This window comes from Pelmatolapia mariae, linkage group LG7, assembly GCF_036321145.2.
Source record: "Pelmatolapia mariae isolate MD_Pm_ZW linkage group LG7, Pm_UMD_F_2, whole genome shotgun sequence".
Taxonomy (NCBI): domain Eukaryota; kingdom Metazoa; phylum Chordata; class Actinopteri; order Cichliformes; family Cichlidae; genus Pelmatolapia; species Pelmatolapia mariae.
The window spans coordinates 22604863-22864070 of record NC_086233.1 but is presented as its reverse complement, the minus strand read 5'-3'; the positions used below and the strand labels follow the sequence as shown (position 1 = coordinate 22864070).

The 259208-nt window shown below is 40.1% G+C and overlaps 13 protein-coding genes and 1 long non-coding RNA gene across 35 annotated transcripts; 5 read left to right on the top strand and 9 right to left on the bottom strand.

The window, feature by feature from the left end:
- Positions 1-313: 313 nt before the first annotated feature.
- Positions 314-10301, bottom strand: fbxw5 (F-box and WD repeat domain containing 5). Its single transcript, XM_063478484.1, has 10 exons — positions 10201-10301; positions 8192-8387; positions 7943-8100; positions 7044-7227; positions 6513-6661; positions 5129-5464; positions 4861-5041; positions 4626-4773; positions 4329-4541; positions 314-3034 (listed from the first exon to the last, which is right to left on the bottom strand). The coding sequence occupies exons 2-10, from the start codon at positions 8376-8378 to the stop codon at positions 2761-2763; spliced, it is 1830 nt and encodes a 609-aa protein (XP_063334554.1). The 5' UTR covers positions 8379-8387; positions 10201-10301; the 3' UTR covers positions 314-2760.
- A 1493-nt stretch (positions 10302-11794) lies between these two features.
- Positions 11795-12476, top strand: LOC134631666 (uncharacterized). Its single transcript, XR_010094416.1, has 3 exons — positions 11795-11856; positions 12170-12259; positions 12348-12476. It is a non-coding gene; the product is annotated as an uncharacterized LOC134631666 (long non-coding RNA).
- A 1563-nt stretch (positions 12477-14039) lies between these two features.
- LOC134632051 (PR domain zinc finger protein 12-like) lies at positions 14040-17443 on the bottom strand. The gene is made up of 5 exons (XM_063480636.1): positions 17218-17443; positions 15589-15779; positions 15318-15473; positions 14987-15101; positions 14040-14864 (listed from the first exon to the last, which is right to left on the bottom strand). The coding sequence occupies exons 1-5, from the start codon at positions 17441-17443 to the stop codon at positions 14422-14424; spliced, it is 1131 nt and encodes a 376-aa protein (XP_063336706.1). The 3' UTR covers positions 14040-14421.
- A 4421-nt stretch (positions 17444-21864) lies between these two features.
- Positions 21865-49761, bottom strand: fubp3 (far upstream element (FUSE) binding protein 3). The gene is made up of 19 exons (XM_063478483.1): positions 49653-49761; positions 40321-40432; positions 37503-37536; positions 36544-36593; positions 36336-36407; positions 33607-33664; positions 33214-33376; positions 32101-32199; positions 31802-31906; positions 31597-31699; positions 30747-30847; positions 30375-30504; positions 25741-25901; positions 25392-25465; positions 25205-25281; positions 24850-24906; positions 24589-24639; positions 24348-24472; positions 21865-23729 (listed from the first exon to the last, which is right to left on the bottom strand). Exons 1-19 carry the CDS (start codon positions 49746-49748, stop codon positions 23721-23723), a joined length of 1677 nt encoding a protein of 558 aa, XP_063334553.1. The 5' UTR covers positions 49749-49761; the 3' UTR covers positions 21865-23720.
- Positions 49762-63312: 13551 nt separating this feature from the next.
- ass1 (argininosuccinate synthase 1) lies at positions 63313-93786 on the bottom strand. Its single transcript, XM_063480635.1, has 15 exons — positions 93664-93786; positions 91552-91686; positions 90588-90656; positions 89717-89905; positions 86223-86279; positions 86053-86127; positions 85317-85387; positions 85178-85208; positions 79984-80074; positions 75738-75822; positions 73276-73340; positions 70533-70664; positions 68020-68176; positions 63776-63841; positions 63313-63683 (listed from the first exon to the last, which is right to left on the bottom strand). The coding sequence occupies exons 2-15, from the start codon at positions 91651-91653 to the stop codon at positions 63635-63637; spliced, it is 1239 nt and encodes a 412-aa protein (XP_063336705.1). The 5' UTR covers positions 91654-91686; positions 93664-93786; the 3' UTR covers positions 63313-63634.
- Positions 93787-106621: 12835 nt separating this feature from the next.
- surf4 (surfeit 4) lies at positions 106622-114811 on the bottom strand. Its single transcript, XM_063478482.2, has 6 exons — positions 114559-114811; positions 112294-112480; positions 110608-110684; positions 110490-110533; positions 109586-109772; positions 106622-107884 (listed from the first exon to the last, which is right to left on the bottom strand). Exons 1-6 carry the CDS (start codon positions 114604-114606, stop codon positions 107618-107620), a joined length of 810 nt encoding a protein of 269 aa, XP_063334552.1. The 5' UTR covers positions 114607-114811; the 3' UTR covers positions 106622-107617.
- A 2403-nt stretch (positions 114812-117214) lies between these two features.
- On the bottom strand, positions 117215-120389 carry surf2 (surfeit 2). Its single transcript, XM_063480634.1, has 6 exons — positions 119977-120389; positions 119375-119526; positions 119151-119254; positions 118481-118666; positions 118135-118268; positions 117215-117590 (listed from the first exon to the last, which is right to left on the bottom strand). The coding sequence occupies exons 1-6, from the start codon at positions 120049-120051 to the stop codon at positions 117495-117497; spliced, it is 747 nt and encodes a 248-aa protein (XP_063336704.1). The 5' UTR covers positions 120052-120389; the 3' UTR covers positions 117215-117494.
- A 313-nt stretch (positions 120390-120702) lies between these two features.
- bbln (bublin coiled coil protein) lies at positions 120703-124302 on the top strand. Its single transcript, XM_063478481.1, has 2 exons — positions 120703-121017; positions 121884-124302. The coding sequence occupies exons 1-2, from the start codon at positions 120939-120941 to the stop codon at positions 122153-122155; spliced, it is 351 nt and encodes a 116-aa protein (XP_063334551.1). The 5' UTR covers positions 120703-120938; the 3' UTR covers positions 122156-124302.
- Positions 124303-124454: 152 nt separating this feature from the next.
- Positions 124455-133007, bottom strand: ciz1a (cdkn1a interacting zinc finger protein 1a). 2 transcript variants are annotated; one of them, XM_063478479.1, is made up of 16 exons: positions 132910-133007; positions 131330-131562; positions 129599-129726; positions 129224-129441; positions 128764-128884; positions 128506-128593; positions 128109-128221; positions 127737-127816; positions 127396-127602; positions 127193-127323; positions 126930-127020; positions 126727-126831; positions 126338-126460; positions 126139-126217; positions 125918-126039; positions 124455-125683 (listed from the first exon to the last, which is right to left on the bottom strand). In XM_063478479.1, exons 2-16 carry the CDS (start codon positions 131479-131481, stop codon positions 125201-125203), a joined length of 2241 nt encoding a protein of 746 aa, XP_063334549.1. In that variant the 5' UTR covers positions 131482-131562; positions 132910-133007; the 3' UTR covers positions 124455-125200. The 2 variants fall into 2 exon arrangements, with proteins under 2 accessions (XP_063334549.1, XP_063334548.1); XM_063478478.1 differs by lacking the exon at positions 132910-133007 and adding an exon at positions 132020-132166.
- An 18-nt stretch (positions 133008-133025) lies between these two features.
- Positions 133026-184355, top strand: dnm1a (dynamin 1a). 16 transcript variants are annotated; one of them, XR_010094315.2, is made up of 25 exons: positions 133030-133383; positions 144766-144839; positions 146170-146319; positions 146447-146650; positions 146823-146921; positions 147932-148092; positions 148199-148341; positions 148470-148605; positions 150847-150914; positions 152563-152701; positions 156589-156675; positions 158525-158595; positions 158681-158732; positions 159478-159489; positions 161581-161610; positions 161909-162022; positions 175883-175992; positions 176649-176760; positions 176983-176997; positions 177710-177880; positions 177986-178227; positions 178438-178641; positions 178769-178805; positions 179478-179514; positions 183632-184355. XR_010094315.2 is itself a non-coding variant. In XM_063478467.1 (24 exons), exons 1-23 carry the CDS (start codon positions 133223-133225, stop codon positions 179497-179499), a joined length of 2577 nt encoding a protein of 858 aa, XP_063334537.1. In that variant the 5' UTR covers positions 133030-133222; the 3' UTR covers positions 179500-179514; positions 183632-184355. The 16 variants fall into 16 exon arrangements, 14 of the variants coding, with proteins under 14 accessions (XP_063334546.1, XP_063334534.1, XP_063334544.1 ...); XR_010094314.1 differs by having other exon boundaries at positions 182938-184355; XM_063478467.1 differs by lacking the exon at positions 178769-178805.
- Positions 184356-187489: 3134 nt separating this feature from the next.
- On the bottom strand, positions 187490-206115 carry golga2 (golgin A2). Of its 5 annotated transcripts, XM_063478452.1 has the most exons (28): positions 206041-206115; positions 204703-204837; positions 202592-202660; positions 200295-200444; positions 199917-199963; positions 199494-199557; positions 198907-198966; positions 198252-198332; positions 197641-197679; positions 197442-197504; positions 197000-197093; positions 196747-196853; positions 196511-196569; positions 196206-196347; positions 195951-196040; positions 195672-195779; positions 195403-195490; positions 194902-195044; positions 194496-194714; positions 194093-194206; positions 193754-193978; positions 193049-193148; positions 192602-192693; positions 192179-192401; positions 191852-192013; positions 191656-191762; positions 191213-191405; positions 187490-190890 (listed from the first exon to the last, which is right to left on the bottom strand). In XM_063478452.1, the coding sequence occupies exons 1-28, from the start codon at positions 206086-206088 to the stop codon at positions 190622-190624; spliced, it is 3291 nt and encodes a 1096-aa protein (XP_063334522.1). In that variant the 5' UTR covers positions 206089-206115; the 3' UTR covers positions 187490-190621. The 5 variants fall into 5 exon arrangements, with proteins under 5 accessions (XP_063334522.1, XP_063334524.1, XP_063334526.1 ...); XM_063478454.1 differs by lacking the exon at positions 198252-198332; XM_063478456.1 differs by lacking the exon at positions 200295-200444.
- Positions 206116-208509: 2394 nt separating this feature from the next.
- LOC134630789 (endoplasmic reticulum chaperone BiP) lies at positions 208510-212289 on the top strand. Its single transcript, XM_063478451.1, has 9 exons — positions 208510-208670; positions 209164-209316; positions 209409-209640; positions 209743-209880; positions 209970-210082; positions 210176-210566; positions 210666-210903; positions 210993-211160; positions 211306-212289. Exons 2-9 carry the CDS (start codon positions 209198-209200, stop codon positions 211866-211868), a joined length of 1962 nt encoding a protein of 653 aa, XP_063334521.1. The 5' UTR covers positions 208510-208670; positions 209164-209197; the 3' UTR covers positions 211869-212289.
- A 3506-nt stretch (positions 212290-215795) lies between these two features.
- On the top strand, positions 215796-218763 carry LOC134630787 (endoplasmic reticulum chaperone BiP-like). Its single transcript, XM_063478450.1, has 8 exons — positions 215796-215935; positions 216028-216259; positions 216363-216500; positions 216590-216702; positions 216796-217186; positions 217285-217522; positions 217612-217779; positions 217932-218763. Exons 1-8 carry the CDS (start codon positions 215817-215819, stop codon positions 218492-218494), a joined length of 1962 nt encoding a protein of 653 aa, XP_063334520.1. The 5' UTR covers positions 215796-215816; the 3' UTR covers positions 218495-218763.
- A 148-nt stretch (positions 218764-218911) lies between these two features.
- Positions 218912-223892, bottom strand: rabepk (Rab9 effector protein with kelch motifs). 2 transcript variants are annotated; one of them, XM_063480633.1, is made up of 8 exons: positions 223563-223892; positions 223333-223387; positions 223083-223237; positions 222705-222860; positions 222339-222503; positions 219621-219770; positions 219340-219489; positions 218912-219230 (listed from the first exon to the last, which is right to left on the bottom strand). In XM_063480633.1, exons 2-8 carry the CDS (start codon positions 223383-223385, stop codon positions 219004-219006), a joined length of 1056 nt encoding a protein of 351 aa, XP_063336703.1. In that variant the 5' UTR covers positions 223386-223387; positions 223563-223892; the 3' UTR covers positions 218912-219003. The 2 variants fall into 2 exon arrangements, with proteins under 2 accessions (XP_063336703.1, XP_063336702.1); XM_063480632.1 differs by having other exon boundaries at positions 218914-219230; positions 223559-223892.
- Positions 223893-259208: the final 35316 nt, after the last annotated feature.

Sequence of the window (259208 nt, the reverse complement as noted above, 5' to 3'; positions counted from 1 at the left end):
TTTTTCCCCTACATGACTATTAGTAAGCGGCATTGACATTTTGATGGAAAATTTAATTCACACAGAAGCTAAAAATATGCCTGTGTAGTATGTGTCTATTTTTAGATTTGACTCTGATACTGGAGAAGACTCAAACCGCATCAATTGAGCGCTCAGGGTCGATTTCTAAACTTCATTAACTGACAAATACTTGCAAACAGGCAATAACAATAAGGCTAAGCATGGATTGGGCTCTCTTTTCAAAACCTTTAATTAAAAACTGCACAAGAAAGCAACATTTTATTGGCAGAAAAGAATATCAGTCTGACACATGTTCAGTTTTCTGGATTTGCAGGGCATGCGCTTTATTAAAGTGAAGGTTTTGAAAAGAACACAAGCTGGAAAAAAATGATCATGAGGAAGCAAACATTGGCAAAACATGACAGTGTGATGAGGAGGAAGTGAAAGGGGAGCTTGGGGAAAAAAGGAAAAAGTTTGTGACTTTTTAAACAAATTTAAAAACATGGAAAAAACCACTGTTCAGTTGAATGAAACCTGCTTGTTCAAGTGTCGGATTCACAGGGGATTCTGAAAAGTCAACAAGTGAAACAGTCGCCCAATCATAATTAAAGCCATGTTTTAAAATCAGTCACGTCCTCTTTAAACAGGCATCTGCGTGGAAATGTAAATAAGAAGCCAGTAAAGTACCCTTGTGCTGGTTAAACTGTAGCTGTAACCATGCGTTACTTTTTGTTTTGCTTTGTGTTTACCAGTAAAAGCACCTCAAAGGGGACTTAAAGTATGATGTAAATACCAACAGACATTTCAACACAATTTGACCAGGCATTCAAAATGAGTCTTCAGTCCTTTATACTTTCTGTCTGTTTCTGTGGAAGTGTTTTTAATCTGTTGTTTCTAGTCAACTTACCAAACAAAGACTAATAATATTAGTCAAAATATTTTTAAGCATTTCTAAACTGAATTTAATTTCAAGTAATAGGCGCCACTTGTGCAACCTGAAAGGTCCATGAAACTCCATTATTGCTTTGCTTTGGGTAAAAGTCTGTGGCACTGGTACGCAATGTAAGTTACAACATGAACTGCCAATCCACTGAATATCTTTATTACAGCATATTAATGTTTTTTTTTAAAAAAAAAGAGTGATATTAAAAGTTACATGTGTGCCACATTAAAATAAAGACTAGGAATTAACACTGCCTTCTAATCCTTAAGGAGATACATTAGTTATTTATACACTACAGCACTGTTCAGCAGTCTGTGGACAAACTGGAGAATGGCGGCTTTCATTTAAAATCCACAGGACCAATTGGAGCTCGAGGTCGGGGTGTCAAACATAAGGCCTGAGGACCATAATGGGCCCGTCAAAGACTTCAATGGACGGCTTTGGAAAACACTTAGTGCATAGATTTGGAACTTTTAACTGTATTTTCATAAGTTTTGCAGCTTTTTTGACTCACACAGACCTCCCCCATTCATACCACACCAAAGCAGCTAAAAGTAACAGATTCCTGTTTTTACACTATCAACTATAGAAATGTCTTTAAAAAAAAAACAAAACAGTGGGTCCACAGTTTAACAAAACAGTAATTAACAAAACCTTTACGTTTTATAAATACAGCACAGTCTGGGCAACGTGCTACCACTTTTTCTGTAATTTTACACATTTATCATGTAGAAAAACGATCATGTAGTGTTGAATGTCAGGGATTAAATGTTTACTTAAATGTTTTTACTGGTCTGGTTCTCTTCAGATCAAAGTGGCCCACAGCATAAAATGAATTTGACATCCCCGATTTAGGTAACTTGACTAAAAAGGCTCTACTTGTAAAGTTTCTTTCTCCAGAGGGGGGACAAAATATGTTGCTAAATAAGAAAAGCAAAATTAATTAACAAAATTCTGCAAAATAAAGGGTACAGCGTTGTGATGCTAATGAATGAAAAGGGTTTAAATACATTTTTATATTATACAGATCCAATAAACACTCAGCTACACAAACAACTCTTCTTCACAGCCAGCGGTTCCTCTTATATTAAACTGCTCAGTAATTCTACATTTAATAGAATAGTGATGGATCATTTCCCGGGCACAGACAAAAAACAAAACAAAAAACAAAACAAACAAACAAAACAAGCAGACCACATTAAATGCAGCTCAAACTCCTTTTCCCTTTTCGTTTTATACTCTTTTATAAAATCTTTGAGAAAAGAGTTTATGAGAAACTTTTAACTCGAGACGTCAATTAGATACAGCCACTGATAGGAAAACGAACATTTCTCAGCTTATTCTCAGTTGCACTTTGCCCTAAAGGAGGAGGACCTTTGTATACATGTGTACGTCACATCCAGGAGTCCAAACTGTTCGGACGCAACTTTACAGATTTTTTTTTTAAAGAAAAAAAAGAAAAAAAGAAAAAAGGAGAACAACCATCTTTCAGGGGAGCAGTTTTTGGGCATCTGTGTTTAGGCGTCAGCTCTACACTCTCTACATCTCTACCTGTGTTAACGTTGCATATCATTTCTGTCTGCAGTCAGTTCTGCTGGCACAACAGCGCCCCCTTGTGTCTGAGCCGGCTATCGTTTCCTGTCAGCTGAATCAGTCACTGCTTTAGGTCACGACACCGTGAGCTCAAGCGAAAACAACAGACCGTGCCCACGCTGTACACATACATGGAGTGTGTATATATTCATACCACAAAGGGAAAAGATCAGACTTTCCTCACCATGCTTCCCCCTCCCGCTTCAAGTGTTTTCCAGCCTGACTCATGGTTTTCCGTTGATGCAGGAGTTCTTGCTGCGGCTCAGCCAGGACGGCAGGAGGCAGCGTGGTCTGGGCGGCCGGGCGGAGGCCTGCGCGAGGCGGATCATTCGCGGCGAACGCCACACCTTGATGGTGGAGTCGTCGCTGGCGGACAGCAGCAGCTCCTGGTCGGCGGGGCTGAACGCCACCGAGTTCACCACATCGTCGTGTGCCAGACGCGCCAGACAGATGTTGTAGTGACGGTCCCAGATGTAGCCGTGCTTGTCCTCGGCTCCACTACAGGTGGGAGATTGGAGGGTAAGTCAGAGCGGTTACCAAGCGTTTGATTTAGTGTGTAAACATTTGCAGTGAATATCAATTAAAACTGACAAACACATGAATATGTTTACTTTACTTTGAAATAGATCAAGGTAGTCCCCTGTGAAGCTGGAGCTGTGTGTGGTTACGCAGTGCTTTTACCTCATCAATGTTTCAATCAAATAAATCGTGAATAGTGACTTTAACAAAACTGTGTTATACATATTTCTATTAAACCACAGAGTTCAGAATTTGAGTTATTTAGACATAAACATACAATCACAGCCCACAAACCCTTTAAAACAACAGCATATGATTATTAATATTTATCTATGAACACATTTTATTTCATTTGTGTTTATCTACTGGGTTTTTTTGTCTTTTATTTATTCTTCTGTACACCACTTTGGTCCATGTGGTTGGTTTCAAGTGCTTTACAAATAAACCTGCTATAGTATCGTGTAGTATGGTACAGTACGCGGTATCGTATTTGCCTAAAATGCAAAAGATCACCAGTTTGAGACTAGGAGGAGACACCAACCGAGTCTCAGTTGTGGGTTTCTATCTGGTGAGAAATCTGAAGCAAATCAAACTTGCTGATATATCGGCTGTGGATCTACATTTTGTCTTATAGTGATAATGGGTGTCACTTCACTGCATCTATGAACCTTTGGTCTACCTCTTTTCCTCATGCCTGGCAACTCTTCAACATCTACTGTCCGTTATGCCCACCATCTCTCCTCTGTACATATCCAAACCAGCTCAATCCGAGCTGTCCCTTTATCCTTGTCACTCCCAACAAAAATCTTCACATGCCATGGGAAATATTGGTTTTTATATATGTAGTGGGGGAGTAATATGGACAGTAAGTGGAAAATCTCTTCATGACAGCACCCATCATACTGAACAGATTCTTTTTCAGATTCTTCAGATTTTGTTTCTGCTTCATCATTTTCTTTATGCTCAAACTCACGACTGACACGTCCTGAGTGTAAACCTCAACATCCGAAAGCAGCGTCTTCATTCAAACGAGCTGTCTGATTACTGTTTTAAATTCTGACACACCCCTGTTACTAGAAATAACGTCATGTACAACTGACACACTGTGACGCACTGCGCCAGAACGAAAAAAGGGAATTTCTTACATACTGAGCAGTGAAATGGTGAGCACATTTACCAACACTGCAGTATCGCTTCCTTTTCTGTTGCCCAGTGGAGAGTGGCTGCAAGTTTGAAAAACTTCTGTGTCTGAGGAATAAAATAACAAACACACCTGGCAACAAAGTCTCTGCTGACGTCCAGGAAGATGAAGAAGCACTCATCGTTGGGTGTGAAAGCTCGATGAGCGCGCAGGCTTCTTCTCTCCTCTCTCAAACTCTTCAGGTCAATCACGTGCAGGTCGATCTCCTCAGCGATGGGGGGCGGAGACATGGGGTCTGAGATCACACATCCGGCTGGCCAAGCCCGGCTATTAACATACAGGTATCTGACCAATGACAGAGGAGAAGTGATGTTAAACTAAAAAGCTGATACAGGATCAAATAAGCTCAAATGTTTCTCATTTGATTACCTGTGGTCTGGAGAAAGGCCCATGCCAATGATGTGACCGTGGATATCAATAACATGATCCAGGGAATCAAAAAACTCGTCTGAACTTCGCTCTTCGCCGAGAACTGGACCCGAAGTGGTCATCTGTTCAGGCCTGATTCGCTTAATGCCTGGAAAGTGAAAAAGGAGCTTACAGGTGAAAGAGGGCCGGCACAATTTTGAGAAAATATCGCAGCGTTTCTGAATAACTTTGTTACCTATCTGGTGAGGGGAGTATGTAAGGCTGCCGGTGGTGAAGAGTAAGTACGTTTTGTCTTCCTCCCCAGACTCGGACGGCTCAGTGAGGCTGGGGTCAGGGGGCTTCGTGTAGGCTCTGCCCATCAACTGAGCCACCTGGGTCTCAATCTCCAGCTCCTTCTGCCCCACGTTTTTTCGGCTCTGGGAGGAAGAAGTGCAAAAAAAGAAAATGAATTTAAAAAAATGAAAACGCTAAAAAACAAAAGAAAAGCCAAACAGATTCTTTACATGTATAACGTGCTCCAGTCCCGACATGGTCGGCTGAGGGAGACGAGGACTGGGGAGGCCGTGACTTCTCGCTCCCCTCTGGCACTCTTCCTCCTCTTCTTGCTCCTCTTCTTCCTCGCTACCGGACGTTGCCAAGTCAAAGAGGAGAGGCTGGTGGTGCTGCTGCTGCTGCCCCTTCTGCCTTCGGGCCTGAGACTGAGCTTCATAGTCCAACAGCAAGTCCGGGTTATCGTGACGCCGACAGTGGGCCACCATCACCGTGCGAATGGTGCTGGCGTTGATGTTCTGGATCTTGAAAAGGCGCTTGACCACGTTGACGTTCTCCGATTCGATATCCTGTTGCAGGAAAAGAACATTTATTTTTTGTTTTTCCCCTGGAAACCCACCACTGCACATGCTCACATATATTCATAACCACGAGCTGCTCGATTTTATTGAATTTGCTGAATATACTCAATATTTTAGAGATGTGTGAGTCTGTGACCTAACGCAGACCGCAAAAAGTGCTACGTATTGGCACTTAGTCTCACTCAAACAGCAACATCTGGGCCTGAAAAATGAAGTCACCACAGGAGCTGCAGTTCCTCCGCTGGCCACTGAGGCTTGCTCCAAAACAAGAGCAAACCCACAGAGCACTGCCATATTAAAATTAAACAGAAACAAACATGTTTACAGTCTGCTGCTTTGAAAAAAAGAAAACAAACCGAATTTCTCAGAGTTATCGAAAGAAACCAAATGGATTAATACCTCACAAACAGTCTTTGATACTGAAAAAGAAAAATAACACCACCTTTCTACTAATGTGTGGATGCAATCTTTGTTTACTCAGCTGTTGGGAGGTTTTTCCCCTCACGGTCATGTAAGCACCTACTTGATAACACACAAGATCCTGTTTTCTAGATCCTCCTCCTCACTTTCATAACCTGAGCCTTTAGTTTCTCTGCCCCAAAACTTTGGAATATGCCTACACCGGATCTCCGGACCATAAACTCTCTATTTATGAATCACGTCTCAAATCCCATGTGTTCAGAACTGCATACCGTTCATTATGACATGGCCTTAGTCTACAATCTATTGATCAGTTTTTACAGTTTAGTGGTTTTATGTGTTTTATTATCATTTAAGCGTGTATATGTTTTTAATTTCCTAGACTAATGTGAGCTGTCTTTGAGGGCTTTTCATGATCTCGAACGCATCTTACAATTAGTTGCTTTCTACCTGTGCAAACACACTCTAGTTAGACTCACATGTTGACAGGGAAAATAGGTTAAATCAGGGGAAACACACATTTTCCACTCGACTACACATATTGCTCATTTCCTCCTTTATGACAACTGCATGCCAGATTTTATAATAATATCGAGGCTACAGTCTACGGTCTCACCTGGAAGGCTTTATTGAGCCAGAGCACAGAGCAGGATGTCATGTTGCCTATCCAGTGCAGGTTTCCAGATATCAGGTGGGTCTCATTCAGCCAGCAGCCAAAGACATCATAGGGCTTGTTCCTGACCCGTGACAACAGCGTGTAATTTTCTGTAGCAACGCATCAAATGGGGAGAGCGTCACAGAGAACACATTAATGAACAAATGCAGCTTAGACTAACACGTGACGTTTTAAATGACTTGTCAGTTCAATGTGTAACCCTGAGCATAACCTCATAGTTGGCGGGTTGGATAATGAAGTTGGGTGAAAGCTCTTACACCATAAAATGTGACCAAAAATGGCATTTAACATAGAAGTTCATTCAGGAATGTAATCATTAATCGCAAAATAAAAAAAATTAAAAAAAGTATTTTTTCCTTCTTTGAGCCTGAACTATGTAAATCAAATCAAGCTAAGTTTTAAGGTGATTCATGGTATTTAATGATGTTCACGAGGTTTCAAAAGCAATTTGGAGTATTTCATGGCTCCTACCTAGACTGATGACAGCGATTTCTCCTGATGACGAGTGGTGTGGTCCCAGGTAGACACCCGAGACGAGCAGCAGGCTGTCATCAGCGTTGAACTGGGAGAACTGGGTGTAGCCCCAGTTAAACTGCCGCATGCTGGAGCTGTGCACCAAGGAGATATTACCATCTGGCCGCTCAGTGTCCCATAGCTGCATACAGGAAGAGAGAAGACGTGAGAGAATGTGCAGGGATGGATATTGATAAGACTTCAGAGAAACCAACGCCACTATTGGTTCTGCTCACAGGGCTGAATTTTTAGCAAGTCCCTCGTCTATTCTTGGTAATATTCTGTGAGAAATAAAAAATGGCCTATGCAGGCTTTCAGCATCACCATTTCTATAAAAACTTGTTAGAGCACGAAACTTTTTGACACTACTCATTTTCCTTGCACCACTGCAATCACAGATGAGACTGATCGCTGTTAGACAAATAAATAAATACCAACATAATTTTTTTTCTAATTAATCACGACTCTACGAACAGTATTTTACCAAAAAATATAAATATTTTGTCCCAGAAAGTTGACTCTATTCATCTGGATGTAGCGTTTTCAGTGGGAAGCGCTGGATGATTGAGCATGAATCATGACACAAACATTTGGTGTTAGTTAATTCTCCACTACACTTCTATTTTTCCTCTCAACAGTGTATTTTTTTCTTTGCGTGATGGTATTGAGTACTTCAGTTGTGCCATTGGTTGTCCACTAATTTTCGCGAGCACTGCTGCATACTTTGCACTTTATGGCCTGGAGTAATACTCACTATGTATTCGGACAGCAAGACATTGCAAATGCTGTCCTAAAATTGAGTAAAAGTGTCCCCTTGTCCTCCATAGACAATAAGAAACCTCAACAGCATATCTTACCTTAACAGTACAGTCTTTTGAGCAGGAGGAGAAGCGGTGACCCCGATGAGAGAAAGCCAGGTGAAGGACTTGGTCGGTGTGCTCTCTCAGAGTTTGAACCTCCACACAGGGGATGCAGTCAAACAGACGCTTGAACTCCCTGTACCACGACACAGCCGCTGCACACAGGCAGGTTTTGGAATTAATGAGAGAAAATTTCAGCAGTAACTAAATTCCTCTCAGAAACAAATAAATAATAAAGATATTTACCAGGGTGCCGGGGTACCGAGCGGGGAATGCGGTAGTAGCTGTAGAACAGCTCCCTCCACAGGAACTCATCTCTGGAGACAGCCAGCCACTGTCGGCAGGTCAGACCAGCTCTCAGCACAGCATCATGGGGCAGACGCAGAAAGATCTCCAACACCAGGCTGTCCGGCAGAACTGGGCCACACTCCATCCTAACATCCTGAGTAACACGCACACACGAGTATAGTATAGTGCTGTGCAAAGGTTTCAGGCACAAAGTATAAAAGAGCCAACTTTTTATGAAGCTTTTTGGTTTTGTGTTTGAGCAGTCTGTGTTTGCCTTCAGGTTAATAAAAAAAAAAAAAATCTGCTAGGATACCAAAATAGGGAACTCATTTGTTGATGTGCATCTTGAAATCATCAAAACAGGAAGTCTTGTCTCAGATATCTCTGGCCCAGAAATATTGACCATTGTCTCCAGAGGGAAAAATTAGCTGATGGATTCCCGGACTGCTACATATTAGGTGATGATGATTAATTAGTCCCTGTTGTTGTTAGAAAAATTAGCAGCAATATTTTATCTCAGGGTTTTATCTGAATATAAGCCATTCTCTGACTAATAGCAAAGAGGTTTTGGCCAGAGAAAAATCACAAGGACAATGATAAAAAAAAATACATTTTTAAGCACTTTAAATGAGGTTTATGGAGCATATCCCAAGAAGTAAGAGATGGGGTACACCCTCAACAGTCTACACATCCGTAAATTAAACTTCAAATATATTTTTGATCATTAAATCGTCAGAAATGGCAGGAAAATGTACAGAATTGCAACTTTATCTTGACCAATCACACTTATCTATGTGGTCTAACTGCAAAAGCCCATTTTAAGCCAGGAAGGAAACTGGACAGTTTCTGTGAGCTTCTTTCAACTCCAAATTAAAGCTGTCCAAACAAATGTTTTTATGACTGCACATTTATAATCCTTTTTTATGTTATCCATATGAGTATATTGCATTTTATATTCTATTTGCTGCATTTTGGTTGAGATTCAACCAAGGATAAAAAACCTCATTCACTGCTTTATAAAACACACAATGTAAAATAAAGACATCACTCAAGCTCCATGAGATTAACTCCTATTCTGACTCCAGTCAGCTGAGATATGACTGAAATTCTATTTTTATTATTTATTGCATGAGCTGTAAAGAACAAATACAGATCCAGCTTCTAGCATTAGCGTTTTCCTTTCATTTCAGCTCAATTATAATGAAAATTTCAGCTACAACCAGTCAGGGTGCTGCATATTTTTGTGGCTCCACCATTAATGAGATTATCTGAAGCCAAGACAGCTGTTGACAGCTGTTGCGGTGCAAAGACAGCGGCCCATTAAAGACATCATCATGATGTCAGTGAACCTACGACCTGCCCTCTTCCTTAAAACCTGCTTTATTTGCAGAATTTTGAAAGGAAGGGAGAGCTGACATGTCGAGTCCTGTTCACAGCAGCTGGAACAGGGCCATGTTAGCGTGGCATTTCCTTACATCACAAAGGTGCAAAATGGAAAATTTTACGTGAACTGAGTTTTTAAAAATGTGATCGACACCCTCTCCAACTTTGGAGTAAACGTCCCCAGCTCTTCTGTGAGGGACCGTCGTGAAAAGATGACCTAACATGGACATTTTATGTCGGGTGCTATGTTTACACTGAAATCAAACCAGTCTAGCCTTCCTCCTCACAAACCAGACATCTGTAGAAATACGTTATAAGTAGTAAACGTTTGTATTTGTTTGCCAGTCTAAATTGGAAAAGAGTTTCGTTTTCAGCTACAGAAGAAGACTATGTAGCTAGCTTTAAGCGAGCTAACTTATTAAGAATGCAGCTAGCTGTTAGCTGACATTTGTTTTCAACTTTTAGCTGCGCCCGGCAACACTCAATATTGACTGCTAGCTGCTAATTTTACGACTAAAAGCTTTCGTTGACTAATTTAAAGAGCCTCGCTTCATACAGGTTTAATGACACAAACTGGAACCCACCTGCTGGATCAGAGTATGTTGGAGAGAAAAATCCAACGGCTAGCCAGCGCTAAACGCTAGCCACAGAAAATGACAACAATCCTGCAGCAGCTACGAGGCGGACAGACGCTACTAATAGATGGCAGAATAATCGATACACATACAGAGGAACTTTAACGTATGCAATCCGACAGAAGAGTTCGGAAAAATTGATTTAAAAGTGAAAAGTAAAGATAAAGAATAAATGTTGTGTCATATTGCGATTACTAAAGCAACTCTATTTTATTTAACTGCATAATCGTTTTCTTCTTCTTTCAGCTTCTCCCTTTAGGGGTCGCCACAGCTGATCATCTGCATCACTCTAGTATCCTCTTATGTCACACCAAACCTCTGTATGTTCTCCTTCTGTGGTCGTCCTCTTTTGTTTGGCAGCTTCATCATTAACATCCTCTGCACATGTCAGCCTTGTCTTTCTAACTGTGTCTCCAAACCACCCAACCTGAGCTGTCCCGCTGAGATACTCCTTTCTAATCTTAACATCTCAGGTCTCACTGTCATCTTGTAATCCTTTGCTTGCTGCTATCTATCTATCAGTCACAAGTCAACCCTGACACTCGTCTCCACCCACCTCCACCTTGTCTGCACTCTCGTCTTCACCACTGTCTCCTGCTCATTCACACACATGTATTCGGTTTTGCTTCGACTGACTTTTATTCCTCTTCTCTCCAGAGGATACCTTCACCTCTCCAGGCTCTCTTCCATCTGCTGTGAGCGTTCATCAACTCCTCAAAGTCCTCCTTCCACCTTCCACCTTCCTAACACATACTTTTTTCTCTTTCTATCTTTAATCACGCTAACCTGCTGCTAATCCTTTCCGGCTCGATCTTTCTGTCTAACCAATCGATGCAAAATCTTTTGTCTCCTTCCTTAAGACATAAAAGTAACTTCAACAAAGTTAACTCGGCCTGTTCAGCATTTACACTTAGGATATTTTATGACTCCTATCATCATCATCATCGTCATCATCTCTAACTCTGAATTTGATATGTTTAGTTAGATGAGAGACAGAGAAGAAAACTCAGTTTCTGCCAATAGATATAACACTTTTTTGGGTAGTTTTTTACTCTTGTTTATGTTTTGTTTGTTTTTTTATGTAAAGTGATGCAACACACACAAACAGACATACACAAATAATGTGATTGTTTTGATGAATGCAAAAAGAGAAATGCAAAAAGAAAACTCATAAAAGAAACTGTTCCCTTTATTTCTCCAACCTCGTTTCAGCTCTAAGACTTATGTTGACATGGTGACTTTGGATGGAAAATTAAGAAAAAGCTGATGGAAAACTTTTTTTCATATGTGTGTAAAAATATACACCACCCCTATATAAAGCCATTTTATTAGCATCAGTAAATGATCTCATTTTCTTTTCTTGCCCATGAAGTAAGCAGACAATGGAAAAATGAAGGGCAGTAACAGGAGTGGTGGCTCATGGTAAACTGACACCCCAGTTGTGTACTGATGCCTGCGTGACTGAAAAATAGCTGAGTCATTAGGTTGGCACTGTCGCTGCACATATAACACTGACTACTGACCAGCTACACAAGATCTGACACCCCAAGACTGACTGGTGAAGAAAACACTGAAGTGGAGCCATGCTGTGACTGATATGCTCTGGTAAGATTTTAAATTTCCCTAGATTTTTTCCTAAAGATTTAAACATAAAGATTTATTAATGAATATATTTATTAATTAAATAATGTGAGTAATGCATTTATTTTTGTTTAGATAAGCAACATTTTCACTGCTTTTTAATTTTTTTAATGAAATAAAGACGTAAAACATAGACATGCATCCTGGGTTAATGTGTTAATGGCATGTGTTACACCTGATAGGGATCAGTTTACCTGCTGCACCATTATCTCAGCGGAAGAGGCTAGGCTAATGCTGCAACAGATAATAGACAGATAAAGTTTCTGTCTTTATTTAGCGCTGCACAATGTGGCTGCCTGGGTCGTGTCTTGCTGTTGCTCCTCAGCAAAGGACGGGACATCATCAGGAGAGACATACAAGTGTAAAGGTGCTCATCATTGGGTAACATGGTATCATTTCAGAACAATAATCTGCAGAGTTGTCCTAAACATGCTGTTACTTACCTCATTGTCCAGGAAAGCAAGTGTGGACAGTGTCTGATGATGCAGCGCCATCCAGTCAAAAGCCTTCCTAATTCCTCTCAGCAGTGCAGAGAGGAACAACAGCCACATTTTCTCCACCCAGACACCCTGCAAAGTGTTTAATCTCCGCTCTGGTCTGACTCTGTGTTGCTCTGTGTTTGTTATAATGATGACTTATCTAAAAACTCCTGTTTGGGAAGCTGGATAATGTCTGACAGCTGACAAATACAGCAGCATCAGTCAGGTCATCATGTCACATCATGACTTTAACCAATAAAGAGTTGTGCAGGATGTTTAATTTTGTATTTCTTGGTGTGTTTCCAGTAAAGTAGTGATTTCCAGTATTTGCCATAAAAAAAAAAGAAAAGAAAAGAAGAAAGACGATTGCTCGTACAAACTGAGGCTGCAATCAGTTTTCAGTAAAGTGACTTTTATTTATCCAGCTAAATACAGTTCTCTGTTACAGTAACAGAGAATCATATAACCCCTACGTAAATCCTCTTTGCTACAGTCTATTTACCAATATGAGCAAAGATAGCACATAAAAAACACACTCTCTAGTGTCTCTGGCGCCATCCTGTGGAAGAAACTACTGTTTCAGGCTGTAGGACTTGTTGGGGACCAGTCACAAAGCTGAGCGTGCAGGATTATAAAAATATTTCCAAGGTTTATGGAAACACCATGGGAACACGGGAAATATGCACTGATCATAAAAACACACCAACTACTTGTTAATGGGATTACACCAAATATGTTAAAGTATCCATGCCGGTCAGTACTTTAATACTGTACACTGCATATTAACTTTTTATTGTTAAAATTCAGCACCTCATCTTCTGGTAACTGACCATGATGAGGCAAATGATCAATAGTGGGTCAGCGACACTCTTAAGGGACAACTTCCACTGGGGATTAAACACCAGGGGCTCTCCACCATTTGGTTTTAGAATTGAAGAAGCTTCTTGGCTGAGAGGTGAAACGTCTTCAAGAAACTGAAAGAACTCCAGTCGCTTTCTTTCCAAGCTCCTTAGATGCCCATCTAACTACTTATAATAATTGTTATGATGCAAAGATTATTACAAGTCCAGGCCAAAAATGATGAGCCAATGAGCTAGAGAAGTATCTATGTTTTTGAACATTATGTTTCATCCCTTTGTCTCCATTTACATGCATTTAAAAAAAATCCACATGGGCAACAAACACACCGAAACCCAGAGACACAGACACAGCCAAAAAAAGCTTAATCCTGAGTCACATGCACCATTTCAGAAGAACAACTTCACTGATTTAATTCACTAAATTCTTCTCCTGCATGCTGATGATAGGGAGAGGACTCAAACCAATATCATTTATTCTATGTTTCTATTTTATATGTGGACTTTTCTTTAAATATTTGGATCTGTTGTGGAAAGTAAAGAAAGAATCTAACTGTCCAGGGAAACATGATGCTTTTACATATGATAATAAAACTTGGGCATGTGGTTAATGATGAACTAATGTAAGAAAATAACTGAAACACCACCGCATGCAATATCATATCATTTATTTAGAATAGAAGAAAGCACAAATGTATTTACATTCACATGTACAGTAGCATACAATTCCATTTTTTATATAATTACCTAACTCTCCAAAGTACCCAGTCTGTACAACGTTAAAGTGACTATTTTAGTTTACAGTGTGGAACAATGCAGCGGAAACCATGTACATCCCTTAGTTTCACATGACTGTACACATCTGTGATGGTACTTTACACCTGAGCTGGTGAGGATTTGATGCAAACATATCAATTAGATTTAAGGATTACGCACAGAATCACTGATAACAAATGATATAAAAACGAAATATGGGTCGACTTGTCTTTTCTCTCTTTCTTTCATCTTCCAAAACATAAAAATTAAAGCATGATTTATGACAAAAAGAAACACGCAAAAACAAATTAGGCGAGAAATGCTTTCACCGTCACCTCGACTCGTGTTTTCCTTTCACTGAGCACCCTTTGCTCTAATCGGCTCTAATCTAAAGTGCAACGTCGTCCTGCCTGGCAGTCCTTCCAGTGTTTCCGTCATCATAGCACCATGGTTGGGATGTGGTGCACCAGGGGCATCTGGTGGGGTACGGCTGTCATTTGTGGGGGAGGAGGGGACACCTGGGAGGGCGCATCGGCTCCGGCAGCCACTGGTTTGTGCCGTGCGCTCTTCTGGTGCGCCCTGAGGCCCGCCAGCTGGGAGTACGCGCTCTGGCACACGTGGCACTTGTAGGGCCGCTCGCCGGTGTGCAGGCGCACGTGGTTGCGCAGAGTGGACGACTGGCTGAAGCGACGGTTGCAGAAGCGACAGACGAAGGGCTTGTCCAGAGTGTGGATGCGCATGTGCGAGCGCAGGTTGCTGCGGGAGTTGAAGCCGCGGTGGCAGATGACGCAGCGCATCCGACCCGTGGAGGAAGAGGAGGTGGCGGAGGAGGAGGGGGAGGGGGAGCACGAGGAAGGGCCGTCACAGGAGTGGGTGTCATCTGGGGAGAAAAAAGAGCAGGAGATGTTTGAAAACCTTTTCAGCGCGAGTTTCACGTGGTTACCGTGATTTTTTTTAAGTAGCTCCTTTTTCATTCACAGTGAAATAAAACCTGCTTCTCACCATTTCTGCCTTTCTTCTGGTGTTCTTCTTCGGTTCCGGGAACTCCAGGGATTCCCAGGAACGTGTTCTGAGTGTTTCCATACCAGACAAGCAGCTCTTGGTCTGGCGGGATGGTCTGAGAGGGAAAACGCAAGATAAAAAAATATCTGTTAGACATCGTGAAATTTCGATTTGTTGCTCTGTGAATGATGCAAATGACAAAGAAAGAAATCACGGGTTAAGTTCTTATTCTAGCCAGCAGGTGGCACCTGCATTTTACACGCTTAGAGGTCTTTTAATGCCATGGGCATTTTACAGCTGCTATCTGGACTGAACCTAAGTGCGTCCTCACCTCCACGGCCTTGTAGAAGATGCTGCTGCCGATCTGCACCACCTCCAGGTTTTGCTCCTGCTCATTCCGGGCACACTTGATGTAAGTCATCCAGCTGCGCTGATCCTCCTGACTGGCGTCGATGAAATAACGCACTGTGCCGTCTTCGTTGAACACCTGAGCGCACAAGGCAATAAAAAGTGGGAGAAATTTATAAAGAGTCCGACTGAGGAATTTGGATAACACGGGCCTCATCAGGCTGCGGGATGAACAAATGAAGTTAGAAGCTCACCTCCCACATGAGATTGTTGTTCTTGAATAGGTCCACGTGTTCAGGGGACAGGAGCCTCCCTGTGAAGGGGCCCATCTCGGTGCCGGCTTTGATCCAGGTCTTCGAGAAGATGCCCAGACCCTCACCGGGGATCGAGCTCTGGGCGATGATCACCTCACTGGGCAGCACCAGGCTGGACAGCTTCTGCACCTCTACGAATATAAAGAGAAAGAAACGTGAGAATGTTTTTTTTTTGTTTGTTTGTTTTGTTGTGTTTTTTTTTTTTTGTTTTTTTTTTATAAGGAAGTTAAAATACGGAGAGCGGCTGGTCAGTTTAGATGATAACGCGTACTGTGAATCTTTGTGTCAGTTAAAGGGCATGGGAGCCAGATTACTGTGGTCAGGAGACGTTCAGCACCAAAGCTTTGCTGGAAAAAAGTCCTTAAAGCAACAAATGAACTGGATCTTATTTTAGTCACGAAATATTAAGCTACACCTCATCCTCCGTTTAATTCGATTATCTGGCTGAATTGAAACTTTTTGTTGTGCAAAAGCCTCTCGGAAAGCATTTTCATCCGCAACAGAAAGGAGGGAGAAAAAAAGAAAATCGTGCTTCTTTAATGTCAAAATCAAAGATTTTTTTTTTATTACTTCGGGCTGCCAAAAAAAAAAAAAAAAAAAATCCCGTCCGAATAGGGGTTAAATGGTCCTCTATTGCGCAGGGTCCAACAATTTGTCATGCTTCAGATGTGATATTCATTAAAGTTTACTGGAAAAGAAACGGCTAATTCCAAATTCATTATCCTTTTAAGAACTTTGTAGCAATAAATTTGCACTGAATGAAACGCGGACTTGTTAAAAGCCTCAGGAATTTCTGCAACAAAAAAATGGAAAGGCGATTAGATGGTTGACATGCAATGAATAGCATTAGATTTAGCCTTCACGGTGCATTATGTGAGGAACAGCAAATCTTTTAAGGAGAGAGAAAGAGAAAGGCTCCGGAGCCCCATAGCTGCCAAGAGAGGAAAAGAGACTGTCCGGAGATTGATGAATGCAGGATAAAAAAAAAGGAAAAAAAGAAAAAGAAAAACCCGGGGACATCTTAAAGAAAGGAAACCTTTCACTCCGCGAGGTTTAAGTGGAAACTTTCCCAGGTCAAGCACAAAGTTAACCAAATGAATTTAATGCTCCGCGTCTTTCAGTTACACGCCTAACAAGCCTCCAGCGCGAGGTCTCGGAGCTGGGGAAGGGTTAACGCGTTAAATGGGTCGAAATAAAAGCAGAAAAAAAATGGGAGAAAACGTGGAAAGCAGCGAGGAGTCAGGGAAAGTTTAGGACGTAAGCACTGTAGAAGGCCAGTAACAGGTCCGTGTTTATAGTGATGAAAATAAATGAGAATTTTGAGAAAAAAAATCTGTGGGGAAAAAATATAAAGTTTTATTGTCGGCTTTGATTAACGAAGAAAGATGATTTGATCAAATACTTCCAAAAATGTGTCCTACAGCCATAAAGCGCAATTCAAGGGGACCTTTTACGCACAACCTGGTGTACCGAAAACAAACCAAAATCTGCATTAAAAAAACACAAACTCGCACTGCAGTGTGGTTAAACATTTTAATGAAACAGTAAAGCATCAGCAGCTCAGCCTACCTCCAGCGAAGGACTGAGCCAAGACTTCGGCGGTAAAGGCGGTCTTGGGGCTGCTGCCGGTGCTGCCCTGCCGCTCCTCCGCCAGGTGTTCGCCCAGCACGTTCCTCCACCTGCCGTACAGGAAACTGTGCAGGATGTCCGATGTGATCACGTCCGACAGCGAGCGACTGGGACACTTAAATCCAGATTTTAGAGCCAAAGCGTCGGCGGGTAGCACGGAGCCCATGTTGTAAGACGAGTAAAAAAGAGCGAGGAGGGAAAAAACCAACCCAGAAATGATGATAAGTGAAGCTGCAGCGAGCGGAGGAGAAGAAGGAGAAGAAGAAGAAGTGGACACACAGGGAGCTGCTCTTCAGTCCGCCCCTCTCTCTGCTCCAAACTGTGCGCAGTAAAGCTGCCCTGCCTGGTTGTGGGGGTCTCTTTATATAAGTGGCTAGTGTGACCCCTGTCTAATTACTTATTAATGACACACCCCTCACCGCGTGGACCTGCCTGCTGCACGGCAACAAACCAGCAGAGACATTAAAACAAACGGAGACAGAGGAGGGGAGAGTGAGGGGAGGCAGGGAGGGTGGGTCAGCGGAGGGGCAAACTTTACTTTGGTAATTATCCGCACATAAAGCCGCATATTAAATTAACACACATGCGCAAAGCCATTGTAGTCATGCATGTGAGATCGAAAAAAGGTACACAAATAAAAAAAACCGCTTTGAATGCACACCTGTGCTGTCGGGGAAGGGGGGTGGTGCTTCCGTGGATTTGTTGGGACTTTATTAATGATGTATGTTTGATAAATAAGAATAAAGAAGGAGAAGGTGGTGTTAAAATGATGATGAAGAAGAAGGAGAAGTTTCCCTCATGCGTACAGAAGTGGGTCATTGCGTCTGGGAGTTGCTCGCCCATTTTTTTCTCATGCATTTCGTATTCATGTGGTGGTAATATTAATTTTTTTGTGGAGAGTTAGCGCGGGAATAACAAGAATGGAAACAAGCTCAACTTTAGGGTTTTCTTTCTTTCTTTCTTTTTTTACAGCTTTGTTCGCATGCAAAAGAAATGCAAAGCTGCTTTGACGTGGTTCACTTTTTCAAGCCCTTGTTGAGGTAAGCGGTTTAATATTCATGGATGTTCGGATCCCCCTCCACCCCCACTCCGTATTGTGGCGACGTTTAGATGAGTATATATGGGCCCTTTTCTTCTCCATATAGTCGCAGTCCTCTGTGTTTTTTCCTCTCCTGCCTATTTTTCGGGCTTGATGGACTGGGGCTAAATGGGCAGTTTTCCCTTCTTTTCCAGCAGAGAGGACATCTTTATTCCATCCCTGGCTCACAGGTTTCCTATTCAGCTCCCCTCCAAGTAATGTCAGGGCCCTGAAAAGTGCTGCAAATCAATCTTTCATGGTGTTTTGAGGGCAATTTGACATCCATGCACTCCTCTTTTCAGTCCAACAACTACAAGGGGATTGTCCGAAAAAAAAAAGAAGAAAAAAAAGTGGGCAACGTTGAGCTCTCTCTCTCCCTCTTTCTCTCTGGACGAATATGGACTATGGCGATGTAATGGCACAGAAGATATGGCAAGTAAATACAATAGCGGAGAGTTTTGTTGAGCTGCAGTGATAGTGAAAAGGCAAGGTGAGTGACAGGGCACGAAAAAAGATTACCGTGTACAGCTGCTTTTTATGAGCGGGCCCCTCCCACGTTTGTCTCCTTTTTCCCAGATGAAATTTCTCTGCTCTTTCAATGGGATTCTTTCTCATCTAGATTGATTTACATTTATAGCATTCATCGCACAAATCCGAGGTAAATGGCGGGGACGGGGGGGTGGGCCGCTTCTTTATTAAAGAGGAATTAAATGAATTGAATTGGGGTAACGCATGGATTTGATTTGCTTATTTATGCATTAACCTGTGGCATTATGCGGAGCTGGTAAAGCCGCGGGCATGTCAGCAATAGCAAATCATCCCGCTTAGCCGTTCCATTGTAAAACAATTTAAGCCATTATTCTGTCCATTTAAAGCTTATCAATTTAATGTGGATGATTGACAATTATTGCACAAAGAATGTGGTAATTGATGGATTTCAAAGAGCTGCTGGGAAACCTATCAAAGGCGAGCGTTTGTTTGTGGGTAAATAGCGGAATTTTACGCGAATCGGAGGGGGTGAGAAAGGAGAGATACACCCCTGAAGAAAAACAGGAGAAAACACATGATTGGCTTTACACATTAAAATGTCAGAGAATAAACTGAAAATTACTCAATATTAAAAGATGCTTTCAAGAATTTGCTTGGAAAATTTTTTTTCCGTTATTGTTGCTCGTTAGAAATAAGAACTAGAAATAAGAACTTTCCCTTCCCGCAGGAAGGGAAAGTAAATCACTGACACTTTACCCAAACATCCGCATGAATTTAACTGAGGCCTGCTGCAGGGACACGGACACACACACACACACACACACACACACTGCTGCTGTCCAACCAGCAGGGAGAAAGGAGCGCAGAGCCTCCCGCGGGATCCTCCGCAGTGTCATTAAAAACAGATTAAGGTAGCTGCCACAGTGCGCCGGATCCTGGAGGCCGGCTCATCTGCTGCAAAGGTGAGAGAGGTGCAGCCCCCACCCCACCCCACCCACACCCCTAAGAGCCTCTTTTTCTTCACCCCTCTCTCCCTCCGTTGCGGGACAGGGCACCTGCTGGATGTGGAGGTGTTGTGTGTGTGTGGAGGCCCACCTTTACTTACAAAGCATGGAAACTCATTGAAACATGGTTTGGCTCGTCCTGCCCAGCACTGGCTGCGATGTGAAACTGCGAAATTATATCCATCTTTTTCGATCAATCAGCAGAAACTGCAGTAATAATTAAAATGTCACGACTTGATTTATCCCCTTAAATCTACTTCACACTTCTAAAGAGAAAATGTACCCAAATTTAGTAGCAGCTGCAAAACTGCTAACCTGTGGCTAAAAGTCCCACAAATCCAATTTCTCTCATCAGTTTGAAAATAAACAAATACTGACAACTGTACTTTTACCTTTTAAAAATAATGAGTCGGAGACAAATTGATCGTTTTCTAAAATATTTTCAAATGAAACTGCACCAAATTACACGCAGACGTAATAAAAACAAGTCGTACAGTCAGCTGAGTCGAAGTTGGCCTTTCCAATCAGTAATGCTCTTTTAAACAAACAAGACCTGGACACAGAGCAGGGGGAAGAGGATAAAACAACCACTGCTGCCATTCCCCCCATCTAACAGTGTTAAAAATATCCAATAATTCTGAAATGCGAAGGCTTTTTCATGCTGAGTATAATTATCTTATATTAAAAATGTTATTCTAGAACGATATTCCCAATTATTTCTACATTGCTATTTTACCTCAAACATAGCTAAAAGAAAATTGAATTATAATGAAAATGTTCAGTTATGATTGGGAAGAAAAAAAAATCTAGGAATTTAAGTGATTCGGGCTCAGGTGATGTAAGATAAATGCAGAATGATGCATCTAATTCTAGACACTCTACAGAGTGTTTATGAAATTATAGATCATTTTGCGGTTTACAAGCTAAGTGAGGTGGAACAATAGAGGCCTCAAAATGAAGTAAAGGTCCCTAGAACTACATTGATTTGGCACAATATTTGCAGAACCTGCATAAAGTCATTAAAATAATTTGAGGAATATTTTACTTGCACATAAATACATCAATCCAAAAAAAATGTGGTTTACTTTAAAAGCCTCTGCTCTTCTCATTTTTCAGACTGAAAGCAGTCGCTTTTAAAAAGGCCAGAGTACTATTGTACAAGCAGGATCATTTTTAAATCGTTTCAATACAGGGGCACCTGCCCCTGTGCAACAGACCAGCATATTCAGCATAAATTCACCATCATACTGTCAGTTTGGATAAGCAGGAAAATGCTTCGGTGTGTCTACAGATAATGAAGTGCCCCTCTCACTCTGCTTAAAAAGAAAAAATTATTAGATGGCCACAAAGGACCCAGCAGGTCCAAAACGTCCACAGGGATGGCATGTTAAAGACGAAGAGGATCAAAATCAAGGGCTGGATTTGGAAACAGCTGCACGGCATCAAAGCAGGGGCCGCTACGGGGCCACGCAGGATCCACTGTGGCAAGAGCCTCCCTGCTGAGGGCAAAGATGTGCAGTGACAAAGCTGGAAAGAGCTGCAGGAGAGGAGGAGGGGCGGGACAGGACAGTGGAATGAGCTGATGCTGGCTTTAAGCATTTAACGTGCGAGAAGGATGAGGAAGGAAAAAGTGCAAGAATTGTTTCAAGCGCAATGAGGAATGGATGTACAGGAAATGTGGCCAAGTAGTGCAGCATTTGGAGCAACAACAACAAAAAAAGACCAGAAAAAAAGAGATAAAAGGAAGGCCAACTTTAGATTTCCTGACAGGCCCTGAAGGTGAAGTCTGTTATAGTACAACTCCAACTGAAGTCCTCATCCACAAACTAAAGCAGTGGCTTATTTTAATAATAAATCAAAAATCAGTTTAAATTAAAAGTCATGCAACAGACTCTTAAACACGCAGGTATTTTTGTCTGTGGCTGTAACGCAGTGGAAGTATTACAGCATGCAGCAGCTTGGCAGTGCAGAAAAGTTACCATTATGAACGTGTAATAGCATAAATCACCCACAAGAGAGGCTTGCGGAAAATTTATTTGAATTTGAGAACTGGCAATGGACTATAGAAAATAGATATTCTGCTTATAAAACATGAAAACATACATTTGGCCTATATATCCTCTATGTATCATCTGTTAGTATATATATACACACACGAACACAATAGAGCTCTCAGAAAGTTTCAGATGTGAAATTTAACACTTTAGTATCAGAATACAACCAAAGACATCCAAATGATTACAATATTCAAACAGAAAAAAGAAAATAAAATAAAAATTCAGCTCAACAGTACACAATAAAGGTAGTCCGGATGTTTTCAATACATGGTTAACTGTACACAAGAGGAGGAAAAAGAACCAAACAAAATAAACACCATAATTAGACATTTTGAATTTATATCCCTTTTCATTAAGAAATGACGTTAATAACCAGAATCACTTGCTATAATGACGCATCATTTATATTAGATCACACAAGAAAATTAAAAAAAAAAAAATTAAAAAAGGTATTAGCATTGGACTGAGTCCAACGCCCCGCCAAGTCCACAGCAAGGGCTCAGAGGGGGCGCCGGCGAACTGGGAGGTACCAAATAAGACAGTTTTTGATCATAATACTTAAAACATAAAAATACTACATTAATTATTACACAGGTACGAATTACAGGGGCTTAGCAGTCTTGAATAGTTCAGGTACAGAACACAAACCCAGGAGAGGAGAGAAAAATAAAATAAAAACAAAATCCACCACGTCTTGTTTTGCTTCATAACAAGATGCAACATCAAATTTCAAATCGCACATTCACAATCTGAACATTTTCAGTATGAAAACAGAACAGAAAAAGAGGGACAATTTTCCTGCAACTCTGATCACAGGAAAAAATAGTATTTATATATCTATATATATGAAACAGATGTTTAAATTAAACAGTCAAATATATGAGCATATATATACACATAGTTGTACAAGGTAGCAAAGTCAAAAAAGCTATTTGCAACATCCCCCTAAATCAGATCAGTGTAATAAATTATCCATGACATTTGCATTTGGAAAAAAAAATCATCTTAAAACTACAAGTTAAAAAGTCTGTCAAAATATTAGAGAACCCATCTTTGTTTCAAAAGTGAAATAAGATATTGCACCTTTCTTTAAACCAGAGTACAATAAAAATGACAATGAAACAGCATAACAATGCACAACAGGAATTAAATTAGAACTATTGCCACTGGCTGACATTAACCCACTTTAAACCTTTTAACCTTTTTAAAAAAAAAAAAAAAAAAAAAAAACCTGTAACAAAAACATCACAGTTTCATTTTATTGAATTATGTAAAAGGAGAGAAAAAAAACATTTTAAACACACGTTTTAAACATCTTACGACATGTGACAACAAAACACTGTATTCAAGACTGCTAAGCACACAATCATGGTTTCATTTCGACAGAGCTAGAAAAAAATAGATCATATTGCCTTTTGAAATGTTACAACTCTTGGGTTCATTTTGGCGCGCAAACTGAGCAAAGACAGGAAAATATAGAAAAAAAATATATAACAGAACAGCTCTCTCAAGTCCAAAAAACAAAGGGATCCCATATACTGTCTATCCAAAATAACAGTGTACATAAGCATTTAGTAACAAATAAATGTTCCTGATTTTAGAAATATTACTTTATTATATAAGTCACTCTACAGCTAGTGTTTCTCACTAAGAAAAAAAAAAAAGTCTTCAAGGCGCTGGAAATCTAGACCCCCCCCACACCCAGTTAAAAAAAAAAAAAAAAAAGAAAAGAAGAAGAAGAAGAAGAAGAAGAAGAAGAAGAAGAAGGGTTGTTTTCATCCTCAGTGATTCAAGTCTTTAACCTGGGCGCCTTCTCTAATGATCCTGTAAAGTTAAAACATGACAGCGTTTAGCACATCTGACATTTGTCAGGCACTTCCATCAAAACGTGCGACTACTGACAGCACTGCAAAAACGCTGCATCGTCACAGTGTTCGGTGCAGCAGCATACTGCGAGCTAACTTTCTATAAAGAGTCGGAGTTTTGAAGATGTAATTTTGAGTGTGAACTATTTCTAATTAACAGTCAGTTAATGGAAAAAGTATTTACAGTCTTACAGTCTTTCTTAATGGGGAGTAAAGTTGCTTTTTCTTCCCATTTTCCAAGAGCTTAGTATTAAATACACTGATTTAAGCTGGAAAAAAATATGTGATAATATATAATATACAGATTTTACATTTTTTTAACAAATGTAATTTTATTTATCAAGAAAAAAAAATCCCAACAAAAAAACAAAAACAGTACATATTTTTTACTACACCTGGCTAAAGTAAAATATCACTACTATGATTTGTTAAATGTAAACCACAATCAACAGCAATAAAAAAAAAAAAAAATTCCTCCTAACTTTAATATTTACTCCAGGAGTGCCGAATAAACTGAATGCATGCCGTATGAGACAGGCCGATCCTTCAACATCTGTACATTTGAGTCCAACCTCACCTGAAGACCCGGGGCTTGCGTCTGAGCGCCCTGGCTGAAGAAGGCCATCGGCTGTCTGTAGACGTCAACCCAGGTGCTGTAGTCAGGATTGGAGGTCTGCTGAGATCCAGGACTAGCCGCCTGGCCTGAACAGAAGGAGGGGAAAAACAAATTAGGTGAAGAAGAAACAAATGCAGGAATTGAGCATATGCTTAAATCCGTATCTACTGCACTCCCAAAACAACACAGTAAAACTACATACCCCATCCTTTGTTGTATTCAGGAACAGTACTCTGGGCCTGGGTTTGCTGACCTATAACGAGCAGAATTTTTATTTTCTACTCCACTGACTTTCTCTTCTTTAACAAAAAAAAAACAAAAAAACAAAAAAAAACAAAAAAAAAAAAAATCAGGCTTGTGTGAATAAAGATCAATGTGCACAGATGAGATTCAACTTCAGTCTTGAAAGAGTAAAACAAAGAGCTAAAGGATAAATGTTCTTTTGTTCCTGAGTGACACTTGCCTAACTTTTTGTAATACTGCTCCCAGTCCATCTGGCCCGTCTGGGATCCATTGTGACCTGAAACCAGACACAGATAATGCCGCCAGAGTTACTGAGACTGGATTTTACTTTTCTGCTTTTCCATCTGCAATGCTGCTTTCTGATGATTTCCACCGACAGCAAATGTAAAACACGTCGGTGCAAGAAACACGTGGATAACCGCCGGGAAAGCTGCCAAAGACTGAGAACAGAGCTAGTTGTGCTCTGCTGCCGAGCTTTTGGTCGCCGTTTTCAAATTTATAGCTAATAAAACAACTTAAGGTACATCACAGTATTCGTTTAGATAAAGAAGCACATTCTTGGTGAAATTACTCACCGTTATCCTGTTGTCCTTGGGGTTGCCAAATCTGAAAAGTTGTCCCCCATCCTCCAGTCATGAACGTCTGAGGCCCACTTCAAACAGGAGAATGCAATCGTGAGTTTAAACGGCATCTGCTGAACATCTATATTCACACAAGTATGTATTAAAATGTGCTGTGAGGAGGAGAGAAATGGACCCTTACTGTTGCGGGGGAGTGGTTGGTCCTTGGTTGTAGGGATTCATACCGAAGGTGCTGTTCCCCCCGATTCCTGGGCCCTGGACAAGATAAAGAGAGGAGACCACACTTGTGTTTAAAAGGAGCCAACAGGCAAGGTCAGAGGGCAGGGCCGAGCGCTGATGCACTCCATTAAGTCCATTTGATGGATTCTTCATGTTTAACCTCTGGTGACATCCTGCTGGCCACCAGGACCAGAGCAGCCTAGCTCAACCGAGAAGCTCCCCGCTTTGACATGTGCGCTCATGAATATCAGACCAGACAATGGACATTTTGGGGAGGGAGTATTGTGGGGGGCTGGAGCTAGACCACCTACCCCAATTCTCTCATTGATCAGCTGGCGGGCCTTTTCCATCTGCTGAGGGGTGCCTCGGATGGAGAAGATGCGCACGTTGGGGTCGGTGTTGGGCGGCGGGTTTCTCTGCAGCTCCACGTGGGCACGAGACTGCTCTTTGATGTTCTTGATGGTTTCTCCACCTGAAAAAACAAAACAAAAACACACTCAATTTCCATATGCAGCTTGCACACATTTTTCAAACAACATTAGTGCATTTAGCACTAACGCCAAACATTCTTTTTCCTGCCCACACTTGTGGGCTGAGGTGGGTTTGGATGACTCCAGATCTAATCTCCAAGTAAACTCCCCAAGATCTGAAGTGCTCAACTATCAGTACTGGTCAGAGTTTATCATAATAAAGCAGTGAAAAGCTTACAGCTAATTGGGAACAAGGTTATGCGTTTAGCACAGTGGTTAACACATTCGCCTAACATGTTAAAAGAGCCCTCGCTCTAGACCAAGAGGAGGAACAAATCCTTGAGAGAGTTATGTCAAGAAGAGCCTTCATCCTCCGTTGTGACAACCCTTTGTGAATACAGGAGCAGCTGAAAGAAGCTCCAGACAAGGAAACGATTTTAATAACGTCTCAGTTTTATTAATTGTTGATCTCCTTATGAATGCACCCGACTAATATTTACAGGAGCTGTAATCCACTTTAGGTTTCACTACCACTGTACTCTCCATGCTGCTGCTATCACTGATGTCCACAGCCCTTCCTAACGATTGGCTTTCATATACCGCTAGTTCTGCATGACTGAATTTGTAAAAACCATAAATAACAGCTTCCCCTCTTCTTTCTATTTATGACTCCATCTATGCATCCTACCATCTTTCTAAGGCCAAGAGTCTAAAAGCCGCTACACACCCAACTCACAAAATTCAGAATTTTCAGATTCAAACTTGCTGTGTTATCCACACACACACACACACACACACACACAGAACGCAGAGTGTTTTTTGTGAGAAATTTCCCCTTAAAAAACTAAAAGAAATAAAAATAAAAAGCAGTTAAAAACAAGATGAGACCAAGCGATGATGAGCTGGTCCTGTTGTTTCTGAACAAGAGGGTGGTTTCATCAGAGTGTTGGAGCTGTATCACGACGGCTTTTGTACACGTAAAGCTGTATTATTTTAGTGTAATGATCTGATTGGTTTATTCAGATATGATAAAAAATAAAATCCAAAAAAATAAATAAATAATAAAAAAATAAAAAAAAATAGTGTGCACGGCTGTATCAAAAAACAAAATAAACAAAGGTGAGTCTGAAAAATATTTCTAACGCATGAACTATTTGCACAGATTTTACGCAGCTGGCATGTAAAGGTCTTTACTTTAAATTAGATTTCTACCTGATAAGTGAAGGAAATGACATCTGTGTGTGACTTCATCAAAACTAAAGCAATGAGAGAAGGAAACAGTTGTCGCTCACTACACTTTCTGGTCATTCAATATGAGATCATCAAGTTTGTCTTACAGGGTTTGCATGAAGATCGAAGTCATCGTAACCTCTCTTCTGAGGTCTGACTCGGTGCTTTGCTCCACAACACATGGAGCGAGCACTGGGCCAACTTTCTCTTCTGACCAAATCTAAGACTGCTACCTTAAGAAAAATACGGCATGTGTCTCACCACTTATCTACCATTCTCTTGTAACATCCATGCAAATCAGGAAACAAAGGAAGACATCTCCTGCACGACAGCCCCTCCTCTGCATCGGATGCCAGCTTCCCGACGTGTGGGGAGAGCAATTACACCAGCAGGGAGAAATGAAACATAGCTGGCAGGAGAAAAGGGGCCAAAATTGAAGCGTATCCTCCTTCTGGGATATCGTTTGTCTCTTTTACCCCCTTTCATTCTTGACTCGGTGTTGTCCTCTGTGATGAGAGGTGGGGGGGGGGGGGGGGGGGTCTCCGAGGGTGCTTCCCGGGGGGACACTGGGGCTGTCCCAACATCAATTACATATTTGTTCACTTGTGGCTGACACTCTGATGACCCTGGCTGACCTCCGAATGAAAGCGCTCATCAAAAACCTCTCCTCCTCCGGTAGCCTTATTCCTTGCTGCCAAAAGACTGCACATGGGCCATTAACCCATTGTCAACCAAATGAAACTTCTGCCTTAATGAAGCCATTATGAGCTCTTCTAGTCAGACAGCAGAGAGCAATGAAGACCCCGACTATTCATTTCATGGACTGTAGTGAGGACAGATAATACAGGCTTTATTAATGAGACTGGTTTAGCGAGGTGGAGAAAAGGAGGGGGAGACAAAAGTGCAACTGGTGACGGCATTCAGGGCGAAGCCAAGGGACTGGTTAGCTGCTGGTGGGGAAAATAAAACTTCCAGTGGCATTAAGGGAAAGTAGAATTAGCAGAACGGGCAACGATGTTTCTAATGTCGCTGAATTCAGCTTTATATGAAATTACAGCGGGGTGTTATAGCTGAAAAAGTGGAATAAATAAAACTTCTAAAATACGAATAGAAATGTATATTTGCTGAACTGAATGCAAGTACTTTCCCACTTTTAAAAAAAAAAAAATAAGGATGGGTATTCATGGGATAAACACCAATGCACCATTTGACTTGTTGTCCAAGAAGGCCAAATAAAATGAAATACTGCAGAGACTGAAACCCCAGCCTAATAACAAACTAAATGCAGCTGAGGTAAAAATTTTATTTATTTACTTTTAAACAGTGAAAGTCTCTGCTCCACTGGGAGAGCAGGGGAAACAGACAAACCTGTAGCCCCATTCAAATACCTTTAAATACATTAATCTCCAAGGGAAGACTGTTTATATATATTTAACACCTTTTACAAAATAAGTCATCTGAAGTTTTGAGTTTTTTTAAGATTATTTTCTTTTTTAGATTCCTAAACAATTAGAGATCACATCTTATTTTAATATCTCATTGGTTAGTTCAAAAACTTACACTAGAAGTGATAAAATAAATGTAAAAAATTAAATAGAAAACAAAAACAAAGCAAATAAAAACGAGCCTTCGTGCTCTCAGCAGTCTGTCACTAATGAGATTTAAAATTAAATCAATAAAAAAAGGACTAAAAGTGCGAACAATTCAGTATATAAACAGTGTAAACCCAAATACCCCCCCAGAAAGCCAAAAAAACTAACAAAAAAAAAAAAACCCTAAACATTTTATTAAGTCTCAGATGTACTTATTGGTAGTTTATTTTTGTCTCTTTGACAAGAAGAGCTGAAAAAGTCACAGGCCCCTTTTAAATATTTACTCACTCAGCTTAAATTAGCAAAACAACCCCATATCAAAAATCACATAATTAAAAGCTTAAATCATTAACCCCCCCCCCCCCCAAAAAAAACAACAAGTGGTTGAAATTATGATGAATAACAAAAATTCCTACACAAATGTTAATTTTAGCCAGTAGCAAAGGTAGCAGCCCACTTTGGGTTTAGATGTTTCAGGTTAAAACTTGTGCGGTGTAACTTTCGGATTAGGATTCAACTTTATTGTCATTACACATGTATAAATACAGGGTAACGAAATACAGTTTGCATCTAATCAGAAGTGCAAATAAGAGCAATTATATACAGATAAGTTAAGCAAATATACAGATGTACTACGGCAACTGTACGGATATACTGATATATACTTTGTGATGCTGGTTATGCGTTTTGCACCAACTTCACGGCTCTGGTAAAGTCTGAGTAGGTTGGTGGGTGGCTTGATTCATCAAGCTCGGTGTGGCGGTGTGTATGAGGTCAGAACAGAGGGGCAATGAGCTGCATATGGCATCGTAAAGATATTAATCACTGCATCCTTTAAGGGATGCCTGACAGCACCCAGACCCACCGCCATCTCCACCATATTGGCCCACTTCATATGCTAATGCACAGAGAGGGGGACGCAACGCCCAGGTTTATTTGTTTCCCTCGCCCCACTACATGCACAAAAGCCACTTGACATTTCTATTGCCATGTTTTTATCTTAGGTAAAGAGGCCCCCTTTGACCCGCCCTTCCCCACACAGACACACACACACACACACACACACACACACACACTCTAAGGCAGCATCCATCCTAGCATACAACACACACACACACACACAGCTCCTTCCAATGCAATGGTCAATGACTTTTAAATAGCTGGCAATAGAGTGGGCATGAATAGCCAATAAGCTAATTCCTCCTATTCATTCCCTCGCTGCACTCTATTGGGCTGAAAGACCCTCATTAGATGCCAGGCAGCCTTCCACATGATTGAGGGCTGTTATTATGCACCTTTAACAATTAATGTCACATTACACGCATTATCCCCGTCATTAAGCCCTTAGTGAAGCCAATGAATGCCACTTGTGCTGTATACATGAGCCCTGGAGGGAGAATAGGAGGGTGGTCACTCACCCCCTCCTCTCCTCATCAGTCTCTCTCAGAGGCAGGACACCAAACGGCAGTTATTAAAATGGAAACTGCAATCTGCTGAGCTGGATACTCTTATCAATTCTGCTCATTTTAATCAGGCTTATGCAACATCAGCTCAAACAAATACAACAAACAGCATCTTGTGCTTAAGTGTTAGTGATATTTAAAAGAAAAAAACTGTATCTGTGTTTAAATATCTCCAAAACATTTTCCTTACCTTTGCCAATCACCAGGCCACACTTATCAGCTGGTACTGCATATGTCATCTCTTGCAGACCTCCAGACCCTCCCATGTTACAGTCACCTCGCCCTCGACGTCCCATTACGCCGCCAAATCCATCTCGCTCCTGTCAGGAGGAGACAGGAGAAAGGTCATTATAATAAAGACACAAAAGAACTTGACAGATTGTTGGAGGTCAGGAAAAAAAGACATCCCTGCATATGAGCGATTGCTCTGATGGACATTTTTTTTGGTGGTCTCCAAATTTCCTTTAAAAATTATTTATTCATAAACAAATTGTCTAATTAAATATTTAAAGCCAACTTTGCATGAACAGATGCAAATACATGGGGACTAAGAAGCACATACCTGAGCTGTCTGAACGAGTTCATTGATGAGGTGGACCGCATGATGACAGTGGTCGGGCTGTCCCATCACCTGAGCTACACGGTCAGGGCTGATACCGTCATCTGAACAACGACATTCAAGGGAGGAAAAGTTATTTTAGAGAAGCTTAAACTACATGAAGACTTTATACACTTTTCTGAATTTAAATTAAGAAAAATATAGGTGATATGTTTCCAACTTTAGTGGCTGCCTGTTTTTTACCTGACTGCGTGGACACGTCTCCAGAGAATTTACATGAAAATGCACCAACTATGCACGCACTCCAGGAGACAGATGTCAAACAAAACAGTAACTTCTGAATGAACAGCTACTGAGAGCTGGGCTAATTCAGAAAAAGCTTTTCTGTGACTGATTGTAAAGTACATCACCACTACAACTATAATTGTGTCATCTTTTACTTGCAGGTAGGCTGATAAGGACCAAAATGTACAAGTTTAACACTTTATTATAATAATTTTACATTTGTAAAGTACAAAAATTTGATTGCAAGCACTTGGAAAGACACTCGAGAGCCTGTGGTTGTACTAAATCCATATTTTGTGTGTCGTTCACGTCAGATTTTAAGGGCTTCCTTGACCTCTTACTCTACAGTTAGTACATTAACTACAAATGATGACAGCACTTTGCTAAAAAAACACTTTAATTTCTCACCACCGTCACCATTTGTGCATTGTCTTATTTTACGACAGCTTAAATATTAAAATACCAGAGATGCACATCAGCTACTCCCTTGTATGTGATGTAATTAATCTAGACCCAATCGTATTAGGCAGAAAATGGCCAAAATGAGGCCTTGTTCAATCCTCTTTACCTTGCTTGAACTGGATCCTGACCCCAGCATCATTCTGAATCTTCTTGATCATCTCGCCATTCCTGCCAATGATGATGCCAACAGCAAATCTAGGCACAACCACCTATGTTGACAGAAAGAAAGGAAAATAAAGAAAGCTTAAATGTACTCTGAACAAATTTAGCTGCCTGTCCCGAAGCTGAAAAGCAGAGAAAAAGGCTCTCACGTCCAGACTGCTTCCACCCATTTTGGAGCCAAAATCTGCCCTGCCAGCTCTGTAGTCCCCTTGGTCTTTGTCCCGGATGAGCTTCACCACAAGTTCACGGGCTTGCTAAGAAGAAAATTCAAATACTGGGTAAACAATCCTGCATGTGAAACAAAGCCAAGTCGGACTGACCCGCTCCTCAAAAAAAGAAAAAGTTTTGAAATAAAATGTTTGAGTCGAAGGCTGAAGGCATAAAATGTGTAAAATTGAGTGTAAAACAGGACAGATAGTGGCACACACTGAGCACTTCTAAGACTGACCTGCACTTTGTGGGGATCCCCAGTGATTCTCAGGGGCTTGTCTGCTCCAGTGGGCATGGGGTCATCCTGAATCATTATCATCTGCACTCCTGTTCTCTCCTGCAGGGGTACAATCAGACAGAAGAAGAAACAACCACCAAAGAGTTATCTGGGGCCCAAAATACTACTCGCTCCAAAAAGGAGGAGATTCTAGCACATCTCAAAGAACAGGATGTTTTTTTTGTTGTTAAAAAAACCAAAAAAAAAAAAAAAAAAAAAAAAAAAAAAACCCCAAACAAAAACAAAACTATTCTGAATGCAGCCGTTCACACCAACCATGTACTTTCGCAGGACAAATTTGTGGCTTTTAGTTTTGAGTCAAGCTTGCTTTTTGTTTACATGTGAATAAAGATATCTGACCAATCAGACCACTGCATTTGACAACAAGGCTCAAAACACACACTGGTACTGAAACAGGTCCCTTGAAAAGGGGCCTCCAATTGTTACAATTTTATTCTGACTCCAGTGATTAATGCTTAAAACAGAGTGCAGCTGATTTCAGTTTGGGTCAGTTTCTACTGGACAGGTCAAACACTTTACTCATTCCTAAATGCTCGGTGAAGAATCACACAAACCTTAAGTTTGTCCCAAAAGAACTAGTCTAAAGAAATCAATTTCAACTTGACCACCTTAATTTGATCTGTTCTAAAGATGCAGTTTGTTAGTCAGTGGATAATTTAGAACTAGAGCTGCTTCCTTCTTTCTCAGACCTCTTTTAGAGGATGGCTTTGTGTTTTTAGTGTCATTTTCGCAGAACTCTCTCAGATAAAGCAGACAGTTACCACTTCAAGGCATATTCCTAATTACAGTCACGTGATTCAAACAGACTAACATGAAACACCGAAACCACCTTCTAAAATATAAAAGTTTAATCCGGTGCAACAGGGCTGTGACGTGTCCCCCGAAACTTCCAACAGTTGTTAAACACCAAACCCATTCTCACCATTTGCAATCTTTATAGTCCTACAATCTGTATGCAAAATGTTGCAATAATATGAAGTTCAAAAATTAGGTCATCACCATGGTTCATTTTTACTGTAGTGCATGTGTTATCAGTGTAGCCTACTCGCGGACCTGCAGTTGTTTAATGGTCTCTCCTCCTTTTCCAATCACCAGGCCAACTTTGTTTGCAGGGATCAGGATCTGCTGAATGGAACTGTTGCCGTCCATCTCATTGTGGAAGCCTGGACCATACCTACACTGCTCGATAATCTCGCACAGAAGCCTCTTTGCCTGCCTGGAGGGATGGAGCCAAGAGCAAGAAAAGGGATTTGTCACTACAACCTGCACAACCACCCCCAAAGAAAACGCCTTGCATTTGTGAAAGATGAGCTCAGGTGATTCATTGACTGATCAGCACTTCAAATGAAAAGAGACTGGAGTTCATGCCCTGAATGACAAAAGGGCACACTTTCCTAATGACATGTGGAGTTCCAGTTAATCTGTCAAAGTTAATGTGAGACTTACTCTATGTTCTCTGGACTGCCAGTCAGCGTGCAGGGTCTGTCCAGCATGCCTCCACTGTCTGCAAGAAAACAGAAAATTAAAGAAACTCATCGCTAAAAAATAAATCTTTGCACTTACAAGTAGTTTTGGTTAAGTTTCAGTTTCATGCAATAAAAAAAAATTAATGCATTGCATTTTAGAAAAGGCGAGTTTCATTTTTCAGCAACATATTTCACAAACTTGCAACTTAACATGATAACAAACCACAGCCTGAGATGTGGCAAACACTGCATGTGCCACAAACAGTGCTGACAGTTGTGTGAGTAACGCTGGAACCAATGTTGGGCAAACTATGTGAAGACAATCCTCGGTTTTGTTATTTTAGTTTGAGTGGGGAGGAAAAAAACAAAACAAAACCCCCAAACCCTCTGTACTAGGCTCAAAGAAAAAGAATAAATGAATGGCAGAACAAAGAAGAGAGCCACAGACAGAGTCTGGAAAATAAAAATGCCACGTGCCACAAACTGCAGGTCCTCTAAAGTGTAAAGTCCACTTACGACTGGCTCTTTTGTTATGCAATAGGTTACAACCTGGTTTAAAACAAAAAACAAAACAACAAAAAACCTGCATTTAGACTTTTTTCCCCTTCCCTAAATGGTAAAAGTTAGCAACACATGTTAAAGGCCATTATCTGCCGAGTCCAACTTTCACTATCTGGAATCTGGCAGTGAAATCTAGCCTGAAGTGTGGAACAGACATCCAGGAAGTCTGTGCTCCAGGATTTGAGTGTTTCTAATATTTTATTAGTACTTGACTTTGCACTAATTAGCAGGCATGTGAGCTTCAGCTATAGTTTGTGAATGCAGCTTGCTAACCAAGTTTGCTAGCCTTAGCAGAAAACTAAGTCCACAAAAGTACAAGCTTGCTCATGCAAACTTAAAGCATGATAAAAACAAAAACAAAAAGTTCAGGTAAATATTCTATACAAAATCCTGAATTCACTATTTTCTTAGTCTGCAGGTAGTGCTGGGCGATATGACGATATATATCGTGTGGACGATAGAAAAGTGTCTATCGTGCCATTTGTCTTCTATCGTTTCTATCCCTAATTTTATAAATTATTACATAAAATATATAATTAACCCTTTACAACCGGTCGGAGCAGGCACACTCCGTTTTGCCTAACTATTTTTAAATCCCTGTAGAACTGGAACCACGTAAGGTAGCGCAATAATTTTTTTTTTTTTTTTTGCATATGAAACTGGAGGAGTTGTACTTACATCTTATTCCATTAGCTTGCCCTAGGTCACGGTTTCCTTCCACATACGGCTTTGCAAAAATTGCATAAAAAGCACTTCCAGCAACAAAAACGCTTTGCCGATCCGATCAGCTGTTCATAACACTTCCTACGTTGGAATATAAGTCAGCGCGAACTATCGCATGTCCGCCACTACCTGTCCGAAACCGGAAGTGACGTCATTTTCGCGGAAAATGTAGGTTTGTTTTTTTTACCTTCAAAGCCTATGTTGGTGTTTTTAAAATTCATGTTTGACTTTATGCTTTTCTGTATCGTTTCTGGGATGCTTAAAAGTCAAATTACACTGTTGGAAATAATTTATTTTGATGCACATGCTGGTTTTTTTTGCAAATTTGCATTATAATATTTATTTTAAGTTTTCCTGTAGTATATAAAAATTAGTGTATCTCAAACATAAAACATGAACACACTCAAAGTAAATTTCTCGTGGTTGGAAACTATTTTGTGCAACTTTCTTGTATTTACAGTTTTGAGGGATAAGCCTCTTAAATTTCTCTAACTAGAAATATATGTAAAAAAAAGAAAAAAATTCAATTTTTTTGTAGTTTATTGCACTTTTTTGCAATTTATGTAGTTTCTATGGACTTAATGCATACATATTATTAAAATTTGGGCTAAGGGTTAAATAGCCTGTGGCAAATATATTAGTGTTGTCTTCTCACTATACATGCTCTTAACTTTATGCAAGAGAAAATAAAATATAAAAAAAATGATATTTTTCGCAAAGAAACTCCGTCTTGTGGTTTTGCGACATGGTGCTTTACGTGCACCCGGATTTGCGACATGCTTTACAGTAACTCCAAACAAAGACTGCACCCTCTCCACTCGCTGTTTACAGACTGCATACTTTCCAGATGACCACAGGTCAGGTGGTATATCGTGATATATCTCGTTATCGTGATATAAAAGAATTCATATCGTGATAAACATTTTTTCCATATTGCCCAGCACTATCTGCAGGTATGCAGAACGGCCTTGCGTACACACAGAGACACGAGGATTCTGCTAGCTTAAATTGTATCTTTAAAATACAATTATCAAAAATTAGCACCCGATGTGTCACCAAAACAAGACCAAATAAAACAGAAGATGAGAGTTTGAAATATATTATATTGTATATTATAAATATACAATAGATTAAATTTTCATTTTGGGCTTTTTTTAATGCTTTTTCGCCTCATCAACATTTAATTTATATCAAACCTCTTTCCATCCAGTTTGACCGTCAGAGGAAACAACATTCACCATCATCTTTTATTGCTGCACACAATAAAAGTGAGTAACGCACACAGCACAGTATTTAAAGACTTACTATATACAAAATGAAAAGTGACCATGTTATGTGTTATTACATTTGTTTTGCCACCTTGAAAGACCTCACTGCCACCATGTTTTTATATTATGTTTATCTTTATGATTAAACTGGACTTACCTGAAGCAATCTGGATCTTACAACCTGATTCCTGCTGAATTCTTGAGATCTGCTCGCCTCCTTTTCCAATGACTGAGCAAAAAGAGAAATTTCAGCATTTAACTTTTCTCCCCCGCCCCACAATTTAGATTGAGGCCCAGTGCTTTGACCCAAAAACTGAGCAGAATGTCAATACTGATGATTACATGTCAAATGTTAGGCTACTTACTGAATCCCACCATCTTATCAGGCACTTTGAAGTCTTCTGTTGTAAAAGCCCTGAGAGAAATTGGTACATGATCAATATTCTGCCTTTCTGCCACAGACATCTTGTACACATCAAAAGAAATAATGCTGAAATTATTGGGACTACAACTAATGGCCATTTTCTATACAATCAACAGAATAACTTCTGAAATTTGGGGCACATCCTGCGAGTCCATCACAGGGCACATAATTTACTTCATTTTATTTTGTTTGATGCTATAACATTGTGAGGAAGTTACAATTTGAACCAAAAGGTTTGCTTTGACCTATGAGGATCAATTTGAGTACCATATTTGTTTTTATTCTTGGACATTAATAGCTTTGCATGACTAACAGTTTAAAATATTATTACCAAGGCTTGGTGTCCACCCACAGTCAGAAACAAATTTTGGCTAACTTTATTGTGAATGGCTGTCGCTCATAAACCGAGGGTTTGAACAGCAGGTGTGTGGAGCTTCTGTGGTTGCAGCCAAATCAGCAGGGGGCTGAGATGACCATACTAGGGAATATCTGCTCACACTGATTAATACAGAGCCAAGAGTAGGAAAGAAAAGCTAATAAGCCTGAGCTTTTGACTCACTGAGAAAGGTTTACCACATCATTTTAAACTTTGACCTCATTTAATGTGATCATCCACCACTATATTAATATTTGTATGATGAGATAATCACAAGTCCACGTTAAAATTGCTTTACGTTTTTCTAATTTAATTTACTGTTAAACTACAGCAAAAGTACTTAAAAGCAAAAGCAGCAACAACTTTATGATAACCATGTAAAACTGGGTTCATATTCATCTTTGATGTCACAACAACATACATCATACTGTTAACCACAGACATGCATGTGCTTGTATGAGAAAATAAACTGATAAACTGAGTGCACTATGAACTCAGGACATATTCAGGCGTTTTCTGCTTACCTTTGATGTACCATTGCACTGAGATGGTTCCCCACTGAGAGAAAAAGAGGGGAAAGCACACCAATTAACATGTGACAAATAATCTGAGATCATGGTTTAAAATACAGCAGATGCACCACAAATATCTGCCGAAGTGATCGCCAGCGAAGCAGCAAAATGAGAAAGAACGAGTCAGTGGTGGAGGGGACGGCTCTGCCAATCCTTCATGTTTGTGGCTGACCTGCAGCAGGGGGCTTTCACCAGCATGGAAATCGGGCCTGCAAGTGTATGAGTGAGTGTTTCAATCAGAGCCGCTCAGAAAGAGAGAGGCAGCAGCCGGGTCAGCGACTGCTGGTCCTGAATTGAATTTTGACAGGTAGCACCAAGCAAGGGTCCTGCAGGGTCACTGGAGGATGTGCTGTCATGGACGTGAACACCTGAGTTGATATCTCGTGGGTTCAATCAATTTTATGGCTGTTTGCACTGATTTCACTTCTTCTGGAAAAGCACTGGGGTTAACGCTTAAGAATGGGACCGCTATGAATATAAACGAGGAAGGTGTGTGTCTCACTCGTACGAGGACAAGACTGGATAATAAAGTCTGAATGCCTCGAGTACCTGTGTACTTGTTTGATAATTAACTGCAGTGATACACAGATACAATTTCTGTTATTTCCCCTCCAGAGTGCAAGAAAAACCTTGACTGAGAAAAAGCTGAGCACACAGCGATCCAAACAATAACAGTAGCAAATAAACCTAAACCAGAATTGCATACAATTTTCTTATCCGTTCATTCAGGGTGGAACTATCATACAAACAACTGTGACGAGATAAGACGACAGGATAAATGTCTCGCGTTTCCACTTCGGGGATATGAAAGAGATCAAATCTTTGTTTTGTGTGCAAGGCATAGAAAAATGCAATGTTTTGTTGTTGTTAAAAAGAGAAAAAAAAAAAAAAAAAAAAAAAAAAATCACGACACTGCAGTGTCAGGTCCAAGCAGACACAAAAACACTTCAGATTACAACAGTTCCTCCTACACAGATGAAATGTACACAGACGTTTGGCAACTTCTACACAGAACCGTGAATTCTGAAAAGTGACTGAATGAGAGTCACTCAGAAAGAGTTTAGAAAGAAAAGACTACAGCCATTTATTACAATTCAAATTAATAACCCCTTATTTAATATGACCAAATTCAGCTGCTTTTACATGAAAATGTCTCAAAGCTTTAGCGTAGTCTGGTTTCAGATCTCCAATTTGCTGTCCACACGTCTGTTTATTTATAACAGAGCAGGTCTCATGATGCTTTCACTGTACATTTTCTAAATTGCGGAAAAACAGTCAATTAGCCAGAGTTCTAGAGGCAAGAGTAGAAACAGAAATGTATTTCTTCTGTGCCAAACCCTGAAAAAGGATCACGATTACTGATGCAAATTGTCCAAGTTCTCCAATCACCAAATAACTCAAAAATGTTGTTTTCCCTCCATCTTAAGCAAGAGATGGAAAAAAATAAATAATCAAAAGCACAAGGCATGGCATGTGCTGCAAACATTTGGCCACCGGTGCACTTGAACTGTTATAAACAGTCATTAACTGCTTCTAGCAACTGCTGCCACAGCTTTTTGTTGAAAAGTAACGCCAAAAGGCGATGCCTTATTTTCTCCTTCTGATTGGATAATGAAGTTTGTTGGCTAAACTCTGGAGCCCAGTATGAAACAGTTGCACAAACCCTTGCAAGCTAAAAAGGCAAAGAGCCATGCGTCATGTCAACCATTTTTATTAATCATTAATAATAAAACAGAGCCAAGATTAAGTTCAGTGAGGAAAAGGGACAACACTCAAAACAAACTTCCCTACATCAGTTTAATTTCACTGCATGTTTTCCTTTGGTTATCAACACCACGCCTGCTGTGGCTCTATATCCCAGATTTTGAGAATCGCTCTCCAATAGTGATAAACGCGTCTTGTTTTCATGCAGCAGAATGCCAGTGTAAACATTATGCAAGAGAAGCTGCAGAACCAGAAAACATATCTGTGAATTTTATGCTGCCAACATATGAACTATACACTCGCTGGCCATTTTGGTAGGTACATATGTTCAAATGCACCTAGGTGCAAATGGGCCTCCAAAGGAATGGTTTGATCCACCATAAATTAAGATTTACTAACATGTGCAGTGATGTGCGTAACTTTTGAGGACTCGCAAGCACGTGCTTCAATCCACACCGGAATAAATACTGATCATTACGCACAATTTATTAAGTTCGGCTTCACAAATTAGACAAATTCTCCCTTTCAAAAAGCTTTGTCTGTATACAAATGTTTAAAAATACACTCCCTCACTTACAAAACCTTAAATGTGTGCGCATGAATTGCCTGATAGACACAGATGTCATATGCCCATGTGGGGTTTTTAAAAATAATTTTACACTGCCAGCGTTGCATAGATCCACAAATGTAAGCTGCGTTCATGTGCTAGTGTAAAACTGGGACATCTGGGCTATTCTTGCATTTTTTTTGTTTTATTTTTTCCCCAAATAAAGTGGTTGTTTCTTCAGTTCACTACTTCTTCAGCTACCACATCGCAGAGCACCTTTGGGATGTGGTGTTAGTTCATGGACGTGCAGATGACAAATCTGCAGCAGCTGTGAGTGGCCATCATGTCAGTATGGACCAAAATCTGAGGAATGTTTTCAGTAACGTTGAATCTCCGCCATGATGGATTATGGCAGTTCTGAAGTCAAAAGTGGTTCCAAAGTGTACCTAACAAAGGGGCCAGTGAGCACGTAGATTATAAAATATGTGGCATGTGCGCGTATATATCCTGAAGACTCACCTCCATTGTCTAGTGAACGTTTCTGGCCTCCAAAGCCATACATGGAGGGGTCCAAGACTGGAGATGAACTGTTCATATTGGGCATCTGGTCTCCTCCCATCTTGGCTGTCATCTGCAGACAAAACAGCAGATACATGATGATACCCTTTCAACATACACTTCCTTTCCAACACATAATCTTGGGCAACCTTTTATAAGTATGACACCTCGTTTTTCCCTTCTTGCTTGACTTAAAGCATCAGCTCTGGAGCAAAGTTTGGTCTCTCTAGGGTGTTATCTATTTGACAGCTGCAATCTGTGACAGTATATATATTCAAACGACTGATCGATGGTGATGCTTTCCTGGAAACATCTGTCATATTCTGGTTCTCACTGGCTCAAGTTTTCAAGCTTTCATCAATAAATCATAAAGATCAGAGTACATTGCAATATCACAACTGACAAGATATGTCACAACAGCTACCTAAAACACTGACAAAGACTCCCAGGTCCTTGGAGCGGAGACACAATACTGTTTGGAGAAGCAGTGGAAGGTTTTGCAAATATGCAAACTGAGAAGACAAAGCAAAATAAGTCTAGGCCGAAACCTTTACCATCACAATTGCATTTTCTTGTAAAAGCCCTAAATTATGCAACAACAAAATATGACTTGATTTGTCGGTTTGCTCTTTAAAACATTTGTTATGACTTTGATGCTTTTCGTTGGCTAAAAACTGAATCTCTCTAAAGGGCCGGTTAGCAATTAATTAAAGGACTTACTTTATGTAAAACACACAGTGACTAAACCAAAAAGCAAACAGCAACACAATTTCACTGCAATTATATACAACTCAGGGTTCGACTTAACCGGCGGCCTGACAGCCAGCATAAATGTCAGGCAATTTTGGTCAGCTGCTGGTCCAACTGCACTTCCAAAAAACCCGAAGATCAAAAATGCTACAGCATCGACAAGCACACTTCATTGTTCAACACCATTTCACTTCAGCTCTTTGTATGTTGTAACTTCCCACTTCTCTGTAGCTAGCTGGCGGACCAACACCATCACAAGTAAGAGTAGCTTGCTGACCAGGTGTTTGTGACACTGCCTCCTGGTGACAGTAAACAGCTACAACAGATAGAAGAAAGTACAAAGCCGTCACTGGTTGTGCGCAGGACCACCGCAGAACCTTTTTGGAGCCCAAGCAAGGTTTATAACCTTAAGAGAGACGACAACACCATGAAAGGGGTCAGTTTACGCTCTTGGTTATTTGTCATACATGGCTGATGGTATGAGGGCGACACCACTGTGTAACAGTAAGCTCAAGTAAAGTGCAATCAAAATCTATATAAAACAATTAAATAGGCTTAAACATAGAGACAACTTTTACCCTTTACTCATGGCGGCAGCACATTTCCGCTAGGAACTGCTAAAATGAAAGCTAACAATATGACAACATGGTCCTTTAGTTTGCTACTGATCTCCAAAACTGGAAGACTGTTGGGGAAAACTTAATGGACACCACAATATCCCCCACACACAAATCATGCAACTTGCACCAAACAGCTGCATATTCAACTTTTATCTTTATTTATTCAGTTTCTTTAAATTATAATATAATTCAGGGAAATCCGGCAAATAAATATAGCACAGGATATCTTAAAAAAAAAAAACCCCCAAAACCCAAAACATAACGAAACAATACGCTCAGCTTTGACCAGCACTCGTTTTTAACTTGTTACCAAACAAGCTGTAAGGCTCAGCACTCCACGTTAGCAAAGCAACATTTGTTTCACTACCCAGTTTTCTTGTAGTGATGGAAAGTGTTCGAGCCCATCTTTAAAGTACAAGAAGAGTGCAGTTATTTGCTTTAAAGCTCAACTAAAAACTGATTTAAAGCTATTTCCAAATCAGCCACTCGCCTAAATTAGATGCTTGCAATGATCGACATTTAAATCTTCTTGTGAGCACCGGCTGCATCTTCCATTCCCCCATTATTTCTGCAACCTCTCCTTCCATACAAAAGTATTGCATTACAGAAAATTACACTGAATTGACATTTGCGCCTGACTGGAATTTCTTCCCCGATATGAAAATATAGTGATGGAAATTAGAGTTTCCCATCACCTTCAGGGACAATTATCTACTTCATGAAGGGAGAGGCCTGCAATGGAAATAAGGAGGCATAAAGGGAAGCAGGTGTGGGGTTGTTATTTCCATGGTGATGTGGCATTTAAGTACATGTGTAACAACATAAAAACACATTTTAAGTCTGTATTAAAAAGAAATTGAAATGTGAAATGCACATCTTTTCGTCTCAGCTGATTTTTTTCCCGCATGGAGAGAGGCTGTGCTTTTCGAAAACCCATCTCTACAAAATCCTAACTTTGTATTTTAGTAACTTTCACTGTGAGAAATCATTTTAAAAGTAAACGAGACAAAGCACAGATCTTCATTAACCTAAATGTAGTTTCAAATAAAAGCAGAAATTCTTCCCTTATGTAGAAGCATCCCAGCTGCAATGATGTCCCATGTGGAAGACTGCTAAATGGTTGATAAGTGGGCCAAAATGGGGAAGGGAGTGACAGCAGAGTTACCAGGAACAGGAGCCATGCAAAACCTATAACCTATAACCAAGAGTGTACCACACATCGGTCGTACCACATATTTTTGACACTGCCCCTTTCTGACATCAGATGCTCTCTGCAGGTTGATGGGCAGTCTGAAGCTGTTCACAGACTTCCACCACTGAACTACAATTTCCCAATCAGGCACTCAACATTCTCACTTTTTGCTCACCTAGAACGGGGTGATGTCAAGCATTGGCATATTGAATTATGGCTCTGTTGCTTTGGGCATGCTAAAATTTAATTTTTGAATCACTAGGGCTAGCATTAGCCAGCCAGATCGGATCATTCAAGTACTCTACAGCCACTGTTAGCCAATAAACTCATGTTATGCAAATATCCAGAGAGAACAACGCTGTTGCCTGTACAGTTTTTTAAATTTGTGACAAGCTGACCAATGTGGCAACCAGAGATGGGCAGTAACGCGTTAATCCGATTACTTTTTTCAAGTAACAAGTAAAGTAAGGGATTACTATTGCAAAAAAGGTAATTAGATTACCGTTACTTTCCCGTAAGCACGCTGCGTTACTGAAACCGTGATTTTTTTGAGAGTGTCTCATGACAATGAGTGGCAAGAGCTGTGTGCTGGATAATATATCGAGTGCGGGAGAGAGCATGACCGTGCAGCGTTTAAAGTGTGGAAGTACTGACCTTACTTTGAGTTTAATTCCGTAAAAAGTGACAAAAACATTAGCGTCCGCTGCTCACTGCGTGGGAAGAAAACTTCTTTTTACAGCAAAAAACCCCTAAACCTCCGAGCAAGCACTGACAGTACGCTACCACGGAATGGGAAATTCACAGACAAACTCGCGGATTCTTCCACTGACCGCTGCGGCACACCTGCACCAGGGCAAACCTCCGCCTGCCCCACTCCTGCTATACAGGTGAAAATAGAGCAACAGGACCGCAGAGTCTTTGATTTTATTTATTTTCTGCTGTGTTTTACGTGCATCTATTTGAAAGACTGATTGTAAACACAAAAACCAATTTTATTTTATGTGCTGGAATGTGCAGAAAATAGGTTTAAATGTTAAACAAATTTCTTCCAGTCAGAGAATGTTGCATATAATTTAATTTTTGCTTGATGCATAAAGTTAAAAGATTAAAACTAATAAAATAAATTTTAAAAAGAGCCTTGTTTTCATTTGATTACATTTTATATAATGGATTAGGCAGAACACAGAATTGGGCTGAAAGATCTATCGCTAATCAGTAATTAGTTACTGATTACTTTTTTCAAGTAACTTGACCAACACTGGTGGCAACTAATACGTCTGCTGTATATGAATAAAGTAACTGACAAACGGCTAGTTTGGCTAAGGCTAACTTCTAACTGAAGCTTGTCTAGCCACCCTCATGGTTACTTTGCTGATGTTTGAGGAAGCTGGTGCCATCATCATAGCGGCACTAGCAGACTGCTAAATAACTACATAATTCAAAAAATTGAATATTTATCCAGCAAAAATTAAGGCAATGTAAACACCAGCAATTGCCACATGCTGCATTTATACAGAAGCTGACTCAAACCTTACTGTAAAAGTAGAAAAGCTTCAAGTTTATCATCTTGTCCACATCCGTCTATATGCCTTTGCTCGAATTTGTTCTCAACACTGCGGATACTCTCAGTTAAGCTACTGTTCCCCTGCTGCTCTGTACTGCCTGAACCATATTCATCAGCAGAAAGCCTTCTGTGTCCAGTGAGGCCACAAGGCAAACAACACTGCAGCCTGGCCTGTCCTCCGGGTTTCACTTCTTGAATGCAACCTTTGCGGAGCAGCTATGCAAAACAAGAAAAACTGCTACTGTCAGTCAGGTTTCATACTTTAATAAAAAACAAATGTGTTAAATGTCAAATACTTATTTAGGGATTAAAATGGCTTAACAACACTGAGATAATGGGAAATATGGGGCTTATTGCAGAGGTGAATTAGACTAGCAATTTAATGTGATTTGCTGTTGTTATGGCTCAAGACCATTTAATAAAAGCAGAAAATAGGAAATGTACTGCTGAGCCATTTCGGCTCCAAGATTTAAATGTCAGTCACTTTCAGCAGCTGCTCCCAAGCAGGGAGAAACAGGTACTAGCTTTAGCTGCATCAGAGGGAACTTAAACGACACAATAGAGTAAGAAAAAAACAAAACAAAACAAAGCGTACAACAATAATGCAACATCAATGTCACATGATGCACAAAAAAACAAAACAGAAAAGGATGGGATGACTTCTCTTTTATGTCGAGTATGTGGTGCCACTTAAGGGAACTAGTGTAGCGAGTCAAATCTGCAATTTAGGACCAGCCAAACAAAATGTGGCAGAGACGAACAGATTATTGGTGCGTCATTAAACTGTTTATGGCTCTCTGCAATTAATCACACAGTCAAATCTTTTCTTTCATATCTGTTAAGCTACATGTACACGGTCTAGTTCTGGATTCTAACAGAAAGATGGCAATAATTTAGTCTGTGGTTTCAAAATAGTGGTCCTATGCTAACAGTTAAATATTTCCTGTATTTTTGAGGAGCTGTATGAAACTTGAGTGTTTTAAATGTGCCTGAAATATGGGTTACTTTGTGGCATACATTGTAGCAAACAGGATCAGATTAGTGTAGCTTAGCACATGGCCTTAGTTGCTTGGTTATATTCTAGTATATTGAGAAACTGGTGACATACATCCACCTTTAAAACAAACACCAAAACATCAAAATAGTGCTAACTGGTGCAGTTATGCACAGTTTTCAACATTTTACTCAGTTCCACTGGGTCATTTGCAACTTTCGTTCACAGAAACCTAGAGGGACATTGGCTGCATTGCTAGTGGTGTTGTAACATTTTCAAACCGGTAACTCTTGTTGTACATTAAAGGAATCTTACTACGGTACAAGAAATCTCTCTGTGTTTGTTCCTTTGTGTGCCAATGACTCTTTAACTGTGCCAAGCGTGGCGTTGAGCAACTACGCTTGATACAGGTATGTCTTAAGCTGAAGGTTTTTATCTACAGATTATCTTATGACATCAACAAATTGCCTAGCAACCACCTGGCAATAAGCTAAAATGGCCTATGTTTTTCCATTCATATACCTGTAAAACCTTAAAAAAAATTAAATAAATAAAAAATTACATAATTTCTTTTATGACAACATTTTCATATTCACAAAAATTCAATTATGAATAATATACGAAAGCAGGAATTAGGGCTGTGCGATATGACCAAAATCTCATATCCCGATATAAGACATTTATCATCCTGACAACGATATATATCACAAAAATTTTACATTTTCTGTAAATTCTGTGAATCTCGGGCAACTCGACTTGAGTGAAGTGTTAATGTATGTATGTATGGGCGTCGTGTACCTGGAGTTGAGTGTTACATAAGTAAAAACGGCCGCAATTTTCTTTGTTAGTACTTATTACAAGGCGTGTTCTAAGGTCTATTTTTTAGCACTTGACGGCTCTTTTTAGCTTCTCATCCGTAAAAACTCTGCATACCATTTCACGTGATTCCATTTATTTTGAAAAATCTCAACCGGATCTTCAGCTTTATTGTGAAAGGTTTATGTGGAAAATAAACAACCGGACGGCGGAGTCACGCGATGGCTTTATCGTCGTTGTTGCTAACGACAACGCATAAAAACAGTCGCTTGTCTGTCCGTAGTGTGGTTATATTAAATATAAGAGAAAGAGAGAACTTTAAGAAATTCTACAGTGACCACCAAAACGATGAAAAAATATTTTGCGACACCACGAAACAAACGATAGCGTAAAATGAAACGATAGACGTTTTCATATCGTCATCCGATATTTATCGTTATATTGAACAGCCCTAGCAGGAATTATACTTTACATGTCCGCAAGTCCACTAGTGATGTAAATTTCATCAATGTACTGTTAGCACGAGGGCCCCTGTAGATGTCCGTGTGCCAGCCGGTTTCGTTTTCCCATGTGAACTCGCACGCAGAGAATTTACGTTACAATGCACCAACTACGCAGGCTCCCCAGGTGGCGGAGTTCAAGTGTATGTCAAAGTATAACAGGAATGATTATTCTGCCATCGGGTCCCCAGCTGTCCATGTCCGCAACTGAGTATAATCTAGGCTTAAGATGCCATGAAGTTGCCGAGCAACGATGTAGCAACGGGATAAAAAATACCCATTTTTTTAATCCTTTATGCACCTACACCACCTTAAGGAAACAATCCTATTGTTTTAGTTTCAGGACAACATCTCTTTTCTATCCACAAAAGCTAAATTATACATGATATAACATTGCCCTGTTGCTGATAACCCACTTAGCAAAGGTCTAAAATAGCCCATTACTTGTATGCATTCATCTATAACACCTTATAGAAGCATTTTAATTGTATTTTCACAGCCAACAGCATGAATTGGCAAAACAATATACCAGCATGTGGACATACTAAAAGCTACTTTTAGCTACTTCCTTTTTACAAGGGGGCTCCACAGTGGGTAGTTCCATACGTTTCATCTGGCAGATTTTTTCTTTGTTTTTATACTGGATGCCCTTCAAGAGACAAAACCTTGGGATCAGCACAAGGATTTCTCACTTGTGAGGTGACTGTTCAGACCACTACGCTACAAAGCCACTCAAAGGTATACTAGTAACAATAGTGCATTTAACCAAGTAGTATTGTTAATGTTGACTACGGCAACGACCCTGGTTGACTGGCCACATGCAACGAAAGCTGAATAAACAGTGGAAATACAAGGAAAACCTTCACAACGGAAATGTTTTTCGGGGAGACAATGTGACAAAGCAGCTGCAGAAGTGACAAGCTAACAGTAAATGACTAACAGCATAGTTGTACTAACAGCATTATAAAAATCATGCAATTAAAATGCACATTACTTTGCATCTTTTTCCCCACAACACCAATAAATCCTCTGTTTCTTTAAGCGCATTTAGTTTGTTTTAGTTTCTGCTGCTGTTCCGTCACATTAACGCCTCCCCAAAAGCACTTCGGAGTGCTCTAGTCAACTTCTGTAACAAACATCAAACTTTAGTTATGTACACACTGGAAGCGATTTGCAGTGATGTGGTGACCAGAGACTATAGAATGTGAATGACATAAGATTTGATGAAGCAACTATGGGCAAAATAACTGCGGGCAAGGGGGGAATGGGCGCGAACTGAGATCAACAGTTCTCAACTTCCAGATGAGCAACTGAAGCAACCGAGTGACGTATGACCTGGTAGTGGGTCACCTAGGCACCAGAGCCTGGAATGTCTACAACTGACCAGCCATCAGCTTCAAAGCAATGTGCGACGAGTGAATAGCTTTCGGTGTCTATGCAGCTTTAAAAAGGGGTAATCCAGGTTCATATGATTTGTGTTGTATGTGGTGTCTAAATGTACTCAAGCTTAAAGTACTTTTTAAAAAAATAATTTTTATAAATGTAAAGGATAATGCAAAATTCTGAGAGGAAAGCCAACAAAGTCTGTATACTTTAAATTGTGTGTGCATAGTCACCCACCAAAGAACCGGTTATAATGTGAAAACAATCATACTCTGAGACAGTGAAATACATTCAGTATGTTTTTGCTCATGTCGGCTCCAAACTAGATTAAACTGACCTATATTAGTATATTTTGAGAAAAAAAATGCATTGGGCTGCTGTGGAAGTTGCACATATTTGAGTACACAACTTTAGTGGTTAAGATATTCAGGTGGGGTTTATAATTCACGGGGGTTGGAGGGGGGCACAGTAGTAGCTATAGAGTAAAGTCCAGTTTGCACACTATAAGTGTTTTTAGTGATATAGTTAAGCCTGCAGCAAAGAGCGAGCTCCATGTGATCAACTTATTGATAGCTTGCTCCAGTGACCATGTCTGCAACGGTCACAAAAAGACACCGGACAGCATCTCTGACGAAACTGCATTTTATTTTAATTATTATTTTTCAGGGAGCAGTGGAAAAATCCAGTGTACATAACAGGAGTAGTGGAGGGGGGCTTATTTCAACAGATGACGTTACATTACATGGCCTAACTCCAACGCTGCGTGCGAGGACACACTACCACAAACGCTAGCTAGCTAACACGAGCTGTAGTAACTTGCTCGCTTGTGTTTTTATGTCCAACACACGCTTTATATGGAAGAGTTAATAGATTACAAGCGTAACAAACGAGGTAGTTTAATCGTTGGTGATGCATTCAGTTACTCACTAAGCTTTGATGATGCCTCTTTAAAGCTGTCTCACTGAAGCTAACTTAACATTGTAATCTAACAAGTTAGCCCGTAGAGAGAGTTTAGCCGTATTGGGCTTCAAGTCTTGACTAAATGTTAGCTTCAGTCACGTGGTGTCGAGCTGCAGGGTATTCAACTTGTGTTAGTCAGCTAGCAAGCCAAGCTAACTGCAACTTCTGAGAGTTGACAACAGGTTGCAGTGGACTCACTTAACTTCCTAAAGTAGCACAAACTTCGACACCTCAATAAGCCGTCGTGTCTTGTGACAAACATGTCTTTATGGGTCGTTTTCACCGCGTTGACGCTGAATAAAAGCGTTTTCTGCTCTCTATAAACTCTAATCTGTCCGCTCAGCTATGCCGTCTCGGCTATTTAATGTTAGCTTGCCAGCTCGCAGTGTGCAAAAGGGGTGTTTATAGTTTAGGATCTGGGACGCCCCAACCAAAGTCTCGGTCTGCTCCGCCCGCAAACACGTTGTCTACGGTGCGAAAGCGTCTCTCCCGTGTTCGCTGAAGAGCATTTTACCTGTCGGACCCGGCGTATCGTGTCTGCGAAGTCATCTTTCGTTCCGGGCTGAGCCACCGAGGCCTGTCCCTGAACCAGCTCCGCCATCATCATCATCCGCCTCGGCAGCTGAGAGCCGCACTTAAAAAAAAAAAAGCACACGTGCCAAACCAAAGCACCGCGAGCCAGATGATCTCGCGAGTTGACCGTAGAACACATGGCATGTAGGACATAGGTAAGAAAAACACAGTCATTACAACTATAGAGGAAAATTTTACTGCACACATTAATTATATTATATATTTGAAAAATCATATGTACTTAGTCAAAAAATTATTTTGTGTATTTCTTTATTCAGTCGAATTCTCTCTCTCTCTCTCGCTATATATATATATATATATATATATATATATATATATATATATATATATATATATATATATATATATATATATCACTCAGAGGTCAGTGTTATATCTGTGGCAGCTTGTTTCTGCCACTAAAATAAACAAACAAAAATAACTATTCATAAGTCAAAATTGAAAATTCACTTTCAAGAATTTCTGACTTATTTTGAGATAATTACCTAAAATTTGGCTGCTTATTTTTCAGTGGTGGAAACAAACTTAAAACGGATATCGTAAATTTGGTTGGCTAATATCAAAGACCAAAACAGTGAAAATCCAAAATAAATAAATAAATGAAATTAGGAAAAAATGAACAGCAAAGGAAAATAGTGTAATTTAATAAATTAATGAGAAAAATGTAATTAAAAATAGGATATGACAAATGATATTTTTAAAATCTGTGCATTTAATGGTTTTTACTGAGACGCTATCTCTCTCTATGTCTATTTCTTTATTTGTCTGTGGTATTCTGAGAGTTTTGGTCTTTCACTGCTTATCAGCTTCAAACACAAATGTATTCATATTATACGTATACAAGTCAGAGAAAGAGAGACATTTTTCATGTCAGGGAAATGTTGGACACTTTCTTACTTACTAAAAGGATAAACATAAACATAAACATATGTGAATGTACATATACACATATATGGATAAACATATATGTCAATTGTTGGCAGCTTATTCTTATGCCAGTAGACTAAGAAAGGCAAAATAAATGCATACCTTTAAAAGCAAAAAAGACCTTTTTGAAAACAAAACAGGTCTAAGTAAAACATCAACTTTTAATTACACATAATTATACATAATGAACTTTATTTTCGGATTTAATGATGGTCCACACGTGTTTGAGCTGAAAATGCAAAGCCTTAACATACAGTTTGCGGATTCCTCGAGCCACATATGTTTCAATCTTTTTTTTTTTTTTTACTATTTATAGTCACATTTCACTGTCTAACAGGATGAAAAAAAAATCCCATCTCATGCAACAAAATGAAAACCTGCACATGTGGAAACATCTATATCATTGCACATCTGGAAAATGCCAGCAGCAATACAGAAGAGTAAAATTGCTGCAAATTTCCAAAATGTTTATGCAAAACAGTTCGTTCTCCATAAATTGTATCCAAACCTCAGACAAGTTGACCACTGAGGACTGATGTTAATATGTGGTCCAGCAGAGCAGATGTAGTTAAGAGTTTCTGGAGATTTTTTTGGAGTCGTCTTGATGAGGATTTTCTTCATTCTTCAAGTTTTCTTCAAGTCTAATCTGTCTGGTCGTTTGTGTGGAAGTTACTGATCCTCATAAGTCTGTTAAGATGCTGGTTCTTAAACACTTAAATATGTTTTCCTCTTATATGTAGCAAGTTCATGCAGCTGCTCTAATTTGAGACATGGAGACCGGCATGCCGTGTCTTACAGACGTAACTACATATATCAGTTTCCTTTCCTCGTCGGCCCCCGGGCATGTTATCACTCCCAGAAAAGAAGCAGAGAAATTAAATGGCAGCTGAGCGCTGTTCCCAGACCAGCACCTCTAAATGAAGACCTCCAATCTAGCAGGACTGAAGTCTGATCTGGGCGACTAACATATTGCAACCATGTGCTGTGCTGCCAATGTATTCAAACCCGGAGGTGGCTGGGAAATCAAAGACACAGTCAGGTGGTTTTCTTCATATACAGCCAGACGATGCATTCATGAGAATGGACTCAAGCACACACATACAATTTGTATAAAATCAGCCCCCCATCTGGTCAAATGGCCTAGTAGTAAGCAAAGGCAGTTAAGGCAGGTGTGGGTCTCTGGAGTGCTGCCAATCAAGCAGCGGGAACTGACCAAGTGTGTGTTTATGTGTGTGGAGCTGTGGTTACCGTAGCAGGCTGATCAAGTGTCACACACAGACACAGCTTCCTCCCTGTCATTGTCTGGCAGAGAATAGATGCTTGTTCCCAGGGTTCACTGTGGTAAAACTGTTGGGCCACTCGCCAGCGAAGTGCATTTGAGCACAAACTCAGCCAAGCTTTTGGTCTCTCAAGAATAAAAAGTTTTTTTTAAAAAAAAGTATCATCAGTTGAAGCTGAGTAGCTGATCTTTTTTCTTTTTGTCCTTTTCATGTTCATTTCAGTGAAGTCAAAATTTGATGTTTTCTGCGGTCAGGCAAGTGGAACACATGCAGAGGTGGACAACTGAGCATTTAGGAAAAAGGAGCATCAATATTGGCACACTTACTCTTTTTGACTACTGAGCTTTTACCTCCTCCTCTTTTCTCTCCAATCTCAAAAGAACAGGCAATATGAGACTGTAATTGCTTTATAATTGCCATAGTTCTGCTATGGGCATAAATTTCTAAAGGCTGGATGCAAGACATGGTTTAGAGTTTCATCCAGAGGTCTCAGAGGTATCCCAGCATGGCTTTCATTCAGGAAGACATTGTTCATGCAGCAGGAAGCAGTAAATAAACCTTGGCTCTGAAGCGTTAATGATTTTCATATCTGAAAAAAAAAAAATGAGGGCCACATCTTGTGAATTATTTCCACAACCAATTTCCAAAATAGCTGTTCTTAAATTTCAAACATAATAAATATATTGGGTTTTTTGTATTATCCATATCATGCATTCACTCAAATTTTGGCAATTTTGTAATTTTTGTATGTTGCATAATTAGTTTCTTTCATTTTTTCATTCTCTGTAAGAAGTTTGCAACAAACACTATGACCCTAAACACATTCTTTCTGTTGTTTCACTCTAGTGCATCGTCCATATACGAACATTGCATAAGAATAAAAAGAGAGTAACATAAATTCATCAATTCACAGTTACTTGAATAAATAACAAGTAGTGTGAGTAAATAAGTAAGAAAGTAACTATAGTAACTATTTATAGAGTGTCTTTCATAGGCAAAAAAAACCCCCTTAAATAAAAACCTTAATTTATACTTACTTTAATAAGTGAAGGAGAGGAAGGAGTAATTATGTAAAGTTTAATTACAGAGTGCTTTTCACAGACATGCTACATTTGCTGATCACGCATAGCCTTTGAACCTAAACAGCAATCCTACTGAAACAAAATGTCTACATCTAAAAATACTTCTCCTGTGTAGTAATACTAACATCACATTACCACAGCAGTAATGGGATTGCATCTTATGATAAAAAAGAAAAGTGTAATGAATGACTTCATTGCAATTTTCTCACCATGCAAAGCCATTGGGTTGAATATGGTCCCCCGGGGCTGCATGTTCGACACCCCGGTTGTGCAGTTTTAAAATCAGGGGCCAGAATTACTCACAGTGCAACTTAACCGCTGGCAGATGGGTGCAGGTTTTTGTCTGTACGAAGCATATGGGGCTCATTATTTTTTAATTCTTTTAAACCTAAAGTCTGCAGATCCAAACAATGCTGATTCATGTGCCTTCAGATGGAGGCACAAAAGAATTTACATAACTATTTTTTTAACATATATTCCATATATTAAATGACCTGTGAAAAATGTTGAGCTCACCTTTAAACAGCGTGTAGAAACATGCAGCTGCAAGTATGGGAACTAGTTTTCTAATCACAGATCTTATCTTAGCCTTTAACCCTTGAGCAGTTATCCCAGGACTTAAACCTTCATATTAAATATTAATGATTAATGATTTACTTACTATGTAATATTATTATCTTTTCCCTGTATAAGCCAGTGTAGGTGTACTTAAACTATGTTTTTTTAAGCATGTGTGTGTTGCTTATGGTTTGGGATGAGGTGTAGAGTTGCTGAAAAAAATTGCTCTTACTTTTTTGGTGTTCAACAATATGTCTGTTTGCAGTATTTGCAGTACTGGTTCACCTGTCATCACAGAAAGCATTGGTTTTATTTATAATGGCCATTATAAAGATGCTCAGTGCTTCTCACACAGTACTACTGAATAATGACACTTCTTTACACCTGCGACACAGACATGCGATGTAAACTGTAAGGTATGTCTGCAGCTGGGTGTGCTCAACAATTCAGTGAAAACAATATGCCATATATCCTTGGTGATTTTTTTCTGTACAGTAGTTTGACAGTTAAGTTTTCATGCTTTGCAAACTATGTGCTTGAAGTTACTTTCATCCTAGAATCCCATAGAAATACTTTACTGCTAGTAAAATGTATATTTTCTACATTCTAACACTCATTTACATGATCACATAACTTCATTTTAAAATGAAGGCTGTGTGCATTCACTAAGCAAGCACTACTATTTTGCTCTTTGTCTTTTTTCTTCACTTGTATTGTTGTTTACTTGGTGCTAACTCTTTATTGCATTTCTTATTCACCATAGGTGCTGCTTGCTATGCTTTGTTTGCTATTCTGTTGCAGTCTAAACAAAATTTGCTCACGCCACAGGTTTATCTCTCGTTTTAAAATTTATAAACGAGAATAAAAAAATTTCTTCATGAAATCGAAGCTACTAAATCAAATCAGCATTTTCTCTATTTATGAAAAACAACGTATAATCCAAAAACTCCTCAATTTATAAGTCGTGTTTATTTATCTGGAAATGTGTGATCAGAAATTATAGAAACTGAAGAAGATATACATAAAGAATTTGCTAATTCAGTTCAAAATTGATTGTTGACTAAAATAAATGAGATATAAAAAAAAATAAAGTGCAACATAACAGTCAAATTATAGAAGATCCATCACAAAGACTAAATGAACATAGTCAGAGACAAAAAGCAAATTCAGTGCCACAAATGAATAAAAAAAAAAAAATAAAACAGGAGCATAATGCTGACTGAAAGAGTATATGAGGACAAACAAAAGAAAATCTGTGACAGGTAACACGGTGTCTTGAAAGAGAAGATTGACAGATGAATAGGATAAACAGACCAGCTTCTCCCAATAATAGGAGAAACACACTTTTTACCTCCTTGTTTTTACCTCTTTTCCATTTTACTTTGCAGCCCCCTCCTCCCGCCAAGAGCCACTTTGCTTTGATTCAGCTCTGTATCTGTATTTTAAATGACTCAATTACACGGGATCCCGCAGTGAAAATTACGGATGTTTTCCACTATTTCTCTCCACTGGGACACCATGACCCCTCCTCAGCTCCAATAACCCTCCCCCCCACCCTCACCCCTTCTTGTCTTTTCTCCATCCCTCTCTCCTGGCCTCTCTCTCCACCTGTCCTATTTTCCTCCTCTCCCACAGTCGCCCATTTTTCTTGATAAACATCCGTTTTGCTGTGTCTAACGGATACTGAGAGGAAATAATAGCTAAATGGTCTTGTTTGTGAGCTCTCTGCACACTGAGCTGACAAAGAGTGTTTTGCAGGTAATTCTTCTGCTGTCACCACAAAACAAGCCGCTGAAAAGAGTTTCATAAGGATGACACGAGGCGCCATTCAAAGCCAAACACCAGGCATGACAGAAATAAAAGCATATCAGCAGGCAGAGCTGCAGAAATGGACTGAATGTTTTTTTTATTCACCCAAAGCAAAGCAGGGTTGCAATTCTTTTCGGCACTTTAAACCCACAGCTTATGGGGCCCCGAGGCATTTTAAAAGCGGAACCGACCGTTGATGTCCTTGGCTGGTGTTGAATCTACTTTCGAGATAAAACCCTCACCTACTGCTGTGTTGCTCATACTCACTGAGGTGCAAAGTATCACGTAATGCTCAGCCAAGGCATACAGCTGGATCAGCTTTGAGGTGGCAGCACATCCGCGAATACTGCAAAGCAAAACAAGTGTTCCTCATTTCATGCATACAAAGGCGCATAGATCTTCCAGGGCTGTCCAAAAAAGGAAAAAAAAAACCAACTTAGCATGCATAATTTATCACCATCTCACAACTTTTCAAACATATTTTTCACAACTGGTTACATGCCTTTCTTTATGGTTTGCAAAACACATCGCATGAGTCTCTTATACAGCATAGCAGCCCTGTTAGTAGTCTCACATCAAAGCTAAAACACTATGTATACACTTTGTGGCCACTTTATTAGGTATACCTGTTCAAAGTCTCATTAACGCATAGCATCCAATCAGCTGGTCACATGGAGGCATGTATACATGGTCAACACAGCCTGGTGAAGTTCAACCCGAGCATCAGAATCGAGGAGGGAGGTGAGAAAGGCTCCCTATTAAATTCAGAATAAATTCAAAATCCTTCTCCTTACACACAAAATCTAGAATTATCAGGTCCCATCATATTTTAAAGACCTCATAGTACCATCTTATTCTACTAGAGCAATTCAGTCTCAGACTGCTGGCTTACTTGTGCTTCTCAGAGTTTTCAAAATGACCTTTAAGATTAGGCTCAAAATGGGTTTTGTTTTGTTTTATAAAGTTTATACTTAGGGTACAAGACCTGTGTGATGAGTATTGCAAACCCAGTTTCTACAGTTTTCTTCCTGTAGAAAGGGGTTTTTTCCTTCCTACTGTCACCAGTTGCTTGTTCATAATGGGTTGTCTGGTTGTTGGGATCTCTTTCTAATATTGTAGTATCTTTGTCTCACAGGCAGTCAGTTATGAAGAACAGGAAACTGTTTGCCTCAGTTTGGGCAATAGAATATTGCAAAAATGTTGCCAGAGTCTCAATTTCTGCTGCAACATTCGCACAGTAGGACCAGAATTTGGTGTAAACAACATGAAAGGATGGATCCATCCAGCAAAATTTGTTCATCATCAACCTAAACTTTGTCAGTGACCTGATAACTATCTTTACAAATCAACAATAACACTATTCTCTTTGAACTAGTTGTTTTTCTAATGGAAAATTGCACTCCTCTACTAAATCAGTCGTACTGTACAAAATTTAATTTGCATAAATGAAATGCAATTTGTAACTGTGTTGTGTAATGTAGTGCATTATTTACATGTAGATGATAGCTTCAGGATTTATGATCCATTTTCAAGATTTAGCACAATGTTGTAAAATTACAATAATTTTCTGTCAAATTAGGTTTCAAATGTAAATGTGTCAGCTTTAAAATCTACATGTAAACATGCAGAATACAAGGCACACAAAACTTTTAAGCTAGGTGAGTTGGAAGACATTTATATGGGATGAGAAAGATGTGGTCACTCAGTGCATTTAGTATCAAAGCAATAACAAGAAAGCTAGAGTGAAGTTACCATGTTTAGTAGTCAAGACGCTGTGCAAAAATGACTTAAAATGACTACTGAAGCAAAAAATACTGCAGCAGCTTGAACTATAATTTCAGAGCATATTTGCAAAGCTCAGTAATGAAAGCCAGTTAAACACCCAGCCCAAATAGCCTGCATACCCTGCGGTGTAATTCAGGCACCATCGGAAAACATTGCATTACCATCCATCATAACACACGCCATAACAACCGAATAACCAGCGCCATTAAACATTTACATCATCCAGGGGATTTACTGAGAATGAGGCTACCAGCATGCACCTTGAACCCCTCATCCAGTCACCTCCTCACAGAGTAACAGATCGAAGAACATAAAGAGTGTGTGCCAGCAAACAAACCTCACCAGCAGACCCCCGGGGAGAGGAGGGGAAGGGAAGCAACACAGGGAGATAAATCTATTGATTTGAGATCAACATGCTGCATTGGCGCTTCCCAGAGGGACCTGCAAAATTGAGGGCATTGTAATGGTGTGTGTGTGTGTGTGCGCTTGTGTTTGTCATAACTTTGATAGGTCTGGATTCAGTGAAAGTATGGCAGAAGTTTCAAACCAGTTTCAAAGAAAAATCCAAACACAGAAGTTTAAAGATTTTAAATGAAGTTGGAAAAAACTCATTGTCAAAGCAAAGATGTTACTTTAAGCTATAATGTAGCCAATAAAAGTGTACTGAAGCTCCAAGTAAAGAGAATCACAGTCAGTACACTCATCTCAGTATTGATCTGTGCGATTAGTGTGCTAAAAAGAAGCAATTTGTGCAAGTTTGCGGAAAAAATTCACAAATTAGTCAAATACTTAAGAAACCTGTAGGTAATATATGATGTGATGTATATTTCTACCCCTAAATACAGATTAAGAAGCATACTTTGACTTAAATTGACAGTGAATAATCAGTGTTTCTATCACTGTTATATTAAACATGACCCTACATGACTGGGAGTTAGTCTAGCTTATCATAAGAAGGGGAAGCAAGGGAGGCTGGCTCAGTTCAGCTGGAACAAAATCCACCACAAAACGCAACAAACATGTTACAGTTTGTTTGCTTAATCTGTGCAAAGATAAAAGTGCAAAAACCTCAGGCTAGGGTGGATTTTGTTACCTCTGGACAGAGCCAGGCTTAGCTAACTGGCAGATGGTTGTGGCTTTATATTTACCAGACAGATGTGAGTCTCACTCTCAGCAAGAAGGAAAATAGGCAAAAATCTTTTTAATGCCCTACTATTCTGATCTTTTCAAAGATGGACAATATCCAAAGTTTGCAAAATGCAGGCCAGCACACTCATCAGTCAGGATTCGGCTACTTGAGCAATTATACCCGGACATAATCCGGTATTGAAAAAGGTTATCGATTCTTGTTAGGCCCACAGAGCCTGCAGACTCCGGTCAATGTTAGTGAGTAGTTGAGCTACATTTGGTTGTAAGAGGAGACAGGGAAGTCCTCACACTCATTAACCCTTTTAGATGAGCAACATTGAGCAGCGGGCAAAATATTTCTATTTTTCCATCAATATTTCATCACCGACTTAGGACAAACAAAGCCAGGGGCTTTGACCGTAATGGTCCCATCTGTCTATAGATCTTCAGGACATCATGTATGGGTGTCCTTTGACACCAGAAAATAGGCTTCGACATCAAGGTAAAAAAACACACACACACACACACACACACACACACACACACACACACACACACACACACACACACACACACACAGGAACCGTGGATGTTAGCTAGCCTGGAAGGCTTTATTTTGATGGTTCCTCACAGATGGTCTCCTTGATGTTGTAGCAGGAGATCAAGTTTCAGGAGTATGAATGAAGCGCACATCTGACCCATAAAGACACATCAGTGCTTTCAGACTAGCCTGCATAAGTGGCACTTATACCCAGTACGTGAACCACAGAATTATTCAGACAATTAATACAACAGGTGTCAGAAACTTCCACTCCCATCTCAGTTTATTCAAAGTATTCAATTTAATGGCCCGTGGTTAAAACAGATACTTCACATCCGTATAGAAAACAATGAGGCGGTTATCCTCATATATGTGCTATTAATACTGTCCTGTTCAATTTGGATCTTCCAGTGAACACAGAAAATATTAATATAAATAATGTATTCATAGTAGCCCAGCAGAAATTTTACTGTGCGCTGCAAATCACTTATTGTTTCTTAGCTGGGAATGACCTCATCATCTTTGCCAAGCCCATAAGCTTTCTACACTAACCTCAGGGGACCAGTCCATTAACCCTTTACCTGCTAAGTAAAGCAGTATTAAGTGAAATGGTAGAGCACAAAAAGCAGCTGCCAGTTTATTCAGATACAAGCGGGTGTTTATTAATCCAGGTAGGTATAAAATATGACGTGATGGTGGTAAGAACAGTGCGTGTATGTGGTGCTCTGGAGGCAGGTGAAGGAACAGACACAGCGGGACAGCGGGACAGCCGTCATGCGGCTTCCTGGGCTTGGGTTACACACAAACCATAGTGAACAAGAGCTACGTTGGCCTGTAATTGGTGGTAATTAACGGTCTTTGGCCATTGTTCCTGTCTTACTGTGCTGAAGCGGACAGGTCAGTGAAAAAAAGGATCGCTCTCTCTCCACACTGACAGGCAGATGAGGAGCGCAGATTGAAGGGGGGGGAGAGACAGCAGACATTCTCGTGCACTTTGTTCTGTTAATTCCTCAACAAATTAATATCACAATAGATGGGTAAAAACCTGACGATTAACTTAGCTTCCTGCAAATTCAAGAAGCAAACTGCAACACGACAACTTAGAGATAGCGATGGGGAAGTATTAAGTCCTGAGAACAGTTTGCTAAAGCAGTGGTTTGAAGCAGGTAACAAACATACATCCATCCATTCTTCTTAACTGCATGTCCAATTCAGGCATGCAGAGGGGGCCTGGAGCCTATCCCAGCTGTCATAGGGCGAGAGGTAGGGTACACTCTGGAGAGATCATGCATTAGCAACACCATCCATCCCTTCTCTTGCACTTAATCACTGTAAATTTCAAACATTTGCAGCTGAATTAATACTAGATGGAAGTGAAGTTTGGACTTTCATCCAAAGAGATTTTAGTACTTTGCATAACTGGTCTATAAATTATTGGTAACTTAGAATCCATTTAAAAGTGCTGTCATCTTAGAAAGCTGTACCAAATGGTTAAATAAAGTTAAACTAAACCTTCTTATCATCACCACCTTTGAGTATTTCTTTTCCAGCTTTTGTTGCCGGCGGCCCTCTGCACTTCAGCTCAAGAGGTCGCGGACTGTGATCCGGGACAATAGCCTCCTTTGTACATGTGCTGCGGAAGAGTGACAGGGAGTGGAAGGCTAGTCAACCTGGCCTCCTGAGAAGACACAGTCGCACAGAAGTGTCCATTAGGAGTGTCCATCGGTCCTGTGCTACCGCTGACTTTCATGTCACTCTATTGTCACACAACTCTCCCCTGAGAGGAAGACATAGTGGGTAATGAGGGGTAATTGGTCCAGGGTCAAGGATGATTAATTCCCTTGGTCAGGTGTGGGACAGTTTTCATACCTGCTTGGCCGGGCAGGCAGGTAGAAGGGAGGGGGTGGCGGATGGGATATGACATGTGATACGGTAAGTAAGTAGACACACACACACACGTGCAGAGTTGTTGATTAGAGCAGTATTCACCTAAGTAAAACTTCAATATGTAATCTTGTAATTCTGAAAAGAAATGCATGCAAGCTATTATATCAGTCAAAAAATTCCACAGGATCATATCTTTCTAGAAACAAAACAGAAAGGTCACCACAATCCTCCCCCTCTCCAACCACTGAAGCCAGATTGAGATTGATAGCTGTCCCCATCCCTCCTGCCACCCCTTCAGCTTGACTGACTAATCTGAATAACTCTCCTTCCATCCCTTCATTCTAACCAGGCAATTTTGGACACTGATTATCTTACAACCTGTGTGCGCACAACAGTAAATGCAGGGACTGGCTGGTAATTGACCAGGCAAAGACTGAGACGCCTGCCGTGTAATTGTGCAGTGGCTGAGTGGCTGCTGCAGGACTGAAAGGGTCCGAGAATTCCTCTTTGCCCATTAGACCTGGCGGGGGGTCTCCTGTGCCTGTGCACCCTAATATGAGGCCCACAGCATACCCAGCACTTCGATACGGGACTGACATCTCTCAGTGGTGGGAACTAGGGAAGAAGAAGAGAAACAGCTACAGCATAGTATTATTTTTACATCTAACCATAAAAGGAAATCGCAAACACCTAAAACGGAGAAAGAGAAGCCTCTATTATCATGAGGGAGAGTGCTTTCCAATCACAGTGTGTCCACTGTGTTTACTTTGAAGGCCTGATGCTCTATGGATTGGGATATTATCATACTGGAAGAGACAACTCCCATCAGAATAGAAATGATTCTTCACAGAGCAGAGGTCATCACTCAGTGTAGTAACATCTTCCTTTAAGGGTTTTCAAAGCCAATCTAGGGGGCAAGCATATGCTTAAGGACTGCACATCAAAGACTTTTAAGCTGTTTTTTGTTTTTGTTTTTTTTTTAACATGAATTTTGCAGTTTTGTTTTCCACAGCTGTTCCACATGTAGGAACCACAAATGGTCCATTTCAGATGTATTCACACATCAGCGCAATTCCACATGACATAGACTTTATAATGAGAAGCCGGTAGGCTAAAGACCAGCTAACATTTGCATTCTCACATGCACCTCTGCTGTGTGATTAATAGAAATGTTCAGGGCTGCAGTGCATCTCTTAAAACAGCTTAGACAGTGTTTGTTTTGCGCCTGTTTATACCCCAGTGGTTTATACCAGTAATGGTGTTTGAACAGGCTGCATTTATCCAGATTAAAAAAGTCAACGAGAAAGTTTAAACTGAAGAGAAATGCTCTTCACTGCTTTGTCATGGTATAACATGAACCTTGGTTTAATGAAATGTAGTGTAGAGGACCTTTTCCTTCAGAGTATCCAGGCTGCGAGGGGGCAAAGGCACGAGGTCAACAAGTCAGTATTTCCTTTAATTTGTCGCCCTCTTTCTATTTAGCACCACACCTCCAAAATATTGTCACAATACACGATACAACATCAACATCTTAAGCTCTTTGTATCTGCTGCCACATTTCAGTTGATTCAGAAAAGCTGCTGTAGCAATAACCCGCCACATTAGCATACATACATATTTTACTCATGTTTTCAGCAGTACAGTTGCAGCTTTGTTCCCTAATACCTTAATCTTCACATTAAAGCTAATTTTATAGATTTTCCTGCCTAATCTTGTTAATTCCCATTCAAGTCTTCCTGTTGAGCGACACTGCACCACGTTCACCTATTCACAGATCTTTAAATAGTCATCCAAAAATACATACCAATTTTTCATCCATTTTCTCCTTTTTATCCAGTTGAGGGTTGCAGGGTTGCCTGTCCCGGCTGTCACATGGCGAGAGGCAGGGTACGCCCTGGACAGGTCGGCAATCTGTCGCAGGGATAACACACAGAGCCAGACAACCGTTTCCATTCACACCTACAGTCAATTTAGAATCACCAATTAACCTAACCACATGCATGTCTGTGTGGACTGTGGGAGGAAGCTGGTTTAGCTGCAGAGAACCCACACATGCACAAGGGGAACCTGCAAACTCCACGTAGAAAGGCCCCAGATTAGATTTGATCTCAGGAGCTTCTTTCTATTAGGCAAGAGTGCTAACCAATGTACCACCTTCCAATTTAAAAAAAAGAAAAGAAAAAAAGCTGTAACTGAACCTTACTATACCCCCTCCTGCCTCTGTCCTATGTCCTGTAAGCGTGGGGACGCCATGCTTGGCGAATATACATATGTATCGCGTCCAATTGGTTTTCCTTCCATCTGACTTGTGCCATTTGAGCTCAGAAATGGCCTCATTGCTTCCACTTCAGTGTCTATCACTGAACCATTATGCTCACTTCTGCAGCGCTCCCCCTACATCTGCATATTGTAAAATATGACACGGCTTCCTCGGGGCACCGAGTGTGGCCCCAAGACTTAAACAGGCATGCATTAAAACAAAAAAACAAATACACAGTCTGCCAAAGTCATAAATGACTTGTGCTTTTTATAAAGAAACACCAAAAAGTGGAAGAGAAACAGAGAAAAAGGAAATTTCACCCCTTTTTATTTGAATACAAACAGTTCATGGTATTAAAATAATGATGCCAAGAATAGAAAATTCCAAGGAACCAAATACTAAGAAATACACATCAAGAGTTTATCCACAGTTCATATTTTGGAGTGAGCCAATCCTGCTGTTACGTGGGAATGTCTGCTTTCAACTATGAAAATGATGTGCTTTCTATTGTGCTAATACAACCAACACTACATAATAAGGCATAAGGTAGATACTAGAGGCACAAAGACTAAAATTTGTTGGTGTGTAATACGTCATGGAGAGAGAAAACAAGCAAAGAAGGTGTTGTTCCACGATTGACACCAACTACTGTTTGGTGCTGGACAAACCCTGCAAGCGGTGGTGTTCCCTTAACCTGCGGAAGAAAAATATATAAAGAAGGATGACGCATAGGTGTGAGCTGGCTTTAATAAACAGCCATTCTTTGGTTTTAAAGCGAACGCTAACCTGACGGCATTAATCCTGATGAATCCAGAGGCATCACACGGGTCATAGTCTCCCTGCACGTCCATGCTGAAACAAAAAGAAGTCAGAAAAGAAGCAGGTGAGCCAACAGGGAGCAATCTTCAAATCTGGGATCAGTTAAAGAGGGAGCAAACACTGAAGGCAAAAGTTAGAGGACAGCGGGGTAACAAACTGATTGAAGTGTTTGCCGTCACTGGCGTGAACATAAAGAGAGACAGAGCCTCATCAACCGCTGGGATAACTGGATCATTGATAATCTGCTCTTTTGAAACAGTGTCCCAATTGATTTTCCTCTGAATGCTCTTCTTTAGTTGCTTGTCCCGAATGAAAGCGCATCAATACGGCAGAATGAAAACACGCTCACGCATACAAGAACACAAAAGACGCACATAACCCATTTACAAACAATCCCATCATATCAACTGTGAGCTAAGTGTTGAGATGATTTTGTAATCTGCTGTTTGTCTTCCAGTTTATCCACTTCTTGTGAAAAAGTAGTAAATCTATAACTTGCGGCGGTGTGTTGTCCCATGTTGTCGAGGCTGCTTGTTGTGTAGTCATCTCTTCTTAGTGTGTCTCACAAAGAGTGCCCGTGTGCTGTGTAATTACAGCAGTTTCTACCTGCAGTGTTTAATACACTCCCTTACTGAGTCCTCTCCTTCTATGACACCCCCAACTCCCGGTGTACAGCTTGCACTCATTCTTCAAAAGCACTTAGCAAAAGAGGAAATTGCCAACAAATGATAGGATAAACACTATAAAAAGAAAGGCCGACAACTAAATCATCAACTCTCAATACAAGGCTCCCTGCCCGGCACCTGAACACCATTATGAGTGAGTGGCCACAAAGAATACAGCACTTTGTGCCTGTGTGTCTGCAAGCATGTGATTGTGTATTCCTTTAAGAAACCCTGCAGTCTAATTGAGAGCGGAGACTGCTGATAGCGAGGAGGGTGACATTTCTGTCTCAGATGGGTGCGGCGAAGGGCTGTATTACCACTGTGTTAATGACGCCGTTTACTGTTGCCTGTGGAGAGCCAACAGGATGTCAGCGGGGGTTTCATGCCTAATCTGGTCTGTGTGTGTGTGTGTGTGTGTGTGTGATTTTGACAGGTTTTCATGTAGTGGCAAATAAGTGAGTGTGTGTGTGTGAGATTGCTGCTTCCAGGTGTATCACTGTCAGGTACGTCCATCTGTCAGTGGCAACGAAGAAGTAATTCACAATAAGCTTGTCATCTAATGCATAAGTAAGTACTCGTTTTATATTGCTGTATATCGATGACATATTACCATCTATAAAAATGTGTTGTTAAGTAGTCTTACATGTTTTGTAGAACCTGGAAAACATTCCAACAAGTCTGGCATGGCCACTTTGTTAGGTACGCTCGGTTAATTGCTTTTAAAGCAAAATCTAATCAGCCAATATTATGACAGCAAGTCAACGCAATTAGGCATGTAGACATGGTCAAGGCACCAAAATTGAACAAGAGAAGATTGGAAAAACATTGCCTGATCTGACGAGTCTCGATTTGTGTTGTAGCATTCAGATGGCAGGGTCCGAATTTCACGTAAATAACATGAAAGCATGGATCCATCCTGCCTTGTATCAATAGTTCAGCCTGTTGGTGTGTTTGATATTTCCTTAGCACACTTTGGGGCCTGCCTGAGTATTGTTTCTGACCACGTCCATCCCTTTAGGACCACTGTGTGCCCGTCCTTTGATCGCTCCTTCCAGCAGGATGGTTTCTTGAACATGACAATGAGTTCACTGTACTTAAATGGTCTGCACAATCCAGTAGAGCACTTTTTGGATGTGCTGGAACAGGATATCATCTCATCATGGATGTAAAGCTCACAAATCTGCATCAACTGTGTGAAGCTGTCATGTCGATTCGGACCAAAACCTCTGAGGAGTATGTTTTCAGCACCTTGCTGAATACGTGTCATAAAAAATTAAGGCAAAGGGGGTCCAACCCAGTGCTGCAATACCTAATAAAGTAGCCAATGAGTGTGTAAAGTAGCCAATGAGTGTGTATTAACACTTATTTTTAGGGGATTTTATGCATTTTATTGTACAATAGAAAGCACTTAAGAAAGTTCTGGTTCACTACATTTTCCCGAAATAGATCAAGTTTTCATTCAGTTTGTTTTATCCATTGTTCTCGATTAAAGAATAATCCAATAAAGTTTCTTCTAAAGTGCCAATAGACAACTTCCCCCCTGCACCCTTACCCTCTGCCCCCATTTTAAAGCCCCTTTTGTATTAGGCTGTTAGGCTTTGTTGCTAACTGATTTAGTAGATATAATTCCAGCTGAAACTTCTGAACCTTCCCAAGTCCTGGAGCTCTTTTCATTGAGCAAATCCCCTTCTAAGTTTCACTCTTGGTTTTAGCTTCTGTCACTATCCCTTTTTGCTCCTTTTCTTTTACTGGGTAGTTTTCACAGCTACTCTGGTTATACCCTTGTCCCACCATCTCAGCTACCTGGAGAAAGCTACCGATAACTAAAGAAAAAATAAAAGCATATTCCTGTTTCAGGTGTATCATTGAGTTTTTATTTTCTTACTCGGAGGCAGACAGAATTACATACCGAAAGCAAAAGCTCATCAGGAGCACCTCTAACATAAATTAGTGTCTTTATTCTATATATGTACATTCTGTATCTCAAACACAGATCTTATAAAATGCAGTGAGATCTATGATCTTTAAAAAATTGCAATGTATGACATGTTTTCCTCATTGTTGTTAAATGTTAATGCTAACACTAGTTTCAGAAACTGAGCACTGGTGAGGTTCCAGCTGGCACTGCATCTGAACTACAAATAGGAGAGGCCAGAAGATGAACAAAATCAATTTGTAACTATTACGACTATTTTCTTTATAATTTCATCTTCTTATTTAGACTTTAGTAAAAACCCAAACATTTGTTGGTTTCACATTGCCACATATAAAGAATTTTATATTTCTTTCAATTTCACTTTTCTTTCTTGTATATGATCAACAAAGAAAAGTATATATGAAACTGAATATCTTTTTGTTTTTAACTGCTGAAAGGCACCTGAGAGTCAGCTTGGTCTCGTAAATTCAAGCATTTATTCTCAGGTTTAGCATGTAGGTCTGTAGTCACAGGTGTGTGTTTACCTGAAAACACAACACCTTATCAAGAAAAACCTGCTCTCCGTGGGTAAGAAATAAAGCTGTGTGTCAGTGTGAGTGACTAAATTTGAGACTAATGTGAGAGTTTTTTGGGGGGCTGATGTTTCTAAAGAGCCCCTTTATGTGGAACCACTGGCCCATCTGTCAGTGGCCCCGAGGACTTTGCGATGGTGCAACACAACACTGAGTCACACAGATGTATCATCCCTGCTGAGAAATGTGACTTTATAAAATGAAGCCTCGTATCAAAACACAAGCGTTCATCAACTAAGCAAATTGTCTGTTTAAAGGAATGAGGAGTTATAATTTATCTAAAACGAGTTGGAAGTTTAGCAAAAACTGAATATTAGTAAAAAAAACTAAACTGAAACAAGCCAGTATGGGTTACTAAAGCTGGCTGCGTGCCTGGTCTGAGTACAGTATAATCTCTGTTTATCTCCCCCTCTCTCACAGGACAAAATGTACACTCACCGTATTGATTTTTTCTCCTTTTTTTAAACTGGCTGTTTCGCTTGCCAAACCAGTCTAAGGAACTGAATGGCTGACTGTGTGAGGCATGTTTTTAGTGTCTCTCTTTCTGACCTGCTTAACTAGCATGACATGCTGGTGCTTTCCTCTTAAAAGCCAAGTGAAATCACCTCTCTCGTCTGGCTGAAAACACCATTAGCTCTCTGACTTTAGGGTACAACTGGTGTGTGTGTGTGACTGACGTGGAGATGGAGAGACATATGGAGGAGGTTTTCACTTTGGTCAGTGCTGAGCCTGCCCAGAGGGCATCAGGGGTCACCCTCCTGAACAAACCCACTGTTACCACAGCTAAGAGGCCGGGGCGGGGGGGTGCTGGGGTCTGCCCTGCAGGAACTGAGTCTGACACTTCTCTGATGTCTTTGTGAGGCAGGGTCAGTTAAGTATGCTGATGTGGAGATCATCAGAGAGCTTTGTCAAAGTGACCTAATAACAGGCCGACTGGTGAACATGTGGATGCACCAGAGCAGCACCACACGCAGCTGTCACTTCTGTCTTACAACCACACACACATATGCACTTTTTTGTATTTCATCCTCTGCTTACCTGACTAGCTCCTCGTTGTACAGGGACTTGGGTGACTCTCGTCCCAGGATGTAGACCTGACCCTTGAAGACAGACAGCTGCACTTTGCCCTCCACGTTCTCCTGGGACTTGGCGATGCAGTGTCGCACAAAATCACACTCTGGACTGTACCAGAAACCTGTAATGCAAAGGTTGGTTTACGAGTTGTTTTTATTATAGTCCAGGCAGATGGAGAGATAAGACAAAACCAGGGCTGAAAAACTAGAAACAAAAAAACCCCTGCAGTTCCTCGAATGACCACTTGAGGCATTCACCCAAAAATGAGTCAATCCCCATAGAGTCCCGTATCAAAGATCCCATATTTAGAGAATAATTAAACATGTGTACAGCCTATTTATAAGTAGTTCATAGATAATATTTTAATAACTTGCCAGTATTAATGGTAACAAGGCTTAAAATGATGCATTATAGATCCCCATCCACATATAAAGCAGTGATATATTGTATATTGTTGTCACTTTACAGCTGCCAGCTGGTCGCGATTGGTTATTCAAGGTCACCCTGTAGCTTAGTTAGCACGTCAGCAGTACGTTTCACTTCTATCAGTCATCACTTTAAACGGTCCCCTCAAAAATGGAAAAAGGTTTACTCAGGACCCGCCCGCTTCACATCACTAACGGTTACTTCTCCTTCTAGTGTCTTTCTGTGTGGATGCTTTGAATGACAGGTGGATGCAGACCATCTGCTAAGCTTCACCTCTGCTAACTGGAGTCAATGGACTAATCTGGAGTGGTTTAATGGAAGGATTTTCAACTTTGTGAACTTTATTTGTAAGCTAATTGGAACCAACTACAAGATATCAGGGTTTATGTGAGGCACTCGCATAGTGTACGGACGCACCTTGCAAACCAAGCTTAGTTAGCATTAGCTGGTTATTTAGCTTTTCATCCATAATAAATGAAGTTCAAGGCTTCATATTAGTTCCAAAATAGCCACTGAATATCATCATGGTTGCCATGTCCACCTGTTTTATGGAAACTATAGAAAAAGAAACAATTGTACTCTTAAGATCTTACCTGTTGCTTACACGACTGTGGCAAAGTGCTTTGTGTTGCTGACTTTTGTATTGATCACATAGCCCAAGATCTACATAAGTGCTATAATAAAACCTGGAAGCTTTTGATTTTTTGTTTCTTATTTACTTTAATGCAGTGTTAAAAATCCAACTCAGATCAAATTTGGTGGCTCTTCACAGTTCACCTGCACATGGTTTTTCAAAGACACTTGGGAGGCACGTTGATCTAAACAACTAGTTTTTCTCGTCACTGTTGCTTCTTTGTTTTCATGTAAAGCCAAACTCAATACACAATGCTGACACCTGGAATCAGGACGCCTTGTAATGGATACGTTTGGGACTAGCACATGAATAACAATTTAACATCTAAACTGCTTAAAATCTTTTTACTGTGTTCTAGATTTTCAAGTATGGATGGCCACACAGATCTGACTGTTCGCTCTTTTATGAGATACAATTCTTTCTCTGCTCTGGTCTCGTTTCTGTCTCAGGTAAAGCTCCTTTCCCCCTTTCTTTTCTCCAATTTTGATGAGCTGGATCATCAGTCACTAAGACAGATGGGCGAGGGACACGTCTATATATGTTCAGAGGTCAGTCACACCCCACTCAGCAGGGGTCCTTCTCTCATCAGAGGCTGACCTCCACCTCATCATCTGGCCATGTTCAAAGACAATCATTCCTTTCTTTTTTGATCTTCGTGTTAGCTGCTTCTAGATGCCAGCATGGCTCTGTTAAGTGGTTATTTGAGAAGATTACACGAATTATCATTTTAAATCGTCAATCAAAGAAAAATCCAGATTTTGGTCTTTTGCTTTCAAAAGTGAAGTGAAAGTGACGCTTTAAGATTTGTCATTGTAAGCCAGCAGTTGTTCTGAATATTTTGGGTTTTCTCTAAACCCCTGCAAGCGAATTTAGATTCATTTTAATCAACTAAGCAATTATTTGACCGCTAATCTGTCGTTTAGTGTCAAATGCGTCTTCTCCTATAAAACACTGTTTAGGTAAATATTGCAAAAAAACCCAGATGCTGAACAGGTGGATTGTTAACATAAGCCCCACTACCAGCCGTCTGCTATCTGCAGAGTTATTAATGATTTAAACCCACAATGGGTTTAATCTCTGCCCTCCTCCTCAAAGTATCACCTTTGTGTGTGTGTGTGTGTGTGTGTGTGTGCGCGCGCGCATGCTTCCTGCCTCTGGAGGGTATAACTGAAGCAACCTAGTAGTCAGTCTGTAATGGCACTGATCCTATTATGTGGATGAAGGTGAAGAGTGAGGAGAAGGGAGGATTAGGACACCTGAGCCGAGAAAAGCTCGACACACACGTGTAAACACACTGAACATACAGCAGTGTACGGATGCATGGAGCGTGTTTGCTTCTTTCTTACAGGAACTGCACAGGAGAAAAACAGAATAAGAGGAAACAACATAATTAAGATGAGATATTTTAGGCACTCACCATTGTACACAAGTTCAGAGAACTTGATACCAAGCCCCTGTTTGATCCTCCGCACCTCTTTGTCCATGGTAAAGGTCTCAATGTCTAAGTGGGCCTTCAACAGAACTGTACCTCCTGGGGTTTCATAAATCCCTAAACAAACCAAAGCAAAAATCAATAAAACAAAGTCAAACTTGCACAAAAGACTTCAGCTGGGTTTTAGATGAGAGTGCCGGCACCTTTACAAGCCTGACTGCTCATGAATATCATATTTTTACAGGCACTGGGATAGTGCACATAATTACTTCCAAGGCATAATCTTCACAGGCCATTCATAGCAACATAAACTACAAGGTCTGTTCATTTGAACTAACTGCAGCCAAACAGCTACATCAGCCATCTGACAGACAGGCCTTCACAGTGCTCACAAAACACGGATCAGCCTGTCCTGGTTAAATGACAGGTTAGGAGGCCCCTGCCAGCCCGGAGTCTGGACCAGGGCTCTGACTACCCTGCAATTTACCCCCTCTGGCCAGGGAGGGAGGGGTGGAAGGGAGAAAAGATGAGGTAGATGACAGGAGAAATGAAGCTGTCACTTAAATGTCAGGTAAAACAAAAGGAGGGCAGGCAGGAAACTGCTACAAAAGAAAAAAAAAAAAAAAGCTCTATCAGTGCCATCAATTTTGGAGCGAGCTGAAATTTTGAGAAACTGTGAACGCAGTTTTTTCATTCAATACAAGGTTCCACATGTCTTTTGTCAATTTGAATGGCAAGCGCACTTTCGATTGGAGCAACGCTGCCTAACAGACACTTCACTACAGTTTGTGTGATGTGCTTCTGGCTTCAAAGCTCTTTCCTGAGATTTAACAGATGAATGCAACTTAAACTCTTCCAAACTCCTGAGTGTCCGAATCTGTACAAGCCTAAAGACTGCTGATCTGAGAAGCATTTATTTTGTGCTGGCAGGTAAAAAAAAAAAAAGCATTAGTGACGCCGCTAATTGTCTAAAGCCTCAAAAAGGCTGCCACCTGAGCAAGAGCGGCTTGTGGCTTTTTGGAGATCCTGGGCCACGGAGGGCACGTAAAGACATTTCCGTTCTAGGCTCGATCAGATAAATGAGTTAAAACTGCCCCCGAACAAAACTCGGCTTAAGTGCTCCGAAAACAGAACTAGCTTCACGGAGAGTAGGAAACAATGAAACGCTATCTGGTTAAGCCCCAACAGTGGCAGTTTAGTTAGGCTTAAAGAAAGAAAATCCAGTGGCTTTGAGGTTTTTTATACAGTCAGTGCAGGTATGCTAACCATGGCTGCAGGCCTGCAGGGGCTCAGGACAGGAATTTATTCTTTTTAAGCTGATCCTCTTTGACCCTTCAGGCAAACTGTTAGCTGAGCATAAACAGGTAGCGCAAGCAAGCAAGTTCTCCAGAGGCTTGGTAACGAACTAATCATTTGATTCAGGTGTGTTGACCCAGGGTGATATGTAAAACCTGCAGGACACTGGCCCTCGAGGCCTGGAGTTGCCCACCCCTGTTCTAGATCAAGATGAGCTGGTTAATTATTGGTGGGACTCTTTAGATGAAGACATTAAAAATGACTTTTATAAGTATTTTTAGAGCCAGCATCTTGATGTCTGACAGCAGTTTTTGACGAGGCAGCCCGCTCATCAAAAGATGAGGCCATTTCCGACTGCTTTTGCTGAGGCCATCATGGGTGCACTGGTCAGAGGTCTGACAGTGTTTTGACAGGAGGGAAATGTTAGTCTGGCACACAGGCTGGTGAATGCTTTGTAGCACAGTGACAAGATTCTTGACAAACCATTTCAATCCTTGCCGCCTCCCTGACCCCACACAAATAAATATGACCCAACACAAATGACATGTCCCCGTTCAATTCCTCCCATCTTCTATTGTACTAATGCGAGTGCCGTTTCCGAGGACAGCAACGTGAACACTTGATGGTAGTTATTCAACCACTCGGGCACCTCTTGCTCCACCTCTTCCTATTGCTTCAGTGTAGGAAACAGCTTTGATCTTTTGTTCAGTCGAGGGGAGAGAAAAGTGGGCTTCCCATTTTCCAATTTCTACCTGCCAAGTGGCGCCACAGCCACAGTTTGTTGGCCAGTCAATTTGCCAATCATAGCACATAGTGTCGGGGAGGAAGAGGACAGTTTGTGTAAGAGTGTCTCGCAAGGCCAGGGCTGCTCGCTGGCCCTGTATATTTGCTGTGGTAATACATGTAGAGACCTAACAAAGGAGCTTTTCAAGTTGCCTGCTGATGCCGAAGATAAAGAGACAAAAAAACCCATCCTAGAGCGATGCGTGTGCAGATACGTGATCGACTGTGCATTTGTGTGTATCCAGTGGAGCGTGTGCACCTTTCCTCTTCACGGTGTGTGTTTTCTGTATGTGTGCATGCATAAGTGAATGGAAGCAACTTTGGAGTCTATGATTCCAGGTGAACCACAGGAAAAACATTTCTCTTAAGAAGTGTGCTCGCCACCCGGCCCACTTTTATGGAAGTAGAACAGCAGAGGTGACACTTGAAGCATTCATGTAAAATAACTGCAAATTGGATGAAAGCTCTGGATGTTGAAAGGAAGGCTTTCAGTGCATGTAAAATTAAAATACTATGAGGCAGTTCAGAGTAAGTGCAAATATATGCGCCTTACTGCATTTACAGTGGATATTATTGCTCAAGTAAGTCAGGAATCGTGAATCTGGCACAAAAAAGAGACAAAGAAGAACAAAACATTTTTAAGTCTTACCTCGGGACTTCATGCCGATGAAACGGTTCTCTACAATGTCTATCCGGCCCACTCCGTGTTTTCCCCTAAGAGATAAAGACAAGACTGTTGGATAAACTCCTAAATTATTTAGATTATCAAAAAAGAAGAAGTGCTCTGCCAATTCCCTAATTTCTTGACCTTGAAATTCCCATTTATTCAATCTGTGTGGCATTTTGGGCCTCACTGCAGAAAACAGGTGGAAATTGCTGATTGAAAATGTGTGTTACACTTTTTTGCCTATAAAAGTCCAGGAATAACATGCTCAGCCAGCTGCTATGCATTCCTTAACAATGGCCACAGGCGGCCGGCATGTTTCTCCAGCTGAAATATATTTGTGCAAACTATATATTTTAACATGTTTGAATAATATCAACACTTAGCAATAAATCAGAAATAAAATATTTTGAAATATTTTGAAATATTTTACATTTTTACCTGCCCGAGTCACCTCATACATTTTAGCTGGAGTTCATCTGTAGTGAATACAGCCTGTCGTTTGTTCACCTCAGCTTGTATTGTACCAGGTGTCCATGCCTGTTTACTCTGAATGAGGCTGTAAAACAGTGAATCCCACTTCTATCTGATGACAGCAATGCTGAGGTGAGTTTTTGAAGTTATGCTGAACTTTTCTATCAGTGAGCTCTGCCAATTAGGTGCTGTTAGAGAAACTTTCTTTGAAGTGGCTCACACACTTAGTGAACAAACTCTGATATGATGTGAGAATGTAACCAAGCTATTTATCAGAAGGAAAGGGCGATTTTTAAAATACTCGAGCCTAACATTACCTGGAAGAACATTCGCTGTTGTTTTATGTCTCCAGTCCGCAGGGTTGCATGTCGGATCTGCAATAACTAACTATGGCGGTACTGGTAATAAATAAGCATGTTTACCCACATTTTCTTTTGTTAGACCCCTGACTTGAGTTCAGGAGTCTTGGCTGAGGCTGAAGGTGATGAGAAAGAGAATGAGGGAGGAGAGAGAGCAATGATGGCTGAGGCAGATGAAAGAGAGGAGGCGGAGAAAGAGATAATACGAAACAGATAATGAAATGTAGAAATATTAAATGGTCATATATAGTTTAAAAGACCTACTCATGATCTTTAAATTAACACTTGACACTTAGGTGTTTTTAATTGTTATCAGATTTCTCTTTTCTTTCGGAATTCTCCAAAATCTGGAACATTCCAGTGGAATCCTATTAGAGGACAGAGGGCTAATTGAGCTCCAGAAACCAGGGTTGTGTCTGGCACAATGTCCGCCTGCTGTGACTTTATCAGAATAACACTACAAATGTGGAGGCATAAAACATTTGAATAACACATAAATGTTTATTTTGCCTGAAGTTAAACTCTTTTATTTAGAGATCGATAAATTACTACAAGTGATTCTTGCAGACCCTTTGGCTCACAGCTACTTAATACTGAATGAAAAGCTTCTACAGCAAATACAGGAAAATTACACCTGAATGTGGCCCATACAGCTATTGTTTTGGGGTGTGTTTTTTACTTTTTGACCGTCGTTTATGTGGGAAATGTTGACTCAGAGTGCCCAATGAATGCTGTGTGCTGTAGCAGAATTACATGTTTTAGTCCTGAAATGCACTACTATGTAAATCTGCTTGTGTCAAAGAGCAGTAAGAATTCAAATAAACCCAAAATATCTTGGGTAGATACACACCAATCATGCAATCATAGGAATGCATCATCAATGTCATTGCACAAGTTTAATAAAAGCACACACCGATTTACCGATCTACAGATTTGAGGCACTGTTCGCACAATGATGCATTTGCTTGGTAGAGCGTGTCCCTCACTGATCAGAGACGTGGTTTGCTCTCTGGCTCCTTCAGCTTGCATCTTGAGCATCATCAGGAAAGATACTGAACCCCAGAGTTGCCCCTGATGTATTAATCAGAGTGTGTGTGTGTGTGTGTGTGTGTGTGTCATCTTAAAAATCTTTTGTAATAAGAAAACAATCTGAGTGCTTAAACTGAATAGAAATGTGCTGCAGTAGTAACAGTAGTAGTTTGTACAACTTCATTATAGATTATGTAAAAGATAGATAATCTGTAACAGTCTGAAGGTCTGAAGTTAAGAATTAAAGAAAAAAAGTGTGTGTAAAATAAAAATCACAGGAAACACCTTGAAACCCAAAAGCAGCAGAGGAAAACAGTTTGTTCTGTGGTGTCGCCTGGTTCACCTTTAGTATTTCTCATTTACGCTGACAGTTGGAAAGCAGAGAGAGGAAACAAGGCTGGAAGAGAAACGCAGGAGGGAAAACTGGTGGAAGTTGATCCCAGGGCCAGCAGCGACAGACATCATTCTAGAGGTGGTAAACTTAACCACTGCTCCACCTCTGGGGACACTATCCTGATAGAGAGGCTTACTTACAGCCGTACACAGAAGGTGCATGTTGTTTTGAAGCCACAGAAAAATGCTTACCCGATCTCATTGAGGTAAGAGAAGATATCCAGTGCTGTGTTTTTGGAAATACCATCGTTCTTATTGGTCACCTTGACAGGAACACCTGCAGGAATAAAACACTGATTTAGAAAAAATGATTTTTTTTAACACCAACATAGAAACAGAATCATAAATAGTAACTAAAAATAGCTTTGATGCAGGCCGTTATCCATCCTGTACATCATGCTTTCTTACATCTGAGATTCAAACAGAACAAAATTTTATCTATAGGCTGATATCCAAGTTCTCTGTTTTTCTGATACAACAAAGAACAACTACAGCAAAGCAGGCAGCTGATAAATTAATGTAATGCTCAAAAACACAAGAAACACATCAAAGAACCATGAGTTATAAAGTTTACTTTCACAGTCTAGTTTAAAAAAAATGTTTTGGATAAATGGCTTAAAAACAAATTATTAATTTTCACTGAACAAATATAAAAAAACAAAAACAAAGCAGAGTTTATCAAATCTGCTGACAAGCGCTTATTATCTCAGCCAGTCAAATAAATAGTCTCCAGCTTAAAGTGAAAGCCATTACAAAAGGAGATGGAGAGAAGGGCTAATAAATTCAAAGGCCCTTCTCATTTGAAAGCTGTGAAATTGTGGGCTGGCTTTACCTAATTCAATTACACACACAGCTTTGTTACCCATACTCTCTTCGGCTCTGAGGTTTTTTTCCTTCTCACTTCTTGTGTGTGTTTTGCGCATGTGCTGGAAGCTAAAGCACCTGCACTCATCTTCCTATTGCTCTTTAGACGCCCACGATCTCTCCGCACACTTAACCCAAGTGCGCATCAATCACTGTCATAGACCTGCTTATTCGTGGCCTTCGATAAAGCAACGCAGGCCAAAGGTGGAGGTGGAAGGAGGGGGGTATATATCCTTTTTAAGACTACACAAGGAGGAAGCAGGACGAAATCCGCTGCGCTGTCCATCCCGAGGCCTACACACACTTGAGCGTGCTTGCAGTTGTCAGTCAAACAGCTTTGAAGAGAAGAGCAGCACTTCTCTGCTTTTCAGCTAGCGTTTACTAAGCTCTAATGGGACTGACATGTGAGGGACTTGGCTAATTTTTTTAGACAAGGGCTTTGTTGACAGCCCATTCTCATATCGCGGGAATCACGGTGGCTCCCATGGAAGACGAAGAAGAAGAAGAAGAAGAAGAAGGGGAAGAAGAAAAAAGAGTGAAAGCAGGAGAGGGCAGTGTGTTTTTTAAAACGTGCCCTCTCCTAGATATTTAATAATTAGATTAAAAGTTTAAATAAATTAGCTGAGCGTCTGAACGTGGGAGTGCAGGGGTCGGCTCTTTTCGTCCTTGCGCTGTTCCAGGTTCTATCATTTACCGAGGGGGTATTTTTCCACTCACGATCCCCTTTCTTCAGTTTCTTTTCTTTTTTTGTGGCCTAACAGTGCAGACAATGGGAGCGCAGACACAGTTGTAGGAAAAATTACTGCTTTACATTTTTCCTCTGTGTCTCTTTTTCCTCCTTACCTCTTTGGCAAGAAAGGAGGGAGGGATGATTTTTTTTTCACTTAAAAAAAGGGGAGAGGATTGGGGGAATGGAGCGTTTGACGGGGGTAGAAAGGTTCCTGTCGTTAAATATTCTTTTTTAATCAGTGAGAAAACTTTGGTGAGAAAGGCAGGGATGAAAAGGTGGGAGGGGGAATGAAATGAAACATTCTTGTGCTGATCTTGTGCTCAGAGGGAGGAGTAGGCTTGGGCCTTTGTGTGGACAACTAAAACAGCTTTTGTCATAGAGCGCTCAATAAAAGGCAAAGAGAATATGTGTGAAAATGGAGCACAGGCATGCAAAGGGCCCGCGAAACCAGACCGGGCTTTTACTAGAGCATCGCTGTTTTACAAAAGCATCCCCAGATAACCGACGCCGAGCAACTTGTTTCGGAGTTAAACATTTCTTTGGGGGAAACTGGTAAAGAGAGATTGGGGTATCCATTTTCGTTGCAGAGCCACTGAAAGGCATTTTCATTTGCTATTTAAAATTTCCTGCTAAACTTTTGAACTTCCCTTAAATTACCCTTATAGCTTATAGCTCGTAAAGCTGCCCACTAAGTCTGTTCAATCAGAGGCGCTAGTGTCTCCTCAGCCTATTGATGTTGCCGTAGTTCAACCTCCACCGAGGAACCACGATGAAGGGACATCTGTGCCGCTTGCCCCAGGCTTGGATGTGTCTTGCCGTTTTCTTTTTGCACAAACATGTGACACTTTCTACTGATCACCCTGAGCCTCGTAGCAATATATCTAATGAGCGTTCCCCTGGCCCCTCAGGGCTCAATGTATTAGCTGGAGTTAATGCTTCCGGCCTGTGTGTGTGCCCCCGGGTCAAACATGGCAGCTTGGGACCAAGTAATGCTGTGAGGGGTTAGGGATAAGACTGGGTGGTCAGAAATGGTGATAAAGTGCAGCTGAGTCAGCCTCAGATCTGTAGCCCTACAGCTGTAACCATCAGTGTTAAGTAACAAGATGAGGTACGGCCTGCAGTGGACAGTGAGCGATAGTGGACGCGACCTCTTAACGATGATTAACAGAAGCTCCGAAATGTTTAAATTTAACACATTTTTTTAATGTTTATGCATGACATGCAACAGAATGTCTCCAGGTTTGATGGAGCAACACAAAGTAAGGCAGAGGCCAAAGAAATGACACTAAAAACACTGCGTGATTATCCTTCATATAATTCACCTCCTTCTTAGAGGTCACCACAGTGGCTCATCTGTCATACCAACCCTCTGCAGGTCCTCCATCACCACATCCATTCTTCAATTATTCATCAAATAAATGGCAACAGGTCAATTGAATTGTCTGTTTTCAACTCGCATGATAAAGTGTTCACCTCCAAAGTATCACAAAAATCGAGCCTTCACTGTCATTCAGTCATCTTGAACTTTTAGTTCACTCTTTAATCTTCTCCTCCGTCCATTACTCTTACTCGCTCTTGATATGCATCTCTTAGCCAGTCTCCGTTTAGTGCTGAACGCATATTCTCACACATTACAGACCTTCTTTCTTCCCTTCACTGGCTCCCAGTGAAATTTATTAACATATGAAGCTCTACATGGACAGGCCCCTGTTTCTTTTATCAGAGCTACTGAGACATCATCGCTTCAGCAGACTTCTCAAATGGTTGAATCAAGGTCTCCTAACTGTTCCACCCTCTTACTTTAGAGTCAGAGGCGAGACTGCTTTTGAGACTGCGGTGCCCAAACTTTGGAAAAGCCTCCTTCAGCCTGTCAGGCCGGCCAAATCTGTGATTTGCTTTAAACGGCTGCTGAAAACTAATTTTTACAGGTTAACTTTTTTTCCTCTTTACTCTGGACCATCGTTTACATCTGTTTGTGTGTATGTTGGAATGAATATGTGACCCCATGTTTAATTATTTGTCTGTATCTTGGAACATGTATACGTATCTTTAATGTGTAGCTTTTATTCAGACTGTGAAGGACTTTTTAACTCTGTGTTTTGGAAAGTGCTATACAAACTCATCCATCATATACATGAACAGTACTGTGTAAAGGTCTTGCACCTTCCCTGATTTCTTTATATTTTGCAACAAAACTGTGGAAAAAGGTGCAGCAATTTATTAAAAGATGTGCAAACAGAAACACAGTATATAAAGCACATTCTTCTTCTACACTTCTTATTAGGCAAGCTTTCTTGTAATGTATTCAAATAGTCTTCAGGAATAGTTCTCTGGGCTTCTTTAAAGCCATTTAAAGCTCTTCTGTGTGTTGATCCTACGCCATCTCTGTCAAACTGTTATTTTGGGCATTTTTCATAGATTCAGCAAAAGAAATTGCAGCAAATTATGTGTTTTGCCACCGCCTGGTAGTAACAAAGCACCCAAATATACCATTTAAAACAGTTTCTTTGCTAAGCTGTCTGTTAATTGTAGACAATACAGGTGTCTTTTTTATGCTTGAATGACTCACTGATCATTGGCTTAACAAAAAACGGTGTTCTGAAAATGGGCAGATACAAGGGCTGAGCTGAAAATGTGTGAAAAAGCAGTCAAAGAAAAACTTTGAAAGAGCTTCAAAAAAACCTAGAGACCTATTGCTGAAAACTTTTAAAAATTAAACAGAATAAAAGCATAAAGAAACGATGGGTGGCTTAAAACTTTTGCACAGTACTGCAAAAACAGGTAAAAGACAGATGCAGACTGATGGAGGGATCAACAGGTGACACACGTGGCGAGCCCACAAACCTTTTTTGAACTCTATCTCCAGCACATCTTGGACATTTGGAGAGTCTTCTGGGTTCTTGGTCATCAGGTACAGGTCAGCCGGTGCACGACTCTGAAAAACACACAAAGTCACACACTTACTCTCTCCATTTCACACACTTCACTCCCTGAGAGGAATAACTAGGACCTCTTGAGACCTCATCAAAAAGAAAAAAGAAGAAAAAAAAACAGTATAAAGAGACTGTTGTGTGAGGACAGCTCAGGACACGGCGGGCAGAAGAACAGAGGGAATGATGCGTGAAAAAGAAGAGACCTGAAAACGACATCAGGACTTTAGTGAAGACAAAAAAAGGGGGAAAAAAATCAATGTTCCATTTTTCTCCTCTATTTGGTTTCATTTTCCCCATGTGGCCCTGCACCACAGGGGAAGGCGAGGAAAAGCAGAACACAGCGAGAAAGAGTGGGAAAGGGCACGAGAATGAAATTACTCACATCCTAAAGAACAGTGAATACCTGACAAGTCAAAAACACACAATAAAACCCCACTGATGCTACGACAGCACCGATCTGAGCAGCAGTTCTGCCCGTCTGAGAGAATCTGCCGACTCTATCGTGTTTCTGCCATTCTCTCGCTCTTCTCTAATCTTCCAGTTTTCCACTTTTGATTTTCTGAGTGACGTTTCCCCTTCTGCTTTATTTTCAAATGAAGAATGTCCCCCTAAATGGGCATCGCACAATAAGACCTTCAAGTCTACACCCTAAAATCCACTAAAGTTGTCCTCGTTGACAGACATTTGTCGTTTTTCTTTTTTCCAGCTGGCGGGAGCTGGGAGCGATTTCAGTAAAGTCACGGCTGGGACCTAAAAGAGCGTGGCGGTCTGACGTCCCTGCCCAGCGATGCACCCCTCCAACAATTACACGGCATTAGGACAAGATGATGGCCAATGTCTCCTGAGCTGAGGCAAATTGCAGGGGGACTATGCAAAATAACCACTGGGCGCATTTAAATGGAAAGCTTTACCAGACTCTAAATCATCATACAATAACTAATCGGCATCCGCTCGCCGCCTGTCAGTGAGGAGAAAACGAGCAGCGCAATCACTTTCCTTCCTTTTAACTAAACACCGAAATTGACTGGGAAGGCGGCCGTCTCCCTCTCCTTTATTTTCTGCCTCAGTGCCCTGAAAGATGCCAAATGAGAGCGAATGGGAGAGGGACAAAATGACTGCCCCTAAAAAGCCTTTTGATGCTTACTCTTGGAGAGGGAAGAGGGAAAGAGGGAATTAATCTTTTTCTAACCTGCAAATGCAACACAGCACATGAGAGGCACCAGCTGGACGAATACTTGCAGGTGGCGGGATGCTACACTACAGGAAACCTGTTGTTTATAGTTTTTTCCATTTATGGTCTTTTAATTATCATTTAATTAACAAGAAGTTGTTCATTTAGGCTCTCTGCTTTTGTTGTTGAAGAACGTCCGAGTTTAAAATCACCACTAAAGTATTTTCACACGATCAGCTAAAAATAAAAAAAATCATTAATTTAAAAAGTATAATAGCAGTAATGCTTGAAAACTGATGCCAAAGCTGAGAGCTTGAACTTACATACTACTGAATACAAAAAAGAAGGGGGGGAAAAAAAGGAAACGTAAAGGGACAGGGTTGTTTCCAGTGAGCGAGAGATCAATGCATTTCAATTCAAACCCCCTGCAGGTGGACCTGTCCCAAAGCCGTGGCCCTGAAAGAGAGGAAAAGGTAGAGATGGCGAAGGCGGGGGGGCGACGGGGTATTGGTGGGAAATGGGGCGTGAAGCGCACCATCATGTAGCACAGAGCAGCTCCTTTGGCAGTCTTTGCTTCTGCGATATTGTTGTGCTAAACGTGGCCCAGGCAGCAAAAGGAGAAGGCTGACGCATGAACTTAAAGCAAGTAAATTTCTATCTTTCCACTTATTAGTCGCCTCATTGGTTTTCAATCAAAGCCAAAAAGGGGCCAAAAGAAGCAGAAATGGCAGGAGGAGAAAGCAGGATTTGGGAAGAGAGCGGGAGAGGATGGTTTAAAAAAAAAAAAAAAAGAGGGAAAAAAAAGGAAAACGTGTTTGGCGCAACAGATTGGAAATGATCCTAAAATCACCACGTTTCAAGTCTGTCCTTCTCCTTAAAATGCAAACATGGCAAATTGAGACAAGAATAAAACAATATGCTCGTGTTGTGCTGTAGAGATATTTATATTCATAGCGCCCTTGGATAGTTCCACATCCTGGGCTGAATTTAATGAGGACAGCAGGCGCTTGTCTATGAAGGCAAAGCTGCGATGACGACGATGCTTAGATGGTCGCAGAGAGCACTCGTCGGGTAGCACAGGTCAGGCTAATGAGACCTGAGGGCAGCGAAGGCGCATGACAAATACTGACCTCTTTGCTTCAGAGCACACACTGACATGTATACATACACCTACGAGCCCACTTCCTACCCCTACAGGCAGTCCTCCGACCATCCATCTTTCCAGCGATCAAATGTGAACGGCAGCAAACAAGTTTTCATTTCCTCTAGGTGGGCACGGCGTTTCGCTCCTTTACTCCTGGTCAACGGGAGCAGTGGGCCATCAGCTCCCGGATCAAAGAAAAAAGGAAAAAAGAAGCAGGCCCGGGGAAACTCGCTGACAGAGGCTATAATTAAGACTGAGGTGATGTTTTAATGACTCAGGACGAGTGTCAAGCTGCCTCAGGGCGGACTCTGACTGCTCATGTGCAGAGGGACGAAGAGAGCAGGGACAGTGAGGAAGCTTGAGGATGTGGAGACATCCAAACACAAGTGCTGGATTGTTTACCACACATGATGGATGACAGAACATAAGAGGTACTAAGCAACAATTAAAACCTCAGCTGTTTTGCCAACTGGTGGTGATCTATGAAGTCAATTTGTTTAGTTAGCATTTTGTTTCCAGAAATGTATTTAGGCAAATCCTAGGAATTAAAACCCTGCGCCTATTCATTACAGCCTCTAATATCTCTTCTTAATTAGTAAAGAATAAGCAGGGGACAAAACATAGACTACACCTTCATGTTCCCAGCAACATCAGAATCTAATAACTTTATAACAACCACTACATCAGTGCACTTATCAGATGCATGCCAACAGTCTGCAACAGCTAGCTGAAGCTGGCCTGAATGCATGTCTTCACATAGGTTAACGTTGCCATATGGAGATGAGTAAATAAAAGCCTGCAGCCCATTGTGGTGTAGGTGACCTGGTTTGGGGTTATCAGGAAGGATACAGTGTTAATCACAGAGTAACCTGAACTGCTGACGCTTATCTACAGACGAGCATATGAGCGACCATTTGGATATTTTCTAATCTGACGGTGTTCAGCAGAGAGGGACCATTGTATCACAGATACAGAGGGGGGGACTATTGTATCGTCTGAATAGTCGCGGTCCGACCTCAGCCTTCAGGGCTGTAACTGGAGCAGAGAGACAGGCTGGTACAGAGAGCAAGGTGACCTCTATCAGATGACCTTCAGGTAGATCAGAATGTGACCTGCTGGTTTAAGAATTTGGAGGGGGAAGTGACTTTTTTGTTTTTACCCCCCAAGTTTAAATTGCACTGGTGTTAAATGGAGAGATCATTTTTTCATTTTTTTTTATTAAAATTTTAACAAAAAGATTTGAAAACTTTTTGCTTTTTTGTAAAGAAAATTCTACCTAGTCCCACATTTCAGGCTCTGGGGTAATATATTCAAATCCTTTTACCACTTCAGACCTCTGTGCCATAAATATTTCATTGTATTTAATGCCATGAATCGATTCAATATTGGAGAAAAGGTCCAGCACAAACCCCTCCCGAATGAACTCACACACACACACACACACACACACACACACACACACACACACACACACACACACACACACACACACACACACACACACAATACCATCATCATACATCGCTATGCTATTGAGCTGGTTCGTCTCATTCTTTTCAAAACATTTCTCCACAGGACGGCCACTAAAGAGGCAGCGGAGGGGTGGGAAAGGGACAGAGAAAGACAGCAAGAGATGGAGGTCTGTGAGTTACAGTGGCCCTGCCCCTGCATCTCCGCTCCAGCAGCGCAGGACCCCTCGCCTCCCTGTGACACCCCGTCCATTGGGGACTCATCTGTCTGGCGCACTGTCTTTGTACTTTACTGTTACTGGTGACATTTTGGTGTCACGGTGTCATGATGAAATGGCTCCCCTCCCACGTCGCAGCCTGCGGCGGCGCAACCAGTGGAACAATGAGGTCCCGAGGAGTTGGGGTTGGAACTCAGGAGGCCCCAGCTGGGCGCAACGCCCTAACCCTTCCCCCTCCCAGGCTCCCATGAAATCGGGAATTAGTAGAAGCGTTGCTGACGACAAGTCAGTGTCTGTGTGTCCCAGGCTCTTCCCAGGGCCTGGCGAGGACCCGGGGTGAGGAGAGACAGAGGCACAGACACAACGACCGAGGGATGGGAGCTCTGGGGGGCGTGGGGGGGTCACTGGGGGCAACCTGTATGTACTGCACTGACCTTTAACCCTGCAGAGATCAAACCCTTGACTCACCCATGGCACTGTGGGAGAGTGAGTCATGTTTGTCTCTGGCAGGGCTGGCATTGGTCAGTGGACTGAAGGGAAGGTTTACTGATGTGTCCCTCCAAGTGTCTGACACATTTAACCACACGTACACACAAAAACGCAGCATTAGGTCTGTTAGCTCGGCGTGTGCGCATGAGATGGATGCTGAAGAGATGACTCACAATGGTCAAAAATGAGATGTACCGTCAAGCGGCTTATGCAGGTTTCCTTCTATTTCTCATGATCGATTTCAAGAACAGGTACCGATCTAAAGATGATGTCATCCTTCTAAAGTTTAGGCAAAACCTTTTACCTTTTCAGGTTCACTTAAATTGTTTTTGCACCTGTGCAAAACTCTTCTGATCAGCTCTTGTTTTTACAGGCTTGAACAGGGGTGTCAGTGAGGAAGGTTAAAAAAATGCCTCAGACAGTCTGCACAAAACAATTTTCGGTCTATTTTCTTAGAACAGTTACAGAACAGCATATTAGAAGGCATTTCTTTAGTTAACAAGTATACTGTAACAGCTTTAAAATAAATTCATATTTAACACAAGTAAATCACAGCAGGATTAAATATAAAAATGATGAATTATGTTTCCTTTTATTAAACATTGCGAGCTTACCTTGGGATTCTCCAGGATGCCCGACTCGTAGCTGTAAAGAAATTTGAACAATTAAAGTTTCTCACTGGAAAAAAATAAAATAAAATCAAAGATTCTGAAATAAGAGCTAAAGAAGATGCATCACACCAGTCCTGCTCACCTTATATGCATGAGGTTGGCGTCCATGCTCCAAGGTGCCCGAGGGGTCACAGGCACAGGGATGCCATGCTCCTACAGTTTAACAGCAAAAGAAGCTTTTAAGTTACATCCTGTGAGCGCAACTTGCAAAAGGGTACATCTCCACTGAGAAGGTTCTGACTGAAGGATTACAGACAAAGACATTTTGTATACATATATTTTTATTATTTTTTTAAAAGCGCTTTAAGACAAAGTAAATTTCACAATTAACTCACAGGCTTGCCTGAAAGGTGTTGGCTAAACATCATGACCACCCTCTAGTGGGAAAAACTGGTCGGCCCATGATTTCTTTTTTGATGCGACTACATCGACAAACGTCCACCAGAATACAAGTAGTCCATGTAATTTAATCTGAGAATCTGAGGTAATAAATAATTAAAGCTTTCAATACAAAATGTTTGTTATAATATTTTTATTTTTTTATTTATTTATTTTATTTATTTTTATTTTTTGGTAGTCCACTGCATGCTTAATAATAGTTTTTTTCAAAATAATTCAGGACAATGTTAACATCACTATTAAGTGGATGGTACTTTTAGGACTTGTAGTTTTGATCAGGTAATTGTTTAGGTAACTGTTAGGATTTTTTTTAGTCAAAGGGTGAATCTGTACCTTGAAAATGTTAACAGACCCATTGCTATGAAAATAAAGGTGGTAAAATAATTGTATTTCGGACATCATGCCACTGACAGAGTTACCTTTGCATACTCCATCAAGTCCGTCCTCCCCCGGAAGCGGTTGTAAAACTCGGGTATCCTCCAGGGTGCGATGATCTAAAGAACACAAACAGAGAAACTCTTTCCAGCTACAGTGACATTACTCCACAGTGTCAGTAAATTACATCCACACAATAAATAAACAAACTCACCTTGACCTCAGGGTAGAGGGCATAGCATGTTAGCTCAAAGCGTATCTGGTCATTCCCCTGAAAAGTGCAAACAACAGTTCAACTCGATGTTTCTTGTGTTACTTGTTTTATCAGTTTACAATAAATACAGATGATTAAAAGTGTGCACAGCAGGGCTGTTGCTAACATTTTTAATCATTTATTCATATTTTCACTAATAATCTGCTTATTTTTTATCTATTAAGGGCCAGAAAAGACCCCAAACCCCAAGTTTACATATTCAAACAATTAGTTTTCCGCAAACTACATCCTAAACTCAAAAATGCCCTCCACGTACTATCAAAGACAGTAAAGAAAACCAAATGAATCACAGTTACTATGCAAAAAAAAACCTTAAAATGAACTATTTTACTTCACACTGACTCAAATTATTAGAATTGTTGATTACTTTGTGTTAATGGATGAACTGATTAATTTTTAGTTGTTTCTTAGTTGTTAGTAGTTGTTTCTCTACTGTCATTTTTTGTTATCTACAATTTAGAGTTTTGGGTTATTATCCTAAAATTTAAAGATAGTTACTTTTGGCTTACTAACTCAAATTTTTTTTGTGGTTTAAACAAGCTTCCATAGTTTCCTCATTATCAACACAAATAGTAAAAGAATAAATGGACACGAGCTGCACTTTGAAACACGAGGTAGGGTACACCCTGGACAGGTCGCTGGCCTCTCACACAGCTATAAGAAGTTACAATGTTTTAAACCTGTACTTTAACTCCATGATGTGGTTTTTGACTCCATCTATAGGCAACATGTGGACACTGCATTTCAGAAAAGACTTAAAATAATAGAAGGAAAATGTATTTAAAAAGTACAAAATGCTTTTTAAAGGGTTTTTATTTTATTTTCCAGAAGTATATTTGAAAATATATTATGAATCTCAGAAAAATCTCCATAAATGTGCAGTGTAAACATACAGGAACTATTACTAAAGCAGCTAAATTTGTGCTCTGAACATACATTGGGTCAAATCAGGATATGAAAACAATGGCATGAATGTGTGGCTTACTGCAGCAAGTCTAAATAACGAGAACATCACAAACTGTCACTTTCACAACCTAGGCTGAGAAAGTTCTTTACATGCAGCCTGAAAGCATCTTCATCTGCACTGTTAAAAAAAACATCTAAAACAAACGGTAATATTCCGGCAGCTGGGGCGCCACAATACTACCGTAAAATAACAGAAAATAACTTCCTCATAAAAATATGGTTATTTCCAGTAATGACAATACAGTTTGTTGCGCTAATTTTACATGGGATCTTGCCTTTTCAAGTGATTTTAAACATTAAATTAGGAACATGTTAATGTGATTAAACAATGGAATTATCTATAAATAGGAAAAAAAACAAATCCTAAAAAAACAGTAATATTCCGGCAGCTGGGGCGCCAAAATACTACTGTAAAATAACAGAAAATAACTTTCTCATAAAAATACAGTTATTTCCAGTAATGAAAATAGAGTTTGTTGCACTAATTTTACATGGGATTCTGCCTTTTCCAAGTGCTTTTAGACATTAAATTAGGAACATTTTAACGTGCTCAAACAATGAAATTACCTATAAACAAGGTCAATGAATGTGGCAATATGAATCATAATACGTAAATGTACAGAAATATACAGTTAACAGTTGGTTTAAATAATAATGGCTTGCATGCCCTGGGACAGACTGACAGAGGCGAGGCTGCCATATCGCACCATCGGCCCCTCTGGCCATCGCCAGTAGGCGGTAGGTGAAGAGTCTTGACCATGGACACAACAACCGAGAGTGTCCGAGCCGGGGCTCAAACCGGCAACCTTCTGATCACAAGGCGAACTGCCAACTCTTGAGCCACGATCGCCCTAACTAGCAATGATAATAATACTTATGTGACGTAACACAAGCTTATAGGAATCATGTTATATACTTTTCCATAGCATTACATTTGAATTCAACAGTTCAATCTTTCAAATAACGGACAGATATTTGTGAAACCATGATACATTTGTGAATGTATTTTAACAATCTAAATATGCATATGTACAGACAGATACATTTAATAACCATGAAAATTATGTTTTATTACATTACAGTGATTTAACGTTAATTGACATTTGAAATGTGAAGTCACAGTCTATTTACGTAACTTTAATGATATTCTAGAAGAACAGAACAAAACTGTAAAATGCACAGTAAAATACTTTTATATTAGGATTTTTTCCTACAGTGCAGCCATACCCGCGACCTTGTGGTTGTTAGTTCACATTCATTGGCCGATGCTTAGCGTCATGTTATTATGTGTCCCAACATCCAATGGCATGTCACATTGTTTTCATGGCCACACCCTCACCCCAGGTGCAGAGGCCTATTTCTGTTCAGGAATGTTGTGAATACTTTGAGATTTATATTAATTGCAATTCCTACCTCTACATTTATTTTTTTAAAATATATAATTAGCACAGCGTGGCCGTGCAATGTTTTATATGTTTTTGTAGTTTTTATTCCTATTAATTATATTTTCACTTGTTACCTCTGAATTATTGAATCAGACCTAGATGACATGAAATTTTCAGCAAAATTATAATTCAAATACTCCTTTAATTATTGATTATTCTCATTAATTTTCGATCATTTTATATATTTTTCCATAGTATTACATTTGAATTTAACAGATCATTCTCTCACATGACAGACAAATACTTGTGAAATTATGTTACATTTCTGAATGTATTTTTACAATCTAAATATGCATATGTACAAAAAATATATTTAAAGAACAAGTAAATTGTGTTTTACTATATTTACAGTGATGTTATTTTACCTTTGACATGTAAAATCACAGTCTACTTATGTAAATTTAATGATATTCTAGAAAGACAGTACAAAACTGTAAAATATACAGTAAGATACTTTGACATTACTATTTTTTGTAACAGTGTGGTACAGCTGCAGTTAGGACACTTGAACTTTAGATGACTCAAAGTTGTCCTGATCTGTTAAATTACCAACTCTGACCAAATAAACTCTGTGCTCTTATTTTACCATTTGAGCTGTATGCTCTTTCCCATTAAAAAGGCTCACTTTAGAAATAAGACAGCTGTTATTCAGCTGTTATGCCTCTTTCTTTTCAAAGGACTAAATAGAAAGGGTTTCTGAAAGAGGAAGGGTAGATTTTAACTTTGTAGTTTTATTTAGGTTAATAAGCAACTGTGCAAAGTTCCAAAAGTTTAGACCTAGCTAATAAGTCTGTACTTTGAAATTGGCTGGGATCAAAGCACCTTGATTTTATCCGCCATGTCTGAGGCTTAATTTATAATAAGAAAACTGATGCTTTAGTCTTGTTTCACAAGCCCTACATTTGATTTTATGTCCCTGCTCTTCAAAAAATAAAGATGTAAACTTATTCCCGGAATCACATTTGCACATTTTGGACATTCTTACCCCACACTGCATAATTCCATGCCCATTGTCTGACTTACCTTTCCAGTGGCACCGTGAGAGACAAACTGGGCACCCTCCCTGCGTGCAATCTCCACCTGACGCCGGGCAATGCAGGGCCGTGCTACCGCAGTGCCCAGCAGGTATCGGTCTTCATAGACAGCATTGGCCTGAACTGCAGGCCAGATGAAGTCCTGCACAAACTCTGTACGAAGGTCTTCAATGAAAACCTGCACAGCCACAGAGGCGAGGACACAGAACAGGGCTTTGTGTTACATCTGAATGAATTCACACTCTGGTCTTTTTTTAATGAATAGATAATGAATGGTTGATGATACAATTCCCTAGCAGGAAAAAGAAAATGTTTACCATAAAATGGCTTTGTGAAGAGAATTCAATCAGAAAGAATGAGAATAGAGAATGTAATACTTTCTATGAATTATAGTTTATTATGACGGTGAGCAGAGCTTCAGTATTACTTGTCTGAAAGGAAGCGAGAACACATTATTGCTAAGAATCAGTTGTTTGACTGATATTACTGAGGGGTATTGAAACATTTTTTATAGAACATTTAGCAGAAAATGAACTTTTGTCATTTCAAAATGGTTCCATCATGTCATTTGTCCAGAAGACTGACTGTGACTCTGACTGTGTTGCAGAATCAAGCACTGCCTTGCTAACTCGTCCGTGAAATAAAATCCTAATGAAATTAATAATAATTTTCCGCTTTTACTATAACTGCAACACTTCTACATCTAGAAAAAAATATTAGTATTGGCATCAGTGCCAGAAATCCAGGATTGGTCAGGCTGTGCATAAGCATTAAAAGCATTGTAGCTGACATTCTCTGATGTTGCTCACACTGCAAACAAATCCTAATCAAATACAACATGCTGTTTCACTGACGCTTACCTTCTTTGCACCGAGGCTTTCTGCCTTTTTCCGGGCAGCTTCAAAGTCTTCGTCTTGCCCAATGTTGGCCTAGAAAGACAGAAAAGCCCTGTGAATGTGAACGTTGATGTTGAACTCTCCAGGGGAAACAGCACGAACACAATGAGAAGATAAAATATGCAGGTTCTCTAGTTTAGATTCTTCTATAAATTAAATGCATCGACACACAGAGGCACATGCCTGCCAAAGTATTATTTTTGACAATCCACCGTCTTGCAATTCAGATCACGTCTGCTGAGGAGATGCAACAACTGTGCGTGAACACCACTCGAGGCCATGAAGAGGCTGATCTGATCTCCTGAACTGAGCAAGGGACTATTTTTCTCACATAGTAAAGTGAATTGTAGATGCTCTAAAAGAACCTGCATATTGCAGTAATCATACATGAATTATACTTGCACAGCGGCACAGTAAACCCTCTCGGTTTTTGTTTACGTCTTAGTACTTTGTTGTTTGGCAAATTCACGCAAGTGTGTGGTTTTGTAATTTCATGAAACATTACACTGGATCATGCACTGGATGAGTGCCTTCTTTTACTCCACTGCAGAGCTAGAGCCGAGGTGTACATCCTGTTCAACAGCTATGAACCTTTGGCTGACACCCACCCCCACTGACCTAAAATAATCACTAAATGAAGTTAGACAGTCGGAAAATCTGCCTACTGTGCAGTTCTGACTGGCTGTGGGGCAAAACTTAAATCCAGGCAGATTTGAGCTGTCATTATGAATCCAAACCTTTTGACCCATGCAGAGATACCCAAAACGGTAGGTCTTAGGGGGTTTTTTGTTGTTTTTTTTAATAACAGACCACAGTGAACACCTGTAACCCTTTATAAAGCTAACTGTACAACAAAAAGGACACAACATGCAAAAGTCTGGCAACATAAAACTAAACCAACTGTTGCGTGCATGGCTTCAAACCTTACCAAGTAGGTGATGACATCATAGCCCTGCTCCTTGAGCCAGACCAGAATGCAGGAGGTGTCCAGTCCACCGCTGTAAGCCAGAACCACCGTACCTTTGGACATGATGAGTGCTTTTTGCTGAAGCAGCCAAAGACACTGTTGAGTGGCAGGGAAATAATTGCATTAATTGGATGATTACATAACTATTAACTCGTAATGAGGAAATGTCAATGAATAACCCAAATTCTGATCGCTGTCCTTGTTTGACTTAACAGCAGGTCCCAACAGACCATTAGTTCAGATGCGTTTTGGACAATTCTTGATTAGGTAAAGTTTCCAAGGTTAGCTTGGAAAACTTCCAACATAAGGTCAGATGCTCAAATATGAGCATTTTCTGCTCACAGACTTTAATACCAGCTATTGCGCAGGCAATTGAAACAGATCTTGAGTTAATAAGGCTGTAAGGAATAAAGGTTTTGACCTCAAGAGCTCAGTGAGCATGTAATTTCTCTCTTTCTGCAGAGTCAGTCTCCTACAGATCTCCAAACCTCATGTGGCCTTCAGATCAGCTCAAGAACAGTTCGTAGAGAGCTTCATGGAATGGGTACATCCATCACCAATAATGGATGTAAACCACGCTGCTACTGGAATCTAAAGCAGTGAAGATGTGTTTGTCTGGAGTCACAAATCAGACTTCTCTGTTTGAGATGAGAGATGAGATGAGAATGGTACTTGTCTGACTACGTAGTGCCAACTGTAAAGTTTGGTGGAGGGGGATTATGGTTTGGGCTTGTCTTTCAGGAGTTGGGCTGGGTCTCTTAGTTCCAGTGAAAGGATCTCTTAATGCTTCAGCACAACAAGAGATATTGGACATTTTCTTGCAGCCAAATTTGTGGGAGCAGTCTGGGGATTGTCATTTTCTGTTTCAACATGACTGCGCATCAGTTCACAAAGCAAGGTCCATAAAGACATGGATGAGTGAGTTTGTGTGGAAGAACTTGACTGGCCTGCACAGAGTCCTGACCTCAACCCAACAGAACACCTTTGGGATGAATTAGAGCCGAGACTACGAGCAGGCCTTCTCGTCTAACATCAGTGTCTGACCTCACAAATGCCCTTCTTGAAGAATGGTCAAAAATTCCAAAGAAACACTCATAATCCTCACGGAAAGCCTTCACAGAAGAATTGAAGCTTTTATAGCAGCCAGGGTTCATGAAATATCACTCAAATTCATATGCGTGTGAAGGCAGATGAGCAAATGCTTTTGGCAATATAGTGTACTTGCAGTTGCTGGAGTCAAAACTTTTAAAGCTGAGTTACAATATCTTATGCACACATTTATTTGCTGGCTCAGTGCTTCTTAAAATGAAATTGTTGTAGACTTAACAAGTACTAGAATTAGTATACTCGTAATACCAGAAGTGTTAATATTAATTTAAGCAACTTTTGAAGTCTAGCTAGCAGTATATATATATATATACTATATATATATATATATATATATATATATATATATATATATATATATATATATATATGCTATATATGCTATATATATATATATATATAGCATTTTATTGTAGATCGTGACATACATGTGGAAAGTTAAGGAGGACCACAGAATTGTGCTTGTGTGAATGTGATGTTTGTTTTGTACATATACTAACAGTGTGCTAGCATTGGTCTATTCTCATGAATGTGAAAGTAAAGAAGAAATGACGTTACATAAGCAGAGGCAAGTCCTTCCCTTTTGTCAGGCGAGTCCTATTTTTTTCCCCGCGTAAATAGATTTCGGTAACAGGGTGTGGTTTTGGGATACAACTTGCACTGCATAATTACTGTTCTTTCTAATATGCCGGTGCTAAAAAACACATTTAAAATGGTTTAACAGTCGCAAGAGAGCTCTAAACAAAATGTTTTCACCCTACTGGCGTGAATACATACTTATTACCGACACAGGTATGAATATTTCTGGGAGAAATTGCCAACAAGGTTTAAGGGGCACATAGAAGTCACCGGCGACTGACGGCAACCTCCAGCTAAATTCAAAACACTCTTTATGATTGCGTAACAGAGAAAAAAATAAACACATGCACACACAAACATGTACACGTTTAGATAGTTTGTACTCACACAGACACTAGCAGAGGGTTTCTTTCTAACCGAAGAGGCGTGTGTGTGTCGGTGAGGAGCGCAGGAAAGCAGCAGCGTGCTCGGTTCGCTGACTCCGCTGTACCGTTTGCTGCCCTTCGCGACACGTTGCGTCATCCACAGCGCCCACAGCGTGCTCGTGTCGCTTTAATCGCCCTGTGCCAGCAGCATTTGTTTTATTTAAGAAATTATGGGAGCACCAGAGCTTGTTCAGTAGATACATTGGCATTTAAATTTCAGGTACATCTCTCTGAAATTCATTAAGATTCAATTTCTCCAGGTTTTGTGCAAAGCAGGAAACGAAAATACACACACGTAGAGAGTTTGCAGGTGTTTGCCATAGACCAGGGATGTCAAGCTCCTATTACATCGTGGACCACTTTGATCTTATGTGGGTTGGACCAGTGAAACCCTCGTTTTCTCAGTGAAAATAAATTTAAATACACATTTAATCCCCAGGGTATCACAATAAGAACAGGCAGTGCAATTTCTCTACTATTAATCTCTATTTTTAAGATTAGGCTTAAAACTTTCCTTTTTGATAAAGCTGATAGTTCTGCAATAGGATTAGGCTGCTGGGGGCTTCCCACCTATGTTATGTGTTCGTCTTCACTCATCTTTTTTTCCCACTCATTATGTGTTTATACTATAAATTATACTGTATATCCAAGCTCCTTAGACTACGATGACCTGGATGATTGAGAACCTTCACAGACATGTGTTTATACTCCACACCACTCTGCATTTAATCATTAGTGATTATTAATCTCCGGCTCTCTTCCACAGACTGTCTTGTCCTGTCTTCTTCCCCTTACCCCCAACCAGGCAGTGCAAATGGCTGCCCCTTCCCGAATGTGGTTTCGCCTGAGGTTTCTTCCTGTTAAAAGAGTTTTTGTCCCTTTCCACTGTCTCCAAGTGCTTGTTCATTGAATTGAACTGAATTGAATTGGATTTCAACAGCATATCAGGTTTTAATTTGAGTTTATGGGCCTGGAGCAGTGAAACTCACCTTTCTGTCAGTGAAAATACATTTCATACACAATCCTGGGATATCTTAATACAAGAAAAAGAAACGCATTGTAAATTGCAACAGTATGTCTCAGTTTTATACATAATGAAGAATATATTATAATGAAGAAATGTTGCTGTAGTCTATGAAAGATAACTCACTCTTTGGCCTTAAATTGTAAAAAAACAAACAAAAACAAAAACAAAAAAACAGATGTATAAAATTACAGAAAAAGTTCTGGTAGCTCGTTGTACAGACTTTTCTGTAATTACAAGCCAGAGAGTTTTTGTTAATTCACAGAAAACATTCTATTTTATTAAAATTTTTATTTTTTTATTTACTTGTTTAGTTTTCACTGTGAAACGACTCTTGACAACCCTGACATTTCAATTGTGTAAAAAAAAAGGAACTTTTTTGGTCATTTAATTATTTAACTATTACTCATTACTTTGGTGTAGTATGAATGGTCATGGGGGAGGCCTTTATCAGTAGGAAAAGCTGTAGTAAAACCTATGAAAATATAGTTAAAAGTCCTAAATTTATGCCCTCCTTCATATTTTCCATAACAGTCCAGTGGGCCAGATTGGAGTCTTTTGCCAGGCCCATTCATGGGCCTTATGTTTCACACCCAGCCTCTGCCTTTCTACATCAATGGGACTCAGGTGAAGAGTGTTCCATTCATATGAAATCGACCCAGCTACGGTGAAGAATGCCCAGCATTGACTTTATTTCATCACTCTGCTCAGAAAGGCAGGAGTGAGCTGCACCCTAACTTCATACCCTCCTCTGACCAAAACAATGAATATAGCAGCAGAGCGGACAGTCTGATTATACACACGACATGCTTCCACAACAACTTCTTTTCTACCACAGTCAGACTGATGGCAAAAAAAACCCTAAAACTAACACACACACAAATTTATTCTGTGCAATATATATCTTCATTTAAGTGTAATACAGGATTTGCTGTTATATACCTGTTTATTACTAGATATATTGTCAATTAATAATCAAGTGCACCCTTTGTTTATATATATTTGTGTTTATTTGACTTTAAGCTCTGCGTCATATGTACCCAGACCTATGTGTACAAATGGCAAATAAAAGATTTTATCTCCATTTTACCTGATACCACTGAGAGAAACCATTGTTCTCTTCTAATTCCTCACAAGTTTTGATTTTTGCAGGCGTCCTTGTCACCGCTGGTAGCAGTCCAGCACCTCCACAGCTACTGTAACTCTACCACATTCTGCAGTGCCAAGAGTGTAGACGAGAAGCCACAGAAGAGGAGATTAACCATAGCAGAAGGACATCAAGGACCAGCCATGGCTGTTTGCCATGTCAGAAACATGGCAAAAAGCCCCAACAACCTTTAGTGGGACCTGTGCACACAGATCAGCTCCGTGCAAATGCAACTGGTATTCGTAAGAGAACTATAGAACTAGCATGTTCACCAATGGTACTAATTCTCTTTCACAGAGGTGCACAGGTTCAGTTAAAGTGAAAGTGACAAAAGAAAGAAAAAAAAAGCCTCCCGTCCTTAAAATTAAGGGTTAAGGCTTTTCTGCTCAAAGTGCTTTTACAAAACACTATTACTGATATGTCCCTACTTCAGTGAATCCTGTCTCTAGTCCATGCAAAAAACATCATTTACAGTCAGGTCAGCAAATTGTTGGACCATGACACAATTTTACCTCTGTACACCACCACAATGGATTTTAAATCAAACAAACAAGACTTTCATTTTTTTAAACAAAAGTATAGAATAGAAGAAAAGATAATAGAACAGCCCTTTATTGTCATTTTACATGTACAACAAAATTATGCATCAACTGTTAAGGAGTAACAGTAATACAATTTGCAGAGGCTCAAAATAGCTGCTCACTGAAAGTGTCAATATGTGGTCCAGAGACATGTTTATGCAAGTGCAGGAGACTGTGATTAGGCTGAATGAAGGAATGATGGTTGAGCAACTAATAACTTTAGGAGTGGCCACAGTCAGCTGTCTGGTACATCATACTGTAATGATCACATACAGTCAAGCCCATAATTATTCATACCCCTGGCAAATTTTGACTTAAAGTTACTTTTATTCAAGCAGCAAGGTTTTTTGGACCAGAAATGACACAGGTGTCTCCCAAAAGATAATAAGACAATGTATAAGAGGCATTGTTATAGAAAAAAATATTACTCAGCTTTTATTTACATTTGAGCAAAAGTGTCATGTCCAAAATTATTCATACCCTTCACAAAGTGTCACAGTCTCTAGGAAAATCCAAAGTTCTATACCATTCCAAATAGATTTATGGACATTTCTTTCAACTATAAAATGGAAAATTCAATTTATTCATGGTATATTTTCTGTATCATTAACAGATAATTCCCATTAATAGAAAAATTACAAATTTTGTTTCTATTGCTATTTACAGTAACTACTTTTAGCATTAACCCATTAAATGTACTTTTTTATATCCTTAACTATACATTTCTATACAATTACAACCTTATACACTATTTGCTTGTAAATTAAAACTTCTTAAAATTATCTGTGCCCAAGTAGTACACAACAATATTGGTACATTTAATGTTATTGTCCTTAACTCAAAATCTATACTAAAATTTAATGACAGCATAACTTTTTATTTTTTCATTTTTCTTGAAATCAGTTTCTCCTCATGTGTGATGGCAAGCCACACATGGTAAGCTCCACACCTCACCACTAGTTGCATCATTGTAGTTTCGCTACTTTAAATATATTTTACTACTTGTCAAATATATTGTTTCTTTATTAACTTAGTTTACTTTTTCCATCACGCCTTACAATGTTTATGTGGAGGGCACACATATTAACACTGGAAGGTAAAATGTTTGTTTTGTTGTATTAATACATCTTTCTTTGTTTGAGTTACCTGGGAGTTTGGCTTCTCCTTCCTGGTTGGCAAAAGGTGTGACAAGCGGCTGGGGGATCTGAAGTACTGCTGACAGCCTCATTGGACTAAACCACATGCTTCATTGCCTGAGGGGTGTTTGGAGTTTTTTTTAATTGTTTTGTGTTAATTGGTTATATGGCAGCCATTTTGTTTCCCTCCTTGTGTGTCATTTGGTTTAGCTAAGCCAGTATCTAAGTACCCTCGTGTGTCATTGTGGGGTAGCATAGCATAGCCAACAAGGAAAGTGATAGGAAGACAGCATCAGCAGACTGTTCGAGTTTCTTTTAAGTGTCCTTTATTTTCTGGTGTCACCATTCAACAATTGTTTCACTGAAACATAAGAACCCTGGCAGTCAAAATCTCCCCTGCTTTATACAGAATCCCACCCACAGCTGAAACTCCAGCCAAGGTTGCAACTGCAGTGTGTACATTAAAGCATTATGATTCATTATAAGATAACACAAGCTAAATTAACAATATATGTAAGTGACAAATGGTAAATGATTTCAATCCTAGCCACTTTGTCACAGTCATTTCACAAGGTCAGTTTGTCTTAAGTTTGTTTGAGGTTTTGTTAGTTGTTATTTTGAGTTTAGTTTATTGAGTTGACCTCTTTTATTGGTCTGCCTATTTAAGTTTTGACTTTGTCAATTATTTTTCATATTTTGGGTCAATAAAACCCCATTTTTGAATTAAACACCCGTGTCCTCTATGCCTTACTGCTTGGTCCCTAACATCATGAAAATGTGTTCATAAATTCATGCATTCAAGTGGCGTCAAAGTGTTTTCTTCAAACAGGACAGCTGACAAACAGAAAAATATACCAATATTTGCACATTTAACAATATCTAGAGTACCTTTAAGCTAGAATCCCTGCTGTGGTTGTTTTAGCTCAGCCAAACAGTTAAGATGTGGTTTACATCCATGTCTGTCCACTCATGATATACTATACATATGTAGTCAGTTATGGCCAAAAACTCACCTTTGATTAACGACTTCATTCGCTTCAACATTGAATCAGAGTGAACATTTGTCATAGATTAACACTGTAGGGTCTTTACCTTACAATATAAAGTGACTTGAGACAAGATTTGTTAACTGGTGCTATATGAATAAAACCGAACAGATCCAAAGGTGTTGCTGAAATTTGGGTTTATTAGAACATACAAGATTACTTGTCTGTTATTAGAACAGACAAGTTACAGAAGTGCATTTAGTGGATTTGTTTTATCAGCTCTTACTTTTCAAAGACAGTGAGGAGCAAAGTGCAATTAGAAGTGTTTGTTCTGATGAAGACTTTTAAACTAAACAGCAGCTAAGTGAATAAGGATCTGTCTCCACAAATCCTCTGCAGTGACAACACTTAAACACCACAGTTCAAAATCCTCAGTGCAACCCATTTTCTCCACTGTGCTCAAAATGCTCTTAGCAGTTAAAGTTGAGGAGAAAAGTTGACATATTTCACAACCATTAAATGTTAGAGAAGCCTCTGAAAAGAGGTCATGGTTACTTCCCAAGCAAAAACCTCTGCTTGTGAGGCAATAAAAAATGAGACAATAACAACACAAGTGAATAGAAAGCGACACCAGAGGTTAGTGAAGAGCAAGCATGAAGTGAGACATTGTGTGCACACTTTCTATTGGTAGCACTCTTCATATACCAGTGTGAGAAAGTCCTGAATGCAGCATGGTGGTCCATCAAATTCCATCTGAGCTTTAGGGAAAATACACACCTTTTCCTTGGATTTTCAGAGTTGTTGGGTTCATACAGGAACTTCAGCAGTCACAGTTAATGTGTTGCTGTTTTGCTCCACCATCTCAGCCAATGAGCCTGGTCACAATTTATTCTGAGGAAAAAAAGAGGAACAAAAAGAAATTTTAAGAAGTTTGTTTTTTGTTGATGTTGTTTGCATTTAAGCTAAAATAAAATGACTAAAAATACAAAGTTTAGTATTGAGAAAAGTGAGGTGGGAAATGACTTGAAAATAAAATGAATTTGTACACGCTACCATGAAAGCCAGCAAGAAAGAACAGAATTTTGGTCAGATCTGCTGTGGATTATCATTATTAATATAATACATGTAGAGTTGCATACACATAACAGCATTCAGTTGCAATATAAGAATTTTATAATTAAAGTAACATACAAACCTTCAAAAACTAAATCAATCACAACAATAAACTCACCTTGTTGTTGTTGTAGAGAAAGTGTTCAGGCTTGTTCACCATCTCCTGAGACCAGCTGCACTGGATCTTCATCCTTTTTTACTCAGTGAAGTCCACGATGTAATAATCTAATATACTTGTGGTTCCTGAGAGTTTTAGAGCGTCCCCCTGGTCACTCACAGGTGCACGTGTTTACAGCCTCACAGACCTGTGATCATTTCTCGCTGTCCAGGTGATCACCTTAATAAGTGCGTTATGGGTGATGAATTTGTTTGTCGATTCGGCCTACACGTGTCCTCTGCTTCCGCTTTATGAGAGTGAAAAAAGAAGAAAAAACGAGAAAGAAGAAGAAAAACGCAGGACGGGTGAGTCGAGCAGATAATTATTAAATATCCGAATAAATTACTAGACGCGACTAATCTGGTCTGTGTGAGAGACGCCTGAATACCGCAACTCCCGCTAGCGTAACAAGTTACCCTTATTTTCTGTTACTAGGCAACAGTTGCTGACTGAAAAAGAAAACAAAAAGAACACATCAAAAACCTTCTTCGAAAGGATTAACAGGTACGATAAACGCAACGAACAAAAACAACAACACAAATGATCGGAATTAAACAAAAAATCGAGGTTTTTCAGGCGCAAAACCTGGCAATTGAAGAGAAACTTAAAACACGCCTCATGGCGAAAGGAGGCGAGATAACTGTTAAAAAAGAAGTCGATAAAAAGATGACTCTCTCAATGGCTCACACCATGGCTAGGGTCAGAAGAAGACAGCTAACAGCAGACAACGCTTCAGAAAAACTGGAAGCAATGCAAAAAGCACATACTGTCAAAAAAGCTCTAAGAGAGACAGAATTAGAAAAGGCTTATGCGGAAAAAAAGGCCAGAGAATTTAAAGTCAGATGCCTCGAAGAAGAAAAAATGAGATCAGAAATGCTAAAAGCTTTAGACGAAGGCAGAAAAAATGCCATAAGGCTAAAAGAGAACCAAAGACAAGAGGAACAACTGAGAGAACAAAAGTGGGATGAGTATAACAGGAAGCGTTATATAGAATACATCCTTAGTGAAAAAGAAAAATCAAAGGAGAAAAGGGAGCAAAACATCAAGGTCAGCAAATTTAATTTTGCAATTGGAGAGGAGAAGCGTGCGCGTGCTTACCTTGAAATCCAAAAAGAGAAAGAGCGCTATGAACATGACAAACTTGTTCAAAAAGAAGTTGATAAAAACATGGCTCTCTCAATGGCTCACACCATGGCCAGGGTCGGAAGAAGACAGCTAACAGCAGACAACGCTTCAGAAAAACTGGAAGCAATGCAAAAAGCACAGGCTGTTAAAAAAGCTTTAAGAGAGGCAGAATTACAAAAGGCTTATGCGGAAAAAGAGGCCAGAGAATTTAAAGCCAGATGCCTCGAAGAAGAAAAAATGAGATCAGAAATGCTAAAAGCTATTGATGAAGGCAGAAAAAACGCCATAAGGCTAAAAGAGAACAAAAGACAAGAGGAACAACTGAGAGAACAAAAGTGGGATGAGTATAACAGGAAGTGTTATACAGAATACATCCTTAGTGAAAAAGAAAAATCAAAGGAGAAAAGGGAGCAAAACATCAAGGTCAGCAAATTTAATTTTGCAGTTGGAGAGGAGAAGCGTGCGCGTGCTTACCTTGAGAAAATACCTCAAAAAGGAAACCCGTCACCAGGCAGCCGAAGTTATATTGCAACCTGTTGTTGTTAATAAGCATTAATTAATGGAAATCAAACTGCACAGGGCAGCAGATTTCGGATTTCCAAAAGAAAATTTACCTGACTTGGACTATCAATTTGCATCAGGAATAAAAAATAATCGTAAGATCAGCAGTGATTCAAAGAAATGTTTCCTTTGTTTGGTTCACTTAATATGTTAGCACATGCCTAATTGTAGATTTGATAAGGTAAAAGAGTTATCCTGCATGACCCACAGAATTATGGAGGTTTACGAGAGAGTGGAGGAGACAAGAAAAAGATGGTGAATTTGGAAAAAAGTTTTGTAGTTATAAAATTAAGTGTCTGACATGTTTGTAGTACTAGTAATAGCAACATATACATTTTTATAGACTGTTACAACAGTAATGCAGATACCTCTGTTCATTTGGACAGAGAAACATTTCATCACTCATCCAACTGATGCCTTTAGTCTCAGTGACTGAAGATGTCACTGTAGCAAATGGAGTTTACTGAAATGTTCTTTATAAATGTAATTGTAAACACTGAATTAAAAAGCTTAAAAAGTCCACAAGATAAAAGCAATAGCAATAAAAGCAAAAGTCAAACTCTAATTATTTGTGCACTTTTAGGTAACACTATGATTATTTGAGACCCATTTGGTATTCATGCTAACTGCACCCTCCTTTCTTTTGGGTGCAGGGGCTAAGGAAATGGGTTAGCAGATAGTCGCCACAGACCACCGTTCTCTCTTTATCCTTCCTGACGTATTTTTCTCTAGTTATGCATGCATTGGTATCACTGCTTGTTGCAGTCGAGCTCAATTAGGTGAAGCACTTCCTCCCTCCTTCTCAGTCAAAGGCATTGATGATGTTGCTATGAGCTATTTTACACACAGTAGTCTTTGGGGCATATATTGCTTTATGTGCACTTTATTTACATATAAAAAGGGAAAATCTTTGTGTATTTTAATGTATATAGTAACTATTTGTACATAGTATGGTATTTTGGGGGGGATTTGTACACTACTTTTTTCATTTATCTTTTTCTATTTTTATTGTTTTTCTAATATTTCTCTAATCCACCTTTTCTTCCTGTCCCTTGTGCTGCTGTAACAAGTGAACTTCCCAGTGTTCAAAATCAAATCAATTTTATTTATATAGCACTTTTAAAACAACAACTGTTGACCAAAGTACTGTTATATAGAATAATCAGATGAAATCTAAAAGGAAAGTAAAATCAAGGATAAGAAAATAATAAGAATAAAACAATGAAAGACTCATACCGGCTTAAAAGCCAAGGAGCAAAAATGGGTCTTTAGACGAGTTTTAAAAGTATCCAGTGTTGGAGAGGTCCTGATATGTAAAGGCAGTTTATTCCACAGTTTTGGGGCAGTCACAGCAAAAGCCCAATCTCCGGGCTGTGTTTTAATCTAGACCTAGGGACAACTAGAAGTATTTGGTCCGCAGACCTCAAAGATCTCGCGGGAGTATACCAATTTAGAAGATCAGAAAGATATATAGGAGCTAGTCCATGCAGTGTTTTAAAAACAAGTGTCAAGATCTTAAAATCAATTCGAAAACTAACTGGCAGCCAGTGTAGCGAGGCAAGGATAGGGGATATGTGCTCTCGCTTGTGCATGCCAGTCAGGAGCCTTGCCGCATCATTTTGAACCAGCTGTAGTCGGCCAATTGATGACGAAGTAACAGCAGAGTAGAGGCTGTTGCAGAAGTTGAGGCAAGATGAAATAAAGGCATTATTTATCTGTTTATCGAATGTTAAATTACTATCAAAAATCACACCTAAATTTCTCGCAAATGATTTTTTTTTATAATTTTCTAAGGGGTCAAGGTCGTAATGGTCACTAGGGCCGAAGACAGTGATCTCAGTTTTCTGTTCATTTAAATTGAGAAAATTTAAAACCATCCATGCCTTAACATCTTCCAGACAATCAAACAGTCTCTTCAGAGGGTTCACAGTTTGCGTTTCAGTGGGAGGTAGATCTGTGAATCAACAGCATAACAGTGAAAAGGGACACCATTTTTTTTTTTAATAGAGCCCATAGGAAGCATGTAAATTAAGAAGAGAACTGGGCCAAGAATGGATCCCAGAGGGACCCCACAAAAGAGCGACGTCCTTGAGGATGATGTGTCTCTGAATCTAACAGAGAAGGATCGATTAGATAGGTAAGATTTAAACCATTCCAATGCAATCCCTTTAATACTGGCATATTGCTCCAGCCGAGAGATAATAATCCTATGATCCACCGTATCAAAAGCAGCACTGACATCTAGTAATATTAAAACAGCGGAATCTCCCGAGTCGGTAGCAGTTTCAGTGCTATGATGCGTTTTAAAACCAGACTGGAATACTTCACCGATGCCGTGATTATCTAAAAAGGTCTGGAGCTGGAGGAGGACAAATTTCTCCAGAGCTTTTGACAGAAAGGGCAATTTGGAGATTGTTCTATAATTTGATAGAACTCTTGGGTCCAGGTTCTGCTTTTTAAGGATAGGTTCCACCACAGCATGTTTAAAGTCAGGGGGAACAGACCCAGACTGCAGACTGCTATTTACAATGAAGAGCAAACACATACCAACAGTGTCAAAAACATCTTTCAGCAATCTAGGTGGAATGACATCCAAGAACATTTTGAAGGTTTCAAGTTATTAACTATTTCATTAAGTAATGAAAGGAACACTGGCTCGAAGTGATCAAAAACAGCAAAAGTTGGAAAGTGAATAGATGGGTCAATAGTAGGAAGAATACCAACAATGATAAGAATAATGTGGGACCTGATGTCTACAATTTTATTAACGAAGAATTTCAGAAGATTTTCGCATGTTATATTCACTACTGTATGGGGATCGATAGTGGGTGGATTAAGAACTGAATTTATAATGCCAAATAAAATACGAGGTTTATGATGATTATTGGACACAATCTTAGAAAAATACTTAGTATTAAAATAGTTTTTGCTGCTTTAATGGCTTTCTGGTAAGTTGACAAGGATTAAGTGCCTCAAACGATACCTGTAATCGGTCCTTTTTCCCACTTTCGTTCCGCTTTTCGACATATCTAATAATGTTACAGTTTTCAATGTCAAGAAGTGACAGACCGCAAGATAGGACCAAATCCAAAGTATGACCACTTCATGTGTTGGGCAGTTGACTGACTGAACAACATTAAAAGAGTCTATCAGATTTAAAAAGTCATTTACCAGCAGAGTGTTTGGGCAGTGTTGGATTAAATAGTCTTATCTGTGTCTATGAGCTTTTTGTGGCTAAACCTTATGATATAGTCCATACAATAATAATATGCGTTAGTGGAGTTTAAACCCAACGCCCACATTATTGTTTTCTATATAAACCAGTAGCCGCATAAGCTCAGCAGCTTTAATTTAAGTTTGAAAAACACACACAAAAAAACCCAAACACGCACAGATGTAGCCTGGGGCAACCAGAGTACTGTGACGTTACCACGCTGTGCTTGCCATGGCGACCAGGGTGCTGTGACGTCACACGCTCGCTTTGACGTTTTAAATTCTATCATCTTTCTGGGTAACTAGGGGTCATGATCCAGTGCATATCCTGTTTTCTGAAAGCACTCACATAGAGGAAAATTGATCTTATACATTTTTTTGTGTCGTCACATAAAACCCAACAAATTTTTCGATTACACATTTACTGGAATACTCGTGTATTCCATTTTGAACTGGGGTGTGTTGGCCGCTAAAAATGCTTGTGAGTTTATCAGATCAAGTCTGGGACTCAGTGGGGGAGGTTCACCCAACCTCAGATTTTTAATCTGGAATGCTCTCTCAAGTTAGATTTCAAACCCAGAAAGTCAGAGCAATGACACCAATGCTGAGTTAACAACCCAAGATGGTGTTAGTAAATGTAAACAGCAGTTTATATTGAACATTTAATTTGTCATGCCGCCGTGCCACTCTGCACTACAGAGCACTGACTAATTTTGCTGTATTGCTAGTGATGCATGAATGACTGTACCTTACTAAGACAAAACAAATACTGTATTTCTTGCTTTTCTGACTGAGTGATGTGATTCTCAATCTATCAATTGTCCTTAGCGCAACATTTGTGTCATCATATGTCATCTGATCGATAACAATATTTGTTTTCATGTCAAGTTAAATGTAAGTTGTATTTGTTAAATATATTTTGCTGCATTTCTTTAAAATGTGACACGTTTGAAGTTCACAGAGTGCTCCTATCACTGGAAAACTTTCCCACTTAGTGTAAAAGGAGAAAGAGAGGAAAAGTTAGAGAGCTTGAACTTAATACAAGATACTTCCTTGTTTGTTGGCTGCTTGTTTAAAAATAGGTGAGCTTTCCACAATAAAATATTTAAATAAAGCAAAAATCAAAGGAAAGTATCAAGGAAAGCAGAAATAATCATGATCAATTATATCATGAACTTAAAAATTGAACACTCTCCCACATTCTCCTCATTCTTATGTTAGACAATAAACTCATGATGTCTTACAATTAGATGTGTCTCTATGTCCAAAAAAGTGGAGGGCACTCTACATTTACGGCTGCCAGTGGAACCAGGCCAATACTGTTTGACGACGTGATTGCTGATAAAGCCGCAGAATGAACTCTGAAGTGTACACGGCTATAGAAGACTGCAAATGCTTTTTTTAAAATTCCACCAGATCTGAAGAGGTCTGTGTTAATTTGACATCAGATTTCTGTGTATAGCTTATTTAAGTTTAACTTTTATAGAGTTAATTTTCTGAGTTGAGTATTTCACCTAAACAGTGGCTAAAACTCACGACAGCAATATAGACACCATCAAAATGTGATACCCATCCAGCTGATAATATTTAGTTTTATTAAAGTTTTTAATCACTATGGCTGCAAATGATCAAACGCTGTCTTGAATGACTTTTACCACCACAGTCCAGCAGAGGTCAGTATTTACTCAAAGTTTATCACTTCAACAACAACTGATGCTTTTATGGTTATGTCCAAACAACTTCTTATTACAGTTTTCTGAGGAGAGGCTTAAACTTCACAACTTCGTTAAAGGAGGATTTACATTCATTTGGCTTTATTTGCCAGTTTATAAGAATGTAACTGTTAAAAACTGACTGAGCCAGTGTCTTTATATTTTTGAATTTTTATTTCTTCGCCATGAAATTTCAAAATCAAAAGAAAAAACAAAACAAAAGATGATCAAAAATACAATATAAACTTCTGAAAATTAATACACAGATTTTTTTTTTTTTTTTTTTTAGATTTTCCTTACACAGGGCAAAAAACACTGAGCAAAGACCAAGTCCAGGTGGCTAGTGACTCTGCTTAGTCCTCTTTGCTTTTCCTAGGTCGCAGAATATGGTGTTTCACAAACGATGAGTCTCCCCCCCTGCTTTTATCTCTGATTGTATAACAGTTCACTAGTTAGGCATTTGCCAAAGACGTACAGTACAAAGTGCCCATTAACAAGTCCTGGAGCTAATATCTGTGTTGAAAAAACACAAGTGCAATCCAACACTTAGTATACAATATGCACATCCCACCCGGTTTTGACTCCCCATGAACAGGAGTCATCAGTCTATTGAGACTGATGGTGCGGATGGAAGAGAGACAAGAGTGGCTAACGGGGGAAAAACAAACCTGGAGAGCAAAATTGTTTTCGATCAATACCAAGTTCCCAGGCGGCAACGATGCAATGGTCAGGAAAGGTCGCCATCCACTGGAAACCCCAAACTGCTGCAGTTAACCAGTTCTAACTAAACATGTAACACCTGTAAAATAAACCCTTTTCTTCTTGTGCACACAGAATAGATAAATCTTTTCCTCCATTTGCTATTCGCTGGTTTTTGGGGGTTGTTTGCACTCTGAACTACATGGGCATTTATCGTTGCCGTCACGAGAAAAGGAAGTTTAAAAAAAACAAAACACTAATTTAAAAAAAAAAACAAACCTAAATCAGCAGGTGGGGAAAGAAAAAAAGTCCGATGATGGCTGAGGTGGCGTCTCTGGATTTAGCAAACAAATTTAAAAAAACAAAACAAAAAACAACAACTATGTACCCTGGTGAACTGGAGGGGGAGGGTCTTTTTGTCCCAGCTGGCAGGGGAAGTTAGTGATGCTGTGCTTCCTATGCCTACCACTCTTTCTTTTTCTCATCCATGGACACTCCACCAGGCCCAAGAGCCACCACCAACAGCAGGCCTCCAATGACTGACGTGGTCTGGAAGAAGTCATACTTGAGGAAGTCGTGCATGGGCTTGTAGGCGGGGATGGTCCAGAAAGCGTTGAAGTAGAAGTTGATAGCCAGAAGCCACACTACGAGGGTCAGTGCTGCTAACTTGGTTTTGAAACCAATGGCCACCAGGATGATGAGAGCTGTCCCCACCATGTTCTGCAGTATCTGTGGAAGAAGGCGAGTTCATATGAGAAGTGTGAAGGATTGCAATCTGTGCTGTAAATCTGTCAGGATGAGCCCACGTTATTAAGCATTTACTTAATATTTCTGATTTATTAATGTTTATACTACTAAGACAAAGTTTGAAGAACAACAAAAAAAGGCTACAGGACACTTTTAATCTACTTAGAGCAAATCATATATACCACCTTAAAACTTTAAAGTACACCCTGGGCTTTAGTTATTTAAGACTTAATCACAGCCAGTGGTTAACACATTGGCCTTGCAAAAAAAAAGCTCCCCAGTTTGGGACCCCCTGCCTTGGGTGGTGGGGGGGGGGGGGGGGGGGGGGGGGGGGGTTTACAAAGCAGTGTAGTCTTAGTGTCAGCCCCCAGATAAATGGGAAGATTGCATTAGGAAGGGCATCTGGCATAAAATGTGGACCAAATCAAATATGCGGATCCATCCGCTGTGGCAGCCCCTTGAGAAATAAAGGCTTGATTAAACTCTGTTGTGGGCATCGACATACACAGCTGAAGACATGATGGCTGAGTAGTCTTTTCTGTTATACTTAGTCCAGTGCCTGGGTGCATGCATAGTTGGGACATTTTAATGTAAATTCAATGCGGAGGAGTACAACAAAACAAGACAAAAACAAAACAGGCTGACACCCGCACAGACCTTCATCCTTACTGCCTCTGTCAGTGCGCCCCAGGGCAGCTGTGGCTACAATGTAGCTTGCCATCAATGGGTGGATGACTGTATGTAGTATAAAGCGCTTTGGGGTCCATAGGGAGTAAGTAAAGCGCTATACAAATACAGGCAATTTACCATTACTGTCATATGACAAAATTTACATCACTGTCACTGGTTCATAAAGTACAGTCAAAGCTTAAGGGAGAAGCTGAAAGTATCACACAATAGAATAAAACGTTTCTTTAAATCCAGGTGAGAACCCCTGATTCACATGCAGTACGTAATTAGACTGAGACATGAGGACATCTGCAATTTGAGGCAATGTTAATGATAATATTAAATCTCAGAAGAAAATAAGTGAAATTAAAGTACAGTAAGTATGAATGCACGCTCTTTCATGACCTCTTTTGCAGCGTGTTGATTACACATTTATGGCATCATGACAATAAAAACTGAGCAAACAGAGACTGAGTGTTGACTGTGATGACTGTGTGACCTTTGAGCAAATTTGAGTTCACCACAAATACCATTCTCTATAGAGGATAATGAACTAAAATGATATGTGACACAAATGTAAATGAAATACCGTACAATTGTGTGCATAATGAATATAATGTCCATACCTTCATTACTGTGTAATATCCGACTATTTGGACACATTTTATTGTGAATCTTTGGTCATTATTTACAGAAACGTACATGTTACCACCTGAGTTGATCAATACTAACGTGTAAAGATTAAGTAAATATCTAGCAGTCATTTTTAAGATTTCTGATGTCAAGTTTAAAACATGGTTTAGATGCAAACCAGTCAGTATGGTTCCTGCATTATTTAGAAATGCATATAAATATAATATGTATCATCTTGATCACCTGCCGTGGTAGTATGACATGAGCCTTAATGTATAGTTAATTCAAGGCTATGTCAATAAAACTCTTTTTAATGACAGGAAATCCATCTGTATGAAGCGGCTGGAGAACGTATGGGTATTTGATTGTGTCCGAACTCACAGAGAAGAAGCTGGAGTCGAAGTGTAACAGGGTCATGAACATGAGCACCAAGAGTACTCGACCGCCCAGCTGCATGTACTGCTTCGGTGAACTCTCTCCCATGGAGGGGACTCCAGCAAACATGCTTTTTCCTTCTGAACGAGATTCAGCCAGTAGCAGCAGCAGACCACCTCCAAGGGCCAGGTTTCTTGAAGAGGAGAGAGGACAGTTATTTTTGTACAGTGTCCTCAAATGAGCAGAAAAAATACATCCGTCTTAACTTGTCAAATGGTGACAATCCGATTGTTGTTTAATTAGCAGGGTAAGGGAACAACTCCATTAACTTATGCCTACTTGTATGGCCAGAACGTTTTTATTTTATTCTGAATAACACGAATGTTTCAGTTATCAACTTTGACTATTTTTCTGTTAATTATAGAGCTGATTTACTACATTATACTACAACTCTCTCATTTTTAAATGCTCACAAAATGCATAAACAGACAAACGTGGCACTATATTTAACAGATTTCTCCAGAGACCCATGATTCATCCAGCCTGGTGGTGTTTAAATCTAAATCACAGCTCTTCTCCACAGTAATTACAGTAATCCTGAGTGTTGGTGTCTGTTTGGAAACAGTGATGTGTTCTGATATAATGCCACTACGAGGAGATTAGACTTTCTATTCCTGCAATCCTACACTATATTTTTTTCCTTATTGATTAAACTGGTTCTAATTCAAGTTAAATTAAAATGTTATCAGAAGGCACCACAAAAAGCATCCGCTTCTGCTTCATCACTCGTGAACAAACTTGAATTGAAACAACATGTCAGTAAAAAGTGATGGCCGCTTTTGTTTGAAGTTTGATTTTGCCATGCATGATATTAAAGTTGTGTTTCAGTTCAGCACCCAGTGACACCTACCTCATCAAAAATTTAAGGTCCCATAAAATGCTGTATGCAACAGTCTGGTGGGAGAAAAAAAATTCAGATTAGACACAGTGAGATAAAAAGAAAGGAAATATAATACGACTGTTCTCACCTGTAGCGCTATGATCCCAAATAGTCCAAAGCAGGCATACTGTACAAAATTTCTACTGAGGATGAGGACACAACCACCTGTTTGGGCAAGGACAATGAGAGGAGTTAAGCCTTGAATGCTTCTCATATGGTCCATTCTTCTCTTTACGTTGCAAAATGCAATCATAAACCATAATTTGCAGTGCTTTATCAATATGATTATATTACATATTTGTGTTAGATTAACTTTGCTGTTAGAAAGGCAAGGCTTAGATGGTTTGGGAATGTGCAGTAGAGGGATAGTGGATATATTACAAAAAGGATGTTGAAGGAAAAGAGGAAATCCTCAGGGGAGGGTCAGGATGGATGTAGAGGGCCAATGTGGTAGATGTTTGGGATAGTATGAGGTGGAGGTAGATGAGCAGGAGAAAGACAAAATGTGGGACACATACTTTTTTTTTTTTTTTGCTCATACTGCTTTATGATTTCCTGCAAGAGTTGACCATGTGCAATTTACAAATAATCTCAGTGAGTCAAGGCCTCAGGCTTATCAAGTGCTCAGTTATGCAAAGTTTATTTTCTACTCTCAGCCATGTGTGATGTCAAAGAGTACAGACATGCTTAATATGGACACTGCAGGTACAAAGCACTGCCTGTTAGCACAGAAGCCCCAGTCATCTGCTGCTCAGATCTTCTGTTTGCGAAGGTGCAGCCAATCAAAAGGACAAACTATCGTAAAGGGAGGTGGAAAGAAATGACCTGTGTGGCTGCGCCAAAGCCCAGTATTAAATAAATAAGAATTATACTGAACCAGAAAGCATCCAAACCTACTATAGTACTCTGCAAAAGAAAATAATGTCTAGTTGGAAGCTGCCTAAAATCAAATGCTAAAGCTGTAGTCACGGAGGTTCAGGCTCAGGAGGTATAGCAGGCCTTCCACTCATTGGAAGGTTGGTGGTTCAATCCCTGGCTGGATTTAACCATTGTCAGAATTTAAAGACACTGAACTCCAAGTTGCTGAGTGACTGTGAGATAGAAAGAACTTAGACAAAAACAAAGTGTTTGTATGAATGGCTTTGAATGGGTGAATGAGACATGATTCAAACACTTTGAGTAGTCAAGTAGAGTAAAAAAAGCACTATACAAGAACGAGTCCATTATTGAGAAACACTCTAGAGAAAAACTATATTCTCTGGCTGGCAAGTAGTTGCTGGCCTTTGCTTTGTGAATTCAGTCCCAATGGGCAATTGCCAGGGTGTTGGCGACTGGTCTCTAGGTCTGCTTGACTGATGCCTGAAACTTATGCTATCGAAGTAATTCTATCATGATCTTTTTTGCATCATAAAAACATGTTTTTCTGTTTTTAAGTCAGTCCTCATTGAATTTGTCCACAATATGTATGAAAGGTCTAGAGTAACCAGATGCTTAAATCAAACCCTCTCTACAACAGCTACCACAAAAGTGAACATTATAGAGTTCATGAAGGAACATGTTTTGCAGGGGTATTGGAGTTATGCCTAATTAGAGTGGTGTACACTGGGAAGTAATGGTTCATGCTGAACAAATACTGTACTGATGCTTCCTGCTTCACTCGTAGTTTCAATACATGAACTAAACTATTTTTATTTATCTCATCAAAGAGCTAACATTAAAGATGTCACCTAGATTTGTTTGGCAATTTTAATTAGGACTGCTCCCGTTTACTCACCGAGCTGTCCAATGAGGTTAAGCAGCACAAAGCATGTAGCGAGAAAGTAGCCACAGTTCCAGGTTGCCTCAATGTAGTCTCGCTGCTCATTCCACTGGAACCACATGCGGATGCCATCTTCGAGGAAGGTGCTGATGAGACACAGACGAGCCAGGTGGGGCAGGTACTGTTTGGTTACCCGCAGGAACTGGAAAAGAGAGGAAAAATGACTGACAAGCTCCGAAGAGGGATGGAAAGAGGTCATTTTGATTATGCTATATTATATAAATATAATTCAATGTCACCAAGCCTTAAAATCCACTAAAAAGTTCCCTAAAGGCTCTTTAAATAAATATATACTTACCTGCTAACAGTCAAACACACCACTGTGCGGGAGACGCCACTGTCTAATTAGAGCTGCGCAACTAATTGAATTTCATCTGGGCATGGTTATTATAATAAGATAATCAAGACAAAACATTTATTGTGCCACACCCAAATTTAGTCCCCTCCAGACTGTGGAAGGCTGGTTGTAATTTTTTTTTAAAGATTAGTGTGGTAGTATGCCAAAAATCACTAGCAATATTTTTCTATAATCAGCACTCCAAAAAACATTAAATAAAAGATGAAGATGTTACACTCTATATCAGGGTTGGGCAATCAATTATCTCAAGGGGCTATGTGAGAAACGGGGACTGGTTTGAAGCGCCACACCAATAAGCTGAACTCAAGTTTGCTCAATATTAATTTGATCTCTTTATATAAACTGCTACTGGTAAGAGCAGATGTTATAGTGGTTGCCCCTGGGGGATACCCCTGCTCTAGATGTTCTTGCCTCACAAATGAATCTTGTTGAGCATCTAATAGAACATAAAGCTAATCAAACTGACTTCAAAGGTGTGAGAGTCTCATACATGGAAATAACAGAATTACTGTTAGACATTTCATCACAGCACAGCTTTGTTCAACTAAAAAGTATTTCTTCAAAGACAAACTGTGATGAACATTTAAACAAAACACAAATTAAGTAACTGAGGCTCTTCTCTCAAGAATTCATGTAGATCTCAGACACTACAGCCACACAGCAGAGCAGAAATGGCCTGCCCTCTGGCCCGCCTATTCATCAGTCCACATCAGCACAGTCAGATCTCAGCAGCCTATCAGCATCCACCAACTCCCACTCTGACTGCTGTGCGAGACATGAATGGGCCAGCTTGGAGCCAATCCTAACAAGCCCAAAGGTTGCTGCAACAGCACAGAAATACACTATTTCGAAGTGTTAAGTCTGGGTAAAATGCTAGCTCAGTACTCATTAGTGAGGGATGTGCCCCTTGCATTGAGCTTCAGTGAGCTTCCCACAAGGCAAACAAATCAGATGGTGTGTACTTTTCCCATGTAATCTTTCACAACACACAGCACTCGTGATGGCCAAATATAAATCAATCAGGTGTTATGAAATTAGGGAACATTTTCTGGGATTTGGACTGAGTTCAGTCAACACGAAGGGCCGTAAACGTATGCAGAACTGGCTCCATGATATTTGATTACTTTGAACTTCTTTATCTGTGCTCTGCTTTGCAAAAACATGAGATCAGTAACCTACAGCACAGAGAGCTCAACGTTTTGAAGGAACAAGGAAGATATAAAACCATATACGTGGAGAGGATGGTCCCCAGTGGTTGCAAAACAAGGGTCAAGAGGCTACCTGAACGCTTATCTTGGCATCAGCTCATGTCAAGTTGGTTGTAATCGCATGAATATAAATAACAGAGAAAAGCCAAAGCAAGGTATAGAAGCACAGATGCGGTTGGTGTAATAGAGAAAATATCAGCGATGCTAAGCACTAAGAGGGCTAACTGAGTAACGTGTTAGGGTTAGCCCACAACTTTGGAGCCATCATAAGTGATTTCACGACAGCAGTCTGGCAACATAATAATGTTAATAACCCGTATGGCTAGAAGCAAGCCGAATAACTGACACAATGAAGGAACAACCAAATTTGCTCCTGTCACCCAGCTCTTTCTTAGTCAATTTAGCTACCAGTTTCATCTGGTCGGTGTGACTCAATATTGCTATCAAACCCATCCCGACACACATGACAGGCATCTCCAGCATTTGTCACCCAAATTAAAACAAGAGTTGAAGCCGTCGGCAGGAACGCAGAAAGAGTAGCCGACAGACGACAAGAAGAAACGGTTAACTTCATTCTGCACAAACTAGTTAGCAGCTAACCTGCTAGCAGCGGCTAGCGGTGCGAGCTGCCGTGCGGGGAAACAATCAAGTTACCTGGTCTGCCACGTCTTCAGCGGTGTTCATAAGATCCTCCTGCCCCATATTCGAGTAATATTACCAGCTGTAATGTTTAAGGCTCGGCGCAACACGGCTTCGGTGCGTTGATTTTTTTTCCGCAGGCTGCGCTCGCTCTGTTCCTGCCACTGTTAACGTTATTTACTTGAAGATTTCCCGACTGCCTGGACGCAGAGAAAGGCCGCCTCCGCCCCACAATGCCCTGCGATTTGACGAGCGAGACGGAGCGAGCCCCCCTACATGGCACTGCAACCGCTGTGTGCCACGTATACCGATCCGTACGGGGTCCTCCGCGCCGCCGCTGGGCATTGTTTACGGCTGTACACAAGTAAACAAGCGCTGCTTTACAGCCCCAAACCCACCTGATGTTAATATCACTATAAGCTGTTAGTTAGACCGTTTCCCTTAGACAGTCATACCTCTGTGCTTTTAAAATTTCTTTCTGATAATTAATCTTTTAGAGATATGGTTATAGTTTGTATGTAAACTGTCTAATAGGTTCTGTAAAAAGATAACATATTTAAAATACTACTAATCTATACAATATAAGCTGAGTTAAACAATTTTATTACACTTAATTTCAACACTGAGCAAAGTTTAAGTAACCGTCAGAGAAATTATATTTAAATCAATTTGTTTAGTAGATAATTAAAAGAAAAATAATAATATATATTGGGATTTTTTGTTTGATTTTGTTTTCAGATGTTTTGCCGTATTTTCAGGTACTAGGAGGCACCTGTAAAAACTGATTCAGCAGTTCTGGATATAAATTTGACAGGTCTGTAAAAGACCATTTTAGTTTAGGCATACTCTAGTGGCTTTAAAGGCTATTTAATTATTTTAATAGTGAGATCATACAGTGAGCCGTCATCTCCTGTGAGATATTAACAGTCACGTATGGTAAAGTTACATACACTCATGATGAGCATGAATGTCATGGGAAGTTTTGTTTTTGATCTCTTTGAACTATTCTTTACCCAGAGTGGAATTAATGTTTGTACAGCATACATCTTTAATATTTTTCTTTAAAAAAACAAAAAACAAAACAAGAAATGGCTGCACAAGTTTGAATTTATTTGGGATTTTTTTCTGCTAAATATACAGGCAGAATACGTACTCTTCCCCCCCCCCCCCCCAACTAATATTTGGTTAAATGTTCCTTAGCAAGTTTTATCTTATCTGGTAACTATTAACAGGTTCTAACCACTTTTGCTGACACAATTAGACACAATTATTAAGATTTCATTTAAATTGGTTGGTTTCCAGGCAAATGCACAAATGTTTTTGAGTTTGAGGCTTTGGCAAGGCAAATCCAGAACTTTAACGTTAACCTGCTTTATCCATTCAAAAACCAGCTTTGATGTGTGTTAGGGATCGTTGTCCAAATTTCAACTGTTTGGTTTTGAAGTGAAGTTGTTTGGAAGTAGTCCTTCTTCATTATTCCATCCACTTTGTGCAATGTACCAGTACCACTGGCCGCAAAACAGCCCCAGAGCACGATGCTACCATCAACATGCTTGACAGCTGGTACAGTCTTCTTAGTTTTGGAAGCTTCACCTTTACCCCTCTAAAATAAATCTTTGCAGGTTTTTTTGTTAAAGTAGTGACACATTTGAATAAGTCGTATTAACCATACAGTTGTCTGAACTGATGATCCTCAAATCTGCAGTTGTTTAAAATGGCTTCAGGAGACCGTCCCAACTTGTGTAAATCTACAGCTGTCCTTCTTAGACCTTCACCGAGCTCCTTGTTCCCATTGTTCTGAGTATTGGTTAATCCAGTGAATGTCAAAGAAATCCTCCTTATTCAGATACTACCAGTTTTAGGCCATCATGATCACTAAACAGATGAACCTTTAGTACCACTTATTTCAATACTATTAACTGACTTTATGTATCTAATTGAGCCTGTATGTATACCCCTGTGTGGTATACAGCCCTATGTGGATTAGAGAAAATCCAAAACAAATTCGAACTTGTTTACCCAACTCAAGTCCTCGATGAATATATGTAAACTTCTGACCATGACTTTAGATGTACATATAAGGTTCAAATTACTTTATTTACACTAAGATTACAGCAGAGACTTACGATTAGGAATCTTCAACATCTTGGTGATAATACACCTGTGTGGCTCATCGATAACCAGATTCCCAACCTTCAGTTCCACAGTACAGAGGGAAATTAACAATAAGACCCCTGATTCTTTGCTGTTAAATTTTGTAAAAACTCTAAAACTAAACTGTACATTAAATGAGACGGATTAATAAGCAATAACTTATTGTGGTGCTCCATATAGAGCAACAACAGTCCATCATTGGTGAAGCTTATTGCAGCACTAGAACAAGATCTGTTCTCGCTTCCTTAAAAGTCATATAAAAAACTGTGACCGAAAATGTTTCATTTTCCATCTTTAGCTGCAAATCTGTGTTGAAGAAAATTTTGCATCCTGAGTGCACAACAACCAGTAAAATCAGATCTCGATGGTCAGATAAATCTCTGTTTTCGTGGAAAAGATGCAGATGTGTTGTGTGTAGTTGCTGAAGTTTGTCGTATGATATCAAGTTGGAAACCTAACAGAATAATTTGAAGCATTTTTTAGGTTAAAAATTGGAGTAAATGTTTTTTTAAAAAAAGACAGACAGTTCTTGCAAATTCAAACAGAGTTATATTTTACACTAGTGCAGATGAATGCAAACCAGAAAACACACCTTATCTAGTCCAAAGGAACTTTCAAACACATTTTCTATGCGTCATGTAAATCAGCCTTCGTTGGACCAGTGGAACTCAGGAACCAAAAACATCCTCGCGAAATAGATGTTGAAGGGTCAGGCTGATTCTGACACAGGAATAACACTCCAAACTAGATGTCGTGGAAGGGTATATAAAAATACTCTTCATATGGGGGTTTGGATTTTACTTTCCATTTTGGGCTTTTCTGCGTTTCTTTTTCATTTTGCTTGATCTCCAGCTGTTATTTCTTTGTTTCTTATGAAATCCACCACCCTGAGCCTGAAAGAGAAAAAGACAAATAGCATAAACAGCATGAAAGCATGGACCCATCCTGCCTCAACAGTTCAGGCTGGTGGTGGTGTAGGAAATTTTCTATGCACACTATGGGCCCCATAGGACAAATTAAGCACCACGCTAACCATATCCACCCCTTTATGACCACAATGTACCCATCTTGTGATGGCTGATTTCAGCAGGATAACAAACCACGTCACAAAGCTGCAATCATTTTAAACTGGTTTTCTGAACATGACAATGAGTTCACTGTACTCAAACCGCTTCCAAAGTCACCAGATCTCAACCCAACAGAGCATCTTTGGAACTTGGTTGACCAGAACATTCACATCACAAATGTGCAGCCAATGAATGTGCAGCAACTATGTGATGCTATTATGTCAACATGGACCAAAATCACTGAGGAAGGTTTCCGGCACATTGAGAATCTATACCATGAAGAATTAAGGCCGTTCCAAAGGCAAAAGGGGAATAAACTCAGTAAGTGTACCTAATAAAGTGTCAGGCGAGTGTATATTATTCCACAGACCTTTTTGCGTTTCTGCACCGCCTGTTTTTCAACCTCCATTTCTTCATCCTCATCTGTCTGAAAGTCATCTTCCTCCTCTTCCCTTCCATCCTCTATACTTTCTTCTGCTTGGTTTTTCAAAGTGAACATGGAGGCTGTGGACAAATACACGGTGTTACAGAGCAGTAAAACAGGCCCACTGCAAGAGTTTCACTAATCTGTGTCGTTATATGTGGATTCAATGGAGAACCAGTCATGTAAAACTCGACAATTATCCTGACTAATATTGGTTCTTCTGATGGACAGTGTGCTTCTCCTGAAATCAGTGGTCAAATGAATCTAATGTGTGTAGATGGGAGATACTGACGGGGGTAGAGGTCGCTCATGCTGTCCTCAGAGTCACTATGACCGTCATCACTGGATGAGGGTTCCCACGTGCTGCTTGAATGCTTGGAAGGGTTTCCTCGACCGCCCTCCTCTTCAGTGTCTCTGGGCCTTTTCTGTGTCAGTCTGGTTGGAACGAATTCAATCCCCTGCTTCACACATTCTTCATCTAGAGAAGGCATAAGGCAGTTGTGTTAGCCATCACATTAACAGTGTAACTATACAACAACCCATACCCTCAGTGTTTTATGCATACTAATATATCAAGTCTGCATTTACTGACATTTTCTCACCTTCTGATTATTTATTTATGTAACAAATGACAGATTGTGGTATTGTTTCCTTCCCGTTATGCAATTTAAACTTTGATTCTTTCAGCTAATTCTATTTTTCTGCAATCTTACTACTGTGAACTCACCAAAAAAATAAATTAAAAAAATTGCCAAATATGTCAGACTACATTGGTCTGAGCAAATTAAGCACGATTGGTATCTGCAAAAAAGTGCTAACAAATGAATAAGCTCATCAGATAGCTTTGCTTTCCTTCCTGAGAGATGGCTATCACACAAGAAGTCTGACTCCTGAGATGAATAACATCCTGAGTGTTTACACTACAGGAAAGGTGCACATGGAGAGATAAGTGATGCACTGACATTTAGAGAGGGCTTTCTTGAAGCGTTTTCCGTTGACGTGCCTTAAGACGTGGTGCGGCTGCCGGTTGAGATGTCGAAGGGTCAGCTTACAGAAGAGCTGATTGCTAGAGGACAAACAAATACATACATTACATCAGAGAATGCACTTTGATCTATATGGCATCAGAAAATTACTCAGCTGTAGTTACTAAAATCACTTGTTGGGCAAGCAAACATGTCCTTACGGTTGCTTTGTGCTTGGCACGATGTGTGGCTCATACTGGCTGTAGTTGAACTCTGCTGCAGCACTCAGTTTCTCATATTTCTTCCCCTCAGTGAATTTCTGCAGCTCGGCCAATTTGCAGGGAAACTCGTGGCCATTTAGAGTACATTTGATCTGAAAAAGTACAAAATCGAAGGTATGAATAGGGCGTTTTTATTGGCGTTAATGTTTTGGTCAGTAGAGGTCGGTGGATCAATCCAAATATCGCTAGCATTGATACTGGCAACAGACTGACACTAGTGCAAAAGGATCGATACTTTCTTTCTATCCACTGTAGCTCATTGTGTTAAATTGATGATAATTCTTATCATAAATCATGACACGCTGCTCTCCCTGGGATAAGCTGCCTTTATAAGTTCCAAGTATCGGCGATACTGGCTCTGTATTAACTTGTTATCTGATCGACACCATAAATGGCAGTATTGCACACCGCTGTTGAGCACTCTTTAGCAATCACAACATCTGAACACCTGGCTCGTGCTAGATCAATTTGCAGGTTAGCATCACGTTCGACATCAGCTCACACGAAGTGCACGTGTGACGTGGAGAAATCTGCTCGCTAACCTTTTTACCGCCTGTGAGCTGAAGAAAGGGGTGATTCAGGAGGAACTCTCTTAGGTCCGCAGGTAACTCATCCATAGTTTAGAAACACTTCAAAACAGCTCGTTCAGCGTGTTGACGAGGACAACGCTTCAACAAGGAAGCTCCCAACACGTGGGCTGACTGCGCAGACTCTGTTGTGTGATCTTGGCGCCATCCAGCGATCTAATCAAGTAAAACCCATCTTACACGAAGTTAGCCATTCACCTCTCTCATTTGGCATCAGGCGATCCTTTTATCGAACCACCGGTGTGATTAAACAAAAGCAGACAATTGTCTGCAAGAAATAATGTCCACGGTCCTTGATATACTCCCCTCCCCTTTTTTGCTACCTTTAAGAAACTAAACCTTAATCGGCTTAAGTAAGGTGACAACAGAGCCCAGTCAGCTGACTGCCACCATCTGACAGGTCTGAGAGCATTACGGAAGACAGACAGCCCACTCTGCTTGGATTTCATAAAACTACAGAGTAGCCGGCATATGAGCGCATGCGTGAGCTTTGAATTAAAGTTCATAAATCAGTAAAGTAGACACCTGTAAAAGTAAATAAAACTATTTTATAAATCTTCCTAGCATGGCTAGTTTAGCACATTTGTTTTACTCGACTAGTCACTAGAGACTGTGCACAGAGTGAGTCATCTCGCTTTGGAACCAAAACCACGCCCACATTTCTCCCACAATTCCCTGGTTCCGTAAACAAATATCGGAAGCTAGCTGTTTGAGATGTCGTGCATACTGTGAATTAAAATCTGACAATAGAGCTAAAGTAGAACCCAGACAGCGCTGTTGGTGTTACTTACAATTACATTAAGAGCGTTTAGTAATGCTACTGAGCTAGCTGGCTAGCTTAATAGCATAACTGACGATATTTAAGGTTCCTACTGTTTCTTAAGTACACGTGAATATAAATATATATATATATAACAATGTCTGGACCAAATGGAGATCCAAACATTTCTGCGGACGATGGTATTATAAACGACGAAGATGATTTCGGCGAAGAAGGTAAAACAACAAAAGCTTTCATTGTAACTGATGTTAGCAATCATTAGAGCCGCAGGGTCGCTTCAGTGATTGTTAGAACAAACACTAGTTAGTTTTTGGTTAATTTTAATTACCTATGCGGGTATTTGTGGGCGTGATTTAGATTTATGTAAAAAGAAAATTAAGTCCATCCTTAAAACTTTTGTATGAATCAATTGGGTGATTAGCAGCCATGTTCAATAAAATGAAGCAACTGTAAAGATTCATGGGCCAAAGTTCCTCCAAAACAATGTAGGACACTGAGAAGGTCATACAGAAAACAGTGACTTCTGCTTAAGAGGTTTCTAAAAACTGTTGAATCATGGGTTGTGCTTAGTGCTTCACAGGCCTGCACAGAGTCAGAAAATGTTCAGAATAGGTGTCACAGTAACTACACTCAACATTCACCTTCATGTAAACATCCCTGCCTGACTAAACACCCGCACCAGTGCCTCTTCATGGCGGTTGTGTTGTCAAATAAATATGGACCTTCATATTTTTCTTAAGTGCAGTTAACTAAAGTGGTTTTCATATTTGCCTCATTTTCAATTTTAGTTTCTTTAATAACCTTGGTGATGAATAATGGACTGTTAAATTGCTGGGAGAAACCATGGGGTGACCCCATGGTTTCCCTAGAAAACCAATGGGGTCAGATCTGACCCCATGGGTTCTCTAGGGTTAAAAAAACAAACAAAAGGTAACTGAAGCCAAAAACTGTCAACTTTCATAGCATTATCCTGTCTTTCATTGATAACAATATAAATTAAATTTATATGATCAAAAACTGTTAAACTCTTTATTCAGTTGTTGCTCTTTAAATTGCCAATTTAAATTGTGCTCGTCCACAGAGTACTCTGCCATCAACAACATGCTAGATCAGATCAACTCTTACCTCGATGACCTGGAAGAGCGGAACGACGCTCTTAATGGCAAACTGCACGAACTGATGGAGTCAAATCGGCAAGCTCGACTGGAATTCAGAGCCCAGTTGTTGGGCCCCCCAAAGGAGGAGGATGTGGAGGAGCACTGTCCCGCAGCAGATGGGGAGTCCTCCTCAACCAGCAAGGAGGACATAAACGAGGATAAAGAAGGCTTGCAAATGAATGACATTAATATTTAGATCAGGAGGTTAAATTAAGGAAAAAGCCGGGATAGAAATACTATGAAAGGTGACTCAACTCCTGAAAGCTCTCATTTGGACTAGTGACCCTTTATCTTCATAGTTGACGCTCACATCAGCAGGCGTGTGCGATAGATTACATCTCCTCCTTTGCAGAGCTCATTCCGGTTTCTCCTTTGGCAATGTGCTGATGTTCTGGTAACTAACCTCAAACAGCTTCTCATGCAAGCTGGATGTTACATCAACTTCTTTAATTTCACTGCAGACTTTATAAATCTAAAGCCAGATGTGCCGCTTTGTATTGGGAAGAAAAGGCTCTGTAGAGATTTGTACAGGATTATGTGGGAGGTCACAATGCCAAGTTCTAAAGCAAGAAAACGACTAAATATATATATTTTTAAAGTTGGTATTAAAACGTGGTCTTTGATAAACAAGGTTCAAACTACAGGATCAACCTTAAATCTTTCCAGATTCTGGACCTAAATATTGTTTTGATACAGATTTCATATCAAAAACTTCTCAAGCATTTAAGTCAGTCCTTGTTAAACAGAGAAAGACTCCAATTGAACTTCCTCAAGTGTTTCATCGCATTAGCTTTGCAAACCCTCCCAAAAAGTAAATAGGAAGCATTCGACACTCATATGTATTATAATGCTTGTTGTGCATCCTAACTGTAAACGCTGTGCTGTGTTCAGTGTCTGTTAAGTGTGAGCTGTAAAATAAAAAAAACCCCGAAACATTGGAATTATGAGACATTTTTAATATAAATTAAGATGACTCCCAAACAGAAAACAAACATCCAAAAATACAATAAACTTCCAGCAGTTAGAAAACATCACCAGTTTGTTCATCTCAATTTGTCAGTAGCTGAATAAAAATACAATAAGAAACGTACAGCTTTGTTTGAAGTCATCCTTTACATGCCCTTTTTTTTGCCTCTCCCTCTCTCTGTTCTGTTTCAGAGCTTAAAAGCACAGATTAGATCACGTCTCCTTCACTCAGAGAGAATACAACACTAATCATGTGACAGTCGCTGACGTGACTACAAGGGTTGCTACGTATGTCAGTCAGTCCTCTGTGGTTGATAATAGGTTTCTCTAAAACACAGGGTGAAATGTTTCCAGAGCAGAGCGCTGGTTATGATGAAGGAAGTGGTGCTTCCTATTTCACCCTCACCTGTGAGTAACACCTCTGGATAATCTACAGGACTCTTTGCTACATTTTAACTGATAGTTTTGTACTATCGCCCAACTGTGTTTCTATCCTTGGTACAGCAACTAAAATAAAATGATGGTAAACTGGAGTCAAATAAGCACCAACTTAAAACAATGACATTGGGCTGTGAATGCTTTTAAAAAGGATGAGTGGAAAACATAATTGTTTTTATCTAAATGTAGCCTGTGCCATCGATTCTGACCTGGAGGCGACAGCAGAGCGTTTAAACTGAAAAACAAGATGTAGACAAAGTGCATGCAGCCTTATGCAAACGAGAAGAATCGTCATTTAGATTAAGTGCCTTACTGCTATAAGAGAAGCCTTTTATTTTTGGCTGCCGACGGCCTTTTAAAAATACACACACTCTTCACCGGACTATATTTTGACAAAGGGTGTCCATTACCACATTCGGCTCTTACAAACTGCTTTCAGTGTGAAGGGAACTACTGCTGACTGCCTTGTTCTTTTTGTTGCCCAAAACATAATCAGCAACATCAAATTAAACCCAAAATCCCAGCCATTCATAAAAAAAGAAGATAAAATGCTGTGAACCAGGCTGCGATCAGATCCAAGATTCAGCTTTTTTTCTTCACTCAGTCCATGTGCCACTAAGACCTGTTTGTTTTAAAACAAATGTTGACACCTGCTCAAGTATGCAGTGTGCTTACATTCTACATTTCACCATGTGCTATGTGTGATTAGCCAGTGTCTCCACTTTACCATCAGTCCAGTCTTTTATACTGGTAGGTTGTACTAACCATCAGTCACCTAGCTAGCCAGAGAATTAGCGTAAAAAAAATAAAATAAAGAAAAGCTGATAATGAGCCATCTAAGACTTCCGATTCTTGAGGACAACAGGGTGGGAAATTAGCACTTTAGCGAGCAGTCTTAATTTTAAATGTCACTGGAGGAATTCAGCTTAGGAAGAAAAGAGTAAAAATCAAAACCAAACTATGGATTCGTCTAGATCTGCAAATTTGATTGTATATTAAAACTTGCATTTAGCTTCTTTTTTTTTTTTGCAACCAAGCAGCATTTCCTAATTCCAAACTACATCCTTCATGTATACAGTAAAAGTCACAATACCCTTTGTTTTTTTTAGTTAGTATGCAAACAACACTATGTGCAGTTTTAATTCAGCACAGCAAATATTAGGTTTTAAATAATACAATGCCTGAACCAATGCACAGATTTGGAATGATAGAATGATAAAGCCAATTAAGCTTCAATGGGACCATGGGCCATTATATCCAAAGATATATATATTTTATATATACTTTCCTGTCACCCGTTGAAGCAACAGCCTCTCTATGAATTTCTGTAGTAGTGTGACTACACAAATAAGCACAATCTGCTTAGTTGCAGTTTTCCAGAGACCAAAGTACGGGAATCAGTTTAAAGAGGGCATCAAATACAAGGATGTTCTCGTTGTTAAAAAAAAAAAAAAAAAGGAAAATAAAAAGGTCTATTTAGTTATTCTGATTATACTGATACTAAACACAAAGTTCAGTATCTACTTCATCTTTTTTTATTTTTGACTACATGACTTTATAATAATGTGTAATCTGATAGTGATGGCTGACGCTGGCCCACATTTTCCAACTGAAAGCCAAAATTAAAAGCTTCGCCCGCAACTGTGTTAATTTCACACCCTGGGAGAGCGATTCACATGAGAAGTCCTGTTCCTCTGTGCATTTAATTCCAACTTTCCAGTGCGGTGAGGAGCTCGACTGCCAACTCCTTGGTCTCTGTTCCATGAAAGCACCTCTTTAGTCACATCCTGTCAGTGGTTGTGATTGTACCTGTTTCTTTTCTGTGCACATTATGTCCTCATCGCCTGTTTGCCGCCCTTCCCGACCTGCGTCTGGGTGTGGCTTTTGCTTTCCCCGTCCCAATCTTTTTCCCCTGGGTTGCAGGGGCTTCTTTCTCCTCCAACTCTTCATTGACATCCTCTGCAGCGGCTGACGGCTCAGAGTCCATGTCCACACTACTGCTGGCGGGCACCTCAGCAGGGGATGTGTCCATGTTGCTAGTGATGGTTGCTGAGGTGGTAGACAAGTCCTCTGAGGTTGCCTCAGGTTCGGCCGGCTTTCCCTTTTGCTTGCCCCGTATCTGCACTTTAAGTTGGGTGAGCGTGACGACGGGCTGCAAGGATTTAAGGTTCGTCGCTAAATCTGTGTCATCAGAGAGTAGATTTTTATCCGAACAGTCTGAGGCAGTTTCATTTATGTGCACGAGCCCGTCAGCAGGTTGGACAGATTCTCTCGAGTCTTCAGCATCTTCACCTTTTCGACTCACCAAGACTCTGTACCTCTGTGGGGGAAAAAAAACCCAGCATAAAAATACTGGATTATGCCTCTAGATATACACTCATGCAGCTTGTTTCCCCGGCAGATTAATGTACACACTGGCCTTTTAAGAGCTCACGTATGCCTAGATTAAGGCTGGAGTTATGCAATTTAAAAAAATAATAATAATAATTCAAAACACAACTGAATGCAAATAGTAATGTTGTTATCTTTAAGCTTAAAACTTAAACCGACAAACCTTAAGATTCTCAAAGTGCTGCAGTGATTTGCAGTGGCTGTGCAGGGCAGAAGACTCAAAGTTGTAAAACTTGTTGCAAAGCTTGCAGATAAAACCTGCGACTGGAATTAAAAACCTGGACCCTGTGACGAAGGAAATGAGAAACTAAACATCACAAAGATACTAAATATCAGAGAAGAGAAAGCAGGAGTGGAAAAAAAACACAGGAGTGCCTCTCTCACCATAGACTGTGTCAGGGTCATACTGCTCATCACTGGACACGTCGTTTAGAGTCGCTTCTTTAAGGGAGGACCAGCCGTCCTGCATCAGTGAAATGTGTTACTGCAGAGATTATCTTAAACCAGTTCTGAACCAAGGGTTGTACATTTGCCAATCATCTCACTGAAGGAAATCACCAACAATAATTTATATGCAGCTCACCTCTCCATCTCCTTGATTACTCAATCCTTCCTCCTCCTCAGTCCCCCCCTCTGTTTCTAATGAAAAACCTTCTGTGCCCAATGAAGCAAGTTTGGCGAAGGCCTCACAATCCTTTTCCTGGAGCTAGAAATGAGAAAACTGAAGTGAGAATTTTACCTCATCTATGTATACAAACTCGATTAGTCTCTATATAGTTATGAATATAAATAGTTGTGAATATAAATGTATTGTATTTGGCAAAAGAAGCTTTTCTTTACTGGAACACTGGTGATTTTCCTTTGGGGAGGTCAAAACCTCTCTCATGTGTGCCAAAACTTTCTAAATAAAGAAACATCTTTTCCTCTGGGAAAACATTTGTTGATGTGTAAAAGAAAGGATTTCTTTCCCACCTTCTGTCTGTGTTCCTGGGACTGCAAGTGCTCCAAAAACATCTGGGAGTTCTTGAAGTGTTTCTTGCAGATGGCACAGGAGGACATGTCTGTTTTACTGGCAAGCTGAGGACATGGAGCAGAGCATTTTCAACACTACTCAAAATATTTTCTAATATTTCTTGAACTTTACTTTTGCGCTATGTAGTGAGAAACTGATGTACCTTGTGTTCCTCTGTGCGACGGTGGTCGGCGATGCTACTCGTGAAGTGTGTGAGACAGGTGGCACACCAACGCTTCAAGTCTTTCTTCTCCCTGCAATGAACACAGAACATCCTTCGTAAGGGTCGTCCTCTACTTTCAAACTTAATATGACACACAGGAGGAAGGAGGTGGTCTCTGAAGGGGTTTAATTAAAACATGTGCAAATATGCCACACCTTTTAAAGCTGCTATGCTTTTCATAAAAAAATCTGCATATAACTGACCCATCTTTGTTTGCTCCCTGTAGAGACTCCTGCACCCGTGGCAGCAGGGTGACGAGGCAGGCGTTGCTCATGTGTTGGATCTCCATCATCCTCTGCTGGTGGGAAATGCTGTTCATATGACTCCTGAAGTTCTAGCACACAAAGGGAAGAACATTAATGACAAAAGAGTGGAATATTATTATTAATGCTTACCATTAACCTACTTGCTGGTTGTGGCAGGTGATGCTGCAAAGATAACAGTAGAACTTGTTGGAGCCCTCTGCCACACCCTCCTCCTCTTCATCCTGGCTCTCAGGCAAAGCTACAGGGGCATCTTTGCTCTGTGAAGTTTCCTCTGCTGGTAAATTAACCTGCCGGTCACCCTCACTAGGCCTGCCAGAGGGGGACGGGGCTGACGAACAGCCATGCACCTACAAAGAAGAACCACAAGTGTTGAACTTTTATGAAAAATGTATAAAAATCAACAAGACTTTAGTTCTTTAGGTACATGAAAAACAATATGTTCTCTATGACCTGAACATCAAAAACAAAAGGCTCCTCTCACCTCACCAACTTTGGTCTCCTCGAGTGCGTCGACAATGTCTGATCCTGTTCTGGAGCCACTTTCTTCCAGAGCGATGCGTTCTTGTGATAAAGAGACACCCAATAAGAGTTCATCTCAAAAGACCCCAACAATAACACAGAGTACTGTGTAAAGGTCTTGAATCACCCCTCATTTCTTTATATTTTGGTCAGGAAATGGGTGCAGCATTTTAACTGAAACGTGTACATATAGACATGAAAATGCAGTATATAAGGCAAGAACAGAGTTTGTACAACTCTAATGAGCCTGAAAGTCAATATTTGGTTTGAAAACTTTTATTCTTGAACACAACCTGAACTTTCTTAGGCAGCTTTCTTGTAATTTCTTTTTTACCTTCAGGGTGGACATCCTCTGTGTTGTTGCTACACTCCGAGGAAAGAGCTTCCCCATCTATGTTTGCTGTAGTGACGGCCTCGGCAGCTCCCTGTTCTGTGGGCTTCTCCGACCTGAGAAGACAAGAAAAAAGCATTTCTGTTTAGCAAAGTTTCACCATTTTTTTAATGCTATGAATTTCAAATAACTGAGTAAGAAAAAGAACACATTTATAAATTTGTTTTTTGCCTTCTTAAAACCGGTGAGAGGAAAAAAACAAAAAAACAAAAAACAAAACGTAGCTACAGTGGACCCCCATTTCTTTCCTTTTTTGGTCAAATACAAGAAATTACATTTTCCAGAAATAGAGAGTGCAGTTTTCTAATACAGCTAGCAGCAATAAACTGGCTTTCCCCACCATTCTGTCCTCTTTTTCTTCACTGCAGGCTCTTCAAGTTGCTCCTCAGATAGTTGTGTTGGCCCATCCAGTCCTCCCGTAGCGCCATCTGTGGGTGAAAAACACAAACCAAAAGGAAAAAGAAAATATTTAACTCTGATATTCTTCAAGTACTTTGTACAAAAAGTTTAAATTCACATGGCATTTAGCTAACACTATACCTCAGCTTCCATCCTAACTAATTACTATGTTTCTGGTATGGATGAATTGCAGCTCTACCTGCTTGAGTCTTGCCATTAGCTCCAGTGGTACTGCTAGCTGCTGCTGGTTGCTCATCTGAGCTCCCTGCTGCCATCTGCTCACTGTCCCGCTTCCGGTCTGGCTGTCGATTTGCAGCATCCTACTCAGAGACAGATCACATGAAAACTAGAAAATAATGATCCATCGTAGCCGAAAAACTTTATCTACGCAGTTTTTTTGAGGGATACATTCCTGAAACATTGTGTAAATATGTGCACTGACTCTATAGTGCACCTACTTATTTGTCGAGAATAAATGGAAATCCTGATTCTTATCATTTGTCATATATTCACACTGCTTACAACAAAGATAATTACACTAACACAAATAATCAAAAACATGCTGTACTGTCCAACCCTGATCACTCGGATGGTAATCTGAGCTCACTCAAAAACCCACACAATGAACACAGTAACTGCAATACCGCTGTTATAAATACCGCGGAAGAAGAAGAAGAAGAGGATGCTGAGGAGGTGGTGGTGTTGTTGTTGTTGAAGTAGCGGGGATGTGGGTGGAAGGGTCGTGCAGCTGGGAAACCCATGATGGGAGACTTGATAGCCATGCCCATGGGAACCGGCCCGAGCAGGGACGACCTGTTCCCTGCTGTGAAGAACTGCCGAAACTGCTGCCCACCCATCCCAAAGCCCCGCATGTTACCTGCACGCAAGTACAACAAGAAAGGAAAAAAGGAAACTAATTATTATAAGGGCTTGCTTTAAATAAAAAACAATATACATGAAAATGTCACGTGACATCTTCTGCTCTTTGAGATTTCCAGGTATTGCCATTTTTATGCTATTCACTCACACCGTACCCTGCATCTGCTGCATCAGTAAAGCACCCTGCAGCATGGGATTGGGGGCGATGATGGTCGTCTGCGAGGCATGGCTCAGGTTGACCATCCGGGGAGGGGGTGCTGTCTGGGGGGCAACAGGAATGGTTCTAGGAAAGAAATACACACAAGAAAGTAACATGTCTTATTATTTAAAAATTCACATCCTCACTCAAATCTGAAGCTAAAGGCAGAGTGTCTGGGGTAAATGACAAATCCATCAGAGCCATGGAAATGTTTTCCGCCTTCTTAAGAACCTGAGAATTTATTTTACATGCATCCATCATACTAAAGCTGGCTTGACAGATTTTGCTGCCACCTTCGCTTATCCTCAGAATAAAGACGAGGAAAGAGAAGAAAATATTCAACCCGAGTTTAAGTGAGGATTAAAAACGGAGAAATAAAAAGCTTCCTTCCAAAAAAGGTTGGGACACAAAAAAATGTATATAAAAAAAAACACAACATAATTTGCTTATTGTTTAAAACCCACATCTTATGGATAACTGCAGAAAGACAACATAAATAATGTTGAAAATGAGAAACTATGTTGTTTTTTGAAGAATATGTGCTCTTAGTTTGATGTGTAGTGTAAAAGCCATGTGGCTGAACATCTCATAATTAATTACATTAAGTAGCAACACGCCTGGATATAAAAATAACATGCCAGAACTTAACCAGTCTTTCATCTACAGTAAACAATATCATTAAAAAATTCTGAGAATCAGCCTAGCAAGATGGAGCACCGTTGCCTCACAGCAGGAAGGTCCTGGTTTTGAATCCTGTGGCGACTTGTCCAAGGTGTACCCCTCCTCTCGCCCTATGAGAGCTAGGATAGGCTCCAGCTCTCTCCAGCACCCGAGAATCAAAGAAAATTTCCATGTGCAACGGACTAGGCTAAAAACCAGTATTAACGGCCACAATCTTCAGAGTCTGGACTCAAAACAGACGCGATTATGTAGTGGAATCACTGCTCAAGCTCACGAACACTTGTGAAAACCACTGCCGATGAGAAACATCTGCTGCTGAATTGACCAAATGCAATTTAAAACCTCACAATTTAAAGAAAAAACAACAACAACATATATTTATGAAAAAAAGATCCAAAATTATCATTGCCTTCTCTGAGCTCCAGCTGACTTAACAGGAGACAAACAATACCAAACAATCTGCGGCAAGGTTTAGCAGGAAGTGTCTGGATGCTAAGATTGACACACAGAGACGAACATCATAGAGCTCAAATTCTTTATACACATTACTGACATCAAGTTAAATTTAAGCAGATATATATATATTTTTTAAAGGCTTATTTATATAGGACAGCTTTATCGCCTTTATATGGCTTTCAAATCGGTGCACTGCGTTACAGTGAACAAGTAATTAGATTACCTGTTACCTGTAATTAGATTATAGACTGGTTGACTGTGGAAGATGCCATAACAAATGTGATGTGATTTTGTGTTATTGGTCTGAGGTCAGAAGTCCTGCAGCAAACGCTTTATATAACGTGTAAAAGAGAGATAATAACACATAACCTTTGAGTAATCTAGATAACAATGGAAGGCAGCAGTCAAAATAAACATCAAATACTGTCTGACCACTAATTAAATATCTGAAATTATAAATGTAGCCGTAACAGGTGTTGGGACGGGCAGTTAGCATACAGGTCATCCAGAGGGCCTTACATTATCCCCGGTCTTGAGTTAACAGGCTTACCGGGGTGTCTGGTGGTGATGGGCAACATGGTGTCCGGGAGGCGGCTGCGGCGGGGGAGGCGGAGGCGGCTGCTGCTGGAAAAGTTGCTGTAGTTGCCTCAGTTGCTGGTGAAACTGTTGCTGTTGCTGCTGATGGATGTGCGGATTGAACATCACGGGCTCTGATTTAATCCGTTACGTTGCAGCGAGTTGTCAGAGCCGTCAATGTGTGGCACCTCTTAGGACAGAGGATCTCTTGTTGGGAGGAAGAAAAACGTGATTACTTGCTCTGCTATCAGACCAACTATTTGTTGTTAAGGCACACTTAATGACAGTGCGCACCTCCTGTGAGACAACAGGTCGCTCTCATATTTCATTATGACAACTGGCTAGCGTTAGCATAGGAGCTAACAATAATGAACTTTTTGGTTTGCTAAGTTTACTTTCATTTCCTCCACCATCCCGCTTCATACAGATAGCCGCATGTTAGCCGCTAGTCTGTCAGAGAAAGCAGAATGGTACTCTAAATATGCCCACAATATCGAGCCTATGTTGATAACTGAAGTGTAGCTACACCTTCCATAAAATGAACGAAGCTAACGCTACATTAGCCTTAGCCGCTCAGTCACTGAACCAAACAAGTTAGCTTAGCATAGCATTCAACTAACTCAAAGACAAACCTCTCCTGTAGGGACTACTTTGTCGTATTTACCTTCCTACAGCTGCCCCCAGAGACGTAAACCTCGCCGGGTGTTAATTGTCAACGTAAAACCAAACCGAAGACTTAAACACTCGCACTTTACAGCAACGGTGCAACTTGCATAAAAGCTGAAGCCATAACCTCTGATCAAACCGGTGGACCGTGTCACCCCCTAGTGGCTGCCTGGAGAACTGAAAACGCATGATGGACGTAGAATGACCAGGCTTCGAAATAATGTCGTTTTTAATACATTTATTTGTTGTTGTTGTTGTTTTTTGTTTTATACTCTACAGTTATTATTTTATCTATTAGCTAATGCGACATAGTTAATAAAAATAAAGCTTTTTAGAGGTGAACATTAAATAGCAGAATACAACTTAGCACCTGTGGCACTGTTTACATTACTGTTAGTATACTGTCATGTTGGTTGTAGGTTGAGCTCATTATGTTTTTCAATCTAGCTATGTTGCAAATAACCACCGCTGAAAATTAATTTCTATAGGACAGTGTTCGCTTAATCTTTCACTCTTTGTTTTTGGCTCTTGTTCTTCTAATATGTGTTTATGCAGTCATGTGTTTGTGTGTTTAATTGTGTAAACGTATACTTAATGTGTGATTTTAACCAACCACTGAAGCATTTTGTAACTGTATGTTAAAAAGCGCTGCACAAATAAAGTTGTTGTTATTATTATTATCATTATATTTAATAAAGTGTCAAAAAATAAGGTAATAAAATGTACATTTTCATAATTGAAACTGAGAGCAATCACAAATTTTAACACAACATAAATATAAAAGGGCATTCAAATTCGCTCAGGTGAGTTAAAAAATATTTATTTTAATATGAAAAATACTCTGAGTTTGTTTTCAATTTGCAAATTATTTATGCGAGAGAAATCTACCAGTGTCGCCACCTAGCGGTGGGTGTGGAGTGCTGCAGGGATCTCCTGGTAAAATACAAGAGCTCATCCTTCTCCTCCTCCCCCCCTGCGGTGCTTGGAGAGGAGAGTGTTGGAGAGAGTGCTGGCTTGAGGTGATCTGACACACCGAGGAGCACCGTAAATGAGGAAGCAGAGCGAGTGAGCCGGTGAGTGCGCGCAGACTAGAACGCCCTCTGAACGCTCTGAGGGAAGCGAGGAGGGGCGCAGAGGAAGATAAAGCCATAGATCCGTCCCTGTTCTGTCAAGGAAGCTAGCCCATCATCCTCTCGCAAAGATGGGGAACCGGGGAATGGAGGATTTGATTCCTCTGGTGAACCGCATGCAGGATGCTTTCGCGGCCATTGGGCAAAACGCAAACCTGGACCTGCCGCAGATCGCCGTGGTGGGAGGACAGAGCGCCGGGAAGAGCTCGGTGCTGGAGAACTTCGTCGGGAAGTAAGTAGGCTTTTCCAGGCTGTAGTGGATGCTGGTGCGCCTCCGGTGCACCGCGCAAGAAGGAGCTCTTACATCTAAGTCCCCATCCCCCCCCGGCCAGGTTTAAATACATTACAAAGCCTTCACTTAGACCCGAAAGCTTCAAATTAAACGCGCATTCAACGCACTTTCTGTCGTTTTAAAGCCTCGAGCACACCGTGAGGCAGATTATTTTGTTAGGCCTTCATAAATCCCCAGAGTAGTTTATCTGTTAACTACCTTGTGATGCATTCAAGAACCACATATTCAAGTTACAATGACTTATTATGATCTTGTTATGATCCCCGTGCTTGATGTAAGTTTTCAAACGTTGTTGTTGAGCGACTTCAGTTAAAGGAAAATTTTCATTGTAAATCCACTGACATCTGTGACAAAGGCAGGGTCAGTTTGGAAGCTGACTTCCTGTGCAGCATGGACGGTCACAGCTTGCTTGGTGGAGGTGTTGTTTCTGTAGCAAGGCTCCCATTTTGTTGCCCAAAGGCTATTTAATCCTGAGCAGGGAAGGGTGCAGGATGATGCCCGCTGTGTGTATGTGTCAGTGAAGAGGCTTTAGCCTCGCAAACATGCAAGGCTTTTTCATTCTGCCATAACTGCTGTGCTGATGATACAAAACACAGGAAGGGAACAGAATCTGGAGTATGCAAGGCTGCTGTGTGACCTTGCACACACACACACACACACACACACACACACACACACACACACACACACACACACACACACACACACACACACATACACACACACGCACGCACACACACACACAGAATGAGAGTCCACCTGAGCTTTGAGCCCTTCCAGCTCAGCTCATCCATCTGTCTGCCCGTGCTTATAATACTGTAAGTGAAGCTTACTGCATGCAGACAGCACTGATGGTGCTTCTATCTGTCAGTCTGCTCCTGCTTTCTTGTATTTCGCTGGATCTGAAGATTTTTTTTAATGGGTTCAAAGATGCGCCCCCCACACACACATACACTGTGTGATTCAGCAGTATTTCCTGCTTAAGCAAGGGCAGAGTGTATGCACACTGTGGCTCAGAGCCAGCTCACCCCAACACTCAACAAGGCCTTGGTATTCCAAGACAAAATACCATCTATCCCACTGGACACAGAAGGAAAGGATCCATCTGTTAGGCATAGCTCTGTAGGTCTACCTAGTTCTCCACATGGCCTCTATAATCCCCATCTTAAATGGTAGTAGGTGAGGCTGACCTGCTGTTTACCTGTAAGTGTACTCTACACCGTACCTGCTGTAAAAATAAAGGAATTCATTACAAAAACGTTCAGATGTTTCTGAATAAAGGTGAGAACATGCAGTTATATATGGAGATTACAGTTGGAACACTAAAATAACAGTACAAAAGCAACCGGTGCTGACACTAGTATACTGCAAAGCATTGACAGCTATTCTACACAACACAATACCACAAGAAACCGCTGATGTAGATTATAGTAAGTGCACTGTTTGAATGAACATTTTATTTCTGGCAAATCTACCTGCAAACTTAGCTCAAAATTCAGAATAAAAGTCTGGAATGAAAAGCACATTAAGTTAAAGTGAGCTAAACATTCATATCTGCTACTGGCATCTTATTACTAATGTAACTCCTCGCTTTTGAGCCTTTTTATTCCCAGTAATTGCTATTAAATTGATCTCTTCACCCTCACGATTGGACCACGCTGTGCTGCACTCATGCATCTGTTGTCATAGAAACAGCTTTGCGCCTTATTATGCTGTCTTACCCAAAGGAGCAATGGTTTAGACAAATTATGAGATTTTAAACTTTATTACACAAAGGTGGTGGATTTCAATGCCAAGCGGGTGATTTGTAGAAACTGCGGTCTTTGGCGTCTCGTGAAAATTTGTGGCCTGCTGCGTTTTTAGCCTGCCAGCTTTCCTCGTCCAGCTGCAGTGACGTAGCTCAGGCTCTCCCATCCTCCTGATCGTCCTCTGCTTCACCTCCCCCACTGACCCATTGTGTTTTCTGACTAAACACATTTTTTCAGTACGCTGCATTTACATGTGCCACAGCTTCTCTTTTTTCCATTTCCCCGTCTCTAATAGTGAATTGTGTTGGTGCCTTGCAGAAAGTCCAGCTTTCATTAAACTGCTTCTATTTCATAATTCTTATGTCAATAAAAACAAACAGGGTGCTATTGATTTTATTCCTTGTTCAAACTGCCTAACCCCACCTCCAATGTGTCTTTTATGGTTATCCAAGACAGCCAGTAACAACATACATAAAACTGCTGCATCAGTTTAATGGCTGTTTGCAGCTTGTCTGTTGCTCAGCTGAACTGGATGTCATTTTAGGGGGAAAGAGAGAACATGAATGGGAGATAGATAAGTGAACAGGTTCATTCGACCCTTGTGATCATAAACAAACAGCTTTTTCTATGTAGCTGTTAAAGGATTTAGGTTAAAACTAACAACTACACAGTTAAAGAAATGCTGCCAAAAAGGGTTTGAGAGACAGTTTTCCTCACTGGTGGATTAGATTTTGATTTGGTGATGCTACGTGTCTGGTAGGTGTGACAAAGACAGTTAAAACCATTTGAGATATTCTGTCCTAACCTCACAAGAGCACAGGGGCACTAATCAAACTTACCTGTTTGTCTTTATCGTCTGTCCTTTACTGTTATTGCTCACGGTGCTTCTTACAGTTCAGTGTGTCTCCTCTCAGTTTGAACTCTGATTCCCCAACTCATGAATCCCTAAATTGAAGTTCTACTTGGCAGTGAGGTTAAACTAAAAACATGATCATAACAAACACACTAACGCACCGTGCCAGCACAAATCAAGATGCACAGTCATCACAATGCGTTTGTATTTTGAAGTATTTCTCTTTAATCGCTTCTTTCATCACCAACTATTTTCTTGTCACAACTAAAGTAGATGCAACTGCTTCTTTTTACTTTTCCTCTTTAAACCAATAAATGGGAAACTTATTTCAATATTTCTTTATGGCAACAAACAGTGATGAAACTGATAGATGCCACTGTAGTTTCATCCAGGCCAGACATCTGAGGGTATTTGATCTGCGGTAAAAAAAGTGGTTTAATGTTTGTCTTTTAATTGACAATAAATGAGCTATCTGACCTTCTGCAGATTTGTTTCTCTCCGCATTGACCTGGCCAAATCGTTGGCTTGCCTGTCTGGCAGTAAACAAGACATGATTATGAATATGAATTTGAGCTCATCCGCTCTTTCTCATTTGTGGCCGTCTCCCAGTCAGTAATTAAGGCTCCCACAGGTCTAATTATCTCAGACAAAGCAAGAGAGCTCTACTCATCTTCGTTGCCAAACACTTGCAGTGCCAGCTGAGTGAAACCTGTTAGTACACAGTAACTGTGAGAGTGGCGGTAAATCCACTATTGTTACATGTGTAGCGTACCATTTATGTTAAAGGGAGACAAAAACAGTTCATACACTGAACGTTGGAGGAAAACAGAATGAGGTGATTTAGAAAGTCAAAGAAAAAACAGTCACTAAAATGGAAAAGCAGCAGCTGTGTGCTGCAGATTTCTTTCAGTAAAATGAATTTTTCTTGCTGAATTCATTGTTAGTCGGATGACTCTGCTGATGGGACAAATCCACATAGGATGGCATAGAAAGCTATTACAGAAAATAACCGGGATGTTCAAGATCAGTATGTTGAGTTTATCAGGAGAGCTTGGTAGTCGCTGTGAATGATGTTTGCAAAGGCTTAGCTGCAAGATTTGCTCAGTTTCAGCACCACGGACAGCTCTTTGACTGATTCCTCTGGAAAAAGCCAAATGCTGATTTTATCATTGGAAGTGAGGGTTGCTCTTCAGCTCTTTGTGTATTATAGTCATGTCATTATGGAAGATTAAAAGTGGCCAGTCAGTGGATTATAGAAACAATAGCTTCTTTTCTTTTTTTTAGCAGAGGATTCATGCGTCAACTGATCAAACACACACATCCACACATGTGCAATAACACTAAGTGCAATATTCTTTTTCTGACAAAGTTGTATTTTTACTCAGTTGTATAAAGCATTTGCATTCTATTTTTATCCTATTGTATATTTTATTCTATTTATTCTACTGTATATAGTATTTTATTTTATTCTATTCTGTACAGTTGTGTACAGTATTTTATTCTTATTGTATTCTAATTTTGCTATATAACTTTTGCACTGTCCACTGTCCACTTCCTGCTGTGACAAAACAAATTTCCCACGTGTGGGACTAATAAAGGTTATCTTATCTTATCTTATCTTATCTTATCTTATCTTATCTTATCTTATGCTTGTATCGAAACAGGCCAGGAGATGTCCCGCAGTCTTTCTTAGGATTGCCTAAGGTAATAATGAGTCATATATTTAGGCGATGAGTGGTGAGAAAATGGAGACAATAGGAATATTTGCCTTTTATGCACCGAAGCCCAAAGATTGTTGTTTGCTGAGGTGTGTCAGGTGTTTTGTTATCAGTGCAGGCTGTGAGCACTGGAATAGCCCAGTAACATAAAACTCCAACATAAGTGTTTTTTCTTCTCTCCCTGCTGCCATCACTGTTTTAACCCCAGCACAGGGTTTAAGATACATACCTGTTTCCACATGTTACATAACACTGAAAGGGTGTAAAGTGTTCTGATGAGCAGCAGCAGGATATTATCCTGTCACTAGATTAAAGCCTTTACTTTGTTCAAATCAAACCCCAGTGGGAGGTGGTGGGAGGGATGTAGAGGCCTAACTTAATTTATTGCTTATGAAGAATAATGTGAGTGAGTCTCATGCCTAAAACGTGAATCTTTTTCTTTGATTCCATTGGATGGGATCAGCAAAGTTAGACTTGTAGAGTTCGTAATAGCTCTAATTAATCAAGTGGTAACATTTTACTTTACTTTCCCTGTAGTGTTAACGTCTTGCATGATTCTGAGTGAAATGGACTAGTAAAGAAAGCAGAGACTTGAGGGATTTGATCTTGCTTTAACAAGCAAGATCGTTCTTCTTGGTTTAAATTGATATCTGCTAATTTTCCATCTATTTACACTCACAGGACACTTTATTAGATAAACCTGTTCAACAGCTTCTTAACACAAAGGTCTAATCAGACAATCACATTGCATTTAGGTGTGTAGACAGGGTTAAGATGACCCGCTGAAGTTCAAACTGAGCATCAAAGTGGGGAAGAAGGGTGATTTGGTGTCAGCTAAAAACATGAAATTGAGGCTACGATTCATATAGGCTCACCAAATTTGGACAACAGAATACTGGGGAAAACTTTGTCTGGTCTAATCAGTCTTGATTTCTGCTGTAACATTCACATGGTAGGGTCAGAATTTGGTGTTGTAGCATAGATCCACCCTGCCCTACATCAATGGTTCATGCTGGTGGTGGTGGTGTGATGGTGTGGGGGATATTTTCTAGGAACACCCTGGGGCTCTTAGTAGCCATTGAGCATCATATAAACCCTGCAGCGAGTATTGTTGCTTACCATGTCCTTTATGAATGGATTACATGACATGATTTACATCATGGATGTGCAGCTGACAAATCTGCAGCAACCGTGTGATGCTATCATGTCAATATGGACCTAAATCTCTGAGGAATGTTTGCAGAGAGTTGCTGAATCTCTGCCATGAAGAATGACGGCAGTTCTGAAGTAAAATTGGGGTCCGGCACAGTACTAGCTAGGTAAAATAAACTCTATTCAGACATTGGTAAATAAAGAAGCAACACAAGACTTTCGGAATTAGTTTTTTCATTAGTTACCACTTTACATGACATGTTTTATATTAACCGATTAATTGTTTGGTCAAAATGTCTTATTTTGTTTGATAAATCTTCCAGATAAAGCAAATAAAAGTGGGAAATCCTCACAGATGAGAAGCTGGAAACAGATAGTGTTTAGTAAATTCAAATTGAAACAATACCTCAGCTCCATTTAGTAAAAATGTTGTTTCAAGGAAACTTCTAAGGAAATCATGAGGCATTTATGGGACTTAAATGCAGTAATAAAATATGCCTTAAAGAGCGAGTTAATGTGTAGAAACAGAAGAAAGTGTGGGCACAGTAGGAGTGGGGAAGCAGTTAGTGAGAGACGGAGAGAAGAGAGGACATCATTCGTTCTGATACTGCTACAGAGGATTACCACTAATCTCTGTTTGGGCCGGAGCTCGCCTCCAACACATTCTCCCATTGGCTCCGGTCTAATCTCGATGCCCACATATCCGACAAACGCCCTTTCATTGGCTCCACCTTCCAGTGTGGTTTATGGGAATATGTGTGCACGTGTGCGTCCATTATTCATCAGTAAAAACAGTGTGCTTCTGCCAAAACACAAACGCTGCCGGGAGGGAAAATTGCCTGTTTGTGCTGGTGCACCGCTGTCAGGACTCGTAATGCTGCATGCATTAGAGCGGGATTAGATGAGGCTCAGTGTCTGACTGTGTCTGGGAATCGGAAGTGAGGTGACGCACATGCTGAGAGCAACAGAGCTGCATACTGAGCTGGAGTTGTTGGGAATATTACAGTGTCTTATAGAGACTATCTAAAACATATACAAGGCAAATCCATCCTGGGTGAATACCAAATACGCCATCCTGAGAGCTGTAGTTGTTGACATAGTGTTGGGCAAACTTGTATTTAATTATTATGTAAGATTTCTTTAAAGTGGAGCTCTTTGTACTGATTAAAACAGTCAGGTCTACACGAGGGAATAAGACAGTCTGTGTGCGTGTGTGCACTCGTCCTGGCATTTATTTGTACACCACTGAGAGGGTAGACTTTATTACAAAAAGCAGTGAGTCACTACTCCACAGCAGCTGGAGCTTACTAGCTGCGTAGGCGTGTTTTTGTGTGTTTATGCACAACATCAAGTGATGGAGGCTTAGCCCGAGTGCCTCCAAAAGTAAAATCTATCAGGTTCTTTTCTTTGAGTGTCTTGGAACCTAAAAATACATCAGTTTGTTTAATCTGCTTTGTGTTATTCAGCTGCTGGAGACACACATGCGTCACACATGCTCAAGCACCTTCCTCCTCTTTTCACTGTGCTCACAACTGATTAGTTTTGATGGTTTTATGGTATCCTACAATATATATGCGGTATATCTACATAGATAGAGACTGAGGGAAATGCAGATTTAGAACTGCTGTAATTTGGTGCAGAGCACTACATACTGGGGGCTAATTTTGTGTTTTTCACAAAGTCACTTGACGAAACAATTAAGGGTGAGTGCAAAATAACTCAAAATGGCCATATGCATCTAACACGACACATTAGTTTCATATACAGTCATTTAAAAAGAAAGCACGGCTTCTTTCAAGTCCAATGTTTGACATATCGGGTCATAATAAAAACCATCTGATGAATAAAAATACTGACATATTATTTAATTCTTTGTTTATTTGTTCATTTAAAAAGGTAAATAGCAGCTAGGTGCTGATAATTAAATGTACATGATTAGCAGCCGTTGCTGCCCATCAGTCTTGGAATGGTTAAAAGGCCATTTCCAAACAAATTTATGTCAATCATTCTACAGCAAGAAGGATTATTCAAATGGAAAACATTCAAGACAGCTGTCAGTCCTTCCAGGAGTGGATGTCCTCCAAGGTCAGCGTGAAACTGTAAACACCCTAACAGCGACTTCTCAGGATCTTCAGGCCTCAGTTAGCATGTTAAATCTTAAAGTGCATGAAAGTACAATTAGAAAAAAGTGAACAAGTTTTGTTTGGAAGGAAGGAAAAATCCTCTTATCTTTAAGAAGAACATGACTGCACAGCTTAGATTTGCAACGTTGCATCTGAAAAATCCACAAGACTCCTGTGAGGGGAGATGTTTGGTCATAATGCAGAGCGTTGGAGTTGTAATGCACAGTACTGTGTTTGGCAAAAAGCAAACACAGCACATCAGCACAACCACTTCATACAAGCTGTCAAACACAGTGGAGACATGATGATGATGATGATCACAGGACCCGGTCACCTTGCAGTCACTGGATTGACCATGAACTCCTGGCTTTGCAAAAGTATTTTAGGGTCAGAGGCTTGGATTCTATTAACTAGATAATGACGCAGTGTATTATAGCATATGTTGTTGTTCAGTTCAGGTTCTATTTAAGTAATCTTAGAACCTGCTAAGGACTGGATGATTTTCTTATTATGTCCTGATACAAGAAACCTTAGAGTCAAATGAGGGTGTACTTTCTTTCTTTACATGATTGTAAAGGTGTATGTCTACCTGCTGCCTACTGCTCACACGGATTGTTCGACAGGTCCATTCATCAATCTATGCAAATGAAGAATATTACCAATAATGTATTTCCCAGATACAATGGTTAGGACTCAAAGTGCTCAGTGCACTTACACTGTGGGTGAGTGCTTGCAGAAGATATTTAATGTACCTAAATACAGACAGCGTGTTTCTCTGTATGTCTCTTTGTGTCATAAAAACAAATCATCTTGTGTCAGCTTTGTTTGTTTCATTTTTCTTTTTTTTAAAAAGTGTGCCGTGGTGATTATTTCAGTACATTTGGCAGTCACACAACCATGACTGTTTCTGGTCCCTCACCTCACTGTGGAGGATGTATCTGAGGAGGGTTGGGGGTAGGTGGGGCTGGCATCCTCTCTGAAGAAGACATTAAGTGATGAGCAATTAAGAAATGAGGATGTTGATGGTGTTTTCAGGGATATGACGGTTTCCTTGGCAATGCAGAGGAAATATGGGTGTTTGGGAGTGGAGCCAAAGGAAGACCCGCAGTCAAGACCATCTGTCTGCTGGGCAGGTAGAAGAAAGGACAGACACACAAACAGTGGATGATGAGAGATCTGGTTTGCTTTGTTCTACAGGCACCAACAGAACAGCGCTGGCTCTGAAACAGCACTCAGAATAAAGCGCTCTGCTGCTGCTGGGCTCAGAGTAGCAGCTGTTGCTAATAAGCAAACAGATTTTACACGTCTTTGTTGATAGTCGCCCGGTCAAAGCTTGCTGATCGTGGTCTAAGAGATGTGCTGGATTAATATCTGCACAACTCAGCAACCTGCAGTTTTAGGATTTATGAGATTATATCACACGGTTCGGTCTTTCAGAAAGGGACACTTTCTTCAAGTTAGAAATCCTGTATTGTCTTTTTTTTTTTTTTAGTTTTTGGATCAATTTGAGAGTATCTTACTACCAGTTTCTTGCTTGTTCTCTTATAGTATTATGCTGTTGTGTAGCAGACTGCTTCTTCTTCAAGTCATAAGAAGAGAACAAGAAGAACAATTAACAGGAAAATGTTCATTATTGAGCTTAAAGGTGCTGGTAGGCAGATACTTACAGCAGTTTAAGCACAGACAGATCAGACTAATGATATCTCAGTGTAACATCCCTACGTGCTTTTTGACAGACTTCCCACTCTGCTCACCAACTTTCACATCAGATCAGTGAATTTGTCAGAGAACACAGCTCAGACCTGTTTAACTCTCATCCCATGACCCCGAGCTGCCTCAGGCTTTGCCTCAGGTTCAAACAGAGACCTCATCTATTTCTTATGAATGTTACATTCAGTTGCCCAGTGTTGAGCTCTCTCATCAGATACTGAACAGTTTGTCTTTGCATTGTGTAAATTGAAAACGTTTTGTAGCTTGATTGCATTTCTGTCATTAAGCTGAGGTGACTACAAGTAAGCTTCACTTGAAACTGTTGGAGAGAAAACTAGAAAACTTCGCATCGCTAAGAAATTGGTGTCACATCAGCTGAGGGGCACACGGTGTAAGAGGTGAGCTGACGCTGATGCTGCATCTGAATAGCTCCAGGAAAAAAGAGATCATGTGCAATGGAAAGCATAACTGTCCAGCTCTGGATGAGCTGCTTTACAGCTCAGACACACACAATCAGTGTCAGTAGCTGTATGCAGAACACATTGATTTGCATGGACACATACAGTTAATACCTCAATTCAATAATCAGAAATAAGCAGCAGAAATAAGCATATCAAACACCTGTTTCATTTTTTCTTTGTCACCATTCGCATGATTTAGCTGTGATGTTCATTAGTCATGTTTTGGTGGTTTGTGGTTAAAATATACTGATTCTTTCTTTAAAAAATTAAAAACGTCAAAACACACAAAACTAAACTCTAAACGGTTCCATGAAGGCACCGCCTATTCAACGAATCGTAAAGTGGTGAGTGGAAACTGTTAAATATTGGTCAGAATAGTAATCCAACTCTTGGAAACCTGCAATCTGTTTGTAAGCCACCAGATGGCAATATCTGTGGTTGCAAAAAAAAAGTCTTCCCGTCCCATAGAGATCTATGGGAAAATGACTCTGTCTTAACCTCTGTAAACAACTTGCTGCAGACTTTATGGAGTCACTCACTCATTTGGGGTCATACTGAATAAAACATTAAATCTGTTTTGTAAATCTTGATCATACCTTGTTTCAGAATGGACGATCACATGTGGTAAAAAAAACAGGACGCCTGCTTGTTCACAACTTGTCAATCAAAAGGCATTAGCCAATGAGCTTTTTTGTCTGTCTGTGGCTGTAGTATGGCATAAACATAAATGAACCAGCCGTCTTGGCTCCTTATTTAGGGTTTGGTCATCACACTCGAGGCAGTCATCTTTGGACTATACAAGGGCCACTAATCACAGCTAATGAGCGCGTGCACACTCCAGTTAGCGTATTCTTTCTCACATTATGCAGCTGTTTTTATTAAAAGCAAAGAAACTTGATTTGACTCGATTTTCACTTAATACCTGCTCACTGCTTATTGTCATCACATTCCGAACACTGTTCGTATAAGCTGTAAACTGAATGAATTTAATTTAATTTAAATGACTTCATTTTATTCAACATGACGATTTGCTGTCTCTCAGGTTTAGTAACCTGCTGAAGGGCAAAACGAGGAACATGAAGATGTCAGTTTGGAATCTATTTTCGATTATTTCATACGACTAATTTAAAAGTTAGAACAGGGTCGAACTGGTAATGAAAGAGTTTTTAATTTGAGACATCATTCAACATGTATCAGTGATGGATCAACTGAAGCTTGACCTGTATTTTATTGCTATTTTATTACTTATTTCCTGCTGTATTGAATGCACTCCTAAAACTGATCCCTGTCATTCACACATTTACTCTCTTACTTCCTCTTGTCTTCTCTTCAGAGCCTCGTTATTTTCATTCACTGACTCTTCTCTGTTCTTTTCTCCTGCTGCTGTCACATCATTGATGACACAACCTTTCATTTTTCTGAATGGATTTGTTTGCTTTTTATATTTGGAGTAAATTATCAGGATGGCACAGTAACTGTACTTTGTTATTGTAGCCCTGCTGCATTGTGGTTGTTTTCACTGACCATCATCTCTGCCATCCATCTGTTGTGTTGCAGGGATTTTCTTCCCCGTGGCTCTGGCATTGTGACCCGCCGTCCTCTGGTCCTGCAGCTGATGAACTCGCCCACCGGTAAAGCTCACCAAATTCCTTTGAAATTGCGTAATGATTTATCTTGACTGCTTCATTGACTGGTTACTCGTATTTGATATCTACAGCTGATCAGACAGCTGTTCGTGCTATTTGTACAGAAATCTTGACATCTTGAAATCTGTCTTGACATTTTATTGGGAACTGTGCATCACTCTGAATACATTTGGTAAAGATGGCTGATTTGAGTCTATTTATTGTCATTAACCAGTGACGCTGAAAAAGCCGGAGAGCTACTATAACGGTGATTGCAGTAGTTTTCTTGTGTCTAATGCTCTGAAATAAGTAAAAGGTATAAACATAATACAGTGTTTAATGAATTTATTACACTACCTGTCATAAAAACAAGAAAAGACAAATATTTTACAAATCTGTCAAAGTCTGTCATCTGGCACAGTCTATTTCATTTAAGACCAAAAGGAAAGTTTTCACTTACTTCTGTCCTTTCAAGTCAGCATGTAGTTGAATGAACTGCATCTTAGTTCACGTCACAGATTTACATTTAACAGCTTTGTGTCAACAGAGAGTCCAGCTGCCTTTAATATTTTACTTCTATTCTGAAGGCTGCCACATCCACATCCCTCTTTATTCTCTTCAGACACAGGAGCTTCATTCTTGGCCAAACCTTCAGTCTCCTCTCATCACGTTCTTGTCCTTTATTTATTTATTTTATTTGTTTGAAATGTAGCTGTTATAACATCCCCTGTAATTTTATTATTTGTTGCTGAGCCTTCCTGGAAAGACACAGCACTTGGGAAAGTAGCACAGCTTTTAACCCACTCTCCCATCACCCACCTAACCCAAGCTCCTCCTGGAGTCTAATATGTCCCGGTATCCTCAGAGGAAAACCATCCGTGGACATTTGCCATTCATCTCTATAGACTTGCAATGACAACATCCTCACGTTACCATAGTTACACGTTGTTACATTGATTCAGGATCTAGCAGAGAGTGTTTTCTCACAGCTTAGTCATGGTGCAAATCATAAATTACTTTGCGTTAATCTAAAATCAATACGCGGTCACAGCAACTGTGTTACTTCATGAACCAAGCTCTAACTGAGTTATCTAACAGTTTTTATCTGTCTTAAGTCTCATCCAAGGACACATCGCTTTGCAGCTGAGCGTCGTTCACTATGATCGACATTCAAAACCTTTAATTTGCCATTAACAAAAATCATGTTAAAAGGGTTTGATTCAACTTCTTCTTCTGTCATCTCTGTTTACCGTTTTTGCTGTCCACCTCACCGGATCTTCTGATATTCTGTCACATTACTTTCATTTGTGTCTCACTTTTTTGCTGTTTCTTCCAGAATACGCTGAGTTCCTGCACTGTAAGGGTAAAAAGTTTACAGATTTTGATGAGGTCCGGCAGGAGATTGAGGCGGAGACGGATCGCGCGACTGGAGCCAACAAGGGAATCTCCCCTGTGCCCATCAACCTGCGTGTTTACTCTCCGCACGGTGAGGCTGACGCAGTTTTATTCCGCACACACTTTGGTGAAGATTTAATCTGTGTAGAGCAACAGTAAGTTTAGTTTTGAATTGGCTTTGTGTTTTCTCTTCTTTCTTTCTTTTTTTACCCTCACAGTGCTGAACCTGACACTTGTGGACCTGCCGGGGATGACCAAGGTGCCGGTGGGCGACCAGCCTGCCGATATTGAATTTCAGATAAGAGACATGTTAATGCAGTTTGTCACCAAGGAGAACTGTCTGATGCTGGCCGTCTCCCCGGCCAACTCTGACCTGGCCAACTCCGACGCTTTAAAGATTGCCAAAGAGGTCGACCCTCAGGGTGAGTTTACACACATGTAAAGAAGCTAATAGGAGTTTTTTAACTCTTTGTTTCTACTTGCATACCAGGATTCATGATGTTTCATTTATAATTGCTCTTTGTATCATCCTAGTTATTTTTATACAGATGCACATAATGAAATACTGTTAATAAATTTGCGTGACTGGGTTAGGTTTAAGGACCATCGGTGTGATCACCAAGCTGGACCTGATGGATGAGGGGACCGATGCTAAAGACATCCTGGAGAATAAGCTGCTTCCACTCAGGAGAGGTGCGTAATACCTCGACAGCACGCTCACACAAAAAGTAGCACCTTTTCTGTCTCCTTCAGGTCGGTCGCAACGATGCACTGTTTCCCCCTTGTGGTAACTCAGAGCTTTTCAGTTCTTCCAACATCTGCAACGAAGAACAGAAACAGGGCCAAGGGATGTGGGAGAGTGTGTAAGAAATCAAAAGACAGACAAAGGGGTGAAAGAGAGGAAGAGCTGGAAGGAAAAGCAGGGGAAGGGGCAAAGAGAAAAAAACAAAAACACTGTCTTGGAAAATAACTCGCATGTAATTTGTGAGCTGCCCTTTATTGCAATGTGCTGATGTGGTGCTTTTCTTTTCCATTTGCACTTGGTTAAAACCCAGGCATGTGCTTTGGAATATTTTCCATTTCCTTTGTTTTTTCTATACTTTCCCCCCCTCTCCCTTCTTTTTCTCCCCGTCTCTCTAACGCTGTGGATATGCACATTTACAAGGCTGCTGGCTCACAGTTGCCTTAGTTATAGAGCATGAAACAGCTTTTAACTGAGTGATGCATGAGGAAGCTTAACTGGAGGTGAAACAGGATCCTTGTGACCTAACCTCTCCTGGTTATTTCGCCGCACTTCTTTTTTTTTTTTGTCTCTCTACGCCTTAAAAGAAGAAACGCATCCAGGAATTCTTTCTCTCTTTCTGGTTTTATGCAAATCCCTCTTCCTCCTTTTCTCTTCTCCTGTCTATATTCTTTTAAGTTCTCGGTCTGAGGTCTCTTAAAATGTGGTTTAACATTATTAAACACATGTGAAACAGTTGGGTCCTTGGAGTGGCTGTTCAAACCTGAGGTCATGGGTAGAAAATAAAAACCCAGAACAGTTCAGTGTTGCTCTAACACAAGTCTGTATTATCTTCCAGACAAATTACAATACCCGTTTCAAGTCTGTCAGGAAACGATCAAAGGAGTTGGATGGTTTTCTCTAAATCTGTCAGTGTTTTAGGGTTTACTGTGAGTGTGGAGCTCTCTGTCTGCTTGTCCAGGTTACATTGGTGTGGTGAATAGAAGCCAGAAGGACATAGATGGAAAGAAGGACATTAATGCTGCAATGGCTGCCGAGAGGAAGTTCTTTCTCTCCCACCCGGCATACAGACACCTGGCTGACCGCATGGGAACTCCCTACCTCCAGAAAGTCCTCAATCAGGTGTGTAAACATGTGAATGTAGTGAGCCCATTCCTATGTTTTCCCAAAACACTATTTCAGTTTTCTAGTGACCTTATTCTGATATTCTGACCTTTGACCTGCACAGCAACTGACCAACCACATCCGGGACACCCTGCCGAATCTGCGGGCCAAGCTGCAGAGTCAGCTTCTGTCCATCGAAAAGGAGGTGGAGGAGTACAAAAACTTCAGACCTGATGATCCGTCTCGCAAAACCAAGGCTCTCCTACAGTGAGACAAAGCGCACAAAAACGCACACACACACACACACACACACACACACACACACACACACACACACACACACACACACACACACACACACACAGAAATGTTAATATCTGCATCCTTTCCTGTAGGATGGTGCAGCAGTTCTCGGTGGATTTTGAAAAATGCATAGAGGGCTCTGGGGACCAGATCGACACAGCCGAGCTGTCGGGCGGTGCCAGGATCAATCGCATCTTCCATGAACGCTTCCCCTTTGAACTGGTCAAGGTGTGTGTCGGTTTTGAGATGTCAGGAAGTTATGCTCAGGGTTTATATGGCAGTTTAGTGTCTTAGAAACCTTTAGATTATATTGTACTTGTTATTGTACAGTGTAAATTCAGTGCTGTACAAAAGTCTTGAGCCACACCTCTTTTTGTGTGTGTGTGATGCTAGGAAAATGGGAAATAGGTTCAGGGCTTTGTTTTAAAACATGGGCAAACATACATAGAAATACAGTATATAATGCAAAACAAGGGAATTTCTCCAATTCTAATGATCTTATTAGAAATTCAATATTTGGTATGATCACCTTTATGATCTAAAAACAATCGGAAATGAAGGTAAGAGTTCTTATAATTTCTTATAGTATTCAGGATTCATACTCAGGATTCTTGAAGGACATTCAAAGCTCTTCTGTGGATGTTGATCCTACACTGCTTCAATAATGTTATGGTCCAGGCTCTGGGGAGCCCAATCCATGACTGACAGTGTTTCATTGTGTGTTTTTCTATCCAGGTATGCTTTTACTGTATTGGCAGTGTGCTTTGGATCATTGTCATGCTGAAAAATTAGCCACTCAGAAGCTTTGCAGATGGTGAATCAAAATCTGACTTTACTTTCCTGCGTTTATAATTCGATAAGTTTTGACCAGATCCAAATTGATGGCTTAAATGCAACTACAGCAGGTTCAGAGTCTCTTCTGTGTTTTAGAGATGGCTGTAGGTCCTCGCCATCCTGTGTCATGTCTTCACTTGATTCCCCCCCCCCCCCCCCCCCCCGTTTCTTAAGGACGTGACTTTTAGATTCTATTCATCAGCTGATAGACTCCACTTGTCCAGTTCCCTCAAATTTTTTTAAGCCACACTGCACACAATGCTGAGATATGACAAGTTTTTAGACATGGGAACTAATTATGTGTGCTTGAATGATTCATAGGTCAGTGTTAAGCAGCTCAACAAACAGAAAACATTCTTCTGAAAATGGCCCTGGGACTGGACTGAAAAGCAGCCAAAGAAAAACTGTGGAAGACCTTCAGAAAGCCTGGAGAACTCAAGGCTACTTTAAAAAAAATACAAGAAAGTCTATCCCCTTGTAAGCTAAATCTAAACAAATGAAGAGTGGCTCAAGTCTGTAAATCAAATAAATAACTTTGGATTAGCAGTAATGTTAGTCAGCTGCATATTTCATTTGTTTGGCAAATTAAGTTTGTTAGGGGGAAAGAAAAGTAGGTCTCCTCACTATAAGGTTTGTACATTTGCTTTTGAGGAGCTGGGTCATGATTTATCAAAAGATACATTGCTAAAAAAAAACCCTCTATGTAACAAAAAGCAAGTGGCTCTTAGTTGGATCTCCAAACATGGACAACTCACTCCAAAACAGTCTAGTTCGTTTTTGGATGAACTGTCTTTGTAATAACTCTGTGTCTGTATTTTAGACACTGTAGACAGAAAAAAGGTCCTAAAGTCAAGTTTCTCTTAGTCTCTTTAAATCATGACATTTCTCCCCTTCATTGTCCCGCTTTCCTCGCCAAAAGGAAGTGCCTGAGCTTCTTCGCCCCGACGTCTCCCACCTTACCTCTCACACTGTTTCTCTCACTCCATCACCATTTCCATCCACTTTTAAAGCCTCCCCCTTGCCTTCTCTGTCCGCCTTTCACCTTGTATTAATCCAAAGCCTGTCCTCCTCTTTTCCACCTTCTCCGACCGCCTTCTCTCTAAGTCTTTGCTTGCTCCCCCTGGTCTGGTTCATTTTCTCTCACAATATGCCCGTCCTTTCTCTTCCCCGCTTTTCATCCAGTCCTCTTCCCTGTCCTCTCTCGCCCTCCCTTTGAGGATATAAAACTTACTGTCTGTTGCAAAAAAAAAAAAAAATGCAGTGTTGGTTTCCCGCTGAGGTAAAAAAAAAAAAGAGCAGGTTGCTTCCTAACCAGAAAACTTACTCAAAACACAGAAAACCCTCAAAGCCTGCCAGATACATTAGAAGCCGCAGCGGGTAGCTAGAAGTCAATTCATCATTATGTTTTATTTGCTTATGGTGCACGCTTCAGAGAAAATATTAAATTTTGAGTAAAAGCAGGGGAGAATGTGGCATCGCAGTAAATATAATGGAGATACTTGGACAAATATATTAAAAACAGATGTTGCAGGAATAGTCAACAAAGTCACATGAAAGCGAGCGCTGAGTTAGGGAGAATACAAAGTGTGCATGTGCATGTTTAACAACATCTTCCTTTCTCTGTCTGCCTTTCAGATGGAGTTTGACGAGAAAGAACTCCGCAAGGAAATCAGCTACGCTATCAAGAACATTCATGGCATCAGGCACGTCCGCCTTCCAGCTCACCCTCCACCCTTCCCTCTCTTCTTTCTCTGCTTCATCTCCCTCCATCTCTTTGTCTCAGTCACATCTAACCTGCAACTACCCTCCTTGCTAATCCAAGACAGCAGTAACACAAATTGAGGGCTCTGCTGCACACTAAGGTTATACAATATACTTCAGCACAGGGTCGTTTGGGAACAGACACAGCTGGTGACTGCTGGGTACCCTCATTTTTTATGTGGTTGCACATTCATGCTGATAAAAGGGCTTTTCATCTCTGTACCTTATTTCTGGGATGTTCTTGTCCCCTCTTCCTGATGATGTGCATGTTTACTGTCTATTTTATTTCACCCCAAAAATTCGGCTAAGCTTTGATTTAGAGTTTTGTTTGTCAAAATCAAACAACGGTATATGGCAAAACTTGTGGGTTTGTATATATATATTTATATTTATAAAACATAAATGAGCTGTGCAAAGAAATCATATTTAATATATTTCCATTAGTGCCAAAATATTTAGGATTTCTATCCCTTCTGGTTTCTACTTCATGTCTTCAGACGGATAGTTCGTTCATGTATGTGTCTTTAAAATACCAGATAGATGTTTACCAGGATGTAAAAGCGAGTTGCTCTTCACATTTTGGTGTAATAAAATCATGCTTTTGGTTTTAGTATGTTTTAAAATAACGAGAGCTGAGCACAACAATTATGTGCAACAAACAGACTTATTTAAAAAAAAGAGTAAGATAATATGTAGACTAAACAGGACATTACAAAAAATCAAGATAGAGCAAAATAAGAAACAAAACAAATAGTAAAAACTGAAATTGTAAAACCAAAATGTAAATTTAGTTTTAGTTAAAATAAATGTCTGACCCCCAAAGTTGCTCTGATTCTCCGTTTAGTTATTTGAGAAACAAAAGTGTGAATGATTGTTTTGATTAGATTTGTTTAAATGTGGATTACTGCACATACACTGCTTAACAGTTTTATTAAACCACCACTAACTTTAAGGTTAATTCCACAGCAGCCCTAAATAACAGTACTGGTTATTGCTAAAATCATTTTTATGTTCCTACATTAGTTAATCCACCAATATAAACAACCTCTTTATTTGAAATTATATAGTAAAATTATTGTTGTTATCCCTGAATTTTCAAATTGACTGTTTTATTATAAAAAGCTGAAAAAATAGTAAAGAAAATTATTATTTTTATCAAGATGACAAGTTACAGGTCTTTTAGTTAAATTGTTTTTAGTTTGAAACTATTTTTTAAAAAGTCTTTGCTTTTATGACAGGTGCTCTGTTACATTTGTTAAGCCCTGTATGTAAAATACTTGCTGTGATGCTTGATTATAAAAGGTAGGTATATGACGAATGTGAGTAACACGACGGCCTCTTTGCTCTAAAATATAACAATAACTGAATATTTGCTGTGTAGGATCACATCCCGGTTCCTTGCCTTTTCCTGCTTTTGCTGAATTTTTGCTTGTTTCTGTTTAAAACTCAGAAGTGGAGGGTAAATCTTTATAATTAACACTCTCCTCTCTACCCAACCCTCTTTATTCCTTCTCTTTTCTTTCTTTCCACCAACTCCTCCTCCTCCTCTCGTCTTTCGGCCCTGTGGCTGCTTCTCTCTGTGTCGGGCAGAACTGGCCTCTTCACCCCGGACATGGCCTTTGAGACCATTGTGAAAAGGCAGATTGGGAAGATTAAAGAGCCTTGCACCAAATGTGTGGACATGGTCATTTCTGAGCTAGTCAATACAGTTAGGCAGTGTACCAAGAAGGTAAAAAAATAAAAGCTAGCACTTTTTTCCTTGCTTTCCACCTCTTCAGTCCCTCTGCTGTTCGCTCCCTTTCACTCTAACCACCTGACTCCCTCCAGCCCTCGCTGCTGTTGGACAGCGAGGGGACGCCTGGAGCGGCAGGGTGGGCTGCTGTACGCCTGCCTGCCCTACCTTACTGTAGTACCGTGGAGGGTTTGGCTGGACAGGCTGGCTGTGGTAGATGATTGTGCTGAAGAAACAGAGTGGGGGCGCTGAGCGATCATCAGAATACGTCTGCCTTAGAAAGCTATCAGAGCATTCAGTGATGCTCGAAGTAAACTGATGGGTAACATCACGAGGGCAACACCCTTTCCACCTTTTCTAGTGCAAACTAGACAAACACATACACATAAAATCCTGTCTTTCATTTCGAATACCTGGCAAGCGTATTGGATGACCTCAGTATCCGAACTTTCTCGTGTGTGAGATTGCAGCCGTGCACCTGCAGCTGACGGGAGCCATGACAATTACTGCTTAACTTCACGCCTCAGGGGCTGCACTCTGAGCGTAAGATGAGAGAAAGCGGGGCCAAAGAAAAGAGCAGCAATCTTTATCCACGCGGATCGGCTGTAACCACACAAGTTCAAGAGTGCGACAATGCTGGGATGATAAATATCATGATCGGACTCCCTCTGGAAGTCAGAGGAGAGCTGGGTGGAGAGGGGTTCGACACCAGGGGAGATCAGGCTGTTTTGGCTGGAGGTTGGGGTGCACAGCTGCAGTCTCGTGGTGTGTTGCTTGGAGTTTTTGGCTGGCAGAGTCACGCAGGCTGGGAGCTCTTTCTATTTCTTTCAGTCTCCTCCTCATCTTCTTTGCTCATAGAGAGAGGCTCCAGCACTGTCCTGTTTTAGAATGGCTTTAGGGGGAAACCAAATGTCTCACTTGCACTTTCTTCCTTCTGTGCTGTTTATCCTTCCCCCCCGCCCATCCACACACCCTCCCCCCTCTTGTCTTTGTCATCTTCAATCTGTTCTCCTGCTTCATCTCCAATTTTCACCTGCCTCATCTGTTTACTGCCCCTCTCCCTCACCATCTGTTCTCACGGCTTTCTTTTAAATTGGTCTCATCTTTTTACTGTATTTCCTTTCTACCTCCACTTACAACTCTTCATTCGATGCTTTTAATTTTCCTCTTTCCCCACCTATTTCTTCCATTTTTGTTTCTTTCCTGCTCCTTTCTCTCTCTCGTACTGCCTACCTATCTCTACAGGACGGGGCTATTCACCCCCGACCTGGCTTTTGAAGCCATAGTGAAAAAGCAGATCCAAAAGCTGAAGGAGCCCACACTGAAGTGTATAGATATGGTAGTGAGTGAACTCACCTTCACCATACAGAAGTGTAGCCAAAAGGTAAAATGTTAAAGAGAACAAAGCCACTTTCGCTATCTCTGTTAATCTTACAGGTAAGGGTAGACTGATAGCTGGAGATTTTTTTTTTTACCCATACTTTATATAAAGAGATATATGAGAGACAAACAGTATTTGTATCCCAAAAACACCTTATATATTATATTTATTGGTTATAAGGAAGAAAAGATTTGTTTTAATGCAAAGACTGGCTAATATTTCAAAAATAGTGCCAATGCTAAATTTTATACATGTTAAATAATGTTATATGAAGACTGTGCATAAAAAGCTATGTTGCTGTGCTAAAGTCTTATATCTTTATATTGGACAAAGGTGCAGCGATTTATTGAAACATGTACAAACGTATGTGTCAATGCAGAGCTCGTACAATACTAATGACGTCAAAAGGCTGCATAATTAAATGGTACCCCATGAGCCACATTGTGCTGCTCTGTAAAGGGAGTAGTGCACAAGTCTGATGACTCCAGAGACTCCACTGACTCCACTTCAATCAGCTGTGATAAACACAATCAACAATTACAACATCTTTGATTAAAAAAGCATTTTTTAAATTAAAAAAAGACACAAAACCCCCCAAATTAGGACATTTTTAAGTGACATAAAATGTTGAGCAGTATATGTAAACTGACCCACAATAAATAAAGAATGAATGAATTAATGTAAGTTTTGTTCACATTTAATTTGAAACACTCTAAATTTTAATCAGCAATTATCAGTCTATCCTTGCTCCTTATGTAACCACGTAACCTTTATTTTAACTAAACTAACGTTATCATTTATGTTTTGTCGGTTATAACCGGCCTTATATTGACAACCAAGCACACCGCATGTTAGACAACTTTTTGTTTTTTTTCCACAGTGTATTTCATGATGTCTAAAAACCATTTGATTTAACCGGATTAAAATCACACTTTTTCTGTCCCTGTCAGTGTGGTTTAATATACCGGAGTGACTGGTTGTGTACTTTCACTCATTGACTAACTGACGTGATTCGAGCGTCTCTTTATTTCTTCTTTCATTTCTCTTTCGTCCTCTCCACCCCGTCGTCCTGCACAAACCTTTGAATGGCTGCTTCCTCGCTAAGCGACTGACCAGCACAGAGTAGCAGTGCCACCTCCTTTGGATTTCTCTTCACTGTCACACTTTTGCAGTTATTTCACTGTATCAAAAAGATACTGTAATATAATACCCAGTGTTTGGGAAAATCCACAAAGGGGGTCAGTTTGAAGTCTTCCCACACCTCCCCGTCTCCCACCCTCCACCCTTTCCCTGCTTCTTTGCATTGCATGCCAGCCTGAATCAAAGTGAGTGCCTCTGCCTGAAGCCTTTTTCTCAACACTTCTCTTCTCTCCACTGTTCTTTTTTCAGTGTCAGTTTTGTAGTCACTGACCGCAGCAGCAGATTTTGACAGATCGTGTCTGTCGTCAAGTTGCGTTGCATCTTTCTACCTGCAGAAATTATCTGCCACTGAGCTGCTTCCATATGGCGCACGTAACTTTTCGCTATTTGGTACAAAAAACATGAAATGCTTCTCGTCAAAACAGTCTCCATCCGTAACGGCACAGTGATGACGTTGTTAGTAGTGTGTTTCTTCTAAATAAAATCAACATTCCCAAAATATCACAGATATGCTTCAGATATGCACCCTCGGTCCTCTAAAACTTTAGATATGCAGTGTATGCTGTGTGATGTTGAAAAGCCTCATTATTATTGGCAGTAGGACCTGAAAAAGTCACTTATTTAATTCAAATACTGGCAAAAATTATTTAAAGTGTTTTATTCTTTATCGGTGTCATCTGCTCTGTCAGTGGATCAGACCTGGAAGGCGCTAAATGAGCTCCCAAACAACGAAAGAGGCCAATCGGTACCTACTCACTAACCCTCCAAAGATGCACTGTAACTTGCACGAAAGCCTTTCTTTCTCGTGCTGCGATTATTTGATTTTTTTTTTTTGCTTTTCTCTCTTGCCTCACACTTCTCCAAATGTGTTTGTGTCACATTGGAGACCCACCAGCGTCTGCGTTCGTGGGTTTTGCAATGAGCTCATGGAAAAAGACCCACAGTGTGCTGGGAAAAAGAAAGCTTTTTCTGCCAGGAACATTGTTTATTCTGTGTTTGTGGTGAAAAAGAAGAAAAATCACAGACTTTGCTCTATTCTCTTGCATTTGTTACACGGTGGGAACGAATACACATTTGGCACGTATTATTTAATCTAACACAAGTCAACACCCACTCAGGGTGAGCAGTGACTAGAGCTGAGTCTGCGATAAACCCAGACCCCCTCAAACATACCGTGTTTAATTGTGTTTCTGTAACGTATTTTGTTGTGTTGTGGAACTGTGTGCTGTGGTTCTGTGAGATCTTTTTTTTTTTTTTTTATTTGTTTACTGAATCTTGTACATTGACGTGTGACAGTGTGTGCATGTGTTGGGATCTGTGTTTGTTTTTTGGGCTACTTACCTACCGTTTTCTGTGCTCACAGCTGGCTCAGTACCCCATGCTGAGAGAGGAGATGGAGAGAATTGTCACTCAGCACATCAGAGACAGAGAAAGCCGTACTAAAGGACAGGTAAAGCAGACAAACAAGTGTGTACAGTGTAAAGTGTGTGGGGGGGTTGTGATGGTGTGGAATGGGGTACGTTTGTGTGAAACACTGATATGGACAAATTGTTTTGCCATGTTTTAAATCATTGTGCATCCTGGTGTGTGCTGGAATTTGTCATTGTTCTATATAATAACTGCGTCATGATGTCTTAGGAAGGAAAGTGCTTTGTTGTCTCTTAAAGTTGTGATATTTTGCTTTCATGAAGGCGGGCTGTGAGATCTTTTTACTGGTCTGTTTCCAACTAGTGGTCCATTATCTCAAAATTTCCATGTCTGCAAACCATTTTCAGTTACAAGCTGCTCCTATTTAGTGCTTTAATCTTATTTCATATTCATTTTTTTATGGAGAATATAATAATTTGTAATGTAGAAAGTATTTCTGCAAAGAAGCAGGGGCTTTTAACAGTTTGTTCTTACTCACTTCCCTGCTGAAATAGGTTTTCTTAAAGTATATTAATTTTACTTATTGACCAATCACAGTGCTTAAGACTACAAGTCACATTTAACCATGAATTCATACAGCGCTTTATTCTAAACACTTCAAGCACTTTACCTAAGTCACATACACCCAATATACACCCACCAGCCACTTTATTAGTTACACCTTGCTCGTACTGTTCTAGACCCAGTTTTACATCAGAACTGCCTTTATTGTGTGTAGCAGAGATTTACTAACATGCTGGAAACACTCTTCTGAGATTTTGGTCCATTTTGATATGATAGTATTACACAGATGCTGCAGGTTTGTCAGCTGCATATCCATAATCCCTGCTCTGTGCTCTGTGGTCATAAAGGGATTGACGTAGTCACCAACAGTGCTCATAGTTTCTATGATGTATATATAATGATCAGTGGCAGCCGATGCGGTCTACTGCTGAAGCCCATCTGCTTCAAGGTTTGATATGTTGTGCATTAAGAGATGCTCTTCTGCACACCTCGGTTGCTTTTCTATCAGCTTGAAGCAGTTTGACCATGATCCTCTGACCTCGAGAACCAGCAAGGCATTTTTAGCCAAAGAATTGCTGCTCATTTTCTCTTTTTTGAACCATTCTCCATAAAAGCCTAGAGATGGTTGTGTGGGAAAATCCCAGCAGATCAGCAGTTTTCGAAATACTGAGACTGGCCCATCTGGCAACAACCATGCCAGATTCAGAATAACTTCAATCACCTTTCTTTCTTATTCTGATGCTCATTTTGAACGTGAATAGGTCTTGACCATGACTAAATTAAATGAAAGGGTGTACCTAATGCAGTGGCTTTTGAGTGAGTTGACCTAACATGTATGTCTTTAGGCAGAAGCCAGAGCACTCTAATGAAGCCCATGTAGGAACAGGAAGAACATGGAAAGTTCCCAGCTGGGTTTTGAATCAGGAACTTCATGCTGTGAGGTGACAGTGTAACCTCTGTGCTGCCTCGTTCCCCTAAAATTTTCACTGAATGCTATGACCTTTCCAAACATTTCCGTGTAAATGCACACACACGCACGCACAGACGCACGCACGCACGCACGCACGCACGCACGCACGCACGCACGCACACACACACACACACACACACACACACACACACACACACACACACACTGTTACAAGAAAGAAGTTTAAAAAAAGCAAACTCCAAGAAACCAGTTTTGTGATGTTGCATTGCTCTGTGTGTATAGTGATAGTAAAGATTATTCAGATTCAATGAAACATTGAAAGTACCTCAGATTTAATTCATTGAGTACGGCTGAATTACAAAATGAAAGCTGGGGACCAGGGCTCCAAAATATGATATATAAGTATAAAACTGACTGTTTTACTCTCTCTGTTCAGGTGTTGCTGTTGATAGACATTGAGCTGTCCTATATGAACACTAACCATGAGGACTTCATCGGATTTGCCAAGTAAGTTTAGAAATCTGCTGCCGCTACAGTGGAAAGTCTTTACTACTTAAGGTCAAAGTACAGTATCGCATGTCTTGTTGTGCAGTGCCCAGCAGAGGATCAACCAGATGAGCAAGAAGAAAGCAGCCGGCAATCAGGTACTCCGATCACTAACAGGCAGACACGCTGTCTGTATTCTTGCTTAATAGTGCAGAGCTGTGCTGTTCACTCCAGGCCTCTTTCAGCTGCTGTAACATGATGACTCCACTCCTCCAAATATGTTTTGTCTGTTGGCAAGCAACGTGCCAGCTGAACTTTATGAAGTTTTACCCTAAGGCTTAGTTCTGTTAGCACTCAGCTCTTGTGTTTTCGCTCATGGTAAATGTTGCACAGCTATACGGTCTATGGTTACAGTGGGCAACAGCCCATTGGTTATACAATGCCACAACCCTGTGCTGCTCTTGTACACGTTACACAATAATGGACAACACTTGTGTGGTCACGAAACAGCTTGTCCTTTTGGTGAAAAACCATGATAGCTCCTGCGGTTTAAAGCTTTAAAGACAACAACAGTTATTATCTTTCCACCCAATAGAAAGCCTTCTAATTAAAAAAAACAACACAGTACAGTAACTGAATATTTAAGTGTAATGGCTACATATTTATGGTTCAGTAACAGCTTTTGCATGACGTTGCTTTTTTAAAGTGTTTTGAAGCGCTTCCTGTGCATTCTTCTTCTACTTTTAGCATATTTTTTATTTTACTCTCTTTTTCTTCTTCTTCTTCTCAGCTCTATATGTTTTAGTATCTGTCATTTTGTTGCCTTGAGTTTCCTCTGAGTGTTTTCTTCTTTGCTCTCTCTTTCATCCCTTCCTCCTTCTCTCTGTGGCTTTTACACTTCAGGATGAAATCATGGTGAGTAGTGTGGGGGGTGTGATTCTGTGCATGTCTGCAGGTGAGCATTTGTATGTATGAGCTCATATCCATACACGTTACATATATCAGGATTTATGTGTTTATAAATGTTTAAACTTGTATGTCTTTTATGTATTTTAGGCTGTAATTAATAGTGGATACATGAGTGTGTGTGTGTGTGTGTGTGTGTGTGTGTGTGTGTGTGTGTGTGTGTGTGTGTGTGTGTGTGTGTGTGTGTGTGTGTGTATGAAATAACATTCAGAGTAAGTGCTAGTAGATTAGCAGGTGGCTGTAGTTAGAGATGCTTGGCTGCTTCCCTGTCCTCCTTTTTTCAGCTATGTCATCCCCACAGAAACACAATTACATTTCAGGGTTTTAAATATGCCATAAAAAGCTTTTGTGCACATAAAAAGAAGTGTGATTCTCTGTTATATAATGTTATTTTGTGTGTGTGTGTGTGTGAATCCCACATGCATCTTTCAGAAAGGCCCAGTTTGGAGATGTTCAGTGTGGCTTTGGCTCTGCAGTTGATTTGCTTTGGCAGTAAATAGATGCCCCCCAGCAGTAGCTTGAACTACATGAAGAGGGAGTCACACGTCTAAAGAAGCAATAAAGACAAAAGACAGAAAAGAAGAGAGTCTGAAAAAATTCTGATAAATATTTTCCCTCGAAATATTGATCAAAGGGGTCTTAGCGTTCCTCTGCCTCTTCTAAATTCAAAGTAACACAGAAGGCCAGAGGACATGAATACCTGCAGACATATGGCATCCCTGTAGTTGTCACTGCAACCACCCAGAGAAGGGTCAAAGGTTAGGGGCACATTGTAAGCAAAGTGGTGAACTTAACATCCTGTTTATAGATGGATATCATTGGCCCTTAAAGACCCCGAAGCTTCTGCTCTTCTCATTCACTGCTGGTCTGACCTCCATGCAGGGAAATTTAGGAGAACATGAAAGTACAAACTCCACATTAAAAATGTTTCTGAAAACACCGCCGTGTCTTAGATAATCTTTCAAATATTAAAAATCCTTTACAGGCCACTAAGTTATGCTTAAAGCTAACCACACCTTATGAAAGATCCTAATCTAAATGTTCAGGAATTATAAACTTTTTATAGAGATTAATTATTAATTATTTAAAGATTTTCGATAAATGTAGAGCAAGTCCCTCATGTAAAACTTGTTCCAACGTGGGCCTTAAAACACGTCTCATTAGACCTCCTTTTATAAGGCAAAACAGTGACAAGACCTAAAGGCGTTGACTCTAAAAGAACAGGCTGATAGCCAGATTATAGATTACTAGAATATTTGTCTTTGCTAAAAAAAATTCCCAAAATGCTGACTCTAAGTAATCTGATTACATGTAAATTTTCCAATGTAATTTTGTTACATAAGTACAGTGTAAACTGTTACATTTAATTGACTCTGGACAAATTAATTTTATGTGATTGGCGGACATTCAGTTTACACCAAGTATGTTTTCCTTTGTTTATTATATATATTATATATTTTTCAGTTGCATTTTACCCCAAATTACTACTTTATATTTATGAGGGCAAAGAATTATGTCTTTAAGTGTGTGCTGTGGACCCGTATTGTTGTCCAGAAACCATCAGAAGAACATAAGTGAGTTGAATTGTTCGATAGTGATCCAAAAGACACAAATTAATGGACTTCATAAATCCATCTAGCCTTTTTTTAAGGGTTTACATTGTCAGTAGGTAATTGCCAGGCTTTAAATTATTTTATTCTGCTTTAAACTACTTTAAAGGGAAACAACTGAATTGAATGTATGTTATTTAAATGCTCTTGCTCAGATAATTAATCGGCTGCTTCCATTTGCAAAGCTCATACCTACAGTGTAGCATAAAACAGGATCGCCTGCATTTCACTGCATGATCTTCAAAAGGTGACACGGGCCACTGCAGCCTCCTTATCTGCCTCGTCCCTCACCCTGCTTGCTGTCCCCTTGCTGCCATCCCAGCAGCCGGCTGTAATGTGCTGGCAGTTGATCAGTCGTGTGTATTTGGCCTTTTACTAAATGCCCTATGCTGGCATAGCTTTGTAATATTCTCTCCACATTCTCATTCAGCCGGAGAGAGGAGTTAACGATCGGTTCAAGGTAAATAACCTGCACACCATCGTACTGTATGTGTGACTGTAAAGTGGAGGGAATGAAATACAAGAGAGCTGAGGAGAAAAAAGAGAGCGAGTGCGAGGAGTGTGTTGGTGGTTTAGCTGAGCGTTTTTGTTAGCTCATTCACTTCTGCTGTGTAGGTAGGCCTACATATGTGTGTGGTAAATGTCTGTAAATGTAAAGGTTGATGGACGTTAATGTTAACTTTGTGAAATGTGCAAATGCTGGTTGAGTTTCAGCTCATTTCCTTTCTGTGTGTCTGCTATATCCGTCTGTATCTCAGGTGATCAGGAAGGGCTGGCTGACCATTAATAACATCGGCATCATGAAGGGAGGCGCCAAGGAGTACTGGTTTGTCCTCACCGCCGAGAGTCTGTCCTGGTACAAGGATGATGAGGTGAGACAGAGTTCACGTAAAGTCGCTCGTGCACACGGAGTCACACAGTCAGGGTGTTTGTGTGTGTTTGCATGTTTCAGTATCTGCACACTCAAAGTCTTGGTTTAGAGTTCTGTTTGCGGTCTGAGCTGCAGACCTGATGACTGAATCATCTGCCCAAAGCATCAGCCAACTGCTTTGTAGTGTTTTCCAAAGAAAAATGCAGCGTAAGAGATTCATAAACGTATGCAACACTGCACTACAAGTACTTGTTACTGCATAGAAACAGAGCTTTGTTTTGAAAGGGAAACAAAGGGTTCTTTGCAGGATAATTGATTCAAAGTTAAACCCGACTGAAACTCAGTTTTGAAGGCTCAGGTCAATATTTGAAAATCTTATGATGATGATCTGAGACATGTTGTTTTTTTCCTTTGTGTGTGTTGACCATAATATATAAATAAAAAAACAGAAAAGGACTTAAAATGGGTCATTTAACGAGTTGAAAAATAAACTGGATAGTGCCCCCTGATGGATAAACAATATAATGTCCGTGCAGTGCAAATGACCACAGATCAACAGTCTTTTGATTCTTGTGTTCCAACTTATGTGCTGACACAGATTTTTCTGTGTTTAGCAAACGTCAGACTAGTCAGCCGCTCCGTTTTTTGGTGTACTTCAGTTTGACAGGACTTTGGAGTTTGGCGGTTTCATATAATTAGGAAAAAGCTTGTTTGGGAAAAACAAAACTTGACAAAATTGACATTTCCTCACAGTATAATTTGATTATAAAGCATGTAGTCTTGTGATCCAATTCCTACTGTATGACACTATGAAATTACATTTTACTGTGGCGGTTTTTCTGCATCTTTACCGCACAACCCGACAGAATTTTCCGGGGATCTGAGTGTTTATTCTCCGTGACCTGGTCCAACATTCAATCCGACTTATTCCACTGGCAGCTATGACTGCTGGTCAGTGTTATCTTCTGCACACTGATATGATTCGCCCTGACATGCCTTGTTACTGGACTTACTGGTCAAAGCGGTATCCCATGATGCTTTGCAGAACTATTAGGAGCTAGCCACAGTCTCGCTGTCTCCATGCCTTAGCCACAGCCTCTGTGCGCGCTGACATCAGGCTGTGTGTGTGTGTGTGTGTGTGTGTGTGTGTGTGTGTGTGTGTGTGTGTGTGTGTGTGTGTGTGTGTGTGTAGGACTGAGCAGACCTTTCTAAAAAGTCAGGACCCCACAGCATGTCAGACATTGAAGCTGGCACACATATGTGCATACCAGAGCCCTTGCATTGCCCTGTTCCTAATTACACACACACACACACACACACACACACACACACACACACACACACACACACACACACACACACACACAAGCTGCTTCTAATAAACCTACTTTATTTCAAAGAAGGGGCACAAAGTGAGAGGGGGACTGGATCGCAGGGGTGGAGGCAGGAGTGTCTCTCGTTAGCTGGTTAGCAGCAGGAGTAACAAGGACCATGTGAGGAGAGAAAGTGGGGAGAAAAGGTAGCACAGATGGGGGAGGCAAAGAGGTAGGAAGGGCTGGTTTGGTACATTACATCCTCCCTTCCTGCCTTTTCCCTCCTTCTTTCCCAGAGACGTCCTCAAAAGTTCATCCCAAAAAACAAAAGAAACAGTCTGTCATCCTTTCCTCGCCTCTTGCTTTCTGTCTCAGTCTTTCCTTGTCACAGTCTCCTATTTTTTTTACTCCTGTCTCCTCCCTCCATCTGTTACCTCTCTCTCATAATGTCTATTTATTTGAACATGGAGCTGTGAGGACGCATGGAGACCTAGAACCAACACCACGTGCTGACGTTACAGCTCAGCTCAGCCTGCTGCTGTAGCTGTAGCCTAAAAAAAGAGAGACTTTACATGATGTTTTATATCCGACATTTTACATAAGCCCCTCACACACTAGAGTACTCCTAAGGAATTATGCTGACCACCTGGGTGGAGACCTGCCAAAATACGATGCTTTGTTTAGTTTCAGGGGAAAAAATGCATCAGTGCATGCAGAAAACTTCACGTTTTTGCACACCCTTTTTCACGTATATGCGTTGAAACGTTATTTGCACCATCTTGCAAAATCAGCACACGACTGTTTTATTGGTGGTGCCGCTTGTCACGGGGAAAACCCTCGCCATGGTCTGGCAAACGCATACACACATGGACACACTCCACCTCCAGACACTAATAATAACTTTCGACCCAAGTAGTGGTGCCAGGATGTTTTGGTTAGTGTGTGCATGTGTGCACGCATGCATGTGTGTGTGCTCTTAGAAGCCTTCTGGTCTGTATTACCACAGGACATGCCAGTTCTTTGAATTAGGCTGCTCTAAAGCTTAAAGCTTCCCAAAGCAGAGTGAAAGTGAGGGGGATGAGCCAGAAATTGAGAAAAAAAATGGTTGTAAAGAAACATTGTGTATATGAATGTAAAACACTGGATTTTATAGACTTGTAACGCTTGTGATAGCCGTGCATTGGTAAAATCAAATCCATATTTTTACACAAGTATGTGACAACCGCAGTTTCACATTGACAATAGTACAAAGGCACAAATGGCTTGATTTCATTTGTTTTTTTTAGTGCCTGTATTAACTTTGGGTGCCCTTTTTCTTTTGTGTGTGTGTGTGTGTGTGTGTGTTCAGTCACTGCGCATGTGTGTGTCTGCCCGGGTTTCCCTGCTCGTGCTGTAAAGCTGCCAGAAAGCCAGACTCTCCTGGTGATCCCAGCTGTAAACATCCTGGGGGGAAACAGCAGCCCGCTGCTTTCAGCACACTCATAGTAACATGTCTGCTTTAATGGTGAGCGTGTGTGTGTGTGTGTGTGTGCATGCACATGGACTTTTGCTTTGTGCGTTACGGGTGTGTGTATGTGTGTATATATATATATATAAATGCATATACACTTGTGTGTTTGGTGGCAGGGCTGTAAATGGAAACAGGTTGGTTTTGTGGTGTTCATTCCTGAAGACGATGCTCTGTGATGAGGCACCGTGTGAACGTTTCTTTTGCTTTGGCGTGTTTGCGAGGGAGTGGGGATTCGAAACGGTGCACTGTGGGTTTGCTTTATCAAAGACAGGCAGGCCCGAAGGTAAACTGTGGTCCCAGAGAAGAAGTAGAAGCGAGGGGGGGCAAGTAGAGGGGGGTAGCTAAACTTGTAACTTTTCACATGACATCACCTACAAACACTAAAACCCACAATTTTCTGTCTTTTTTTGGCGGGAGAGCTATATAAAAAAGCAACAAAAAAAAGCCAACCCAAAAACAAAACGGTGAACAGACAATGATAGAGTGGCTGCTCTTTCAACATTTTTGTCTGGTGGCTTCCTGCCTCTCTGCACATTACATGGTCATTTGAGGTAAAGCGGCCGCAAGCTGATGCAGGGAAAGCAAGAGGCATAATTGTACATTTTCATTATGAGTGCAGTGTGACGCTGGAAGTTTACTGTGCGCTTTAGTTATCTTTTTGGTTGTTTTTTTTTTCCTGTGTGGCTGAACTTTTCTGGTTTCAGCTTTTGGTTGCATAGGAAAATAAACAACATGTTAAAAATGTCTCGCAACCATCACTTATATCTATATGCCTGTGGTGTTTATTTACTTTTGTGGAGCCCGTATATGTGTTATAAGTTGCTCAAGAAAAAAAGAAAAACAACATCATTGAAAACTTAAGCCTCTTTATTGTGACGATTTTTAAATATTTTTCACAAGCTGAGTCGCAGAGTGAGGTCTTGGTTACACAAACATCATATAGCTAAATAAGAGTACAACCTGATGGGTCTGCTTTCAAAATTTTAGGACTTCTCCATCACTCATACATCCATCCTGGGCGAGGGCTAGGCCTTCTGCGGTGGAGCCTTTGGGTGCTTTATTTAGGCTCGTGCCCGGGCTGGTCCAGATGGATGAGGGGTGGTGCAGCTGCGTGTTCCCACAGCCTGATGTGCTCGTGCCTGCTGAATGCCCTTTGGAGTGCTCTCACTTTTTTTTTTTTACCCCCCCATCCTGCTTTTTTTAGGCAGTCGTCCTGTGCTTCCCCGGCCAGCCTAACCAATGTGCAGACTACTGTACAACCACTACTTCCTGAACAGGTAGTCTGAACACTGGGCAGGCGGGCCGGGCGGCTGAAGGGTAGCGCTGTGGAGGACTCTTTACTCATGCGCTCAGAATCAGAATCAGATATATCACCACACACACTCTTAATCGTACTCACTGTGATTGCAGCCAGGCTCCGGGGCCTGGCTTATCTTCGCAGTCTGACTGCCGCAAAGGGCCGATCGGGGATGATTGAGTGAGCTGGGATGGAAGGGATGGAGGAGGAGGTGGTGGTGGTGGAGGAGGAGGAGGAGCGGGAGAGGTTAGACGGAGGTGATAGGCGCTGATTGGCAGATTCTGTGACATTCCTTCCTGTTTCCCGCTGTGAAAAGCAACATTCCTCACCGAGCTCTACGGGGGAAACACAAACACACAGAAAGTGTTTAATTAATGTTAAATATCAAATATAACACATTTAGAAGTAATAAATCTGTTATATGTAGCCAATGAACTTTAATTACTCATTGGCTAATTACATGATTTTCAATGTGAGAATTTTGGTCTTAAATATTAATGTAACAAAGTAACTAGTATTTCTTTGCAAGAATTCTGCATTAAGAAAAGATTAAAGGCAAAAAATAAAGCCCAGCACAGATGCCAAAACACAAAAATGGTCAACCTATTTAGCCCAAATTGGTGCAGCCTAAGCCCCATTTAGTTCCCTTAAACTTTCAGGCCAAACCGAACAAAAGTCATTAGAGTTTCAAGTAGTTATGGTTAAAAACAGCTGCAAGTGCAAGTGCTGTTAATCTCCCTGGAACAGATCTTATCAGATAATATTTGTGGTCAGCCGAAATCCTCCCAACCCAACACCTCCCTCTAAAACACCCGAGTATGCAACCTTTCGTCTCCTTAGACGTACGCCGAATGGAAAGAAAGAAAGAGGGCGATACCTGCGTCTTGGCGATCTCGTTTCACTTCTTTGCATCTTTCTGCGTTAGGTGATGCCTCTTCTTTCCCAAATCCTTGCTGAATTTGCCTGTTCTTTCATTCAGCGCTGCTGCCACACTGCTGAGGGAAACCTTGGCTGATTGGGGTTCAAATGCTCCTAGAGCAAAAAAGGAAAAAAAAGAAAAGAAAAAGACAAAGGGGGATCTCCGGTAGCAGGCAAGGTGGACTGGCTGGAGGTTCGACGTGGCAAGGGACTGGCCACCAAGTTCTCCCTTCGAGAGACAGAAGGAGAAAAGGAGTGAGAGAGAGAGAGAGGAGATATGGAGAGAGAAAGAGGAGGAGCTCGCCGGCCCCCTATTTTTCCTTTCTCCTCTCTTCTTTCTCTCTCCACTCCCTCTGTCTGGCTCACCCCTCCTTTTCCAGTCTCCCTCTTCTGGCTTGCAGGGAGAAAGTGGAAGGTCAGAGGTGAACAGGAAGTGAGACACATTCATTTGGCCTGTGTGTTGTAAAAGTTTGGAAAGGGAGCGAAGGACTGGCTGCAGAGGGAGGGAGCCTTTTAGTGGAAGCGTATGTGGACGCGTTTGCGATCTCACATGGAGGCATTTATGTGTTTCGCAAAGCATTTGCGTGTTCTCAATGCAGTGCATCCCTGCCTTTGATACATGTGAGCATACATATATAAATATATATATATTATGAGTATGAGTGATGGATTTGTGCATGTAGGAGTGAGCCTGGATGAGAGGAGAGGCTCCGTGGTCTTTGTAGAAAGGGGCAGGAATGTCGGCGTTTTCTTGGCAAGCGGGAGGAAGCCTTGTAATAACTCCAGATGTGCAGCCCTGTGGTCTCCATCTCTCTCTTGCTCCTTCTGTTTTTATTTCTAAAGCTGATTTCCTCTCCCTGTCCGACTCGAATAAAGAGCCCTTTATGCAACTCTGCAGCCTTCCCAGCACATACACACACACAGAGTGGTGGCAAGGGGGGTGGGTTGGTTGCTGCTTGGAAGGGTGACATACGACTGGTAAATCAGAACCAGGGCAAAAGACATTGTGCGTGCATGTGTGTGTGTGTGTGTGTGTGTGTGCAAAAGAGGAGGGAAAAGCCAGTGTTGAGACACAACCAGTCAAAAGTTCCTCCTTTACTTTCTAGGGCTTCACACGCACTCACAGTTAGGTTTGGTCCTTACTTCTAGCAGACAGGAGTAATTAGTGCTAGTGTTTCCAGGTGTGTGTGTGTGTAGTAGTACGTGTGCAGTGCAGTGGTGGCCAAGGCCGTGTGTTTGTTTTAGCTGCGGTTTCTGAGCTCCGACCTGAGCTCCAAATCAAAGCAGGCACGATCCCACGAGAGACGAGTCAGCAGTACGGCTTGGAGGGCTAAAAAAATGGGGAAGAACTTCAAAATGGGGGGTGAAACGATGCCCCGTGAACAAGGAGGTCCAACAAAAAAATGAAAAGAAAAAAAAAACCTAGCAAGCCAGAAAAAGAGAATTACAGAAACCAATCCTCATAGGACATAAAATGGATTAGTGTTGCAGTCGAGTTTAGGGTTTGGAGGATTGGAAAGAGTGAATTTTAATGGGTAGGTGGGGGAAATGCTGCGGTCGCGCTAACATTGTTTCCACTGTTTGGATGACCAGGCAGACAGCTTACTTTTCAGACTCTTAGTCAGGGAAGCCAGAAATGCTGAGAAAGTATGCACATACACACGCGTGATCTGCGCTCCCATGTTATTCCGTCTTGCCGTGAAATACAGCTGCTTAATACTGTCACAGAAAAACCTCAAGGTTCTGACTTTGTTTTTCCTGCCTGCGCTTTGACAACAGCTCTGCCAGTTCGTGGGCGAAACTGTGTCTTTCGTGCGTTGCGTGTGGGGAAGATAAGATTGCGGGTGTTGCTCTGTAAATTTATTTAAGAGAGCGCTCTGTACGAAATTGTGGAAGCAGCCTGTAAATCTGAACGGCTGAATGTGTTTTAATGTGCGTGTTTCTGTGAAATTTTGCAGCTCATTTTCTATCTAGAGACAAACAGCCATAATTCTTTGGGTAACAGAAAATGTGAACCGCATAATAGCTCGATTTTATTTCCTTTCTCTCATGTGATATCGTATCAGTGATACTTATCTGTTGAAAGGAGCATATTTAAAAAGACAGTGGCTTGAGGAAAGGGCTCAGGAAACACTGGGAGCCTCATCCGTCTCATCTATCCAGCTCAGGGTTGCTGGGAGGCTGGAGCCTGACCAAGCCGACAGTGGGTGAAGCCATGAAGACCCTTAACAGGCCACCAGTCCATCACAGGGCCAAAAAAACAGAGAGACGAACACATTTTAGAAGCGCCAGTTAACCAAACAAGCATTTCTTTGGACAGAGAGAACCCATGCAAAAAGGTCATTCATTACCAGCGCGAACCGCTTCATCACCGTGCCCCACTAAATAACTGAAATATTTGTGGGAAAGTGCTTTTTGGCGTTAGATGGGAAAATCTATACCACTTTTATACTGGTTTCATAAATGTGAATCTAACTCAAGAAGCACATAGATTTTCCAAAACAGCATTTAATATGTACAGAAGAAATTTTATCCATCCATCTATCCATCGTCTTAACTTATCAACCCTGTCCAAGCTGTCTTTGGTTGAAAGGCAGAGTACACCCTTCAGAGGTCACTACCACTCTGATTATAAAGCTGGGTTTTTTTATACATATGCAATAAAGTCTAAGTCACTCTTAAGTGCTATCCGTACCTCCTTAGACAGATTACAGATTTTGTGGAAGCAGAGATAGACAGCATGCCCCCTGAGCCTTATCTTAAATAGCGTCATCAGTTTTTATTTGATAAAATATCAGAGGCTGAGAGATAGAGGCACAAAACAAGAATGTAGTGACATGATTAAGGGGTGATAAATGTCTGTTTGAGATATTAATGGAAGTGAGCGCAGGATGATGTAGCAAGGAAAGTCAGAAAGGCTGTAAGAATGATAAAATCTGTCATGAATGGTAAAGAAGATTTGAGATTATAGAAATGAAGGGTGAGGGACACAGGCTGGTTTGTTCATATATTTAGTTTATGATATGATAATGCTGATGATGTTCCTTTTTTGGAAACTGACTTTTTTTCATGGAGCATAGTGTGAGAACAAAAATGACTACATGAAACAAAGTATACGGGTGACTCCAACCAAATCTGTGCACACAGTCATATGCTAGGATCCAAGTGACCACAACATAACTCACTAAGCGATAAATACATACATTTTAGGATGAGACTCAATTTGTTTGTTTAGAGTTAAATTAAAGTGAGCTTCAGGTTCAAGGTTTGGGTTGAGCTGTCAGTAGGTACAGGGTGAGGCGAAGTTTCTAGGCAATTAATATAATTGGAGGTAATGGCCGCTGATGTGATGGAAACACAGCTGTGTAAGTGTATGTGCGTGGCAATTTTATTGACGTTTAAAAATGTTATACATTTCATAAAATATACATTTTTGCTATTTCTGTGACTGTTTTACACATTATAAAATAAAGTACATTTCTCCAATGGTGTATGGATATTTATAATTATAGTTCTTTTTTAATTTCATGCTTTTTTATTTCTTTGACCTTTAGCCTGACACAGCTTTAATGCTCATGAAGTTTCACGAGACTGAATTTACTGCAAATGTATGTGGGTCTGTGCCAAGTGTAGCATTAAAAAAAATTTAAAAAGCATTCACAGTGTGTTTCCCCCGTATTCTGACATCACGTGTTTACCTTAAGGTACATAATCCTTACATGAAAAACATGCGTGAACACTGGCAGACGATTGCGTGCCTCATTTGCTTGTGAGGGAACTCGGGTTTCATGTCATTTACCCGTGATTGGTTTGTACTGGGAGTTTTGCTGTGAGACACAAAACACACCAGCTGAACATTTGCCCTCCACCAGACAAGATTGCCGCCGTGTGTGGATTTTAGCGTGTGTTTATATAGTTAGTCTGCTGGCCAACCTTTCTTTTACGCTTTGGTGGTCAACGGTGATTGATCACATGTCCTTGATAGCCCCGAGGTTGTAACACTGACCTTCTGCAGGAGTAAATTCAGGGCAGATAATTGACTGTTTAGCAATTAACCACTAAACAGGAAGGTATCACTAACCTGCCAGGCTGTGTTCAACTGCAGTCAGCATGTTTCATCTCTCCACAAAGACATTTGTTCACATTTGTGCAGTTCCCACAGGAAAATCTCAAAGCAAAGCTCAAAGGCTGTTGGGTTTTTTTTTTTCTGTAAGAAGGAATGAAAAAAGATAATCGAAGGAGCCAAAACCTTGTCATAAAACAGAAAATGTGAGAATTAACGTTCATATCACTGCGAAATTAGACGTTTCAGATTAGATTTGAGTTCCTGAAACATGTGCAGCTGACATGCTGGTTAAAAAGAAACACCCTTAATGTCTGCACTGTTATCAAAAAGGCACTTTTGCATGATAAATGGAGTATTATAGAGTGTGGGCCCTGGCACGTTGCTCAAGGTGATTTGTTATGAGCATTATTGCGCAATCTTTAGCCAGATGAGTCATGAACAGCTGTGTGTTTTTACACACTACCCCAGAATAGCTTCAATCCAGCTCTTCAGCGTTGTAATTCTCTTAGCTAAATCATTGTCTGTTCCTCATTTAAATATTGGCAACATGTGGCCTTACTTTAAATAAAGTCCAAACAGCATTAAGTCAAATTAAGTTTCCTCAGATGCTTTCTCTGCTGTTTCTCATATGTTGCTCACAGACCAAACATGGGTTTTGCGTACGTTAGTGGAGTTTTTTCGTTACACACAACGAAAAGATGCTTATGTTCACAAATAAATCTTTTCTACAAGAACGTTGTGACGAATCTGTTCCTACAAAAATCTATAAATTGATGAAATTGGTCTGAACAAGTGCATCAAACCCACTGAGCCTCACTCTATACTACTTTCTCCGTGCGCCTTTTTTTAAAAAAAAATCCCCTCTGTGTTTAATTTTTTTTTCTTCTTAAAGACAGAAGTCAATAGGGAAAATGGCAGAAGAATGGAGGGAAAGAAAAGCAGAGGGAGGTGAGGAGGAGGGTTGTGAAAATTACCATTGGCTGCCACCCAGGGCCCAGTCTTTGTGGTAATGAAGGGTTAGAAGCAACGTTATTGCTCCCAGATGCCGTGCGGCTTCTCCGCAGGCCTTTGATGCATGGCCCAAGTCACCAGGATTTTTCTATCAGACTCCCATCAACATACACAGTAACGCACCACCGCACACACGTGCACGCACACATACGAAGACATCCAGCCTCTTAAAACAACATGGATGCTGTAAACGAGTATCTTCATGGTTTCGCCAACCAAACTACTCCGATTTGTTTCAGAGTGTTAATTGGTTAATGTTCCCATGTATGTGTGTGTTTTGGTGTTTACCACCTCCAAGTGTGTGTGTGTGTGTGTGTGTGTGTGAGAAATGCCCATATTCGAACGTTTTATGTGTTTGACTCTTTTAGATATTTTTTGGGATGGCGTACGGAGTGGTGAAGTTCCTTTACGAATCCAGAAGTGAACTTCCCCTGACTCTCTATAATGAGCCTGCTCTTACACACTAGCAAAACAAAACCATGAAAAGCACTTTGTTCACACACTGCTCCAAATACCAACTACTAAGTGCCCCGCCTGTAGTGTGTGTGTGTGGTGTGGGTGTTCAGACGAAAAAAAAAAAACAGAAAAAAACCCCAACAAGGATCACACCTGTGTTTTGTGTACAAGTGAAAAAATGTAAAAGTGTTTAAAAAAAATATCAAACTAAACCTAAAAAGGTGCATTTTTTGCAGCTCAGTCTGGTGGTAATCAGCCTCTGCTATTTCTGCTTTGATGCCAATACAATTACAATCAATCGAAAGAGCTCTGTGAATTATCCAGAGTAATGGAAACTCTGTGGAATATTAATTAAGTAATGACAGATGGATTTAGTCAAACACTGTGAATAATTTTCTCAAAGCACCTGCCTAAAAACGTCCCATATAATAAGCAGATGGGATTAGCTTTAACCCGAACACATTTTACGCCCGTCTGTTTTTTAACATAGGATAACCTGATAAAACTGAACAATGTAACCATTATGAAGGAAGGATTTACCCAATTGTACCCAATAAAAAGCAAACTAATCATGTGCTTCAAGTTAATTTGCACAACCTGTGCACAGAAGGCGTTTCCTATTTTATATGATGCAAAAAATTATTAGTCTGTAGCAGTTAGCGCTTAACGCAGCTTTTTTAATAGAGCGACTACTACGACTTATTAGAAGTTTCACTCTAAAGATCTTTCATGAGGATAATTTATGGTTCACTATGAAAGATGAGACCACGGATGCTCATCTAGAGCTGAAATCCTGCTTAGCAGCTATCAAAATCAGGAGCTTTGTGTCCAAGTGAGCCCAAATGACCTGTTGATGAAAAGAGCTTCTCGCAAATCATGAAGAATGAGCCCACGCTCGCACACTTCAGGCAGGAAGCTTGCACGCTGGCTGATTTGATTTCCAGAGAAGAGGGCAATCGGAAGAAGCCCAAGGTAACTGGCGGACTTCTTGAACCTTTGATAAGGAGCTCTTCTAGTCTGTCATGAAACATGATGAACACGGATGCACGCAACTTTGTGCTACGCTGAATATTTCTAACAGAAGTATCGCTCAGTATTGTTTAGCCTGTTTTCATGCCTTAGACCTTGTGTGTGTGTGTGTGTGTGTGTGTGTGTGTGTGTGTGTGTGTGTGTGTGTGTGTGTGTGTGTGTGTGTCTACTTGAAGCTTGGTCCTGTGCAGAGAAAGTGTGCATTTCAGACCACATGTGTGCATCTGCAGGTTTGTTTTCTCATGCGTCCCTGCGAGTGTGCTTAACATCTGAAATCTGTAACATTGCCGACTCACACTGCCTGGATTTTATAGGAGCATATGGCAAAGCACTCAAGCACCTACTTCCCCCCCAATACTAGTACACACACATAAAAAAACCACACGCACACACAAGAAACTGGCTGACTGATAATGGTCTTATTTGATGTTGCAATAGGACAAATACATGGACAGTCTTAGCAGATATCTGGTATTCATCAATTTGTTGTTTGACTTTCTGGCATGTGTGGTTGCCAGACTGATCAAACCTCAAACTCAAATCTTCCAGTCTCGCATCATCTGCACCCCCCACTAATATTCAAGAAAACTCAAGAAATCATTTGTATTTCTCTCTTACTATTGCTGTTCTTGTACAACATAGTTATTCTCCGTGTTAGCGTATTTTCTCTTTACCTTCCCCACATCATGTGCACATTCGCTGCCCCTCCTCTTCCTCTGTTTCCATTTTTCCTGACTGGATTTACTGGCCAGAGGAGAGGAAAATGTATGAATCAATCCAAGGTTGCTCACTCCCAGGGAGAGGGAAAGCCAGAGAGTGAGAGGAACAAGGGAGGGGAGGGGGTGAAGAAAGAAAAGAGATGATGGTGAAATTGAAGAAAAAGAGAGAAATGGGGGATGGGAACTCACCAGCTCTATAAAATAATGATGTCAGCTTTCAGCGGCCTGGGGCGACTTCTTGTTTAGCCGTCTTTTTTTTTGGGTAGCGGACACCTCGGTGTACGGGCGCTGCCAAATGTGTTTGTGTCTTTATGTGTGTCTCTGTGATGTTTTACATGCATTCAGGGGATATGACCATTTGGCTGCACAGGTCATAAATCCTTTGATGAAGGAGTTTGTCACACATTCAATCCCCGTCTGTCTCGCTCTCTCTGTGACACACATACACACACAGACACACACACATGCTGAGATGGGCAGGGCAAGTCCGTGGTTAGCCATCCAGATGGTTTTAAGGTTAGTTAGAGACTACGCTCAAAAGGTGCTGTTTGGAACCAAAGCAGGGTGTGTGTATGTGTGCGCATGCCCGTGTGTGTGTGTGTATGTGTGTGTGTATTTCTGTGTCTGTGTTTAGAGAATGTTTGTAGAAACTCACTAACCCCATGCTATTTTTGGAATCTCATTTTGTTAATTCTCATTTTATTGTCGTACACACACACACACACACACACACACACACACACACACACACACACACACACACACACACACTGCATATTATGCACCGTGACTCAAGAAACTGGATTTTCTATCAATAGACATTGAGAAGTCCAACCGCAGCATATATATATATGTGTGTGTGTGTGTGTGTGTGTGTGTGTGTGTGTGTGTGTGTGTGTGTGTGTGTGTGTGTGTGTGTGTGTGTGTGAGTTTATTTGCTTGAGATAAAGATAGAGATCAGACTGAGCTGACAAACTTTGAGGTTCCCTGATTCATAAATAGTTAGACGTCTGTATATCATATGTTGTGTGCAAATTTACAAGTACAAGAGATTTCTAGCCTGGAACGCTCTCCCTCTCTCTTTCTGTCTGTGTGTTTTTCATTTGTTGCTCCCCCCTTTGACTCTGCACAACTGTAATCAAAACCAAAGACTGTACTTTCCCATCCATCTCCTTTGCTTTTCTTTCGTCTGCTATAGAACTGAATGTGCGAGCTTTTGCTCTTCATTCCCGCTGACCTTTTTTATCCGCTTGTCTCTTTTAGCCTGCTATCTTTTTGTCTGTATCAGCAGCGCAAACTAATGACTCAAAACCTTTTTCACGCACTCACCATTTACTATATATGTTACATAATACAGTTGTATGCGTAGCTCTAAATTTTACAGCCCAGAGTGATCATAATACAGCATCTGCACTAGTTTTTCCTTTAAAGCGACTCTTTTTTTATACAGTGAGAGTATCTGCATGACCATTTCTCCTCTTTATCAGGGAAGTCTTCCTCCTCGTTCTACTCACCGCTGTGTGTCTCTTTCACCCCCTGCAGGAGAAGGAGAAGAAGTACATGCTGCAGGTCGACAACCTGAAGCTGCGCGATGTGGAGAAAGGCTTCATGTCCAGCAAGCATATTTTTGCCCTCTTCAACACCGAACAGAGGTGTTATTAGACACACACATTAACACTGTAATGCAGAAACAACTTAAATGCACCACAGTATTAAAAGTTGCTCTTTCGCCCACTTTTATGTTTACATTAAATGAGTTTTGGGATTTCTGTGTGACAGCCAGTGAGGATGTAGTTGTAAAGCTTAAAGAATATCCCGATATTAGGGAAGTCTGCAGATAATTTAAAGTCCTAAGTAAAAATGATTCCAATGTAAAAGGACAACAATATAAGAAAAATGAACTTAAATTAAGAAAGTAAAGGTTTAAATTGTGCAGAGTGCCCTTTCCAGCGTTGCATGACATTTTTAAGTATCTACATGTAAGCCAGACTTTATTGTTGTTACTGTTGTAGATAAGAAGCACTAAATTATACTTTGGGGCATTTTAATCCCAAAAAATGATACAAGTTTTGTATGCAAAAAAAAATGTAGATTAAAAGTGACCAGAATTATAAAGTAAATGTTGTGAAGTAACAAAAAAGCTATTTTTGTAGTATAGTGGAGTAGAAAATATGAAGTAAGATAATATAAAGTGAAAACAGATAGAAATTCTGGAGGAAAGAACAAGTTCCAAGTTTTTACATTAAGGTGACGTACAGCTGATGAGACGGGGCTATTGGAGTGCACTGCTCATACTGTGTCTCCACAGAAATGTGTATAAGGACTACCGTCAGCTGGAGCTTGCGTGTGAGAGTCAGGAAGACGTTGATGCCTGGAAAGCCTCCTTCCTCAGAGCCGGAGTTTATCCTGAACGGGTCACGGTAAGATTTCATCTAAAGCACACGTGCACAGACAACACTGTGACGCAAACACTCTCACAAATGCGGACTTTTTTTTCCAGTTCATATTATTTGTGTCCAGTAGTAGCTCAGGTGGTTGCTGTGATGTTTCCTTCTGCAGTCTCTTTTAATGTTATTGTGTTTCTCATTTGCCATCTGTCCTTTTCAATGTCTTTTATCTCTCATTGCTATTTGGCGTTGTAGGAGAAGGAAGGAAAGGTATGTTATTCTGGGTACTAGATCACTTTTTTGTGTTTTCTATGTAAAGCATGAACTATACTTTTACTTAAATGGACCTGTACCTCAGTTGTGTAGCTGACAGTGATCAGTAAATGGATAGTTTAGCGTAATCATTAGGAGTAGATTTTTGAACCACTGATAGGGAATCACCTTGCTGGTGCAAAGATAGCATTTTATGCCTATCAAACTGTGTTAAATTTGACTAAATAATCTTTTCTTAATAAATGCAGCACTGGTTCATCCCTTGAGTTAGGTGAACTTGTTATGGCTTAACAAACAGAAAAAAATAATCCAGTGAAAGTGGTCAGTTAGGAGGACTGGACTGAAAATGAGTGAAAAGCCAATAAATGTTCAAGCCATGTCCAATAAAAAGTGTGAAAGATCTTCAGAAAACCTGAAGAATTATTGCTCAAGACCATGTTAAAAAATTACTAGAAAGTCTGAATTCTTGGAAGCAAAATATAAAGAAATGAAGTGTCACTTAAGATTTTTATACACTATTGTATTTTCATCAACATTTAACTACACTGATGAATTGTGTGTTCAGATTGTGCTGTTCATCATTCAGCTGGTAATATAATTTCCTGGAGAAAACCTTTTCCTTCCTGTCATTCCTGAAGTGCTATCACCCTCTCTGTAACTCTGCTACACACACACATTTTTTAAAAAAAAACCCTAATTTGTCTCACAGAGTGATGGTGGTGATGAAAATGGTTCTGACAACCTCATGCACAGCATGGACCCTCAGCTGGAGCGGCAAGTGGAAACCATCCGCAACCTGGTCGACTCTTACATGGCAATCGTCAACAAGACCGTCCGTGACTTGATGCCGAAGACCATCATGCATCTCATGATCAACAATGTGAGTCATCAGCGAGCACTGCTGTTGTCTCGTATGTCATGCTGAGACGACAGGACTTTGAGATTTGACAGACAGCGTGCTTTGTTTCTCTCCCTCTGCGTGCAGACTAAAGAGTTCATTAATGCTGAGCTGTTGGCCCAGCTGTACTCATGTGGTGACCAGAACAGCTTGATGGAGGAGTCTCAGGAGCAGGCCCAGCACCGTGACGAGATGCTGCGGATGTACCACGCTCTGCGGGAGGCTCTCAAAATCATCGGCGACATCAGCACATCTACTGTAACCACGGCCATGCCACCACCCGTGGACGATTCGTGGCTTCAGGTGCAGCGTAGTGGATCTGGAGGACGGTAAGGCACATGAGACATCAGACTGTGGGACTGAGAGAGTACGTGTGGGAACAGGTTGGGGAGAACAAATATTAAAAGCCCATGTCTAATTTTGACATATGGTCAAGTAAATAAGAATTTTCTAAAAAGATGCAGCATCTGACCTATTGACACTTTCCTGATGTTTTTCTCCTGTTATGTTTCTCTCTTCACTTCTACTTTCTTATCAAGATCTCCGGCCACCAGTCCAACTCCAAACCGCAGGGCTCCACCAGGACCCCCGGCCCGTCCAGGCTCTCGTGGTCCTCCACCTGGGCCTCCTCCTGCAGGGGGTCCCCCTGTCCCTTCTCGCCCCGGAGCTTCTCCTGATCCATACAGTGGGCCACCACCCACCGTGCCCTCCAGGCCTAACCGCGCACCCCCAAGTGTGCCTAGGTGAGTGGAAACTCTTCCATCATAGAGTAGGCCGCAGTAGATTTTACAAGGACACTGACATCCAAACTACAGTTTAAGATAATGTGACGTCACCAAAGCTGAAGTGTGGATACTCTCTGTTACCAAGGGGGATGTGAAGACACCCGGATGAGGGGATAAAGGAGGTAAAGGACAGTAGAAAGCGCTGGTTTTGATAGAGGATAGATTAATAGGCTGGTAGATTGCTAGTTATCCCCAAATAGGCACTACAACTACAACATCTCACTAATTTCTTTCACCTTGCTGGTATCTTTCAGCCATCACCAAACTTTCGGCACGTTGTCAGGCATCACCTGTTAAATAATCTATTGCTAAAAGCGAGGTCGTCTGGATTCCTTTGAATTAAAACGTGATCTGATGAATGAAGGGGAGATGGGAATGTGGAGGGGCTTCCTTTCTGGTATTCATTAATTGTATGCATTTAAAATTTGCCCCCCCGCCCCCCAATTTCCTGTGTTTGTGAGCTAGCTAACCTCTTTAACCTGGGGCTAACTGTCAGTAGCTCACCTGTTTTACTGTAGAGGACGCTAACGTAGCTGAGCAAAGCTCTCACTGGAAAATGACAGCTTTTTAATATCCTCACTAAAACTAATCTGTTTTAAGTGCCCATTTTTCATCTTCCAATCCAGTTTTTCTGTATTGTGAGCTGCCACGAGTGAGAGCTTCGCACATGCGATGTTGGTCATTTCCTGCGCTGTAACTGTTTGCGCTCCTTTTCTCTCTTCTGTCTCCTCTTCTTCACCCCTCCGTCCCCCGCCACGCCTCTGTCCCACACACTGCTATGGTTCCTTCTACAGAATCACTATCACTGACCAGTGAGGACTAACATTACTGGTACGTTGGGTACTGTCTGCAACCATGATCATCATCATCACAACGACTTTCCTTCTTTCCCTTTCTCACAGAAACCATCCCTTTCACTGCATGACATTTTCTTTTTCTCACCACTGCTTTCTCAGAGGGCTGCATGAGCAAACACACACCCGGTGCAGAGTGTGTGTTTGCATGTTTGCATCAGTGGCTTGAGCTCAATTCAAGCTCAGTCTGATGTTATTTTGTCTGTAAAGAGCACCAAAGGAGGACATTTTGTCAGTGTAGGCCAGGGGTGTCCAACTCCAGGCCTTGAGAGCTGGTGTCCTGCAGGTTTTAGATGTGTCCTTGATCCAACACAGCTGATTTAAATGGCTAAATTACCTCCTCAGCATGTCTTGAATTTCTCCAGAGGCCTGGTAATGAACTAATCATTTGATTCAAGTGTGTTCACCCAGGGTGATATCTAAAACCTTGAGGCCTGGAGTTGGACACCCCCGGTGTAGGCCAAGAAGACTCGCATCAGATGTCCGGGACCTAACTAATGTTGGTGCTGTGTTGTATATGTGTGTATGCCACAAAATCCCTCCCATACCTGCTTATATCAATGTGTCTGATGCTTTCTTTTAGTGACACGATGCTCTGTTTACCAAAATCACTTTTCTTTGCAGGATTTAGTTAATGTGGAGTAGCCCTACTGGGGATTTATTTTTTAGGGAAATACTCTATAGTTTAACTAACAAATGTATTACCTTTAAGAACACTTGGTAAGTACGTGCCATATCTTCATTTATAAATGATAATGAGATTTAAAAAAAACCTTTTTGGAGAATAGGTTGTATAAGCTGCCATCAGCAATCCCAGCTAGCTTTGCAAAAAGATCAGAAACTAGACTGTGTCTGTTGAGGTTATTTGAGTACAGTGGTTTCCTATTCTCACGTTAGGAAAACAGTTTGAGATGATTTGAGCTCTGAGTTTGTGTGTGGGACAAAGTGGGATGCAGTCATAATGCAGGGCTGGGAGGTGGCCAGATAAATTGTATTTGAACACAATGTTTCCAAGTTTCTCGCTAAGAAAAGAGGAATAAAAGGAAGCCAAAGTTCGTTCTGATGGTCTCAGGCGATGGATGCTATACACTAGAATATATACTCCTATATCCTCCATTATTTTACTGTTGTTTCGGCTGCTGTACTGTCTGTTAACAGTTTTTGAGTTGTAGTTTGAATGTAACTGTAAATGAGCATATATTTCTTTTGAGCCATATCTGCCATTGTCTTTGTTATAATTTTCATCGTATTTGGCAAAATCTGCAAACCTTGTGAGTGTTTTGGTAACACTCACTGACCAGGCATAGCATCGTACTTAAGAGAATCGACAAACAGGCAATACCAACATGTATATCATATGTGCAATGGTACAGAGTGCAAAGATGTTAGACTAAATTATGGACTGAATAAAGGACGGTTCGCCCTAACTGGGAATAAGAGAGTATATCTGCATCTCTAAAATGTCACACATTCATATTTGCTTACATGTTTACCTTCAAGCAAACACTTTGCATTTGTACAAGTCAACTTCTGTTTCAGAGGCTGTTTAACAATCAGAAGGCATCAGTTTAATCTTCCCTTCAATCAGCAACAACTGCTGCTTAAAACTTTAATGCCTATCAGTGGATTTGCTCTCCTGTAGCAGAACTACAACTGAACAAACTGCACGTTACTGTAGATAAACAGCAGCTGGATGTGCAGGAACACCGCCTTCACTTAACTGAGCCTCAAATCTTTGTCACGTTGGTTGTATTTTTGGACTGCCTCCATGTGTTATTTGAAGATACAGTATTTCTGTGTGTGTTTGTGCATGAATGTACACATGGGGACTGTAAACCTGTCAATGGGGAGCAACGGCACTAATCCAGTCTCTCCTTTGTGCTTGTGTGTCCACGGCAGTCGGAGACCCCCGCCATCTCCAACCCACTAGACTCCCTGGCTCCTCCGTCCTTCCCCTCCTCCTACGTTTAATCCTCCTCTGGATGAGAGGCCACAGACAACAGCGCCACCCTCCTGTCGTTTTCTGCCTCGTCTGACCTGCGCTGGTTCCCAGCTCCCGCTTCTCCCTCGCTTCCTCTTCTTTCCCTCCTCCTCACCTCCACCTCTCTCCCTCATACAGTGACGCAGAATACTTGAATCACACTTGCATGACTTACAAACATGCTGCACCCTGAGAACTCAAACTATGTAAAGACTGATGAAGCAAATCAGTTAGCGTGTGCACACGCAGTATACAGTCTAGTAAACACATGCAAACACTTAAACACGGAAACATTTTTCCTGCTTTTAACCTAAAAGGGTAGACATTTAGCATGAAGCTATGCCTGAGTATTTCTAATAAGTATTCTCTCTTATTATTCTCTCATTCATCAATTGTTCTTTTATTTCATGTTTATTTACTTTCTTCCTTTTTTAAGGAATCCTTCCCCTCAAAAAAAATGACATTTTAGGGATAAAGCAGAAATTTACAATTTTTTGCTAGCAGATTTTCACAAGAGTTTCAGATAAAATGGCACAGATTCTTCGGTTCACTTAAACATCCACTAATACCAAGAACTTGCGACATACTTCATGGTAATTTGATGGATACTTTGACTCTGTAAATACTGGTGTTGTGCAGAGGGTAAATGCTTTAGTTCCTCTGCAGCATTTCAGCCTCGGAGTTAAAGTAAGAGGCAGAAAATGCTTCAATCAACAGAAGTGACGATGGATAAAGTATTTCATAAGGGAGGTGATGCAAGCTGGACTTTTTTGAAACTCTGGTGTCTTCTCGCTGCACTATTCAGGTTTTGAGTTAATGTGTTATGGCAGTTTTCCATATTCGTGTGTGAAGGCGACTGACTTTAATCAAGTCCACTTGTGAGCTTAACTATAAAGAACAAACCGTGAAAGAGAAGGTCTGTCTCACACCCTGCAAATCATGGTTTTCATTACCTTTAGCATTGTTGTAAAAGTTGACCTGTTTCTTACATGGCTGTAAAATATTATTGCTAACTAAACAGCCACTAGTTGTTAATGTTTGGCCTCGGTGTGGGTAATCTGTTGTCTGTTAACCATCATGCGTAGTTTAAAAGAAGAGCTGGATTTTATTTCCTTGGTGGTTTTTAATATTGATCTGGTTGTCAGACAATTCATCATTCAAAAATGTAATCTTACCAGATGATATCTCATGGCCACATCTTAATTACATAATTCCTATGCCAGAATAACCCGTAGCTACACATTACTAACTGGTGGCAAAGCAATAATATCCCCGTCACCCTGGAGGTGAACATCGTCATTTCTCTGGTGCCTCCTCACCATTACAATTTTAGGCTTTCTCTTGTTATCTTTAATCTCTTCATCCTAGCAAATAAGATCGTCTTTTTATTTTCTCTCTTCTTTCCTTTCACCGAAACAGCCGGTCAAACAAGGGCGGGCCCTCTCGTCCCGAGAGCCCCCTGCCACCATTTGACTCTTAGAAGGAAACATTCTCCCTGTTACCTCTTCTCCTTCTTACGCTCATCTCGCATTTATCCATCCACCCATCACTCACTCACTCACACGAGGAGAGGAAGGCTTGAATGAATAACAGAAGTAAAGGATCGCCTGCAAATTCTTCACCCTCAGATAGACGCTGCTGCTCTTCGTCCATTTTTCCTCCTCCTCCTCATTTCAGCCTTGCAGGACGGGAGGAACTGCCCGTTATAGCCTCAGGAAGGCCCTCAGTGTCACTGTTAAATCCACCTGCGATTTAAAACTGCTGTTGTCTGTGCTTCCACACGACCTATGCAACAACTGACGTAAAAGGAAAAAAAAAAAAGATGCCTCTCCCGTGTCTTTCTTGCTCTCTGCTTCACACAAATGTTGTTACTGCATTATCTTTAAGCAAATGTGCAGCTTCAGACAACTGCAGGACACGCAAGGCTCCAGCCTGAGAGGAAGGGAGTCTTTGGCCTGGGTTGAAGCTCTGTGACTGTTAGCTAGATAGCTCTTTACATATCCTTTTTATTCAGACGGGGAAAACAGGAATATTTCAGAATTTTAAGTCAGTTGATGATTTGCCATTTCTTCTCTTTTCCCCTTTTTTTTGTTTTGTTTTGTCTTTTTTCCAGTGGTCACGGGGGTGAGTGAGAACACTCAAAAACAGCCACAGTCTATGCATAAAACTGGCATTAAATGAAAAAGCTCCTTCTCTTTCACCCTGTCATTTTACACGTGTGAGAACCTGTGACCTGTGCGAACCCACCACCTTTTCTACCACTGACCTCCACTGTCAGCGTGATGTGGTGTATTGTATTTTTGAACCCAAGCAAAAAACAACCCACCAGCCACAAACAGTAATCTACTATTCATCCCTTGTGCGTCTGGTACTCCACGACTGCAAAGTAAACACAACTAAGCATATTCTTCTTATTATTTAATGGTAAATAGTTTATTATGGACATATCTTATTGTGTTATTCTGTATATGTGTGATGCATCTTATTGAACTTTCACTATCTAGGGAATTTAGTGTATGAAACCGCTGAATATTTAAATTATGACAAAATGAGTATATGTATAAGGAAGTAATGTTTTAAAAACTACAAAAAATATATAATACGATGATGTATATGGGCAACTGCAGGCTGTTGAATACTTTGGCTTGCAGCAGAGGGCGTTTGCTTTTCTTGTCCTTCTGTGTGTAGAATAGCAGCGAGGGGCGGGCTGAATGTGTGAAAGTCCTGCAGCGATCAGGTCCTGCGTCTTGTTTAGACTGATGTGGATGGAAAGGTGACTTTAACCTGCAGGACTGCTGTGCTCTGTCAAGACATTAAAAACTTCAGTGTGTAATCAGGGAAGTATGTCTTTGTGTCCTTTTTTTAAAATGCTGGTACATACTGGTGGTAACACAACTATATGGGAACTCCATAGCAGCTAATAATGAAACCACCAGACGAATGTGGACACAAAGTAAAATAAGACCAAAGTCCTTATAGGCATATTCAGAAACCTGGCTGGATTATTCCAGCCCCTTACTCAACCCCATCATTTACATATACATCTTCAAAAGCCTTTTCAGACCTTTCAAAAAAATAACCAAGTGTCACTTCTACAGACTGTTCCAAAGGTCTTTCATAATTTCTTATTTTTCCCTCTTTTCTGTCTTTTGGTACTTGGCACAAAAACACATAATTCGTTTCAATTTCTTTAGGTTAATCTACAAAAAATTCCAAAGATAACACAGTTCAATAGGTGTAAAATAATATCTTTACATGTGTTAGCTGAAAACTTGGAATATTTCATCTGAGGAAACAGGACAAATGAAACAAAAGGTGTCGCAAGTTTACAAACTACCTACAGAAGATGAACAGTATTTAAAAATCATGTCCTTAAGAATCCAGAAAACAAATCTAGCAAAGACCTGAGAGATGCCTATGGCCCTTCAATTAAACCAATTTCTGTTCACTGAAGCCTCATCAGAAATGGTCTCAGTGGAAAGGTGGCTGTCTAGAAGCCATCCTTAAGGATGGAAGGCAGGGAGAAAAAGCTGAGGGATTCCAAATTACACAAGAAATGGACTGAAAATCAGGGTTAACAGGTCTAATGGAGTCATGAATCTAAATATGAAATTTTTGGTTCAAATCATCATAACATATGGAAAAAGGTACAACAGTGGGTGTCTATGGTCATCTGTAAAACATGGTGGAAGCTCTGTCATGATTTGGGGCTGCATTTCAGCCAGCTGTGTTGTGAATCTAGTCTAAACGTATAAAATTAACAAGGAAAAGTGTTGTCAGATTTTGCTCCAGCATGCATTGTCATCTGAAAAGCATCTGATGAGCAAAGGCTTCATTTTTCAGCATGACAAAGATTTCAGACACACTGTAAATAAAATAAAAACACACACACACAAACCAATCGTCACATATGGGCTTTCACAAATAGGTTGCAGGAAAAGTTCCTGCTTCAAGTGATGCTATATAAAATATAGTCCATTTTAAAAGGGGCGTGAAGGTTGCGTACACAGGGATGCTGAAGATGTGGTCAAACCAGAGGCATATGGAGGATGCAAACTCTGGAGACTGAGGGGCAATGACCTGATCAAAGCCTGCTGTGACACAGGAACATAGAGGTATGTGTGAAGGACCCGTCATGCTCTTCTGTCATCAGTCTCTGCAGCCTGGTGTTCCTCCCATCATGGGTCATGGGCTGCATGGGCTTGTCTTCACCTTCTCGTCTAGCACAGTACTTAAAGACATTCTACTCCTTAAATTAAGGTTCAGTTCCTTTGTGTGTATCTCATACTCATCTTCACTCTCAAGGAGTTTCCTTATTCATCTAAAAGAAAAGGAGGCTCTGGGATACACTAACCGTGGAAGCAAATGAAAAGCCCACCATTCAGCCTCCTTACAGCCTTGTTTTAGGTTTAAGAAGTTTATTTAGTTGAATAGGGAAATTTCTTTTCTGCTATTTTGATGCCTGTAACCTGTCTGGAACCCCTTCTTTTGGACCAAATGGGATTTGGACTTTTAACTTTGTAACCTGCCACTCCTCCAGCCTTGCAGTTACATTGGTACTAAACTGTAAACCTTTTTATTAAACTGTCTTTCAATTCTGAAGTCTGCATTTGGGTCTTTTCGCCCGTTTGAAATAATCACATTCTTTTGATCAGTTTGCATTTATTTATTTATTTTATAGAATGTGTTTATTTCAAGAAACGGTAAAATCAACTAGGATAGGATACAGCACTGAAATAGATAAGCAGCTAAGAGAGCTGATGGATGTGTATAATGCCAGTTCACAGCCACAGTTCTTATAAGATGCTTTATATAATAACCCTATGTAGTAGAGAGAATCAGATAGTCCCTGATGAGTGAGAACTTGGCAACAGTGGGAAGAACTCCCTTTTGACAGGAAGAAACCTCCAGCAGGGAGGGACAACCATCTGCTCTGATGGGTTCAGGAGATCAGGGGAAAGAGAGGAGATAAAAGTGAGTGAGGGACAGATTCTTTGTAAAGCGCAGGACGAGCTTGATGACCTCACTGTGAGTTTTATGTGAAATGATATTTTAGCTGAAAAACACCAGTAAGATGTGCATTCGTTGTTGTTTATTATTTTGGTTAAACCAGAACAAAATTTCATAAATAAAGTGGTTATCTACTGAATGCTCAGACGTCAAGCATCTATTTTAGTAAAAGAAGCAGCTGAAGGAGACATAAGCAATGGTTGCTCAGGGGATATTCCCCATCCCGTCGTGACTGCTGTTTTCAGTGCATGCTATTAATTGTATGTCTATATGTCCAATTCAAGCACCACCACCAAGCGTCACTATAGTGCAGCCTGCAGCCTCCATCCAGACACAGTCCACGTAGGACCTCATGAGGACCTCACATAAGATCAGTTCCTTCTTCATCTCTAACCTTTTAGAGATCGAAAGAAGGAAAGAATCCAAATGAGAATATTTTTATGAAGTGTATAGTCATGTGTTTAGTTCCCACCATACTGCAGCTCTGTTCATCTAAACAGCAGTCTTTCCGTAGAAGCTGAACCCTCCACCAGCCAGGCTCAGACATCCATTAAGACTGAGTCAGGCTGAAGAAATTCAAGTATTAATCATTACTTCATTAGTAAAGCATTTATTATAGGTTAGAGATATCATATATGCTTCTAGATGTACGTGTGGGCCTCAAGTACATTCAATTAACTTTGTCTGACATCGATTTTCATGCTGTCGAAATTTCAAAATATGACATTTTTTTCAGTGGCAGAAACAAACTTCCATAAGTAGCCAATTTAGCGGTTTCACCGATAGGGTCCTGGTATTGTGGTTGAAGGCTCAACAGAATCATAAAAGCACAGAGAAACAGTAGCTGTTATTAGTGATGATGATACTTATCCTATTGTGATGGCAGCAGGTTGTAGTTTCTGTAAGTTGAGTTTTCTTTAAAAAAAAAAAAAAGAAAAAGAAAAAAAGAAATCAAGACAAACCGTTTTTCAATCAGCTTTATTCAGGAGAAGGGGAGAAATATTACTCAAGGAAAAAAAAATCAGAAGGCTTCTGTCAGAAGCAGCACTCAAACAAATCAGTTCTCTCAATGATCCTTCATTTTCATCCTACAGTCACTTCGAATTTACATTAAAACTGATTAGTTGAGATGCTAACTTATTTTTCAAATAAATAAAATATTTTCTCTTTGTCAATCTTTGTACTGAATCACAGCCAGTCAGTGACCCCCAAACCCCCGACTCTGGACTAGCACGCATACAATACAAGCTGCCAGTAAATACGGCAGAGCAGCTTCCCCCCCATACACCAGGCATAATGAATATACAATATGTTACACAGGTACAGTATATACACCACCTCTTATACAGTAGAGACAAGAAATTCTTCCTCATTGCCATGTTTCAATCACGCATTTGAAAGGGAATTAGAAAACCTCAGAAATCCACACAGCTGTTATTATTTTACAAGCCCCAGAAAATCCCAAAACACCTGATGTAGATTTATCTCTTGGTCTTACCCTTTGCTAAAAGCAAAAAGACAAAAAAAAGAAAAAAAAGAAAAGAAAAAAAGGGACTGATTGCTAAGAAGCAGGGAAGAATGATGGAGTAATTTTACTCAAAAACACCTTTTTATGGCAAAGTGCAGAGATTTAGGGAAGGTGCTGTTTACTTTCTCTGTAAAGAAACCAACACCGAGTACATACAACTACGATAGTTCCATCTGACTTTGTATAATATGCCTAAAATACCAAACTGCTTTCTGTCCAATAAATTTTAGCGATAAATATCAAGTGCGCGACTAATAATTTAATGAACATGCCCTTTAAAGCACAAGAATTCTCTCAAAATTCAGAGACAAACATGTATGCGTAAAAACTTTTGCAAAAGTAGTCTCAATGAATTCATTTTTTGGATATGACCTTGCAGTGACCCCTTATCTTGCGCATTAAAAGTAAAAAACACACAAAAAAAACTGAAGTTGCCTAAATTTGGTCTAAGTGAAAGAAAGGGGAAAAAAAATCAGCTGTGGTAATTTGAATGATTAATTATAAAGGGATGCAATTTCACAATTCATATAGTCTCCAATCTCTCTTAAAGCTAGACAGAGAAACTTGAATTTCAGCCCTGATGTTGGGAGTTTTCCCCAATGTCTTGACTTTTAATGCCCAAAGGAGATTTATTCAAGTGTTTTGTAGCCAATACAACTACCAGCTATAACAAATCAGTCCTACTTTATTCCTAATTTTTAAAAAGAGGCATTTCTTTTCTCAAAATCTAAATGGTCCCTTACCTGCAGAAATAATTTACTATCTCATTCGTTTAATCTGGCTAGACTGTGTCTCGTCACACCTCCATCAACACTCAATTTAGCAGAATCCTCAGCGTGTGGCATGAAGCTTCATAGGATCCTCTCTCTTCAAAGAAGCCATGTTAGAAACACATCTGTCCGACCAGCAGCCGGAGCAGAGGTGGGATAAACGAGAAGCTATGTACAGTTTTAGTGCAATCATACTTATATAATCTGATAGAACTCTACAAAAAAAAAAAAAAACCCAAACAAAAACAAAACAACCCCCACAAAACCCCCCCCAAAACAAACGCAATTTTGGCTGAGGAGGAAAACAGTTTGGATTTCACACATACACCCTCCACATACGCATACTCACACAGTCCAGTTGTTAAAGATGTGCATCAATTCGTCATTGATATGTAGAACTACACATAAACGTAACAGAGAAGAATGGGCTCATGTTTTTAGTGTCGATTTGTGTGGAAACTTAAAGACCCCGTGACAGCAAAGGCGTGGTTAGGGATAAGGTGAAATGAGTCATGAGTGACCGAGTCTGTGATGAGGTCAGCCAAATACCCCAGAGCACCAGATTACCTGATTTGAGGAACAAAGATGATGTGTAGCTGCAGGTATAGATATTAAACTATAAGCAACTTCCTCAAAAATTGCAATAACTGCAAAGATGAAATAATGTGATGAAATAATGTGAAAAGCAGTCAGCAGCAGCACAGCACCCCAACCACTAATATTTATGTTTATATTTACTTTATCCATACCACAGTTAGGAGAAGATGACTTCAATGCCTTTATAACTGAGTAACTGCTTAACTTCACGGGTCTCTAAACTCCATCTATGCCCTATACCCTATACAGGTGATGCCTTTTCAGTCTAACAGGACAAAATATAAGAAGAAAAACAAAACAAACAAACAAAAAAAAAAAAAAAAATCACAAATACTAACATTTTACAATGTACAAACATGACTTATTTTCAGTGTCTGGAGGAAAAAGAACAGTACCAATCAGCAACATCCACCTCCATCTTCCTGAATTATGTAACGTAGCGAGCTCTTGACTTCAAAACTGAACACCACCTGCAGTTTAAAAGCTTTTATGTGCACTAAACCCCTTTCACTCACTTAACTTCACCTTACATCTCACTCCACACTCATTAGTTACCCAACCTGATATGCTCTTTCTGCATCCCCTCTCTTCACTTCACATTAAACACACATACAGGTTAATATTGAGGTTATTACATTCAAATGTGATGCTCTCTCTCTCTCTTTTTTTGTTTTGTTTTTTGGCATGTGTACAGTGGATTTAAACTGACATTTGCACTTGAATAAAGTTGCACACAAACAGGCTGTTAATACTTGACAGCTCTTTCAGTACTCTATCAGCGAGGGGACAGGATATACGGCCCCATTTATTGCACATATGTGTGAGATGGGAATTCAAAACTGAGGTGAAAAAAAAATCAGATTGCATTTAGGAATACTGACCACTTCCTCGTTGGGAAAAGCATCAGAGACAAACAAGAACATAAAAACAAACAGCAAATACAAAATCCTCTCAATTAAGCCTCACACACAGTAGTGCTGACACGCAGAACGGGGGCGGGTGTTTTAATGTAACTGGGTCAAAGACATTCGTGCATCTTCGACCAGTCACGTAAGGTTTCCAATATTATGAAGTGTTTGAGAAGATCATCAGTAAGCTACAGACGTGGTAAACTGTAGGATTTAATATTTCCCACACTTCAACACAAGTCCAACATTTCTCATGTTTACACACACACCTACGCAGTCACACCCACATCTCACACCACCAGGATCTTTACTTCGTCCTGTTCGTCAGGCCGGTAAAAGAAGGGGATGCAGGGGTTCTCTCCCAGAAAAGGGGGTGATCTTTGAGCTCCTTGAGGGTTCTGGATCTCCTGAAGCAGCTGCATGATTTGCTGGGCTGTGGCGTCCTCTTTAGGCACCAGGGGCTTGGAGTCAGTCTGGCCAGATCCAGTCAACAGCGTCTGGGATGAGGAAGCTTCCAGACCGGCGGCAGGTTCTGACAGAGGGATGTCCTCCATTGCTTCTGCAGCAGAGAAAAAAAAGGTACAGAACAGTGATGTTATTGCAAATATGAATTAAAATATATTTTAAAAAAAGAGGCAGAACAGTTGAATCGCTAAAGGACCACCCTTTCTGCCTTTCAGACTCACACATCAGTGGATAAAGTCTTCCAGGACTATGAGTTTAAAATAAGCTTCACTGTACACACAAATATCCCAACACAATAGACAGGATCAAACTCACCTACCTGTGGGGTTGTGTGGAAGTGTGGGTATGTTTATATTTGGGCTTTAAAATCCACCTGCTGTAAAACAATCATGATTAGCATAACTGGTTTTGCTTACCTGCTCCAGTGGCCGCATGAAGCTCTGTGTGTGTGTGTGCTTGGTGGTCGGGGTGAGTGTGTTCCTGTCCAACAGGGAGCAGGTCAGGGTTTACTGTGCCCATGCCGGCTACAGCTCCAGTGTAGCGGTTGTACCAGTCATTCCTCTCAGCTACCAGCCTCATCACAAGATCCTGCAGCTCAGCCAGCTTTGCCTATTGGGCAGAAGGGATACAATAGTGGACACAGAGGACAACAATCATGTTAAGTATGGCACACTTTTTTAGTGATGACCAGGTGAAACTTTAAGATGTAAGAGAGAAAAGTGTTCTTAGGAAGAAAGACTTTTGTCTGTGCAAACAATCTTCAAAAACGTAGGCACCTGCAAATTTGTCTTTTGTTTTCATTAATAATGCATAAAAGTTATTACTGTGACATTCCTTCTGCAATAAAAGACGTCAGTACCTTCATCTCCTCTTTGTCTTGGGCCAGCATGCTGATGTATTGCTCTTTCTCTTGATGCTTCTGTTTCATAATAGCCCGCTGACTCTGGTACAGAGCGATATACTCGCCTGGAAAAATATACATAACAGAAATGAATATGAGGACCAAATGATTACATATGAAACAGGACTAAGAACAACAACCTATAAACACTCACCTATAGTGTCAGTCTCTCCAGACAGCTGGATGCAGCGGTGCTCCAGTTCCTCCACCCTCTCCTTCAGGTCTGCTTTCTCTTGCATTAGGGATGTGAAACGCTGCTGCAGCTTCTCCATTGCAGCTTGCAGGGCCTGATGAACTTCCACCGGCACTCCTCCTTCTGTTCAAGCAATAACAGAAAGGGAAAAAAAATTTGTTTACATGACACAAAAATAAACAAGAGTAAAAGAGTAAACTGGCACACACACTTGTTACTCTCCAGAGAATTTAAGTCTTTTAGTTGTAGAAAGATCTGCAAGTTTGCACAAACACAAATGCTTCTGACCTGAATGCTCATGGCTGTGTTCACAGTGACTGTGTTGACCGTGACTGTGACCGTGCTCGTGGTCATTAACAGGTGTTTGGCTGTGGCGCTGCTGCTCCAGACTGAGGGTGACGCTGGCCTGGTGCCGGGCTGCTATGTGAAGCCTGCGCTCCTCCTCCAGTTGCCTTCTGGCCTCGTCCCTCTCTGCCTCCAGCTGAGCCAGAGCTCCACGAATAAAATCCTCCTGCAAGGCAACACGAAATAGAAATGAGGGTAAGGTCATACTTTTGTTTCATGCCATAAAATTAAACCATATAATTCACCATAGAATGGCACTGGACATAAAAATATGAACTTTAGACAAAGACGTAATATTAAAAAAATAAAAAGACTGTAAACGAAAGAAAAACAGAACATTTGCATGAGCTGGAAACATCTCTTTACCATCTCTTTCTGGCTCTCAAAATCCTCTGGAATAACTATGAGGGAAGACTTTGTTGGACTTTCTTGCAGGGACTGGCTTTCCACTCCATCTCCTAAAATGATATGACATGTACAACTGTTTTTTAATTTCTTAAAAACCTATCACACTAATGAAACACATGGTGCAGCAGCACTTAATGCTTTCCGTTTTTGTTGCTAGTACATAAAAAAAAAACTGCACTTCTTCATTTTGAACAGATTAGCCTTAAACTGCAGTTTCTGCTGTAACAACATATTACCTGCTTCAAATCAAGAAATTGTGACACTGTTATTTAAAAAGAGACAGGATAAAGCCACTATACTATTATAACTTTAGAGATTTTTTTTTTTTTTTTTAAATTGCAGGAAATCTCTCACCAAAGGAAAACGAGGCAGAAAGTGCAAACATGTCAGTAACAGAGAGCTTACCTTGGTCTCTGGGTGATGTCATAAGAGCAGAGCTGTTGAGCAGCTCTTTCACCTCAGCTTTCAGCTGCTCATTGTCTCTGACTAACTGTTCCAGATGCTCCTGCAGGAAGAAACAGTAACGGAAAACAATTAGAGTGTGTTTTTGAGGGTGTTAAGGAAAAACTATTAATATACAATAAAAACCGCAGACTGCAGTTTTCCTTAAAGACGGCCAGTATAGGTTAGATCATATTAAAACAGTCATGTCAAAATTATCTATTTTTCTATCCATAAAAATACCTTAATCTGAAATCATTTCAATACGTATTTTCTGCAGTATAAAAACACTAATTCAAGCTCTGCCTTTCCACTCAACCTTCTCTCTAATGGCATGTACAGAGGCAACAGAATGGGCCTAACTTAAGTGCTGAATCCATTAAGTTAGGAAACCTGAGAAGGAGCAACACCCTGAAGCATTAAACACGATGGCCTAGCAAACTGCTGCAAAGTGTCCCAATAATCATTAGTACAGCTCAAAGCTGCACTAATCCCCCTCAGAGCTATCAGGCCTGACAGATTTACCGCAGCAGTTCAGCTGACAGGATGAATATGAACATTCTTTATGTTCTATATTGTAATGTATTATTGTACTGAATTCTAGAATCACAACACCATCTACACATACTGGTCACAGATGTATATATTAAAAAGGTCTTATATACATACATGGGCTTGTTTAAGCTGATTGTGACTCATCTCCAGCTGTGCACGGCCATTGCTTTCATCGTGTTGTAGTCGGTCCATTAGCTGACTCTGCTGCAGATACTGTTGGTGGAGCTGTTCCCTCTCTGAGACCAGGGCCTGGTAGCCAGCACAGTACTGCTGGAGATGGGCCGCTACCTGATCCCTCTGCTCCATCAGACCCTGAGCTTCTGTACATTTCAGCTCAAGCTGGAGGCAAGAAAATAGAAGAGGACAAAGCATGAAGACAAACAGCAAGTGCGTGCATATTCAGCTGACTTTTCACCTGTGTTTGCTTTAGGGGAGTGCTGTGCGTGACCTCACCTGCTCCTTGACGTTGTGCAACTCCTCTTGCAATTCACCCATTCTGCGTGCAAGCTCCTTTTTCACATGTTGTTCTGATTGGATGGCTGTAGTCAACTCCATGTTCTCATTCGTCTGTTAGAATGAAGGAGTAACAGGAATTTCGGTTTAAAGACAGATGTGTCAAGCACCACTGAGGTCAATCAGATACTTAACAAAACACAGCTCTGTTTCAAAAAAACAAAAAACAAAACCCAAAACGGATTATGAGAGTATAAATTCAAAGAGAAAAAAGGAAATTATGAAATTAAAGACCAGCAGAAAAAGTAGAATTCTGAGCACTGTGGTGCAAAGATAAGGCAGTTATAGTGGTAACTAAGTGTGTCATCTAAAAATAAACAGATAGTAAGATTTTCAGCCTCACCAGTTTGACAAAACCGTTCTGTAACTCAGCCAGCTGGTCCTTCAGTGTTCGGTTCTGGGTGAGAGCACGGCTAATAGTGGCCTTGTCTGACTGAACATCCTCTAACATGCGTCGGCGGTCCTCAGCTTCCTGGGTTTGGCTCTCCACCTGACGCTCCAGCTCCCCCAGACGCGACTCCTGCTCTGCACACATACGGCTTAGCTGCTCGTTGTCCCTCAGCTGTGGAAGTATTACAGAGGATGATTAACACACTTCAAATATAAGAGGTCCAATGAAAGCACCAACTCTCTTTGAAACATCCAGAAAGGGAAAAATCAATATGTGCTTCTTTTAAGTGTATATGAAACTATATATGAGTCACATTAACCCATTAAAAAGGGTTTGGAGAAAACAATGTGAAGCACACCTGTGCCTGATACTGTGACGTAATGGCATCTTTCTCTTGTTGTAGGGCATTAAGGGCCTCCTGCAAAGCCACCTCATTTTCTGATGGTCCTGAGGACTGAGGCTCTGTGCCATGCTGAGCTTCTCTCTCCTGGGATAATAACGCTAGAAGAGAAAAAAAAAAAAAAAAACACCATTTATCAAGATTTCTCATTCTACTAAACACAAATACTGCAGCTGTGTCACATATGGCCAGTACTTTGAATGCTATATTTGATAGGCTTTTAACATACATGCTAAACTAAACATTAAAATAATATTTTACAAGGTTATAAGCAGGAAGACCTGACAATAAACACAAAAATGGGGCTAATGTTAATCCCAACACCGCAGATCACTTAGTGCAGCCCCATCTGCTCTCCTTCTGACTTTTGTGTTTCTTGATCTTTGCCACATTAAGAAGGGATGAAAACTAATGAGGAAAAGGAAGAGGCACTAGATGAGGGTTGACTGCACTACTCACCTGCAGCATTTCTTAAATCTGCAATGCTGGCCTCCAGTTCTTGCACCCGGTTGATGTTTCTATCCCTCTCTTCTGCCACCAGAGAAACCTTGACACGCACACGAGCACACACACACACACACACACACACACACCAATTAGGCTTAAAAAAAAAACAAAAAAACAAAACAAAACAAAACAAAAAACACACAAAAAAGAAGCAGCACTACCATTTTCGCTCTTTATTCAAAGCTATAGTGAAACCATGAGCCATGCTGATGTTACTGTACCTGTGTTAGCAGTTGTTCAGTTTTGTCCTTCCACACACGACCTTCTTCCTGGATCTGCACTGCATAACAATCCCTCTCTGTCTTCAGCTGGGCAATGGACTCCATAAGCTACATCATCACAAATGTAAATAAAAAAATAATAATTAAGTCTTCTTTTTTTAACTTTTATATATTACTTAATCAGTAATGGAATAGGTACAAAAGATATTTAATATTAACACAGACAGCAGCTAGCAGTCAAACACAGAAGCCAATGATAAGACAAAGGTCCATGTAAACCTGGTGATTGTGCGCCTCCAGCTGCTGCTTCTCTTCCAGCAGTAACTGAACCTGCTGGCTGGCACTGGTAGGATCTGACTGACTTGAACACTGGAAGAAATTAGTAGGAAAACTAGAATTACTGTCGGCCATCCAATATTCAAACACTGGCCTCCTAGACATTGACTCTCGCGTTGTTGCACTACTTCCAGCATGTGGGAGGAGGAAGATGAATTCATATGTGAATGAACGGTGTTTTCCTGGAATTCAACACACCTGCTGTAACATGAGGTCAGTTATCTCGAGCCTCTTGCGAAGATCTTCTACCTCCAACTTCATTGCGGCATTTTCTTGTGTACTCAGTTTTATCTGCTCTGACAGCTCCGAGCTCTGCTGCTTCGACTCCTCGCTCAAATTGCTGTGAACAAACAAATTCAGTGTTTATTTTAAACTCGCCATATCCAGACAAGACTTGGGAAACCTGTTCAAGCCAACTCTTCCATTACAAAGAATCAAAGCATTCAAAATACAAAGACCATATAGAAAAATTTCCTCAGGCAAGTCAGGATAAAATGACTTACTTTAGTCTAAACACCTCCAATCTCAGATTGTCTCTTTCCTTTTCAAGCTCTTTGTTGTGCTGAGGACAAAAAATAAAAAAAAATAAAGACTCAGCAAGACAAAAACATCATAGAAACCTAATAAAAACAACCGCACAGACAATTCGTGCAATCGGCTAAATTAGGTAACACTGCCTTCTTACAAGTTCATTTATTTGCATTACTCATATGCAAGTGATTGTTGGATTGGCTGTTACCTTTTCAAACTGTTTCTGCTGCAATGAGACAGAAGAGAGAGTTCTTTCAAGTTCTGACACTCTCTGCTTTGTTGATTGCAGACGGTTATTCAGCTCCTCTGCCTCAGCTTAACATGCATGCACACACACATACAAGGAGAAAGAGGCACACACATACACACCGTTAACTGCTGCAGCGATAAGCCATTGCCAAGTTTATTATTTAAAAAAATAAAATCCCCTCCCCCCCAAACACACACACACACACACACACCTGTTTTCTGCCGTGCAGCCTGTTGTGTGTATTGTAGTGCTGTTTGTAGCTCAGATTTCTCAGCTACTAGTATGCCAATGGTCTGGATATGAACCTTGGAAGAGGACATACGAACAAAGAGCACCATTCTTCATATAAGACTAGATAAAGTCAGCTGACTTCACTAACAAGCCCTGATTAATGAAATATACAGAAAATTCTAATTTCTCAAGAGTAATTACACACATTACATCATTTACTCTTGTCAGAGTTAGTTAACAATGTAGGAAGTGTTAAAAAGGGCAGTGTATGTTGTTGGATAACATTTTATACAAGTGTAACTCTGTGCACTCTGACATTATGCACTGCTACATTACACTGCAGTACAATGACACTGTTAAGTGACAAATAAAGTTGCTCCATAGGACAAATTAAATTTATGCATTTGGGTAAGTGAATGTACCTGTAATTGCTCCCGCATGGCGCCCTGCTCTTTTGAAAATCTCTGTTCAAATTCTTTTCGCTCCTGAAGAAAGAAAAAAAATTTCATGAATAACAAGAATAACAAAGAGCAAAACATTAAAATAACAAAGAAAATAAAGAATTACACAGATACAAATAGAAGGTAAAAAGAGAGCATGAAAAGAGGAGAACAAAAATACCTTTTGTAGCTGATCTGTAAGCTCCTGAGATTGCTGTGTCTGCCAGACCAACAGGATATATATTTAAGTTGGGGAAAAGTCTTTTATAAACACACTTTTAATCATCACAGCAGTGCTACACAGTGTTAGCCTATAAAACATAACCAAAATTCTGGCACAGACCTCATGTGCATGCCAGACAGGACAATAATAGCACCGAGCACTAAAATAGTAAACCTATTCTGTTATTAATGTTATGTTAATCTTTCATGTGGTTTTAAAGCTTGGAGCTCTGGTTAGATTGCTAAACTCAAAATGCCATACAATCCTGCATCTACTATCAGGTTATGACTGCTCTGGACAAAAGGTGCACAGAAAGGATCAATCATGCTGCCGTTGTTAATTCTCTGAAGAAATTTTAGTTAAGCTAACAAAAACAAAAAAACAAAAAATAAATACCACTAAAACCATGCCAACCATAATTCTTTTTAAAGGTTATGGTTACTCAAGATGACATGAAGAATGCATTAAAATGTATGCACTGATAAGAGTGATTAGGGGCAGAGGGAGACGAGTGTTACTGCAATCACATAAAGATGTGCACATGATTATGCATACACACAGCTTCTTACCAGCTGGTCTAGCTTGGTAGTGAGCTGAGAGTTTGTTAGGTTGCTGGATTCCAGGGCGGCTGCCAGCTCCTGGTTTCGACTCTATCACGTGCACACATGCATCCGGGTAAGGAAAAGGAAAAAAAAAAAGAAAACAAAAGAGAGGAATAAAGTGCAGTGGCAAAAGTCAAACAAAGAACACATGGGGGGAGGAGGAGGAGAAATTTTAAATGTGAATTATTAACATGGAGGCAAAAATAGCACCATGACAAGTAGTGCATATGTTCTACTAATAATAAGAAGTGGATCAAATAATTAAATAAAACATGTGATGGCTATTAAACTGATAAATGGAACCAGTTGAGAAGGAGAGGAGCATTCATACAAACCTATTAAAGTGTCATTTGTAAGACCTGCTCCTTCATACAAAGTCTCTGCAACAATATTGTTGGATATCTGAACTTCTACTATACTCCTCACCATAAAGATGACTTACCAGTTATATAAACGAGGGGGGTGGGGGGGGTGGGGGTGTAATATTAGAATACCTTCATTAATCTTAGAAACTCATTTGTTCCACTTGCATGGCTTTTGGATACTACTGTATGAGTTAAGTGACTTGTAATTCAGCCTTGAAATGTCAAAAACTCAACAAAAAAAAGTTTATTCTTCTTACCTCCAGTTCTCGCTCACTCAGAGGAGGTGCGGCATCTCCATTCACATATGCAGCAGATGACTAAAAGACACATCGAGGCAGACATTAATGTGCTTCCCACACAGAAAAATATCAGATGTTTTAAGGTAAATAAGCATCGTCAGGGAATCTGTGGCACCGTTTCTGTTGCCATTCATAGGGGAAACTTCAAACGTGTTTAATATAGTGGATGAACTGCAGATAAAAAACTGATTCGTCATTCACAGTAGGACATGTACTTCACCGCAATGTGGGGAAACAGCACTTTAGTAATAACATGACAAGAATTCACGAGAAACGGTCTTAGAAACCTGAGAAAAAGCAATGTTTGTGGTTTGACATAACAAAATTAAAGTTAAAAGAAGATCTATCAAACTGTTTTAGTGCACCAGTTGATGCTGTCAGTGTGCTTCAGACCACTGGGAATGACTGGCGAAACTGAAAATGCTTTCAGTGCATTCCTACCCAGAACAGACGCAACGCTCCCTGATTAAAACAGCGCATCAGTGGTGGTAGTGGTGGTGTGTTATTGTTAAAAGCCGAACTCTGTATGAAAGAAGTGTGTGTACCTCAGAGACCAGGCCGTTCAGTTGCTGCGAGAGCTGTCGCAGGCTCTCTGTGGAAGACAGCGGTCTGCAGGATGACATGGACACACACATCAACAAACACTCAGTAGCTTACATGAACCATTTAACTTTATAAGCTAGCACACGGCTACATTAAAAAAAGGTATACTGGAAAAAGTGTTGCTTGCTGTATTCATTCTATAAGATACATATATTATAATAATCCATGAGTTAAAACACACATATATTTTATGTAATGATGTGTGGGATACCAAGCTTTCAGAACATGGATGTTACAGCAAGTGCCTGCCCTTGAAAATAATCTATTGTCTCCAAACTGTAAACATGTCATAGTTCAGAACAGTCCTCCTTCTCTCTAATTACAGATACATAGACATGTAATCACGATTCTATGACAGAACCCACCTATTTTCCTCCATTGAATTCTCATTGCCGTTGGTATCAGGGTAATCCTGCAGGGAGACAAAAATTGAAAGCAGAAAAGAGAGAGCATAAGCGACAAATATAGATAAAAGGGAGACAGTAAGCACATTTGATAAAGAGAGGAATCTGTGTAATAGAAAAATAATAATAATAAAAAAGTCACATAAATGGCCTGTGCTGAAACTGTTATTCCTATTATAACATGTATAAATTAATACAAATGCAGCAAATGAAAAAGGAACTGTTCACACTGATGCTTAGAATGACAATGCAGTTTTATGGCCAGTGTGGTGCAACAATGACAGGACAAAATATATTTTTCAAGACTGAGAAGGAAAGAGAAACATAGGAGAGACACACCTGGAGGTCAGTGTTGTGATCGACAGACTCAGAGTTAGTAGCAGTGTTAGCGCTAGCGGGGTTAGACACAGGTGAGATGTAATCAGGCTCGCTGTTTGGCTCCTCCAGCAGCTGAGCTGAAGACCTCATGGCCTCCACGTCAGCGAAGGTCTGAGGCGACACATACACAAAAATGCACACACTGGTTTAAACGTACAGAGAAGCAGCAGTTTGAGCTGCAAAGAGACCACAACACACACACAAAAATCACCAGATTAGTGTTCTATCCAAACTTTTACTGTTAACTTTATCATTTCTACATCTAGATGAGTACAGAAGCTGACAAGAGGAAATTAGACTGTAAAAAACGAATAGAAACACCTTTCTAGCAGTAATTAAGGTGTCCCACTGAAAATGAAGTTCCTGTACTGGTGCCCCATTGCCACTGATCCCACCCATTAGGGGTGGGCGATATAAACGATATACGACAGAAAGGATATAAATTTGGCCAACGATAGAGATTTTGACTATATCGCTCTATCGCGATAGCGCATGTTGATGATGTCATCAAGCTGCGCCTGTTTTGGTCGAAAGCATCACAGCGGCTACAACCATTATCATCTGCAAATTATGCCGGGCGACAGTCATAGCAAAGAGATGAAGCACTTTTGAAATATGGGGAAAGCCAAAAACTGCGTTTCCTCCACTTCCGTAACATTGATTCATTAATGTTGAATTCTCTCGCAGCTGTTCTATTCCCATGTTGTTGCAGTATATTAATAACTAACCTCATATTGTGGATGAATAATCTCAGTTGTTCTCCTGACTGAAGTTTGGCCCGTGTATAGCATCCTGCTATGCGATTGCATTTGTCCCTAACCACCAGAATCCCTCACGTTAACTTTTATTGAGTGGAAAAAAAGTTAGCGTTCATCCTCCAGCTTCACTGTGCTAATGTTATGCTAACATAGCTGTGTCGCTAGCAATCACGTAGCACAACATTATATACCAGGTAGTCCAACTTCAGTAACCCTGCAAACGCCACTGCTGTTTAGTTTTCTGTCTTCATTTATGTTGGAAGTGGTAGCAGAGCTGTACATTTTAATTAGTTTCAAAAATCTCTCAGTCAGAACATGGTATTTCATGTTTAGGTGGAAACTAGCGAGCTAACTTCCTGTTAACTTCTAACAATGTTAAATTTAATAAATTCTGTTTTCATGGATGCACGGATGTTAAACTTAATTGTTACACCTGGTAAAGCAGCAACGCTGATGATTTTATTAAAGATGAAAGAATTTAGACCGTTTTTAACTCTGTGTTCATTTGACTTTGGGACCTGAAGGGGATGGAGTTTTGGACCCAGATTACTCCGCGAAGCTCCTCACTACGGCAGCCGTAATGCTCTGACAACCCATCAAGCAGTGCGGCTTACCAAAGTTGTACTAAAACATTTTTTAACAGATTTCTGCACGCCAAAATTGGTTCGAGGTCAGTAAGCACAACCAGAATTCATACATAAGGCACACTCTCGATTTTTGAGAAAATTAAATTATTTTAAGTGTGCCTTATAGTGTGGGAAAATATGTTATACAGAAGAAAAGAATATATCGCGATATATATCGTTACCGCACATGCTTCAAATTATACCGCGATATGGATTTTAGGCCATATCGCCCAGCCCTACCACCCATGGTAGACTCTCTGAAATATCTGCAGCATGTCACCTCCAAGTCTATTCTATATTAACGCTATATGCAGATTTTGCAAAATAAAGCTTCAGTTTTCAGTGGCTTTGATCCAGTGCAAGCAATAATCTGCCACATAAAGAGAGAGACACACACACACACACACACACACACACACACACACACACACACACACACACACACACACACACACACACACACACACACACACACACACACACACACACACACCAGGATGACACATGGATATTGACATTGACAACTAGCAAGAATCTGGAAACTATTTGTTCAAAGCAATGCAATATTATTTAAAGATCACCAATAATGCTGTGATAAACTGATATATATTTAAAACCAATAACAGGCAGGAATTTATAGACAATTCTTTTTCATGCTTCCAGCTCAACATGACATAAAGAAAAAAAATTGCAGTAGAAGGAAGTTAAGAATAGAGAAGCAGGGTAAAATATTAAACACCAAAAAAAAAAAAAAAAAAAACCCGCTAAAAAACAAACAAACAAACAAACAAACATCAACAACAGAGGTGTGCAGAGAACGATTAAAAACAATCAGGAGGAAACAAAGAAAGAAAAGCCAGGGACAGAAGCTCACCTGACAGTTGCCATAATGAGGGAGGACTATTCCATTGCTTTGACTAAGTGCTTTTAGAAAACTGTCAAACTACAGGAAAAGGAGGAGAAAGAGATTGGAAAAGGGAGAGAAAAAATTCAGAAAGTGCCAGAGTGGTAAACAAACAAGCACAGGGAAGCCATTTCTACAAGGAGGTCTAGAAGTATGCAAGAGGGCAGTAAATGTGGACTGGACTTGTATAGACTCTTTTATTCTGTTAGAAACCACAACAACTAACAAGAAAAAAAAGTAATTCAAACTAAATAACAATTACAATAACAGCTTGGGGAAAGCACAGCATTTATTTTTTTCAAATGTATTAGTAGCAGAATGAAATAGTCTGACTGCAATAACTGCACTGATAATGAAGTTTAAGATTTAGCTGACTGGCTGGTGAAAAAAAAAGAGGGTGTAACAGAGATGGAAAAGTTGCATGTGAGGGCAGTCAAGATAGGAAACATGCTTTTGGATAGAAAAGCAAAAGCAAAATGCAACTTTTGTCTGGTAACAACTGGATGTATTGAGTGCAACTCTCAGTTTTATATGTGAAGTGTATGAAAGCATGCTGCAGACTGGAGTTTCTGCTAATAGCGAGAAGCAGGGTGACAGCTGTCTCACAAATGTATCCAAATGCAGGTCAAATGTCGTTGAGCAGACTCGCGTCACATGCGCAACTGCTGTCTGAAAGTGCTACACATATTCTCATGGGTACTTTTAATTTGATTAGAGAGCTTTGAAAACAGGCCACAGCAGAAGACGGCGTTCCACATTAGTAATCAAAATGACATTAAATACCAAATGTTCTTAAAAAAAAAATCCAAAACTTGGTAGACCGTCAAGAGAGCTCAAAGAATGTGATTGTGTTACTTGCTGAACACAATTTGTGCCAGTACTTTTTTAAAATCACCAGAACAAATATTAAAGCAATGGTCTTGTTAGCATATTAATTATGTTTTTTACTCAGACAAGTACAAATATGGTGAAAAACAAGTGAGCAATGAAAATCAGAAAAAAGAAAAAAAAATCACAAGGAAACAGGAAATTTGAATACCCAGCAGCCACCTCAGCTCAACTTCAGATATACAGAAGAAATAAATGGACTGATGGATGAACAGCTGAATAATGAGTCACTGCTTTGAAGATCAGGAATTAATTATTATTTATCAGCTATAAAGAGTGCTACTAAAGCACAGGATAAACTTAAAGCAGCAGCATAGAGTAGAGAACTGGCTGATATTCACAGAGGGATTCTCGGGAGAGGAGACTTGAAAACCTATCATTTTTTTAATCAATGTAATTTTATGATTATTCCTATTAAATGTTCTATAACAAAAAGTTGATGAACCTGAATGCTGAAACAATCAGATGACATAAAGTGTAAACTGACAGGGGTAGAGGACAGTGAGTTTTTGATATGCACGCAAGTTGCTAGACCAGTGCTTTTTTGGATAAGTTATTAAAAATCAGCATATATATTGTGGTATTGAAGATATTGGAAATAGTAAGTGTTTTGAGACAAATGACAGAATATATTCAGCTGTCTATCTAGCCAAACTGGCTACAACTCCAGCAGCTTGGACTGCAGCTGGTGATAGTAGTCAGCCAGTTCATCATGCTCAGATTGCTCCAGGTTCTAGCTGGAATGCTGCTTATCTATGCAGCAGAACAAGGACTACTTTATACTTTCTCATGAAATTATATATTAGTTCTTGAAATTCTTAACTTATGCTACATATTGCAATATGTAAAAGCCAAAGTTTTGGTCAGGGGCTTAAAAAACACTGTCTCATGTGCAACACTCTTCTTAGGGTAAACATGTCTGTCATCAGCGCCGCAAAGAGGTCTAAATACTTCTACTCTGCTGGCCCTGTGTGTGTATTTGACAGGTGTAAGTAAAGCAAATGCCAACTAGATGGAAAATCAGCCATCTGATCTGATAATTGGCAAAAAGCAATATGTGCTTTTCAGCCAAACACACAAATGCAACACCCTTCAGCTTGAAAGAACAAATCATCATATGACCATCTATCAAGCACAAAAAGAGGATGCCATTTGACAACAACAACAACAATAAAGCAAAATGTTATGCTTACACTGTCTGGAGAGTTTCTGTCTGGTGAAGGTGCATCAAGTTGGCTGGATCCCTTTACCTTTCTCTTCTTCTTGGCTCCACCTCCTTTTTCTCCTCCTACACTAGCAGGGGAGCTCTTCTGTTGAAATTCCTTCAGCTGAGTAGGAAATGAGAGAAGAAACCCATAAACGTGTGCAGATGAACAATGTCTACTAATATATGTTTATTTTGTCACGTCTTACACACATAATACCAGGACTCTGCAACTGTCCCCAACTATACATATTATTTCAAACAAATTACACTCAACACCTCGAGCGTCTTATCAAGCTGAATGAATGAGGTAATAAAATTCGAATTCAGTGCTCCAATTCCAAAACAATGCACCAGCTAGCAGAAAGATCCGGCTTCAAACGGATGAAGTTAGTAAGTTGTGCTAAACAATGATAACCTGCGTATGCTATGCATATGACGGTTAAAGCATGCCAGAAGGCTCTATGCGGGCTCTAACAGCTGTCTAACGGGAACTGCTGGTTGTTGTTTTTTTAACAGTAAAGCTAAATAGCAGCAAAATGACATGTCACCACGACCACTCATTCGTGAAGCTTGTGGGCCAGCAAGAAATGCTGACGAGTCACTTCTTGAATCTGACAAGGCCATCTTTCTGACTAGCCGAAAAAGACACCAAGCCAAAGCACACAGCAGGACAGGGAAGAGGGGTGTCAGCTGTCAAAACACCCCCGTCAGTCCATCCAGCTAACTGTGCTGCAGGGGCAGCTTACAAGCTCAATGAGTGCTTTGTTTTAAAACTAACGTTTGTTAGACATTTTCTTATGAAATTAAATTCTGCAGATAACACAAAAAGCTGGCTGGCTGCTGTGCGACATTCCTTAGACTCACACGTAGCCATATATTCATCAGCTAGTTAGCTAGCTTGCTAACGTTAACTTGCCTGGGTTAGCACGTTAGGCTTTAACTACATTTAAATGTCAACTGGAAAGTCAAGTAAAGCGGCCAAGCAAGTGGTGCAAGTTAATCTGCGAGTACATAAACAGCGTGGGATACTATGCGTGTCTCTACTAACTAAAAATAGTCTACATAATCTGGGAAAGTTAATGCTATCAGCAGAGGCCCCGATAAAACATCGGTCTCTCCTGCGCAACAGAGCCGCGAGAGGAGCGGAGGACGTCGGACAGGCGACAGTGCAGAACTCGGGCGACGTGTAATGACAACACCCTTGCCCCGTAAAAAATATACATAACGAAAAGACAAGAAAACAGAGTTAACACAGACTTGTGTACACAGAGTGGGAACTACACTTTCCGCGATATGTAACTGCGTTACTTGTAAAATGCTTTACCTTTTTCTTAGCTGCAGCGAGTTTTAATTGCCTACTCTGGTCGGCCATCCTGCTGCTCTGGTGGTCAACTGAGCGAACCACGTCATCAGCTTGGCGCTCATACGCGTCTCAGCCAGTAGGTGGCGCAGAGCTCAAGCTGTGCCCTCAACATAGCATAAAACACCTTTATACCGCCTATGGCCGTGAGCCTACAACCTCACATAGATTAGCCTGAAACATGTTTTCTTTCTTTTATTATATGAAATATACAAAGTATTATTTTCGACAGAGTTGTATTAACACTTTTGTTATGTGGTTGTCGGCTGCTTTCACTATCTGTGGTTGTTGCTACTTTACATTTGTGTTTCTCTATAATTAAGATAAATATAGCCTATTATTTTGTAGGTTACATTTATTACAAAAAGAGAAATGTACCGTATCTTATTATATATTTTACAAACTGACTTTTTTCACATTCTTTTTGTAATATGTAAATTTACCACAGGTGTAATGAAGTGTAGTACTGTGGAAAAAGTCTTGATCCTACCTTACATATGGTATATAAGGGAAATTCTAACAATTCTGTACAAACAAGCTTGAAAGTCTCTATTTGGAATGACCACCTTTATTCTTCCACACAGTCAGAACACTCTTAGGCAGATTTCTTGTCATTCCTTTAAATAGTCTTAAAGAATAGTTCTCCAGGCTCCTTAAGGGACATTCAAACCTTTTATAAACAAATATGAGAAAAAAGCTCTACAAAATGTCACTCTATTAATTCATATTAATAGAAAGCGTATCAGAAAGGGGTTTCCATACAACAAACACAAGGCGAAAACAATGCCAGTAGTCGTTACATTGTAATAACCTGTATGAAGGGCTATACTGATCACTTCCTCCTTGATTTAGCAACATGGCTCCTCCTAGTGTTAATTATGATATCCAACTCTTTTTTACCAGAATTAACAGTCCAAGTAAAAAGTTCAATTGTATGCAAAGAAAATGACACATTTAACACAGAATTTTCCATCTGTTTTTTTTCACTGCCCTGTGTGGTTTAAGTCTTAATGAGTCATCATTGTCTTTCAAGTTTACAGGTCAGTTTTGCTTTTGTTTGTAACACAAAGAAAGTGGATATAAATGACACAACTAGTAAGCTGCCTGACAGTAACATTATAAGTACCTTATAAAGAATATAAATGCATCTTTTAGATTTTCTTGAATAGAATATAATGAATTCTACTAATAGGAACTGGAGGCTTCTCTGTAACAATATGCCTTTCAGTGCATCAGCATTAGCTTTAAAATGAGGGTATCCTTTGATTAGAATAGTAAAATTTTCTGTAGAAATCCCTGCAAAGTCTGAAAAGGTCTAATAAAACACTTTGCATTACTTTAAGACAATAAAGAAAAAGATGAAACACTGTAATCTGATGTTCAGTTGTTTTTCTCCCATAAAACGTTATCAGAATTGGAGGCCACTAAGTAAGCGGTTTCCAAATCTAAACACAGAAGTGTTTATGGTTTTTATGGGAAACTCTGTAAATAACTAAATCAAACAAAACTTAACTGCTACACTGATATTTTATAATTTTATGACTTTTCTACATTCTTCCTGACAGTTCAACCGGTTTAGTTCAGGAACCTTCTGGAAATATATATTTCCAGAAGAATTCGGATAAATCTCAGAAGGAGAAAGCAGATCAGTTCAGTTCTATCCAATGTAATGATTTTGGATTCTAGAAAATTCTTGCAATTAGTTGATGTGTTTTTAAAATATCCAAATCATAACCTTATACTTTGGCTGGAATATATTGGGACAATTGCCAAGGATCATATCTTGACAATGGCAGTCAGCTACCTTGACTTTTTAAGTAAATATTTGTCTTGTTGATTGAATTGAAACCCAGCTGAATGCGCCAGTTTATGTTACCTTCTTATGTTTGCAAATGATTTCTACCAAACTGAAATCAGTGTGTGATCACATGTATCTGCAGTCTTTAGCTAAGACTTTTACATTCACTGAGGAATCACCCAGACAACCCAGTTCACCTGGTACAAGACTTCCTGTCAGATTCATCACAATCACACAAAGGATTTGGATTTTCATACTCGTTGCAGTTAGTCATTACTTCTCACAATTGCATCACTATCTCCTCGTAATGACACGCCTAAAACCGCAAATTTAAGATTACAAATCTAACACTTGGTGGGCCATTGCAAAAAAAAAAAAAAATTATTGCAGCAAAAATTTTTAAATGTCTGAAGTGCGAGAAATGCATCCACCCCCCCGGACTTGAGAGTGGCATGTCGTTGCACCAACTGTGTTCAGGATTGCCCTTGACAGACAGCCAATCAGCGTCGGCGCAGTGGACACATACGGTGACGTCGCTTCAACCTGATGTGTGCAAATCAGCGGCGGCCAGCGTGCTGAATGAAACCAATCAGTGTGTTCCAACGAGCAACAGCTCAGCCAATCGCGAGCCTCCACGACGGGAAAGAAGTGACGGCTTATATATGGAGAGACCACATTTCGTCCAGCATTATTCTAGACAAGTAAGGATTTGAAGGAGATACAGTTTGCTCCAAGCGACTCTTACCGGTAGAGGAAACGCAAAGGCCGTATATTCATTAGTTGTACTTCTGTTAAGGTATGTATAAACGTTAATATGAATATGATAATGAAGCATCGCGGTATTTTCCATTTTCTGCAAACTGTTTTATTAAGATAAAACCGGTTAAGCTAAATATTGACGAATAAACCAGCTGAAATGTAACTACACTACTGTCGTCTGAATGAACTGTACAGACTCTGTAACCTAAATATAATAAACAGGATGTAGTTTGGAATGTTCTAGCATGGTGGTTTCCCCCTGCATGTCTGCTAGGCATGGTAGCGTAGTTAGCAAGATACCGGGGAATTGGCGGGGGGGTTGGTGGTAATGATGGAATGATTGACTGGTGATCCATCTTATTTAATCGATAATTCATTTTTCCTGTTATTTATTTGCCAAGACCAACTTTTAGTATGCCGTGGGTCTGCAAGCTCAGCAAGTGACATTACGCAGTACAGTTAGTTTCTGGCTACTGGAACTTGGCAGGCTGAACCCACCTAATATCTTGCGCTGTATTTCTTTTCTGCAGATCTGCTTGTAGATTTAAGTACAAACAAGCAAAGATGAAGCTGTTGTGGGTTGTGATGCTGGTGGTCGGCACAGTGTTTGCCGCCGACGATGAAGACAAGAAGGACAGCGTGGGGACTGTGGTTGGGATTGATCTGGGGACCACATACTCATGGTAACAAGTCACGTTAAACTCTTTAAATAGTGACATTATACCACTGTGGAATAAAATGGGATTTGGACTAAATTCAAACTGTTTTCTTGCAGTGTTGGAGTGTTCAAAAATGGACGTGTGGAGATTATTGCCAATGACCAGGGAAACCGAATTACCCCCTCCTACGTGGCCTTCACCAGTGAAGGTGAGCGTCTGATTGGTGATGCTGCCAAGAATCAGCTGACCTCTAACCCCGAGAACACCATCTTTGATGCCAAGAGACTCATTGGTCGCACTTGGGGGGATCCTTCTGTGCAGCAGGACATCAAGTACCTGCCCTTCAAGGTGAGCTTGTAAACTGAAAGTAAAACTTGTAGTAGTTGGTTCTTTGGGTCATGTTTGAGTGAAATTCTTGTTAAATTAATATTGATGTATATTCCTCTGAAGGTTACTGAGAAGAAGAGCAAGCCCCATATCCAGGTTGACATTGGTGGTGGCCAGATGAAGACTTTTGCTCCTGAGGAGGTCTCTGCTATGGTGCTGACTAAGATGAAGGAGACTGCCGAGGCTTACCTGGGCAAGAAGGTACAAAAAGTCAGAGACTGTAAATCAGTGAAAAAGCTAATCTTAATTAAATAGTGTATCATCAAATCTAACTTTATCCTTTTCCTCAGGTCACACATGCTGTGGTCACTGTCCCCGCCTACTTCAACGATGCCCAGCGCCAGGCCACTAAGGATGCTGGTACCATTGCTGGTCTGAATGTTATGCGAATCATCAATGAGCCGTAAGCATCCAGTCAAAATGAATCTGCAATTTGGAACTGTAAAAAATGTCTCTGCCCTCCCCTCTAACAATAAACTCTCATTGTATTCTTTAGAACTGCTGCTGCTATTGCTTATGGCCTGGACAAGAAGGACGGAGAGAAGAACATTCTTGTGTTCGATCTGGGCGGTGGCACCTTTGATGTCTCTCTTCTGACCATTGACAACGGTGTGTTCGAAGTGGTGGCCACCAACGGTGACACTCATCTGGGAGGTGAGGACTTTGACCAGCGTGTCATGGAGCACTTCATCAAGCTGTACAAGAAGAAGACTGGCAAAGATGTGCGCAAAGACAACCGTGCTGTGCAGAAGCTGCGTCGTGAGGTCGAGAAGGCCAAGAGGGCGCTGTCTGCCCAGCACCAAGCCCGCATTGAGATCGAGTCTTTCTTTGAGGGAGAAGACTTCTCTGAGACCCTGACTCGTGCCAAGTTTGAGGAGCTGAACATGGTAAGATATTAATTTGGTTCTGAAAATATTGTGTATCAAACCCTATTGGAGAAACGCTTGACCAAGCTTTTTTTAACCTGTGTACTCTTTAAAACCCAGGACCTGTTCCGTTCCACCATGAAGCCTGTACAGAAGGTGCTGGAAGATGCTGACTTGAAGAAGCCTGACATTGATGAGATTGTCCTGGTTGGAGGCTCCACCCGTATCCCCAAAATCCAGCAGCTGGTGAAGGAGTTCTTCAATGGCAAAGAGCCATCTAGAGGCATCAACCCTGATGAGGCTGTGGCATACGGAGCTGCTGTGCAGGCTGGCGTGCTTTCTGGAGAGGAGGACACTGGTGAGTCATCACTTTTAGAAATATTTTATTAAACAGGGTTGAGCTTTCAAATGTGATCCTGTTTACTAAACCTTTTCCTTCACTTGCAGGTGATGTGGTTCTTCTGGATGTGTGCCCCCTGACCCTTGGTATTGAGACTGTTGGAGGAGTAATGACCAAGCTGATCCCCAGGAACACTGTGGTGCCCACCAAAAAAGCCCAGATCTTTTCTACAGCCTCTGATAACCAGCCTACTGTCACCATCAAAGTCTATGAAGGTAAGAGTTTGGATATTATTCTTTAAAGTTGCCAAATAGTGTTTTTATAAAAAGAACCCAGTGACAAGAAACGCATGACAGTGAAATGAAATGTTCCACAAGTCTAATTGTGACTGTTTTTGTTTGTTTTTTGTTTGTTTTTTAGGTGAGCGTCCTTTGACCAAAGACAACCATCTCCTGGGTACCTTTGACCTGACTGGCATCCCCCCTGCTCCTCGCGGTGTACCTCAGATTGAAGTCACATTTGAGATTGATGTCAACGGCATTCTGCGTGTCACTGCTGAGGACAAGGGCACAGGCAACAAGAACAAGATCACAATCACAAATGACCAGAACCGGCTAACGCCCGAGGACATTGAGCGCATGGTGAATGACGCCGAACGGTTTGCTGACGAAGATAAGAAGCTGAAGGAGAGAATCGACGCTCGCAATGAGCTGGAGAGCTACGCATACTCCCTGAAGAACCAGATCGGTGACAAGGAGAAGCTTGGTGGCAAGCTGTCAGATGACGATAAGGAGTCCATTGAGAAGGCAGTGGAGGAGAAGATTGAGTGGTTGGAGTCCCACCAAGATGGTGACCTGGATGACTTCCAGGCCAAGAAGAAGGAGCTTGAGGAAGTGGTTCAGCCCATTATCAGCAAGCTCTACGGTAGTGCAGGTGGTCCTCCACCAGAGGGCAGTGAGCAAGATGAGAAGGATGAGTTGTAGGCAGGTCTGAAGTCTTGTCGCTCCTTGGCCCTCTGGCATGTTGGTGTACATATTGGACTGATGGGACTCAAATTGTGAGAGGAGTGGTCGGGAAGGGGCTGACAATAACAAGTGACCATACTGAATTTCCTGAAAGACTTTAAAACAAGTTTCAGTGTGTGAGACGTGTTCTCTTCGCTGGAAGGCGGAGATATTTGTCAGCCTGGATATGAGGCTTGTTGCTGCTGTTCTCAGGCAGATGGGGTTCTGGAAAGGGGAGGGATGTAGTTGGGTGGGCAGGTGGGTTTTTGTGGGTACACTGAATATAGTGTCTGTGGGATGAAGGGCTCTTTATGTTCACAGGCAGTGCTAAAGTTTATTTATTGAATCTGGTCATTGTACTTCTGGAAAGACAATTGAAATAAATGTTTGATACAAACTGCTTTCTGTCCTGTCTTAATTTATAGTTCCAGGGTCCACATTGGTGAAGTCAACCCTCTGAAATCTTGACCTTTCAGTATATGAAATTTCAATTTTGTACCTGAATTAGAAGCATTTCAAACTTTTTTTTCTTTCAGCATGTAATGGTAGAAGCTTTAAATGTAATTATAATGTAAAATATTTTATTCCTACATCTTTTTTTCCCTTTGAATTTCATTTGTCTGCAAACAGAAAATATAAAAACAATCGTACTTAGATTTTTGTAAAGAACTAAAATACTATATTTATATAGGGTTAAAAAGAATTATGAATGGCTTAAAGACAGTGTACCAGTGTTAAATCTGTACATGGAGTTGCGTGCTCCATCTGCTGTCATCCCTCCAAACATGTAAATGTTCTTGCCCAGCACAACAGCTGAGTGGGCAGCTACTCCTGGTGGAATATCTCCTTTGGCTTGCACCTTCTCCCACTTCATGCTCCCTTTAAAGATAATTTAACAGATATTTTTATATCATCCCAGTGGAATGCAGTGATACTCTGAACACTTATGCTACATGTGTGTTGACATACAAAGTGAATGAATGTAGATCTTTGAATCCACTGCTACAATGATGTGACCATGTCTGGCTGGAGGGTGACTGGGTTCAGAGTAAGTAGAAAACACTGCGGCAAATTTACACGGAAGAGAGAGATTGGGGGGGAAACAAAAAATTAATTGTCATATAAACATACATTTTTCATATCATCTGTTCAAACTGAAACCAGAAAAACATAATTTCAGGGATGATGCAGAGAATACATGCCCCTTGATATTTAAAATGTGTGCTTTTTGTCCCCCTTAACAAAAATATTAAAGAATCAGGTATCTTATTTTGAAAAATAAAACGTCTTGAAAGACATTTAAAGCTGTTTTTGGATGTTGGCTGTCTTTTTTTCATTCTCTGTCAAGATGATCCCACACTGCTTCAATAATGTTTAGGTCCAGGCTCTGGGGAAGCCAATCAATGACTGGTTGTGTTCCATTGTTTGTGTGTTTTAAATCCAGGTATGCTTTTACTGCATTGGGGATATACTGTGATCACTGTCATGCTGAAAATGAATCCATTGCCAGTTAGATGCTTTCAACAAGGTGGATCAAAATCTGACTGTACTTTTCTGTGTTCAGAATTCCACCAGTTTTGACAAGAGCTTCAAGACCACTGTCTGAAATGCTCCCAGAAAACATAACATAGTCTCCACTGTGTATTACAGATGGCTGTGGATGCTCTCTGTTGTATTTCTCTCCTGTTCTTCTCTGTACATACTGATGACAATTTGAATCAAAGATTTCATTTTTTCATTCAGTCAGTGTTGCCACTGATTTTCAGTCCAGTACTTGTGTTATTTGGCATACCTCAGCCTTTTCTCCCTGCTTCCCTTCCTTAAGAATGGCTTATTGACAGCCACCCTTCAACTGAGACCATTTCTGATTAGGCTTCAGTAAACGGCAGATGGATCAGTTGAACAGCCAGATGCATTTCTCAGGTCCTGTTTCTTAATGACATGACTTTCAGACAATGTTCATCTGTGGTAGATTTTTAGGCCTGAAATTTTTTTTATTTTGGTCCTCCACTTGTTCGTTTTCCTCTGATATTTTACAAACAATCTACAAACCATGCAGATATATGCCAAGTTTTCAGCTAATAGCTCTTTGGGAATCACCTTGTTGGTGGAAAAATACAAGTTTTCGTCTGTCAAACTGTGATATATTTGGCATTTTTGGTAGTTGTAACTGAAAAAAATTGGAACAAACAATGTGTTTTTGCAACATGCTGCCAGCAACAAAAAGCATAAAGATAGAATTTTCTTATGGTTGTATGGCATAACAGACAGACAGACAGACAGGCAGGCAGGCAGGCAAGGAGATAGATAGATAGATAGATAGATAGATAGATAGATAGGGCAGTATTTACTTTTAAGGGAATAGTATTGTATTTTGTATTGTATTTGTTGAAATGTTTAGCGATAATTTATCAAGTAAAAAAAGTTTGTTTTTCTAAAAACATAACAGTTATTCAGGAACACTGTACATGTATTCCTATTGCTTTATATTTAAACGATTATCATTTGTTACTGTAACATACATAAGAAAGAAGTCATAATAAAATTAATCAGTTATACTCAAAAAGTGTCCCACGTCAACATGTTCTTGCCAGTCTGAAAAGCTATTATCATTTTAAATATCTCCATGAAGCATTATCCCTCTGACTTTCAGATTAATCTTTGAACTTGAAAGAGAGGTCAAAGGTTAAATGTGGTATGACATTTAAAATCTTTAGAGTCTAAGTTATAGGCTTTTGGCAATTTCCCACCAATAACTCATTAGTTTTACAATGAAGACCTGAGTGTAAGTAAGCCAGATTTTAATGGGTTGTAAACATGAACTCACACTACACTCCTACGAAGGTTTATCAGATTTCACTCAAAACTTTTTAAGTGGCAGACTGACAAAAATATAACTGCCTTGGCGGAGGTAATTATACATTTATACATACATTCACTTATTTTTACATACTTGTAGCGTTACATTCACACACTCACACTTCGGCACAAACGGTGACGTCGCCTAAACCTGATGTGTGCAAATCAGCTGCAGCCAGCGCGCTGGACGAAACCAATCAGCGCCTTCCACCAAACAGCAGCTCAACCAATCGCGAGCCTCAAAACCGGGAAAGCGTGACGGCTTGTTTATGAAGGCTTCTATATATACACATGATTTCACAGATGCAATAATTTGAAATAGACAAAATAGACACAGTTTGCTTCACAGTATTGGAACTTCTGGAGGTTATCGCTGCTTATACTATTTTATTTTGTAAAAAAGACGCTATCAAGACCTCAATTTAAATTCGCGAAGGTAAGACTCGAACCGGCGCCGGTGGTTTCAAACTGGTATTCATGTAGGTGCGCCTAAACGGAGTGAGCTAAACTGGCGACAGGCGTAAGCGCGGCACAGATTTATATATGAAGGTTAAAACGTCTATCATCAGCATTGTAATTTTTTACATTTTCTACAATACTTTTTTTTTTTATCACGAAGTAGTCGGTGTTTAAGAAAAAGGAAAGAATAACATTTAAAAATGTTGAGTGACTTTGAAATATGTTTTGTTTATTAATTCTTTTGTTTTTAAATTGCCACTAAGAATAAAATGTTTTTTATTTTAAGAGGAGCTGGCCAAGAAGGTGGTAGGAATTGCAACCAATATTACATCACAGTTTTGTCAAAATATTTTAAGTTGCCAAAAAGGATTGGACTTATTATACTCTAGGTACAATAACGTAGTCAAAAATGTTTATAGTATTTATTATCTAAGACCAACTTCAAGTCTGCTATGGTTCTGGAGCTCAGCAAATCACATCAGTACCATTAGCTGCTAGCTTCATGAACTCGGGAGGCTTAGTCCACTTATTGATTTCAAGGCCACGTTGATTTGCGTTGTATTTCTTTTCTGCATTTTTCCTTGTAGATTGGAGAGCAAACAAACAAAGATGAAGCTGTTGTGGGTTGTGATGCTGTTAGTCGGCACAGTGTTTGCCGCCGACGATGATGATAAGAAGGACAGCGTGGGGACTGTGGTTGGGATTGATCTGGGGACCACATACTCATGGTAACAAGTCACGTTAAACTCTTTAAATAGTGACATGATACCACTGTGGAATAAAATGGGATTTGGACTAAATTCAAACTGTTTTCTTGCAGTGTTGGAGTGTTCAAAAATGGACGTGTGGAGATTATTGCCAATGACCAGGGAAACCGAATTACCCCCTCCTACGTGGCCTTCACCAGTGAAGGTGAGCGTCTGATTGGTGATGCTGCCAAGAATCAGCTGACCTCTAACCCTGAGAACACCATCTTTGATGCCAAGAGGCTCATTGGTCGCACATGGGCTGACTCGTCTGTGCAGCAGGACATCAAGTACCTGCCCTTCAAGGTGAGCTTGTAAACTGAAAGTAAAACTTGTAGTAGTTGGTTCTTTGGGTCATGTTTTGAGTGAAATTCTTGTTAAATTAATATTGATGTATATTCCTCTGAAGGTTACTGAGAAGAAGAGCAAGCCCCATATCCAGGTTGACATTGGTGGTGGCCAGATGAAGACTTTTGCTCCTGAGGAGGTCTCTGCTATGGTGCTGACTAAGATGAAGGAGACTGCCGAGGCTTACCTGGGCAAGAAGGTACAAAAAGTCAGAGACTGTAAATCAGTGAAAAAGCTAATCTTAATTAAATGGTGTATCATCAAATCTAATTTTATCCTTTTCCTCAGGTCACACATGCTGTGGTCACTGTCCCCGCCTACTTCAACGATGCCCAGCGCCAGGCCACTAAGGATGCTGGTACCATTGCTGGTCTGAATATTATGAGAATCATCAATGAGCCGTAAGCATCCAGTCAAAATGAATCTGCAATTTGGAACTGTAAAAAATGTCTCTGCCCTCCCCTCTAACAATAAACTCTCATTGTATTCTTTAGAACTGCTGCTGCTATTGCTTATGGCCTGGACAAGAAGGACGGAGAGAAGAACATTCTTGTGTTCGATCTGGGCGGTGGCACCTTTGATGTCTCTCTTCTGACCATTGACAACGGTGTGTTCGAAGTGGTGGCCACCAACGGTGACACTCATCTGGGAGGTGAGGACTTTGACCAGCGTGTCATGGAGCACTTCATCAAGCTGTACAAGAAGAAGACTGGCAAAGATGTGCGCAAAGACAACCGTGCTGTGCAGAAGCTGCGTCGTGAGGTCGAGAAGGCCAAGAGGGCGCTGTCTGCCCAGCACCAAGCCCGCATTGAGATCGAGTCTTTCTTTGAGGGAGAGGACTTCTCTGAGACCCTGACTCGTGCCAAGTTTGAGGAGCTGAACATGGTAAGATATTAATTTGGTTCTGAAAATATTGTGTATCAAACCCTAGTGGAGAAACGCTTGACCAAGCTTTTTTAACCTGTGTACTCTTTAAAACCCAGGACCTGTTCCGTTCCACCATGAAGCCTGTACAGAAGGTGCTAGAAGATGCTCACTTGAAGAACTCTGACATTGATGAGATTGTCCTGGTTGGAGGCTCCACCCGTATCCCCAAAATCCAGCAGCTGGTGAAGGAGTTCTTCAATGGCAAAGAGCCATCTAGAGGCATCAACCCTGATGAGGCTGTGGCATACGGAGCTGCTGTGCAGGCTTGCGTGCTTTCTGGAGGGGAGTGCGGTGGTGAGTCATCACTTTTAGAAATATTTTATTAAACAGGGTTGAGCTTTCAAATGTGATCCTGTTTACTAAACCTTTTCCTTCACTTGCAGGTGATGTGGTTCTTCTGGATGTGTGCCCCCTGACCCTTGGTATTGAGACTGTTGGAGGAGTAATGACCAAGCTGATCCCCAGGAACACTGTGGTGCCCACCAAAAAAGCCCAGATCTTTTCTACAGCCTCTGATAACCAGCCTACTGTCACCATCAAAGTCTATGAAGGTAAGAGTTTGGATATTATTCTTTAAAGTTGCCAAATAGTGTTTTTATAAAAAGAACCCAGTGACAAGAAACGCATGACAGTGAAATGAAATGTTCCACAAGTCTAATTGTGACTGTTTTTTGTTTTTGTTTGTTTTTTGTTTGTTTTTTAGGTGAGCGTCCTTTGACCAAAGACAACCATCTCCTGGGTACCTTTGACCTGACTGGCATCCCCCCTGCTCCTCGCGGTGTACCTCAGATTGAAGTCACATTTGAGATTGATGCCAACGGCATTCTGCGTGTCACTGCTGAGGACAAGGGCACAGGCAACAAGAACAAGATCACAATCACAAATGACCAGAACCGGCTAACGCCCGAGGACATCGAGCGCATGGTGAATGACGCCGAACGGTTTGCTGACGAAGATAAGAAGCTGAAGGAGAGAATCGACGCTCGCAATGAGCTGGAGAGCTACGCATACTCCCTGAAGAACCAGATCGGTGACAAGGAGAAGCTTGGTGGCAAGCTGTCAGATGACGATAAGGAGTCCATTGAGAAGGCAGTGGAGGAGAAGATTGAGTGGTTGGAGTCCCACCAAGATGCTGACCTGGATGACTTCCAGGCTAAGAAGAAGGAGCTTGAGGAGGTGGTTCAGCCCATTATCAGCAAGCTCTACGGTAGTGCAGGTGGTCCTCCACCAGAGGGCAGTGAGCAAGATGAGAAGGATGAGTTGTAGGCAGGTCTGAAGTCTTGTCGCTCCTTGGCCCTCTGGCATGTTGGTGTACATATTGGACTGATGGGACTCAAATTGTGAGAGGAGTGGTCGGGAAGGGGCTGACAATAACAAGTGACCATACTGAATTTCCTGAAAGACTTTAAAACAAGTTTCAGTGTGTGAGACGTGTTCTCTTCGCTGGAAGGCGGAGATATTTGTCAGCCTGGATATGAGGCTTGTTGCTGCTGTTCTCAGGCAGATGGGGTTCTGGAAAGGGGAGGGATGTAGTTGGGTGGGCGGGTGGGTTTTTGTGGGTACACTGAATACAGTATCTGTGGGATGAAGGGCTCTTTATGTTCACAAGCAGTGCAAAACTTTATAGTTTTCATATATATAGATAATTTTAATTTGAACCCTGTTCAGATGTAAAACTGCAAATTCTACATCTAATTTCATGTTGAAATATTTTATTGCAATATCATTTTTTTTCCCTTTCAAGCTTTTTTTTTTTTTTTTTAGTTTGTTTTTTTTTATTTGACAACAGTCACAATACAGTCATTATATATGGTACCCAGAGTATTCATGCCTCCAAATACAAATAACAGGTTTATTGCCTCAGGGGGTGCTGGTCTGTTGGCTCGCTCCTCCTCTGGATTCCCATCATCACACCCTGTCCAAGGAAATATGCACATGGAGTGGTCAAGACGTTTAGGTGGCAGAGCTCCTTTGAATTTCATTAGGAGCCATCTACATTTGTCTGTAAGCAGAAAATATACAAGCAATCATACTTAATGTGTGTAAAGAACTAAAATACTATATTTACATAGGGTAAAAAAATATTTATCATTGGCTTAAAGACAGTGTACCAGTGTTAAATCTGTACATGGAGTTGCTTGCTCCATCTGCTGTCATCCCTCCAAACATGTAAATGTTCTTGCCCAGCACAACAGCTGAGTGGGCAGCTACTCCTGGTGGAATATCTCCTTTGGCTTGCACCTTCTCCCACTTCATGCTCCCTTTAAAGATAATTTAACAGATATTTTTATATCATCCCAGTGGAATGCAGTGATACTCTGAACACTTATGCTGCATGCGTGTTGAAATACAAAGTGCTTCCTTTGTGAATCACAGATGTGGACAGTCTTACTTGAATCAAGAGAATACATATCATTGTGGAATTTGTCTCCAGCCATGCCCCCATGAATGTAGATGTTTGAATCCACCGCTACAATGATGTGACCATGTCTGTCTGGAGGGTGCCTGCCTTGTGTTTCAGGTTGGGACCAAGTAGAAGAAACTGCAACAGATTTACACAGAAGAGATGGACAGAAAAAAGATTATTTTTATATAAGCATATACGCTTTTCATAGCATCTGTCAATAGTGAAACATGAAAGAAACAGGAGAATATGGATTTTCATTTTGAAAATCTCAATCACAGACAGGAAATGCCTCGAACAGTGACATATCATATTTCCTCAGCACTTGATCTTTTTGTATCTACCAGTGAATGAATAATGAATGCATACATTCTCTTAATTGTTTGTGGGCATCATTGATCAGTTATGTCTGTTATGTGTGTTTTTTTTTCTGTTTTTATAATCAGCATTGGGAAGGTTACTTTTAAAATGTATTCCACTACAGATTACAGAACACATGCCCCAAAATGTATTTTGTAACATATTCTATTACGTTACTCAATGAGAGTAACGTATTTTTGAATACTTTGGATTACTTAATATATTATCATGGTTTTTACAACTACACGAATGTACTCTTGCTGTGTGATTTATTACTATTACTGAAGGTTACTCGCCATACCAATACAACTACATTTTAAAATCTTAATATAAAATAAGTAACATTAGGTAAGGCTGCACTTTTTGCAGCGATCTCGTATAGAAAACTATTTCACGCGTATATAAAACAGGTCCGCGGCTCCGACCCGCAGTAAAGGGACCTCTGGCTAAGACGTCGGGTTCCGTGTCGGGTTCGTAGCTTTACTTTGTCTGGGTCAACTTTGCTAGCGAGAGACAGAGAGAGGCGTTGAAAGGCTGCTCAACGAAGTAATTTATTGTTTCGGAGGAAAACACAAACACGGTGTACAGTCGAGTCTTATTAGCTTACTTACAACTGGGCTCGTCAGGCACTCTTTTTGGCTGCTGTGGTTATTATTATATTTACATGCTTCCAGCTCCCGTTTCTGGTCGGTGACAACTCGTACTTTTCGACTTTCCTTTTTCTCCCTCCCTCGTGCTCACAGACACATAACGGGTATGGCAGTCCATTCTCCCTGCAGCATGGACTACACTGCCTATTGCCTTTATATTAAATAATTTCTTGACCAATTTTTAAAAATATTTCTTCACGTCATTATGCGGGCCGCAAGTAGGGGTTACATAGGCCGCGGGATTGACACACAGGCATTAGATTGATTGATTGATATACCTTTATTAGTCCCACAAGGGGAAATTACTCAACTCTCTTAATGCGTGTTTTGTTTGTTTTTCCACCAGCGTGGAATTACCAAAAATAGAGAGGGCATAGCCTAACATATGAAACAGGAAAAGACCGCCGTGTAATCCATTTATTTCAACACAGTAACTGTATTCTGAATACCACCTTTTTAAACGGTAACTGTAATGGAATACAATTACTCATATTTTGTATTTTAAATACGTAACGGCGGTACATGTATTCTGTTACTCCCCAACACTGTTTATAATATGCATATAGAGGTTTTGTCATGTGAGCATCTAAGACACCAAAAGTGATGAAAGCCAAAGAATTATTATTACAAATTACAAAGACATTTTTAAAACAATTCAGTACCAAGTTTTCCATAATTTTCTCACACGATTCAGTAAAAATGAAATTTGACCTAAAAGCCATTCTTGGCTGTGGAATAGAAATGCTATTTGACCATATGGAGTCAAGGCTAAGTTTCAGCTAATTAAAAAGGTCTACAGCCAAAATGCTCCCAAAATAAATAAAGAAACAAAATTTACTAAACTTCAATCACTGAATCTAAAAAACTGACGTTTAAAATTGTTGGTTGGCGCTAGTGTTAATGAACCTCTACTGCATCAAAAGGTCTTAACTGAAAATAACTAAAATACATTTTGACCCCTGGAATTATTTTCAGACGGCCACCGTTCTTAATCCGTTCTGGTGAAACTGCACTCGCATGAATGAGAAATGTAAAATATATGAAATTCAACTATGAAAGTTCAAATTTAATGACATTATCTCTATTTGATCTCGTGACTTTTACTCTGATTTCACATCTGATCTTCCTAGAGTAGCAAATACTTTGTAATACTGTAAATTAAACGTACATATTTTTGAAGCATATGATAAAAAAAAATCCCACTTTATTTTTTCATTGTCTTTTACACTATTAATTATTTTACACATTATTTTAAACTGCTGTCAGTGAAATGAATACAACCTTTGCATTTCATTTATTGGTGCCCTACACTGTTAAATAATTTAACAGGTTTGGTTGTGGAGACATCCACAGATACATATGTAGCCCAGTGAATTGATATGTTTTCTAATATCCCCTCTTTATAGATTTTTTCCTTATTTTTTAAACATTATTATATAAAGCAACCATTGACGATTGAGAAAGCATAAGATTACTATTTATGATGAAAATTCAACTCAGCAATTTACATAGATGTCCAATACAAATAGATCAATAAATATCTTAGATACGGCACCCAATCAGCTATTTCAGTTTTCACATCAAAACCCGTAAGAAATATCAAAATTTCATCTCTGAAGCAGATTTCTTCTGAAATACTGTCAGGTGGTGTTATTGTAATGCACTGCGATAAGCAGCAGGTTTATCTGACACAAACCTGTATCAAAAACATGAAGTTTGGAGTCAGAGACAGGTGCAGATCCTATTTCCCCACCAGAAAACACAAAAAGCCTGTCTCCAAGGCAGGCTGAGGTGGTGTGGTATGTCCTGGGACTCGGGGGTGTCCCATTTGTTTCTACAGTATTCCAGCGAGGGTTACTGTCTAGACACACACAGAATGGAAAAGATTTGTGGGTATCCAATATATCGTGTAATCTATTTATATGATCATGTGTGGTTACAGACTACAAGTTTTCAAGGTTTTCACAGCCATGGTTTCACAGGTCAACAAGAAATCTGAGTGAAACCTTTCTCATCTGTGAAAATCCATCAGATTACTAGGTTAGGTTAAAATAGGATTTACCTGCCACCTGTACATTTTGGATACAGCTGCGATTTCCAGTCTGCTGCGCACCCCCAAACACCCACAGGCTCTGGGGGCAGCTCTCTGGTACAAAACTGCAGTGTTCATACCTTGCCTCCAAACCCTCCCACTCAGCAATGTCCCAGCCATGATTGTCTGGTCCATACAAAAACAAAAATGCAAAGAAAGTTATATAATATCAGTCTGATGGCTGATGATAACTTTAGCTTCTTGTCATAATTAAAAAAGATGTCCCATTAAAGCCTGTAAAACACAAGCCTGATAACTATATTATAAAATACAGAGTTATACTGAGGTCATAATACTGTAAAAGCTGGCTCTGGATATATATATATATATATATATTTTTTTTTTTACCTAGATTTATGATGTGCGAATCTGAGAAACTGCCACTGGGATTGGCTCCTCCAATAATAAGGAGTCTCCCTTTTCCTCCATCTTCAGATGGAGTGAATATACAGGTGTGACCAACACTAACACCTGGAGCACTTCCCCTGGGTCTCAAAGAATACCTATTAGCAACAGAACAATTTTAACAAGAGGCTACATCCAATGTTATAATCTTATTAAAATCACAAGTGCACTTAAAGTACTTCAACTCACTAACCATATTCCTTCTTCGGGTTTATGTTGAGGATCAAGGACTGGGAGAAACTCCATGTCTGTCAGAGATAAATTAATATAAAGATTGTTTCCTCTTATTTTGTCTCCTCAGTGATGATGCTACAATCAAAGTTATAAGATACGAATAATACACTACCCAGCTGGGATTAAAAATTAATGACTAACACTGACTGACTGTACTATGAGAGCCTCTGAAAAAGCATACATACCTACATTTTCTTACGAAATGTTGCCACAATGTAAGCAGTCCAAAGAGGTCCCTTTTTATTGTTCTAAACGCTTAGCGAAGAACTTCTTGTAAGCGACTGAGTTGGAAACACAATCAGCGTCCTCAGTCCGCATTTTGAGCACGAGAAGAGCTTCCTCTCCGCTAACCTGTCCTTCCGGGTGAAAAGAGGAGACTACCGTGGCTTTCCGTATATTTTACGTGAAGTAATTTCCCCTTGGTCCCACTTTGTAGCGCACATACGTGAATTATGTTAATAAAGGTAAATAAAAAACCCTGAATTAGTTAACGTAAATACTTAACTACTAACCAGAACGGGGCTCTACGTTGAAATCTGTACGCATTTGTTTTACGTAGGTTACGTTATGTCATGCCTTCGTTCCAAACGTGGTTGCCATGGGATTGCCGAGGCGCATGCTCAGTTTACCAATTTCAATTAGCTACCCCTAAGTGCATATTTTATCATACGTGAAACATTAATGTTAATACCTGGCATGGTTAGCGTAGAAAAATGATTTTAAATACAAACTGCAAATTGTTTATTCATTTATTTATTTATACTTCTCACTTCAAGCAAATAAGGTAGGCAGGCTATTGCTAAGAGCATTTTCAAATTTAAATACAAGTAAAAGCATAAAATGTTTAATGGTATATTTGACATAGTAATGTGGCTGTGCAAATATTCTCAGGATACCAATATGTCTTATCTGGCTGGAACATAAAAGGTCCATCTCACTTTCTACAAAGTCTAGGCATAGAGTTGCTGGGAGTCATAGTAGCGTTTTTTTTTAAACCTAATTATTAAATAATTTCCTTCTTTCTCATATAATATACCCACAGTGTTATATACCCACGTTTAGTTTTACATCAACTTCCCTTAGATCATTTTTGCACTCTAAACTACGCTGTTTAAAGGGTCCAATGTTGCTGAGTGTCGGATATCCAGTAAATAATTAATTATTAAGGTTAATCTTAAGTTACAAAATGAGTGCTCTCTGGGATCATGTATGTGTCTGTGTGTGTGTGCACGCTGCAGTTCTCAGTGTGTCACATTTTGTCGCCATCTGGTGGGCGATTACATCTACTGCAAAGCACGTGCTAAATGTGCTGCTGAAAGACAGAATTGTGGTTCTGTTGAATGGTTCTTTAGAATAAAGTCAATAAGTCAGATATGTACAAACTGGAGCACACCCCAAACAGGAAGTCCTGAGGATGCAAAGCAGACCCTCACCCTTCCTCCAGTGAGACCAGACTGTACCACTCTAGTGCCTGTCTCACAACCCTGTTTCCGAAAAGCTCATTGTTGTTTGGACATGAGTATGAAAAAGAATCAGAAGATTAACTCTGTTTACTGGCATTAACTGACAATTCGGTCAGTCAAAGCAATAGTCGTGAAGGACAACCTCTTCCTGATGCCACTGCCTGTTTTTTCTTCATACCTGGGGGTGTTGATCTTTTTTGTGTTTGCCGATTTTACTGTTTGAATCTCGAGATATGGATCTGTCTAAGAGGTTGTGGGGGAGTCAAACACAATTCTCCTGCAGTCATCTCTCCCACATGTGCAACTACCCAATTAAAGTCCATATTCAATATTGGAGATGTTCAGCAATTAGAGCCACAAGTGTACCAGGAAACAATGAGAATTGTGTTATCTTGCGGCGTCAACTCCACTGAAGATCTCCAGTATTTAAATTGTTATGGAGGAGGTGAAGCGGTCAGAGCTGTTTGACGTTTTGCAAAGGATTTCACTGTCCTTCAAAATAAATGACTCTTTTGACAAATCATACAGGCATGTGATGGTGATTTTGGAGGCCAGTTCAAAGATCGCTTCTCAATTGTTTCAGTTCACCTGATGGGACCTAGACAGAAAAGGCAATTATGTTTTAGCAACCAGGTGTTTTAAAACCTCAATAAAGAATTCTTGTTGGGATGGTACCTTAAAATTATAACTCTTTCTCTCCTGCTTGATGCTGCAGTTCACAAACCAGTCTGAAGTCTTCACTATAATTAATTTTCTCTTAATTTTAATGAGCTGACATATGTCCTTTTTTAAGAGTTTGAAAGAAAGTATCAAAAGATAAACATGGGTGATGCTCAAGTTTGGTACGACTGTGTGCATGTGAGTGTATGTGTATGTGTATGTGTAACAAGTCCCAGTGTTTATTTTTTATGGTTCTCATTTTGAGCAACAGTTTTAACCACAATTTGAAATTTCAGCAATGAATTTGATTTGACCTCTTTCACACAGTTTTAACCTAAACTTAAGCTGCAGAATGCAGGATGTTTGACCACCAATAGAAGATAAATATTACATGATCCACTGAGTCTTGATTTCTACTGTAACATTCAGATGTTAAGGTCAGAATTTGGCATAAAGAACATAAAAGCATGGATCCATCCTGCCTTATATCAACAGTTCAGGCTGCTGGTGGTGTAATTGTGTTGGGGGATATACCAAGCATTGTTTAAATATAATTGCTGTCATCCAGGTTCATCCCTTCATGACCAAAGGGTACCCATTTTCTAATGGCTGCTTCTAGGAGGTTAACATGCGGTGTCACAGAGCTTAGATCATTTCAAACTGGTTCCTTGATCACGACAATGAATTTTCTGTACTCAAATGGCCTCCACAATCACCAGATCTCAATCCAATATAGTATCCTAGAGCATCCCTTTGGATGTGATGGAATGGCAGATTTGCATCATGGATGTGCAGCTGACAAATCTGCAGCAACTATGTGATGCAGTTATGTCGGTTTGGATCAAAATGTCTGAGGAATATTTCCACAACGTGTTGAATCTCGAAAGAGATACAAAAAATTATGGTAGCTCAGAAGGCAAATTGGGCCCAACACTAGCAAGGTGTACCTTATGAACTGGCCAGTGAATTTATATTACCATATCTGAATTAAGCAAACAATTCAGATAAAATGGGTATATTTTCAGCATGGCAATATTTAACTTATTCTTTTTTTCTTTTCTTGTTTTTCCATCAGTGATGTTTCTTCTAGTATGTTCATATAGAGCAAAACATCCACAGTGCATTTCATAATTTGCTCAGTAGGTTGTGCTATTGCATTTTGTTTGCTCTAATGTTGCATGAATTCAGTGGGAACAGCATAAAAAGCAACAAAGATTCATGTTATTCCACACACATACTTTTGGACAACATTTCTAAATAGTTTATAATAGATTAAGATAAATATAGTAAGAGTATTAAAAACATTTTCATATGCCTATATTGAGGTTTCTTTCAGTTAAAATTAATGTGAATGAATTTTATGTAGTTGCGCTGACTTAGTTTGTAGTGTTACGGTTACAATAGAAGCCACGAGAAAAAGTTAAGATAATATGTCCACTGTTGATACTTTCTTATTACCTTAATTACTGAATGAATGAATGAGCAGAAGTATGAAAGCAAGAACATTCAAAAATCTAAAAGTAGAGACTCAAACACTTGAAAGCTTTGGCATCTAAAACTCCTCAAACATATGTGTGCCCTATACAAAGACATATTAGTCGAACCTTTCTGAACATTTATCCCACACTTAGAAAGGGTACAGCAGATATTGTCATTTAGCATAGCCTTTTGTTAATTCACTAAAAAAAGGAAGGAAAATCTTTTAAAAGGACTGCTTCTTTCAAGTTTAGGGACATAATGGGAGATTGATTATATGTCCTTCTGGGTTTGTTAGTAGCCTAGAACTATGTGTACTCTTTGAAGCCCACTTTATTGGTTATTAATCATAATCTCAAAAAGCCTCTAGTTAAAAAGCGTGTAGGCCATGTCTCTGTTGTTGGCCTTTCCTATTAATATTTAAGTAGGAAAAAAAGCCATTCAGGCACAAGGTTAGACTGCTGTGTTGCGTGTTTAATGTTAGTCCACCATACAGTTCAGTAATGTGTCTGTGAGACGGACAGCGTAAAAACATAAAAAGTGGAAAAGTGATATGTAAAAAGTTACGTGAAAATCTGCAGATTTTGACAGAACAAGGACAAGAAAATGGTAATTACTTAACTTACAAAATACATAACATACTACACTTTTCAAGTCAAGTACCAAGCTCATAAAAGCACCTGAAATGGAAAAAGGGTTCCCAGGGTTTCCAGGAAAAACAAGACCAGATGCAAGACAGGAACCTAGACTACAGTTAACAGAGTATAGTCTGTGTGTAGTACTGTGAGACCTATCATCCAAACACAGTTCAGATACTGCTGCTGGCTGATGCTAATCTACAGTTTGTTTTTTCAAGCAGTCTTGATCAGTGTTTATCTTCAGAATACCTGTTCAATCATAAATAAGTGAATGAGTAAAGCAATTCCATCGTAAATATTTAGATTATACTACAAATGGTTTCAAACTTGATATTTGAATTGACACTGCTTAGCCTCCCCCTTTGCAGTGAAATCACTGAACCGATCCTATTGAACATGTTCGTGATATTATTGCCTTTTTCTTTAATGGAGTTATGTGACGAATAATAATATGGATCGCTGTGTGGTGTAGCTTATTCAAGAGTTTAACCTGCGCTCCAGTTTTGGATTATCTTAAATGCTACTTAGTGGTCTGTGGTGTGGGAGGGACTTGTGTGCGTGCACGGGTGTGTCTATGTGTCCTCTCAGTCTTGGATCACACACACACACACACACACACACACACACACACACACACACGCACACGCACACGCACACACACGCACACACACACACACACACACACACACACAGCGTCAGGGGCTTACAAACTAGTCTATTCCTTGTGCCAGTCCCAAACCCAGCAAAAGTCTTAGATCAGGAAAGGCTTAAAACCTTTGCCAAATCAGACATATGGATCCATCCGCTGTGGTGACCCCATGGGAAATAAGGGAACAGTCGAAAGTACCTACCTAGCTGTAATTAGCAGGTGTCTGTGTCTGTGCTATGGATGCACCTTGCTAACTAACACATTGCTAGTGTTACCTGATAACTTAGTACCCTGTTGTCCTAATGCGGTCCAAGCTTCCTGCTTGGGGAAAAAATCCTCAAAATGCAAGGTCAAGTCATCACTGTGAATAGATTCTGCTTTTATACACTATTTATGGCTCTAACTATTATTAGGTTCTATAAATGAAAATCTACACTTTCCTCCAGACTGCAGTATCCACACAGCCAGAGTCCTCACACTGTGCTGTGGAGGGATGGATTGCACTCAGTTTGTTTGGGCCTTTCCATCGGACTTGTTGGCTGTGTTGTATCAGAAAGCTTGTATTTGGCTGCATTGGGTGCATTGTAACATGAATTGTAAGTTTGTGTCTGTACTCTGTTTTAATGTTTCTGTAACTAAGCCTTTGTTTCGCTTCACATGATGATCTTTTGTGTTATTATTGCTTTTGTTTTTTTTGATAGGCTTAATAGACTGTTACTCAGTGAAACAAGTTAGAAGCCATGCTCTTCAGTCTGCCTCCAACAGGTGCTTAGCAGTCCCTGTGGCCGTCTGAGGATGTAGTCTTCTCCCTTTATGATTCAACAACGATAGAATTCACCTGCAGTCAAAAAACTGCACAGTCATCTCCTGTCTTCCAGGGCAAATTGAAAATTCATCTCTTCAGGGAACTTGTCCCATTCTTGCCTACTTATCACTCCCATCTTAATTAAGTCTCTCTTGCCTTTACCTTCTTCTTCCACTAGGACCTAATATTGCCTCTTCCTCACATTTCTCTGCTTTGTAGCTTTCTGTTGCACTTCCTGCACTTCCTGAGTGTGAGCCCTATGGGGACATAGGATTATTTGTTAGATCTAATCATCGGGTCACTGTGGCTTTGGCACATAACTTGTGGCATGTGATATTGGCCATCTAGGGACTAAAAACTACTGCTGCACTCTGGTCATGGTACGTTAGGGCTTGCCACACAATGTTAGCTTGACAGACTGTAAAAAATATAAATTATTTCTCGGTTACTCTAGTTGAAACCCCATGGAAAGTACTAATATTTAACTTTAAAACTAGTTAAAATCCAAACGTTCGTGCAAAACCGAAGTGCATTAATGAAAATGTGCAAATTAGATTGTATTAGATGGAAGTAAAATCCTAAAAAAACCAAACAGCAATGGGCGAGAAAAAGCAGTAAAATTATGAGACAATAAAATATGACACGTTGATACAACTGTTCTCCAGTGTGCTATTTTGGAGCACACATTGTGGAATAAAGCAGGATATACTGGAGAGGACTTGTATAACTTGTCTGTTTTGACATAAACAGGGTAGAGTGGACTTTTGGGAGTTTGAATAGTCTATTATTTATTTCTGTTGAAAGCTGCAAACACAGTGTGTATATTTTCGGTGTAAGAGACTGACATATGGATACCCATTCCCCCCACCCCTAAACAGGCCATTCCACAGTAGCATTATCTGACCATCTTTCCTTTCAGGGAAACGCAGTATGGGTTTCAGAGAACTCCTTTGTTTTCCTTTCACTGTAACTGATAAGGACCCAAAAAAGGGAAAAAGGGGGCTTTTTCTGGGTGGACAGAATAAGAGGAAAAGGGAAAATGATCGTGACTTTTTAAAGTCCTGGGGAAGGGACAAGAGGCAGGAGAAAGAGATAACTGATATCATTTTGTCAGCCTAAATTAGCTTCTGAGTGCATGCTATCTTTCTGAGCATGCTGCGTGCACAATACTTGCTGATTTGTGCTCTAGGCGATGGGAAATCCATTAACCAGATTCCGTTTTTTCGTCGCCTTTAAATAGAGCTCGATTTGGGTGCCTTCTTGGTGGGTGGTCTGCTTGGTAATCGGGATTAATTTGGAAAGTTCATCTCTCGGTTACTGGTACACTGCCACTGGGAAAGACGTCAAAACAATGTGCTGGAGCCATTGCTCTTGTGTCACATTTCACCCAAAGGTGTGTTAAGTCATGCTGCAAAAGTAATCTGGATTTTTGACATGCAAACACAACACTGGATTAGTTTTATCTGTTTGACAGTCCTCCCCTGGTGATTATTTAATCAGGGTATTAAAACATGTTTTTTGTCTTTCTGTTGTTTGCTCTAGAGGCAGCTGTCGTTTCTGTTCTGTTTCCTGTTAGTTTGAATTGATCACCACATTTCTCAAAGAAACAAAATAAATCTGCCATGTAGTTAATTTTAACCTTAAAATATATTTAAGAAAAGATATATGTTACGCCAAGAAATAAGTTCTAACCTTTTAAAAACTATATAAGCAAAATACTTTAACCTCAGGGAATGAAGAGATCGAATCTGGGCAGTCTTTTCATATCTTAACCTTGGCTCTCACTTTTCATTAATACTCTTGTATGTCAACATTTGCCAAATCCATCTGACAGCTGTCTAGTACAGTGAATGTCACCCATATGTCTCCAAATCTGCAAATGGTGCTAAACCAACCAGCTCATACATCCAGTGGATGTTTTTTCACTATCAGGAAACAGTCTTCTAAAGTGATATTGTTTAACTTCATATGGAAAGCTGTCGCTGCTACTTGGTAGCGCATTAGGAATAGTAAGAAATAGGTAAAGTACACAATCATAAAATTCAGGTTAATCAGTAAAGATGTGCTGTTAAAGGCATACAAGGCAAATCATAATACATTAAGCATGTAAAATGTATAATTTTGCCATAAAAATTGGAAATAGGGGCACAGATATATTGAAATGCATGTAATTCAAGTAAATGGAAATGCAGCAAAAAAGGCAGAAACAGAGCATGAACAACTCTAATGAGCTTGAAAGTCAATATTTTATTCTTCTCTTCTCATCTCTTTATTCTTCAATACAGCCAGAACTCTCTTACACAGCTTTCATGTATAGTTCTCCAGGACTCTTGAATCTCTTCTTTGGATGTTGGCTGCCCTCCCCCCCATTTCTATCAAGATTATCCTGCACTGCTTCAATAATGGTGAGGTCCAGGCTCTGGGGAAGCCAATCCATGACTGACAGTGTTCCAGTGCAGGGTGGCTGTAGCTCAGGAATTAGAGCAAGTCAAGTCAATGGAGGGTTGGTTTGATTACTGGCGGTGTCTGTCTGCATGCCAGTGTATCCTTGGGCAACATACTGAACCGCAGGTTGCTCTCTGATGTATTCATGTTGTGTGAAATGTATGAAAACACTAAGGCTGAAAAATAAGAAGAAAAAAAAAACCTTGGGTAAATGAGGCTTGTTACTGAGTTCCTAACTAAAATAGAAAAGCACTATATGGGAACTAGTCCATTGTGTGTCGTTTTACTGCATTGGCATTGTGTTTGGGATCATGGTCATGCTGAAAAATGAAACCTATGCCAATCAGATGCTTTCCAAAACATACTGAATGGTGTATTAAACCTATGCTAATTTAGAAGAATATGCATAATAGTAATTTAGCATACATCAGCCTTTTATCCATGTTTCCCTTCCTTTAAAATGGCTTCTTGACAGCCATCCTACCACTGACACAATTTCTGATGAGGCTTCAGTGAACAGTATATGGATCAGCTGAAAGGCCAGATGCATCTCTCACACGCTGTCATGTCTTTGCGGGATTTTTTCAGATGCTGTTTATCTGCCGTAGACAGTTTTTCACGTTTGCCACCTCATCTTTTGCCCTCCCCTTTCAGCTAATCGCACTTTGAGAATCACCTTGCTGGCATTTTTCACAGATTGAGCTAAAGGATTAGGAACAAATTATCTGTTTTTGTGACAGACTGGAAAGAGCCTAAATTTAAAATTGCTTGTTTTTTTTGAGTTGTTTGAGTTGTTAGTGAATGATAAATAGGTCAGTGTTACGTGGTTTAACGAAAAAGAAAAACCTTCCTCCGTCATGCACAAGGACTGAAAATGAATGAAAAAGCAGCCAATGTCTGAAAGAAAACTGTGAAAGACCTTCAGAAACCATGGAGGGCTGTTGAGCAAGTCCATTGTAAAAAGTTACAAAAATTTCCGGCTCCTTGGGAGCAAAATATATAAAAAAGGGTCTGGGTCAGATATGTTTGTTATTCTGTCTGACTGCCTACATGCACACACACACACACACACACACACACACACACACACACACACACACACACACACACACACACACACACACACACACACACACACACACACACACAAACCGGGATCAGGTTTCTCTGTCTTCTTTTTAGCTACTGAAACCACCCTGTCTGCAGTAGCAGCTAGCATGCTCTCTCCAAGATGACGTGTCTCAGAGTTTACTTGCGGAAGCCCCCTGCCAATCCCTCAGAGACATCATCCTTCCTAGTCTGTACCTATGGTGAGGTAAATTTCTTTTATTTGAAATACCATCTGAATACTGTAGGGCTAGACTGACAGTGTGCTATTTTTGGTAAAATATGGTTGGCATAAACCCACCAATACCAATGACTATGAGAGTATAGAAGAGCTAGCGATGGCACTTATCCGGATGTCTTATTTACCGACCACATTAGCACATTGGTAAAGGATTGTGTTAATTTTATAAAAAAGTGTGTCACTGTTTCTGACACCAGAGGCATTCAATCCAGCAGTGCATCTAAGCTGACAAGCATATTACTCCCAGCAACAAGTGGGCTCAGATGTAGTAACATGTCCTTTAGTCTGGTAATGAGGCTTCTCCTCTTTATCTGATGACACGTTGAATCATTTATGGAGGGTATTATCCAAACTGGAGGAGGTCGACCTGCACTGTTTACCAAGACGAAAGCCTCATCCATTATCCAGTATTTATCAGTCAGTATAGAGTAAATTAATATGGATAAGGTATTACAGGGGTGTGGTTAAAGTTGTGGGGGGGACTTTTGTATTTTATGCCTGTGATGCATGTGCGGGTGTGCAAGCAGGAAGCCAGAGGCAAGTTCCAACTGTGGCTGACTTTAAAGACCTAAGCAGAAGATTAGCACATATCTTTGTAGTGAAACATCAAAGCATTTTATATTTTATTGTGAAATTCCCATGTAGTTACAGCACAAATAAAAATTGCTTTACTGTACCAGAGAACTGCTGATATTTCAGATAAAAGGAGGAAAACGGGTTATGGCTGTCTGTCAATTTTCTTTTTAAGAGAGAGTGCCAGGCTGACTCTGGGGAAGGGATCATTACGCAAGCCAATTATTGACTTCAGTGTTTAATGTGGACCATTAATGAATTAATTTTATCCCACAATCCCTCCAGTTTCTGCTGATAACATTTAACTTTTATACCTATATTTGACAACTGTTTTCCTGTTGATAAGAAAGAGAAAAGGAAATGCTTGTGGACAAAGAAAAAAAAGGCTTTCTATTTTCCTCCCAATGTATTTGATGCATTTACTTGACTAAAAGAGTTCACAGATGAACTTTATTATAAGCAGTGTCTAAAACTAGACACTATAGCTACAACTTTCTCACACAAAATGCTGAAAAATGCCCCAAAATACAAGTGAAAACTGTTTTATTAAAGATATAAGACATAAAATATTAGATGCTCTCCTGCTCAGCAGTCATCCATCCACTCTGAAAGCAAACAAACAGCCTTGACCCAGAGGAACCTGACAGTCTGACAGCTCAGACAGCTCATCAATTCATATGCGTTAAGTGTTTTCCAATTAAGACCGTGACAGCCACTCAAATATACCCTAGCAGGATGTGTGTGAGCCGGTAATTATGGGCCATGTTTACATGTTTGAACATGAAATTGAGTTGGATAAAAAATTGTAGAGGAGGACTGTATTATCTGGGTGGATGCTAATCTCACAAATTAGTGTCATTGGATGCTGTTTTATCATAAAACGATGGTTTGATCCACCCACTTATCTCCAACAGCTGATCACAGAAAGTGAGTCTCTTTAACACAAACACCCTCCCTTTAGGTGTACCATGCTGGCACAACTGCCAAACAGGCACCAACAGTTTTGCCCAACTCAAGATGAAATAGCTGAAAACGTTGCAACAGTGGAACCTTAAAAGTGATTTTTATTCCCTCAAGTTTTTAAAAAATTTACAGTGCTTCTTTTTTTAAATATCAGATTTATATTGCTGATGTTAGTATTAATATAAGAAGCTGTAGTTCTATTCTTTGTCAGGATTACTTTTTTAAGTAACTTTTTTCTGTTTATTAGTTTTTAAGACTTAGAAAATGCAGGTATACAAAACAAAATGAACATGTTTCAAATTTTCATAGTACAATACTGCATTGTTTATCCATGAGCCCAATGAAGATTCATTAAACTATTCAATCAGACCGGTGACTAAAAAGCATTTTTTTCTGAAAGAGAACTGCTTTGTTTGACTTAGTATATCTAATTTTCTGTAGGTGTAACACACTTCCTAATGTCCTCAGCCACCTACTGAAGGGTGGAGGTGCACTTTGGTCAACCATCTTGTTTTAAAGTGTTGTATAAATAAAGCTGGATTGGGTTGGACTTCCAGCAGAATTTTTCTTGGTAATAGCATTGATAAGGAAATGGACTGAGCCTCATGATGATCTGCTCAAATCAACCATCAAAAATAACACTGTGAAAGAGGGAAAAGGGAGCTCCCTATTAAAAACAGTAGTGAAAAAGTCAAATAGATGACCCCAAAAAGTCAGTAATCTGTTACCCTGAATAAACTGATGAGTAAGGGTTCCTTGATCTCTCGAACATATCACATATATAGATGAAGTGCCTTTAAATAATTGTATCAGGGTGTGATGAACATTTATAGTCATACTAGTATTTTCTAAACATTTTGCCCACATTTGTTCATAGTTGGGCTTTTGTTTGTACTTTGAGACATGTGTCCTTAAAAATTGTAAAAGTTACTTTTTAAGAAAATGCATAAATTATCGCACCCTGTTGCACGATTCCCTAAACATTTTGACTGTCTCGAACATATAAAACAGTCAAAATTCTCCCTCCCAGGCCTGAATAACCTGAATAAGCCATCTAATATCTTACACTTGCAGTAACATATTATAATTGATTATGCCTTGAACTAACACTTTACATTATTTCTGTATGTTGCTGTACAAGTTATGTTGGATACCACCCCTCTCATATGCCTGACCTGTGTAGTCTTCAGAGGGGATATTTAGTTCTTGGAAGGATTTCAAAAAATGAACCAAATGCTTGGTGCACCCGACATCAGACACTTTAGCTAAAAAAAAGTATTATTACTATGATTTCTGTGGTTTGGCGTTATGGAATGCATGATCTTTTCATGTGGGCTCTCATTGAGTTCATCCTGACAATGTGCCCTTTCAAAAGTGGGTCAAATTTGGCCACGAGCTTGAGTTCTTTCAGAAAGCTTCTATTGTTTGTTTGAGTGTGCCTGTGGACCCCTTAGAGAAAGATTTTTCGCTGCCAACCACTGAACTTCATCCGCGGACAATGTGAGGACCTAATGCTTTCTCTTCCCCTTGGGCGTTTGCTATCTGCAGTATAGTTTTCTCCTTTCCAAATTGAAGTCGATGATATCCTTCTCTGATAATGCTGGACATTTTGCAGCAACAGACTGAGGCCACTTCCACTCCTTTGCCAATTATTCTTGCCCCTTAGGACTGTTCAGGGGGATCGTAAACACAAAACAAACCAGTGAAACAACTTTACACAACCTATTGCCAGCTACAATGCAAATGTTTTTTTTCAGGGTTTTTTTGGTGCCTAATCTGAAATTTTAAAGATTTTGATGTGCAACTGACTTGGAAAGGGAGAGAATAGAGGAACAGCAAACAAAACATAGAAGAAATCCAAATAAAGTGTTTTATGTGGATTTAAAATAAACTGTGTTTTAAAATAAATTTCATTTAAAGACCATCTCAGATTTGCAACGTCGTTTATAGGTGCTGGTCTGACAGAAAATAACAAAGGCTTCATGGCAAATCTGGCCGTTTTGAGGTAGCATTTTAAGGGTTGAGTTAAAGGTAGTATTTATTTGTAACACAAATTGTAGTGCTATCACTTTGAAAGTGCATTGAAGTGGATCTTAGGAGGCAGGGGGTGGTGGCAAAGCCATGAGTCACTTCTTTCTCACTAGAGACTAGAGTTTGAATCTCACACTGGACCAGCTATTTATACTTTATTTGGTCATTTTTACACTTGAGTTGAAGTTTCACTTGCTGTGAGGTCTATCAAAAGAGACCAGGCAACTTGTGTCCATTTTCAGGCTTTGCCATGAACTTATGCGATCATGTGCAATGAACCTGCAATCTTGATGTCTTTTAAAATGCCTGCTTCAGAGACACAGACCAGGTCTGTACAGACTGGCAGTCAGTTGCCAGCTGGGCTTGCACTTTGAATTTGCAAATTATATGAAATCTGTAAGTGATAAAACAGGAATTAACTGTCATAAATCAGCATAAAGGACAAATCTGTTCCCATCTTTTGTAAATCTGTTACTGTCTGGATACAGTGGAAATTCTCATTAACTAACTACATTCAGAATCTCATAGACTTGAAACAGAAATTCAAAAATTCCCAAATAGATGCTGTAGTAACTACAAAATGACATAGTCATAGTCATGACTCAGATGGATAGCAAGGTGCTGGCAGTCTGTCTGCATTTATTATTTAGGCACTTATTTAGGTGACATTTATTTGCAAAACTTTACCAGTATGTTTGAGTGTGATTGCAGTCAGTTTGAGTCAGACTGTTCCAGTTTGGAGACAGGTTGCCTCCCACCAAGTGATCCAGACAATCACCTTGCAATCGCTTGAGAGTTAGGCACTGCAACTACCACTAGTCAGTTGCGCAATGCAAAAAATTCTCTGCAGTCACTGGGCAACCACTAATTTTTTTCAAACTTTTTCTTAAAGTTGTATCACCTACAGGTGCTTGCTAGTTGTGATTAAATGCTAACATGCTCTCTGTCTCTAACTCTGATTTCCATGTTTTTGTAGGAACTGTTATTTCTGGGAGCTGTCTATCATATCTCTACTGTTTTTAGCTAAGCAAAAAAAAGCAAGAAACTTAGAATAACGTAAGTGCAACAATCGAGGATGCACTAAGCTGAATACTTGGAAAATACTTCTGTGATCATGCACTTGAACAAAGATTATTCCCTAAATTACAACAGCTTTCCATTTTGCAGCTTTTCCCCCTGCACACACGCTTTGGTGTTCCTTAATGGTCTCACCCCGTGCAGCGTTTATCTCTTGTCCCTTCCTCAGAACAGCCAGTTCTGAGGATATTCACATTATATGGTGCCTCTCTCCGTAGATTCAATGGACACAATAAAATTGATCTAAAGCCCCGATTAGATAATGCAGCAGGAGCTCCATTTCAGAGATTTTGGCAACTAACCCGGAAGAAGAGCTTCTTGGATGTTTTATAACAAGCCTGTTAAAAGAAATTCAGTGAAGAAACGAGAGGACACCTTGTGTGTCTCATCAAATCTGCTCTTTGTTCCCCCCTTGGATCAAATGGGATGATTTGGCACTCTCCCCAGATGAAAACTTTAAATCCCATACACAGCAGTTTCCAAACTTTTCAAAATGGTTCCTTTTCTCACAGAAGATGTTACCGAACAGGGATTACCGCTGTTCTGTTCTCTTGCTCCTTTATGCTGATAATGGCAGCTTTAACTGTCAGTGTCTCTTGGCATGGCCTGACCGGATGATCTTGGGGTGCAGGTTTTCATATGTAAATGTAACAAATAAGCAGCAAAGCCTATTAAGGCAACAGGAATAAGGGCGAGCTAAAAAGTAACAAGGACCTACACATACACAAACACACACACATACACATACAAGGCATAACCCTTCCATTAGTCCGAGTATGGCCTTTTCTCTGCTCATTCCTAAATTGAGTGAGTGGAAAATAGCAAGGGCATTTTAAAAAATAATAAAAAAGAAATCGTTTTGTCAGTGTTAGTAGCATATTTCACATTTTTCAAATTTTTAAGTGAACTCAATTGAAATTGGACAACAAACATGCATCAAAATATGGCCTTTATCAAATATTGTTGCTTTTTATATTCATTAAATGTGAATGTAGCAGCACTTAACAGCCATGGAGTTACGTAAGGCGTGCAGGCAACTTTAAATGAGGCTAATCGATTCCTTCAAAGCAGCAGCAGTCCGTAAAAATATAAAGAACCTTGAAAAATCCCATGTCCAAAGTTTCATCAGGAAATGGCATTTAAGCGTGACTGTGGAAGTCAAGCAAAGATCTGGAGGACCAAGATAAAAATGCTTGTTTGCAGGAGAGAAAGGCAAAAAAAAAGAACAAAAAAATAAACCTCTAGTATCAGTACACAACAGCAGTATGGTCTCCCTCACACAGAAGTGGTGGTGTTGATGCACAAATACGATGCGTCGCCAGAAGGAGTCCATACATGTGACCTTATCAAAGCAGCATGCGGATAAGCCCGCTGCCCTTTTGAGAAAAGATAAAGTTAAAATTCAGTTTACTGGTCACAATCACCACGAGTAAGACTAAAGGACAAAAAGAGCAGAATTTCATGAAAAGATTACCTTGCCAGCTTTTCAGCATAGTGATGGAAAACAGAAAGAAATTACTTTGAGGTTGTGCAGAAACTAAAGAGAGAGGGAGAAGAATGGATTGCACTGACTAACAGCCAATTCTTTATGCAGATGTCACTCAAACTTATGCTGTCTCTGCCCCCTCATTTGAACATGAAGGAAGTCTTTATGGTTAGGGTCATCTATGCAGCACATGTAAGACATCCTAAATGTACTGCAGAAAGTGTAGCTTAGAAAATCTGAGTGTTTTGGTGGATTTAAATTCAGTAGTCAATTTATAAGTAAATCTGTATTCTGACTTTGCTGTACTCATATTCTACAGCTAGCACATCAGTATAAGTTTCTCTCATCTTGTTTTTTTTTTTTTTTTTTAAAGCTGTTACTCTCTGCCTCTCTCCTTAAATGTCTTTGCTCGGATTGAATTTGTATTTTAGCACTGCTGTATGAGTTTTGATATTCAAATGAATGACATCAGAAAACACAGACAAGCTGATTTGACTATTTTTGTAACTTGTTGTGCAGCTTGAAGAAATAGATACAACAAAACACATTCAGGGAAATAGCTTGATGCAAATAAAACAGAACACTACTTAATATTTAATATGGAGTATTGCTATATTTTACATAACATATCTTTGCTCACTGTGTAAAATCTTGCCTTTTTCCCAAAGATGATACCAGTTTGTAAATTGATAATACATGAGTGTGTCGGTACATCTCTAGTGTAAAAAAGAAGTGGAGCAAAAGTTGAAGTTAAATAAGGATTGAAGTGAAGTTATGTGTTAATTTCCATTTAAATGAACAGTGTCTGGAAGTTGGTAATAGTTTGGATTTTTACAACACTGTGGCTGTGTTTCACACACACCACACATACACAGATGTACACACACGCACACGGGCATGCGTCTTCTTCTGTGTAGTCAATTTAATAAATATTTTCAGGGTTTTGTGTTTTATTCTTTCCTGTCTAATTTCTTTTAGTGTAACCGTCTCTGCTGCTGCAACCTGCTGAATACTTTTATTGTTAAGGAGACTCATTAGTTTTTACTGTCGCTACAAAAAGCCTCATTCTAGACCTTTTATTGTGCTGTATTATTTTAATTAAAGACTTTTTTCCCTTTCTGTAAAGGTTGTCAGGTTGGCATCTCTATAACAAAGAGAGCTTGTTTTCCCCTAACCTTCACCTGAACAAGTCTGGCATTTTAAATTCCTGCTCTGAATCCTTCAATACGCAGAACAGCAGAACATCTTTGCCACCCAAGGGTACATTCATTGCATATCTAAAAAGCCAAAGCAGTGGATGAATAAAACGGTAGAGTGCATTTCTTCGGATCTTTAAAGGTATCACAGCAATATATTCAATTGAAGTCCACTAAATTTACAGTGCTGAGCAAAAGTCTTGAGCAAGCCCTCATTTCAAAGGAACAAACGGCAGACCTAAACAACGATCTGTAGCATATGAACAGCATTTGAAAGTGTTGTCCTTAAGAAACAGAAGAGAATACAGCAAAGACCTGACACAGGACCTGGCCGTTCAGCTGATCCATGTACTGTTTGTTGAAGCCTCATCAGAAAGGGTCTCAGTGGAAGGGTAGCTGTCAAGAAGTCAGTACTTAAGGAAGAGAAACAGAAAAAGCAGAGGTATGCCAAATTACACAAGAACTGGACTGAAAATCAGTGGCAACAGGTCTGATGGAGTGATGAATCCAAATTCTTGTTCCATTTTTTGGGGCATTTTTGCTTTTATTGGATTTTGTAAAGAATGATGAATTATGAACACGTAAAAGTACTGTCAGAGTTTGATCCACCATGCAATTCTGCCTGGAAAGAGTCTGATTGGCAATGGCTTAATTTTTTCAGTATGATAATGATCTCATGGCCAGTGCAATAAAAGCATAACTGTATAGAAAAGCACGAAGTAGAATAGTATCAGTCATGGATTGGCCACCTCAGAGCCTGGACCTCAACATTATTAAAGTAGAGTGGGATCATCTAAAGGCAGTTAGCATCCAAAGAAGAGCTTTGGATGTCCTTCAAGAAGCCTGGAGAACTGTTCCTGAAGACTACTTAAAGAAATTACATAAAAGTGAGAGTTCGCACTGTGTGGAAAAATAAAGGTGTTCATACTGAAGGTTGTTGACTTTCAAGTCAAGATCTCATTTTCCTTACAAAACATTAAGAAAGGAGTTGCACAAAACACAGTGTGTAGTCTGGCATACCAAATTTGGTATTTGATCCATCATTGTGCTTTGCTGAAAAATAGAAACTCTATCATTTTCTTTTTTTTTTTTTTTTGCCTGATGAACTTTTCTTCTTCATGGGAATATCTCTGATCATAGTAGATTGGATAGTCATGTATAATTCCGAGAAACTGATTCACAGTAGCTTAAGCACGAATTATGAAATCTAGCCTCCCTTATATTTATTAGAATTATAATTTTTTGTTATTCTTTTTTATTCCATCATCAGGTCAAATACGTATAATAAAAGTACATAACCACCGGTTGTAGCTGTTCCCTAGAATGAGTACGTCTTACCTGTTTAACATGCTTTTCATGAATTTAAGAAAAACTATATTTTTTTCGATGCTTGTCTTGTGTAATGATTAAGTTCAAGACTGTGATCTTTTCTTGACTGCAACCTGGATAGCCTCCAAACAGAGAACACTTGTGCATGGAGATTATTTTTGGATGACAGGGTTAGTTTGATGGCTACAGCACATAGTAGCTCTCTGTCCATGAGGGCATTGGAGTGGAATTGCGTGCGTGCTTATGTGTCGAGTGTTTTCACTTGTGCACATACTGACTCACCGTGTGCTGTCTCATCTGCTATGCTCGATTAAGTCAGTTCTCATCTCACAGGCTGTAACCTCTGCTTCTAAAATGTCGACATCCTGCCCTGACAGTCATTGTGCTTTCTGTAAGGACAGCTCTGTTCTTCTACTTAGTGCCTCTTTTTGGTTTAGTTTATTCTTTCTCTGTGTTAGGTGATATGGCAGTGACTCTATTTTGATAGTATTAACTATTTTCCATGGTATCACCTGCTGTGTTATGCAAATTAAAATACAGCAGAAGCGATATGTTTCTGATGTTTATTAAGTGCGACATTTTTGTAACGCTTTAAAATAAAGCCCACGACTAAGGATGCAATTCTTATTCTTATATTTTATTTGAAATTACAATGTAATTATATTTACGTACAAATACTTTAAGGCACACTACAATAAGGGGGTAAGAAATCAGGTTTTTTACAAAAAAAGATTATACTGTAAGTAATTTTAAGTACTGATAGGTAACTATCTGATCTTATAATGATGGAGCCAAGTCTAACAATTTTTCTTCTTTCACATTTACTGCTCAAACATGACTTTGAAAAGAAGTTCACAGGAAAGGGGTGTCCCTTTTCCTGTGAAATAACTAAAGTTGCACATTACTTAAAGTGACCTACTTACCCACCTACTAGACTACTTAAATTACAGTATGTCCAGTCTCTATCTAGTGTGCCTACCTTTACGTGTTTATTAGTAAAAATAATTACATTGTAATTGATTTTTTTTAACATGTTCAAAATAAAGATTCAATTCAATTCAATTCTGAATTGTGCAGTAACGTGTAATCCGATTACTTTTTCAGGTAACTAATATAGGGATTATTATTGCAAAAATTTTTTATTAGATTACTGTTACTTTCCCGTAAGCACGCTGCGTTACTGCACTACTAAACTGTGATTTTGTTTGTGAGAGTGTCTCATCACAATGATGTATGTGCGTGCGATGTCCATGGCAGCAACAGACGTGTGTAGATCAACAATGGATAATATGGAGTGTGAGAGAGAGTACGACCATACAGTGTTTAAAGCTGGGAAGTACTGACATTACTTTGAGTTTGATTAAAAAATAACAAAACCAGCGTCTGCTGTACACTCTGCGTGGGAAGAAATCTTTCTACAGGGAAAACTTCAAATCTGAGCAAGCACTGCGCACGCTGCTCAGATAATCAGTAGTTAGTAACTAATTACTATTTTCAAGTAATTTGACCAACACTGATTGTAATTTCAAATAAAATATTTTGAAATTTTATCACACAGGAATTATGCCCTTAGTCATGGGTTGTATTGTAAAGTGTTACCAAAAGCTTTTAAACATTTTAAGCACTAGATTTGCCAAACCACTACTGGACATCTTTAAATGAATTTTGTTTGGGCTCTTATAATAAACCACTTTTTCTCACCCGAATGTGTGAAAAAGGTTCATAGTAATATTACTACAACTGCTGCAGGCGGGAAATAGTTGAGTATAGTGGTGAAAAACGTAATTTTAATCATCACAGCATTCACAGTTACGTTTATGTTCATACAGCCACTCCACATATTATGTTTTTGTATGTAACTACATAATAATAACAAAAGTAGAAACTTGTTATGGTGACTAGATGTAACATTATGTAGAAAGAACAAATGACATTGAACATGATGCATGCCTACTGTTAGAGCCATTATTATTCTATGTTAAAAGACCTGTTTTGTATCATGCTTTAAGCCCTACAGCTTTAAAGACATTAACTCAAGTCTTGCTTGTTCATCTTAATAAATTCTATTTATTGGCACTTACTATAATCTACCAGAGGTTTTACAGTCCTTTGCTGCAGGCCGTCTCTGCTGTCATCAGCTTCCCAGAAAAGCGTTACAGTGAGGGGACAGCTTCTTTCCACTGTTTTTAGAAGGTGCTGTGGGAAAAAATGGGTTGACAATGTCATATATGTTGTGCCTCTTCTCTTAAACTAATTCCACACAAATTTTACTAATCGCAAAAAGGAAGTATTAGTTACACTGTTATGACTCCTGTAGAAACAGTACACCTGCCTCTTTGAAATCAGATTGGGTTAAGAGTTAAGATGCTCAAAGAGAAAAATTACATTCAGTTCTTTCTTTCTTTTTTTCTTTTTTTTGGGTAGATGTTTTTGATAGATGGGGTGTGTACTTTTTGTCTATTCTGTCCTACTTGCAATCTGGAGTCAGTTTTAGCATGCAGTGTTGAAAGATGTCTCCGTTCCTTAAATTCATTTGGAAGAGACAGGAGTGAGGAGGCTTGCTGGAGAAGTAATAGAGGATGTGCAGATGTATCCTTTGCGGAAGTGTTTTTGCCTGTGATTCGTGAAAGAGGGGTGATGCACAGCTTGAATATACAATGCCAGGAGGAGGACTCTAGAAATAAAAACATCTTTGCATTTATAGGACATTTTATTGTTTAAGACATTTTCTCCCCTACACAGTTTATGTGTGTGATATATCTTATCATAATTTGTTAAAAGTAGCCCTAAATACACTCACCAGTCACTTTATTAGGTACACCTTGCTAGTACTGGTTTGGATCCCCTTTTGCCTTAAGAACTTTCTAAATTCTCTGTGGCATAAGTTCAACGAGGTGCATTCCTCTGAGATTTTGCTCCATATTGACTTGATAGCATCACACAGCTGCTGCACATCTATCATGTGACTGTCTCATATCAGCACACCCCAAAGGTGCTCTATTGAATTCAGATCTGGTAACTGCAGAGGCCCTTTGAGTACAGTGAACTAACTGTCATGTTCAAGATATCAGTTTGAGATCATTTAAGCTTTGTAAGATAGCGTTTTATCCTCGTGGAAGCAGCCATCAGAATCAGAAGACTGGATGAACATGGTTGTTAGCAATACTCAAGAAAATGCCCCCCACGCTATTACACCCACCACCACCACCATCATCACCAGCCTCAGTGTTGATTAAAAATTCTGACCCAACCATCTTAATGTGGCGGCAGAAAGCGAGACTCATTAGGTGAGCCTGTGTAAATTGCAGCCTCAGTTTCCTGATGTTAGCTGATGTTAGCTGAGTGGAGTGGCACCTGATGTTCTGTTTCTGTGTTTCATCTACTTCAAGGTTCGAAAAGAGATGCTCTTTTGCATACGCTGGTTGTAAATAGTGGTTAATTGAGTTACTTTTTCCTTCCTATCAACTTGAAGCAGTCTGGCCATTCTCCTCTGACCTCTAAAATCAAAAAGATATTTTGAACTGCTGCTCACTGTTTTCTCTCTTTTTTTCGTTCTCTGTAAACTCTAGAGATGGCTGTGTGGGAAAATTCCAGTCAATCAGAAGTTTGTGAAATATTCACACCAATCCATCTGGCACCAACAGCCATACTACATCAGAATCACTAAATCCCATTTCTTCCCCATTCTGTTGTGCAGTTTGAACTTCAGCATGTGGTCTTGATCATATTCACATATTAAATTGCTGCCATGTAATTGGCTGATTAGATATCTCCATTAAGAAACATTTGAACCATATGTATTTATCAAAGTGGCCATGACAGTCCATATGTTGTCATGAACACTGTTTGTGTTCAGTGCCATCTGATATGATAAAATACTGTAGCAGCTGGCTACAACAAAACAGAGGAAAGATTGTCCTCTTGACACAATGTGACACAATGTGCTTGTGTCACAATTTATATTGAACTGACATCAACTTTAAATGTTAGCTCTGTTGCAAGGATGTCTCATTTTTGTTAAATGGCTGTTTCTCGACCCTTCTCTCTCCAACACAAGCGATGGAGGCAAGGACATTGAGGATGTACAAAGTGGGAAAAGAGGAGACTGAATATCCATATAAAGAAACAGGAACTTAAATTTTTGCAACCTATATTATGTTCTGTTAACATAATTGTATATACATTTGTTAAAGATGGATCTGGCTTTTGGGTTTGAAAAGCTAAGCCTTTAGTTGAAGTCTTTGGCACCCTTACCCTACAACCTCATTCACTTGTTTCAAGTCTTGGTGGATTTCCAACACAAAGTTCATTTTGCTCTCCCCATCTTCACTCACTTCAGTGATGTTTGGGCCAGCTTGTGCAGCGCTGGGTCTTGGGTCACGGTTCCTCACCGCACTTAGAGCTCAATGTTTAGTAGTCTTTCAAAATCCCTGCCAGTCAATCACTAACCCTGGCATCTTTCATCCACCCTCATCACCTCCTGAAAGGAAATTTATTACACCTGTAGCCCTTTCTATCCCACTCCTTTCCCATCTTAGTAACAGGATTATTGGGTGGGTGGTATCGTGACAAACAGGTGTCAACAATAGCTTTAAAACAACCAAAAGTGAACAGTGAAAACGCTCATAGGCTTCATAATGGGACCTTACCAACCAGATGGCTATTATATATATATACATATATCTTTTTATACTGTGTGTATTCTATGCAATATAGTATCTTTTTTTTAACTAATTTCATTCATTTGACCTGTGTCAAATAGGAAAAACAATAATGGTTCAGGGACTTCTTTAAAAAAGGAAAACACTTGCATGTGTGTTTTATTTATGGGCTATGATTTTTTTTTTTACTAGAAACAACAAAGTGACATTTACCAAATGTAAAACCAGTGAAACCTCACTACTCCTTAGATCGTTTTTTACTGAAATGTTTTCTGGAAAATGACCCATACTTTATTATATAATTCTATGTTTTTTTTCTATAACCTCTGACTCCCAGCTGTCAGTGTTCATACTGTCTCTCTTTGGTCTTATGTTTTTCTCGCTCATCTGGATTTTTGCATATCTCTTTGGTTTAGCTTTTATCAACATTGCCAAATACAGCAGGCGGAGTTTGGTACTTTGGGGACTACTTCATGACCGATTTTGTATGAGTCCTGTTCAGACCAGGAAGATATTTCTCACAGTGTTTTCACTTTGTTCTTCCACTGCGGCCAGGAGCACGAAACCATGCCAAGTTTAGTGTGGGAACGACAAACATCTCTTGCACCCCAGCTACAGAAGTGCCAGTGGCGTTATCACACAATGAGGCACCCTCATTTTAGCTTCAGACTGTGCTTTTATGAGGAGGATTAATTAAAAATAGCACAAAGGAGATGTTAGCAATGGCCATGTCAACATGGTTAGCAAGTCTCCTAGAGTTGTGGAAACGTAAAGGAAAGCAGAGAGAAAAACCTGTAGACAGAAAGTGTGAGCAAGAAGGAGAAAAAGTGACAGGACATAGCGGACGACGACAGCCGTACACACAAAGTTTTGGCGACTTTGACTTGATGCGAAAAACTGAAGTGAGAAAAAGTCACAAGTTGCAGCCAGAAATTGCACAAACACACACTCACAAATGCTATCAGACCCTAGAGGCTGTTTAATCTTTACCAGGTATTATACTTGCAAATAGGTTTAACAAACAAACAAACAAACAAAAAAGGTCAGTGTGGTATTTCAGTATGACGATTTCATACAGACTGATGAGATCCTTAAAACAAACTTTAGATGTCTGTCAAAGTTATATATCAGATACAGAGCAGTTAAAAATATGAAAATATACTTATCAGTTTTTCTGAGCGCTAAATAAGAAAGCTGATACTGTTCTCACATCTGTGACACATCGATCCACACCCAGGAAATTCTTAACTTACTGCCTGACGTCTTGTATTCAGTGGTAGACAATTTTTTTTTGGCCAGGCATAATAAAAGAGGTGTGAAGGTACAAGCATTTGCATATGCGCTGAGCATCCAATTCCTCGGATTAACATCTCATTATGGGAGCTACTGATAGACGGTGAGAACTACAGATTAAAACTAATAAAAATGAAAAATAGCTCAAAATGTTGAATTATGAGTTTTGTAAGGCTGTATGGCAGTCAGCAGTTATGGTACAAGTCTGTTTAACAACTACAGCAAGACTGCTGCCAAAAGTGGTCCATCATATAATGCTAAGCTGTGCTTTAAAATATAACAAGTTGCTGAACTGTTCCTTAATATAAAATATAATACCTGAGGGTGATCTGTCAGCTTTTTATAATATTCTTTCTCTTATTTTCCATAGGTCAGCTCAAGCTTTCAGTCATCCCACAGAATGAAGTGCTTGTTGTTAGTGGTGAGTCCTGTTATAGGTCGTTCATGTTCTCTTTGTTTATTTCTGTGAAAGCAGAACCTCAATGTGAAAATAAATGGAACACTTTGTCAAGAAAACAGAATAGCAGAATGCTCAATTAGTGCCCTGGTTTTAACATTTCATTTTTATTGTTTTCATTTTACTATAGAGCTGTAAAACAATGTATTCCTGCTTGGGAATGGTCAAATATTGATAAAATGATATGGAAAATATTGAAAGGCAACCTTAGTCTGATAGCAGAACAATCTATTTAAATTGTTTAGCTGTTTCTTAATATAAAACATATTAGTTAAGCACGATCTGTCAACATGCACATGAATGGTCATGTTCTTTGTGACAGTCAACACGACTTTATAAATATTTCAACAGGAAATACCTTTTTTGTGTCTTTCAGTGCCCATTTTGTTCAAAGCAGAGAGACGTCACTATGACAACTAAAACAGCAAACAGCAAATTTTAACCCAAACTATGAGATTTTTTTTCTAAAACTAACTGCATAGCTTTTAATGTGTAAATTTATTAAACTTATTTTAAATTGCAAATGTTAATAATAATATAATTATAAAGTCTATGACATGCATGACTTGAGCTTGGGTCTCTGATGTGAGTAGCCAAATGACTCACTCCAGCATTAAACCTTTTTTATAGCTGTCCAAATGTGTATTTTTGCACCCTTTAAAAGTGGGAAATGATAATTAGATGGACAAAAAATTGTGTTCAAGGACACCGAAATAGTATTTGTGTTAGTAGATCAGAGATAGTGGCTGTTTCAGGAACTGTGAGACTGCCTTGAATTTGCATCATATAAATGTTAAATGGCACCGTGCACCACTCAAATTACGATAGGCGACAGTCTGTGCCTGTGTTGGTGGGTACATTAATCCACAGAAGGGAAGTTGTTTATTTTGGTGTCATACGAACTAAACCCAAGCAGCCTTCCAGACATATTTTGCATCCCTGTTATGTCTCTATGACATCTATATTTGGTCATGCAGTATAGGATTGAGACTTGATATGATCTTTTGGTTTCGCACTGCACGACTAAAGTGTTGCTTAAGAAGAGTTAAAGGTCACCAAAAATGTTACTACATGCACCCAGATGCAGGCCATTTTAGATTTATTAGATTTATACTAAATATATTTAGTGTTTTATAGATTTGTCTTATTTTTATTATTATTATATTACTTAACCAGTTTTAGATGGGAGCGCCAGGACCTCCAGCTCTGACTGGTACCTGATCCACAGACCACTGAACCATATGGACCCCATGGGTTAAGGTTCAGCCACCAGCTGTACTACCCAGCCTGACTCCAGAGCAGGACTCAATTAACCATGTCCCAGGCGTGGTACGCTGAACCTGTGATTTATTATGTTGCATAGAGGTTGCCTGAATCACTTTTTGTCTGGCCTCTCACCCAGGATCTGCATGGGTGACCCTACCAGGGGCAGATTGCTCCTGACAACTTAGTTCACAGGATCACTGGAGCGCACAAACACCCCAACCTTGATAAGGTGGCAATTCGAGATCTGTTGTGATGAAGAGAGAGTTGAGCTGAATTTACCGTCAGTCTACATTCCTACCCTTACCCATGGTCACAAGCTGAAAGAATAATGACTGAAAGAATAAGGTTGCGGATACAAGCAGCAGAAATACGATTCCTTCGAAGGCTTGCTGGGCTCTTCCTTAGAGATAGGGTTCCTCACTCTATCTCTAGGGTGAGGAGCTTGGTCATTCGAGAGGGACTTGGAGTAGAGCCGCTGCTCCTCAACATTAAAAGGAGCCGGTTGGGGTGTTTCGGGCATCTGACTGTGCCCCTTGGACGGCTCCCGGGTAAGATATTCTGGGCATGTCCTACAGGAGAAAGACCCAGGGCAGACCCAGGACCTTGATGAGCTGGAAGAGGTGACCGGGATGAGGGAAGTCTGGGCTTCTCTGCTCAGGCTGCTGCCTCTGCAACCTGAACCTGTATAAGGTTTAGAAAATGGATGGAAGGATGTACTGTCTTAAATTTTTAAGTCATTGACTCATAATATTTACATTAGTACAAGTCATTGCTCTTGTCCAAAAAATATCCATTCATTTACAGCACAATGGCTGCTCATTTAACATTTCTTTGCTGGAAATTTTAACCTGTTCTTCGCACACCATGGCCAGATGCCTATCGTGTGATATGACTAGTAATATGACTAGCAAAAAGTGTACACTTTTAGATTATATGATGACTACAGGTAAATCCTGAGTTTGAGCCACAGAGAAGCTACTTTTTTTAGCCAGGCAAACACACAAGAATGAATTCTGATTTAGTGTTGTACCACGACAATAAAATGCCTTTGCTGGAAATGGTAAGGTCTGAGAACAGTTCATTAAAGTCTGATTTACTCACAGGAATTGCAGCTGTTTCTAGAAAGCGTGCTGATTTCCTTTTTCAGTTCCCAGCCACTGGAAATACTTTATGGTTTCCTGCAAATCATTTTCACAGCTTGTTATTTCACACGTCAGACAGCCTCTTATTCGTTTTTCACATGCTCCAATGAGAAGCAAAAACTTGGGGGTGAGTTAATAGGAATCCAACAAGCTAAACATGGCAGCCCTTTGTTATTTAGAAAGAAAAAAAGAGCTTGCCTGGTACATATGCTTTTATATTTTCTACCCTGTGGTGCAGAAGCACACGCACACACATGCTAAACGTGAACAAACCTTTTTTTGTACATTTTTGGCGCATGAACAGAGCATTGATGTTCTTTATTAATGTGACCAGAAAGTCATTAAAATGTATTATGTGGTATTTGTACTTATTCACAGTTTTGGAGGCGAGAGACGTGCTGAATGAGAGCCAGGAGCCATGTGACTCTTATGTTAAGGTATGTGCTACAGAACAGAATGATGAAAAAAGCCATTGTGGAAACTCTAAGACAGTAGTTAGTACTGTTTTTTCCCTGTTCTCCTCAGGTTGGCTTGTTTCCAGATTCTGATCCCCCAGAAAGACAGAAGACTCAGATGGTTCCCCGCTGTAGGAACCCCATCTTCTTACAAACCTTTTACTTGTAAGACTTTATCCAGTTGCTCATCTTGCATCATTTGCATTAATGTGATAGGCTGCAGTCTCTGTTGACGTTGCCCTGACAGTGACTAGGGCTGTGCCATATCACACTGTTTGTATTAATACCGTTATAAACATTCATGCCGGTATTAAGTGTCATACTGTAATCGAAATATTTACAAAAAATGTAGCATATGTTATTGTTGTTTCATGTTATTGTGCGCAAATTTACAAGTAATGCATTTCACTGAGACATATACTATATGTCAGGAGCTGGTATTTTTTGTATTGCATATTTTGTGGTGTCACCATGGCAACAAAGACAAAAACATTTAAAATATGTGACAGATGTTATATTTTTTGTAAAAGTTAATCAAGTAGTTTCTTGATGAGTGCTCAGTCATCCTGTTAAGGAAATCCCCAAAAGCTGATTCTCTTATTTCCAAACGTTTCTCCCACTGAAAACACTAAATCCAGATGAACAGAATCAACTTTTTGGGATTAATCAAGTAGTGTTTAATGGATAAACCTAATTGCCTAATGACAACCCATTACTTTTTAAATACCTAACCCTAACCCAGTAGCTTTTAATGCATAACCCTAAGTAAACAGCTTGTGTAATTACTAATGTATTTAAAAATGTTGGGACTGTTGGGACTCAGACTTACGTTGCTGGTTTGAAAGTCTGCACCACCCGTCCAATTTCCAAAGGTGGACTTTCTCTTGCTTTTTATTGAGAGCACATGAGAAAAAAGGGAAACAAAATACTGTTTTGAAACTTGTGTTGAACAACACGTCAAGATACATATGAGATATAATAAACTGTTGTAAGGCTGCACTGCTTTACATCTAAAATAATCAAATGAGATAAAAACCTAGGACAAGATGACAGAATTTAAGAACAGAAACATAAAATAAGAAAACCTGAGAAATAAAAGTAAGAAACTTATTATTGTGGATGTAAAAATCACGGTGAGTTGCTGGTCATTAAAAGGTGTTCCGAATGTACAAATCATGACAATCTGCTCGCCCCTACATGAACTTCTATTATAGGTTGAAAGTATTGGAATCAGTGAAATCGAGTGAAATTTGCAGTATTGCGCAGCACTAATTCTTACGCTATCGGATGCACAACAGCTAGACAACCCAAGACATGTCTGAGAGCCAAAGCAGTCAGCACCCCCATGACCACAGCTAAAAAGGGACCTGTAACAAAACGCAGTGCTTTGCAAAATATGCAAGGAAACTGTTGCCACTAGAGGTGGAAACCACGCGAGGCAAATTCACACCATTGTGCAGTGGAGATACACAAAGAAGAAATACTAGCAGCTGGTGATGTGTGATCCAAAATTAAACAAATGACTCAGTGAAGCATCACTGGAGCGCTTGCTAGTTGCATGACATATGAAGAGCAAACAGTGGATGGAAATTACTACTCTTGTTACACTGTGGGAAAGAAGAGCATCAAGCAACTGGTTAAAAAAGTCAAACCTGGCAGGCAGAAAACATTTTTCAATTTCAGTTTTATTATATGAAAATATTGTGCAGCTCATAACGAGTTGTAACGTGAACCTAATTTTTAGTGTTTCTTAAACAGAGATTTAAGCAGTTATTTTATAATTTCACTTAAGATTTCCAGGGAAAATACAGCCTAGGCTACTTTTGTGCTTACATTTGACTTTGCTGTGTACCTACTTTTGCACTACAATGCTGAAGCTTCTGGCACCTTGTGGCAATCGATTCACATTTTGAATTAGGCAGTCTATCATCAATGGCACAACCTCACTGGGAAAGAAGAATGAAAAATGCCTTTTCATTTTTGTTGCACTAATAAATACTGCTGCCTGCCAGCTGCAATCGCTGCTAAAATTTACCGTTTTTTTTTATCATTATTGTCAGAAATATCACTAATGCAGAGTTTCTAGAAAAATTATTGTAATATAACGTCAAGGCTATATTGCCTAACAGCAACTGTATAGACATTTTCAGAAGGCAGCTAGCAACACACACACTAATCAGGAGTGCATCTGAAGTCACAGTGGATCCCGATTTCTTTTTTTCAGTTCAATCCGCTCACTCTCCTTTTCCCGTTTGTCTCTTTGCTGTGTTGAAGCAAGATCAGGCCCCAGGATAAGTGGTACATATTTGGCTCAAGTTGAAATATTTAAAAGACTGATGTGTAAATTGTGTCTCAACATTACCTTTCCTACAATTTGTCTGCGTAAACACACTGTCTCAATTTAGAAAGTACTTGACCTAGTTTCCTTTCTTTGTTTTCAGTGTTGTCAGTGAGAGGTGCCTTCATAAGAGACTTCTTTTTACAATGTGGAACTCCAACTCCAAAACAAGGTAACTGCTGGGAAAGTTAACGAAGGTGATGTTGCTGACGATGACGTGACAGTAAAAATTATAATGGTTTTATATAATAATGCCTTTTTTATACTTGTGTTGAAATGTGGCACATTGGTGTTTCTACATCTTTGCAAAGGCACAACACTTCATCTAAGGCAGCAAAGTATTATTTTATAATTAATGCTGCTGCCTGCAGTGTGTGTAGTGTTTTTCGTATCTGAGTCTGGCAGAGGGAATGTGTTACTCTCGCCTGCCTGCCTTAGCAGACTTAAGCTGAAACAGTGTCATTGCTGGGGATGGAGGACACATGGTTGAGTGAGTCACAAATTTCGTTGTGCAATGTTGTATTGAGAGGAAAGAAGAAAAGTGCTTCTTTTATTTTGGAAATGCTGAAGAAAACACTTCATGGCTCCTTCAAGCCTCTGCTGAAGAAAATAGTAAAAATCTTCACGCCAATCTTCACAGTATTTTCCTTAAATGTCTCCTGTTTTCTGCATTAAAAACAAAACAAAAAACAGCCCAATATATATTTAGCAAGAATTCCAAAAGATGCAGTCGTTTTATATGCAAGGGGCAGACTTACATTAGTGGTCAAGTTCAGATCATGGAATGATTATAAAGATAAAGACCTTTTGGGAACAGTTTCTGGGACACAGATTAAGAGCGATTTTCGCATCTTTGGTAAGCAATTAAGCCTCATTCACACCAAATGTCTATATGGTATGAGGCTGGATAAAATCTCTGCCTGATTGCTTTGGCATCTTTTTTATCTTTTATTTATTTCTCAGATTCCAAGTGTAATTTTCCTCAACTGGTAGGCACTAAGCCCTCCTTCTGGCCAGGTATATCCATTAAGTTAAAGATTAGATGTTCTGATTTTCATTGTGTAGAACAGCTAAGAGCCCGGGTTATTGAAGATTTACTTGCATTTAGCAGGTTTTGTTAACACATGTAAACAGAAAGACATCTCATACAGAGGATTCTTCAGATGCTCTGTAAAGCAAGGACAATATTACAGTCCCCTGTAATAACCCAGGGCAACATCTGTTCAGTGAATGCAGTCTGTCACTTCAGATGAACAACAATCATCTGACCGTCTTCTACAGTAGTTCAAGGAGGCCGATCTGTTGAGTCCAGTCTCATGCACTCAAGGGTATTTTATGTATTTATTTAATTCAAAGTAATATTCATATTTTTGCACATTAAAAAGATTGGTTTGGATCTTGTCAGTGCATCTGCAGACATGGTTCTGGTTGTTGTTAGCAATCATATGTATGGCTTCCAGGGGCGATCTTCAGCCAGAGTGCTCCCGTGCCGGATTGATTGCTATAGATGAACACGGTAAAGATAACCTGCTGGTATAAGCAGGTCTTTTTGTAAATGTTGGTGTTGTAATGAAGCCCGGGTGACATATCCAGGTTGTACACTGCCTCTCATGCTATATTCATAAACATGTGTGATATAAACATACACAAAACAATACAAGGGACAGACAGAAATTCAGACAAGTGCTTGAATCACTCTTGGTTTGGACTGTTTGTGCATGTATATATTATAATCCTGCTTCTTTATTTTCTCTGTTCAAATCATTCTATTGTATCTAAAAAAAAGTCTACATTGTACCAAATCTGCCTCGGGTGGCCTGCTGCCAGCACCGCAGAAATGTTTATTCGCAGCTGTGGCACGCTCTAAGCTTCACAGTGTTTGATCAGCGCTTGACTGTATAATTTTGAAAACAAAACAGAAGAAAGAGATAAAAATACTGTAACAAAGAATCCTTTGGATGTGCTATAACCATTATACATCTTTTATTTTCTTAAGTAATTTGTTTTGCAGAGTTAGTTGTGATGAATCTACGAAGTACCAATTTCTCATTATGACAGGTGGCTGGCAATACAATATTGTGTATATTGGGTGTTGATGTGAAAAGACCAACAATGTATTGATTCATCGCTCTCTCCTTTAGCACCAAGTCTTTAGCACTCATTTCAAAGGGATTTGTGACGACAATAAAAATCCACTTATATACCATACATTTACATTATTAAATGTCCAACAAACAAAACAGCTTGGTACTCTTGTTTAACATCTATCACGAGATACAGATTGGAAAACAATTTCCAGTGATGCATTTGGTGCACTAATGAATATTTAGATATGTTTATCATAATAAAGGAAGGTGCCACAACTAGAGTGGTGAAGCAATTTGATCTGTTCTATACCATTTTGCACACACCCTAATAGACTTTAGAGGAATATCTCTTACATGGTGAAGCATGTGCTTACACTGAGTCTCTATTCAGACACTTTTAGAAGCATTGTCTCTTATCAAGGTGTCTCAAATCAAAGATCTTGATAAGTTTAAGCAATCACAATTACAACACTGACACAACATTGGAACAATTACAACATTTTCTGATGTCACAAACTACAAAACTCTTCTATACCAAAGGCAACCGTTTAACATACATAAAGACCTCATCTTATTTATCTGTATTTGTTTTTCTATTGTTTTCTCTTGTTCTTAACTAGTTGTAAAGCACTTTGGTCAACTTTATTTCTTTTAAATAAATGTGCTATAGAATGAAATTTGATATTGATATTGATAAAGACCAAATAATGATACAGCTCATATAATGTGGTAAAAAATATATTATTTTTAACTAACTGGCATATTGCCAGTGTTAGTTAAGTATCTTTCAGTGGCAGAAACCATGAAACCAACATTGCTCACCACGTGTCTTCCTCCAAATGGTTTAAAAGTGGTCAGTGTTTTTTTTTTCTTTCTTTGTTAAATACTCAAGATGGTAACCACTGAAAATCAGAGGTGTACGACATGTCCTGTTTGTTTTTCTACAATATTCAGTTATGCAATACTGTGCAAAAGTCTCGAGTCACCCTTCATTTCTTTGTAGTTTGCTAGGGATATGGGAAATAGGAGCAGTGAGTTACTGACAGATATGCAAACATACATTAAGTACAGAGTTTGTACAATTCTAATGAGCTTGAAAGTCAATATTTAGTACACCCACCTTTATTCTTCAACACAGCCTGAACTCTGCTAGGCAAGATGTCTTCTAATTTCTTTAAGTTGTCTTCTGGGATTGTTCTTTAGGCTTCTTGAAGGATATTCAAATCTCTTCTTTGGATGTTTGATACCTTTTGTTTTGTTATGTTTCAAGATGATCCCACACTGCTTTAATAATGTTGAGGTTAAGGTAGTGGGGAGGCCAATCCATGACTGATAGTGTTCCACTGTGAGTTTTTTGTTCTGTGGCAGGATTTTTAAAGGTCCTTTCAGACCTTTAGCAAACCTCTACAATGTTCAACGTTAAAGATTTACAACAAAGTCTGTCTCCTTGGAAGCAAAATACATTCTTACAGTACTGCTGCTATACTATCAAGGTGCTCCTGTCAGTGTAAATGAACGTATGTGCTCAAGTGTGAATACAGGATTTGAGACACAGAACAGCTCAAAGGTGTTTAGATAACAACGTATTTCCATAGCACAGACGATACAAGTTATTGCAATCTACTCGTTGGTTTTGGAGTTTTTGGTGGTTTTATGTTACATAACAAAAAATTGAATCTGTGGTTGAAGTGACAGATTTGTACCAGTGGGCGACTATACTGGTGAAAATGTCTCACAGAGCTGCATCTGGATTCACTGGAAGTTGTGGTGGTTTTGGACACTGGCTTGTTCTACTGAGTGGAGCCAAGAATTGTTTCAGGTTTTCATTTGTGCTGACGAGCGGTTTGGCCATCCAAAATACGAGCAGCTGCATTACTGCTGTCCAGCTGTGAGGCTGTCAAGAGCTATTTTTCTGCTGTATGCATAATTAAACATCCATATTTCCTTCCACCACTACCATGCACACACTGCTATAACTAAATTATATACATTGAATGTCAGTTATTGTTTCGTCTGCTTCCAACGTCGCCGTTTTCTCTCAAGGCGATAACCTTTTGCTTTCTGTTTCATTATAAATGAGTGCATGTGGTACTGTGGACAGCGTTAGGCTCTACAAAATCTGATATCAAGATGGAAAAACAGTATAAAAATTTAAAGACATTGATTTCTTATGTCTCTATTATTTAATGGTTATGTAGAATAAAAAGCACATTTCAGGTGTCTGACCTGAGTTAGATGATACATGGGCTTCATTGGGGTGTAATAATTGATTTTTTTCTATTCAATCATTCTGTCTGTATCAACAGGATAAGCACGCTGCTTGGCTGCATGAGCTTTGGTGTGCGCTCACTTATGGATCCAGACAAGGTAGGCTTAAACACTAAAGTAACAGATATACAGACATTCTGTAAATGGTTTCCTGTTCAACTTTCACTCTGCATCTCTGTGTGTCTGTCTATTAGACCATGAATTTAAGAGTTTAATTCAGTGTGAACGAATTCCAGTGACCTCAATAATTTAGGAGGAAACACTTTAGGGTTACCAGTGTTAAAGCACGGCAGACTTGCCCGCAGATACTCGAGTGAAACACAGTTTGAGTCCTTCTCTCTTCTGAATTTTATGGGTCATACTCAAACAAGCACACATGCACTGCTTATTTAAGTCTCATGAAAATTAATGTCTGTCATTCAGTGAATCAGAGTTTTAAAAACGCCCCAAACAAACGCACATCCACCTGCAAATTCCAAGAGGACATAGTAGAGTATGGCCAAACAAAATATGATGTTGCATGTTGAGATTTCTGTAATGGAACTTCTTTTTTTAAAGACAGCGACCCATACAGGCAAATATAAACAAGCAGTGTGTCTTAGGTGACCTTTAGAATCACTGGCTTTGATGACAAGAAGTCTGCGACTTTTCAGCCACAAGATAAAAAGGGACAAAGTTGAATTCTCTCATCGGTTTGTGTCTGAGCTGTCAAAAACGGCACATCCTGTTCTCATCGCGCATACGCTGCTCAGCTGCTGCTGCTCTGCCCTGTGTGCTGAGCTTTGCTGGTGTGAGGACTGCGCACTCTCACAGATACTAAAACATGATTAAGCGTATATTCCGATAGTGCAGTTGGGCTGTGCTAGCACGCTCAGAATGGTAAAGCTAAATTGCTGAAGCTGTGCTTTGATAATGGATTAAGTATAATAATTCTAAGGCTGCTGTGACGCCATTAGTTTGGCAAGCATTTAATCATAAGCCCAAAAATAACAGGCCTCCTAGCCCTTGAGGCAAAGTCAGGGAATCACCAACCTCAGTGCGATCTGTTCTGCTGACATACTGTTAATATCTGTACCACTGTTATTCTTGGTGGGATTAAGCGTTTCAGATTTCAGACGCTAACTAACTACTACTTGCCAGGCGAAAGGGAGAAAACAAATGGTCACAAATGCACAGCAGACAAAGTATGACACTTCATCCACACACCTACATGCTAACAGAGAAAAGCACTGGGCCTCAGTCTTTCTCCCAGAGCTGTCCCAAGTGTTAGCAGATAAATGTGAGGTCCAAAAGTTCAGTGGTGTTCTTTGGCTGAGTCGGTTTTCCTCCACCGAGCAGCATATCCCTATAACTGCTTTTCTTAGCTCTTTCCCTTCACTGTTCAATTATTCAGCCCCAATTTATCCTTCTGTCTCTCCTCTGCCTTTGTAGCTGTGCCTTTTTTCTCTTGAAGCAAACCACATATTTACATTAAAAGCCATGCTTTAGCGGGTAGTACAGTAACAAACAGCTGTTATGTAATACTTCTTTACTTGTATGTTATTACACAATTAAGCCTCCTTAATTGTGTAAGGCAGATGTGTATTTATTATAGATTTGCTTTAAGGTGCATATGCATAAGGTGCATAAGGTGACAATAAGGAAGCAGTTCAGCACCAACTTGAGGCTAAAAACCATCTTGCATCTTTACTTCAGACTGTTAAATTCAAACTTTTAAAGAGGCTAGCTT

Bases quoted from the DNA above. Each gene is read 5' to 3' on its own strand.
- fbxw5 (XM_063478484.1), bottom strand. From the start codon at position 8,378: ATGGAGTGTGGCCCAGTTCTGCCGGACAGCCTGGTGTTGGAGATCTTT. The intron at 8,101-8,191 runs GTAAATATCTTT...GCCTGTGTGCAG, and splicing joins CTCGGTACCCCGGCACCCTG to CGGCTGTGTCGTGGTACAGG. The intron at 7,228-7,942 runs GTAAGATATGCT...TCCTGTATGCAG, and splicing joins CAAAAGACTGTACTGTTAAG to CTATGGGACACTGAGCGGCC.
- surf2 (XM_063480634.1), bottom strand. From the start codon at position 120,051: ATGGATGAGTTACCTGCGGACCTAAGAGAGTTCCTCCTGAATCACCCC. The intron at 118,269-118,480 runs GTCAGTATCTCC...ATTTGTCCACAG, and splicing joins CATGAGCGACCTCTACCCCC to CCTCCATGTTCACTTTGAAA. The intron at 117,591-118,134 runs GTCTGTGGAATA...TTTCTCTTTCAG, and splicing joins CGGTGCAGAAACGCAAAAAG to GCTCAGGGTGGTGGATTTCA.
- ciz1a (XM_063478479.1), bottom strand. From the start codon at position 131,481: ATGTTCAATCCGCACATCCATCAGCAGCAACAGCAACAGTTTCACCAG. The intron at 127,021-127,192 runs GTCAGTTATATG...TGTTCATTGCAG, and splicing joins CAGGGAGCAAACAAAGATGG to GGAGAAGAAAGACTTGAAGC. The intron at 126,040-126,138 runs GTGAGAGAGGCA...CCTTCGTCACAG, and splicing joins TGACCCTGACACAGTCTATG to GGTCCAGGTTTTTAATTCCA.
- LOC134632051 (XM_063480636.1), bottom strand. From the start codon at position 17,443: ATGGGCTCCGTGCTACCCGCCGACGCTTTGGCTCTAAAATCTGGATTT. The intron at 15,780-17,217 runs GTAGGCTGAGCT...TTATATTCGTAG, and splicing joins GGCTCAGTCCTTCGCTGGAG to AGGTGCAGAAGCTGTCCAGC. The intron at 14,865-14,986 runs GTGAGAAGCAGG...TTTTCTCCCCAG, and splicing joins CCAGAAGAAAGGCAGAAATG to ATGACACCCACTCCTGTGAC.
- surf4 (XM_063478482.2), bottom strand. From the start codon at position 114,606: ATGGGGCAGGAGGATCTTATGAACACCGCTGAAGACGTGGCAGACCAG. The intron at 109,773-110,489 runs GTAGGTGTCACT...CTCCTCTTCAAG, and splicing joins GACCTTAAATTTTTGATGAG to AAACCTGGCCCTTGGAGGTG. The intron at 107,885-109,585 runs GTGAGTTCGGAC...CTTCTTCCACAG, and splicing joins TCGACTCCAGCTTCTTCTCT to ATACTGCAGAACATGGTGGG.
- ass1 (XM_063480635.1), bottom strand. From the start codon at position 91,653: ATGTCCAAAGGTACGGTGGTTCTGGCTTACAGCGGTGGACTGGACACC. The intron at 89,906-90,587 runs GTAAGCGTCAGT...GTGGCTGTGCAG, and splicing joins AAAGCCTCGGTGCAAAGAAG to GTTTTCATTGAAGACCTTCG. The intron at 85,209-85,316 runs GTGAGCAGGACT...ATTTCTTTACAG, and splicing joins GCCAACCTCATGCATATAAG to CTACGAGTCGGGCATCCTGG.
- bbln (XM_063478481.1), top strand. From the start codon at position 120,939: ATGTCTGGACCAAATGGAGATCCAAACATTTCTGCGGACGATGGTATT. The intron at 121,018-121,883 runs GTAAAACAACAA...GCTCGTCCACAG, and splicing joins AGATGATTTCGGCGAAGAAG to AGTACTCTGCCATCAACAAC.
- golga2 (XM_063478452.1), bottom strand. From the start codon at position 206,088: ATGGCCGACCAGAGTAGGCAATTAAAACTCGCTGCAGCTAAGAAAAAG. The intron at 204,838-206,040 runs GTAAAGCATTTT...TTTCCTACTCAG, and splicing joins TCGCTGCAGCTAAGAAAAAG to CTGAAGGAATTTCAACAGAA. The intron at 190,891-191,212 runs GTAAGCAAAACC...TCTCTGCTGCAG, and splicing joins TCATGCGGCCACTGGAGCAG to AAGCAATGGAGGACATCCCT.
- LOC134630789 (XM_063478451.1), top strand. From the start codon at position 209,198: ATGAAGCTGTTGTGGGTTGTGATGCTGGTGGTCGGCACAGTGTTTGCC. The intron at 210,567-210,665 runs GTAAGATATTAA...TTTAAAACCCAG, and splicing joins AGTTTGAGGAGCTGAACATG to GACCTGTTCCGTTCCACCAT. The intron at 211,161-211,305 runs GTAAGAGTTTGG...TTTGTTTTTTAG, and splicing joins CACCATCAAAGTCTATGAAG to GTGAGCGTCCTTTGACCAAA.
- fubp3 (XM_063478483.1), bottom strand. From the start codon at position 49,748: ATGATGATGATGGCGGAGCTGGTTCAGGGACAGGCCTCGGTGGCTCAG. The intron at 33,665-36,335 runs GTAAGTCCAGTT...GTTTTCTTGCAG, and splicing joins TAAGATCCAGATTGCTTCAG to ACAGTGGAGGCATGCTGGAC. The intron at 24,907-25,204 runs GTGAGTAATTTC...GTCTGGTTTCAG, and splicing joins CCAAGGACAACAGGATAACG to GTCACAATGGATCCCAGACG.
- LOC134630787 (XM_063478450.1), top strand. From the start codon at position 215,817: ATGAAGCTGTTGTGGGTTGTGATGCTGTTAGTCGGCACAGTGTTTGCC. The intron at 215,936-216,027 runs GTAACAAGTCAC...GTTTTCTTGCAG, and splicing joins CTGGGGACCACATACTCATG to TGTTGGAGTGTTCAAAAATG. The intron at 216,703-216,795 runs GTAAGCATCCAG...TGTATTCTTTAG, and splicing joins ATGAGAATCATCAATGAGCC to AACTGCTGCTGCTATTGCTT.
- dnm1a (XM_063478464.1), top strand. From the start codon at position 133,223: ATGGGGAACCGGGGAATGGAGGATTTGATTCCTCTGGTGAACCGCATG. The intron at 161,611-161,908 runs GTAAATAACCTG...TCTGTATCTCAG, and splicing joins GAGTTAACGATCGGTTCAAG to GTGATCAGGAAGGGCTGGCT. The intron at 178,642-181,436 runs GTGAGTGGAAAC...TGTCCACGGCAG, and splicing joins GCACCCCCAAGTGTGCCTAG to TCGGAGACCCCCGCCATCTC.
- rabepk (XM_063480633.1), bottom strand. From the start codon at position 223,385: ATGGAGTTTCTCCCAGTCCTTGATCCTCAACATAAACCCGAAGAAGGA. The intron at 223,238-223,332 runs GTTAGTGAGTTG...TGTTGCTAATAG, and splicing joins AAACCCGAAGAAGGAATATG to GTATTCTTTGAGACCCAGGG. The intron at 222,861-223,082 runs GTAAAAAAAAAA...TGTATGGACCAG, and splicing joins TTCGCACATCATAAATCTAG to ACAATCATGGCTGGGACATT.